This window comes from Oryx dammah, unplaced genomic scaffold (genome assembly GCF_014754425.2).
Source record: "Oryx dammah isolate SB20612 unplaced genomic scaffold, SCBI_Odam_1.1 HiC_scaffold_8, whole genome shotgun sequence".
NCBI classification, from domain to species: Eukaryota; Metazoa; Chordata; class Mammalia; order Artiodactyla; family Bovidae; genus Oryx; species Oryx dammah.
In genome coordinates, this window is record NW_024070192.1 from 10,693,674 (window position 1) to 10,978,340 (window position 284,667).

The 284,667-nt window shown below is 48.1% G+C and overlaps 6 protein-coding genes across 21 annotated transcripts in view; 4 read left to right on the forward strand and 2 right to left on the reverse strand.

The window, feature by feature from the left end:
• Positions 1–5,686, reverse strand: part of SGSH (N-sulfoglucosamine sulfohydrolase) — a 7,153-nt gene extending 1,467 nt beyond the window's left edge. Inside the window, exons 1-7 of the mRNA XM_040244769.1 lie at positions 5,503–5,686; positions 4,229–4,389; positions 2,645–2,750; positions 2,283–2,433; positions 1,795–1,951; positions 1,350–1,431; positions 664–867 (exon numbers count right to left, since the gene is read on the reverse strand). Of these exons, the coding sequence (XP_040100703.1) occupies positions 664–867; positions 1,350–1,431; positions 1,795–1,951; positions 2,283–2,433; positions 2,645–2,750; positions 4,229–4,389; positions 5,503–5,599 (958 nt within the window). The 5' untranslated portion in view covers positions 5,600–5,686. The remainder of the gene's footprint in view (positions 1–663; positions 868–1,349; positions 1,432–1,794; positions 1,952–2,282; positions 2,434–2,644; positions 2,751–4,228; positions 4,390–5,502) is intronic.
• Positions 5,538–23,389, forward strand: SLC26A11 (solute carrier family 26 member 11). The gene is made up of 17 exons (XM_040244767.1): positions 5,538–5,840; positions 6,922–7,145; positions 7,695–7,887; positions 8,296–8,381; positions 10,308–10,387; positions 11,423–11,565; positions 13,891–14,066; positions 14,510–14,582; positions 16,818–16,868; positions 17,915–17,975; positions 19,304–19,359; positions 19,556–19,696; positions 20,242–20,369; positions 20,705–20,804; positions 21,260–21,393; positions 21,725–21,797; positions 22,544–23,389. The coding sequence occupies exons 2-17, from the start codon at positions 6,924–6,926 to the stop codon at positions 22,633–22,635; spliced, it is 1,809 nt and encodes a 602-aa protein (XP_040100701.1). The 5' UTR covers positions 5,538–5,840; positions 6,922–6,923; the 3' UTR covers positions 22,636–23,389.
• An 11,082-nt stretch (positions 23,390–34,471) lies between these two features.
• On the forward strand, positions 34,472–154,921 carry RNF213 (ring finger protein 213). Of its 4 annotated transcripts, XM_040244772.1 has the most exons (70): positions 34,477–34,547; positions 36,760–36,952; positions 46,115–46,275; positions 51,661–51,810; positions 65,378–65,708; positions 65,745–65,899; positions 66,190–66,312; positions 66,914–67,083; positions 67,626–67,784; positions 68,117–68,319; positions 71,510–71,793; positions 72,679–72,935; positions 74,197–74,394; positions 77,469–77,691; positions 78,193–78,248; positions 79,318–79,471; positions 82,330–82,497; positions 88,567–88,656; positions 89,657–89,779; positions 90,598–90,778; positions 92,312–92,485; positions 92,897–93,046; positions 95,753–96,342; positions 96,664–96,826; positions 98,465–98,682; positions 99,520–99,660; positions 99,767–99,934; positions 100,492–101,647; positions 102,313–102,506; positions 102,952–103,107; positions 103,734–107,339; positions 109,448–109,584; positions 109,990–110,085; positions 110,953–111,071; positions 113,408–113,527; positions 114,033–114,127; positions 114,724–114,859; positions 115,127–115,265; positions 117,846–118,037; positions 118,777–118,922; positions 120,123–120,277; positions 121,441–121,647; positions 121,983–122,164; positions 124,374–124,494; positions 126,975–127,075; positions 127,191–127,373; positions 128,425–128,594; positions 128,680–128,779; positions 132,080–132,191; positions 132,786–132,999; positions 133,245–133,435; positions 134,389–134,511; positions 135,301–135,411; positions 136,334–136,573; positions 136,893–136,974; positions 137,798–137,832; positions 139,621–139,715; positions 141,691–141,850; positions 143,175–143,343; positions 144,778–144,869; positions 145,354–145,605; positions 146,758–146,890; positions 147,200–147,283; positions 147,690–147,870; positions 148,148–148,349; positions 149,417–149,494; positions 150,395–150,589; positions 151,020–151,109; positions 151,203–151,381; positions 152,944–154,899. In XM_040244772.1, exons 2-70 carry the CDS (start codon positions 36,817–36,819, stop codon positions 153,095–153,097), a joined length of 15,609 nt encoding a protein of 5,202 aa, XP_040100706.1. In that variant the 5' UTR covers positions 34,477–34,547; positions 36,760–36,816; the 3' UTR covers positions 153,098–154,899. The 4 variants fall into 4 exon arrangements, with proteins under 4 accessions (XP_040100707.1, XP_040100706.1, XP_040100704.1 ...); XM_040244770.1 differs by having other exon boundaries at positions 65,378–65,899; positions 152,944–154,921; XM_040244771.1 differs by having other exon boundaries at positions 65,378–65,899; positions 114,033–114,112.
• A 4,735-nt stretch (positions 154,922–159,656) lies between these two features.
• On the forward strand, positions 159,657–240,689 carry ENDOV (endonuclease V). Of its 11 annotated transcripts, none has more exons than XM_040244781.1 (10): positions 159,663–159,746; positions 160,052–160,223; positions 167,211–167,345; positions 167,554–167,593; positions 168,785–168,897; positions 169,768–169,836; positions 170,148–170,276; positions 172,834–172,907; positions 173,693–173,751; positions 175,305–176,431. In XM_040244781.1, exons 1-10 carry the CDS (start codon positions 159,691–159,693, stop codon positions 175,352–175,354), a joined length of 897 nt encoding a protein of 298 aa, XP_040100715.1. In that variant the 5' UTR covers positions 159,663–159,690; the 3' UTR covers positions 175,355–176,431. The 11 variants fall into 11 exon arrangements, with proteins under 11 accessions (XP_040100719.1, XP_040100715.1, XP_040100717.1 ...); XM_040244783.1 differs by lacking the exon at positions 175,305–176,431 and adding an exon at positions 179,846–180,665 and having other exon boundaries at positions 159,666–159,746; XM_040244779.1 differs by having other exon boundaries at positions 159,671–159,746; positions 175,269–176,431.
• On the reverse strand, positions 206,931–216,542 carry NPTX1 (neuronal pentraxin 1). The gene is made up of 5 exons (XM_040244774.1): positions 216,098–216,542; positions 215,608–215,815; positions 213,286–213,530; positions 211,874–212,053; positions 206,931–211,107 (listed from the first exon to the last, which is right to left on the reverse strand). Exons 1-5 carry the CDS (start codon positions 216,539–216,541, stop codon positions 210,886–210,888), a joined length of 1,299 nt encoding a protein of 432 aa, XP_040100708.1. The 5' UTR covers position 216,542; the 3' UTR covers positions 206,931–210,885.
• A 26,788-nt stretch (positions 240,690–267,477) lies between the features above and the next one.
• Positions 267,478–284,667, forward strand: part of RPTOR (regulatory associated protein of MTOR complex 1) — a 320,305-nt gene continuing 303,115 nt past the window's right edge. For all 3 annotated transcript variants that reach the window (XM_040244786.1, XM_040244787.1, XM_040244788.1), the window contains exon 1: positions 267,478–268,457. In XM_040244786.1, the coding sequence (XP_040100720.1) occupies positions 268,296–268,457 (162 nt within the window). In that variant the 5' untranslated portion in view covers positions 267,478–268,295. The remainder of the gene's footprint in view (positions 268,458–284,667) is intronic.

The following is a 284,667-nucleotide window of genomic DNA, read 5'->3' on the forward strand; positions in this document are numbered from 1 at the left end:
AAGCTGCTATGGGTCAACCCATTGCTGCTGCGTCACCCTCCGGGCTATGATGCCTTCAGTATAACAGGAGGCCCCAATTCGGTGATACCCAGAATTCTAAAATCCTTGAGGAAGGCCCCTAGGGACCTATTCCTGCTCTGTGTTGCAGCCCTAACACTCCCTGACCTTGGAGCCAAAGAAGATGTGAGCCCTGAGCCATGGGGGCCCAAGAATGCTACTGCCCTGACCCCTCAAAGTGGGTTCAAGGCACATCAGAAACACCTGGAAACTTATCAGAAATGCAAATTCTTGGACACCATCCCAGACCTACTGAATCAGACTCTATGCAGTGGGATATTTGGATCCTAGCAAGTGCTCCAGGTGACTGATGCTCCCCAAAGGTCCAGTGGAAAAATGACCAGGCGTGAAGGCAGTGAGACCCAAGCTAGAATCCAAGTTTGGTGCTTACAAGCTGTGTGACCTTGGGCTTCTTACTTTACGCCTCTGAGTCTCATTTTTGCAACTGTAGAATGGGGGTGACCACCCCTTTCTCACTGGAGTGGCAACCACATAAGGTAGTGGGTTAGGAGCAACATCTGGACATTGTGGTCCCACTAAACATTCACTTCCTCCCCTACCCCCCACAGCCACCCCATCCCTGCTGTATGGGATGCAGAGTCTTACCTAAGAGGCTCACATAGGCCTCACTGACCTGGCCCCAGCGTTTCGGATGCTCTGGGGACGATACCAGCATGGGCTCTGCAGTGCCTGGCCAGTACAGGTTGGTCCTGCCGCTGGGGAAGGGGATCCCATTGTCAGACGTGAAGATGACCAGGGTGTCATTCAGGACGCCTGCTCCACGCAGCTCCTGGAGCACGAGTCCAATCCCTGCAGGGTGTGGAGGGGAGAGCAGAGCTCAGACACAGACGCGCAGTCATGGGAATGTGTGTGCACTCCCGCATTTCTTCATCAGGCCCTGCACCATCGATTCCTTCAGTCACCCCTCTTTCCTTCCCACCAGCCGGGCCTCCTGCCCAGCGATCCTAAGTCAAGGATCTCGAGATGACATAATCCTAAAGTACCTAAGCTGTCCTTAAATCAAGTGATGAGTGTCTTTATATAAAGAGAAGGGACAAGGACTAAGGAGAAGACACGGGAGGAAGACATATGATAACAGAGGCAGAGATCAGAATGAAGCAGCCAAGAGCCAAAGAACACCTGGGGCCATAGGAAGCTGGAAGAGGCGAGAAGAACTGACCCTCAGAAGCCCTAAGGAAACACAACCCCGCAACATTGTGACTTCTGGCTTCTGGTCTAAGACAGGGGCCTGAGATGTGCCCTATCCCATTGCCTGGGCTCCCTGAACCCACCTTGGTCCATCCGGCCAATGGTGGTGTACTGAGCGGCCAGGTCAGCTCGGGCGGCTGGGGTGTCAGGGACGAAGTAAGGCACCTGGGATGGGGCAGGTGGGTGGGAAGTCAAGGTTAGAACAGATGGGTTGAGGGAGGAGACAGAGTGGTCAGTCCTTAAATTGGGGTGGGAGAGACAGGTGCCAGCCCTGCTCCCAGGGCCCGAAATCATCTTCCTTCCTGAATGGATTAATCCAGAAGATCCATGCTTCCGGGGACATCATCCATGTCTTTTCCCTTTTCTCTGCCATCCCATGGATGGGGACCTGGCTCCAATGGGTCAGAGAATCTCTTCTTATACATGTGGGGCCAGGGCTGCAAACCCACCAGAGGGGCACAGGTTCCCCGATTTACAAAGTGGAAGAAGAAAGGTAGTTCTTGGAAACGTGGAGAGGGGCCCTCCTACCTGCACATCCTTTGGGTTGTAGGTCTGGGGGGTCCAGTCTGGAATCCGCCCCATGCCACTCTCCCCATTGCCAAACTTCTCACAGAATGCCCCATACTGTGGCTGGGCGTGCCCGCAGCGGTGGGGGTCATGGAAGGCAACATAGAGGAAAAAAGGCCTGCAGGTGGAGGGATGGGCTTGAGCGTTGAGGTCAAGGTCAGATGGTTGACCCATCACCCTACTTCTACCCTGAGGAGCCTCATCCTTCAGGAAGGAACACCCCTCAGCTTTGCCTACTCCCCTACAACCAATAACCTGTGATCCGTGCCACCTCAGGTTCCCCATGTCTCCTCTTCTTCTGACCAGATCAACTTGAGTATCTGGAATCTTCTCCCCCACCCACAGCCCAGCTGTCTGAGGACTCCAAGAATCCTAACCAAAGATTCTGGGAGCCGCATCTAGTATTAACTGCCCAGAGGTCTGGCTAGGGGGCGGGACTCTCTGCGCACCTGTCACCCCGCGTCTGCAGGAATTTCCGGACCAGCAGTTTAATTCTAGTGATGTTCCTCCCGACCTGGAGGACAGAGCCATTCTCCTCCGTGTACGCAAAGTCAAATGGATACACCATCTCCGGCCCCACGTGCTTCTTCCCAATGATGCCTGGAGCCAGGGAGACAGGCCTGTTAGGAGCCCCTTTGGTCTCTCATTCCCTTCTGCCCTCTTCTCTACTCCCCAGACCCTGTGTCTTGTATGGCCTCCAGGAGGGCAGCAGAGTCCTTGTTCTCATGTGCCCATACATAGCCCAGTCAGGATCTCTGGGGCAGGATGGGAAGCTTCTCTCTTGCCCCTGGGGCCACATGAAGCCCCTCACCTGTGTGAATGCCAGCTCGGCCCAGCAGCAGCGGCAGGCTCTGCACCCGGTCGAAGGAATTGAAGTGGTGGACATCCTGGTGCAGGCCGTACATTCCGTTCTGATGCTGCGAGCAGAGATGCTGTGACGCAGGAGGCCACCTGGTCCTACCACCCCTCCCCTCCGTGCCCCCCTGCAACGCTCCCACTCTCCCAGGCTCACCAACCTGGCCCTTCACAGGCCCCTGATTTAGCGTCCTTGGAGAGGTTTTCTCCATCTCTCACTCCCCGCCCAACAGGCCCACAGGTCCTTCCCATGGGACTTTGTATTTCCCAGGAAATACAACAGACTGGGAGGATGTACACCAAAATTAGGAGTAGCCTTTATTTTCTTCTTTTTGCATATCTATACTTTCCAATTTTTCTATCAAGACCACACACTACTGAGTGAAAGCCATCCCAGCAAGCAGTTGTATAGCATGAAAGAAATTGTCATACATGTTACAAACTCAGACTAGAGAGATACAAGAAGGTAAATCCCTGTCCTTATTCCTGCAGCCTACTATCCAGAGGTGAACATGGCCTACAGCTGCCTGATTAACCTTTTGGGAAGCTTCTGTGTCCAGGTCACAGTCTCCTCTTTATGCAGGCCTTCTCCTCACTGGCTCAGGCTCTCAGAAAGAAACGCACAGACCACAGCTGTGCTCCCATAAAATAATGTTGTGAGGTAACACATCAAGAGTAAGTGCCCATGTATACCTGGTTCACAGTAGCATTATTCCAATAGCCAAAGGTGGAATCAACCCAAGTGTCCATTAACAGATGAATCGATAAAATATGCTCTATCACACAACGGAACATTACTCAGCCTTGAAAAGCAGTGAGTTACTGACACGTGCCACTACTCAGGTGAAGCTTGGGGACATTATGCTGAGTGAAACCAGCCAGTCACAAAAAGGCAAATACTGTGTGATTCCACTTACGTGAGGTGCCGAGAGTAACCAAATTCAAAGAGACAGAAAGTTGACTGGTGGTTGCGGCTGGTGGTGCAGTGGGAAGGAATTACTGTTTAGTGGGCATAGAATTTCAGTTTGGGTGATAAAAACGTCCTGGGTGATGGTGATGGTTACACAACAATGTTAAATGTACTTAATGCCACTGAGCTGTATCCTTAAAACAGTTAAAACAGAAAATTTTTAAATTATATATATATATGTATCGGCTCAATAAAAATAGAGTAAGTGCCTTAAATGGCAGCTTTTACTGTCACACAAGCTCCTGGGACAACATCATGACAAGAATGAACACTGGGCTGAGCAAACACCCGCCAGCCATCTTACTATGAGCTTTACACATAGGGTGTTAACTTGGCCAATCCGATAGTGATTCCAGGAGTGAGCTATTATCATGACCCCATCTTACAGGCGAGGAGACTGAGGCTCACAGAAGTAAGTGATTGCTCACAGTCACAGAGTGGTGGAGCAGGGCTGCACTTGGACTATTTGGCTGGGGGTGAGGGAGGGAAGGTGGACAATGCCCAGGGAGACAAGGGAAGTGTTTTCAGCAGCAGAGGCCTTGGGGCACTCCCTCCTCCTGCCGCCCTCACCTGGGGCAGGCCAGTGAGGAGGCTGGCGCGGCTGGGTGAGCAGCTGCTGACAGAGGTGAAGGCATTGCGGAAGACAAGACTCCGGTGGGCCAAGGCGTCCAGGTGAGGGGTAGAGATGGCGCTGTTGTTGTAGGCACCACTCTCAAAGCCTCCGTCGTCGGCTGAGGAAGATGGAAAACAAAGGACACAGTGGGCTGGGCTCAGAAGGAGCAGCATATGGGAGAGAGACCCGGGTCCTGCTGCAGTGGCCTGGGCCAGTGATGGCTAGGTGGTTATGATACCTGGGCAGGTGTGATACCCAGCAGGTGTGATTCCCAGGTGGGCATGATATTCAGCAGGCCTGTTACTTGAGTAAGAATGCCACCAGACATGTATGAAAAGTGGGTGAACATGTTAGGAGGCAGAGAGACAACTCAGGTAGGCCTGAGATCCAGGCAGGTATGCCCATGCAGTCCTGGGCTCTGAAGACATGCATGAGGATATGGATCCACACGCAGGTTCTCTGCCCATGCCCCTAAGAGTGGGGGAGCTGAAGGGAGTCCCTCAGTGCAGGGCTGTTTGTGTTACAATTAGCTGAAGGGCCTGCCCAAGACCACAATGTTAATCAGAAAGCGAGACCCTGGCAGACAGCCAGACCTCAAAAGAGGAAAAGAATTGGGTTGTCTTGTGAGAGCTGGGCCCTGGTTACCCAAACAGGAAGTCTCGTGAACAGCGGGGTGCTAGAGGAACTTCGGGTTTCAGGGTGGTGGGGGCCAGTGGAGAAGGTGGGTGGGAGGCTGCTCTCTTCAAGCCAGGAGGAGGAGAGCTGAGCTACCGCGCTCTGGGGTCCAAAAAAGGAAGGGCAAACAGGGGGTTATCACTGCTGGGGAGAAGATGAGAGCCCGAGGGCACCCTGGCTGGTCTTTGGGGCCTTGGGCACCGGCCCCTCTTCTGGCATCCGCTCCGTAATCTCTGGAAAACCGCCCAGCCTCCCATGCGGAGGCGGAGACCACAGAGCTAGCCTGGGCTGCTCCGGGGTACAGGGTCAGAACCCGGGTGAGGAGAGGAGTGTGAATGCTGGTGCCGATACCTCCAGACCCTCCAGCGGGCAGGGCCGCCTCTGCTTGCCTCTCCAAGGAGCTGACCACAGAGTCTGGGGCCAGCAAAGAAATGAGACGGGGAATGAATGGAAATGGGGGCTGCAGGGCACTGAGAGTTAGCACTGGGCGCTTCTGGGAGAGCCAACCGGCGGCGGTGGAGGGCAGTACCCGGGGTGCCAGCGGGTCAACACTTACCGAGGATCAGCAGCACGTTCCGGGGGCGCGCCCGATGCACACAACAGAGACCCACGGAGATCAGCAGCACCCAGCAGACCTGCCCAGAGCTTCGCATGGTGGCGGCTCCAGCCTGGCGCCCCCCCACCCCGGCTCCCGGCCCCCGGCCCCCGGCCCCGCGGTCACGTGAGCACCAGGGCCGCCCCGCCCCGCCCTCGGTCACGTGTACACCAGGCCCGCCCAGGCCGCGCCCCCCGCTCCCGCTCCCCCTCCCTCTCCGGTTTCTGCAGACCCGCTGCGGAGACGACGGGAAACCCGGAGCTGCAGAGACAACGGGAGATCCGGAGCAGTGGCGTCCGGTGAGTGCGCGGCGGACGGCGGCGGGGCCTGGGACCGGGACCGGGTGAGCTAGCCGCCCGGGTACCGGCCGGGATCGCTGGTGGGCGGCCGAGTCGGGGGGAGAAGTGGGGTCCGAGAGTGCGGGCGCCTCCCGCGGGGACCCCGCTCCCACTCACTTTATCCCTACCCACTTCATCCCCACCAGGTCCCCTACAGCCTCCGTCTTGCTGGGGCTAGCAGGCCACAGACGGTCAGCCGGCGTGGAATCCCCACGTCTTAGACCCCAGCTTCCGGGGCAAGAGGCTTTGGGGGTGGGAGGCAGGTTCTGTCCGTAACATCCTCGCGGGGACCGGGAGTAGGGGGTGGGCTGAGACGGGCTTTGCGCCAGGGGCGCCAGAGAATGCGCGACCCGAATTAGTGAGGGACCCGCTGACGTTCGTTCAGAACCGACTAGAATACCTAGGACGCCTCTAAAGATGAAACGCCACAGGTGGGGGTTGGGGTGAGGCGCAGCCTTGGGATGGGAGCCCCCCCACCACAGCGCCGCAGTCTGCCGTAGTGGGTGGAGCCTTCCATGGTGCGCACTTGGAAAATCTCAGGACGCTCGCACGTCCAGTCACCCACTCGCCGGACAGCTATGGCTGTCACCGTGGACCTGCTTTTCTCTGCACTGCTCCCCGTTAAATTTCCAGGGAGATGGGGAAATAAAAAAGGAAATAAATTTTCCTGGAAAGCGAAACCTTGAGTTTCATTAGTATTTAGGCTTCTCATTGAGAAATCTTTTTTTTTTTTCCCCCTGGGCCAGAGTTGATGGCGGAAGGGAAGGCACCTAGGGTCTGGGCAAGTGGGGTTCACGGAGAGCAGTCGGTGAGGAGTGGGCACTGTGCCTTCGATTGGGGGCTCCTCTACCTAAGGTGTTGGTTTCCTGTCTCAGATTAGCAAGGTGTGGGGGAGATTTAACCCGTCTGGCTCCACCCCCCTACGTGGGAGTAAACCAATGGCGCATCTCTTGGTGTCTCTGGGCAACCCCCTCCCCGCTTATTGCTGGGTTTTCTGAAGCCCAGACACTGATTGCTGGTCTGTGTCCTACCCCCGCTCCAGACATGTCGCCGCCTATGTCTCCTATGAAGCCACCCAAGGGCTTTGCCCCTATGTCCTGCTGCTGGTCCACTGAGACCATGCAGAAGTGGCTGCCTTTCCTGGGCTGGCTGCCTGACTACACCTGGTACGCCCTGAAGATGGACTTCATCGCTGGGATCTCAGTCGGGCTCACAGTCATTCCCCAGGCGCTGGCCTATGCCGAGGTGGCTGGACTCCCTCCCCAGGTGAGATGGCTGCCCCTGCTGCCCCCCACCTCCTTTCCCCTCAGCCTGACCCCACTCCAGACCTTACTGCTCGTCCAGGAGCGGAGTAGAAACGCATAGTATCCCCTCCAGACAAGGGGGGACCCTGGGCTCCAGTCCAACAAAGCCTTATTTTATAACCTAGAGCATGTGATGGCCTTTGGGCAGACACATGCCCCTGTAACCCTTCTTGTCACAGTTGTCACACACAGGCCCCAAGCTAGTTCTGGATGGCCTGATGGGGCCAGTGAGATGACTCACCCTGGCTTTAAGAACCCTTTCTCAGACTCACGGACTCAGACATAAGAACACTAGGCCCCAGGTGGATGTGGGTAGAAAAGAGGCCCCTAATCACTGTAGGTCCACAACCTTGGGTAACAGAGGGTAAGCATTTTGCCCTGCCTGTGTACACTGCTGTGTCCAGAATACACAACAGACAACACAGATTCCTCTGCTCAGTCAGCTACGCCAGGGACCCATCGGGGTGTGCCATGAGCCTCCTGGGTATTCATTGCTCTCTCTGCCCAACAGTACGGCCTCTACTCTGCCTTCATGGGGTGCTTCGTATATTTCTTCCTGGGCACCTCCCGAGATGTGACTCTGGGCCCCACGGCCATCATGTCCCTCCTGGTCTCCTTCTACACCTTTCACGAGCCTGCGTACGCTGTGCTGCTGGCTTTCCTGTCGGGCTGTATCCAGTTAGGCATGGGGTTCCTGCGCTTAGGTAAGATTCTCAGGCTTTCCTGCCATGAGTGGGGGGCTACAGTTCTCCTCCTGGGGATGCCATGCCTCAGCAGTTCCTTCTTTGTATTTCAAGGGCTATCCCAGTGCATGTGTGTGTGTGTGTGTGTCTAAGGAAGGATGACTCTCAGCCCTTCCCTATTATGCAGTGTGTGTGTGTGTGTCTGTCTGTCTAAGGAAGGATGACTCTCAGCCCTCCCCTATTATGCTCAGCCAGAACACTTGGAGAAGTGCCCAGGGGCTCAGTCCATAGTCTCCCTTGCTCTCCAAACCAGCCCAAACAGGGCATGCCCTCCACTAGTCTTTAGCTCCAGTCCAGCCCTCACCACTCCCAGCCCACGCTGAGCCAGTAGGGCTGGGACCAGCGTGGTGTTCCTTCTTGGCTGTCCAGGGCTCCTGCTGGACTTCATCTCCTGTCCCGTCATTAAAGGTTTCACCTCGGCTGCTGCCATCATCATCGGCTTTGGGCAGATCAAGGTAGGCACACTAGTTGGCCCTGGGGCACCTACCGGCTAACAGGACCAAGGCCATGTCCTGATATGTGTGGGCCTGTCAAACTCCCGCTCTTTGAGGGTCCAGAGCCTGTGGTGCTCACCGAGTCTCCATTAATAAAACCATCCTTTGGGGGAGATCTTGAATGATGGCCAGGTTCTACCACAGGTAATTTGGGGAACCAGTAATGACAGCCCCCACACTTGTCAGAGTTTTCATGCCTAAGTGCTTGGTTCACCTCACAGAGTCCTACAGCCTCAAATACACACTCAGCCAGCAGGTCTTCACAGGTCACAAGCATACTGCCAAAATTTTGGCAAGCAGATTGCTCCCTCTAGGTGATTTCATTTTTATGTCTCCCCACTCCCAACTTCTCATTCAGTGTTTTCAACTACCATGTTCCTTTATGTTTCTATTTAAACGTCTGTGGCAAGTATTGGAATCAGTAATCATTGGTCATCTGAGGATATCATTTGTTCTCCTTCCACTGGGTTCTGAGTGCCTGGAGGGCAGAGACAGTTTCCAATGTGGCTGTCCCGAGCTGTGCTGAGCAGAATGAAACTGAGCTGAATCGTAGAGATTCAGGGCAACAGACACGTGCACACACCAGGCTCTCCATGGTGTGATTACCACAGTCAGGCTCCGCTTCAGCCTGGCCGGTGACAGTCTTCAAGGATGGAGGCCAAGTAAGAAAGAGAACACAAAGCCCCAGAGGGGTACATGTGAGAGAGACTAGGGTAGCTGACCCATTTGGGTGTGGGACTGAATGCACCCTGCATTTAGTTCTCACGAGTCCTCTGGGAGGTAAGCTTATCATTATCTCCATTTACAGGGGAGGAAACAGCCTAGAACAATGTGGGTAAATTCAAAGAATAGATTATGTACACACATATGTCAGGGTAAGCTTGGCAAATGCCATTTCGTGGGATGCTGTGTCCTTTATTCTGGAAACATTATCCTTCATTTTTAGAGTCAAGAAATGTTCTTTTTTTCATAACACAGTGAGGGTAGCTGCTTTACACATTCCTATTCGACAACCCTAGGCCCTGTCTTCAAAACCTTGACTACGTCATGACAGCCCTCTGAGAGCCTTTAGGCTGGGTGGGGTGGGGTTCCTCTTGACCTGCCCAAACAGGAGTCCCCTGCACAGGACAGAGACCCCTCTCTGTGTCTGCCCTCCTCAGTGTCCTTCCCCTTCAATGGCTGTGTGCACAGCGGGTTTTGGGGTCCTTGGAGCCTGACCACCCTGGGAGTCTGGCCTCGACTGCCCCTTCTGATCCCAGCCAGATAAAGAACTAAAGCACAGAGCGGCGCCCCTTCTCCCTGACGAGGACTGCTGATTTGGTGGGGGGCCCGCGGCGCCACCCGCGCAGTTCTGCCTGCCTGCGCAGATTTTTCCTTCCGGTAGGGGGCGGTGCCCGGCAGGCGGGCCTCTGAGTGACGGACGCGGTCTCGGGCCAATGGCGGCGGGGCCTATTCTGTGGCGGGCGGGCCGCTAGCCGGCCTCAGGCAGCCGGGTCTGCACGGGCGGGTTGGGGCCCCAGGACGCCAGACCCTGGACACTTAACCAGGGCACTTGTTGAACCAGTTTCCTTGGCTTGAGGTCGCCCATGCTGATTTTCCTAGGACAGGAAAATAATTTGCAAAGCCCTGAAACAACGTGAACATTGTGACATGCCCTCTGCATCCCCTCTCGCTTGGGGAGGGGTGACTTTCACCTGCCCGTGTGGGGGCTTTGGGAATGGACTTAGACAAGCCCGGTAGAGCCAGCAAGTGTTTTCCCTCGGGAAGGGCGGGAAGGGCGCTTGGGGGTAGGGGACTCGTTTTAGAACGGCATTACCATGCTGCAAGGGAGAGGCCTCAGGATTTATGCTGCAGAAGGTTGTCTAACCACAGTCTCTGTTTGAACAGAACCTGCTGGGACTGCAGCACATCCCCAGGCAGTTTTTCCTGCAAGTGTATTACACTTTCCACAACATCGGAGAGACCAGGTACCCGGGCGGCTGAGTGTCTCCCCCCTGTATTAGGAAGCTCTTCCTTGTAGACCCCCTCCCTGTCCCCTCCCCATTTCCACTCCCAGGTGGCATTTATTCCAGTCGACTCTCTGGGGCCCTGCTGCTTAAACAGGGGCCCCATGTGCAGTACCATTGGCATTACCTGGCAGCTGGTAAGATACACACACACTGGCTGGCCCAGACCCGCTGAACTGATCAGGTTGACAAGAGCCCCAGGTGATTGGCCAGCATATTGATTGAAGCTTGAGAAGCTCTGCTCCAGTCAGTCCAGTGCCCCGGTCAGCATGACCCCATGCAGGGCTTTCTCAGATGGTCGAAGTAAGAAGAGACCACGAAAGGGAAGGGCACGCAGTCTGTCACTCAAAGAATTCATAGTTCAGCCAAGAGGAGGACGTAGGGCAGGGAGAGGCTGAGGCCAGCAGATACGCAGGTGCCCAAGGGGTGGACGGCAGGTAGAGGCGGTTCCCTCAGCAAGCGCCTCCCTCAGATGGAGCTGCATCTCCCAGAGGGCCAGTGAGTTAAAGGAACAAATAGGAGATGCTCTTGGCCACAGGTCAGGACCCCTCTCTGACTGGAGAGGCAAGAGGAAGAAATGACCTGGAGAGAGCTGTAGGGCGAGCTACTTGGAGGGAGTCGGGGAGAAACCCTGTGACTCGTCCTCTTCCCATCTGCTGCTGAGGTTCCCGGCCCATAGGATATACCTGGTGGGGGTCACGGGGCAGTGGAAATGACTAGTCAGAAGTGAGTCTTCTGGAACCAACGAGGCATTTGTAGCCCAGAGAGCTACAAACAAACTGTGAGTAGTAGTGCAACTCCCACTGTGATCTGGCCCTCAACCCCTAGGGCCTGCATACCTACTAAGTTTAGAATAAAGATCTGAAGTGGAATAGGGACACAGATTTCTTAGGAAAAAGCAAAAAGAGCATTCAAGAGAGAAAATGTTCCGGCAGCCAAAGGCCAGAAGGCCGGCGCTGTCGGTGGGGTCGGGCGGTGACCGGTGTCCATCTGCAGGGTGGGCGATGCAGTGCTGGGGCTGGTCTGCATGGTGCTGCTGCTGGTGCTGAAGCTGATGCGGGACCACGTGCCTCCTGTCCATCCCGAGATGCCCACTGGAGTGCGGCTCAGCCATGGGCTGGTTTGGACTGCCACCACAGGTGAGGAAGGCTTCCAGCCGAGGGAGCACTTGCACAGCTGTCTTGTATAACCTGGACTCATGTTGTAGTCACCCCAGGAACTGGAATCCCACCCCTTGAGATTCTCACGTCACTCACTAGGTGGTTCGGATATGCAGCCAGCCTGGAAACTGCTTTAGCAGCAGAAGTTCTCAGCCAGGAATGACTTTGTACATCATGCCCCTGCCGCCCACCTGTGGGACTTTTGCCAATGTCCAGAGACATTTTTGGTTAGCCCTGAGGGGCAAAGCTGTTTCTGGCATGTGATGGGTGGAGAGCAGGGACATCGCTAAACATCCTGCAATGCATAGTCGCCTGTGGCAAAGAATGATCTGACCCAAAACAGCAGTGTGAAGGCTGAGAAACCCTGGCAGGTCTCTGGGGGAGAAAACTAGTTCTACTGAGACAAACTGATCCCTCTGCAGGGTAAGGGTTTTCCTAATAGCTCAGATGGTAAAGAATCCACCTGCAGTACAGGAGACCCTGGCTCGATTCCTGGGTCAGGAAGATCTGCTGGAAAAGGGATAGGCTACCCACTGCAGTATTCTTGGGCTTCTCTTGTGGCTCATCTGGAAAGAATCTGCCTGCAGTGTGGGAGACCTGGGTTCGTTCCCTGGAGAAGGGAAAGGCTACCCACTCCAGTATTCTGGCCTGGAGAATTCCATGGACTGTATAGTCCATGGGGTCACAAAGAGACACGACTGAGTGATTTTCACTTTTCACCTCAGAGGGTAAAGCTTTTGCTTTGGGCCTGGAATCAACCAGAGGATCTATAAAGAAAGGCTGAAGTGAAAGGCTGCCAGATGAGGAGAGTTCATGAGACCATTGGCTGGTTGAAGTGCCATCTGTGGGTGGTGGGGGTGAGGGATGGGAGTGGGATGTCAATAGAAATCTGTCCATTGAGCTACCAGTAGGTGACACTGAAATAGAATGGCAAGTATAGCAAAGCAAGAAGTGCTGATATCTAGTGGGCCTTCCCACTTGGACCTACTCCTTGGCAGCCATGAAATCCAGCCACATGTGAGAAGAAGGGGTGGCTAGATTCTTAGCCCTTGAATCACTTCCAGATTCTCCAGCTGGTTCTCAGTCCCTAGAGTCACTCACCAGACCCTGTTCTGCACCCTGAAGGCCATGGTTAAATGTTTAGCACTCCAGATGGGGAGGGTGGAAGAGCACTGGGTTTATAGTGAAAATTCCTGGGGACTTATCTGGTGATTCAGTGGAAACTGCAGGGCGCACAGGTACGGTTCCTGATCCAGCAGCTATGACCTTGCATGCTGCTGCAAGGTGTGGCCGTATTCCTACAGCCATCTATAGGTAACTTTAAAAAAAAGCTGTTTAAGAAAAAAGAAAAACTCCTGGCTTCAAGTCCTAGGTTAGCCACTTGGCACTTGCATGAGTTGTTTTCAAAATTTTGTGCACTTTAGTATAGTCATCTGTAAGATAATGAAAACAGGTTCTGTTGTCTAGAAGTATGACAAAGTGTGGGCTCAGAGCAGCTTGGAGACTTGTTGGAAATGCAGACTCTCAGGAAGCACTTCACAAACATCACTTCTTTTGATTCTCATCACAGCCTTGAGGATAGGATATTATTTTCCCTGTTTTTCCAGTGAGGGAAGTAAGGCTCTGAAAGATAAAACAGACAAACCAAATAAGACTTCTCAAGGTCACGTAGGAAGGATGACAAGAGTGAGGACTTGCTCCCAGGTCACTTGCCCTTTTTCCTTATCAACTGACCTAGAAGTGTATTGGTTTTATTTATCTCACGGAACTTTTGATTCTCTCTTCTCTCAACATTGATCTCTCCATTGCTTTTGTCTAGTTCATTGATTCTACTCTGATATTATTTCCTTGCATTGGCTGATCTTAAGTTTACCTTTCCTTTTCAAAATCTCAAGGCAGAAGCTGAGGTCTTTGAGTCCTGCCTTCTTCTCTGATACAGTGTTCAGGATAATAAATTTCCCTGTTCAGCACTGGTTTAGCTGCAGCCCACAATTTTGATAGGTTATAGTTTCACTTTCATTTAGTTCTAAATGCTTTCTAATTTCCATTTTGGCATCTCCTTTGAATTGTGGATTATTTAAGAGTGGATTATTTCATTTCTCCTTTGAACCAGGAGCCTTTTAGGAGTTAGTTTCCAAATATTTGGTGATTTTCTAATTAGTATTTTGCTACTGATTTCTAATGTAACTCCATTATTATCAGAGAACAAATTTTGTATGTACATACATATGTAGGATTATAATTTTCTCTGGAGATGACCCTCCTTATCCTGCTAATGTCCTTCATTCTCACCGTCTATCCTAGCTCGCAACGCCCTGGTGGTCTCCTTTGCTGCCTTGGTCGCATACTCCTTCCAGGTGACCGGATACCAGCCTTTTGTTCTAACTGGGAAGACACCTGAGGGACTCCCTGATGCCCACATCCCTCCCTTCTCAGTGACCACTGCCAATGGGACAATCTCCTTCACCGAGATGGTACAGGTGGGTAGAGACAGAACCTGGCCAGTTTGGCCAAGGCTGCAGTGCCCCTGGCCCCGGTTCTATCTCCTGATGCATCAACTTAGTGACGGGCAGCTCTGACCTCAGCTCGGACTGCTATGTCCTCAGGAAGGTGCATCTCTGGTACAGAGGCAGGTGTGAATGAATTCCTGATTAGTCACAGCCTCAAGGGACACCACGGGTATTTTTTCTGTCTTGAGCCCAGGGGTGTTTCTGCCATCATGGACGCTGGCAGGGCAGGAATTTGTTGTGTTCTGCTCTGTGTCTTGCTCCTTGCATTGTGAGCTCACAGCCCTGCCGCTAGAGTTATGTTTGCTTCTGTCAGACATAGACAAGCCAGTGCTTGCCTTTTCGGGTCACTGCCTGGTCAGACCTGTTCTGTCCTTCAGCGGAGGGTCACTCACCACCCCTCTCTCCTCTCTCAGGGAATGGGGGCCGGGCTGGTCGTGGTACCCCTGATGGGTCTCCTGGAGAGCATCGCAGTGGCCAAATCCTTTGGTAAGATGCTCACCACCCACGCCCTCCCTGGCACCTCACCCGGAGCTCAGCCTGCCTTGCTTGCCTGCTCTCCTGCTTGCTTTTATCTGCTCTGATTTTTAAAACTTTGAATTTTTATCCAAGTAGCACATGTTTATGTTTTTTGAAAAAAAATTAGTGAAAATGGATTGTCAATGAAAAACCTCTTCCAGTAGCTGAAAATATTTGACAGTCCACTCTCTGGACATAAAAGGTCCTGCATTGAGCCTTTGCCAGTTTAACTTTCTGTGTGTGGTGTACACCCTTCCGCTGCCAGCTAATTTCAAGCTGAATGTGGAGTCTGAACATTCAGGTCTTGTGATGAGATATGAAATAGCCACTATCCATTGTATGCATACAGCTAAGTAATTTCATTGGTCATAATGAAAGGTAGTAAAGTACATTAAGAATGGACACATTTTAAGTATTATCTTTGTTTTTAATGTAATTGATTTAATTGAAAGTTTTCATTTAATTGGTAATAATGGCTGTATTTGACAACCTGTTAGCAAAATTCCTAAAAATTTAGCAAGGTACCGTTTCCAGGTGTCTGAACACAGCTGGTCTGTCCCCTCCTCACCCCCTTAGAGGCTGGGAAATGTTAATCTACTTACGTGTTCGCCGCTCAATACTGATTCCCTCTGCCTGAGCTGGGGCTGCCAAACCCTTCACGTGTCCCCACCTCTGTCTTAGGTCCTTGGACTTGTGCTCCGTGTTGTCCATGAGGATGACGTGCTCTTTCTGTTCTGTAACAGGGTTAAGTCTTTGTTTGGATCTAATCTGACTCTAAAGGTTAAAATTCAAATATATGACCTGTTTGTTATTATGACTACCTAAACTGTGTTTACTTGCCCACCCTTTTGTGCCAGGATTCTGTTTCTTTCCCTGAAGTTCCAGCATCTGGATGCTTAGACCATTCCAAGGAGACTCTAAAGCAGTTCATTCGAAGGGGTTTTCCTTTGCAAACACCAACAATCGCTCAAGACCACACTACATTTCAGTGTGCAACCTGTTCAGCTCACATCTTTCTTGTTTAGTTTTTATTTTTCTGATCCTTTTTTTTTTTTTAATTTGGAGGGGCATATCGTGGAATCTGCATGTGACAAGTGTTACTCATCTTATTTATTACTTAGAAAACTCTCTGTTTTCTTTTCAAGTCCGCTGACTTCTGTGCTCATTTGCGAAGCTTGTTGCACTTTTAAATCAAGGCTTAGTAAACCATGGCCGGCTGCCTATTACCTAAGAATGGCTTTTGCATTTTAAATGTTTGAAAAAATATCTAAAGAAGATTAGGATTTGGGGACACGTGAAAAGTATATGAAATTCCTATTTGAGTTCACAAATAAGGTTTTATTTTAAGGTGGTCTCTTGCTCAGTTGTTTCATGGTGTGTGGCTACTTTGTGTTATAATGGGGAGCAGAGCAATGTGACAGAAGATGTGATCCTCAAAACCTAGAGCATTAAAAAATGCTTTTGATTAAAAAAAAGGAAAAAAAACATAAAGTATTGAGGACTTCGCTGGTGGTCCAGTGGTTAAAAATCCGCCTTGCAATACAGGGGACATGAGTACAATCCCTGGGTGGGGAACTAAGATCCCACATGCCACAGGATAACTAAACCCATACTCTGCAACTAGAGATTCTGTGCACTGCAACAGAAGATCCCATGTGCCACAACTAAGACCTGATGCTGCCAAATAAGTAAATATTAAAACAGAACTGAAGTATTGATGGTCTGGCACTTTACCGAAAGTTTGCCAACTGCTGTCTTAAGATTCATGCTCCTCCATGGTTTCCCCCTAAATCTTCCTCCTAATCTCTCTAGGCCTCATCTGAGACTCTCTAGTCATTGTAATCTATAACCAGAGAGCTTTTCGTTTAAAACATCCTTCCCTTATAAAAGCAATATCTGTTGCACAAAATATTGGAAGTTCAGAAATTGATAAAGAAAAGATGAATCACTTATCATTTCCCTCACTACCCCAATTAACTGCTGGTAACATTTCATTCTATGTCTTTCTACTCTCTTTTGTTTTTTTTTTGTAAACACACAGAGACACATATACCTTTGCATATACGGATATATTTTATCTGTGTTTATACCTTATATTTATGAAATACAGTGCTATAAGGAGAAACGGGTATCCTGTTTTATCATTTGACAAACAGTTTCCCAATGATACATATCTAGTAACAATGTTTTGTCCGTTCTCTTTAGCGTCTCAAAATAATTACCGAATTAACTCCAACCAGGAGCTGCTGGCCATCGGTAAGACTCAAGCAGCGGGCGCTCTGGGGGTCTGGGTGGTGTTGGTGCTGACACGCAGGGTGCACAGCTGGCCCGAGTGGGGCCCTAGACCCATCTCAGGTGGCTCAGTTTAATTGCTAGGAGTAGGGTACCGACATCTGGTATCCAATCTGACTGAGGCTCGTTGAGCACCTGCTGTGTACAGGCTGTGGCCTGTTCTGGGTCGAGAAACACCTGGAATGTTCCTCTTGGGCTAGGGTAGGGGCTTTCCAGGGTGAGGATCAGATGGCTGAGGAATGTGGCCAGGTAAGATCTCAGGTGAGCCTGCTGATCCTACAGGATCTTGGCTGCCTTTGCCCCACCCTGTGGATGAGTTAGGACTCAAGTTGGCCCCAGGCTCCCTGACTGGACGTCTGTATCATGAGTGTTATCTGCGCTATCTTGAGAGCAGGCCTTGAACCTATGGACTGGCTGTGGGTTTTGCGGAACCAAGGAGACTGTGGTCATCTTTGTGAAGTCCGCTGACTGAAGGGCTGCTGACAGTCCAGTGGTGATGAATGTGGTCTGATTAACTCCATTCTGAGTTCCCAGCCAGGCTCCAGGCATGGGTGTGTCCAGTACAGATTAATCAAAGGCTTCATTTTGGCTGGTCATCTCACGAAAGGAGTGTGGCTTCGAAGGAACTCAGACCATGAGGGACCCCAGCAGGACTAGGCACTTTGGGCCTGTGCGCGCTTGCCCTATTCAGCTACCACCCCACTTCTGGGCAGTGGGATTCTTTGTTCTGTTATACACAGGAAAAGGCATATCTCACTCACACAGGCAAGGCCAGGGTCAGAATTGCTTCATAGCTGGAGGCAACCTCAGCACACTGACAGAGATCCTGGTTTGTTTTGTCCTTCCTAGAGGGAGGGATGACCTGATACAGGGTGCCCCCCTGGGTAGAGCCTCTCACCTCCTGTCTTCTGTTTCTGTTTGGTTTCTGTGTCCTTCCTTTACATCTCCTTTTCTGCTCTGTTTCATGGTCCTTCCCCTGCAAGAACCTTTTCCTTCTGTTTTCTCCCTAGGCTTAACCAACATCCTGGGCTCCCTCTTCTCCTCCTACCCGGTCACAGGCAGCTTTGGACGGTGAGTGACCACATGCTCCCTCTCTGTGTCTCCAGAGAGGTCCCAGCCTGGGACAAAAGGTCTTCTTCCGACTTGAAGAACTGACTTCCCTGCGGGGTCCTTCCCATGTCCTGAGGCCGTTTTCGTGGTTCTCCCTATCCATCTTCTCCCCCTCGGTCAACTCTGACAGAGTTCACACAGACGTAGCACGGGGCCGCTCCATCTGCTTCCCACCTCTTTGGCTGGTTTTCTTTTATAACAGTACACAGTGTTGCGGGCTTCCCAGGTGACAGCTAGGGGTAAAGAACCTGCCTGCCAGTGCAGGAGACGTGAGACGTGGGTTCAGTCCTGGGTCTGGAAGATCTCCTGGAGGAGGGCATGGCAGCCCACTCCAGTATTCCTTGCCTGGAGAATCCCATGGACAGAGAAGCCTCATGGGCTACAGTCCATACGGTCGCAAAGGGTCGGCACCACTGAAGTGACTGAGCATGCTCACACAGTGTTGCAGTTTAACGTTAAAAAGATGCCCATGCATGGAAATGTTCCTGGCATCTTGTTGCTCGAGTTAATTCCTGAAAGATAGTGGGGGCGGGAAAGACTGCAGCTCTGCCTGAAGAAGGGGCAGACTGTCAGGTGGGGTCACCATACGGACCCCCCAAAAGCAGGAGGGCAGGGTGGGAGGGAGGCCCATGGCTGGAAAGAGAAGAGGAGGCCTCAGTGCCCAGCCCTCAGGCCAAGTCCTGGAACCCAACCCAGCCCTGTCTGAGCACTAAACCTCCTGACACCCCAAACCACCATGTGGAGGGGGTGCAGTGCACGTGGCCCGGCCTCCCACATCTCAGCCTCTCTGTCTGTAGAGTCATGACAGCCTTGTCTGTCTCCGAAAATTATTTAGGGAGTTTAAAGAAAATTTCTGGTCACTTGGTAGGTGCTATACTAGCATTCGTGAAGTAAAATCTCTAACCAATTTTCAAGTTAACTTTTTATATGCTGTCGTTGGCATAACTGGGTTGCAGACCTGTTTAGTTAAGGTTATATTTTGTGTCCCCTGATATCTAGCACATTTACAGTGTTGGACATCTGGATTTACAACTAGGCCTGTCTCAGACATGCTGATCTGTTATTTGGGGTTGAGAAGGCCCAGGAGTCCCCCTTGGTGAGAGGACCCAGTGCGCCAGTGTCTAAGTCTCTCCACTAGGTGGCAACATTGCTGAGGGCCCCCATTTCCCCCACCCCCACCCCTCCCACCACAGGAGCCCCCATTCCTAGAGACCAGCCATACCTGTGTGGACCTCCACTGCTCTCTCGGTCCAACTGACAGCCACTAATGGGTTTCTCTCACCTTCCAGGACGGCTGTGAATGCCCAGTCAGGAGTGTGCACCCCAGCGGGGGGCCTGATGACGGGTGAGTACCCCTGGAGCACACAAACCATGTTCTTCCGTGTCCACGACAGTGAGATGGGAGGAAAGGAGAGGAAGGAGCCCGGGGTGCAGGTGCTGTTGGCTCTGGCGCCCAGCTCTGTGTCCCCAGAGGGGCTCCTTGCTGGGTGGGAGTCATGGCGGCAGGGCCACAAGGTCATGGCACCCCCACACCCCCACAGGAGCTCTGGTGCTGCTGTCGCTGGACTACCTGACCTCGCTCTTCTACTATATCCCCAAGTCTGCCCTGGCTGCCGTCATTATCATGGCTGTGGTCCCCCTGTTTGACACCAAGATCGTGAGGACGCTCTGGCGAGTGAAGAGTATGTGTCTCCGGTCTGTCGGCCCTGAGGTTTATCAATGATCCTGCCCCTGCTGTCGGCCGCTGCCCGCACCAGCCCAGCTGGGGCAAGGCGGGGTCTTTGGGGTGACCAACAGGGCCCACGTCCCAGCCTCCCTTCTCCACCGTCATTGCAGCTCCAGGTCCGCTGAACCTGCAGTTCATTTACTATAACAAGTTTTGACTCCATTTTGTTTCTCAAAGGAGTTGAGGGATTTACGTGACTTCTGCATCCCTCTATCCTTGGTCCCCTGAGAAGTGCCCACTGTGGCCTCGTTCCAGGGGCCAGGTTGGCCAGACAGGAAGGGACTTCCTGCCTCTGACACCCTTGAGCTGGCATGGCCTGTCAGCAGCATCAGTCCCCAAGTCCTTGGGCAGGGGCGGTCCCTCGGGGGCTGCATGGGGTCCAAGACACCTTTACTCATTACATGAAAGCCATACGTGAGGCGTCCTCATCGGAGGGCTCAGGTAGCTAGGAGCTGAGCTTGCCGAAGAGGGTCCCCCTCTCAGCTGGACCCCCTCTCTCAGGGCTGGACCTGTTGCCCCTCTGCGTGACGTTCCTGCTCTGCTTCTGGGAAGTCCAGTATGGCATCCTGGCAGGCACCCTGGTTTCTGTGCTGATTCTCCTGCACTCTGTGGCCAGACCCAAAATACAGGTAGCCCATCTGCCTCCCTGAGGGGGCCCCACCAGCCTCAGGGGGCCCAGTGGGGTGAAGTATGCCGTGGGGTGGACCCCTTGATCCTACTATCTTACACTTTGGCTCTCGGCGTGGTTGTGGCTCGAGGTATTGCCAAGTGACCTTTCACCTGGTGGATGGTGTGACCTTCCTGCATTAACTGCACACTGTTCTCCTGTGGTGCATGGGGCCGTGGGTGGGGCCATGGGTGGGGGCTCCCGCCAGCTCTGCACTCTGTATCCACCCTAAGCCTGGCAGAGCTGCCCTGTTGAATCGGCCTCTGGGGCTCACTGGCTTTCCCCTGCTGTCCCCAGGTGTCAGAGGGTCCAATGCTAGTCCTGCAGCCGGCGAGTGGCCTGCACTTCCCTGCAATTGAGACCCTCCGAGAGGCATTGCTGAGCCGGGCTCTGGAAAGTACGTGGCCACGTGGGCTGTGGTCATCCCTAGCTCCCCACCACCTTCTCTGCACCCAGCCTGGCTCCTGCTGAACCCCAGATCCTGCCCTCAACTGTCAGGAAGGAGCTTGCCTGCCCTTGGGTCCAGGGGCTCTCTGGCATTTCAGAGTTGTGTCCAGTGAAACCCCCACCCCCGCTGTCTGCATGCACTAAGGGTGGCAGGTCCCCACCATGTGTCCCTAAGGGGACACTACTTCTGGGAGTTGATATTTAGGGGAGAAAGGGGCTTATTTGTCTGCCCTGTGAAGGAAACAGTCGCTGCTGTCCCCAAACAGCTAATGGTTCGGGTCCTTGTCCTTTCCCTTTCCCATTCACACTGGGGAGGTGCTCCTGATGGCCTCGCATGGCCCCAGGCCCCTGGCCAGGGCCTCCTGTGGAGGCCTGCACCCGGTGTGACCTCTCCTCTCCCCCCAGCATCCCCGCCGCGTTCTGTGGCCCTGGACTGCACCCACATCTGCGGCATCGACTACACGGTGGTGCTAGGGCTTGGGGAGCTCCTGGAGGACTTCCGCAAGCGGGGCGCCACTCTTGCCCTCATCGGCCTGCAGGTGGGTGTTGGCACCTGCTCTGGAAGTAGCCTGGTGAGGGCTGTGTTGTCACCTTCTCTGTGTCAAGATGAGGCCACCGAGGCTCAAAGAAGCTGAGTGATTTGCCCAGTGACACACAGTGAGGAATTCAGCCGGGCTCCCGTCTCATGGCCTCAGGCTGCAGAGCTCTGCTCGCTTCCGTTATAACCCGTGCTTGCAGAGCACTCGTCTTGTCCCGCAGAGCGTATTCCCTTAAGACGCGGCCCTCTCGCGGAGCTGTGAGGCAGCCTGCGGCGCAGCGTGCTGGGACGGCAGCGCTCCCGCCTGGAGTCAGCGCTCGTCTGCCCCACAGGTCCCTGTCCTCCGTGTCCTGCTGTCTGCTGACCTGAAGGGAGTCCTGTACTTCTGCACCCTGGAAGAAGCAGGTGAGCGCAGCCAGTCAGCACAGAGCCGCAGCGGCCCAACTGCCCATGCCTTGGGGGCCAGGACAACAGGACTGCAACCCTGGGAGACAGGGGGGTCAGGGCTTGAGTCTGAGAGTGGGGCGCACTCTGACGAGAGTGAGACAGTGGGCAGGTTGTCGGGGGGCCTTTCTGCTCTGGGGTTTTATCTTTTACGATTGTATGTGAGGCATAGTTCACAAACAGTGAAGTGCACAGATGCTAAGTGTGAGTTTGAGTCCTGACAGATGAATGCGGTGGGTGTCCAGTTAGGGTGGAGATCATCTCCATCATTCCAGAAGTTTCCCTCATTCCCCTGACTGCCACTGGGAGTAAGTGCTGCTCTGATTTCTCCTACCATCAGTCAGCATAGCCCATCCTAGAACTTCGTGTAGTGGGATCAGAAGGATTCTGTGTCTGGCTTCCTTAGCTCAACCTGGTATCTGTGAGATCCATCCATGTTGCTGCTAGAAGCAGCCAGAAGCTGATCTGCAGGAGCTGGATAAGCAGGTTGGGCCCAGCCACGCCAAGGAACCTGCCCAGCAATAAGGAGGGTTATCATGGCACTGAGAGTGGTGAGGACGATGATGGAGACTTAGGTGAAACTGGCCCAGGGACCTTAACTCTCTGCACTCAAGGTCCCCCAAAATGCCAGCCTTTAATCCCATTCCCTGAACTGACCCATCCTCACTTCGCTTATTTAGTGTTTGAAAACCTTGTGTTTTCTGCAGAGAAATACCTGAAGCAAGAACCAGGGACCCAGCCCTACAATGGCAGTGAAGACTCTGTTCCGGAACACAAGATTGCCCTGCTAAAGGCCTGAGTGGGCTGCCAAGGGGCGCCCAACATCAGAGGGTCTCCTGGAAGGTTCTTGTCACTGTGATGCCAGATGCCGCCTTGCAGATGGATCTGAGAAACCTGAGCAGGTGACCCAGAGGAGGGGGAGGGCAATGATGTGGAGTCCACAGGTGGGACTCACCCCTTCCTCTGAGGTGACCGAAAAGGTACCTCCCTGCTCTTCGCTGTATGTGAACTCTTTTTTTTAAAGAGTGGTTAGGAGAGAGCCTTCTAGAATGGCAGACCAGGTGAGAAAGGAAAGGGCGGGGATTTCAGCGTGGTCTAGGAGAGGGGTCCTCTTCTCGCCCTAGCGCCTTCCTGGATTTCGGGGGAAACAGGGAGGGCGGGCATCTCTCAGGTGGGTTCCCTTCTTGATGGCGGCGGCTGTGCTGTTGTTGAGAGGAAAACCAAGGTTTGCCAAAAGACTTAAAAGTGTCTACGAAAAGTAACTTTGTTGTGTTTTCTAAATTAAAAAAACTGATAGCTTTGGTGTTTTTGTAAAATCCATACATGCTTATTGTAAAAACTACCGGAAATCTTCCCCTCCCCCATCCACTTTGGCGATAGCTCCCGACCTCCGACCTCCACTGTACACGTACATGTGTGTACTTAGCATGTGGATGTGTGTTTACAGTTATGTAAATGGGATCATTTCATCCGTGGTGCTCTGTGACCCACATTTTCATGCGGTCATTGCTGTGAACTATTCGTTGTGATAATAAATAGAGAAGACATGATGATCAATGGCTCCGTGGTATCTTATTCCATAGATGCATCATAATTTACTCAGCAGACCCTCTAGACACGGACTTGCCTGTTTGGAATTTGACTTCCATCATTTTTAGCGGTAAATCCCAGCTGAAGGAGGTTATGCCCCTGGACTCTGTTTGAGAAAGAACTCACTGTGAGATGGCCCTGGATGGGGTGCCCTAGAGCCACCAGTGTTCTGCCCAGGCCATTGTGGCCAGTATCTGAGCAGAGTGAGGGTCCAGGCCTGCTCATAGTACACAAGTCTTTTCAGATCCTTGTCCTCCATCTTCTGGTGTTTCTCCTTCTAGGCCCCTGACCAGCCAGCTAAATGGTTGCTCCCCAGCCACACATCACCTTTCCTTACCTTAGGCAGTTTCTCTTTTTCTACAAGGCCAGCTGTCTTTTTAAAACAACAACAACAACAAAACTTTTATTTTGTATTGGGGTATAGCTGATTCACAATGTGATAGTTTCGGGTAAACAGCGAAGGGACTCAGCCATGCATATACATGTATCCATTCTCCCCCAACCTCTCCCATCTAGGGTAAGGCTCGCGTGTCTTGAAGCTGCCCACTGGACCACATTTGCCCAAAGCTGGGATGGAGGTGTGGTCCCTTTTGGGCCTGTGCCCACATACTGAGCCCACACGTTCTGGAACCCAGAGATCATCCAATTCACAGGGCTGGACAAATCGATACACTCAGGTGGGAACAATTTCATTGGAAACCCTCACCATCTGTGACTCGGCAGCTCCAATTCTCAGAAGCCACTCTAGCAAAACGCGAGCCCATCTCTCGGGAAGCAGGCCAAGGATGTTTATCACGACCTCATAGCAATTTTGGAAATGAAAGCAACCTAAGTATCTTGACCATGGAACATGAAAACTGTGGAAGGTTGCATGGCAGTTAAAGGAACGAGGTGGTGTGGATACTAACAGATTTCCTAGTGAAAAAAAGCAAGTTGCAGAGTGATACCCATCTTGAGATAACCGTTTGTGTGAACACACTCTGTAAATGATTCTATGATACCTGTATGAGACTTTGTAAGTCCTAGAAGGATAAAGATCAAACTCATGGCAGTGTTTCCTTCTCGGGTAGATAAGTAACTATAGTTGTATGGTTCAATTTTTCAAAGAACACTGCATTGACATACTGAAAATTATAGGCCTTCCCTGGTGGCTCAGACAGTAAAGAATCTGCCTGCAGTGTAGGAGACCTGGGTTCTGTCCCTGGGTTGGGAAGATCCCCTGGAGAATGAAATGGCACCCCATTCCAGTATTCTTGCCTGGAAAAGCCCATGGCCAGAGGAGCCTGGTGGGCTACAGTCCATGGGGTCGCAAAGAGTTGGACACGACTGAGCAACTTCACTTTCACCGTTGACTGGTGTGGTGACATCACCAACGCTATTGCAGTTTCCTGCCTCACCTGTAGTGAGTGTGGCCACATGACTCAGATCAAGTCAGTAGTGTCTGTTGTGGGTTGAATTGTGTCTCTCACCTCACAAAATTCATATGTTGAGTCCTAACCCCCAGTACCCAGGATAGGACCTTATTTGGAAATGAGCTGTGCTGTGTGTTCAGTTGTGTCCACCTCTTTGCAACCCCATCAACTGTAGCCTACCAGGCTCCTCTTGTATGTGGAAATTTTCAGGCAGGAATAATGGAGTGGGTTGCCGTTTACTCCTCCAGGGAATCTTCCTGATCCAAGAATGGAACCTGCATCTCTTGCGTTTCTTGCATTGATGAGCACTTTCTTTACAATTAGTGTCACCTGAGAAGCCCTTATTTGGAAATAGGGTCATTGCAAATGTAATTAGTTGAGTTCATACTATCCATGGGGTTCTCAAGGTAAGGATACTAAAGTGGTTTGCCATTCCCTTCTCCAGTGGACCATGTTTTGTCAGAACTCTCCATCATGACCCATCTGTCTTGGGTGGCCCTACATGGCATGGCTCATAGTTTCACTGAGTTAGACAAGGCTGTGGTCAGTTTTCATTTTTATCCCAAAGAAAGGCAATGCCAAAGAATGCTCAAACTACTGAACAATTGCACTCATCTCACATGCTAGCTTCCCTGGTGGCTCAGAGGTTAAAGTGTCTGCCTGCAATGCGGGAGACGTGGGTTCGATCCCTGGGTCAGGAAGATCCCCTGCATAAGGAAATGGCAACCCACTCCAGTATTCTTGCCTGGAGAATCCCATGGGCGGAGGAGCCTGGTGGGCTACAGTCCACAGGGTCACAAAGAGTAGGACACGACTGAGTGACTTCACTTTCACTTTCACATGCTAGCTAGCAAAGTAATGTTCAAAATTCTCCAAGACAGGCTTCAACAGTACGTGAACCATGAATTTTCAGATGTTCAAGCTGGATTTAGAAAAGGCAAAGGAACCAGAGATCAAATTGCCAACATCCACTGGATCATTGAAAAAGCAAGAGAGTTCCAGAAAAACATCTACTTCTGCTTTATTGACTATGCCAAAGCCTTTGACTGTGTGGATCACAACAAACTGTGAAAAATTCTTAGAGATGGGAATACCAGACCACCTGACCTGCCTCCTGAGAAGTCTGGTCTAGAAGCAACAGCACTGGATATGGAACAACAGACTGATTCCAAATCAGGAAAGGGCCATTTTAACATTTCAAGTAGCCATACTAAAAAATGTAAAAACAGGTGAAATTAACATACCTCTTATTTATCTTAAAAAAAACACTTTCAACATGCTCAGACACTTAGTTGTGTCTTCTTGTGATCTCATGGACTGTAGCCCATCAGGCTCCTCTGTCCATGAGATTGTCCCAGCAAGGATACTGGAAAGGAGTGCCATTTCCTCCTCCAACCCAGGGATTGAACTTGCATCTCTTGCATTGGCGGGCTGGTTCTTTATCACTAGTGCCCTAGCACCACATAATATCTATGTAAAATTTACCAATGAAATATTTTACATTACTTTTCTCATACTAAATCTTTGAAACCAGGTGTGACCTGTACCCTCACAGCACATCTCAGCTCGAACCAGCCACATGTGGAGTGCTCAATGCCACCTGACTGCTGTATCTGATGATGTGGGTTTAGAATGTTCAAATTTAAAATGGTTAGGAAGCCTTACATTCTCTGGAGCCTGTGCCTGTGTCTGTCTCTACTGGAACTCTGCAGATAATGGCAAGAAACTCTGAAAGTCATGACTGAGGAGGCAGCATGCTGTGGGCAGGCACAAAGAGAACTGACTTTGAGCCCAGGCTGTCCTGATTTCTCAACACATGACATTGCGTAAACTGTCTATTCTCTCTGACCCTTCGTTTCCACATCTTCCAAAGGCTTGTTGCACAGGTTAAATTGGAGAATGGAGGCTTGGGGTATATATGTAATAAGCAATTAAGAAGTAGTCACTGTTGTCATGAAATTGAACCTCCTCAAATTCTGTTTGCTTGACCCTCCTCTGTTTTCACCCTATATCCCACATGAACTGAGTGTCTAATGCAGGTCAGGCAGCTCACCCTCAAGATCTGGCTTTATTAAGAATTGAATCTTTGGGGACGTGGCCCTGGGAAGAAGCTGCTTGATGCAAAACTCTGATGATGGAAGGAGGTTGGACAGGAAGAAGAAGGGGAAGAATTTAGGACCCAGGCTGCAATGCCAGCAGTCATGTCTTGCCCATGCCCCAGCAATCCATTTACTCAAAAATGAAACGATGCTGGGGATCTGGTGTGACTGGTCTGTCAAGCCCAGTCTACAGCCTCATGGTGTCCAGGAGCAATGCTGTCAGTGCCACCAGACCCAAAGGTGGCAGCTGAGGGCTCTGCAGCCACCTCCCTGCAGGCCCCACACCCAGTGGGCAGGGGAGGCTGAGGGTGCTCTATGATCTAATGTGTGGGGAGCAGTGGGCTTCTCCACTAGTGCTAGTGGGACAGGGACCTCTGTCTTTGCTGAGATGAAGCCTACCTGGGAATTCCCTGGTAGTCCAGTACTTAGGACTTGATGCTTTCACTGCCATGGCCTGGGTTCAATCCCTGGTCAGGAAACTGGGATCCTGTAGGCCTCCCAGAGAGAGAGGGAAAAAAAAAAAAAAAGACCAAATCAACCTGGAGCAGAGCTAACCTGGGCTAACCTGGAAGTGAATAGCAAACGCTTGGCTGCCTAAAGTATGATTATTTTTATAAAATATGTTTTGCATTGATTTATCTACCTTTGTAAATTCTGCTGCTGATGTTGGCAAACAGCCTGTTATCACCCCCCCCACCCCTTTTAAAATAATTTTAATCCTCTGAAAGGACCCAAGTTCATCTAAATCTTTGAATCTTTGTGCAGTGCTGATGGCTGAATCTTCTAGAGACTTCTAGCAAAGCCTGTGGAGCTGGTGCCTGTAGGGCACTGAATTGTGTCCCCTACAAAGAGTTACATTCTTGATCATAGGCACCTGTGACTGTGACCTTATTTGGAAATAGGATCTTTGCTGATGTAATTAAGTTCAGATGATGTCATACTGGACTTGAGTGGCGTCCTAATAAGAAAAGACAGAGACACAGGTACAGGGAGGTGCCGTCATGGGAGCCATGAAGTTATTTCGTTATGTTCCTCTTACTTCTGCCCTTCCTGCCTCCCTACATAAGAAAGGAACCACGGTTCCTTAAGGGCTGTTCTTCTGTCTGGGCAGGCCTGCCAGCCCAAGGTGGGTGAACTAATCTGCTGACCCAGGACCAAAGTTTTGGGCCTCACTGTTTTAACTTGGGAAACACCTGACCCTGGGACAGCTTTTACTCCATGGGGTCCAAAGAGTGTGCTCCTCAGGCAAGAATACCCAGGCCCGGAACACTGACTTTCATTGGTCAAACTTTGCCTTAACCAAGCGGAACTCCAAAGCCTGTTTTGTGAGAAACTTAACTGCAGATCTCATTCCTGTCTTTCCATGGGGAAAAACAGCTGAAAGGAACATCTGAAGGCAGGCTGGGAAATAGATGCAAAATGAAACCAGGAAATACAAGCCCCTATTGTTCTGCATGGCTCTGGATTTACTGTGGGCGTTATGTTCAGCCTGCTCGGTCACACAGGCCCTGCTTTGAGACGTCTGGACGTCCTCATCTGGAGCAGGGCCACGGAGCTGTGTGGCTCAGCGGGGCAGAACCACGTCCCTGGCCTACCTTCCCCCACAAGTTCCCTTGTTCCAGCCTCTTACCACACTTACCTTCACAGCAAACTGTGCCCTGGAGAGCATCCTGCCTACAAACAACCCCAGGATTATCAGATAAGTAGGCAAGGAGCAAGACCAGCCCCAAAGCGTGTTTGGGGCCCAACCGAATCCATTCTACAAATGCTGGTGGTTACAACAAGATTGAGGAAACTTCGAATGATCCAATATCTAAGGGATCAGGAAGATACTCTACACTGGGTTTTGCCAGGTGGGCTATGGAGCTAAGTCCAAAGGCTCCCCTGTCATGCAGCTGAGCTGGGGAATAATGACTAGCAGACTCTCCACAGGGAAATCTATGTGGAGGAGCCAGTACCTTTGTGAACACTGGACCAGAAGGAGAAGATGTCCAGGTTGAAGCCAGCGATGTCCAGAGCACCATCTTTTAGGGACAAAGTGGGAGATGATGCCATCTGAAACTGTTCATCAAGTACTCTGGATTCCTCATCCCCTTCTTCCTTCATCCTACCACCCCACCATCCTCCTCCACCCAGCTGATCTCTTTCTGGGCCTGCCTCAGCCCCACATAATAAATTACACCTACCACTTTTCTCATATTCTGTTATCTTCTATCTTATTTTCTGGGCTTCCCTGGTGGTTCAGTGGTAAAGAATCCACTTGCCAGTGCAGAAGATATGGGTTCGATTCCTATATCAGGAAGATCCCCTGGAGAAGGAAATGGCAACCCACTCCAATAGTCTTGCCTGGGAAATCCCATGGACAGAGAAGCCTAGCAGGCTACAGTCCATGGGGTCACAAAAGAGTTGGACATGGCTTAGCGACTAAACAACAACAATCTTATTTTCAAATTTCGTTAAATCATATATTGCACATTGTTTAATGTTATATTATTTTTTTATTTTAAAAAACTGTACAGGATTTCCCTGGTGGTCCAGTGGTTGAGAATCTGCCTTCCAAAGCAGTAGTTAAAAATCTGCCTTCCAATGCAGGGGACCTGGGTTTGATCCCTGGTCAGTTTAGTTCAGGTCAGTTGCTCAGTTGTGTCCGACCCTTTGCAACCCCATGAACCGCAGCACGCCAGGCCTCCCTGTCCATCACCAACTCCCGGAGTCCACCCAAACCCATGTCCATTGAGTCAGTGATGCCATCCAACCACCTCTGTCGTCCCCTTCTCCTCCTGCCCTCAATCTTTCCCAGCATCAGGGTCTTTTCAAATGAGTCAGCTCTTAGCATCAGGCGGCCAAAGTATTGGAGTTTCAGCTTCAGCATCAGTCCTTCCAATATCTCTATTCCTGAGCTGCAAATAGGTTCATCAGAATCACTTTTCTAGATTCCATATATATGCGTTAACCCGGGGCCTTTTAATAACACAATCGTGCTCATCCTAACTGACATTTGTAGCATCACATGGGCCTGTGCAAGGACCCTCACTAAAGTGCTCAGGTGGGTGCTCATGGTAGGCTGTGGCTGTGAGCCGTAACAACCCTGGGATTCTTGGCTTCCAGAGGACAGGATTTTGATCTGGGGCCAGAGACGAGGCTTGACCACTTGAAGCTTTTGTGCAGCAAAGTTTTAGTAAAGCATAAAAGAGACAGAGGAAGCTTCTGAAAGACATCAGAAGGGGACAGAATATCCCTTTGCCAGTTTTTAGCAAGTTATCTTATACTTGTTGGCAAGCTGTTGATCACAGATAGAAGAAACACCTCAAGGCTGAGAGAGTTCTCCCACAACAACCATATCTGCACAATGGGAATCTTTTCTGGAGGAGAATGTCTCTGGGTGAGATACTGTATACCTCTTGAAGGAAAACAGACTTGCAAACAAGATACATTAACATAACTTAAGAAAAACATTTCCATCAGTAACATGTACTGTTTTGTTGGGCAATTAGCAGGTCAAGTTTGGAAAACAGTTACTTTCAGGCAGAACTGATTGTAGTCATCAGTTCAGTTCAGTTCAGTTCAGTCGTTCAGTCGTGTCCGATTCTTTGCAACCCCATGAATCGCAGCACGCCAGGCCTCCCTGTCTATCACCAATGCCCGGAGTTCGCTCAAACTCATGTCCATCGAGTAGGTGATGCCATCCAGCCATCTCATCCTCTGTCGTCCTCTTCTCCTCCTGCCCTCAATCCCTCCCAGCATCAGAATCTTTTCCAATGAGTCAACTCTTCACATGAGGTGGCCAAAGTATTGGAGTTTCAGCTTTAGCATCAGTCCTTCCAATGAACACCCAGGACTGATCTCCTTTAGAATGGACTGGTTGGATCTCCTTGCAGTCCAAGGGACTCTCAAGAGTCTTCTCCAACACCACAGTTCAAAAGCATCAATTCTTTGGTGCTCAGCCTTCTTCACAGTCCAACTCTCACATTCATACATGACCCCTGGAAAAACCATAGCCTTGACTAGACAGACCTCTATTGGCAAAGTAATGTCTCTGCTTTTGAATATGCTGTCTAGGTTGGTCATAACTTTCCTTCCAAGGAGTAAGCATCTTTTAATTTCATGGCTGCAATCACCATCTGCAGTGATTTTGGAGCCCAGAAAAATAAAGTCTGACACGGTTTCCACTGTTTCCCCATCTATTTGCCATGAAGTGATGGGACCAGATGCCATGATCTTCGTTTTCTGAATGTTGAGCTTTAAGCCAACTTTTTCACTCTCCTCTTTCACTTTCATCAAGAGTCTTTTTAGTTCCTCTTCACTTTCTGCCATAAGGGTGGTGTCATCTGTGTATCTGAGGTTATTGATATTTCTCCTGGCAATCTTGATTCCAGCTTGTGCTTCTTCCAGCTCCGTGTTTCTCATGATGTACTCTGCATGTAAGTTAAATAAGCAGGGTGACAATATACAGCCTTGACGCACTCCTTTTCCTATTTGGAACCAGTCTGTTGTTCCATGTCCAGTTCTAACTGCTGCTTCCTGACCTGCATACAGGTTTCTCAAGAGGCAGGTCAGGTGGTCTGGTATTCCCATCTCTTTCAGAATTTTCCACACTTTATTGTGATCCACACAGTCAAAGGCTTTGGCATAGTCAATAAAGCAGAAATAGATGCTTTTCTGGAACTCTCTTGCTTTTTCCATGATCCAGCAGATGTTGGCAATTTGATCTCTGGTTCCTCTGCCTTTTCTAAAACCAGCTTGAACATCTGGAAGTTCACGGTTCACGTATTGCTGAAGCCTGGCTTGGAGAATTTTGAGCATTACTTTACTAGCGTGTGAGATGCGTGCAATTGTGCGGTAGTTTGAGCATTCTTTGGCATTGCCTTTCTTTGGGATTGGAATGAAAACTGACCTTTTCCAGTCCTGTGGCCACTGCTGAGTTTTCCAAATTTGTTGGCATATTGAGTGCAGACTTTCACAGCATCATCTTTCAGGATTTGAAATAGCTCAACTGGAATTCCATCACCTCCAACCAGCTTTGTTCGTAGTGATGCTTTCTAAGGCCCACTTGACTTCACATTCCAGGATGTCTGGCTCTAGGTGAGTGATCACACCATTGTGATTATCTTGGTTGTGAAGATCTTTTTTGTACAGTTCTTCCATGTATTCTTGCCACCTCTTTTTAATATGTTCTGCTTCTGTTAGGTCCATACCATTTCTGTCTTTTATTGAGCCCATCTTTGCATGAAATGTTCCCTTGGTATCTCTAATTTTCTTGAAGAGATCTCTAGTCTTCCCCATTCTGTTGTTTTCCTCTATTTCTTTGCATTGATCACTGAGGAAGGCTTTCTTATCTCTCCTTGCTATTCTTTGGAACTCTGCATTCAGATGCTTATATCTTTCCTTTTCTCCTTTGCTTTTTGCCTCTCTTCTTTTCACAGCTATTTGTAAGGCCTCCCCAGACAGCCATTTTGGTTTTTTGCATTTCTTTTCCATGGGGATGGTCTTGATCCCTGTCTCCTGTACAATGTCACGAACCTCTGTCCATAGTTCATCAGGCACTCTATCTATCAGATCTAGTCTCTTAAATCTATTTCTTACTTCCACTGTATCATCATAAGGGATTTGATTTAGGTCATACCTGAATGGTCTAGCGGTTTTCCCTACTTTCTTCAATTTCAGTCTGAATTTGGCAATAAGGAGCTCATGATCTGAGCCACAGTCAGCTCCTGGTCTTGTTTTTGTTGACTGTATACAGCTTCTCCATCTTTGGCTGCAAAGAATAGAATCAATCTGATTTCGGCATTGACCATCTGGTGATGTCCATGTGTAGAGTCTTCTCTTGTGTTGTTGGAAGAGGGTGTTTGCTGTGACCAGTGCGTTCTCTTGGCAAAACTCTATTAGCCTTTGCCCTGCTTCATTTTGTATTCCAAGGCCAAATTAGCCTGTTACTCCAGGTGTTTCTTGACTTCCTACTTTTGCATTCCAGTCCCCTATAATGAAAAGGACATCTTTTGGGGATTTTAGTTCTAAAAGGTCTTGTAGGTCTTCATAGAACCGTTTAACTTCAGCTTCTTCAGCGTTACTGGTTGGGGCATAGATTTGGATTACTGTGATATTGAATGGTTTGTCTTGGAAACGAACAGAGATCATTCTGTCGTCTTTGAGATCACATCCAAGTACTGCATTTCAGACTCTTTTGTTGACCATGATGGCTACTCCATTTCTTCTAAGGGATTCCTGCCTGCAGTAGTAGATATGATGGTCATCTGAGTTAAAGTCACCCATTCCAGTCCATTTTAGTTTGCTGATTCCTAGAATGTCGGCGTTCACTCTTGCCATCTCCTGTTTGACCATTTCCAATTTACCTTGATTCATGGACCTAACATTCCAGGTTCCTATACAATATTGCTCTTTACAGCATCGGACCTTGCTTCTATCACTAGTCACACCCACAACTGGGTATTGTTTTTGCTTTGGCTCCATCCCTTCATTCTTTCTGGAGTTATTTCTCCATTGATCTCCAATAGCAATACTGGGCACCTACTAACCTGGGGAGTTCCTCTTTCAGCATCCTATCATTTTGCTTTTTCATACTGTTCATGGGGTTCTCAAGGCAAGAATACTGAAGTGGTTTGCCATTTCCTTCTCCAGTGAACCACATTCTGTCAGACCTCTCTACCATGACCCACCCGTCTTGGGTGGCCCCACAAGGCATGGCTTAGTTTTATTGGGTTAGGCAAGGCTGTGGTCCTAGTGTAATTAGATTGACTAGTTTTCTGTGATTATGGTTTCAGTGTGTCTGCCCTCTGATGCCCTCTTGCAACACCTACTGTCTTACTTGGGTTTCTCTTACCTTGGACGTGGGGTATCTCTTCACCGCTGCCGCTCCTGACCTTGAACGTGGAGTAGCTCCTCTAAGCCCTCCCGCGCAGCCACCGCTCCTTGAACCTCGGGCGTTGGGTAGCTCCTGCTGGCAGCCGCCCTGACCTCGGGCGAGGGTTGGCTCCTCCAGGCCTCCGCCCCTGGGCCACGGGCGGGGGCGGGGGTAGCTCCTCCAGGCCTCTGCTCCTGGCCTCGGAAGCGGGGTAGCTTCTCTCCGCCGCCCTTGTGCGCCAAGACAGTCTGTTGCTGCTGCTGCTGCTGCCGCCAAGTCGCTTCAGTCGTGTCCGACTCTGCGATCCCATAGACGGCAGCCCACCAGGCTCCGCCGTCCCTGGGATTCTCCAGGCAAGAACACAGGAGTGGGTTGCCATTTCCTTCTCCAGTGCATGAAAATGAAAAGTGAAAGTGAAGTCGCTCAGTCGTGTCCGACTCTTAGCGACCTCATGGACTGCAGCCTACCAGGCTCCTCCGTCCATGGGATTTTCCAGGCAAGAGTGGGTCGCCATTGCCTTCTCCTCCAAGACAGTCTATGGGGTCGCTAAAAGGACACGACTGAGCGTCTGAACTGAACTGGACTGAACAGGGCCTGGCTCCGGGTCCACTGGAGGGCGCCACTCGACCGGGGATTCCGGCTACACCCACGTGAGCTCCGCAGAGCCTGCCGAAGCGGGAGGGGCGGGACCCAGGACTAGAGAAACGAAACCTTGCCTACAGGCGGCAGAGTGGGCTTGGGAGCCGCCAAGGTGAGAGCTAGCGGGCCGGGCTGGGGTGCACAATTGCAGGGCCCGGGCGCGGGTACCTTGGACGGAGGTCTCGAGGGGGCGGAATGCGGCTTTACAGGGAGGGATGCCGGGTCCCGTGAGTGCAGGGCGCAAGTTACCCCGGTTACGGGCTGTCCCACTGGTCGGAGTGCCATTCCCCTAGGTGCGAGAGGGTCCCATGAATCAGGGTTCCCGCCGAGTCTGGTCCTGGGTCGCAGTGGCCGGGCCCGAGGCGCTGCCGGGGAGCGGCGCTTGCGTCCCAATGCGTCGCGTCCGGCCGCCCTCCGGGCCGGCCCCCTCCTTTTCGGGCGGCAAGTTTCGGTTTGTCTGCGGGTTCCCGGTCCATCCCGGCCCCGCGGGGCAGTGTTGACCTGCTCTCAGGCCGCGCGCAGCAGGTGGGCGCGGCGGGGCCCGAGCGCTTTCCCCGGGCCCCAGCGACGTTCCCAGGGGCCCAGCCTCGGGTTGGACTCCCCGCGGGGAAGTGCTGGACTCCGACTTTGAACCCAAGAGCACCCTACCCTGGGAGAGGGCGCGGCGGGGGCTGATAGCTGATGGGAACCGCCAGACCCAGGGGCCTCTGCCTCTACCCTGAACTGAATCCTGGGCTTTCACTAATTGCAACAATGAGAAAGTGATGTGAAAAATGCCCGTTATCTTTTATTTCACAGTAACTTTTAGGAGACCAGGATCACTGCCCACATAACCAGGCCATCCAGGGGCAGGGTGCTCCTGACTTATCAGGGTTGTCTGACTCATCAGAGTTGTCTGTGGCCAGGGGCTGAAGGCCAAGTTGGCACCTCTCCAGTGATGGCCTTGACAGCTGGGAGTGGGCCGTGGCCCTGGGAGAAGCCAGGGAGGGCTGAGAATGGGAGAGTGGAGGTGGGGGCCTCCACATGGTTTTCTTTGGTGGTGGTTGGGGGGATGTGGCTGGAAAAAGGGGGAAGGAAAAAAGTCAGGTAACTGAGAGGAAATGTTGGTACCTGCCCTAACCCATAAGCCCCTGGTGCTGGGGATAAACAACAGGACACTTGAGTGAGGAATTCTGATCCCTTCTGTGAGTTTTCTGGTCTGTGTGGAAGCAGAGCTTTGGACAGAGGGAATGCACCTTAGGAGAGAGGACCGGGCCCTGGGGAGTCATTGAGAGTCTTTTAGTGAGAGAGTGCCCAGGCTACAGAGGTGGTTGTTTCAGGGGGCGTTCGGAGGGGGAGAAGGGAGGTAGGGATCAGGACCCTGAGGGTAACCACACACTTCGGGTGCTTTTGGTCCTGCTCTCCCCCTACCCAGCCCACCATCAGGGGAGAACAAGTGGGTGGTGTCAGATAAAGTAAGAAGGAGACGCAGGGGCCGCAGGGGGCCGGCAGACAGGGAGTCGCTGTCTGATGGGGCCCTTTGCTTGCCCTCCCAGCTGGGGAAGGAGCCGACTGGGCCACTGCTCCAGCAGAATTCTTGGGTCTGATGCCAACAGAAAAGGGTGACAGGTGGATCTTTGTGCCCCAAGAACCAAGATAAGTGTCTCCACTCTCACCATGGATGAACTCAGTGGTCTCTGGAGGCTGGAGATTCTCAGCCTGAGTCCTGACCTTGCACATGACCCTGACCGTGGTTTGCTGCCACCCCCATGGAGGGTGTTCAGAGGGCCAGATGGTCCGTAAGAAGAGTGTAGGCTTAGTAGATGGCAATTCCTGTTATTAGGAATCTTGAACACTGGACCTGTTATTAAGAGTCCTGACTGCCATCCCCTGTAGCCCTGGGCTGCCCTGTGCAGGCTGGTTCCTATGGCAGGCTCTGACTCAGCCATTTGCTGCCAGCACTTCTGCAGTGAGCCAGTTAGAGTCTGAGTCCCTTGCCTGGGGCATACAGCAGGTACCGACAGTCTCTGCCTGCTCCCCTACTACCCCCAGACCCCACTCACTTGGCTCAGCTGAACAGGCTCCCAGTCTCAGCTGGATGGGGACATTTTTAGACTCACTGAGTCTTGTCAGGAGGCTGGGAGGGGCAAGCCTGGCCCTGGTGGGGGCAGCAGAAAAGGAAGTGGGTGCTGCAGCCACATGGAAGGGGAGCTTGGGATGAGGAAGACTGGAGAACCTTGGGGGCGGTGATCAGACTAGGTTTCAATTGAGCAGGGAGAACTGGGCCGCTGCAATTTCACTTTCTCAGAAAATGAAACTGAAGCAAGGCTGTGGTCATGTGACAGGTGGTAGGGGTATAAAGCTGGCAGCCTCAAGACTCTAGCTTCCAGATCGGCAGAAGCATGCCAGCCCCAGGAAATCCTCTCCCTGGAAGTATGGAATGTCCTTCCTGCCGGCATATTTCCAAAGAGGAAGCCCCAAAGTTCTGCAGCGAGTGTGGACAAAGGCTGCTTCCTGCAGCCCCCGAAGGAGTACCAGGTAAGGCCCTGATGGGGCTGGGAGCCTGGTGCAGGTGGTGGGGAGGGCAGTTAGCTCAGTCCCTCTTCCATCCCTAGAAGTGGAGACCTTGACCAGCAGGCATCCCAGGCTAGCAGGTCTTCTGTGACTAGAGAACTGTTTCTAGAGGAAACACTTTCCTTACAAATACAGTTTTATCCAGTCCTTTGCTGAAAGTATCTGTCACTTTTTAAAGAATTTCGGTTTCATTTCTTGGAGAGAACTTGGAGTTTCCTTTCTCCTTAGGGAATGGGAAGTGTTGGGCTGAGCTGAGGGATCTTAAGTGGATTTCAGAGGATGCTGTATAAAGTGGCATCCCAGGCCCTTTGGTGGGGAAGGGGTCCCCACAGCTTGCACAGGCCCTTCCTGATGAAGGGTGGCTCATAGGTGCATGAAGGAGGAACCGTGTCACGTAGGCCTCACCTGCTGACTCTGGTGGGTCCTTGATTCTCTTGATGCCTGGGACATTGGATTGTCTCCCTGCTCCTTCTAGTACACACTAGACATGCTCTGACCACACGACCTTTGCACTGCCTGGTCCCTCTGCCTGGAACACACCTTTTCTTAGAGGGCCGCACAGCTTCCCCTATCCCTGCCTTCCAATCTTTGCTCAACTGTCTCCTCTTCTGGAGGCCCACTTTGACCACCCAGTTGCAAACTGTGTGTGCCCCGCCCCTTCACTTTCACTTTGAACTGTACTTCCCCAGGCTATCTGTCCCAGTAGCACTTGGATGACACCATGGTGGGTCTTCAGAGACCTTTGCTCTCTTATTCACTGCTTTATCCCAACTCTCCCGTATGTTGCCTGGAACACAGTAGGTGCTCAATAAATAATTGCTGAGTGAACTGAAGAAGGTGCAGTTTGAATCAGGGATGAGATAGATGCCACCCCAGTTCTTTTAATTGGTTCCGCTTCAGCTGCATTTGTACAAAGTGCTCCTGTTACAGGTGCACTCTTTGGCCTGTAAGAGGTATGGAGAGGTGGCCACTTTTTGCTGTTGCTTTTCTCATTGATTTTTTTCTTGTTGCTAATCCTATGGGAGGAGCTTGGTGGGCAGCCAGGTGTTCACTCTGATCATCAATTCCTGGTCCAGATGTTGAATCATGGCATGGCATGGCTGAAGTTTTGGTATCCAGTTGTAATTTCCCACCTTCCAGAGCTCCCAACCCCTGGTTACTAGAACATCTGCCTGACTAGGGAGTCTTGGGAGGAGCGGTCTTTGGGACCTCAGAGACTAAAAGCACAAATAAAACCAAGACCAATCAGCTAACCTGTGATTTGCCCAATGCTATGCTAAATATTGAGGGAGGAGCTATCATCAATCCTCATTTTACAAATGCCAGGAGTGAAGCAAGGAGAGGTTAAGTAACTGTTCACAGTCAAGCAGCTAGCGACTGGTAAAGATTTTGAACTCAGGAGCCAGAGCCAGTTCCCTAGAAGGAAGCTGTGGTTGAGGTCTTGTTGGCCTTAGCATCGTCAGGGAAGAAGTTTTCCTCTTCCCTTCTAGGTCCTTTTGGCTTGTCTAAGAATTAAATTGACGTGAGATGTGTTAGGTAGTTAGAAGAGGGAAAAGGAGTCCAAAATGGTGGTGACTAAAAGACAAGGAAGAGAAAAGCCTGCGAAAATAGAACAGAGGAAGGTCAAAGGAAGGTCCGAGGACCGGAGTGAGGACTTCAGGTAGAACAGCACTGGTGACTAAGCCCAATTTGCATAGTGCAGGCCCAGGGGGGAGAAAAACATAAAAAGAGGAGCCAAAGGGCTGTCTCTCTCTCCCCCCCCCCCCCCCCCCCCGCCCGTGTACACTCTCTCTCTCTCTCTCTCCCCCCCATGCGCTGGGGCACTCTTCTCCTTGTGTCTTTGGATCGATGTGCCCTCACGCCTCGAAGATGGATTTTCCTGCTATTTTCTAAATAAAATAGAGTTGTAACACTGATTTGTCTAAGAGCTATAACATGGTCCGTTCGAGACCTGAGAGCTATAACACGGTCTGTCCAAGACCCAAGAGGTGTGACACGCCAAGGGGGCTTTAATGTCCATCACTCCAGATCTTTGTTGTGACGGGACGAAAACTGAGGAGCATACACTCGCCTGACAGATGGATTAACAGGAGAAAATCAGGGCTTCATTTGAGTCTCAAGTCCTGTGCCTGGCGCCTCTTGAGACTCACCCCTTCGGGAGAGTCAACAGGAAAGCTCACTCCTCCTGGCCTCCCTTTAATTTTGTGCGAGGGCCTTTCACAGGGCTGCTAAGAGCAACTGATGTGTTTTCCAACATAACAGGGGAAAAAAAGCCTTGTCTGAGAACACCAGGTCATCTTCTAGGGTCTTGCATGTCCAGGCAAGTAGGGAGAGCAGGCAAGACAGCCGTCCACCTCGGCCCAGTAAGATGTCATTCTGGAGCCCCTACCCTTAGCAGGGCTCGGCCACTACCAAAGTGGACAGCCTATACCTCTGAGATGCTTGACATCTTTGCCAGTTCCAGGGGCAAAGGCTTTGAGAGCTTTTGGGAGCTGGTCGGCTTCTAGGCTGCCTTCTTATCCTCCGTGAGCACAGTGAGTGCTAAAGAGGGCCATTGTCCTTAGGGCTGGGTCACTGGGAGTGGTCCCTCACCCATCCATGGGGGTGGGAGGGGAGGAGCTGGGCCCTGGTCACTCAGTGTGGGGCACACAGTAGGGCTGAGGACTGGGTGTTGAATGAGACTGCCAGTTTCCTTCTTCTGTCTCCCACCCACTTCCTGCCGGTTTCTCTGCTTCTCTTACTCAGACAAGCCTCTACTTACAGGAATGGAAACTGAAACCAAACTGTTAGGAGGCTTGGCTGCTGAGGGGATTGTCTCCACCTTTTAGCCATTGTAGGTCTGCCAGCCCGGGAGCTCTGGGCTTCCTGGACACTGGCTTCCCTCTGGTGCTGCGGGTGCAAGTTCCTTGCGAACTTGAGCAGGGCTTGGAGCCTGAAGAGGCTGTGGTGCAGCTTCCTAGAGGTACCCAGGATGACTGAATCTGAGGGACAGTGAGAGGCCACCCAAATAAGGACGTGAAAGTGAAACGTGAGCCGAAGAATGAATTCTGCAAACTAGCAAAATCATACAGGCAAAGTTTATTTTTAGAAGACAGAGATAAAAGTCCTCAGCATAGACATTGAGAGGGGGTTTGCAGCAGTTTCATATCTTTACTAGTATTGATCTGTACATTTTTGTTGGCTTGTGACTTTAATATACGTCCTTTCTGACCAATTAGTTTAAACATCGCAGAGTCCAGTTTGCCATTTTTATAGCTTTCTTGGATCCCCCCGTTTCTCAGTTTTTCCAGACATTTCAGCACCATCCCTCAACCCTTTCTCAAGACCCCAGACCGTTATTTAGGGGCTAGATGTATGTTTAGGAGCTAACTGTCTACCTGGAGTTTTTCTCCTTGATAAACTGGACAGCAGTTAATGATTGTCTTGTCCTGGATTTGAAGGTTTTATGACCCTCCAGACCAGGGAGGCCTTCCTCTGAATGCCTGGAAAATTAGAACAAAGAGTGAGATGCTTACTTGAGGAGAGAAAAGTTGAAATTAAAAAATAAAAAAGAAATTGAGGTCTCAAAGTCTTATACTGTCTAACAATTTCTGCCTCGAAAGGAGAGTGTGTGGAGAGTTCCAGGCCACTCTGGGTGTAGGTGGAGGGTGGCTGGCTTTGCCAAGGGTGATGTGCCTTTGGTCTGCGGTGGAGGGCTTCCAATGTCGTTAGGTCGAGCAGGGCAGAGGGCAGCGGGTGGTCAGGAGGCCTTCCCCTACCCCACTTCCGCACTCTTCTGACAGTTCCTCCAGGGTATCCAAGTGGGACTTCCTCTTTGAATGCTAAAAGATTATTTTTTGGAAGGGAGGTGGTTTCTGGGAAATGTATTTTTCCTTCTATTTTCTACATTTCCGAGTTTTTCTTGTTGATGTTTTTATAATAGAAAACAATAAGATAAGCAGCCCGAGACCCCATAGGAGTCCAGGAAGGATTGAGAGCCACTGGGGAAGCTCCAGAGGCAGCTGCCGTGGGAGAGGTTAGCCCCTGGGGTTCGGGTGTGACTGTGGAGGGCTCACTGGTTAGAGAAAGAGCCACCTGCTTGCCACCACTGGTGGGTCCAAAGATGGGGCCACACTTGGTTTCTGTGGCTGCCTGCACTGGCTGTCGAATCTGTGCCACAAGGGAGCAAAACATTTCCCTCTTCTCTCCTAAATTCTTTGGCTGTTCAACAATTAAATTGATAAGAGACAGATTCACATTTTATATGTATAGAAGCCCCATAAAAATTTGAGACCCAAAAGGCAACCAGGTAATTAGAGCTTCTATAACATCCTGACTTAAGGTGCCTGCTAGGATCTGGGGCTACAAAGAGAGCTTTTCACTGGGAGGCAGAGACTTGTGGAAAATAGAGGTTGCTCTACTATGTAGATAAGTTTCTTGGTTAAAAGCTGTCTATAGTAATGGCTCTCTTCCTGTTATAGACCCCCTTTCTGATGTAAATTTAAAACATTGAAGGGGAGTTCAATAGCTTTTCTTAAATCTGCTGAGTTTTCATTGCCTTCAGCAGGAAATAACCCTGGGTGCTAAAGTAGCTTGTTTTGAGGTGGGAAATTCTGCTCCCCTTCTTGCCCACCGCACCTGACCTGGCGGCTGTCAGGTGGTGGGAGGAGTGGGTGGACTGGGAGAATTGCATTGTTCTATGTAGTGATTTTAATTTTTTTTTAAAATTGTGATAGAGTATTTAAAAACAAGTGATGGGAGAGATGATCACAAACTGAGATATGGAGAAGTCATTGTGGCTTATACATGATTCAGCCTGTGTGAACTGGAACAGCCTGACTCATGGCCTGTCAAACATGCCTCACACATGTGTTTTAGCCGTTAGCAACAATGCTTTGAAGATAGGGATGGATGCATCCTGTGCTGTGGTGTCCATGTCAACAACCTCCCCTCAAACCTGAGATTCCCTTTCCAGACACCAGCATCATGCTGACTTGCAGTGTACATGATAATCTGCTTCGTGGATGCACCCCTCTCATGTCTAGTGTACGTTCTTTGTTCTGACAAGGTGTAAAACTGAAGACCAGGCTTCAGCGGAGCAGTTCCTCAGAACTATTGAGAGGCTGCCACCTGGGCTGTAGGCCTCAGTTTTGCTTGAATAAAACTCTTCTAGAGGGCTTCCCTGGTGGCTCATTGGTAAAGGATCCACCTGCCATTGCAGGAGACATGGGTTCGATCCCTGGGTTGGGCAGAGAAGGTCCCCTGGGGAAGGAAATGGCAACTCACTCCAGTATCCTTGCCTGGGAGGCTACAGTCCATGGGGTCACAGAAGAGTTGCACACAACTTAGTGACTGAACAGCAATTCCTTATTATAGATTGATTATTGATTATTTGCATTGATGCACAAGCGTTACCAATTTAAACATATTTTAACTGGACAATTGAGAAATATGACAGTAATATTTCCTGTCATATCAATAAAGATGTCACAGTCACCAGCAGTTGCAGCCACTGTGAAGGTGAGCTGGTGAGCCCTGAGGGAACCCAGGAAGGAAAGAATACCTGCTACCTAGCAGCCATCAGACTGTACCCACTCCCTGCAGTGAGCCCTGAGGAACTCTGGATGTCAAAGCAAGATACCGGCCCCAGATAGCTGAATCAATCAAATGAATGATTTCAGTGAGCCCAGACATTTGCATCTTCCCATACATAGAAAAGTGCTAAATTTCTTAACTTGGGTTCCTGGTTTTCTTTAATTAACAATAATCTTTTGATGTTCAGGCTCCCTGCCCTTTGCTGCAAAGCTTCTGTGTCACCTGGCTCCTCCCCTTGCCTCCTTGGAGCAGTTCTCATGGGGTAACTTGAGATCATGTCTTGGGGCCTTGAAGTCCTAAGAATTCCCACTGAATAAAACACATAACTGTCAATATTTAGGTTATGAGTATTTTTTTTTTAAGATTATCTATTTATTTGGCTGTGTCAGGCTGAGTAGTTGTGATGTGGGCTTAGCTGCTCCGAGGCATGTGGGATCTTCCTTCCCCAACCAGGAACAGAACAATGTAATCCCCTGCATTGCAAGGTGGATTCTTAACCACTGAACCACCAGGGAACTCCTGAGGTTACAAATTGTTTTTTTTCAGTTGACACAGTTCAGTGGCATTAGGCACATTCACATTGTTGTGCAACCCAGTCATCACCATCCTTCTCCAGAACTTCTTCCTGTTTTCACACAGAAACTCTGTCCCTATTAGACACTAATCTCCCTCCCCCAACCCCAACCCCTGGCATCTGCCATCCTACTTTCTGTCCCTGTGACTTTGACTGCTCTAGGGAACCTCATATGAAAGCTTGAGGTATGTGGAATTTTCTTCAGCCTTCAGGACAAGGCAGCTGCAGGGAGGGGCGGGGATTGCTGTGGGAGGGCGGGGGAAGCAGACCCAGAGCTGCTGCTGGGGTTCATTTGGGAGCCCAGAAGTGGAGTCTGTGCAGCTGACTGCTTTAGGTTGAACTAATTCTGTAGCAGTGATTTCAGGCTGCCTGTGAGGTCCCTGCCCTCCTCCCCCATTCATGGGTTGATCAGCCATTAACCAGATTTGGGGATCTGTGTGAAGGGGAGCTTAGACTCCCTTAGCACTTTCTGGATACCCATGTATCTGTTCTCATCTGTTTGCAGGGATGATTCAGGGTAGGTCATGCTGCCTAATGTGCATGCACCTGGTGAGCCCATACTTCATGAGGCAGGGACAGGAATTTTCTCTGATTCAGCTGCAATCCTGGGGGAAAGAGTGGCCGTGGCACTGTCCCCAGGGCCTATCCTGGCCTCTGAGCCTGGATTCAAATCCTGTTCCCCACCTTGCCAACTGGGGACCTGAGAAGGTCACAGGGTGGCTGTGAGTACCTGATGGGTTAACATGCGGAGTGCTCAATAGAGATTCTTAAGTTTTGCTCTTACTGAATCCGGCTAGTTTCCTTTTTGTATTGATAAGTGTAGAAGTAATACATGCTTGTATGAATAACCCATATGTTACGACGGGAGGATATAAAAAATGGTAAACCCCCTCAGCTTACCCCCAGCCCAGACCCTTCACACCCTTATGAACACAACACTTAACATTTGGTGTGTCACCTTGCAGATGCTTCCTCCATGTTGTGTGGCACTGTGCCATGGCCTCTAGCTGAGACTGGCCTCACCTCTGCCACGCAGCAGCTGGTCTTAGCTGGACTCCTGTTCTGCCGTAAATGGGAATGGCTGGGCTGGATGCTGGCAAGGGATCTGCCCCTGGTGCCAGTGTGTCTTAAGGACAAGCTCCAAGGAGCCACCATGTACATTTATAATGGAAGCCTTCAAATTGACAAGGCTTCCCCCAGCCTCTCTCCTCTGCAGGCTCTTCGAGGTTTCATCTCCAGCCACACCAGAGTGTCTAGTTTTGGGCCTGTCAGATTGGTAGGAGGGGGTACCTTTTGGGTTCTATTGCTACTTCCTTGATTGGTAGGGAAAGTAAGTGTCTTCTCAAAGGTTAAGAGCTCACTTATAATTCCTTTTCTTTGAACTACCTGTTTTCTTTGGGGAATTCCCTTTTTTAAAAGTTACTCTTACTGATTTTCAGTCACTGGGGCTGTATGTATTGGAGATGACCAGACACCCAGCTCCCTGCTTCCTCAGTGGGATGCATGCACTGGGCCTCACACACTCATTTCCAGATTGAGGGAGTCAGATCTCTGCACAGCTCTGCATCTTTCTCAGGTCCCGGCGGCCCTGCTTTGTCCTCAGGCTGCTGTCTTCATGGAGGCAAACTAGTTGATTCCAAGCATAGGGTCTGTTTGTCTGACCAGAAGGAAGGAGTTGATGGGTCAGAAACCCCAGTAACCAGCCCTGGACCCCTGCTGTACTTCTGTCAATCACTGGAACTGGAGAAATGCCAGGTTCTGATTGGATCAGTCTAATGGGGGCCCCACCCCCTGCAGTGGAGGCTGGTGGAAGAGAGAGGAGGTCAGCATGCCCACAGTTTATCAAAGGACAGTGGCCCCGGGCTGTCGTGTGTTACAAATATCCTCCCAGTTTTCTTTAGTTCTTTGGTCTTAAGTTTCATTTGTAGATGAACCTTAGATGTTGTAGATGTTTAATATATTTGTTCCGTTCAGTTAAGTCGCTCAGTCATGTCCAACTCTTTGCGACCCCATGGACTGCAGCACGCCAGGCTTCCCTGTCCATCACCAACTCCGAAGCTTGCTCAGGCTCATGTGCATCGAGTCAGTGATGCCATTCAACCATTTCATCCTCTGTCATCCCCTTCTCCTCCTGTCTTCAATCTTTCCCAGCATTAGGGTCTTTTCAAATGAGTCAGTTAGCCTCAGGTAGCCAAAGTAATGGAGTTTCAGCTTCAGCATCAGTTCTTCCAATGAATATTCAGGACTGATTTCCTTTAGGATTGACTGGCTTGATCTCCTTGCAGTCCAAAGGACTCTCAAGAGTCTTCTCCAACACCACAGTTTAAAAGCATCAGTTCTTCAGCATTCAGCCTTCTTTATAGTCCAACTCTCACATCCATACATAACTACTAGAAAAACCATAGCTTTGACTAGGCGGACCTCTATTGGCAAAGTAATGTCTCTGCTTCTTAATATGCTATCTCGGTTGGTCATAGGTTTTCTTCCAAGGAGCAAGTGTCTTTTAATTTCATGGCTGTACTCACCATCTGCAGCGATTTTGGAGCCCCCCAAAATAAAGTCTCTCACTGTTTTCATTGTTTCCTCATCTATTTGCCATGAAGTGATGGGACCGGATGCCATGATTTTAGTTTTCTGAATGTTGAGTTTTAAGCTAACTTTTTCACTCTCCCCTTTCACTTTCTCAAGAGGCTCTTTAGTTCTTCACTTTCTGCCATAAGGGTGGTGTCATCTGCATATCTGAGGTCATTGATATTTTTCCCAGCAATCTTGTTTCCAGCTTGTGCTTCATCCAGCCTGGCATTTCTTGCCCACACGACAGCAGAAATTGTACCAGGCTTGACTCACTGTAGCCAAGACAGCAGCTTGAGTGGGGAGAGGACTAATCTTGAACAGCACTCATGGGAGGAGTCCAAGTTTTCCCCAGGGACATTCACTTGTTTTTCTGAGATGTGATCCATGTCCATCCGCCTTTGTAGGTTCTCAGAGCAATCTCAAGGAGACATCGGCCCCGGAGGGAGAAATGGAGTGTGGACAGGAGCTGAGGGAGGAAAGCAGCTCCTCCTTGTCCCTGGGCTCAGGTGATTGGCAAGAAGACCCAGATGAGCCCCATTCGAGTGCCTCGTGGCAAACCAAGCGAGTGAGTGTCTGGCCCCTGGGGAATTGGGTCTGGGAGGTGTGGTTCTGCCCATCTCCAGGCTTTGCAAGGATGCTGTTTCCTGCTGTGGTTTCATCAGTGGCTGAGCAAGTGTCCCCACAGTGTCCTCTCCAGGACAGCTTCGCTGCTGCCCAGCCTGTTGGCCCCTGCATGCTGGGCTGCGGCAGAGCTGCCCCTTCTGTGCCTGATTCATGCAGGGTCCCTGCATCCCCTCCCTTTTCTTCCACCATACCCAGCGTGTCGTGTCTCCCAGATCCTGTGGCGGGGCTGCATCTGGGTGTCTGCGCTTCGGCCATGTGGGTGTCCGTCTTTGCTCTGGGCATTTTGCATGGACCAGACAAGTTCCTAAGGTGCCTCCAGGCTCTGGGGAAATGGAGGTGCTCTGGAAATGCCACCATTCCTCGATGGGGAAGCTGAGCCGTCTTCAGCTTCCCAAGAGAGTGTCTCCTGAGTGAGTGACCAGGCAGGAGCCCAGGTGAGGCTTGCAGAGAGTTGCCTGACAGATTCAGGACAGATTCATCCTTCTGGATGAGCGAGAGCTCCCCACACCAAAGTCCAGCCTGTCCAGACCTAAGCAGCTGGGTCTGTTCCCAGGTTTCTTGGAGGACTGAGGGGGTTGTTGTCTCTGCCTGGTTGGAGCTGGTTTCCTATGTGGTCCTTTGTTTTGTTCCTTGTGGTTGGCTGGTGAGAGAGGTGCTGCAGCTGGCAGTATTGTGGCCCCTTGTGAGTGTGTGTGCATGCCTATGTGAGTATGTGCACACATTCGAGTGTATGTGTGCACATAGTATGTGTGTGGTATATGCATGTGTGAGTGTGTGTGGTAGTTGTGATGTGTGTGAGTGTTTCATTCTCCTTGGACACTAATCCTGTCCAGAGCAGGATGGCCAGCTTTGGGCCTGGGCCACATGGGACACTGAAATTTGGGGTAAACTTTTTTTTTGTAGTTCCTTTTTCAAATTTATTTTTTATTTATTAAATTTTTTTTACTGGAGTATAATTGCTTTGCAAAGTTGTATTAGTTTCTGTTGTACAATGAAAAGAATCACCTATATGTATACGAATATCCCCTCTTACCCACCCCCATCCCACCCATCTAGGTCATCATAGAGCACCAAGCTGAGCACCCTGTTCTATACTGCAGGTTCCCACTAGCTCTCTGTGTTACACATGGGTAGTGTATTTATTGTCAAATCTAGTCTCCCAATCCATCCCACCCTCCCCTTCCCTTTACCTGTGTCCATATGTCCATTCTCTACATCTGTGTCTGTATACCTGCCCTGGAACTAGGTTCATCTGTACCATTTTCCTAGATTCTACATAACATGCAGTAATATAACAATATTTATTTTTCTCTTTCTGACTTACTTTGCTCAGTATAACAGACTGTAGGTCCATTCACACCTGTATAAATGACCCAGTTTTGTTCCTTTTTATGTCTGAGTAATATTTCATTGTATATCTGTACCACATCTTCCTTATCCATTCATCTGTCAGTGGACACTTAGGTTGTTTCCATATCCTGGCTATTGTAAATACTTTTAAAGTGAGTATGAAGGAATATACACCATTAGGAAGTAAGTGTTTGACACTGTGATTGAAAACAGTATTGAGCCTAGCAGGATTAGAGCTTTTTTAAACCTTGATTGAATAAGTTTAAGGTTCTCTTGGAAGAAAAATTGGGCAAGAATAACCAAGAAAATTGTTGAAAAGAAATGCCTAAAGTGGGACTTGCTGTATTAGATGAACAAAAACATGTTTCAAAGCCAGTCATTAAAACAATGAATCTTGGGAGGAGTCAATGTACCAGAAATACAACCCAGAAACAGACCCTAATGTGTATAATGACAGTTGGAAAAAATATATGTAAATATTTATCTGACCCATGAATGGGAAAGATTTTCTAGTAATTAAAGCAAAGGGGAAAAATACAAACAAAAGATTGGTATATTTGGCTATAGAAAAAATCTTAAAAGAATTAAAAACTTTGTATGATGAGCACAGATGAAGAGTAAACAGTTTAGGAAAATATGCATTTACATATTTGTATGTACATAAAAAGGCTTCCCAGGTAGCTCAGCAGTAAAGAATCCACCTGCAATGCAGGAGCTGCAGAAGATGGAGGCTCAGTCCCTGGGTTGGGAAGATTCCCTGCAGGAGGGCATGGCAACCCACTCCGGTTTTCTTGCCTAGAGAATCCCATGGACAGAGCAGCCTGGGATTCACTTCATAGCATCACAAAGAGTTGGATATGACTGAAATGACATGACTTAGCACACACATGTACATAAAAATATTTGTATTTACATAGAAATATTTTAAAATTAAGAGTGAGTTGCCTCAATGTGTCAAAAACTCCTAGAAATCAAGTAGAAAACAATAACCTACCCAACAGAAAGATGACTAGCAATCGATATAGTCCACAATAGAGAAGATAGAAATGGCCATTAAACATATAAATGTCCTACCTCTGAAATCAAACACTCAAAAGTAAAAGAGCTGCAAGGTTTTATATTAAAACTATTAAATTAGAAAATGGGTTAAAAGTCAGCATTTGCCACAGTGGGGCAGGTTTTTCGCTACAGGTGAGAGTAATGTGGTGGGACCCCAAGTAAAGCAGGTACCCTTTGACCTGTTTTGCTTCTCTGCTGTCATCATAAGAAAATAACCTTAGGCTACCGGGGTCCAGCCCCAGCAGGATCCAGGGGTTCCCTCAGGAGAGACGGAGTCGACGAGAGAGAGAGAGATGGGGAGACCAGGCTTAGGTGGAACAGGTCTGTAACTTTATTTTTAAAAAGAGCTTTTATACCTTGGGTTGTACATAGAGGGGAATGGAAGATGCAGAATCATGCAGGGTCAGCAGTTCTGACCCTTATCGAAACCAGGCTTTCTTTCTGCATACCTTTCCATATACAAAAGTCTTATGTGATTTACATCATCTTCTGGCCTGGAGGCCTACTAACATTTTATGACCCTTTCTTCTGATAAAGGTTAGTCAACCAGAAAACTTGTTTTCTCTAAAAGTGTTTTTTCTAAAGTCTGGCGCCACTCTCAGAAAGTACTAAATAAAGTTACATTCCTATAGGGCAAAGGTGCAGTGGGTTATAACAAAGAAAGAATTTATTAACTCAAAGGTCTAACGTTGCTAACACCAAGGCTACTACTTATTTTTCCTACATACCAACTATATTAACTAATATACTCCCCAGGTATACAATGGGTAAGGGATATGGAAACTTGGCAGCAAGCATTGGCTCAACAATGAAATCCTTTACCAGTACTATTCTAATTTTTTACTCCTAGAAGGGCTCTTTGCCTATTAGGACCTTAGAATGTTTAAGTTCCCCTGCCTTTCATGGTTGGGAAGTTGTGAGCAGTCATGTGTGTTAGTTGTAAGAGTATGGATAAACCTGCCACGCAAGTTAGAATGCTAACAGAGGGGTTTGTATTTAAATATTCCTTTCATGCCCAGGAGACTTATCAACTAGAGCCCTAAGTTGATTTTCTCCAGAGAAAGGTGGTCGGGGATAGCCCCCTGTTAATGCCAGAAGAGTTGGTGAAAGGCATAATATAGTAAGCAGTAGACAGACAGATTTTGGTTTCGGGGTAGATGCTCGAGCAGGTCCAGGGAGTCCCTCGAGTCCTGATCCGCCTTGCCTGTCAGGTCTCTCCTCATGTCATGGGTGGGATCTCCCGTGCTGGCTCCCGGCATCAGGCATGTGAGGGTTCAGTAGAGGATTTTATCACAGCCTCAGTGTGTGCATGTGTGTGTGTTTAATATTTATTTACTTTTGGCTGAATTGAGTCTTTGTTGCTGTGCACGGGCTTTCTCTAGTTGCAGAGAGTCAGGGCTAGTCTCCAGTTGCGGAGCACAGGCTTCTTGTTGCAGTGGCTTCTCTTGTTGCAGAGCATGTGCTCTAGGGCTTCTGTAGTTGCAGCACATGGGCTCAGCAGTTGTGACTCATACATAGGCTTAGCTGTCCTGTGGCATGTAGGATCCTCCTGGACCAGGGATCGAACCGGCGTCCCCTGTATTGCAAGGCAGGTTTTTAACCACTGGACCAGCAGGGAAGTCCTAGCCCTAGTGTTTTATGGCCAAATGTTGGAGTCCACCTGAATATTCCACCCTGGAGAGTGTCATTTGTATCATCCATACAGCAGAAAGTACTGTGGCCTCCAGCTGTTATTTCCGCCAAATATTTAAGATGTGAGGGAGGAACTTTCCTGGTGGTCCAGTGGTTAAGTTTCCCCTTCCAATGCAAGGGGTGAGGGTTTGATCCCTGGTCAGGGAACTAAGCTGTCACATGCCTTGCGGTGTGGCATAGCATCAAAATTTAAAAATATTTATACCTACCGTGAGGAAGAGGAGCACAGGGAGCCAGGTTGAAGGTGCTGACTGATCCTGTGGTTCCTTCCAGTGTCATCTTGGTCCTGTCCTTGATTTCCTGCTGGGAGCTGGCCTGGGTACCTGGTGCTGACTGGGATGAGCTTTGCACCTGGGCTGCCAGTGTGCTCTGACCCGTCTCATTCACTGGGCCTTTCCAAGTGCCCCTCAGAAAACTCCCCTTCCCTTTCCACACTGACTGCCTGCCCCCCTCAACAGTCAGAGGCTCTCAACCTTTCCTGTCTTCCCTCCACTTGGGTGCAGTGCTGGCCATGAGGCCCCCATGTGGGAGGCCCAGGTATCTCCCCTGACCTGTGCCCAAGGGCCTAATGGCCCTCTCTGCTCACCTGCAGCAGCTGCAGTGCAGGAGCCAGGCCTTGGCTTTGAGCCCAACTCCCCTGTTCCCTGTCCTGCCCTGTTCCCCTCAGTGGCCTGGGGCCCAGTGGTGAGTCCTACTGGTTCTCACTGCTTCCTTTGATGGAGGAAGGGATGGCATAGGGCTGGCTCTGTGCTCCCTGGGGTGTGCCATCCAGAGAGATTGGTCACTACCCTGCATGCTCCCATCCCCCATATCCCCCTTGAGGCCTGGCCTCAGATGCTGGGCTACCTGCTCCTCCAGGAATCTCCTCACAGCTGCATCTGTGTGGAAGTACCAGGCTGGGCATTGGGATGGAGCTTAGAGAACCAGGCTCCAGACCTGCTTGTATGGAAGGTCGGATGTTCCAAGGCTTTCAAACATCAGCTCTATCATGGGGCAGCTTGCTTGCATGGATTTGCTCTGCCTGCCACCTGCAGAACCCTTTCTTTTTTCCCCTACACCAGCGACCCTGTGTCTGCTGAGCCTGGATGCCAAGGGGCCTGGGGAGCTGGTTCGATCCTCACTCGAGAGTCTCCCCACTTGGGTTTGAGTCAGAAGTCCCTTAGACCCTGATGGAGCAGTGCCTGTGGTCACCCTGCTCTGTCTGAAGGGAATCATGTTTCAACAGGGAGTTGTGTCCGAGGGTTTTGTAGATGCTGCAGATGGCACATCCACATCCGATGAGCTGGAAGCTGCTAGTTACTCTGCCCGTAAAAGAAGAAAAGAAGATGCAATCCTGTTTGAGGTCACTGACACGTACTCTCCAGACTCTGAGCAGGTAGTTTGCGTTAACAGTGGCCCACGATCCTCCCTGCCAAGGCTTGCATGGAGCTGAGCCCCACACCCTCTCTGATGCTGAAGGTGGCTGTTGGGAGGCTTTTTCCAGTCCTACCCAGGCTGGTTGACACAGTAGCCATGCCTGTGGGTTTTAGCTCTCGTGACTCTGAGGATGTTCTGTTAATGTTGGATTTCAGCTTTATTGCATGTGCTTCCCGTGCTGTGTTTCCCCCATGTGCTTCTCTGTCCGTGGGATTTTTCTGGCAAGAACACTGAAGTGGGTTGCCATTTCCTCCTCCAGGGAATCTTCCCAACCCAGAGACTGAACCCATATCTCCTGCAATGCAGGCAGATTCTTTACCACCGAGCCACTGGGGAAGCCCTGTGGCCCCCATCCCTACTTTTCCATCCGTCTTTTAATTTCGTGTGTAGCTATCTCCTTTGGCACATGGGAAACTTACCCTGAAAGCTCCACAGGCCATATAAGATTCTCTTCATGGAGAAGAGCAGGGGGCCTGGTCTCCCTTGGGGGCTAGGACCAGACTGGTGGGGGTCCAGGCTGAACCTCTACTAGGGCTTGGAGAATGCACCCAGCCCCTGTAGTCGCCAGCACCTGAGATTATGGGCTTGTGTTCTGAACCCTGGTTGTGCCGTGGAAGTCTGCTGAATTTAGTCCTGACTTCTTTCATTGTCTATAGCATTTGTGAGTCTTGAGGGTTTTTACTGATAACATCAAAAGTGAAACTAGCTAATATATGTAATGGAAGTAATTTTGCTTGTGAGGAAAAGCAGTGAGGCTTCAGACACTGAAGAGTGATGTGTTTAACTATCATCTTTTCACAGAATGGTGACTTTTTTCCTGAGTAAGATGGCCATTGAGTCATTTAACAAAGATTTATTGAGCAGCTGCTGCATGTAGGGGCACTGGGTGCCTGGTGGAAGGCTGTAAATGAGGTGTGGTCTTGCCTCTGGGCTTCGATCTATTGGTTAGTTTAGAGCAGAAGCACTTTGGGAATTCCCTGGTGGTCTAGTGGTTAGGACTTGGTGTTTTCAATCTGTGATTGGGGAACTAAGATCTCACCAGCCATGTGGTGCAAGAAAAAACAGAAACCCAAAAGCACCTTGTAAATACAGTGGACAGCAGTGCATGAGCACTGATAGAAAATATGGAGCGGATGTGGAGAGCCCGTTCATGATCTAAAAACAGGAAAAGCAAGCTGCAAATAGATTTTCCCAAAAGGAAGGTTTAATACTGTAAAGATGTCAGTTCTTTACTCAGATGTATACATCAAGTTGGTCAGTTAATGTGCAAAAGTAATATTGCTTCCAGTGGCTTTGTTTTGTTTTTGGAAATTGATAAAAGACACTAAAAGTCCACCTGGAGTATAAATTGGTGAGAGTTCCTATAAAGAATGTAGAAAAGTACAAAAAAAAAAAAAAAAGAATGTAGAAAAGTACAATAAATGGGAGATTTGACATCAGCATGTGTTGTAAGCTATAAGCATAGCAATATAAAGCAACAGAACATCCCAATGGAGTAACAGAGACCCATTAGGGAAAGCTGACATAGAACATTAAGATGCAGATGTGAGTATATATGACAGCTGAGCAGGTGATAAAGGTGGTATCGTGTATCACAGAGCAACATTGTGTTTTTTTTTAATTAATTAATTTTTTATTTTACTTTACAATTCTGTATTGGTTTTGCCATACATTGACATGAATCCACCACGGGTGTACATGCATTCCCAAACATGAACCCCCCTCCCACCCCCCGCCCCAGCAACATTGTTTTAAGTAAGGGGCATTTGAACCGTGGCTCACCATTTGGAAAAAATGATTCTTTTCTCCTTGTTGTTGGTTAGTCGCTAAGTCCCGTCCAATTCATTTGTGACCCCATGGACTATAGCCTGCCAGGCTTCTCTGTCCATGGGATTTCCCAGGCAAGAATACGGGAGTGGAGTTACTATTGCCTTTTCCAGGGATCTTCCCGACCCAAGGATTGGACTCACATCTCCTGTATTGGCAGGTGGATTCTTTACCACTCAGCCATCAGGGAAGCCCTTCTATACTCATATTAAACACTAAGATATATACCAGATTGGTTGACTAATGTAAAAGACATCCTGAAAGTTCTAGAAAATATAGGTGACTATTTATAAAATTATGTAGATATTCCAGAGCCTCACCAAAACAACCCCTTAAATGCAGATAGGGATGCATAAAATATTCCAGATTCTGGGTTACAGGAGACCATTAAGCAATGATATGGAGAAGCAGATGTTAGAAACGATTTGCAACATATGATGACAAAGGGTTCACAACTGGAATACCTAACTGATTCTTTCAAAGAAATAAGACATCCACATACTAACAGGACAGTGGGTGAAAGATGTAAAAGGCAGTTCCCATGAGAAAGGGATAAGTGGGCAACAAATGTGGGAGAGTTCCCCTCGAGGGGTGGCAAGAGCAGAGCACATGATCAGCGTCCAGAGACTGCCCTGTTGCTGCTCGGTTAGGTGGTTTTGGTTTTATTTACTTATTTTATTACAATTTTCAAAATTGAAGTGTAGTTGATTTACAATACTTCAAGTGTATACTAAAGTGATACTATACACCTATACATGTGTTAAATATATATATGTTACATATGTATTCTTTTTCAGAATCTTTTCCATTATAGCTTTACATGATATTGAATATAATTCCCTGGGTTACTCAGTAAATTCTTGTTGATCTGCTTTATGTATAGTAGTGTATATCTGATAATCCCAAACTTCTAATTTATCCTCTCCTCTTTCGCCTTTGATAACCATGTTTGTTTTTATGTCTGTGGGTTTATTTCTGTTTTGTAAATAAGTTCATTTCTATTATGTTTTTAGGTTCCCAGGTTTGGTTCCATTAAAAAGAGGGTTTGGCTGGTGGCTGCCGGCCTCAGGTGTGTGGTGATGTCTACCAGTCTGCTGTTGGGGGCCGGGATGTGGTTGGGGTCCACATGTTGGGCTATTATCATCCTGTCATCCCTTCCCATAATCGTTGTCTTCCAGGAACTGGGTCATGTCCCTCCAGGGGTCCATCTTTCATTTACTGCCATCTTTACACAGCCACACCTCCCAGACCCTCTTGGTTCTGCAGGGTCGCCTCCCTCGCTATGGCATGTACTTCCTTAACCCTGCTGACAGCACCCCTTCTTCTAGAAGGCAGGCATGATCCAGGTTTCATGGGGAGGGCAGCTGGCACCTGTTGATGGGATCCAAAGCCTCCACTACCTTCTGTTGTGATCAGAGGGTTGGGCATGTGTCACAGAGGGGTCCTCCTGGACTGTGCCATGGTGTAGAGGTCTGGAGCCCTGAGGATGTTGTGGCCCGAGTGTATCTACCAGAGCCTGACATCTTATGCCACCAAAGTTGTTAGAACATTGATTGCCTTGACTTATTTGGGGCTTCTGTATAAAGGAAACAACCTACTTTGAAGTTTAACCATTAGAAATCTTTTGCTTGCAAACAATTGAAACCTCAGTTTAGGTTAATCAATACAATAAAGGGAATTTGTCACTCATGTTACTGAGAAGACCTTGTGCCGGGGTCCAGCCCCGGTGGATCCAGGGTAATTCGAAGGTGGGGACGGAATTGGTGTCCTAGGAAAAAACTTATTTAATTACAGATAGAGAGAGATTAGAAAATTAGCGGAGAAAAAGAGGCTGAATAACTTGGTTTACGTGGAATACCAATCACCACCTACATAGACCACAGGCGCCTTTCCGTTCTCCCGAAGGAGAGGAGGCCTCAGTGCCTGGTGAGTACCCACGTACCAGATGGGAATTCAGCCAGAAAAAAGTAGGAGAGAAAAAGAGGCTGAATAACTTGGTATATGTGGGATACCAATAAAATTCCAAGACAAGGAATTTGCACCATCTACGTTGGGCCACCGGCGCCACTTGAATATCGGAAGGTGCCTCTCCTTGGACTCCTTCTCGTATGGACTTAAAAACCGGGGCAAGTAAGTAGACGTGGCGGGCACCCACGCTGCAGATGGGAATTCAGCCAGAAAAACGGAGAGCAAGAAAGAAGCGACATGGGGGAATCAGTCTTTCCAGAAACTGATCCAATTTCTTTATTTTTTAGGTTTGCTTACATACCTTTTGTTATACATAGGGATGAATACAGAGTCACGCAGGGGTCAGCAGTCCTGACCTTTATCAAAATCAGGTGCTTCACATAAATGTATAAAAAAAGGTATAAAAAATGTATAAAAAAAGGATGTTGTGGCCCGAGTGTATCTACCAGATATTCAGCCTATTCAGATATTCTGTTCAGCCTCTTTTTCTCCGCTAATTTTCTAATCTTTTACATCATCTTCTGGTCATGAGGCCTGCTGACATTTTATGATCCTTTCTTTCTGATAACCAAAAAACTTATTTTTTCCAAGGGTGTTTTTTCTTAAACCAGGCACCACCCTCCAAATAAAGTTGCATTCCTATAGGGTGAGGGTGTAGTGGGTTACAATCAAGAAAGGAATTTATTTAACCTAAGGTTAACATGATTAATCTTAAAGGTTAATAGTTATTCCCCTAATGCTAGTTATATTCATTATAAGGGCAGGGAATATGGAGATTTAGCAGCAAACATCAACCCAACAAATGAAAACCTTTCACCAATGTTCCCCTTAAGATCTATTTAGTCTTAAGATAGTGATAAAGTTACATTTTTACATAGCAAGGACATGGTGATTTATAACAAAGTACAGTGATCTATAACAAAAGAGAAAATTCATTAACTCAAAGTCTGGTATTGCTAACATCAAAAACTACTATATTTCCTTTTCTATATTCCAAATACATTGATTAATATATTCCCAAGTGCCTAGGATATGGAGGCCTGGCGGCAATCATTGACTCAACAATGAGAAAAGCCCTATGCTAATTAAGACTTTCAAAATACTCTAAACTCTCTGTGCTGTTTATGGTTGAGAGGTAGTAAACAATCATGTGCTTGGCAGGAGTATGGATAATCCTGCCACACAAGCTAGTTTGCCAGCAGAGAGGTTTGACCTGAGACACCCTTGTCACACCCAGGGCAGGGAATTAGCAGTAATTATTGGCACAATAAATGAAAAACCCTTCACCAATATAGTTCCTAACAAACCCACTATACTAATAATTTCTAACTTCCCAAAAGAATCTGCCTTTAGTAAGTCTAAAACATCTCGTGCCTTTCACAGTTGGGAGGCTGTAAACAATCACATGTGGCTGGACGAACCTGTACAGGCAGGCTAGATAACCTTCAGAGGAGTTCGTAAGTTGAAACACTCTTGTCACGCCCAGGAATTTTTATTGACTTGGAGCTGTAAGTTAACTCCTTCTCCGAGAGAAGTAATGGGGGTCAGCCCCCCATAAAGTCAGAGGTATAGTTGAGAGCATGAAACAGTAAAGTAGGTAGACTCTGGTTTTGGGGGTAGATGCTCGGGAACAGGGGGTTTCCTGAGGCTCAATCCACCTTTGCATATGCCGAAGCCTTCTTCCTCATGACCTTTGCCATGGGCGGAGTTCCTCACACTGGCTCCCGGCAACCTTGGGTAGACCTAACTGCAAGCAAGGTTTAATCCGGGCATCTACCTGCAGACAAGGTTTAATCCGGGCACCTTGATATTCCTGAAGTCCAGGTATCTCTCTCTGTTTTTGCACCGCCTTCCTCATGTCAGTTAGCTCCTTGGCCTCTCCACAGTCTCCAACACCTTGGACCCTTCCACAGGTTACCCACCTCCCACTGCATTGTTCAGACGGATAAGAGAATGCCTCTTTAGAGGGCTTCCAGAGAAGAAAGAGGAAGCATCTCTTTCCCAGGGGAAGCTGTCCTGAAATCTCAGTGGCTCTGATTGGGACATGTACCCATTCCTAACAAGCCAGGGTGCTGTGCTGACCCTGCAGCTGGAGTAGAGTTAATCCTGCTGGAACCACTCGACTGAGAACGGGAGGTTCAAGGGATCATTTCCTGGAGTTGGGTAGTGGGAGCAGGGCATCAGGCAGCTGGCAGGACAAGGGGTGGTCTGAGCATCTCTCCAAGACTCCAGGAGTCCCTTGAACCTCCCATTCTCAGCAAATCCAGGAATCTCGTGGTGCCCTTAGTAGAGATTCTTGCCACATCTTTTTCCTGATGGCCCCTCTCTTTCTCCTCAGCAGTCCCTACTGTGGAGTCTTTGTTCTCTTTTGCAAGTGTATAGTGTGTAATTGAGAGGCTGGCACTGGTCCTAATGATGACACTGCTAGTTGGAATTTGTCAGGCTGGGGGTCAACGTGATACTTCTAGTTCTCATCCCAGATTTTTTTCTCTTGTTGCTTCTGCAAAGCCCGCCTTATGTTTGTGGATGGACACCCCCGACCCCATGCCTCTTCCCCCATCAAAGTACTGTCCACTTGTGTCATCCAAGTTCTACAAAAGAGGAAACTGAAGCTGAGGAAGGTTACTTGGGTCCAAAGATGGCAGGAAGGATGGCTGTAGAGAAGGAGCTTGGGCAGTGCCTGTTTGCTAGAAGGAAGTGCTTGATCAGATGCCAGTGGAAAGGTGACACTGTCCTTATTGGCACAGTACTTTCTGTTGAAACCACGCTTTTTCTCCGATGGGACTTAAACCCAACCCAAACTCGAATTGGGACTTGTATCCACAGGCTGGGACTTGAACCCATGATCCCTGACTTAGGAGAGGACTTGAGCCCACTCTCTCTCTCTTTTTTAATTGACTGCCCTGGGTCTTTGTTGTTGTGAGGGCTTTCTCTAGTTGCGGCGAGCAGTAGCTGCCCTGTTGAGGTGCGTGGGCTTCTCATCGTGGTGGCTTTGCTGTTGTGGAGCACAGGCTCTAGGTGTGGCAGCCTTCGCTGTTGTGGAGCACAGGCTCTAGGTGTGCGGCTTCAGTAGTTGCGGCACGCAGGCTTAGTTTCCACTCGGCATAGGGAGTCTTCCTGGACCAGGGATCAAACCTGCGTCTTCTGCATCGGCAGGTGGATTCTTCACCACTGGACCATGAGAGAGGTCCAAACCCACTGTCTTTTAATTAAAACCCCTCACCTTGTGTCAGGACCTACTGAAGCTCAGGTTCTTTTGTCCCATCACTGAAATTATTCACCGTGAGGCAAAGTGATAGACAAAGAATGAATTTATTAGCCTAGGACACTTATGACAGATACAAGCAGGCAGGCAAGGGAGCGTCACCCCAAGAACAAAGAGAGCTTCATTTTTATAATCAAAGCAAAAGTGGAGAGGGGAGAAGACCACCTTCTTCCTCATTTTTGAGTAGATATCAAGGATTACATTAGTTCTTCCTTTGACTCTATATGGTCTAACTGGGACTATCATGGCTTTATTTAAATCATATGTATGTTAGCAAAGGGGTGGTAACATATACTAAAATATGGCAATTCATCTCAGGTTTTGTAATAGCAGCCTCCCCAGCCCAAACCGGAACCCAAAGTGTGTTGGGCTCTTCCCTCCTCTCTCCCTGGTGCCCTTAAGGCAGGAACTGCTCTATCGCACCTTTCTAGGCAGCCACGCCTAGCCCACTAGCCCACCAGAAGGGACCCTGTACCTGCCACCCATGCGTGCATGCTAAGTCACCTCAGTCATGTCTGACTCTTTGTGATGCTATGGACTATAGCCAGCTAGGCTCCTCTGTCCAAGGGATTTTCTTCAAGCAAGAATACTGGAGTGAGTTGCCATGCCCTCCTCCAAGGGATCTTCCAGACCCAGGGATGGAACCCGTATCTCTCATGTCTCTTGCATTGGCAGGCAGGTTCTTTACCACCAGTGCCACCTGGGAAGCCATCTACTGTGAAAGTGGACAGGGGGAAGCTCTGCTCTGGGGACACCAGCTCCCAGGTCATCTCATTGTCATGATCTGACCACTGAAGTGAGCAGTGGGCTGAGCCCATGGCACCTGCCACCTTAGACTGCCATCCCATCGACCGCAGTCTCTGCCGCTTGGGCATTTCACTCCACTGAGAGCTGGAGGACACTGTGAGGGCCACCAGGTACTTCTTCAGACCTGGCTGCTTTCTGGTGTTGCACCTTTCTACTCAAGGTGGAGTAGTGGTGAGGCAGGCAGGAGCTATAGCAGCCCCACTCAGTCATTGGTTGGTGCCTCAGTGCTTTCCCCCTCCCCCCAAATGAGCAACTGTCGATCAGGGACCAGTTAGTGGTCCTGCTCAGCCACTGTTCAGTGTCAAAGTAGGCCCCTCCCCGAAACAAGTGACTATTAGTGAGCAGCTGTCAACCAGTGACCATGGCGCTAGTGGTAAAGAACCTGCCTACCCGTGCAGGAGACAGAAGAGACATGGGTTCAGTCCCTGGGTTGGGAAGATCCCCTGGGGGAGGGCATGGCAAGCCACTCCAGTATTCTTGCCTGGAGAATTCCATGGACAGAGGAGCCTGGCAGGCTACAGTCCACAGGGTTGCAAAGAGTGGGACGACTGAAGCAACTTAGCACGTGTCAAACCAGCAACCCTTAGTGGTCCTGCTCAGCCATTGGTCAGTACCTAAGTGGGCTCCTCCCCCTCCCCCTTCTTGTGTATAAAAGGAGCCTGAATTTGAACTGTGGTAAGATGGTTTTTTGAGACGCTAGGCTGCCATCTTCTCAGTCTGCTAACTTTCCAATTAAAATCATTATTCTTTGTTCCAACAACTCAGCTCCTGATTTACTGACCTGTCAGTGCAGCCAGGAGAATGAGCTTGGGCTCGGTTAAGTTTCAGTATAATGTCCTCTTTCATTTAGTTTCTTTCCCCCTTCACCTATGTTCCTTTCTTGGCTACAAAATGCTACTCTTCAAGGACCGTTGACTCCCTGACTTCATGTAACAAGATTCAGATCCCATATCTACTGTCTTGTGTTTTAATTATCAGAACTTGTGGCCTGAATGTGCCTGATGCTTGGATGCTTGGTCTTCCTTCAAGAGAGTGTAGATTTTTGCTAGGTTACTGGATTCTTTTCTTGAGTAGTCATTAGCCTACAACAGTTTCCCAAACTCCGTAAAATTCCTTTTACATTCTTAATCCCCTAGAGTGACTCCTAAACTAACTATCCTACTCTATCCCAATCACTGTCAGTGCAGAATGAGGCAAAGGACCCCTGGGAGTTTGGGCAGAGCTGCAGGCCCACTTAGCCTCCAACCCTTCAGCCTTTGTCAAAACCTTCAGACTTTCTGTCCAACTGGTCAGTGTTCTTACCTGTCACCCTCACTTCCTGCTATATGTGCCTTTTCAGGGTCCACAGCATGCACCCCACCCCTCCGTGTGCTCCTGACCCAGTATTCAGGCGAGTGAACAAGGCCGCCTTGCCCTCCCCAAACTGAGATCTCTCCGCTCTCTGAGGACGCTCATTATAAAATATAAAATCAGACATGTATTCTGACTAACCCACCTTCCCTCCAAGAAGTAGCCAACTGTTACTTTTTGCTCACTCATTCTCTCTAGGCAGAAATAGGAGTAGCCTTCATGTATGCATTTAGAGCTGGTATACAGCCTTTGAACTGAGGTATAATTGATATTGAATGAAATGCATAGGCCTTCAGAGTAAAACCCCCTGGATCTGTTCTGCTGTGTGTACAGCTTTGTGACCCCTACCAGATCCAGTGACAGGACAGTCAGTCTCCAGAAAGTTCTCTAGCATCCCTTTCAAGTCAATAAACTCTGCACTTAACAAATGTTTTAATTAAATATTACACCCACCCTACAGAGTATTTATAACACAGATGCAGGATTATCTTAGTGGATACTCATCCCCTACCATCCATTGTCAACAAAGACATCATCAGAAGTATTGGGGTCTCCTCCCAACCACCCCCATCCACTGCCCACACCCAGAGGTTGTGACCCAGGTCTGGATTCCTAATCAGTAGTGTTTAGTTTTAGTGTACATATTCCTGACTAATGAGTTCAGAATGACAGACCATAGTAATGAGGAATACATAAATATGTAACATGTATATATAGACTTGATTTTTGTCAAGGAAAAGTTTAGCTTTGTGCCTTGCCTGTAGACCTGTGAGGGGCCAGACACTCATGTTACCCCATTGATGTGTATTGAGAGAACTAAGTTGCCTGTGTGAAATCTGAATCTTATTCTAAGGGTTTTGAAGCACCTTATAAAAAGCACAATTGAATAGGGATTTAAAAAAAAAAAGGAGAAAGTGAGATAAAGAGCAGAAAGGCAAATTGCAAATCAGATGTCAAAACTCTTTTTTTTTTCTTTAGAACTTTTTATTTTATATTGTGGTGAAGCCAGTTAACAATGTTGTGATAATTTCAGGTGAATAGTGAAGGGACTCAGCCATCCATATACATGTGTCCATTCTCCCCCAAACTCCTCTCCCATCCAGGCTGCCACATAACATTGAGCAGAGTTCCATGTGCTATACAGTAGGTCCTTATTGGCTGTCCATTTTAAACATAGCAGTGCGTACTGACCATGCCAAACTATTCTCCCTTCCCCCTGGCAATCATAAGTTCATTTTCTAAGTCTCTTCCTATTTTGTAAGTAAGTTCCTTTGTATCATTTCTTTTTAGATTCAACATATAAGGGATGCCACACGATATTTCTCCTTCTCTAACTTACTTCATTCAATACGACGCTCTCTAGATCCATCCATGTTGCTGCAAATGGCATTATTGCATTCTTTTTTAATGGCTGAGTAATATTCCATTGTATGTATGTAACACAGCTTTTTTGATCCATTCCTCTGTTAGCAGACATTAGGTTGCTTCCATGTCTTCTCTATTGTAAACAGTACCACAATCAACACTGGGGTGCATTTTTCCATTCGGATCATGTTTTTCTCCAGATATATGCCCAGGAGTGGGATTGCAGGATCATATGGTAGCTCTATTTTTAGTTTAAGGAACCTCCATGCTGTTCTCCATAGTGGCTGTACCAATTTATATTCCTACCGACAGTGTAGGAGGGTTCCCTTTCTCCACCCATCTTCAGAGTTCATTGTTCGTGGATTTTTTTTTTTTTTTTTATGACAGCCATTCTGGCTGGTGTGAGGTGATATCTCATTGTAGTTTGGATTTTCATTTCACTAATAGTTTTATAGAAAACCATTTGGTTTTGGGTCTGATCACAGACCTGACAGGTGAGTGTGTCCCGGGGCAGAGGGAACATGCCGGTGCTGCAGGGAGACACGGGACTTTCTGAGGAATTTATATAATGAGATAGAAGCATTTAGGCACCTACCAGGGCTCGGGGATGCTTCTAGACACTGTGGGTGCAGCAGTGAAGAAAACAGAGACTTCCTCCCCGGAGGGAAGAGAAAATAAAAGGCGTTTAGTTGACAGTTTCTGAGGAACAAAATAAAGCAAGTGCAGGGCTGCCTAGGTTTGCTTTCTACTGGGAGTGTCCAGGTGATCTGTCGAGGGATGTGGGGCCGAGGACAGAGTGAAAAGTGAAGGAGGTGTCTGGCGAAAGAGCGAACCAGAAGCCCGAGGCGCCCTGACTGTGGGGCTAGTGATGACACGGGAGGTCAGCGTTCCTCACAGCTCCCAGGAGGAGGGGCCATGCCTGAAGGGCCGCAGGGGAGCTAGAAGGAGCAAGGGGAGAAAGTGGCCCCGAGCCTGCCTTGTGGGGCAGGGCAGGCATGTTTGAGGAGGTTCAGAATTGAGTGTGAATGCTCTTGGTGGACTCTGGGCTGTAGGGTGGTCTAGATGTCCTGTACTTGACCCTGTGGTGATTTGGAGCTGGAAATGTTGGCTTGGAGGGAGTGTTCGATAAAGGAGGTGGGCCGTGGGTGGAGGGAGGAGCTCCATGTTGGTTGATTGGCAGATGAAAAATGTGCTTGTGGGGAGTCACCACCTCTCTCTGGGTATTAGTAACTCTGGGAGGGGCAGTCTCTCCAGGATAAGCAAGGTCCCCCCAAATGCCAAAACATCCCAAAGTACAGAAAGTAAGAAACAGGATTGATGCTGGAGGCCAGGGCAGGACTAGGGTAGGATGAGGTTGACAGACTGTGAGGGCCAGTCATGTGGGGTCTTCTGGCCAAGCATAAGCTTTGATTCTGGGTGGGCCGGTCAACCTAGAAGGTAGCCTGTGGCTTTGGCCACGTTAAGATGCACAGGTCCCAGTAATCTTTGCCAGTTGATGAAACTGCCTTCTTGGCTGTCAGTGACTTTCAGACTCAACCTGCACCTCTTCTCTGGAAGCCTCCAAGTCCTACTAACAAGCTAAAACCATCTGTTTTTAGTCTTTCTCTCCCAGTAAACCATCAGTTTTATGGGGGGAAAACTCATCTTACTTTCTTGTTCCTTGTGCTTAGGACAGAGTTCCAGGTTCCTTTTGGTAAATCAGCATACGCGACTTAATTTAAGCCAGCCATGCCTTCAAGAAGGAGGAGAATCCACAAAGGGCCTGGGGCTGTGGGGTCTGCATACAGCTTCCTGCTGGTCTGATCTGTGGTTCCCAGTGAGGCTGCCCTTCAGGACCACCAGGAAAGCTAATGAAGATGCTGGTGCCTGGAGTGGGGAGCTGCTTGCTGGTAGTGCTTACAGAGCAAGCCTGGATTGGCAGCAGCACCATGGAAATGCAGAACCTGAGGTCCCCCAGAGGTGCTGAGTCACCACCAGTATGTTGGCAAGATCTTCAGAGATCTATATGCCCTGGAAGTTAGGGATGTGGCCGCCTTGAATGACCTTCCTTCTTTCCTCCCCAGTGTTAGCTGGCGTCGATGTCAGACTGGGAAATTGCCATTCAGGGCAACCTGTGCTTTGTGCTGCTTGCTTCAAGCAGATGGGCTGGAAGTTTGGTCAGGTTTCTTGGAGAAAATCTGGAAGCTGACCCAGAACAAGATGTCCCACCCCATGTGCAGATAAACCCCAAGGTCTTCCATCTCCCTCTCCCGAGGACTGAGCCCAGGCAAGGGGCAAGATGCCAAGCCCTAGGCCACACTGGGCTTCAGTGGCAGGGAGGGTCATAGTTACTGGCACTTAATGGACTAATCAGTATTGTGCTGCAGACCAAGACTGCCATGCATGCGGGGCATTCAGCCCTTCGGGGTCCTCGCAGGGGCCTGTCACAACTGCTTCTACAAGCTTGTCTCTGATTCCGAAGCTGAGGATTCTTGCCTTTGAGTGAGGATCTGCAGGCAGAAGCATAATGTACCAGTGCAAGTGCAGGAAGGAACAGCTTTAGACTTCTGCTCATTTTTGCATGTCTATTTTGTCTGTAATACACACCATATAAGAGTGTAACATGTCGGGCCTGTGCATACTTTCTAACATTTGAAAGCCGTCTTTACAGGGCCCTCCTTGTTGGAAGGTATTCCACATGAGGGTCTCAGCTTGGATTGGGCAAAGCAAAGTGTGTGACCATCACTGCTCCCCACTTGTCCCTCAACTCTGTTCACCACCCCCATTCACTTTGTGCCCAGTTTCATTCTTTCCAAGAGACAGGAATGGCAGATTTAGTAGTTGTAAGGTGGTTGGGATGAGCTATGATTGACATACTTCAGAAATGGAAAGGAAATTGGAGGAAACCTTTGGTGAGAGTATAGAAAACCTGAGAAACATAATGAGTGTCTCTTTTTCTGTTTAGCGGCGTAAAAGGAGTAAAAGGAAGAAAAGGAATTGGAAGAATGCCTCCACATCTGCAGAGCTGGATTCCTTGTCCTCATCCTCATTGGAACCCTGTAGTCTGAGTTCGCTTGCAAACTCTGGGCTCCAGGACACAGCTCCATGCCAAAGCCCAGCTCAGCAGGACAGTCCCACTCACCAGCCAGGCGAGCCTCCAGGTGTGGGCAAAATACCACTGGAGGCTGTGGGGCACCCTCTGCAAGGCGAGGCTGCAGGAGAGGCAGAAGCAGCCACGGGTACTGAGTCTCTGAGCAGCCCGGCACCTCAGGACCAGACTCTGGGAGGAGCCCTCCTGGAAGGAAATGACCACCAGTCCCCGAGCCCCTCCACGGGCGAAGATCTCCCCACTTCTGCCAGTGAAGGCTCTCCTAAGGAGAAGGATACTGCCCAGGAGCTACTGTCGCCTGAGCCAAAGGTGGACACCTCCAAGCCCAGGAAAGAGCTGCAGACCACTGGGCAGCTGGCCAGGGCTCCTGCCTCTGGGGTGAGTTAGGTCTGGGGTGAGTTAGGGGAGTGATGACCAGGGCTGGCCTGCCATGTCTCAACACCTTGCTGTGCAGTGCGGTTCTGACAACACTTCACTGTCTGGGAAGGGAGTCCACTGGGACTTGCTTCCTGGGAGGGGGGCTGTGGGAGGGGCTATGCCTCTACCCTGAGCTGCTGACCCCTCTTCCTGGGCTGGTGGCAGAAGCTGACCCTTATGCCACTGAGTCCAAGTTTCCCTGTGCATTTTGTCATTTTGGCCCTAATGTTTTGGGGCTTTATTTCTTCCAGGCAAGTGATACTGCAGCTGAGCCAGCTGGTTCGGTGGAAGGAGCTGAGAAAGATGTTAAAGATAGGACTGAGGAAACTAAAGAGCCGCCCACAAGCGGCCCTGCTTCCCGAGACCACCGCCAGGTAAAGTGTCTCATGCCTGCCTGGTCGCCTTTCCAGGACGCCCTCATCCTTGCTGTCCCTCCTATGGGCTGCTCCTTTTAGTCCTGTTCGTTCCACAGCTTAATCATTTGGTGAATATGTGTTATGTGCTGGAGGTATAGCCATGAATGAGACCAGTTCCTGCCTTTGGGAGCTCACATTCTAGTGGGGAGAAAGACGTGCAAAGCCAGACTGTGCGAAGTGCCCTGGAGAGAAGTAGGGCAAGGGACTGAGGTGGGTGCCAGTCAGGGCCTCTCCAAGGAGAACTCAGAGTGACAGGCAAGCCATGTGCCTATCTGGGGACATGCAAAGGCCCCGAGGGATAGTGTGGTGGGCTTGTTTAGGGGTCAGCAGGAAAGCTGCTTCTCCCAAGAGCAGGTGAAGGGAAGAGAGGCCAGGGTTAGGGCTGGGGTTCACGATGTTGGGACAGGAGTCCTTGGAGCCTGCGGTGGGTGGACCAGAAGCCGTTTGAAGGTTCTGAGCAGGGAAGGCGTGTGACCAGTCTGGCAACTGTGACAAGCGTCCTATGTTGGGGGCAAGCATGGAGCCTGGTATAAGGTTGGGGTTTGGGTGCCTGTTCCAGGAAATTGCAACCAAGGACCAGACGGCTGTTCCTGGAGGGAAAACAGGTGAAAATGAGAAAGCCAAGCCAAAGGACCTGAAGAGGCCAGAGGGGAATAACGGAAATAATGCAACCCCTGTGAAAAATGAGAAGGAGCAAAGGAACCAGAGCACACAGCGAGCTAAGGAGAGGTGGGTGCAACTGGCTCAGGGAGGTGCAGGCCTGGCCCCCACCCAGCACTGGGGCTGGAAAGGGCCACGCCACCCCAGAGGAGATTCCCAGGCTGCCTTTTTGTTGACTCGCAGGGAAAAGAGCAATGCTCAGGAGGTAGGCAGGGGAGGGGCACCTGTCCCAATTCCTTGATTGGTTGAAATGCGCCATCACATGGTCTCTGGGGACCTGGAGCAGCATGGACCTTACAGAAGTCAGGAGAGAGGCAGTCATGCCCCAGACTCAGTCACCCCCTCCCACCACCCCCAGCTCTTTGGAGCTGGGCAGAGATCACCCCACCCTGTGCCCACTGTCCTCCTCCACCATAGAGGGAAAGCCAAGGGGACCCACATGGTGGGCAGTCTATCTCAAGTGTGGGCTCTCTTGCACTTTGCTAGGGTGTGTGTTAGTGCACGCCCAGAAACAAGATCGTGTGTGTGCACATGTATGCCTGCATGTGTGTGTGGGCAGGGAGTAGAGAGACCAGATCTAATCAGTGTTTTCTTCTGTGACTTTCCCCCAGCGTACTGAGCTCCACGGAAGGAATCATGGTGTACTTCCATGCAATCATTTCTAAACATTTTGGATTCAACCCCGATCAACACAAAGTATATGTTAGGGGCGGAAAAGAACTTGGGAAGCCTTCATGGAATCATAATGTTTGCGAAATGCACTACAGCAAGTAAGTATATCCCAGTTGGCCCATAAGGAAATTTACAGAATGTCCAGTCTTTGAAATATATTAAAATCATAATTCTGATCAAGTTGATTAATTCTTAGAACTTTCGAAAGATGAATATTTCAAAAAACTCTTCCCTATAATGCAGTTCTTTGTCATACTTCATCTTGGTGTTCTTTCTGTCTCCGTGTGGAAGTGAGCCTTGTTCTAGAAGCATCCCTTCTTTCAGGATAGATTTATAGCATTAGATCTGCACTCCATGTTGTGTTCGAGAAGAATGAACATTTCTGGGAGAGGATTTTCACATAACCAGCTGCTGTCCTGTTTATTCACAGAGACTTACATGAGAATGGGTCCCTCATTGAAGGGAGCACCACCATTTCCAAGCAGTACGTGGATAAACCCATTCCTTACAAGTATTTTATCAGCCGAGGCAAGAACTCTGAGGAGTATGAGTTCATCTACAAAGAACAGCCAAAGAAAGGCGAGCACGTGAACCGCTGTCTGCGAGTGCAATCTTCCCTTCTGCACTCTGGAGGTAAGCCGAAAACTCTTGATCGATCAGCCTCTGAGGCTGGACGTTCCTCTCTGGAACAAAGGCTTTCTTTGTCCTCTGTGGGTCTTTGCTTGGCATTGGCCCTGTCGTACCTCCCGGCTTTATGTTTTCTAAGCCTGAGCTTGGCAGCATGCTTCTGATCAGTTTAACTTAAGGTTATTGATATTTCTCCCGGCAATCTTGATTCCAGCTTGTGTTTCTTCCAGTCCAGCGTTTCTCATAATGTACTCTGCATAGAAGTTAAATAAGCAGGGTGACAATACACAGCCTTGACGTACTCCTTTTCCTATTTGGAACCAGTCTGTTGTTCCATGTCCAGTTCTAACTGTTGCTTCCTGACCTGCATACAGATTTCTCAAGAGGCAGGTCAGGTGGTCTGGTATTCCCATCCCTTTCAGAATTTTCCACAGTTTCTTGTGATCCACACAGTCAAAGGCTTTGGCATAGTCAATAAAGCAGAAGTAGATGTTTTTCTGGAACTCTCTTGCTTTTTCCATGATCCAGCAGATGTTGGCAATTTGATCTCTGGTTCCTCTGCCTTTTCTAAAACCAGCTTGAACATCAGGAAGCTCACGGTTCACGTATTGCTGAAGCCTGGCTTGGAGGATTTTGAGCATTACTTTACTAGCATGTGAGATGAGTGCATTGTATATCAATAACTTCAGATATGCAGATGACACCACCCTTATGGCAGAAAGTAAAGAGGAACTAAAAAGCCTCTCGATGAAAGTAAAAGAAGAGAGTGAAAAAGTTGGCTTAAAGCTCAACATTCAGAAAACGAAGATCATGGCATCCGGTCCCATCACTTCATGGGAAATAGATGGGGAAACCGTGGAAACAGTGTCAGACTTTATTTTTTTGGGCTCCAAAATCACTGCAGATGGTGACTGCAGCCATGAAATTAAAAGACGCTTACTCCTTAGAAGAAAAGTTATGACCAACCTAGATAGCATATTCAAAAGCAGAGACATTACTTTGCTGACTAAGGTCCGTCTAGTCAAGGCTATGGTTTTTCCAGTAGTCATGTATGGATGTGAGAGTTGGACTGTGAAGAAGGCTAAGCGCTGAAGAATTGATGCTTTTGAACTGTGGTGTTGGAGAAGCCTCCTGAGAGTCCCTTGAACTGCAAGGAGATCCAACCAGTCCATTCTGAAGGAGATCAGCCCTGGGATTTCTTTGGAAGGAATGATGCTAAAGCTGAAACTCCAGTACTTTGGCCACCTCGTGCGAAGAGTTGACTCATTGGAAAAGACTCTGATGCTGGGAGGGATTGGGGGCAGGAGGAGAAGGGGACAACAGAGGATGAGATGGCTGGATGGCATCACTGACTCGATGGACGTGAGTCTGAGTGAACTCCGGGAGTTGGTGATGGACAGGGAGGCCTGGTGTGCTGCGATTCATGGAGTCGCAAAGAGTCGGACACAACTGAGAGACTGAACTGAACTGAATCCCAATAAACCGAGAGATGTCTTCCCACCCCTCTTCCTCCTTCTAAGCCTCCTGTGAGCACTCTCATTGGTAGAAGCCACTGTTGCAAGGCAGGCGGAATGGAGACTCTGGGCTCCGCCCTGTGATGCAGGGAGACCAGAGGGGAGGTGTGTGTGTGCTGGTGGCAGAAACAGCCATCACTGGCAGTCTGTCTGTTCCAGTGTCTTTTGCCTTGTGCTGTGTTTAGCCTGAAACTGACTCTGCTGTGTCTGTTCCTCACCCACCCTCTCAGCCTCTTTGCTTTTGTCCCAACTCCTCAGTTTTCTCTCAGATTCAGCTGTTACAGCCACATCCCTGTTTTGCTGAACTTTAGTTGGTTTGGGTTTTTTTGCGGGGGAGGGGGTGGGTTGGGGGCGGGGGACTTTACTGTGCAACTTGGGGGAATCTTCGTTCCCAGACTAAGGATTGAACCTACGCTCTCTGCAGTGGAAGTGTGGAGTCCTAACCACTGGACCACCAGGGAATTCCCAGTCTGATCATCTTTAATGGATGAATTTAGCCCATTGGCATGAACTGTGACTCACTTTTGACAAATTACCTTATCTTTCTATCTACCTTGTTTTCCTTGTTCTTTTTTGTATTTTTTCTAGCTTTTGGATTTTTTCTCTTTTCTCTAGGAGGTTGGAACTTAAATATTTTATTTCTAATCTTCTAGTAGATTCTTTGAGACCAAGACCATTAATGTCTCTCCCTGCCCCACTGTCCTGGGGTTGAGGGTGTCCCATGCCCAGGACCCTGACTGGCACTCCCTCCACCTCCATGGCACTAGCCATCCCAGGCCAGCAGCTTTCATTCACCTTTTCTCTGGAAGAATGTTTAAAGCAGGGAGACCTTCCGCAGGATCTGACACTTGAGGTCAGATCCAAACAGTGATCCCGAGTTATCGTTGGGCAGGGCTGGGATGGGGCAGGGATGTGTGAGCAGGGCCTTCCAGCAAAGACAACAGGCTGGGCAACAAGAAGCAGGAGGCTTGTTCAGAGGCTTGACTTTCTGATTTTCATGGCTATTTTTATGCACTTGTGTTGCCTCTGGTGTCTTACTGACCTCTTTGCCTTCTAATTAGTTGACAATTGATTTTCCTGGGTTTTCTAGGTCTGCGCTCACATCGTTTCAGATGGTTATAAGAGCAAGCATGAGTTCAACCCTTGCCCCATGTTGAGTACTATTTTGTCTGCTGTGTGACCTGTACCATCCTTCCTGAGGTGGTTACCACTGTTCCCAGGACAGAGGAAATGAGCCCTTGCACCAAGTAATATACCAAAATGGTGCACAGTTCCTAGTGAGTGATGCAGTTTCAGTATGAAATTTTTGACCTTCATGTGGTAATTTTCTAAGGAACTCACGTACCAAGTATGCTGAGCCATCTAGTTCAACAAAGGCATGTTTCAAGTACTTTCGGGGTAGTTGCAGGGTGTCTTGGTTACTTGTCCTAAACATCTGTGCTACCTCTGAGGTCAGGCCCCACGTTGCTCATCTGCGGCTGGGTACCCAGATGGAATGAGTGCTGGCTGCGTTCTGTTTACCACATTCTGTAATTTTCCTTTTTTTCTTCTCTTCTTTGGCTCCTTCGTTCCCTTCTTTGATTCCTTCATGTTTCTTCTGGTCAAGATCAACCTTCCAGGGTGGAGTGTTCAGGTCTAGTGGGTTTCAATGCCCCTAAGTATAATATTCTCTTTACTCTTAGATTGGCATCAGTACGATGATATAATTTGTATGAGGCCCCCTGGGACACTTCAGAAATTGCTGAATCATATAACAGATGGTACGAGGAGACAGTTGGTGAAAGGGAAGCAAATCTCAGCTGCAGTCATGCTGGATCGCATCTTCAGCATTCTTGAAACCTGGAATGCCATCAATGTAAAGAACTTTTTCACCCAGTTCCAGCAGTTCTATTCTGTCATTCGTGTGCCCACGATCTATGAAGGAGAAGAACAGCCATGGCTTTCTCTACAGTATGAAGAGAAGCAGGTAGTAGGGGTGTCAGCAACGTCTCCCTTTTCTGTCTCCTGGGCATTCAGCATCACCTCACCATCTAGTGGCCAGATGACTCCAAGACTCAGTGGATGGGGATGGATGGGGGCAGGCTATTTCAGCCTCTCATCTCCTAGTGCCACCTCTAGGGAATTCTTTGTCCTCCTCAATTTTTGACTCCTCCCACGTCCTCACCAGGGCTTCCCTGGCGGCTCAGAAGGTAAAGAATCTGCCTGCATTGCAGGAAACCTGGGTTCAATCCTGGGGTTGGGAAGATCCCCTGGAGAAGGGAATGACCACCCACTCCAGTTTTCTTGCCAAGAAAATCCCATGGACTGAGGAGCTTGGCAGGCTACAGTCCATGGGGTCACAGAGAGCAGGACACGACTGAGGGACTAACACTTTCAGTTTCAACTCCTCTAGACCCACCTCCATTACTGGTCCCACCCTTCCTCTCCACTACCTGGTCCCGCCTCCTCACCTGCCCTTTGCCTCCACGACAAGAAGACTGGCATCCTCCTCCACGGCATCTCCAGCTACTGTGTGGTATGGCTTAAGCATTTTTGAGACAGACCTGGAGCCACATCTGAGATGACTAGTGAACTCTTACAAGGCTCAGGACCCCAACCTGAGATCCTCTCCAGCATGCTGAGGCCTCTGGATGTACCACTGGTGGTACCTCCCAAAGTCCCGAGGCAAGGGGATGCTCAGGGTTTAGTGGGGAGGCAGGTAGAGGATGACTCCTCCCCAGAGATTTCCCTGCCCCTCATTCCTCAGGGCCCTACCCAGCTCACAGGAAACGAAGCTCAGTGACGGCAGGTCCTGACACCTCTGGTGGGTTCAACACCATGGTTATGCGTCTTCCTTTTTTCCTGGGACCAGGTCAAGAAGCACCTATGGGAGTGTTTGACAAAGAAAATGGCACCATTTCTGGAAACCAGTGGGGACCCTCTGCCTGAAGGCTGCCCAGTGAAGAGTAAATTGAGAATGGGCATGATTGTCCTTTTGTTAGTGGAAAAATTTGACTTCCTCTTACTGGAAAAAGACCTGGCCTCACTCTGTCACCTCCTTCACTCAGATGCCGGATCACCAGATGCCTTTTGCAGGGACCTGAAACACATCTTTGAAACATCTCAGAGGTAGTGTGTGTGTGTGTGTGTGTAATGATTTCCTAGCTCTCTAATGGTTTTTATCTGATTATAAAAATAAGAGCTTGTCATAGAATGGATGAAAACATACAAGAAAAAAATGACCTGTAATTTTACCACTCACTATTGTCATTTCAGTGTTTATCAGTCTAGCCTTTTTCTAGTCTATGTATTGTTTTTCATTTTATTACATATTCTATTGAATACTTGCTTTTGAGAGGGTTTGAAGTGTATCATGGACTTCTCCTGTGGTGCAGTGGTAAAGAATCTGCCTGCTAATGCAGGAGACATGGGTTTGATCCCTGGGTCTGGAAGATCCCTTGGAGGAAGGCATGGAAGCCCACTCCAGTATTCTTGCAGTTTATACGGTAGCAAAGAGTTGGACATAAATAAAGCGCCTGAGCATGCAAGCATGCAAGGTGTATCATGTCTTAGCCCTGTGGGCCTGTGTTTGGGGGGATGGGTCATAGTAAGACAATGAAGCTGGACTCAAAGATGTTTGTGGAAGCACTGAGGCCTCAGCTACTGTCGTTCCCAGTTTAGGAGCCACTGCTGTGCCCATTGCACAGGGCTGGGAACACTGGGAGTGAGGAGGCTGCGGCCTGTCCCGAAGGCACTTATATTTCACTGGGTGGAGACGCCTCCCCAGAACCCTCTGATGATCCCCAGGTCTTTTTTCTGCAGCTGTTTGAATTGAACTCAAGAATAATATTGGGTAGCCTTCTCTGAGTAGCCAGTCTTAACGGACACTTGCTTCCTGGTTTTACAAATTTTAAACATCCAGTTAAATCCTGTCCAGAATTTAATAAAATTTTGAAAGAGAAAAGAAATGCTGGCAAACATACATGTTTGTAAGGAACATGGCATGTATTATTTATAGGCTCCCCACTTACATCTAAAAAGTTGCTTTGTATTTAGATTGACTGTTGCTAGATGACTTGTGTTCAAGCCCCAGCTCTACACCAGGGACCTTTTGTAGATCACAAGCCTCTCTGAACCTCTGTTTCTCCCACTGTCATGGAGAATGGAAGGATGCCCTTGGGAGTTTGCTCTGGGGCTGCAAGAGGGCCTGTTCAGTGCCTGACACTTTTGTTGGGTGCCCAATGAGCCCTGAGGTTTCTCCCTGGTCAGATACCCAGAGGGCTCTCCTGCTCTGTGTGAGGAGCTGTCCCTTCCCTAATGGATGTCAGACCCCCAGGTGGGCCTCACATTGGCCATCCTGGACTCACGTCCATTTCTGTTCCCTTTCTAGCTGGCGATCATCCTTGGTAAACCTGTGCCAAACATGCATGGACAAAAAGGTTGACTTTTGGGTGTGTGCCCTGCCTGTGCTGCACCACTGCATGGACCTGTCCCCGCCAGCCCAGGGCTCAGTCGTGCAGCCTGAGGACACCTGGGCAGCCCTTGAAGGCATCTCCTTCTCAGAGTTTCGGGAAACAAGACCAGATCAGTAAGTTTTGGACCTGCACTTGTGTATGTAAATTTTATAATAATAACTGTGCTTCCAAGATCTCCAGTGGACTTCCAGTGTCCACTTACCTCTCCTTCTAGTGATGGAAGTAATATATTGCTTCCTTTAAAATTACTTCTTTAAAAAGTTTTAAACATTCAAGAAATGGAAAACTACAAAAATGGCCTGCAACCACAGAGATAATCATACACTTTGGCCTGTGTATTTGCAGGGTTGTGTCCAAATGTGGATATGTGGGTGCTTATATGTTTAAAAATAAACCACAAAAGATAGATTATTTATTTTTCTTAGTTTTATTGAGATATAATTGAGGTACAGCACTGTTGAAGAAGTACAGCATAATGATTTGACTTACATCATGAAATGATGACCAGTGATAAGTTTAGTGAACATCTATCGTCCATAGGTGCAAAATTAAAGAAACAGAAAAAAAATGTTTCCTTTTTGATGAGAACTCTTTGGATTTACTCTCCTAACAACTTTTATGTATAATCCACTGTACTGTTAATTATATTTATCATGTTATACATTACGTCACTAGCACTTATCTATGTCTGGAAATTTGTGCCTTTTGTCTGGTTTTGTCCAATTGTCCCCTACTCCCTGCCTCTATAATAGATCATTTATCCTGTTCTATTCTGTTTTCCAACTTTCTTTTTTCACTTAACAGTGTATTATATCCATTGTATGAGTGATTTTATTTTTGCCAGTAAATACACGCCTATTGTAATGACTGCTTAGTGTTGCAAATTTTATTTTGCTAGTTCTCTGTTCCTGGACACTTGGATTGTTTCCGCACATTCACTTTGTAAGCATGTTTTGATGCATTTCTTTTTAAATTTCTGTGTCCAATTATTTCCTCAAGATAAATTCCTGAAAAGTGGAATTGAAAAAGATCAGTGGCTTTGCACTCTGTAGGTACACAATGAAGTACCATTTTGAGGTAAGCAAAGACTTTTTACAAAAGACACAGAAAGCACAGTCTGTAAAAAGAAAATGGTAAATCAAATTTAAGTACAAAAACTAAATAAAAAATACAAATTCACTCAAAAATTAATATTAGCAGTTATTACAAAGCACAGATAACATCCCCCATTTACTTTGTCTTTTGTCAAAGAAACTATTTCAAGTCTTACCTGCTCTCCCCAATCCAATAGGATCTAGCCTGTAGGATTTTAGAGATTGAAATAGTGAGCAAGCTAAATTAAATTATTGCTTCCTCACTATTATTGAAATTTTTTGAAATTAAAGCCAAATTAAGATTATTTATAAAATTATATATACTTTAAATGACTTTCAAGGGTCATTTATCTTGGAGACCAACTGTCTAGAAGAAATTTAGCTGGAGAATGACAAACATTAGCATTGGTCTTAAATATTGTGTCTTTCAGGCAAAAGTGGCCTTTAGTATGTAGTGAAGCTTTATCCACGTGTTTCTAGTAACCTCTGTCAGTTCTGTGGCACTCTGCTGTACAGTATTTTCTTTCACACTGTCATCTTTTTGGGTGTCCAGGACAGTGTTATAGAACAGAATAATTTAAAGACCTTCCCTGATCTGGGTTCACGTAGAATCCAGGACATCATGCATCAACATGCTTAGTTCTTAAATTGTTACACCAACAATGGAAAATGGCATCAAAAGTTAAACCAAGAGCTTTTGCCATATCCAGCAATCCTACTTGTGGGTGTATTTCCCAAGGAAATAAATATCTCAAAGAGATATCTGCCCCCATGTTCATTACGGCATCATTCACAATAGTCAAGATGTGGAAACAACCTAAGCGTCTGTCAGTAAATGAATGGACAAAGAACTGGTGTGTATGTGTGTATACATATATATGGTGTGTATATATATATACACACCATAATATGTATATATGATGAAATATTATTCAGCCAGGAAAGCAAGGGAATCCTGCCACTTGCAAAACATGGATAGACCTTGAGGGCATTATGCTAAGTGGGATAAGGCAGATAAAGGCAAATACTATAGATACGATATCACATACGTGAAATCTGAAAAAAGTGAAACTCACAAAAGCAGAGAGTTGAATGGTGATTACCAGGGCTGGGAGGTAAGGAAAAGTGATGATGTTTGTCAAACAGTACAAACTTCAGTATTCTGAGGACAAATTAATTCTGGAGAGCTAATGTACCACATAGTGATTCTAGTTGGTACTATATTGTTTACTTAAAAGTTGCTCACAGATAAGATCTTAAAGATTCTCATACAGAAAAGAAATGGTAACTATATGACACAATGGATGCAGGTATCAAGTATTGTTACTGTGGTAATCATTTTGCAGGATGTAAGTGTATCAAATCAACCCTAAACTTACAGTGTTATATGCCATATTTCAATAAAGCTGGAAAATACTTAATTCTTTTTTTTAAACTTTATTTTGTATTGGGGTATAGCAGATTAACATGGGGATGGTTTCAGGTGAACAGTGAAGGGACTCACCCATACATATACATGTATTGAAAATGCTTAATTCTTGGTGAATTTTTTTATTATTGTGGTAAAATATACATAACCTACAATTTTACATCACTGTAAAATGATGTAAATTTTACATTTAAAATTTTAATCATTTTAAGTGTATACCACCACAACAGTGGTGTTAAGTACATTCACTCTGTTGTGTGACTAATGCCTCTATTCATCTCCAGAACCTTCCATCTTGTAAAACTGAAACCATGTTCTCGATAATCAGTAGCCTATTTTCCCACCAACACCAGTTCCTGGTCCCCACTACTCTGCTGTCTGTCTCGATTAATCTGACTTCTCTAGGGACCTCACATAAGTGGAATCAAATTATTTGTTCATTTGTGAGTGACTGATTTCACTGAGCATCTTGTCCTTAGAGTTCATCCATGTTGCTGAATTCTTAATATATTATTGTTTACTTCTTATTTGACCGAGTTGTTGGCATTTCAATTATTTTTTAAATCAGAACTTTCTAGATCCCTTCTAAAATTTTTAATTAACTTTGTTTCTTTTACTGATCTCACTGCTGCTCTTTTTTTCTGTTCCAATTTTCCCTTATAAGGAAACAATTACTCCAGCTAATGGAAAAAAACATTTATTTGCTGAATGTGGATAAGTATCTATTCCGATCCTGGTTCAGTTTGCTTTCTCTGAGTAACTTGACTCCTTACATGAAACATCTCATCGATTACCTGAGTCAGTGTCCCCCGCGTGTCCTGGACTGTCTTCTAGGGACTTGGTACCGTCTGGACGGACTTCAGGAAATCTCTCAAAGAAACCTCGAGGTTTGTTGTCCAGAATCGGCTCTTGAGACCTTGCTTAACAAAAGCAGGTCAAAAACTAATCTGTCAGAGTTTGTGATTCTCCTTTTCTGAAAACCTGACCTGGTAAAGCACTTAGATATAAGAGAGCTGGGAAGGGTCAATATTTCTTAGGGTAAGGGGTTAATTTACTTGAGTTTATTCTGTTTCAGTAAACAAAATTCAATAAAACAACAGCCTTTGGATATGTGAGACTGTGCAAGTCAGGGTTAGAAGTTATCCTGCACGCTGGTCCACTTCCTAATTGCTATTGTCCTTTCCCATTTGGGGGAGGAGAAAATGGTTTACTTTTAAATCCTAAGTTTTAATTGTAACAGGTATAAGACTAGTACTTAAGCCCCTTAAAGCTTTATAAGAAAATTATTATGCCTTATTATGTTGGAATTTTGGGGGGGAGGTCTGTTTTAGCAAAGATAGTGGCAGCATGATTAAATCTTCCCTTTTTTCTTTTCTTCCCCACCCTAGAGTATTAGGAATACTTTTAAAATGCTGTTGCACCTTCTGGATATTTATCAGGAAAAGTAAGTAGAAAAGTAAAAGGTAATCTCTCTTGTACAAGATTATCCCTTATGATTAGGTTTATGCCATATTTGCTGTCATTAATGTAAGGCCATAAATTAATATATATTCCACTTCTTTTTTCAAGTTGTTGATGTAATCATCTTACTTTTTTAAAAAGGGAAAGCACAGAAATCAGGTGCTAACATTTCAGTTTATTTTCATCTAATTTTTTTCCTGTGCATTTTTGTCATTTATTTTTAAGTGATTATCATCATATTACATATTCATGCTTGTGTCCTGCATCTTATCAGCATTTAGTCTTCAGATTTTTTTTGCAAGTCAGAGAAGCTGAAAATAAATACAAAGGTAGCTTTCCATAATGATCTGAAGTCATTTGCTCCTACAAATATGTGTGAGCTCTGACACCCTGGAAGCACAGTGTACAAAATGAACAAATGTGGGAGAGAAGGTAATTTTTTAGATTCTCAGAGCACTGCCAGGATCGCCTCACCTGAATTCTTAGTGTTCAGGATGGAGATGGGAGTGTCAGATCTTCATTAACACCAAGCACCTGGGACTTCATGGACCCCATCTAATTCTGTATATTACAGAATCACCTTCTAAACCCTCCTCTGATCAGCTCCCTACCTCTCAGCTCTGGTCATGTATCAGCCAATAAGCAGTTCCACTCAGAACTGAAAGAAATTTCATGCACAGGATATATGCTTCTAGCATTTCTTTCCTTTTTTCCCTCCCTGTAGCTTACTGAAAAATTGTATGGTATTTGAATCTTTGGTAATATCCATCCTTAAGATTTTTTTCAAAGGAATACACTTGGAAATAGTTTAACTTGCTTTTGTTAAAATAGTTCAGACCATGGAGGCAAACCAAAAATAGTTTTATTCCTTTTTATCTTAGTCACAATTTCAAAATTAATGGAAATGTTCTGGATGTTATCCTATATGGGATCAAGTACACGCCTTCCTTGTAGGCGTTTTAAAGGGAAGGAACTTGTCATGAATAATGGGTACTGTTTTCTAATTCCTCCTAAATTACTTCATTCATTTCTCTCAACTCTTTGTGGGTTAGGATTCTTGAAGAGCCCTTGATACAGTCCTACTTGACTGTGTGCCTGAAACTTCACGAAACTACCTGCAGAATATCAAAAGCCCTCACGTTTTATGAGATGCCTGCCTTATCTGCTGAGATTGTTTGCAGAATTATTATACTTAAACCTGTAGTGGTAAGTGGAACATGTACACATAATGCCATACCCAGCAGAGCTATGGAACCTGAGGCATCCTCTATTCAAAAAGGAGATAGGCTGATTTTAGGAGTGCCGGAATGACAGAGCGGCTGATTCCGCCACCAGGTGTGTCAACACATACCTGATGCTGGGTTTTGTTCTGCTCATGAGGCTATTTTGGTGAACCAGAGTCTGCATGCTTGCCCTCCAGGGCTTATGTTAGAGGGAAGAATGGAGGAAGGAGGCAGTGTAGGAGTTCAAGTGTAGAGTATTAGCTGTGACTGGGTAAATTCAAGAGCCCAGCAAGTGGCCAGGACTTCAAGCAAGAATCTCCCCTCCCAAATTCATGTTCATGCCTGATCTTTCCCACCTGAGCCTTTTTCCTGTTCACTGAAACTCAGATACAGTAGCAAGGTCCACACACCTCAGTGCATACCTAAGAGCCTTTCCACACAAGCACCACCTCCCGCATCAAGCTGAAGAAACAATCCAGAGTTCTGTGCCCCCTCCCTCCACACCTCCCAGTGGTAAGCACTCTTCTGATTACTACCATCACAAGTTAGTTTTACCTGTCTTGGAACTCTGTCCTTTTTTGTGTCTGGCTTTCACCGTTCAGCACATTTCTGAGATCCATCTGTGATGTTGCATGTGTCCACAGCTCATTTATTCCCATTGTTGTGTGGTCTTCACCCGGTTGAGTTTGAGTTTCCACAGGAAGGTGATAGATGATTTTCTATTTAGACCGACCATTTGACAAGTCAGAACTGTGGTGTTAGTGATATAATTAAGTGTGTATTTTATCTTTGTTCCTTTTCGCTTTTCTTTTTTAAAAAAATACCAAGGGAACATTTAAAAATAAACATTGGTAAGATGATTGCTTTTTCCTGAAGTGGGTATTATTTAAACCATCCTAGGCAGGTGCCGACTTCTAGATAAAGTGTGTTCAAGAAATGTGAAATTTGTTAGTTACAGTATATGTCCCTGCAGAAATAACTATCTTGAACGTTGGTTGGGATCTCAGATTACTGTAACCACAGTCTGGTCCAAATTCTCTACCTGTGCCATAAAAACAAAAAGCTTTGCAAAACTGAAATTAAATAAAACCAAAGTATATGAAGAGGTTTTGAACGCTTTTGGTTATGTGCCAATATAAAGGGTTGATAGGATTGACAAGATATCAGGTGGAGAAAAACAAGGAGCAAAGGCCAAAGTTCTAGGGAAGATTTTTAGGCTTGGGTTGTTCGCTTACAGCCCATCATCTGCTGGTTGCAGGGCACACCCAGATGGAGAAGAGAGGTGCCTGGCAGCAGGGATGCATAGGAGGGGGCAGTCCAGTGAGCACATAATTGCAGCACAGTGGGTTAATACTAAACTGGAATGGCCATAAGGTGCTCTGGGAACACGGGGCCTTTGGAGGGGCTGGCGTTCCCACAGAGTGAGAGAGCAGCATGTGCTTGTCAGGGAGGAGAAGATCCTGCTGCTCTGCAGGTAGGCTAGCCTGGCTGGAGATGGAGCCTGGGTCTAGGCTAGGCCAGATTGCAGATGGCACGCACACCCTGCTAAGGTTTCTGGATCATTGGAGAGGTTGCTGGCCCATTTGGTGACTTTCAGTTTGGGCCAGCATGTCCCATTTTCAGCTGAGAACTGTTGCTGGCCCACACCACCCATATCCTGTGTGCTATTCTCCCAGCATAGCTGTACCCCTTCCCACACATAACCCGGCCTACCCCTCACACTCTGCCCAGAGCTCCTTGAATCTTTCAGGGGAGAACCTGCCCCCACAAACACACCCAGGACTGGATACAGCACCCTTTGTGTGTTAGTTGCTTGGTTGTGTCTGACTCTTTGCGACCCCATGGACTGTAGCCCACTAGGCTACTCTGTCCATGAAATTCTCCAGGCAAGAATACTGGAAAGGGTTGCCATTTCCTTCTCCAGGGGATCTTATTGACCCAGGGATCGAACCTGGGTCTTCTGCTTTGCAGGCAGATTCTTTACTATCTGAGCTATAGGGAAGTCCCCAGCACCCTTTATGTGCCTTTCCTATCTTGTTACTTGCCCTGTTTTCTGATTGTACTGGTCTCCCACTTAGCAATCAGCTCCTTGGGCGGCCTCTTCACTATGATGTCTCTAGCCCTTGGGCCAACCATCTCTGGAAGGAGGGAGTGACACCAGCAGATCCAGTTTGGGGGCCTTGGCACTTACACAATCTGTGGGACTCACTGAAGCAAAGGAGAATACGCATCAGAACTGGGAGAGTCCTCTTTCTAAGTGGGGCTGGTGGCTCTCTCCACTTTGTGGTAAAGATGCTTCTGATGAGAAAGGGAAGGAGAGCATGAAAGAGGAATCCCCATCCCTAGAGCCCTTGACCCCCGGGAAAAGGGGCTTTTCAGGGGGTGGGAATGAATGGAGAACCTCAAGGAAAGAGCACCAGGGTAGGGATTTGGGTTTCCTCCTGGCCCTAGCGTGTCACTCGGGGACAGGGTTTACACGAGCTTGGCTTTCTGAGCTGCTGGAAGCTCTGAGCCTGTGGTGCACCCTTTTCCCTTGTCTGTCAGCCTTTCTCCGCTCAGAGACCAGGAGGTCTACTGGTTGGCGAGGCAGCATCACTTCTGTTATAGTTGCCTGGGGTCACTTGAGGGGGCAGCCATGCCACTGCTTCTCCTACCTCGACCCCCATGCTGTCCCCCAGAGTGAACCTAAAACGCCGGGGAAATGAAAGTGCTGTGAATGTCCAGGCTCTGCTGTGTGCATCGGTGGCGTCAGCCACAGAGGCAGGTGGAAAAGTATCTGGATGATCCTTTGGGTCTGCCATGTGGGGTCGATTCAACTCCGTCTCTCTCTTGCGGTGACAGGATTCAGCAGGAGGGCCCGGAAATGAAACTGGAAAGAAGAATTCAGTAAAAACGGTCTTCCAGGGGACCCTCGCTGCTACAAAATCTTGGCTTCGGAAAATTTTTAAAATGAGCATGTTCTGGGCTGGTTCAACTGTCGTCACCTTTGCTTACAGAGAGGAGATTGAGGTAAGCAAGTCCAGTGCAGGGGACACAGGGGTTTCCTCTGCAGAATGGACAGCTGCTCCCCTAACAGGACTGAGAGCATGGGCTCCCTGGCGGGTGGACTGTGGTCCCCACATGAGTGGTGAGGCGGTGGGATGGGGAGACAGAGCTTGTTGGGACATGGTGGCCAGTGGGGAAGGGTGGATTCACGTCTGATGCTGTGCTGAGGTTATGGGTCAGGTTATGATGTTGACAGTAGAAAATAAGATGAGAGCAAGGCCTCCATGAAAGGGAAACTGGGCCGAGCAGCATCTGAATGTGAGGAAATGAGAAATCAGACCCAAAAGGTTGGGAGGCAGGGAGGCTTCCAGAAACTGAGATGTGGACAGAATCTGTGCTGGGGAGGAGGGGGAGGAAGGGCCTAAAGACTACTGGCTCCAGGACAAAGTTCTAGAAAGTGCCACGAACAAACCGAGCAAGTGGCCTTCTGACTTAGGCTGTTGTCTTCCAGCGGAACTTTAATGAGATCATCATAAAATCACATCACTGAAACTGTGTATGAACAAAAACAGATAACTCTCACTACATCTCAGCCTTATTCAGACATATTACCTGTCCACACCAAGGGGAGAAGATCATTGATCTGAACACCCAGAGCCCAGAGCATCAGTATTCTGGCTCAGATGGTAAAGAATCTGCCTGCAATGTAGGAGACCTGGGTTTGATCCCTGGGTTGGGAAGATCCCCTGGAGAAAGGAATGACAACCACTCCAGTATTCTTGCCTGGAGAACTCCATAGACAGAGGAGCCTGGTGGGCTACAGTCCATGGGGCTGTAAAGAGTTGGACACGACTGAGCAACTAACACTTCACTTCAGAGCCCAGAACTCTGACCACTCACCCTCACAGGGACAGAGTCTAAGGTCAAAACAGAGAAAACGTACATAAATCTTGAACTTGACTTGGAAGTTTTGTGGTTGGCAGTGGAATGAGTGTAGCAAGTCTGAAGCTATGTTGTGTGTACTATAAGGCTGGGCAGATGGACACAAGGGTTGCTGCTGTTGGAAGCTTGGGCTCTTTCTCATTGGAAGAGGGAACATGTGGAGCAGGGGAGGGGAAAGGAGGCCTATGGTTTGAAAAGAGCTAGAAGTGTAGTGTGAACTCATGATGTAAAAAGCGACATTTCCTAGCTCCATTCACTGAAAGGGCCTAGAGATGGTGACACCTACGTCTGTGAGCACACCCAGCCATGGCTTCTAAATGCCATTCCCTCTAAAAAACAAAACAGAAAAACCCCTGTGCTTCTGGAAAGAAAAGCAGATTCTAAAGGTGGGACTGAAGAAGTGTAAGGCCAGCCTGAAACACCTTGTATTACCATAAAGTAAAAGTACTTGAAATCAAATGGTGACATTTCACAAGCAGACAGGACCCAGGTGATATCCTAGGTTATACCCTGGAGGGCAAAAGAATGACTGTGGGAAAAAGTGGTGAAATCCAAATAAAGTTGGTGGCTTTGGTGATGATAATCTGCTGTTGCTGCTGCTAAGTCACTTGAGTCGTGTCCGACTCTGCAACCCCATAGACGGCAGCCCACCAGGCTCCCCCATCCCTGGGATTCTCCAGGCAAGAACACTGGAGTGGGTTGTCATTTCCTTCTCCAATGCATGAAAGTGAAAAGTGAAAATGAAGTCGCTCAGTCATGTCCGACTCTTCACGACCCCATGGACTGCAGCCTACCAGGCTCCTCCATCCATGGGATTTTCCAGGCAAGAGTACTGGAGTGGGTTACCACTGCCTTCTCCGGATGATAATCTATCAATGCTAATTTCTTGGTTTTCACAACTGTACTATGGCTTTGTAAAGTGTTAGCACTCGAGTTAATTGGAACTCTCTGTACTATCTTTGCAATATTTCTGTTCATCTAAGATTATTCAGTTCAGTTCAGTTCGGTCGCTCAGTCGTGTCCGACTCTGCGACCCCATGAATCGCAGCACGCCAGGCCTCCCTATCCATCACCAACTCCCGGAGTTCACTCAGACTCACGTCCATCGAGTCAGTGATGCCATCCAGCCATCTCATCCTCTGTCGTCCCCTTCTCCTCCTGCCCCCAATCCCTCCCAGCATCAGTCTTTTCCAATGAGTCAACTCTTCACACGAGTTGGCCAAAGTACTGGAGTTTCAGCTTTAGCATCATTCCTTCCAAAGAAATCCCAGGGCTGATCTCCTTCAGAATGGACTGGTTGGATCTCCTTGCAGTTCAAGGGACTCGCAAGAGTCTTCTCCAACACCACAGTTCAAAAGCATCAATTCTTCGGCGCTCAGCCTTCTTCACAGTCCAACTCTCACATCCATACATGACCACAGGAAAAACCATAGCCTTGACTAGACGGACCTTAGTCGGCAAAGTAATGTCTCTGCTTTTGAATATGCTATCTAGGTTGGTCATAACTTTTCTTCCAAAGAGTAAGCGTCTTTTAATTTCTTGGCTGCAATCACCATCTGCAGTGATTTTGGAGCCCCCGAAAATAAAGTCTGACACTGTTTCCACTGTTTCGCCATCTATTTCCCATGGAGTGATGGGACCGGATGCCATGCTCTTCGTTTTCTGAATGTTGAGCTTTAAGCCAACTTTTTCACTCTCTTCTTTTACTTTCATCAAGAGGCTTTTTAGTTCCTCTTCACTTTCTGCCATAAGGGTGGAGTCATCTGCATATCTGAGGTTATTGATATTTCTCCCGGCAATCTTGATTCCAGCTTGTGTTTCTTCCAGTCCAGCGTTTCTCATGATGTACTCTGCATAGAAGTTAAATAAGCAGGGTGACAATATACAGCCTTGACGTACTCCTTTTCCTATTTGGAACCAGTCTGTTGTTCCATGTCCAGTTCTAACTGCTGCTTTCTGACCTGATACAGATTTCTCAAGAGGCAGGTCAGGTGGTCTGGTATTCCCATCTCTTTCAGAATTTTCCACACTTTATTTTGATCCACACAGTCAAAGGCTTTGGCATAGTCAATAAAGCAGAAATAGATGTTTTTCTGGAACTCTCTTGCTTTTTCCATGATCCAGCGGATGTTGGCAATTTGATCTCTGGTTCCTCTGCCTTTTCTAAAACCAGCTTGAACATCAGGAAGTTCACGGTTCACGTATTGCTGAAGCCTGGCTTGGAGGATTTTGAGCATTATTTTACTAGCATGTGAAATGAGTGCAATTGTGCGGTAGTTTGAACATTCTTTGGCATTGCCTTTCTTAGGGATTGGAATGAAAACTAACCTTTTCCAGTCCTGTGGCCACTGCTGAGTTTTCCAAATTTGCTAGCATATTGAGTGCAGCACTTTCACAGCATCGTCTTCCAGGATTTGAAATAGCTCAACTGGAATTCCATCACTTCCACTAGCTTTGTTCGTAGTGATGCTTTCTAAGGCCCACTTGACTTCACATTCCAGGATGTCTGGCTCTAGCTGAGTGATCACACCATCGTGATTATCCGGATCGTGAAGATCTTTTTTGTACAGTTCTTCTGTGTATTCTTGCCATCTCTTCTTAATATGTTCTGCTTCTGTTAGGTCCATACCATTTCTGTCCTTTATCGAGCCCATCTTTGCATGAAATGTTCCCGTGGTATCTCTAATGTTCTTGAAGAGATCTCTAGTCTTCCCCATTCTGTTGTTTTCCTCTATTTCTTTGCATTGATCTCTGAAGAAGGCTTTCTTATCTCTTCTTGCTATTCTTTGGAACTCTGCATTCAGATGCTTCTATCTTTCCTTTTTTCCTTTGCTTTTCACTTATCTTCTTTTCACAGCTATTTGTAAGGCCTCCCCAGACAGCCATTTTGCTTTTTTGCATTTCTTTTCCATGGGGATGGTCTTGATCCCTGTCTCCTGTACAATGTCACGAACCTCATTCCATAGTTCATCAGGCACTTATCTATCAGATCTAGGCCCTTAAATCTATTTCTCACTTCCACTGTATAATCATAAGGGATTTGATTTAGGTCATACCTGAATGGTCTAGCGGTTTTCCCTGCTTTCTTCAATTTCAGTCTGAATTAGGTAATAAGGAGTTCATGATCTGAGCCACAGTCAGCTCCTGGTCTTGTTTTTGTTGACTGTATAGAGCTTATCCATCTTTTGCTGCAGAGAGTAGAATCAGTCTGATTTCGCTGTTGACCATCTGGTGAAACCCAAGATTATTACATTAAAAAAAGAAAAGGAAACAGAAGCTAGCCTGTGGGGGCTCTCACTAGCCAAATCTGAGGCAATATCAGTATCAAAATGAGTAATGGCCAGAAGAGTATTATCATACTAGAGATTATCATATTAAGTGAAGTAAGTCAGATGGAAAAAGGCAGATAACAAATACTATCACTTACATGAAGAATCTAAAATACAACACAAATACCATAACCTCAGATATGCAAATGACACCACCCTTATGGCAGAAAGTGAAGAGGAACTCAAGAGCCTCTTGATGAAGTAAAAGAGGAGAATGAAAAAGCTGGCTTAAAACTCAACATTCCAAAGACTAAGATCATGGGCATCCAGTCCCATCACTTCATGGCAAATAGATGGGAAACAATGGAAACGGTACAGACTTTCTTTTCTTGGGCTCCAAAGTCACTGCAGATGGTGACTGCAGCCATGAAATTAAAAGACGCTTGCTCTCTGGGATAAAAGCTGTGACAAACCTAGACAGCATATTAGAAAGCAGAAACATTACTTTACCGACAAAGGTCCATATAGTTAAAGCTATGGTTTTTCTAGTAGTCATGTATGGATGTGAGAGTTGGATCAGAAAGAAAGCTGAATGCCAAAGAATTGATGCTTTTGAAGTATGGTGTTGGAGAAGACTGTTGAGAGTCCCTTGGACAGCAAGGAGATCAAGTCAGTCAATCCTAAAGGAAATCAAACTTGAATATTCATTGAAAGCACTGATGCTGAACTGAAGCTCCAATACTTTGGCCACCTGATGCTATGACTCAGTGGAAAAAACCCTGATGCTGGAAACGATTGACAGCAGGAGGGGAAGGGGATGACGGAGGATGAGACAGTTGGATGGCATCACCGACTCAATGGACATAGGTTTGGGTGGACTTCAGGAGTTGGTGATGGACAGGCGTGCTGCGGTACATGGGGTCACAAAGAGTCGGACACAACTGAGCGATTGAACTGAACTGAAAATAAAACACAAATGAACTTATTTATTAAACAGAGATAAACTCACAGGCATAGAGAATAGACCTGTGAGAGGAGGTGGGGGAAGGATAAATTAAAGAGTTTGGTATTAACAGATACAAACTATTATGTATAAAACAGATAAACAAGATCCTACTATATAGCACAAGGAACTATCTTCAGTATCCTGTAATAAACCATAATGGGAAAGCAAAAAAATGTTTTTGCTGTCATAAGGGAAGAAAGAAAAGGCTGGAGAACTCCTCTACAGGAGACATGATAATGCCATGTGTCCCTCAGTTGGACCCTGGACCCAGTCAGTTGACTAGTGAACAATGGCAAAATGTCGGCAGGGAGAAAGATGAGGAAGATGTCACCCTGAGTGAACGGGCCTCAGAGTGACACCTGTAGTACTGTGTGTAGCAGAAGGGCCATGGGGTTGGGAATGCCTGCGCAGGACTTAGGGGCCAAGGGGCATGGCATCTGCAACTCTGGTTCAGCAGAGACAATGCCTGTTTCTAGAGAGACTAAAGGGAGCACAAAAGAGAAAGAGATAGAGCAACCACTTTAAATGTTGGGGAGTCTAGCTGAAGGTATGAGTGTCCTTATGCTGTTATTGCAACTTTCTCTTAAGGTTGAAATTTTTTGAAATTAAAACAATGGAGGGAAATCCTTTCTGGATGAAGAGCAGTAGTGGACCTTAGTGGTGACCTGGCCCAGTCAGGACCCTTTGTTTTATAAGGCTAAAGTGGGTTGCCCTGAGTTACCAGTGACACAGCGGACAACTGGACAAAAATGAGTCTGAACCCATGTGTCCTCAAAGCACTGTGCTCTTTGTCTTACCATAATTGTCTTCTTTCATAGAATTCCACAGTGGCATCTAGCTGTCTTACTGGCTGTCCCTTACTTGTGGATTTTGCAGGTCTGGAGGCGACTGGTGGAAATAAACTTCCCCATGGAGTATGACTGGAAGGAATCCTTGCTGGGGGACATGGCAGGGAGGCTCAAACAGGTACTGAAAGGCAGGGGGTGTTCTTTCAGGAACCAAACCACCTGGACTAGCCAGTACATGTGATGACTGCATTTGAATGGACAGGGCAGGGGGTTCAGGTGACTCTGTTTCTGATTCAGCCTTAATAGTTTCACCACAGATGGTATCCCAGAGAAGAATAAGGGCACAGTTTTTGGCCACCGGGGGAACCCTTGGCTTGTGTGAAGTTCTAATAGGCACTAACTAAGCCTATGTGCTTTTTGCTCTAAGTGGCCTGTTGGTGACAAGAGCCTTGTTAAACCCAGTGACAACTGGGGGAAAACACAAGAGTGCTCTCCATTTTTAACTGAGGCCTGTGACTCTAGAAGATTCAGCTTTTTAAAAATACATGAGAGTCTTATATGTAATTGTTAAATGGGTCTTTTTAGGAAAAGAGAAGCAAGGAAAAAATCTTTTTAAAAAGTTTATCTGTGTTTTGTGGGCTTCCCTGATAGCTCAGTTGGTAAAGAATCCGCCTGCAATACAGGAGACCCCAGTTTGATTCCTGGGTCCTGAAGATCCGCTGGAGAAGGGATAGGCTACCTGCTCCAGTATTCTTGGGCTTCCCTTGTGGCTCAGCTGGTAAAGAATCTGCCTCCAATGCAGGAGACCTGGGTTCGATCTCTGTATTGGGAAGATCCCTTGGGAAAGGCTACTCACTGCAATATTCCGGCCTAGAGAATTCCATGGGCTGTATAGTCCATGGGGTCGCAAAGAGTTGACACAGCTGAGCGGCTCTCACTTTCCGTTTCACTTGATTTTTGCAAGCTGCTGTGCTGGATGCTTTTTCTGCTAAGTAGGTATTTTGGCCTTTTTGGTCTAATGGTTAGAAGCAGGGAGGACATGCTTCTCATGGGATGGGAAGAAGGCCACAGTAATGGGGAGCTGATACAACACTAGGAAAGTGAAAATTACTAGGGTGTTTTCATTGCACGGGGTCTGAGAGTGTCGCACCCCTAACCTTCGTCTCCCTGCCTTGCAGGAGAAGCCTCTCTTCCAGATTTCTGCCTTCTGCAACTTTAACTGGGATGCCCCAAGTGCAGAAGACAGTGTAGCGAAATGCTTTGAGAAGTGTGCCATTGAAGCCGTGGGCTCGGTCTGCCAGGTGAACAACCTTTCCCACTCAGAACCGCATTTGGATGCATACTTGCTTTCTGACATCACCAGCCAAAGGCTATTAAGCACTGCTGGTTCCGAGACTCTGCACCCAAGCAAAGAATGGGCTCTGGGCAACCCCTCCCCACCCTGAAATCCAGTACTCTCCACCCATTCTGTGAAATGCTGCTCAGCTTCCTGCTATTGTTTTGCATCATAGCAGCTCACATGTAACCTCCAGCAATCTGCAGGCTTTTCCTAAATGCCTCATTATTATCATTGCCACTCACTTACCCTTGGTTTTATCGCTTGCTTAGCATGCAGTAAAAGACCCCAAAGGTTAACAAAACATTATGGAAGAAAAATGTTTAGAGTTGAAAAGATTTTATCAATTCACTTAGGAAGAGAATTAAAATGTGTGTGTTGTTTGTAGGCAACTTTAAAATAATTACAGTTAATAATACCAAAGTACTAATATTAATGGTTACTTGTATTATGTTTGATGTTTTTAATAATGTGAAATTTCCAAGAAAAATGGCACTGAGCGAGAGAAAAGGGGGGTAATTTGTGGGTTGTGTCAGTATCTGTCTGTGGCTACTTGTTTCCACATCCCCAGTGTTCAATCTTAAGGAGACAGTGGACAGGAAAATGGAAATGCCCTCTGAAAAGTTAAGTATTTTATTTACTCTTTTGGCTTTTTGAGGCATTGTAAAACTAGTTATGAGAGACTTCTGACATGCTGTTGGGTAGGTAATTTGCTTCTTTATTAAAAAGTAAATCAACCATATAACCTTCTAAATATCCCTGTCTTTATTCATGTTTTTATAGCCTCAAACCAGTATCCTTGGGCAAATCTCTTATAATGACTTACAAAAATGTGGCAACCTTGTGTCTGCTGTGATCACCAAGTCCTGGCCAACAAGTAGAGGAGAGTTTGTAGAGGACTTGGGTGGGGTTTTGAAGCACCTGCTCACATGGCCAGACATCAAGCACCTCTTCAAGTTATATGGTATGTTCATGGAGGGTACTGGGAACACCTGTCCAGCGGCACCTCCTGACTCAAAAGTGGCGGCAGAGTATTTGACCTGTTAGTCCGTTAGATTGGGTTGATGTTTGCCAAAAGAAGCAGCTTGGATGGACAGACCCAGGAAAGCTCAGAGTATCTTGTATTATAATTGAGAACTAACACTGAAAGCCACCATTGATGGAATAAACTGTTATACTCCAGCTACTGGGCTGACGTAGTAACCTCAGACCAAGAGCTGAGGTGGAGAGTGTAATGTGACTTACCTAAGGTCTCACCGATAATGTGTTAAGAACTGAAATCCAAACCCAGTGTGTCTGTATCTAAAGCCCTGTCTTTCTTATTCTGAGATCCATGTAAATGTCCAGTCCAGTACTGGTGACCTTAGCAAAAACTAAGTACTGCCTGATTCTTCCACCCCTACCCTCCGTGACCAAAGAGGGGAAACGTGTATTGCCCTAAAAATGTTATATTCAGGTTTATGTGTGAGTCATCGGTTCAGATCTAATGGAAAAGCACCACAGATTATTTTGAGTGTCAATTTCATCTAATTACTGAGACGGTCTTAAAAAAAAAACAACCCAAGTTCCTCTCATGCCAGAGTTGTTGTAGTTATCAAATAAGAAGATTGACTTGGCTCTTCTTATTTTGTTGTTGTCTATTAAAAGCTACTCACTTGAAAATATTCCATTTGTGTCTTTTAAATTAACAGACCTCATATTTTAGAGCAGTTTTAAGCTGACAGAAAAATTCAGCAGAAAGTACAGAATATTCCCGTATCTACCCACTCAACACACACAATTTCCTCTGTTATTAACATCTTGCTTCGGTACCGTTGTTATAACTGATGAGCAAATATTGATGTTATGAATAAGTAAAGTCCAGTGTTTACATTAGGGTTTGCTCCTGTACTTTCTGTGGATTTTGACAAATGTTTAACGTTGTGCATCCACTATTACCATATCTTACGGAAGAGCTTCACTGCCCTCAAACTTCCTTTTTTCCAGCAGTTCATCCCTTCCCTCTCCTCTCCTATACAGTTGTGCCTTTTTCCAGAAAGGGACTTGGTTGGAGTCATACTCTCTGTTGCCTTTTCAGACTGGCTCCTTTTGCTTAACAATATGCATCAAAGGTTCCTTTTAGTAGCTCACTTCTTAAACCACTGAATAATATTCAGTTGTGTGGGTGGACTACGGTTTGTCCAGTCACCTACTGAAGAACATCTTGGGTACTTCCAAGATTTTGCAATTGTGAATAAAGCTTCTATATTTGCTTTTAATGACATGACCCAAATGTATGATCCTAATATTACTGGGAAAGGAAATTTCTGGTGGTTAAACTAAGTATGTTTGAAAATCCTGCCCTCTAAAGAATGTGAGAAATATACCTGGGAATACAGAATGACTTTGCTTTATTATATGAAAGTTGGGGCAGAGCAATAGGAGGTTCCTGGAAATCCATTAATGTGGGAAGGAAGTGGGATGCCTACTGTTTTAACTCTCTTCTTAACTTGGTCAGGAACGAACGAGAAAATATTAGCAAATATTACCAAGGAAGGCAAGAAGTTGATGGCCACTGCAGACTCTGTGTTCACAGAAGTTACAAATGACCTCGTCAGTGGAACAATTTTAGTTGGGCACCTGGAGCTGATCCTAGAACACATGAATCAGTTCCTCTACCTCTGGCAGTTAAGTAAGTATCACGTTGAGATGTGGACTTCAGGCTCCTGAGGAGTTAGGAGCTCAAAAGCGTCTCTCTTTGCCTGTGTATCTTATGGAGAGGTGATCTTTGTCATCTTTCTGATGGCTTCTGTCTCCAGGAAGTTGTCAGGGGAGGATTAGGGCTTCTAATCCTCAGGAAAATTAGGGGAAGTGATAAAATACTGACCACATTAGAATACTGGTTGTTTTTATTCCTACTGACTGACACGGGACATCTTGGAGTAGCCACACATACAGCCTCCAGCACCACCACCACCCCCCCACCCCGCACAGCTCAGCACGTGGAGCATACTCACGGGAGGTTCGAGAAATGTCTTGCCACAAAATGGATATTTGTTTGTTCTACTGACTTCCTTTCCTTTCTTTCTTTTTTTTTTTCCAGAGAGTGAAAGTTCTTTAGCCCAAGATAAAAAACACCATCTGAGGAAAGTGCTGAATCAGAGGAAGGATGAACTACTCATGCTAAAGAAAGAGAAGACAAATGTTGACTCTCTCCTGAAGTTGTGTGAGAGGGTAAAAGACGTGATAAAAGGTGATATTCTTAAAGCATTAAAATAAACAGAATTGAAAGGTTCTCAGGGGAGAAGCATCAAAGGAGAATATGATTAAAAACATATCAGAGTAGCAGCCCTTTATCTTGGAGTGGGGAGGCTTTTTCTAATGTGTTGATTTTTAATAAAGTTAAAAATTTTTTGGTAATTAACTGACATAGCTCTAAATAGCTTGTTTCTTGATTTTTCAGGTTTAAACATTATCATGTATGGAAAATTAGGGTTTAGATTTCCTTGTTTTTCCAATTTCTGTCTTGTACACATAGCCTTTCCAATCTCACTTCCCTCCAATTTTATCCTAATTTCATCAGCCCTCAGGGTTTAAATGCCACGACGATGTAAATGCACTCTTTACACCCGAGTCCTGATTCTCTCCCACTTCTAATGCAAAGGCTTCCCTGGTGGCTCAGAGGTTAAAGCGTCTGCCTTCAATGCGGGAGGCCTGGGTTCGATCCCTGGGTCGGGAAGATCCCCTGGAGAAGGAAATGGCAATCCACTCCAGTATTCTTGCCTGGAGAATCCCATGGACAGAGAAGCCTAGTAGGTTACAGTCCACGGGGTCACAAAGAGTCGGACACGACTGAGCAACTTCACCTTCACCTTCTTATGCAAACTGTCTTCTCTAGATTTAAAAGTCTCATCTTGTGCTATGCTTTGCTTTCAATGTATTTATTTTTTTTAATTCAGTGCCAGACTCTTTACCAACTGTTTGAATTTCCTCCAAAGGAGATCCATTTGCTTTTTCATATAGAATCTCGCCAAACCAGAGATAAGCAATCCTAGGGGTATCTTGCCTCTCTTCCCGGCTGCATCTGTATCCTGGGTGTTATGGCTCCCTGCTCTCGCTCCTGTGTTTTAGTGAAATGCACACTCTGTTTCTCCTGAGTAAGGGGCCCAGGAGTTCTTGCCTGTCTGAAAACGTCTGCCCTCACAGGAGATCTGTGGTTTGGTGCAGATCTTTCCTTCAGGATTTGGGGTTTGTGGCTCCATTGTCTCTGCAGGGTCATTGTTTAGAGCAGGTTGGGATTCTAATCCTTGGTGGATGACATATTTTCTCCCTGGAAGCTCTTGAGATTTTTTTTTGTCCCCCTTATTCTGCAATGGCATAGTGATGTTCCTTGGAATGGATCTCTTTCCCATCTGCTGTACTGGGCATACTTAAGTGGGTCTTTGTAATCTAGAAATCCAAGTCCTTGAGTTCTGGGGAAGCTTCTTTTGTTAGTTAAGTGATTACTTTTTCTCTTGTTGGAATCTACAGTTGGATATTGGACCTCCTGGAATAGTCATCTAACTTCCATACATTTTCTCTCCTATTTTCCATGTCTTGTTTTGTTCTGTTTTCTGAGCAATCTCTTAAGTTTTCTTTCTAAGCTTGCCATTAAATTTTTTACTTTTTCTTCTTACTTTTATTTAGTCTACAAAAACTCTTTTTGCTTTGAGTGATCCTTTTTCCATACTATCCTGTTCTGGTTCATGGTTATGGTATCATATCTTTCTGAGATTTTTCATATTTTTGATTTAGAGATTTTCTTTTTCTTAAATAGTTTCCTCTTTCCTCCAAGGTGCTTTTATCTCTTGGTATGTTTTAATGTCTATTTTTCATGTTTAAGGCTTTGCTCCTCTGTCTAGAATTCTTTTTTATCTGTTTATATTAAGAGGGGGGACTAACGCCCTGGTGGGGGATTCTGAGGGTGGGATGCCTAGGCTTTGAAATAGCCTATATCTTTAGCTCCTCTCTCTTGGGCTGCTCAGATCACCAGTCTCTTGCCTGGAAGATATAGGGCTGCCTGCCAGGTCTCTAGGAGTCAAGATAGAAATGAGGGCTGGAGGGTTCTCAGCATCCAAGAGGCGTATCTAGCCTCAGTCCTTCCTTCTACTCCCTGTGTTCTTTCTTCTCCTTTCTAGCTTCTCAAATTTAGTGGCACATACCAACCATTAGCTTCCTGACGAAGGGTAGGTGTCTGGAAATGCCTTTATTCCGCCGTGTACCTGAAACCCCCAATCCAGAGAGCCCTCTGTGAGCCCTGTAGAGCCTCTCTATAATATACTACCTGTTGCATGCCAGGGTGGAAGAGGTGCCATCAGCCTGCTGATGGAATGGGTTGGGATGAAAATGAGCCTGTTTGATGACTTGTTATGCAGACTTTCAGCCCAGTCCTCCTTATTTCATCACCACCTCCGAAATTCCAGCATCTGTGCAGCCAGCGTGTGTGCATGTGGGGAATTCTGTGATGACAGACACCTGGCAGAATCTCGGGTTTCCCCACTATGGGCTAAGACCCCAAGTTCTCAGCCTTGAAACATTGTTTACCCTCAGCACATCTGCTTTTCACGTTCCAAAGTTTTGTTGCTGTGGTCTCCTTTTCTATACTTCCCAGCCCTGTTGCTTTATGGCTTTTGAAAAACAATCTCACTTCTATCACTGCAGCAGGATTTGGGGAGGGAGTGGAAACATGTGCAGATTTCAAATGGTCATCTACACCCAGAAGTTGCAAAGCCTTCTTTGTCAAGAAAACTGATAAGCAAGGCGAGGGTGAAGATTTAAGGACACTCACTGAGAACAAATGCCAGCAAGTGTGTTCACTTGTATTTCCTTAAGAGCAGCAAGGGGAGTGAAAACTGGGAAAGTAAAATAAAATGATATTGTGAATAGAGTTTGACTTGACATTCTCTTATGGTTTTAAAAGTGGATTTTGGAGAGATTGCTGAAAGACATTCAGAAGACCTCAGTGGGAAAAAGTTAAACCAAGCTGTGACAGTGACTTTGTCAGCCTCCTCCCTTGACTCGACGTGGACAACACATTATAACCTGAGCCCTGAAGTCCAAGAAATGGCCAAAAACGCATATTTGCTAAAGGACAGTCACATCTTCCAGATCTTCTGGGCAGAAGCCGCACAGGAGCTGAGTGAGCCAGAAGAGAACTTGGAAAGGGAGATATTTCAGCCTGAAAACCTGTATGAATTTTTATATTGTCCTTGTTTCAAAAGGTTTACGAAACTGTATCAGGATCTGAAGTCAGGGGAGGTCACATTTGGGGAAATTGATGACATCTTCAAGGACTTTGTGAATAAATACAGCGACCTAACTGAAGACCTCCAGACCATGTGTGCTCTGTATGCCAGAGACCAGAAGGATTGGATCGAGGAGCGAGTCCAGCAGATCAAGGAATACCATCACCTGCATCAGGCTGTCGACTCAGCCAAGGTCATCTTGGAGGTCAAAGAGAATTTGGGCCTGACTGGTGACTTCAGTGTTCTCTACACCTTACTAAGCTTTGTAAGTTATTTACTGGGGACTCCTGGGGTTGGGGCTGGGGCAGTTGTGGGGAGATCCCAGATCTCTGGCTTTGAAAAACTGGGCAAGATGATTTCGCAGCTTCCTCCAGGGTTATTTGTATTTTATTCAATGCCTGAATATGCCAAGGGCTTTGTGTTTACCTTTGTTTACCAGTAGTGTGACTGCTAGTGTCGGTTTTAGAAGTTTGGTGGGAGCGACTATTGGGACAGTTCTTCTTGGGGTTCCAGGAGCCAGTTTCAGCCCACATACTGCCTTGTCTTGCAGACTGTCTTTGACAGCTTTCTTTGATGACTTTCTTAGACTGTCTTGGACAACTTTCGCCACAAAAAACTGGACCATATCAACCAGCAAATTATCCGTGCCAAAAAGCTTCTGCAGGATATTGATGAGACTCGGTGTCAGTGTCTGAAGGAGTTGTCCCAGAGAAAGGAGTTCACTAGTTGGGTCCAGGAGGCTCTCAGAGGTACAGTCTGTCGCTGTGGTGGCCAGAAGGCTGGAGATTATTTAGATGGTTCACAGGGTGGTCTTCCTGAACTTCTGGGAAGTCACTCCCTTGATCATGTTCTGCATTTTTTACATTCAAACTTTTTAAATTGAAATGTATTTTACATATAAGGGCTTCCCTCATAACTCAATTGGTAAAGAATCTGCCTGTAATTGCAGGAGACCCTGATTCAATTCCTGGGTTGGGAATATCTGCTGGAGAAGGGATAGGCCACCCACTCCAGTATTCTTGGGCTTCCCTTGTGGCTCAGCTGGAAAGAAATCCACCTGCAATGTGGGAGACCAGGATTTGATCCCTGTGTTGGGAAGATCCCCTGGAGAAAGGACAGACTACCCACTCCACTATGCTGGCCTGGAGAATTCCATGGACTGTATAGTCCATGGGGTGGCAAAGAGTCAGACACAACTGAGCGACTTTCACTTTACTATTTTCCTTATAGCATTGCGTAAACTTAGGGTACATGACACATTGCTTTAATACATTTCTATCTTATAATATGATTGCCATTGTAACTATAATTAGCCCTCCATCACCTCCCATAATTCTCCTTTTATTTTAGTGATTGGAATAATTAAAATCTAGTCTCTTAGCAAGTTTTCATCTGTATTCATTAGGTAAATGTGCAAGGTGTGCCTAGGTTTGTAGGTAGAATTTATATCAAGATAGTATAACTCATTTGATGGTGTAAAAGCCATTTCCTTGGCTACTTTTTTTTGCTTCTCACTCTGGATGCATGCTGTGAACAGCAGGTGATAATTTTTTAAAAATTATGTCCCTTTAGCTTTTTCCTTTGCTTGTTTTTTTTTTTTTTTTTACTAGAAGCCAAGGCAGTCTTCTAAATGTAATCGCATCTACTTATTGTTGTGCACAGGCTTGGCAGTCTTTTTAGCTCTGTAGCTTGGGTGATTTTGGCAGAATTAATGTATGGAGGGAAGAAGGAGGCAGGAAAGAAGGAAGGTGGATGGCCCTGCTGTCCAGGGACAGGGGATGAGCTGCGTGCTCATCTCATCCCAGCTTCACTGCTTCGTTTGATTACTAAGCAGCCGTTGATTGTAGATGACTGTCAACATGTTATTTACCAGCTAAGCTTACTTTTAATAATGAAATGGCAATATTACATGGATTACATGAAATAAGACATACACACAAAAAACCTATGCAATGCCCAGACATTGGTGTTGTTCAGTAAGGTCAGGTCTTGTTCAGTAGTATCAACATGAATGACTTGGCTTCCTTGGTGGCTCAGTGGTAAAGAATCTGCCTGCCAAGCAGGAGAGTCGGGTTTGATCCCTGGGTCGGGAAGATCCCCTGGAGAAGAAAATGGTGACACATTCCAGTGTTCTTGCCTGGGAAATCCGATGGACAGAGGAGCCTGGCAGGCTAGTCCATGGGATTGCAAAAGAGTTGGATATGACTTAGCCACTAAAGAACATAAATGGCAAAAGAAAAAGTGCCCCAGGTTCTTACTGAAGCAAAGAGTGGGAAAACCCTAAAAATCCACTATCCAGGAATAGCACCAGTAAGGAGCACTATTCCAGATATGGGGCTCCTGTCATCACAGGGTAGCCCTGCATTCATCTACCCCTCCTGCCCCAGGCATCACCGAGCTGAAGGTGTTCGTAGACCTGGCCTCCATCTCTGCTGGGGAGAATGACATTGACGTCGACCGGGTGGCTTGCTTCCACGATGCTGTACAGGGTTACGCGCCCCTGCTCTATGAGCTGGACACAAGTGTGGGTTTTGATGAGTTCATGCAGCACCTGAAAGAGCTGTGGAAGGCTCTGGATAATGACCACAACCTGCCCACGAAACTGGTGAGTCTTATTTCTGACTCCAGAGCAGGTTAAGTTTAGTGAAGCATCACTTAGAAACACTAGCGGCATGACTGCACAGTCGCGTGGCAGGTTTTTAATGCAGCCTTTTAAAAGGATGTTTAAAAACAGTTTTTCTTCCCAAATGGAAGTGCTTCCTCTGTCCTATTGTTAGAAAACTGGATATAAAACTGCATGTAAATAAGAGTGATCTCTCTGGTGGAAATATATGGGAAAAAACATTGAAAGGAAATGTGCTAAAATGTTACCAGTGGTTTTCTCTGAATGGAGGTAATTGTTAGTTAATATGCTATACATTTTGGTATTTTTCCCTACTTGCCACAATTGGTACAGATTCATTTTTAATCCGTGTACATAAATCAGCTGCACCAGGGTTCAAGCAAGCCTATAGTTCATAACTTGCCTAAGAGGGTGGCTGAGACCCCACTGAGGGCGAAGGAGGGGAAGAGGAATGGCAGAAGCACCCAGAGCTCACGTGCTTGTTTCAGCCAGCATTATCCCCGGTTAGGGGCCCGGCTGAAGGCCGCCTTCTCACAGAGAGCTGAGCTCATGCCTGTCCCTCCCCATCCACGTATCCAGGGCACTGGGTGGGAACACAGGGGAACAGCCATTGCAGCAACGGCGTCTGACCCAGGAGGGAGCGCCAAACCCCGTGGCAGTGGTGGGCAGCAGATGAGGGACGCCTCCCCTGTGGGTGATGGCACACTGGGCCAGAGAAGGGGAGGAGGCGTCTGTCCCTGGAAGGCAGAGGTGGAGAGAGTGGCAGGAAGAAGATGACGCCTAAGCTTCGGCCCATTTTCTCTCCTTCTGTCCTGACAGCGTGACTCTGCCCGGAATCTTGAGTGGCTGAAGACAGTGAAGGAGAGTCATGGGTCTGTGGAGCTCTCGTCCCTGTCCCTGGCGACAGCAATCAACAGCAGAGGCATCTATGTGATCAAGGCTCCCACGGATGGCCAAAAGGTGAGCCTCACATTGCAGGCACAGCTGCAGGAGGCTCTTACAGGCTGCTGTTGTCAGGGGGTTTCTGCCTCTCCAAATCGACCTCTGACTGTGCCCTGTTCCACAGATTTCCCCAGACACAGTTCTTCGTTTAATCCTTCCCGAGGGCCAGGGAGGCCACGAGGAGAAGCGAGACTACTCTTTAGAAGAGCTGAAAGAGCTTTTGAACAAATTGATGCTGATGTCTGGCACGAAAGAACACAGCAATGCTGAAGTCGTAGAGGTATTTTCTGAGGTAAGGATTTATATCTACGTTGGAGCAAGTGTCCTAATCCCATCTGTTTGGGCTGAGCACTCACTGCTGAGGTGCCTGGGAAGTCAGAAGAGATTGAGTTTGTCTTTAATTCATACGAATCACTCTGCTCTTAAAACTGTGGAGAGTAGAGCCAGTGGGTCTTGCAGAGTGCATGTATTTCGAATTCATGACCCAAAGAGATGTCCATTTACTCCGTAAATCAGCAAGCATCCCAAAATACTTAAAGATGTAGTTGGACATTGTTCATCAAAATCCACAGTAACCACAATGGTAAAGGCATATTGGTTTATGTAACAGTCTCTCCTTTTGATTATGAATTTTTAATCTGTAAACTTCATTTGTACTTTATAAATGATATCCTTTATCTTCACAACATATTGCTTCCTAAGAAAGAGACTATGGAAATAAGAAAGGAAGACCTTCCGTGATCAAGCTCATGCTTGAGATCCCACAGTGAACCATGGAGGACAGGAACCCCAGCCCTTCGAATTATAAATCTGTTGTGTTATTCTAGACTACATGTCCTCTCTCTGCAGGTGTTCTGCAACGTGCAGAGGCTTGTCCAGTCTTTCATAAACCTTTACTCTGCTGGAAACATGCTGTTCAGGGCCTGGTCAGCCGAAGTGTTCTGTACCCCCGTAAACGGTGCCTCCGTCCGGCTGGACTTCTGTCTGAGGCTAGTGGGCCCACTGGTGGAGGGCGGGCCAGTCGTCCAGCTGCTGGAAGCCCTCTGCCGGCAGCTGGAGGACTTCCTGGGCTGCTGGGAGAGATTCGTGGCAGAGAAGCGAGCTGAGCACTTTTACCTCAACTACTACACTGCTGAGCAGCTGGTTTACCTGGGCTTGGAGCTCGGGAGTCAGTCGCCCAGTGACGCGGCCCTCACCATGCTCTCCTTCATCAAAGGCAACTGCACCCCTAGGGATATCTCAGAGGCCTGCAGGGGGCCCAGTGGAAGGGCCAACACCCACCGAGAGAGTACAGCGGTGGAAGACTTGCTACTGTTGCTCTTCTCTGAGTCCAGACTGGTGGACAAGCTGAGGGCCATCATGGAATTCTCGATGACATGCATGAGAGTCTTCCTGCCTCACTGCCTGGACCTGGAGGCCCTTGGCTGCTGTCTCTCTCACCTGGCGAGGATGGCTGGACCCCCTGTGCAGCGGGAGCTCTCCCACGGCCTACAGGAGGGCCAGCCCAACCTCGTCGTCTGTGGCCACTCTGAGGTGCTGCCAGCCGCCCTGGCCATCTACATGCAGACCCCACACCAGCCCCTGCCCACCTATGATGAAGTGCTGCTCTGCACCCCAGAAACCACGTTCGAGGAGGTGGCGTTGCTCCTGCGTCGCTGCCTGACCCCAGGCTCCCAGGGACTCAGGGTCTATAGCCTGCTATATGCGGACCAGCTGAGCTACGAGGTGGCCTGCCAGGCAGAGGCACTCTTCCGGAGGCTGTGCACGCAGCCCCACCGGGAGCATTACCGGCTCGTGATGGTCTGTGACTGTGAGCGGGAGCACTGCTACCTCCCCTCCGCCTTCAGCCAGCACAAGGTCCTTGTCACCCCTCAGGTGCCTCTCAAGGACATCCAGGCCTACCTGGCTCACCACTTCCGAGTCCCGGAAGAGACCCCGTCAGCCGCTGCCGTGTTCCAGGACCGCATGTGTGTTGGAATCGTAGCCTCGGAGAGAGCGGGTGTAGGTAATAATGGCTGCTGAGTCCCCGGTCCCAGGGACCATCTGATGGCCCTTCTTTGTCCGGTGGGGAGTGAGGTGAGCTCAGATAAGCCCTGCTGCAGATGGGGAAGTAAGTCCCCGGAGGATTGACTCACCTGAAGTTATAAATCAGGCCCTGCACTGGAGTGGGACACTTTTCTCACCTGGTCCCAGCTTGGCTGAACCATCTTCCTCCTTTAAACTGGCTTCTCTGCTGTTTTTTCTCTTTCTCTCTCTTTTAAGTCCATTGAATACTTTGGGATTGATGTGGGTCCTGATCAGGACAAGGTATATTTCCTCTGTCTTGACAAGAAACAGATGCCTCCGCCTTCAGTCGCCATCCTGATTTCCATTCTGTTGACTGCATCCCTTTAATGGTACTCCCTTCTGTCCAGCAACACTCGCTCCCCTCCCCCATGAAGCGAGCTCCTGTCCTGTCCTCGTGCTCAGATTCCCATCCTTAGTCCCAGGAAGCAGCGGGGCTGTTGGGTGGGGAACAGCAAGGAAATTTGAGGGCTCAAGTATGTATTCTTTAAGCTGATGTTAGGTTGCATCAGTTTTGAATTTTGTACAAGGAGAAGTGATTTTCTGGACATTCTCATTCTTGATCTGTGGCCCTGGCATCTAATTTTCATATGTTCACGTCAACAGGAAGGTCTCTCTTTGTGAAGAGGTTGCAGGACCAGCTGAAAATGCAGTTTAATGGACCAAAAGTGCCTCTAAAAGTTATTCGATTGATTGACCCTCAGGTGGATGAGAACGAAGTCCTGAGGTCCCTTCTGCCTTTCCTGGATGCCAAGTATCAGAGGAGACCCATAATATTCCACTTTGACATGACCTCTTCAGTAAGTCGAGCTTCCCTGATGGTTCAGATGGTAAAGAAACTGCCTGCAATGCAGGAGACCCAGGTTTAATCCCTGGTTGGGAAGATCTCCTGGAGAAAGGAATGGCTACCCACTCCAGTATTCTTGTCTGGAGAATTCCATGGACAGAGGAGCCTGACAGGCTATAGTCCATGAGGTCGCAAAGAGTCAGGCACAACTGAGCGACCAACATTTTCACTTTTACTTCAGTAAGTTGCCCCCATGTTCTAGCTGAATGGCTGGATAGGGAAAGACATAGCTTCCACATCCTGCCCTACCCTATCTCCAGTATAAAGAATTTCTTCATTCTCCATGTATTGATACTCAGTATCATTGTAAAATAGAGCAGAATAAGAAGGTCCTTAGGGTTGGGAGGACTGCTGTCTTTTGTGTAAGTATTTATAGACTCACATGATTCTATCCTTAGGTGCGGACTGGTATTTGGGTGTTTCTTTTCAAACTCCTCATTCTCCAGTACTTAATGGATATAAATGGGAAGATGTGGCTTCGGAACCCATGTCATTTATATATCATTGAAATCCTAGAAAGGAATTCGACTTTGCCACGAAGGCCTTCGAAGCTGGTGTGTATCAGGGCACTCTCATGCTGCTGTGGGGGCAGGCGCTTTTATTCATGTTTATGATTCCCCACTTTTGCCTTAGCAGAGTAGCTGAGTGCAGTGTTAGTAAAGAAAAATCTTTAAACTTAGTTTTAAATAATGCATGGAATACAAAGATTCTTTTATTAATTACTAGTACCTTAGATTTGTTCTCTTTGGGGTGAGTGCTGTGTATCTGGGTTAAATGCCAGTGGTGATTGGAATGCAGAAAATTCATGTGCTAGGAGAGGCACTGTCTTTCTTAATGACAGCCAACATGGGAAAGAGACTTCCATTATATTAATTTCTTAACTGAAGGGAATTTTATGCTCATACACACACACAAACATGCATGTATGTGCTTGATGGAGAGATTTAGTTCCAAGAGGCTGAGTAGAAAAGGGCTTTGTTATTTACACGTGCAGCTCACACCATGCCTGAATGTGCAGAAGGTAACACCTCATGCAAGGAGATATCTACAGAAAGCCCTTCATGAAAAGTGATTTTTCATAAAGGTCCATGTAGTCTTGATCATGTTGAGGATTAAAACACAAAAGCCCTTTTTGGGAAATTCAGCCATAACTCACTTCATTTGTGTCTCTCCTTTCCAGAATGCACTTGTCCCCCAGTTCAGTTTTCTAGACGTCTTCCCCAAAGTGACCTGCAAACCTCCCAAAGAAGTGATCAACATGGAGCTGGATCCTCAGCAGAGCTATAAAGAGCCAGGAATGGATCAGAGAGCATTCCGTAGTGAAATATTCCAGAGACCTTACCAATATTTAAGACGGTTCCATCAGAAAGAAAACCTAGACACATTCCAGTACCGAAAAGGTTCTGTTGAGGGCAGCCCTGGCGAATGCATCCAACACCTCCTGATTTACTGCGGGGTGATAAACCCATCTTGGTCAGAACTTTGGAACTTTGCTCAGTTCCTGAACTACCAGCTCCGAGATTGTGAGGCCTCTCTCTTCTGTGATCCCATCTTTGTTGGAGACACATTGATGGGCTTCAAGAACTTTGTGGTCACCTTCATGATCTTCATGGCCCGAGATTTCGCCACACCTACACTTCACACGTCTGACCAAAGTCCGGGGAAGTACACATTCACTATGGATGGGGTCAAAGAAGAAGACCTCGCCCCTTTCTCTCTCCGGAAGAGGTGGGAGTCAGAGCCCCACCCATATGTTTTTTTCAACAGTGACCACACATCCATGACGTTCATAGGTTTCCATTTCCAATCCAACCAGAACGGTGGTGTTGATGCCATAGACCGCTTGAGTGGGAAAGTAATCAAGAAGGACATTATGACAGAGCAACTGTACCAGGGACTGTTGCTTCAGAGGGTGCCCTTCAACGTTGACTTTGACCAGCTGCCCAGACATAAGAAACTTGAAAAGCTGTGCCTGGCATTGGGCATCCAGTGGGCCACTGACCCTGATGAAACATACGAGCTTACCACGGATAATATGCTGAAGATCCTTGCCATTGAGATGCGCTTCCGGTGCGGCATCCCCGTCATCATCATGGGAGAAACCGGCTGCGGGAAAACCAGACTCATTAAATTCCTTAGTGACCTGCGGCGTGGGGGTGCTGATGCTGAAACCATGAAGTTGGTCAAGGTCCACGGAGGAACAACTGCCGACATGATCTACTCCAAGGTCAGGGAGGCTGAAGAGCTGGCCCACTTCAATAAGGCCCAATATCAGTTGGACACCATCTTGTTCTTCGATGAAGCCAACACCACGGAGGCCATAAGCTGCATCAAAGAGGTCCTGTGTGACCGCACAGTGGGTGGCGAGCCCCTGGCTGAGAATTCTGGCTTGCATATCATTGCAGCCTGCAACCCTTACCGGAAACACACCCAGGAGATGATTTGCCGTCTGGAGTCAGCTGGCTTGGGGTACAGGGTTAGTGCAGAAGAGACGGCCGAGAGGCTTGGCTCCATCCCCCTGAGGCAGCTGGTGTACCGTGTCCATGCTCTGCCGCCGAGCCTGATCCCCCTGGTGTGGGACTTTGGACAATTGAATGATTCTGCAGAAAAGCTCTACATCCATCAGATTGTCCAGAGACTGGTGAATTCCATCAAGATGGTACAGAGCGAGACTCATGTCATCACGGAAGTGCTTTCTGCCTCTCAGGGTTTCATGAGGAAAAGACAAAATGAGTGCAGCTTTGTCAGCCTCAGGGATGTAGAACGCTGTGTGAAAGTTTTCAAATGGTTTTACGACCACAGTGAGATGCTCTTGTCTAAGCTGGATTCCTTTCTCTCTGAGACTGGGGTCATCCAAAATGACTTTGAAAGAGATCCTGTCCTCTGGTCCCTGGTTCTGGCCATCGGGGTATGTTACCACGCCTCTTTAGAGAAAAAGGAATCTTATCGGAAAGCTATCTGCAAGTTCTTTCCAGCACCGTATAATGACAGCAGGGTTATCCTAGATGAGATAACACAAACCCAGGATCTATTTCTGAATGATGTATCTCTGAGGAAAACGATCGCCAGGAACTTGGCTTTGAAGGAGAACGTCTTCATGATGGTTATCTGCATTGAGCTCAAGATTCCTCTCTTCCTGGTGGGCAAGCCCGGCAGCTCCAAGTCTCTCGCCAAGACCATCGTGGCAGACGCCATGCAAGGCCAGGCTGCACACTCGGACCTCTTCCGGCACTTGAAGGAGGTCCATCTGGTGTCATTCCAGTGTAGTCCACATTCCACCCCCCAGGGCATCATCGGCACCTTCAAGCAGTGTGCCCGTTTCCAGCAGGGGAAGGACCTTGAGCAGTATGTCTCCGTGGTGGTGTTAGATGAGGTTGGACTAGCAGAAGACTCACCCAAAATGCCCCTGAAGGCGCTGCACCCATTGCTGGAAGATGGATGCATTGAAGACGATCCTGCCCCCCACAAAAAAGTTGGCTTCATAGGCATTTCCAACTGGGCCCTGGATCCTGCCAAGATGAACCGGGGTATATTTGTGTCACGTGGCAGCCCCAACGAAAGAGAGCTCATTGAGAGTGCCAAGGGAATCTGCGCTTCAGAGCGCCTCGTCCAAGAAAAAATCCAAGGATACTTCACATCCTTTGCCAAAGCCTACGAAACAGTGTGTAAGAGGCAGGACAAGGAATTCTTTGGGCTTCGTGACTACTACAGCCTCATCAAAATGGTCTTTGCTGCAGCAAAAGCTTCCAATAAGGAGCCTTCCCCTCAAGACATCGCACAAGCTGTCCTTCGGAACTTCAGTGGCAAAGATGACATTCATGCCCTGGACATCTTTTCAGCCAATTTACCTGAGGCAAAGTACACAGAGGAAGTCAGCACCATGCAGCTGATCCACCAGAACATATACGGCCATCTTCAGAAGATGCATGGCAGAGAGCTGGATGACTCCGAGTCCCGCTACCTGCTTGTGCTGACCAGAAATTACGTGGCCCTGAGGATCCTGCAGCAGGCATTCTTCAAAACAGACCAACCAGAGATTATTTTTGGATCCAGTTTTCCCAAAGATCAAGAGTATACCCAGATCTGCCGAAATATCAACCGAGTAAAGATCTGCATGGAAACTGGCAAGATGGTGGTGCTGCTCAACCTGCAGAACCTCTATGAGAGCCTCTACGATGCACTCAATCAATACTACGTCTACCTCGGCGGTCAGAAGTACGTGGACCTTGGTCTGGGGACCCATCGGGTCAAATGTCGGGTTCACCCAGATTTCCGCTTGATAGTCATTGAGGAGAAAGATGTCGTCTACAAACATTTTCCCATCCCCCTCATTAACCGGCTGGAGAAGCACTATCTGGACATCAACACTGTTTTGGAGAAATGGCAGAAGAATATTGTGGAAGAGCTCAAGGTCTGGGTGGAGGAGTTTATAGATGTGAAAGCTGAGCAGTTTCTAGCCAGACCCAAATACAGCCCTTCTGACGTCTTCATTGGGTACCACTCAGACACCTGTGCCTCTGTGGTGCTCCAGGTCATAGAGCAGCTAGGGCACGAGGCCTTGACTGGCGAACGTTACCAGAAAGTCTCTGAGCAGGCCAAGTCAGTGCTGCTGGATTGTGCCACCCCTGATGCTGTGGTTCGGCTGAATGCTTCCGCACTAGGCCAGTTCACTGCACAGTCTCTGTCAGAAGAATACTATTACAGGCAGCAGCATAACTCCTTTGCAGACTTCCTCCAGGCTCGCCTTTGCACAATGGATTCAGAACGCCATGCCATCTTCACAGAGGTGATTATCTTTCTGTTTACCCTTTTCCTCTTTTACCTCTGGGTCCTTGACTTCCTAGCATCAGGAATTCAAGATTCTTTGCAAGTCAGTGTATAGGACCATAAATGAACGTGTTTAGACTTTTGGTTCCTCTCCGTGGTAAGTGCAAGGAGACCTACATATTTTTACATGTTTAGTGTTACCAAGTTTTGAGTGCCCATTTTTGTGTAGTGCTGTGCACAGTGCTCAGTTCAACAAGGGAAATACCACATTCGAGTACTGCAATCAGGACTCTGCGGATATAAAGATGAGTTGGCACAGGGCTTGTCCTTGGTCAGCATACAGTGTAAGGTTTAAAAACATGAATGGGTACTGTTGATAGCCTATGATAGTGTTATCCACAAAGGCAAAGAGGAGCAACACAGATCAGGATGAGGTCACGAACTCGTCTTTAAGAGGTGACCATCAAGCTGACTGTAAAGTATGGTTTGGAAGGTATTATAAGCAGAGGGTCCTACTTGAGCAAGGATGTCAAGGTTTAAAACACCCAGTCTTTGCAGGAAACCCGGAGTTAATTACTATTGAAGCCCAAAGCTCAAGGCCCTAAGTTCTGAGAGATAGGAGTGAGATATAGCCATAGAGACTTCATGGAGGGTCTTTTCAGTGGCACCAAGAAGCTTTGCTTTCCTGTGTAAAGGGAGTGGGGGAAAATGTGTGTGGAAATGTGTCCTACTACCTGAGAGAGGAAGGGGAAAAAAGTCTGATAAAAGACTCACAGATAAGATATACCAGTAGTGAGGCTGCAGTACCAGTTCAGTCAAAGGATGGACAGATGCAGTTGAGACATAGTAAGGATTCATATTGACAGAGATAAAGATTGATTCTTTATAGGAGCTCTGGGAGATGGAGGAGGCTAAGGATGACTCCATGGATTCTTCCTTGGTTGACCAGAAGTTTGGTTAATCACATCTTTGTTGTTCTTCAGTCAACAAGTCATGTCTGACTTTGTGACCCAATGGACTAAAGCATGACAGGCTTCCCTGTCTCTCACCATCTCCTAGAGTTTTCCCAACTTCGTGTCTGTTGTATCGGGGATGCCATCCAACCACCACATCCTCTGTTGTCCCCTTCTCCTCCTGCCTTCAGTCTTTCCCAGCATCAGGGTCTTTTCCAGTGAATCAGCTGTTCACATCAGGTGGCCAACGTATTGGTACTTCAGCTTCAGCAACAGTCCTTCCAATGAATGTTCAGGGTTGATTTCCTTTAAAATTGACTGATTTGATCTCCTTGCTGTCCAAGGGACTCTCAGAGTCTTCTCCAGCACCACAGTTTGAAAACATCAATTCTTTAGCAGTCTGCCTTCTTTATGGTCCAGCTCTCACAACCATACGTGACTCCTGGAAAGACCATAGCTTTAACTATACAGACCTTTGTTGGCAAAGTGATGTCTTTGCTTTTTAATATACTGTCTAGGTTTGTCATAGCTTTCCTGCCAATCACAAACTAGTTATGAGCAACAAGTCTGGTGGAGGCAATGATGGATTCCATTTGGGATGGGCTTTGATGTTCCTGTAACATCTAGGTAGTCTGTCATCAATTGGATATAGGAATGGGAAGCTGAGTGGTAAGGCCAGCCTGGAGATAATGATTCAGGACCTGGCAGCGTGCCCTTAAGGAGTATGCTGGTTGCACTGTGTGGTGTGATCCAGTAGCAGGGGAGATTTGGTTAACAGATGTGGGGAAGACCTCAATGGCCGGCTCCACGGAAAGTTTGAAGTAAGATTGCAAAGGACAAGTGGTATTTGTTCTGAGCGCTAAGGTATCATCACAAGCAGGGTTCAAAGCAGGAAAAGATGTTGGAATCTAGGAAGAAGATTCAAAGGCATCTTAGGGGCAGGATGAGTCTTCTCTCTAATACCTTTGATCCTGTAGGTTCTGTTTGCCTTAGCACCACCTCATGTTAGAAAACTCCTCTGGGTTTGGACTCCCAGTTGGATCTCTGTACCAACTGCACAATGAAGAGCCCATAGAAGATATTTGCTGAGCATCCTCATGTTTCTTGGATCTGAATCTAGGAGACAACGCTTTCTTGCATTCCATGGAATGATTTTAATTTCCTGCCTTTGCAGATCACTACGTTCTCCAGGCTGCTAACCAGTCATGACTGTGACCTTTTAGAATCAGAAGTAAAGGACTGGGCTGTGAAACTCACCATCCTGTCACTGCAACAGTTTGACACCGAGTACTCTTTCCTCAAGGAAGTTCGGTAAGGATCCCTGCCCTCCCCTCCCGCTCCTCTCCCTCCTCAGGATCAACCACTTTGTATTTCATATGTGTGACTATTAACCACTGGTGTTTTCTAACCAGCTTTGGCTAGTGAACCTTGTGAACATGTGACTCTGAAAAGGATGCGTTTTACTTCTCCAAGTGTCCTGATCTCTGTTATCCTCTGTGAAAACATCCTTTTTGAATCCAGCATCCTTATGTCTCATTAGGAGGCATCTATTGGGGCTTTTTTCTCTCTCCACTAGCATGTCGACTCACCTTACAGAGGAAAATCCCACTTGAATAGTTTTCCTATATACCCCTTATGTTTCCCAACACTTTGGAGAATATTATCACCAATTTTTAGGACAGAAAACTCACTTGGATAATTTCCTTTTTCTTTCAGAAACTGCTTAGCTCACACAGCCAGTTGTAAAATTCTTGTTATTCAAACAGATTTTGAAGATGGAAGTCAGAGTGCTCAGCTCATCGCCTCAGCAAAGTATGTTTTTTTCTTTTTCTCAGAAACTACATAGGATACCCCAAATTTATTCAGGAGCTCCTAAAGAATTTCTTCCTTAAAAACTGTATAGTATCAGAGTAAACATAGAAATAAAAATTATTCTTCATTTTTATTCCCCTAAATATGGACTGAGGAAACCAAGAGAGAAAAGGCTCTTACCAATGGAAAAATAGCCAATGCAAGAAGTATAAATAACAGAATATTAGCAGAATATAAGAGAGTATCCTTGAAACATATTTTAGCTGACATGATTTGGTCATTATTCATTTTAAATTATGGGATATGAATTTACTGCAAGTTCAGGGGCCTTAATGGTATTTAAATGCTTTCAGTTGTGTTTATTTGACAGCTTTAAGTTGTTTATAGTGGAAATTTGATGCTTTTAGAATTAACTGCATCCCCTTATTACTTGATGTTAAAAGTAATTTTTGGACCCTCTAAAGCATTGGAAGCTATATTTCATATCATGATTCTTTGTCCTTTGGTTGTCCACAGAACTCTGTTTCTTGAAATGGACAAGAGCACTGCCCTTACCCTTAGTAGCATCTGACGAAGCTTATTAAGCGTTATAAGAGAGGGTTCCTATTCAATAAAAAATGCCATTTCAAAGGAGAGGAACACAAGAATGGGGGAAAGAAATGAGATTATTTAGAGAAGTCTTGCCCCTGTTCTCTTGTAAGAGAGGATAACAAGCATGAAGGTGTGAAATTTATTTAAAGTTAAAAAAAAAGTGAGATGAAACTTGACCTCTTTGAGGACACCCTTTAGCCATTCTGCAATGTTCATTTTGCTTATTTGCTTTGTTTTTTTGTTTTATTTTGTCTTTGCTTTTTGTTTTTAAATTAGGTATTCTGCTATGAATGAAATCAATAAGATACAAGGAAATAAGAACTATATCTTAGTCAATTTTATCACAAAACTGTCCCGGATGGGAAGTGGAACGTCCTATGTAGGATTCCATGGAGGTAGGACTGAAGTATTTGTAAATATGTTTGTATAATAATATTTAAGTTATTTCTAATTTGGTCCTGTGGTGGTGGTGGTTTAGTCGCTAAGACATGTCCAACTCTTGTGACCCCATGGACTGTAGCCCGCCAGGCTCCTTTGTCCCTGGGATTTTCCAGGAGTGGGTTGCCAATTCCATCTCCAGGATATCCTGGATACTTCCCGACCCTGGGATCAAACCTACATCTGCTGCATTGCAGGCAGTTTCCTACGTTGCTGCTGGATTCTTTCCCCAAGCCACTGTTTGGTCCTATGATGTACAAAGTCTGATATTAGAAGATTAATGTTACTCTCAGGGGTCTTTCCAGGTGGCTCAGTGGTAAAGAATCTGCCTGCCAATGCAGGAGACACAGTAGATGCAGGCTGGATCTCTGGGTCGGGAAGATTGCTTGGAGGAAGAAATGGCAACCCACTCCATTTCCTTGCCTGGGAAATTGCCAGAAAATTTCTGTCCATGGAAAATTTCCATGGACAGAGGAGCCTGGCAGGCTACAGTCCATGGGGTCACAAAGAGTAAGACACAACTGAGTGATTGAGCACACACACATAATCTCAACTGTATTTGTTTCAAATGCGATTAAATTTCTTAAAGCTGGTGCTGCTGCTAAGTTGCTTCAGTTGTGTCTGATTCTGTGCAACCCCATAGACGGCCTCCCACCAGGCTCCCCCGTCCCTGGGATTCTCCAGGCAAGAACACTGGAGTGGGTTGCCATTTCCTTCTCCAATGCATGAAAGTGAAAAGTGAAAATGAAGTCGCTCAGTCATGTCCGACTCTTAGAGACTTCATGGACTGCAGCCTACCAGGCTCCTCTGTCCATGGGATTTTCCAGGCAAGAGTACTGGAGTGAGGTGCCATTGCCTTCTCCGTTCTTAAAGCTGATTGATGCAAAAAAAAAAAAACAAAAACGCTTCATCTTCAGACTCCTGCTACAACATACAGTACTTCATTATTTGTTGATACATGCTTGATTAATCTCTGGTTCCTCCCCTTTTACTATATGGATAATGCAGAGAGATATTTCCCACTAGCATTGTTATGAATGTGTGGATACTTAATGCCTGCTTCTGGGGCCAGAAAATGCTATCTTTAATCTCTCTCTTTTTTTCCTGATGAAGACTCACCAAATATTTACTACATAGGCACATCTTGTTTACTTGCACTTTGCTTTATTGCACTCCACAGATACTGCAGTTCTGACAAACTGAAGGCTTGTGCCAAGTCTTTCAGCGCCATTTTTCTGAATGCCTTTGCTCACGTCATGTCTCTGAATTGTCTCATGTGTTTGAGATAATTCTCAAAATATTTCAAGCATTTTCATTATTGTGTGTGCTGTGGTGACCTGTGATCAGTGACCTTTGGTGTTACTACTACGACTAGATGAAAGCTAGGATGATGGTTAGCATTTTTTAGCAATGTGGTATTTTTTGGTTGTTTTCTTTTGTGTGTGTGCAGTATTTTTATTTGTTTACTTTTGGCTGCCCTGGGTCTTCATTGCTGTGCTTGGGCTTTCTCTAGTTGTGGTGCTCAGACTTATTGTGGTGGCTTCTCTTATTGCAGAGCACTGGTCTAGGGTGCGTGGGCTCAGTAGTTCTGATGCACAGGCCTAGTGGCCCTGAGGCATGTGTAATCTTCCCAGACCAGGGACTGAACCTGTGTCTCCTGCTTTGGCAGGTGGATTCTTTACAATTGGACCACGAGGAATGTCCCAAGTATTTTTTAATTAAGGCATGTACATTGTGTTTTGAGACATAATGCTATTACATACTTAATAAAATACAGTGTAGTATAAACAAAATTTTTATAGACGCTGTGAAACCAAAAAAACTTGTGTGGTTTGATTTATTGTGATATTTGTTTTGTTGGGACCTGATCCCAAAGAATCTCCAAGGAATCTCCTGTATGAGAAAATTGGAATTCTAGCAAATGGACAAATAATATTTTAGTTTAATAATTTCATAGTTAATAAGAGGCAAACCTTGCTGGTGTCTCACACCCCTCTGCTGATTATGATACAGAAAGTTTAATACTACATTTATAAAAGTATAATGAGCCTTCTCTAAATACTTTTTTATATTAGTCATTTCAGTTCTTAAAACTGATTTTCATGCTAAAGTTGTTAACATCTGTAGCATGACATCTATATGTTTCCTGTGTATATTCAAGGGATTAGACTTTAGGATACAAATCATTCATTCAATAGTATGTTAAAACGTCAGGACAATGGTGTATCCCTGCTTACAACTGTTAGGAAGAAACCAGAGGACACAGGGAAGATTCTTGGGCTTGTTTTCCCAGGGCTGTGGCATTCTGTGCACATCGATGACCTCCGGAGATCCACAGTCATGGTTTCAGACGTAACTAAACTGCAGGATGTGGCCATCAGCCAGCTGTTTAAACCAGAAGATCCCGCTAAGGGTGAGTCTGGAGAAAAGGTCCTCGGGGAGGTAGGATGGTGGGAGCGGAAGCCAGGAGGTGTGCACTCTGCTACAAGGACAGGTGCTTAGGCTACTGTTCCCCAGTCCAACACCTGCCCCCTGGCAAGAGCTCGGGACACATTTGCTGAACTGAGTACTGATGAATCCAGGGCACTGTCTGCTGTTTCCAAGGCCAGGAGAAGACAGTATTTCCACAAGGTCTTTGCAGGTGCCTGTGGAACATGTCAGATTCTGTTTACCCTGGCTTCCGAATCAGGCATCTGAGCCCAGGATGGAAGCTCGGGTTGCCACTGGTGGACCACGTCCAGTGGGCGATTGGAGGCTGATCTGTGTGACTGACGGTCTCTCCTTTGGAGCCCCTTCCTGAGGCTGGTGCCAGGGAAACCCGGATAGATCCCCAGCATACAACGCACACGATGTTGCCAGCGTTCCCCACCACCACTTCTGCTTCTGAACAGTAGCTCCATTGTTTTACTTCTTTGCAGTGGAGGTGGGACGCCGAGCCCAAGAAGATGGTGAGGAGGCGATGGAAACTGAGGCAGTCACATCACAGCAAGTGGCGGAGGTAAAAATGGAGACAGTAAGTCCTGAGATGAACGCTAGCCCAGCCTCTGGACCAGAATATGATATAAATTCTCACTCTTTCTAGCCCTCTAAGCCCTCAGGCTGTGGGCTCCGCTTCCTTAGATTTACACCCAGGGGTCCGAGGAGTGGACTCAGCTGGCCAGGGCTCAGCCCAGCACTCCTCTCCCTGCCTCTGTGAGTGCAGGTGGGTCACCAGCAGCAGATCTGACCTTGGCTTTTCCTGGTGTCCCCTGGACAGTTTTGCTCTGTTGCTTGACCACTGATAAGGTCTCCAGGCACATAGGATTGTCTTGTAGTGGATTTTTTTTTTTTTGGCCACACGACATGGGTTGCAGGGTCTTATTAATAGTTCCCTGACCAGGGATTGAACCCAGGCCCACGGCAATGAAAGTGCAAAGTCCTAATCACTGGACCTCCAGGGAATTCCTTCACAGTGGTTCTCAGGGGAACTTGACAAGGGCATGTGGTGGGAGCTTGGGCAGGAGGAAAACTGTGCCCCTGCACCCAGTGCCTGGATCTCAGATCTGCCATCACCTGGCTTTTCTTGACGTGTAAGTAGCAGAAATGGAAGGCTTGATTGTCTGTCGACAGACACAGATCCTGGACACCACCAGGCTGCTGAGAAGCTGTATTCAGGGTGCCGTGGGCATGCTCAGAGACCAGAACGAGGACTGTCAGCGCAGTGTTCAGAGGGTGTCCATCCTCCTCAGCCTCCTAGACGAAGACAGTGAGTACAGAGGTGTGGGAGCCCCTCTTGTCCACACCCCAGCCGAGCTCCTCCATCAGTCCCTGAGTCACCCCCCGCTGTAGCTCTCCATGGCTCCCAGAAGCAGCTGGCTCTCTGGCAATCTATGTGTGCCTCTGGGATTTCTGTAGACTCGGCTTGGCCAAAGGAGACGGGCTTCCCTTCCTGCTGGGATGGGTCCGGGATGCCAGGCCCACTGCTCGATGCCCAGGGATGTGCTGAATGCACGTCTGCTCTGCTTTTCCACAGCCACTTTCTTGCTGGTCGCTAAGATGCGCCTCTACGTCCTTTTAATGAAGCAGGAAGAAAACGCTATCTGCAATGTGAAGGACTGGGTGATGAGGGAGGCCTCCAATCAGGACGCTCTACAGGAGGCCGGCACGTTCAGGTACTGCCAGGAAAGGAAGCCCCGGGGGCGGGGAGGGGCTGGGCGCACGGCTCTCCAAGCTGAGGGGCTGCTTCCTTCCAAACCTCTGAGAAATTTAGAGCCATCGACCTTTTTTCCCTGAAGAGCACAAGATAATCTGGGTGGTAAGTTGTATGGGGTTTGCTTGACTCTTTTCTGTACTTTTGTGTGTTTTAAATTTTTTCATAGCAAAAAAACAAACAAAAACCAGAACATCTGTTCTTATCAGATGTAAACTTTTACCACCATGTGCATCACCATAGGCATGGTTGCCCTTTTAGTTGGCAAATTAAAGAGGTGTTAGATATGTAGGGAAGAACGTTTTTTTCCTAGACTTCCTGCATGAAGTTATTTGATAACCACGAAAATAAGACCCAAAGTATTCACTTACTGTCCGTGGTCCTTTTTCTACAAACCTTGATGCTGTGCTCAAGACTAGTCCATGCCAACCTGTATGGTTGAGGGTGAGGGTATTGCTCTGCATCCCACGGTGGGCAGTGGAAGATGCCGCCCACCCCATCTGCAAGGTCATCTAAGACCTGGGACTTCACCAATCTGGCCCTCAGTTTCTTTTACTCCAGGAAAACACTTAACTCATCCAGAGGCTTGGATTCAGCAGGGATGTATCTCCATACTGTTGGCAAGAAGGACATGTGGGAACATCTAGGTTGAATTGACCATGTGAGCTTACTGATGCTGGTTTTGTAACTGTAGGGCTTTTCTGCTTCTATGTTTTTCTCTAGTTATTTTTCGTTTCTTTCCCTGTTGTACCTGCTGAAGGATCAGATTTGGACCTGGAATTATTTTTGTTTCTCGTGGTTCCTCTGTATGGATTTTAGATAAATGCTTCTTAAAAATCTATATTTTCTATGTACCCTTGACACCACCCCTTCACTTACTGAACTTCCTACATTTGCTGGGCTTCCCTGGTAGCCCTAGTGGTAAAGAACGTGCCTGCCAATGCAGGAGACGTAAGAGATGTAGGTTCGATCCCTGGGTCGGGAAGATCCCCTGGAGAGGGCATGGCAACCCACTCCAGTATTCTTGTCTGGAGGATCCCATGGACAGAGGAGCCTGGTGGGCTACAGTCTATAGGGTCACAAAAAGTCAGACACGGCTGAAGTGAGTTAGAAAAAGACATGCTTTCTTGTTTAATGTAATGTGAAATGAGTTTACTTTGGTTTCTTTATTATATTCTATTCACAACTGATTTTCTTCAAATGACATACTTTTCAAGTGAATTTGGTCATTCTTTGATTTATTTATAGAGCATAGATGACTTGTTCTGGAAAACAAGTATGTAACAAAACAATACTACTTGGCCTTTTCAATGAACTAATTCCTGTCTATTAGAGGTAAAATTAAGGACCTTTCAAGTTCTACCTCTAATCTTCATTTCAGTTCAGTTCATTCACTTAGTCATGTCTGACTCTTTGTGACCCCATGTACTGCAGCACGCCTGTCCATCACCAACTCCCGAAGTCCACCCAAACCTATGTCCATTGAGTCAGTGATGCCATCCAACCACCTCATCCTCTGTCATCCCCTTCTCCTCCTGCCCTCAATCTTTCCCAGCTTCAGGGTCTTTTCAAATCAGTCAGCTTGTCACATCAGGTGGCCAAAGTATTGGAGTTTCAGCTTCAACATCAGTCCTTCCAATGAATATTCAGGAATGATTTCCTTTAGGATGGACTAATCAGATCTCCTTGCAGTCCAAGGGACTCTCAAGAGTCTTCTCCAACACCACAGTTCAAAAGCATCAATTCTTGGGCACTCAGCTTTCTTATAGTCCAACTCTCACATCCATACATGACCACTGGAAAAACCATAGCCTTGACTAGATGGACCTTTGTTGACAAAGTAATGTCTCTGCTTTTGAATATGCTGTCTAGGTTGGTCATAACTTTCCTTCCAAGGAGTAAGCATCTTTTAATTTCATGGCTGCAATCACCATCTGCAGTGATTTTGGAGCCCAGAAAAATACAGTCAGCCATTGTTTCCACTGTTTCCCCATCTATCTGCCATGAAGTGATGGGACCAGATGCCATGATCTTCGTTTTCTGAATGTTGAGCTTTAAGCCAACTTTTTCACTCTCCTCTTTCACTTTCATCAAGAGGCTTTTAAAGTTCCTCTTCATTTCTGCCATAAGGGTGGTGTCATCTGCATATCTGAGGTTATTGATATTTCTCCCGGCAATCTTGATTCCAGCTTGTGCTTCCTCCAGCCCAGCATTTCTCACGATGTACTCTGCATGTAAGTTAAATAAGCAGGGTGACAATATACAGCCCTGACGTACTCCTTTACCTATTTGGAACCAGCCTGTTGTTCCATGTCCAGTTCTAACTGTTGCTTCCTGACCTGCCTCTAATCTTAGTTTGATTTAATCTCTTCTAGTACTTAAAAATGATGTACAAAACATGAAAAACACAGCTGTAGTGTGGGAATAGTAGAGCAGATATTTTGTTACTGCCATGAAGGCACAAAATGTGAAAAGGATTTGGGCATCCCAGTATGGTCTGTGGTCCTTCTAACCTGAGTGGACTTGTCTCTCCCACTCACAGGCAGACTCTCTGGAAGCGGGTCCAGGGCGCTGTGACTCCCCTCCTGGCGAGCGTGATCTCCTGCGTGGACAGGGACGGCAACCTTGACCTGCTGGTCAACCCACACTCTCCGTCCTGGGCGAGAGATCTTTGGATGTTTATTTTCAATGATGTTAAACTTCTGAACATTCCTCTTGTGACGATTGATACAAGGTGAGTAGAAGACTTTCTTTTCTTGGGAAGGGAAATAAACCCATAACGTAGCAGCAAACTTAATAGGCTCTCCCAGATGTTTGATGAAATATTAGTATGGATTTTAGAATCACATTGAAGTTGGCACTTTTTGTAGCCTCAAGGGCATGACAACAGTAACAAAGTGTTGACACAATTCTGAAAAATACTTGCTTCGTTCTTGACGTTCTTCATTTCCTTGTGCTCAGAGTACCCTTTGCAGTTAGAATGGTCCACTTTCACCTCATCTGCAGGGGAAGCTGTGTGTAAGGGAGCATTTATGTTGTTTTTCCTATTCCTCCTGCCAATGACAGGAACCACAGAGCCTGTCCCTAGGCCTGATCTTATGTAACTCAAGCTCAGCTGGCCTACCAAAACCTTGCTTGGCTTTTAGGTGGCTCTGATTCTCTGCACAGGTATAGGGCAAGAGTGGGTTCAGACATCACCAGACTGGTTCTGTCCAAGATTTCAACCAGCTTTCCAACTGTGGTTTGTTTTTGTTTTGTCTGTAAAACCCAGTGATGATATAAGATCATCCTTTAGTTCTTTTATAGTACAAAAATGAGCTGTTCAGTAGACCAGGGGGCTGTCTTTGCAGCCCACTAAGCCTCCTAGTACTTGAAAATGAAGAGGAATTGGCATCCGAAGTAGATCTCATCTTGCATCTTGAGTGCCATCTCAGTAACCACTTAATTCTTAGTCCTTGTTTGGCCTGTTGCAGGTCTAAAGGAGAGATGTCTTACATCGTGGTGCAGAACTACATGAACCTGCCAGAGAAGGCATCCAATAGTGTCCCATTTAGCTGGAGAATCAAGGACTATCTGGAGGAGTTGTGGGTCCACACTCAATACATCACAGGAAATGCAGGTGAGCCCAGCAATGGTGGGAGGGTATGTGTTCTGCAGGAGGAGACCCTGATACCCTGTCATAGGTCATCACCTCCATTTGAGTCCCCTGGACAACGAGGGCACCAGGATGTCTCTGGCTGAGCCCCTCTCAGCAAGCGCCAGTGACCAGAGTAGTACCTTTGCCCAGACTGAGCCGTCATTGTCCTCCCTTGCTCTGTGGTCATATGCCAGGTCATCTGGCCACAGGCATTCCAGGAAAACCCCAGTGGTCACACACCACTTTTGGGAATGTCATCTTCCATACATGAAGTAGTCTTTTCAAAGTTTATGTATAGCTTTTTTTTTTTTAATTATAGTGATCATTTCATAAGATAGGCAGACATCAGATCACTGAAAATAACATGATACATCAACTATAGTTCAATCTTTAAATAAAAGCCAGATGTCTTTTAAAAAATACATGTCAAAATACTTGAAGATGAACTCAGATTTCTCGATAAGCTTTCTGTCACTCTTTCTGGACAAACTCAAAGCAATCTCTCTCTTGAGGAGAGAGTATTTCTCTTTTTCATACCCTATCAAAAACTGACCCTACTTTTCTGTGATGGCACATGACTTGGGGGCCAGCACCCCATCTGCTAGAAGGCAGGTCTTTTTGGTTTGAGCAGCATTTGACCCAACTCCCGGCAGGCAGCCCACTTGTTCCTGGTTCACTTTGGTCCTGGGTTCCCGAAGCACTTTACAACTTGTGGAAACATTGGTCTATCCCAGATTGTATTCTCTTTAGGGCTAGCTAGGCTCTTATGGGGGCTTCCCAGGTGGCGCTAGTGGTAAAGATCCCACCTGTCAATGTAGGAGACATAAGAGAAATTGGTTCGATCCCTGGGTTGGAAAGACCCCCTGGAGGAGGGCATGGCAACCTACTCCAGTATTCTTGCCTGGAGAATCCCATGGACAGAGGAGCCTTGCAGGCTATAGTCCACAGGGACACAAAGGTCAGACATGACTGAAGCGACTTCTTAGCACACACGCAGGCTTTTATGACCAGAATAGAGCATTCCTTCTGACTTTGTTACTGTTACTTCACTGGGAAAATATCTGAAGTGTCCAGAAATGAAGCTAAAAAGGTGTTTGGTGGGTAAGGGGAGTCACGGTGACCGTCTTCACCCCAGGGGATCTCTCTCCCTCCCCCACCACCTCCCCCTACCCCTCCCCACAGGACTGGCAAAGAAGTTACTAGAACTCTTTCAGAGGACCCCACTGGGCAATTTTCTTGCTGAGCTCACAGTGGACCAGCGGCAGGAGCTTCTTCAGTGTTACCTGAAAGATTTCCTTCTCTTGACCATGAGAGTGTCCACTTGGGAACAGTTAAACGTAAGTACTGACTCGGGGTCAGGGCAAAGCTGGCGTAAGTGGACCAAATACCGACATGGAGCTTCTTCCACTGCCGGAGCTGCAATGTCTGTGGATCAGAATGTGGCCCAAGAGGAGAGTGGTGTGAGAAAATGCCACTCACACCTTCAGAACCCTCGAGGCTGCACGCTTAGCCTACCTCTCAGCACCCCTAAAGCATGGAGATTTTAGTAACAGGAAGAAGACCTCCAATTTCCTGTGATGCTTTCTTTTAAAATGTTTAGTTTTTCTTGAAGAAAACTAGGTAAATATTTAACTGACCACAGCAAGTTGATAATAAGAGTAACTGAAATTTTAATGGCAATATTGAAGATTTCAAACTTCAGTACATAAAAAAGGAAACTGGCAAATTTGAGAACATACAACCAGCATGATTAAGGGTTAATAAAGTGTTCATAGGAATCAATAAGAACATCCTCTAATCTTTAAAAATGAATGAAAGTTATAAGTTAACTATTAACAGAATAATTATACAGATGTCCAGAAAACAGAGGAAAATTCTCAGCCTCACTAGTAAATCAACAGGCATGAACAACTTTCAGCTACCACCATTTTTGTCTATGTGGCAAAACTGGTTTTTTAAAAATGGCCAGAAGTTCCTCCATTGCCAAAGGTGGTGTGAACAGCGTGGTGGTTCTGTAAACCATTGGGGTGAATGGAGAACTTCTGAACAAAATCTGAACCGGTGATTTGATCTTGAGAACATTATCAGAGATGTAGACAAATATTTTATTCATAGGAATGTTCTTTTCAGTTCTATTTCTAAAAATGGAAAATTAGAAACAATTTACTTGTCAAAACGTAAGGGATGGACCAGTTAAAGTACAGCCATTTGATTGTTATTGTGCAGCCATTAAAAACAATGTTCTTCATTGCTTGTGAAGTGGAAAAAGATCAGGAATACATTGTGACACTAACTTGGGGCCCACTGGGAGAAGAGGTATGGATCTAGAAATGTCTAGAAGGGATAACACCAAAAGGTAAATGTGAGATACTAGTAGTGTGCATAGTTTTTAATTTTCTTTTTTGTCATTTTTGAATGGTCCTCATTTTCCACAAGCAAAATGTAGCTTTTTAAAAAATACTTTACAAATAATATAATAAAAGCTTGTTTTTCATCCCAGATTCTGCAGACGGCTCTATGGTCCTGCATCAATCAGCTGAATGCAAGAATGCCAGAGAAAGAGGTCTCCTTACCATTAGTGCACCTCGCCTACCACCGTTTCAGAAGCCGGCTACAGAACTTCTCCAGGATCTTGACCATCCACCCTCCAATTCTACTAAGCCTTACGGAAGGCACACAGAGCCACAACTGGGCTAGACGTGAGATGGTATGGCCCCTCTTAGGGATCTTTCATGCCTATAGCCTGGCTTGGCCTCCTCAAGCGAGTGTGGAGGGAGGGGTGCTACCACCCCTACCCTGGGAAGGGGAAGCTTATGGGCCTTGTTCCAACTGGGAGATATCTTTACCAGCACACACGTTAGTGTGGCTTCTCAGTTAGAATACATCAAACTCATGCCTCCTAGATCCCAGGACAATGAAAGAGGAATCTCTGAGCCTGGAACACAAGGAAAACACCCAGGACCTCCGAATTAAGGTTTAGAGCAGCCCAATGGGGGTCTGGGGACAGACTGCTCAGTCATGGGCCTGTTCTCTGCTCCCCAGAGTCTGGATGTGTGGGCAGCAGTGGCCTGTGCTGAAATGCTGACGGAAAACCTCCTGAAGCCCAGTCCCCAAGCTTGGTTACAGACTGTGAAGAATCTTTCCATGCCACTGGAGCTCCTCTGCTCAGAAGGGTACATGCAGGACTGTGGGATGATGACCAGAACCCTCATCAGAGATATCAGGTGAGACCCAGGAGCCCCAGGCACATCAGAGAGAGAGGGCAGATGTTCCTGTTGCTAGAAGTGGGCCTTTCCTCATTCATTCTATAACATCTGTGGAAGCCTACTTAAACGCCAGGCATCGCAATGATCCTAGAAAAACAGGAGACAACTGAGCATTCAGGGAGTGCACAGAGTGCTGGGGGCGATGCAGAGGTGAGCGGATTATGATGATCCTGCAGGAGAAGGAGCAGCTGCAGAGGACCCCAGCAGGGTGACAGAGAAAGGGCATGCACTCGGGGTAGACATCCCAGAGGATAAGTCCTGGGCTGGCCTTTAAGGGCGAGGTGGGAGTCACCAGACATGGGCAGAGGCATAGAACTTGAGTTGTCTGAGCTGGGAGTCTGTGGGGAGGAGAAAGACAGAAGTGGGTAGAGGTCAGGGAGAACATCACAAAGGGCTTCTACCTAATTCACTTACCTTCTCACCTGCTCCTTTTTTTCCCCTTTCGTTTTTATTTTTTAAATTATGAAAGTATGATAACACATTTACAGGAAATTTGGAAGATACAGAACAAAGTTACATATAGTTCTACCATATATTACAATTATTTCTTAAGTAGATTAAGATTTTTAGTTGTAGTTTCAATATCAAACTCTCAAAAATTAATAGAATGAATATACAGAAAAGTAAACAAATACAGTAGATCTGAAAAGCACCATGAACCAATTCAACATAATAAAGTTTTTGTAATTTTCACACAACAGTAGGATACAAATTCTGTTCCAGTTCCCATAGACTGTAAACTAAGAGACATTAGAACATATCCAAGGTATGAAAGCTTCACGGTCTAAAGGTATTGAAACATGAAAACGGTAAACACCTTTTACTATTGTGATTATATAACTATTATTTATTCACTTAATACCATTGTTATGATTGGTCAACAGACAATAAAAGAGTTCTATATCAGTAAAACTACCATTTAATAGAAAAACCTGTAATACTTTTTAAAATCCAGAGGCATATCAGAATTATCTTGGAATTTTTTGAAAAATACAAATGCCCATGTTTTGCTTTTTTCTCCAGAGTTCCAGATGTGTTTCTAATGATTATCCATGTTTAAAAACAACTGGACTATATGATGATTTGTTACTTTTCTCTAGTTTGTTTCACTTTTTCTATTTCATATTCAGTGCTCCCGTTTCATTTAGTTTATGTTTTCCAATTTCTGTCTCTTGTTTATTGTTCTTTCTTAAGCCTTGATCTAGCATAGTAAAAAAAACTTTTGTACATATACAGATACGAATATGTAACTATAAATATAGTATGTATAATTAAAATATGTATTTTAGAGACATGAATTTTTGCTTAGCGAAAAAATTCATGACATTTTGGTTCCACTTGTTTGACTTAATATGAATAGAATGCTAGATTTCTAATATTTATTCACCATAACATTGATATACTTCCATGTATTTTGGCATCTAATATTCTTAGTGAGTTAAATTTTTTTGGATGAAGTTTGAAACTTCTAATCCAGTTCTGAGAATATAAAGAAATACCATATTGTTTAAAAAAAAAAAAAAAAGGGCAGGAAATTAACATGTGATACAGTATTATTAAGTATAGATTTTGTTCAAATTTCTCAAAATTTTAGGTTAGTGTCCATTATTTGTTTTCATATCTTCTTTAAGATTCCACATTGTATTCAGTTGCTTCAGCTGCATACAACAAATTCTGAGAAATTCTCTTTTCACTCTTATTATGTTACAGATATTTTCTAATTTTCCTTGTTATGGCTTCTTATATACATCTACCATTTAAAAGTGGACATTTAATTTCCAAATACATGGGGGTTTTAAGTATCTTGGATATTAATTTCTCACTTTGATTTTTCTCATTTAAATCTTTTCTTCTCTGCCATCACCCTCTGTGTTTTCAGTCTTCTAGCTTTACTGAGGCCTTCAGTGGCTAAGTCAAAGATTTCTGTTGATAAATGTCACATTACACTTGAAAATATGTGGGTTATTTTCAAATACTTTTTGATATTGATTTCTAACATAATTCCACAGTGATAAGAGAACAGTCTCTCTACGATTTCAGTACTTTAAGACCTGCTCCTTTTCTTAACTATTCAACTCCTGTGCTTTGAAACTACCTCCCTGCACCTCTGCCTTCTGTCTCAGGTGCTTTTTGTCAGAGCTGAGTGAGGGAACCCCTCTCTTGACAGAACCCACTGGAATCGCATTTTCTCCATCTCGCTCTTTGTGGAGCACGTGCTGCTGGAGACAGAGAGTCAAATTCCCGAGCTGCGCGAGCTGGTGACCAACTATGTCTCCTTGCTGAATAAGGTAAGCGCAAAGGTTCTGCCTTGCAGGCAGAGGTCTGCCTCTTTGTAAGACGAAGCACAATTGAAGCATGACCTAACCTCTATCAGTGAGGTGGTATATTCCCTTTCTGCTCTGACAGTTTTATCTGAATGTAGTAAGGAAAGTGATTTCATCACATAAGCTGCTCTATTTGCGGCATTTAATGGTTTAATTTTTACCCTCTCCTGAGTGGTAAGTCAAGGTATGTCATTTAGGGTTTCTTGCAGGAAAAGGAACTATCGGTGCAGCAAATCTGCTTGGGAGGACTGAAGGGTGGGCTCTACCAGGCCTCCAGTGGCCCTGGAAAGACCAGCAGCCTGGCCCACAGCGGGAGCAGCTTGCCACTGCCATGATCAGGAAGACGGGGGTGTAAGAGAATGCCACTGGACTTGTGGACGTCCAAACACAGTGCTGTTGGTGGGACCAAGGGCACAGGAAGGCCCATGTCTCTGCCCCTTGACACCCTTTATAAAGTTGGTGCCACACAGGATAATACCCTGCAGAAAAGTGACTGTCCTTTCAGCATCAGTGGCCTCTCAGGGAAAACAGCCTCTGCCTACTGGGAACCTCACACAAGCACTGCCAGCAGCTTTGCTGTGCAGCCTTTGAAATGTCCTGTTTTAACTAGCATACTTCATGTTCTCAAGATTTGTCCACATTGTAGCAGGTGTCAGAATTGCCTTCCTCTTTAAGGCTGAGGAAGATTCCACTGTATGGAGAGAGCACATTCTGTTTATCCAGCCATTTGTTGATGGACACTTGGGATGTTTCCACCTTTTGGTGAAATGCCGCTATGAACCTGGGTGTAGAAGTATCTATTTGAGTCACTACTTTAATTCTTTTGGGTGTGTGCTTAAGAGTGGAATTGCTGGATCATGTGGTAATTCCATGTTTGGCATTTTGAGGAATCACCATACTGTTTCCCACAACTGCCACACCATTTTACATTCCCACCAGCAATGACCCAGGGCTCCACCTTTCCACATCCCTACCAATACTTGTTATTTTCCATTTTTAAAATAATAACCCTCCCAATGGGTATGCAGTGGTATCTCATTGTGGTGTTGGTTTTTTTTTATTGGTGTATAATTGCTTTACAGTGTTGTTAGTTTCTCCGTACAACAACATGAATCAGCTATATGTATACATGTATCCCTGTTGAGCCTCCCTTCCCCTTATCCCGCCCCTCTAGGTCATCACAGAGCACCATCTCAATGTGGTTTGGTTTGTATTTCCCTAGTGACTAGTGATGTGGAGTATTTTTTCATGTGCTTATTGCCTGTTTGTATACCTTCTTTGAAAAATGTCTATTCAAGTCCTTTGGCCATTTTTGAATATTTTATTTAACAGATCAAATTTAGCAGGGTATTAAAAACTCATAATTTCCAAGTAAGATTAGTCCTGGAATTCAAGGATAGCTCAAAGTGATAAAACCTATAAATGTCATCAGTTACATAATAAATCAATAAATACACTGCAAATGATTATTTCAAAAGGTACAAAAAAAGCTTTTCATAAAATATATAATTTGGTAAACGGATACTCTTGCCGAATTAGGAATAGAAAGGAAATTTCCTTGAGCAGATAATGTCATGGGCTTACATATATCTATATTATGTTTACAAACACCTATAACAAGCATCATATCTAAGCATACCAATTAAACTCACTATCTTATGTCATTAAAGATATGTATTTCCTAAGAAACAGTGTTTCTACTTCTAAATATATACCCTAGGGAATTTTCCTGTTTCCACTCAGACACATGGAAGAATGTTGGGTCCAGAAATGTTTGTAATTGCAAGAAATTGGGAACATCCTAAATGTTCATTAACAGGAAAATAGATAACCAATGTATTTGTAAACAAGTACCATGCAGTAGTAAACATGAATGATCTGAACCTACTTTTATCAATGAAAAATGGAAGTTGCCAAGCTTAGGTGTAGTGTGATGTCCCTAATACAGAGTTGCATGTAGGCATGCATCGGTGGAAATTTAGTAGAAGTGGGAATTTAGGAATGTGGTTCCCTGGGCCTGGGAGTAGAAAGGGATATACTTGAAGTTGAAACTACACCTGTAACATTTGGTTATTCAGAAACTGATAAAGCAAATATTCAGAAAATCCCAAGATTACTTAAAGCTTGGTGGATACACAGATGGTCACTATATTATCATTTATAGTTTGAAATATAATGAAAAGAGGGGGTATACCTTTAAAAAAAAAAGAGGAAGAAGGGGACAATCTAAAGCTGAGAATATTGGTCTTCTCCCCAAAACAGCATAGTCACAATGGGCATTCAAAGTTAAAGAAATTGCTAAATAAAATTTTAAAAAGCCTTGCACTACAGACAGCAGAGCCTTAACTGTCTAGCTGCAGAGGGCATGCCATGTCTTGTTGCCTGGCTGACCTCTGCTCTTCCTCACTGCCCCCCGCCCTCCTGCCAATGCCCTTCTCCTTCAGTGCCTGCTAGAGAACTCTGACATGAAGACCCACAGGCCTTTCATGGCGGTGATGACTACTCTTCGTAAATGTAAAGACCAGGTCAGCGAGAGTTTCACCAGGTGAGATTTTGGGTTAGGGATCCGCAAGGTTGAGAATTCGGAAGCTTTGGTGTTTTTTTTGCTTCTCGTGTCCCACTCCCCTGCTTTAAAACTGGCCACCCTTCTTGGCTTCTAGGTTTGGGGTTCAGCCGTGCCCCATCTGCCTGGGAGATGCACAGGATCCTGTCTGCCTGCCCTGTGACCATGTATTCTGCCTGCGCTGCATTAAAGTTAACCTCACCCAAGGGCATATGGGGTGCCCCTTGTGTTTAACCGACTTACCAGACGGATACTCTCCAACTGTTTCCCAGGAGCACAGGTAAAATAGCCTTTCTCTTGAGAAAGCTTCCTCCTTTTTCTTCCTTTTTTGCAAGTACAGTATTCAAAAAATAACTATTGGGCTTCCCTGGTGGCTCATTGGTAAAGAATCCACCTGCCAATGCTAGAGACATGGGTTCAGTCCCTGATCCGAGAAGATCCCACATATGGCAGAGCAAAGAAGCCTGTGCACCACAGTTACTGAGCCTGTGCTCTAGAGCCTTTGAGCCCCAACTATTGAGCCCATGTACCGCAACTACTGTAGCCCAGGTACCCTAGAGTCTGTGCTCTGCAACTAGAGAAGCTACCGTAATGAGAAGCCTGAGCACTGCAACTGGAGAGTAGACCCTGCTTAACACAACTAGAGGAAAAACCTGCACAGCAATGAAGACCCAGCACTGCCAAAAATAAATAAAATTATTTTTAAAATATACTATTGACCTTAGAAAGCCTCATAGCAGAGAAGACAACTATTTATGTACCTTTATAAACACCTAGAGGCTGAAAATTATCCTTTCCCCAAGACATGCATGTGTACAGAAGAGGGAGATTGAAAAATTAGAGGAAAAAAAACCAGAAACTTGTAGACTAATTAAAGCCATCACGAGTACCCAGAGAATTTAGATGCAACTGGCTTATCCTCTTGATATGTAAATGCCATCCGTTTTCTATGATTTGAGGCTAAAGCTAGCTCTTGTCTGGCTAAGTGCCTTTAGGGCGCTGATTAAAGTAGCCCAAGAGGTTGGTTTTCTTCCCTTTTCATGCCTTCTAAAAGTGGGGCACAAGACAAGTCCAGTAGATGGGAGCTTTGAGAAACTCTTGGGATATAAGGCTATTACTAGATGGTCCAAATGATCAAAGTCTTTCTCAAAAGAGCCATGTGTATGTACTATCTGTTGCAGTTTTTGGAGACTGATTCTAATCAATATAAGGAGATACTTGCATATTTTAATTTTAAAAAAAAGCTATCCAAATCCCAGAGCACTCTGTAGGGAGGGATTCTGGAACACAATTTATCAGACTTTTAACCATGGTTTTTAACCATTCCCAAGGGAGGTCATTGAGAAACATGCCCGCTTCCGGCAGATGTGCAATAGTTTCTTCGTGGACCTGGTTTCTACCATGTGCTTCAAAGACAATTCTCCACCTCAGAAGGAAGTAGTCAAAGACCTGCTATCCTTACTCTTTGTAGAGAAGAAGCTCCTTCGAGAGGCTCCCCAACGTGAGTGGAGTTAAAAATTCAGTTCTTCATCTCACTTTTTATGTCTGATGTGAACAGTTATCTACCTTTCTCCTTCTGGTTTTAGGACGCCGTGAACACACAAAATCTCTTTCTCCTTTTGATGATGTCGTGGATAAGACCCCCGTGATCCGCTCAGTGGTACTGAAACTGCTTTTAAAATATAGGTGAGCACCACGAACATGGAGTTGCCTCGGAAACACCTTGACTTCTTTTTTTTTTTCTCCTCCTTTTTCTTTGCCACAAAGCATTCTTTGCAGAACTGGTAGCTAGCTCACTATCTGGGAAAGCTTCTTTAGCAAGAGACGCCCTGGTTCCTTTATCTGTATGCATTGTATCCTTGGCATATCACATGCTGGCTGTGAGTTCAGTATGGCCATAAGTACGTGTTTAGGAAGAAGACAGATTTGGGGGAAGGGGCCAGAGCACTGTGAGACATGTGGGTGCAGGAAGTCGGGAATCTTCCACAGCTGCAAAGTTTTGTGAGTTTTTGGACCGTAACTTAGAATCTCCACTCAGCCTCCTTGCTCTTGATGTTGTCTAAGTTTTGCTTCTGCTCTTAAGGTTCTCTGATTCTATAAATGAACAGGGAAGCCCATATGGCACCTCAGCTCAATGGGCTTGTTGAATTATGTTATTTTAAAAAATTCTTAGAAAGCTGATCTGTATTCAGAAGATTTCTTTTGGAATATACTGTTTTCTCAACCTGTGTCCTAACTTGAGAGAGTTCACCTTGATCAAGATGCTATAAGAAAAGTTCCAACAAACACAACTACTTCTAACTTAAATGTCCAAAATCTCTTAAGATAGAGACTAGATTTATGTTTAAAACAAGGATCCACTGCAGCCTTGTCTACAGACATTTTATTTTGGTGCCTGCCCCACCGGCCCCCCCCCCCCATTATTTATGAAATAGTATTTTCAAACAGGATTTTCAAATAAAATACTTTTAAAATACATTGCTTGCTATACCCGAAAATGGCTCTTAAGGCATATAGACAGACATGGTTGCCTTGAGATATGAAAAGAGCCTCTTGCTATTCTGTGATTTTCATTAATTTTGGGAAATTTGTGAAATCTGTATTCATGTGAATCTCCTTGCTTAGAGAAAAGGAAAAGTGTCATTGACATGTATATCTCTTGACATAAAGTATAGACACATTAATATGAGTACAAACTACACTCAAAGGTAAATGCTTTGTTCTGGAATATTTAGAGTAAAATTTACAGAACTGGTTTTGAAATAAAAATCTTGAGACATAAACACAGTTTAAAAATATGAATGGTCATTCCCTGGGTTGAAAACTACTTGCTTCTGTCATTGCTTTTTGTGGTTCATGTACTTTTGTATGTTAAGAATGAATCAGACTGGACTTACATACTTTATGGAAATGTAGGCACCTGCTGTCTGGGCAGACCCGTGCATGGGACAGTGTTGACCAAACTGCAAATAACACTAAGATGGCATGTGACTTTTTCAACTTGTTGGTGTTTGCACTGATGTTACTAAAGTGATGAGAGATAAAGCTGCTAGCATCTTAGTGTGAGAAAGACCCTGGTAGTGGCCATTATTTCTGGCCCCACCATGCACATGTAATTTTTAAAAATGCCAGTTTCATGTAATGTCCTTGAAGAAGCTATAAAAATTATTAATTCTACTAAATCCCCGCTCTTAAGGATATGACTGTTAATGTTGTATTATAATGAGAGGTACACACAAAGCCTCCAGCAGCACATCAAGGTACAAAGTTGTCTCAAGGAAAACCACTCCTGCAGTTTTTGAGTTATATCCTGATCTGGCTTTTTTTGTGAAATACCACTTGTACTTGAAAGAATGACTGACAAATGACACTCAAACCTGGGCGTTTTCTTGAAAAAAAGTGAGGTGGGCCTGTCACAAACTGAGGGTTTAGTTGCTGATTATAAAATTCAAGTTTATAAGCAGACATTTAAAGGTTTGGAGGAATTCCCTAGCAATCTAGTGGTCAGGACTGCACGCTTTCATTGCCGAAGATCCAGGTTCAATCCCTGGTCAGGTAATTAAGATCCTTCAAGTCTCAGCATGGCTAAATTAAAAAACAAAATAACATGTTGGAAAACTTGTATCCTCCACTGTGAGCCTGTCAGCTTTCTAATATGTACAAACTTTTTGATAACATGTGTGGTGATATTAATGAATGTGAGATTTTATAAAATATAGAATAAAATATGTCAACATTTGCAAAATATGCACAGCTCAGCGAACCAGTATTTATGAAGTAACTGATTCTTGATGTCACAGAATTGTGCATTGATCAACAAGAAATCTGTCTGATGTGCAAGGCAGATCATTTGATTTTAATGTAATTAACTATGAAAAGTGCATTGATAAGGTTTCAGATTGCACATTGAAACTAATCTTTAGAAATTATCATCTATCATTTTTGGTGTAGCATCAAAAGAGAGTATCCATATTTACCTGAAAAGACTACTAAAATATTTCTCCCTTTTCCAACTACATAAAGTGTGAGACCAGATTTTCCTCATATAATATAGTGAAACCAACTAGAAGCAGAAGCAGATTTGAGAATCCAGTGAACTTCTGTTAAGCTAGGCATTAAAAAGATTTATAGGATTGAAAAACAATGCCCTTCTTACTAATGAAATTTTGTTTTGGAAAAGATTTTAAAAAATATTATTTATGTTAATATGTGATTAGTATGGTTATTTTAAATGATGAATATTGATATATATTTTCAATTTTTCTTAGTTTTAATTTCTATTATTGTAAATATCGAAAGATATAACCAATAGAAGCAAAAGCTCTTTGTGGTTCTCATTAATTTTTGTCTGTTAAGGAGTCCTGGAGCCAAAAATTTGAGAACAGCTGATATAAAATTGTTATATAGTCACTATGTCATGTCTGACTCTTTTGCAATCCCATGGACTATAGCATGCCAGGCTCCTCTGTCCATGGGATTCTCCAGGCAAAAATACTGGAGTGGGTTGCCATTTCTTCCTCCAGGGGATCTTTCTGACCCAGGGAACAAACCCGTCTCCTGCATTAGCAGGCAGATTCTTTACCACTGAACCACGTGGGAAGCCCATCTGAAATATGGAATTTTATATTCCTCCAAGTTGGTGCTAAAATATTCTTCATATAATCATGTTATAAACTATATAAACACATCTATGTACATGAGAAAGTGGAAGTGTTAGTTGCTCAGTAGTGTCCGACACTTTGTGACCCCATGGACTGTAGTCTGCCAGGCTCCTCTGTCCATGGAATTCTCCAGGCAAGAATACTGAAGTGAGTTGCCATTCTGTTCTCCAGGGGATCTTCTCAGCTGTGTACGTATGTATATATATAATTATACAGGAAGCAGGAAATGAATAATAGGCAGATAGATACTTCATACCTTTGTTTTGACAAAATGGGTTTCCAGACCTTAGCTAACCAGGTATATATAATATTTCTCCTTTCCTAGCTTCTGTGATGTGAAAGAATATATTCAGACTTATTTGTCCGAGTTAGAAAAGAAACCATTCCTGGCTGAAGATAAAACCGAACTGTACCTGCTCTTTAGCAACTGCCTGGAGGTAAGCTGACTATCACCTCACTACATTTCTTTTGCAGGCTCTCAGAACCACATGGTTTATGCAATGGAATAGTATTTTTCTGAAGATTTTATGGAATATAATTTATGTGGTGACATTAACAGATGCTGTACTCCATTTAGGGGGAAAAATATTTCAGAAACATTACTTCTGTCCTCAGAAATTGCCTATATTGGCATTATGTCCATGTGCATGAGGGGAAAAAGGCATTGAAGAATATGCCACCAAAGTTCATGATGCCTCTCTGCAGGTTCTGAGGTTGTGAATACTTCTAATTTTTATTCTTTTCATATTGTTGTTTCTTCCAAAAATCTTACAGTGCATATGAAAAGTTAAATTAGGTTAAAAAATTTTTTTTTCATTATAGCTTTTATTCTTTTCCCTCCTTCTGGTCCCTAAAATAAAAAATAAAAAGAGCTGTTAGTTTTTCATGATTCAAAAAATATCCACTCAAACCCACAACACTGTTCTTTATCCTTATTACATTGTCCATGACCACACTGGTGAAATTTCAAAGACGGGGTCTTGTAAATAAAAAACAATAATATCCTTTCTTTCTGGTTCTATGTTCTCTAGGATTCAATACACGAGAAGAATAATGCTTTCTTCATAAGGGATGAATTGAAATACCTGCGAGAGGAAGGCCAATTCCTTACAACATATCAGCGAGTGGGATGCAGCCGATGGCCTGCTGGTGAGGCCTCAGTGGAACACCTGCAGGAGATGGCCCGCATCCGCCTCTGTCTTGACAAGGCATCTGAGATCCTCGCCGAGCTTCAGGATGGCTCAGGCAGGTCTTCTTCCCAACCTTTCTTGACCACAGGCTGGGAGCCCCCATGATGTAGAAATTCAGGAAGTGTGGGAAGCTGGTTCTCAGAATAATACTGGTTTGTACCATGGCCCCTTTCTTCTAGATTAGTTCTCTCAGTGTGAATTCCCAAAGGGTAGGCGCAGAGCTTTTACTAGCCTCTGTTCCAGACAGTTAACTAACAAGTACCCTCAGCCATCAATTGGCCTTTCTCATTGGCTCTGCAGAGATGGCGGAGGAGAAGCGTCGCTACCTGAAGCAGGTGGAGCGCTTCTGTGCCCGGGTCCAGAATGACTGGTATCAAGTGTACCTGGTGAGGAAGCTCACCAGCCAGCAGGGGATGGAATTTGTGCAGAGCCTCTCCAAAGAGGGCCATCCAGCCCACTGGGTGTTTCCTAAGGAAGTCATCGCACAGCAGGTGAGAAGGGCAGTCCAGCAGCCCCAGTGCTGTCTCAGCTCCCCTGTCCCATCCACCCCTGGAAGTGGGCTGCTGCTCCTCCATTCCTCCCTGACCTTCTCCCACATCCATCCCAGAAAATGCTTGCATCTGGTCTGGTCTGGTCTGGTCCTCTGTCTCTGGGTTTCAATTGACCCAGCTTGTTATCGCGGTTATCTGCCTAGGGGAAAGGTGTGTCTGTGTGTGTTTCTGGTTTGTTATCTATCTGCAAAGCATATGTAGGCATCACTTCTGATTGAGTTCAACACAGGAAAAGCAAAAGAATGATTCTGTGGCTTCAGCTTTTAGCAAATTAAAAGTCATTCATCCTGTAAAATAAGCCCTTTTTATCCTCAGCAGGCAAGACAGGAAAGGACTAAGGACGACAGAGTTGCAGTCATTTTGGCTTCAGGACTGCTCAGTTGTCCTTTCCTAGTGGAGAAGGAAATGGCAGCCCACTCCAGTGTTCTTGCCTGGAGAATCCCAGGGACGGGGGAGCCTGGTGGGCTTCCGTCTATGGGGTCGCACAGAGTTGAACACAACTGAAGCGACTTAGCAGCAGCAGTGCCCAGAAATGAATGAATTTTTATTGTCCTGGGTTTACAAAAATGGCATTAAAAATCCTGGCTTTTTTTTCCTCCCAACCGGAACTTAGGCCTGACACGTCAGTCCTTTGGTGCTCTGCTCTGAGTGCAGAGGGAAAGCAGCTACAGTATCACCTCCCTTAGGTTTCCACCCACTCTTCATCCAGTGAGGAGGAGGTGCTTCCCAAACAGCAGTGAGCTATTGTGCCTCAGTTTGTCTCAGAAACCTGGTTCAACTGCCCTTAAACCTTCAGTGATTGCCTGGTTCCTTTACCTATCAAGAAGGTTCTTTGCTCAATATTTCCCACACTGTACCCACCGTCGTTAACCCCTGTGTTCTTGGAGTTGCAGAGGGATCATCCAGGCCAGATGGACCGGTATCTGGTGCATGGGAATGACTACAAGGCTGTCCGGGATGCAGTGGGCAAAGCCATTCTGGAATCCAATCCCCTGGCTGTTGAGACTGCTCTGGAGGTAGGCCAGGCTGGCGGCTGCTCTGTGTACACAGTGTCCCCTCACAGCCTAAGTTTTGTCTTGTTAGGGTCAAATGAGGCAATGGAAGAAGCCCCACAGGGTGACATGCTGCCTTGGAAGTCCTATGTCCATGGCCTCGTGAGCTTCCCTGGCAACAGGGAAGTGGCAGTGGTTGATTGGGTTGCTGGGTTTGTGAGAGCCAACCAGCAGCTCCTTTCTGATTCATTTAGGTCCATTATTTTCTTTGAGACCCTGCTGAAAAGCCGCTTCCTCCAGGATTCCTCTGCTCTGAGATGCGATGGCACAGGAAGCAAAACCTCATAATTCCCATAGAGACATATGCATGTGTTTATTTTAATAGATGCAGGCTTTTAAAAATACAGTCTTTAAATTGTTACATTTTTATTTCCTTTCTGAGTCCTTATTTACCTTGGTGCTTTGCTGGAAAAAGAGGAAATAAATATCTTAGTTCAGCAAAAGTTCCCAAAAGGGACCAGGGAATTAGTCCGAAAGAGAACAGATAGTGATCTCTTTTACTTCTGCTGTAAGCTATTTAATAAATATACATTGCGTTTAATATGAGAATGTTTTTGAAGAGTTGTTTTCTAGAAGATGGTCCTGAGGTGCAGGGTTCCAGGTGCCTACGATATTGGGAAAGGCTCCCTCACCCTCTCCAAGGCTTTAGTACTGATCTCATTCTTTATTCACATATAAATCACATGAGATTCTGGCCCTGAGCTATAACTGTATAACTTTTAAAATTCTTACTTGATGTCCTTGCTTTTTCAGGCCTGTAGGAGCTCCACAACTCAGAAGGCTATCTACCTATTGTTAGCACTTTTTAGAGAGGTCACCACTTTGTACAGATCCCACAATGCAGACCTCCATCCTAAGCCACAGGTGAGTATCAGCCTCTAGGGCTGTGTTCATAGTCTCACAATTTGAACAGACTTTTTGAATAGAGGTAAAATTCACAAACACCGGGATTGCCCTGGTGGTCCCCTGGTTAAGATTCTGTGCTCCCAATGCAGGGGGCCCAGGTTTGATCTCTGGTCAGGGAAATAGATCCCACATATCACAACGAAGACTGGATGCAACCAAATAAATAAATATTTATTTAAAAAGAAAGTCATGTACACCAATCATGCCCATAATTTAAAAAGATCTTGAATGGGGGTTTTCAGCATTCTTATGAAGAGGAACTACTTTCTGTTTCACCCAAAGCTTTTACAGTAACAATTAAAACTAAAGTCCAAAAAATGATTTATGGACTTCCCTGGTGGTCCACTGGCTAAGACTCTGCACTCCCAATGCAGGGGGCCTGGGTTTAATCCCTGGTCGGGGAACTAGATCCCACATGCCACAACTAAAACCCACTGCAGCCAAATAAATTTAAAATAAATAAATAAAAATAAAGCTGTCTTAATAATGTTTTCCAAAACAGAATTATCAAAACTAGTGCTTGCATATGTGGTTTCTGTGTTTGTAGAGGAGAGTTCTCTGGATAATTCCCTTCTGGCAGTAGTCATTTAGCCATTCTAACGTTGATTTAAAAAAATTTTTAATGCAACTAACTTTATTTGTTTATTTATGGCTGCGCACTGTGTCTTGAGGGATCTCAGTTCCCCAACTAGGGATTGAACCTCGGATCCTCGGCGGTGAAAGTGATAGTCCTAACACTGGACCACCAGAGAATTCCTCTTAAGCAGATATTTGATAAGTTTTTGGTATCAAAAAGCATGACTAACATAAGAGAAAACCTTTGATTTTTCTCCTGCTATTCATATAATATTTTTATTTGATGTATTTTTTTTCCTGTCAGCAATGTGAGGCTATAAAGAAATTCATTGAGAAAAGCAAGACCTTGTCTCCTGATATCAGAGCTTTTGCAATGTCCCTTGTGAATAATGAACTACCCCTGCTGAGGACAGATCCTGGGGTCAGCAACCTGGAAGGGACAGTAATAGAAATGGCTGTTCACGCTGCAACCATCCTTCTCTGTGGACAAAGCCAAGTCTTAGGACCCCTGAAGAATTTGGCCTTCTTCCCACACCTCATGGTGGTAAGACTGGGATATGATTTCTTCTGCATTCACAGGGAAAACTTTAGAGACTCAGCCAGTAGCTCAGAAACCTGTTTCTCTTGTAGGTTCTCCATCTTCCTCTTTCTCACTTGATGCTTTAGTCTGCAGTGGTGGTGAAAACCTTGCCTTGCCCTTTGTTATTTCATAGAGAGCTGTTCTGTGTTCCTCATAGAGAGCTTTTGGGGTGGAGAAGAGAGAAAATCAAGGTCACGTTCTTACTCAAAGCCTCTTGCTGAGCAGTGACAGCCAATCGATGTGTCACTAAGCTAAAGCCAGCTCTGCTTTTTTGACTTTTCAGAATGCCTTTCTTCCAACGATGCCTGAAGACTTGCTGGCTCAAGCTAGGAATTGGCAGGGTCTGGAAGGAGTCAGGTGGTACAGTAAGTGCTGGCCTGTGGTGGAATCCCACTCCTGAGCTTTGAATAGCATCCTAAAACTACAAAAAACGTTGGTATAGAATGGGGCTACGTGGATTTGTGCCTGAAGGGTCCAAGGTGCCTGCCTCCTCCTGCCATGGGTGCGTTTGTAGAACATGAACAGTTTGCAGGAATTGGTACCTGCTGACTGTGGATGAACCAGATCATTCTTTTTCTTAGTCACAGGGAAAGGGTCCTTTCGGATGTACTTCTGTGTCCTGGAATATGCCCTTCGGGGGAGAAGGGGGCACTGGGAACCACATCAGAAACTCAGTCTAGAGCCAGCTCACAATACAACCAAGGTTTTGACCCAAAGATAGTTCTTTTAGAAATATAGAACTGAGGGAGGAAATAATATAACCCATGACCTGATGTAAATTTTTCCATTGTCTTGAGTAGATAATCTTTTAAAAGTAGTTTTAAAAGTTGGTATAAAACCTGCTCACAGCAAAAAGAGAAAATCAAAGAGAATAAATAGGAGGGTATAAAATACTATCCATTTTGACTCCAAAAATAACCCCTGGTATGAGCCTGTAATCTAGTTTCTCTTTGCTCTGTGAAATTAAACGCAGACACTATTTTTCACTGATACAAGTTGAGCTCCTGGTATGTGTCAAATATCTATTAGTAAACTAGCAGAGTTTAAGATTTCTGGTAACATGCTTGGAACATCAAGTCCACGTCATTATTTGGTTAGACCAGAAAGCAGGGAGTTAGGTTTGCCTTTTAATGGTGGGTCATTAGGCAAAGCCTCACCAGCCAACGTTGTGTCCTGTTCTTTCAACAGCATGTCCCAATGGTCACGTGTGCTCTGTAGGAGAGGTGAGTCTTGGTATTTGGGATAGGGTTTGGGGAGGTTCAAAATGTGTGTTCCTCCTCCAGGTCCGAGGAGGGGGCCCATGAGGGAGGAGGATAAGGAGAGACTGGATCTCTGGGGAGAACACAGACTCATTTTGACAGTGGTTCTATGGGGCTTCCCTCATCGCTCAGTGGGTAAAGAATTCACCTGCAATGCAGGAGACCCCGGTTCGATTCCTGGGTTGAGAAGCTATGCTGGAGAAGGGATAGGCTACCCTCTCCAGTATTCTTGGGCTTCCCTTGTGACTCAGCTGGTAAAGAATCTGCTTGCAATGCAGGAGACCTGGGTTTGATCCCTGGGTTGGGAAGATCCCCTGGAGAAGGGAAGGGCTACCCACTCCAGTATTCTGGCCTGGAGAATTCCATGGACTGTAGTCCATGGGGTTGCAAAGAGTCAGACATGACTGAGTGACTTTCACTTTCACTAGGTATTCTGACTAAACCTGCAAATGGTATGAAGGTTTTCCAGCCTGGGTTTCTTGACCTCAGCCCTGTGGACATAAGGCCTTATTGTGGGGCCGGCCTGGGCGTTCTTGCAGGTTTACAAGCATTCCTGGCCTCAACTCACAGGATGGCAGTAGTATCCTGTCTCGCCAGTGTGACAAATAAAACTGCCTCCAGATGTTGCTCAAGGTCCCCTGAAAGACAAAACTGCAGGGCTGGAACCATGCTGGCAGTCCTTCCTGGCCACTACAGTACAGAGCCAGTGACACAGGTCTTTATGTGATGCCGAGGTGTTGACTAGACTGTAGGCTGGATTACTAGACCAGCAAGGAGACAAGGTCTAGACACCGAAGGGTAGGAAAAGGAGATGCGTGGCTGGTAAGCCTGTGAGGGGAAGATGCGTGTATTGTTCATGTCTGAATCCCAGAGCATCTAGCCAGGGCCATTCATGGTGTCATCTATACCTGCTCAGAACAGGCTATTGAATTGAAACAGACAAATGTTATTTAATATAGTATATAAGCAACATGGAGGATAAACCGGATACATGCTTTGCACCTTATATTTCTGACTTTATTGTCCATGAAATGGGATTAAAATAGATTCTTCCTAAGACTGCTCCCAGTACTGAAATTGTGTGGTCCAGGAATCTGAGACTGGTTTGTTTTGTTACAGACTATTAGTGTTTTTACAGTAGCACACAATCTGATTTCAAAAAATGAACCTTTGGAAGTAGTAAGTCATATGGTGACATTGTTTAAAAATAAAAAAGTCTAAATGGCATTAAGGAGTGCCATTTAAGGAAAGCAGTTTGGAAGATACTGTAGTATTCCTGGTGTCAAATAATGAAGCATTAAACCCATAGGAGAATGAATGGAAAACAGTGATGAAGGTGAAAAAAAGATTGAATTTTGTATGTTTGTTTATAAAGTGACTGGGAATAAAACTTAATAGCTTCTATTTTGTAAAAAGTCTAAATTTGCCCACACACAACATAGTTGGCTGAAGAAGAAAATGGCAACCCACTCCGGTATTCTTGCCTGGAGAGTCCCCTGGACAGAGGAGCCTGGTGGGTATAGTCCACGGGGTCGCAAAGAGATGGACACCACTGAGCGACTGACACACACACATACACAACACAGTTGGCACGGAGCGCCTGCCCTGTCTCCCAGGGCTCCTGCAGCCCCGCCCGACACACACACACTGAAGGAAGCAATCCTCGTGGCGTCCACTACCTTCTGTGCCAAGAATGTGCCTGTACTTTGGGATTTGTCCAAACTGATAGGGTCACATTTGTGTTTCTCCTAGTGTGGCATGCCGATGGAACAGAGCCTTTGTGTTGACTGTCGTGCTCCAATTGGAGGGATTAATCACAAACCAAAGGAGGGATTTCGTGTTATCGTGTATGTAATTTTCTATTTCCTTTCTAAATAATCAAACCATGTGCTTTGCGGCTGTTTCTATTCCAGCTGATAAATCAATACTAAATATATTATCAATTACGATAGTACATTTGGATCTGGGTCATGTTGGATATCAACGCCAAGGTCTCTGTGGTCATTCAGTAGTGAGGCATTTGATCTGTCACTGGCTAACTGGGCTTTTAATGCAAAAATAGACCATACCTTAATACTTATTAATATTAATACTTTTTAATTCAAATATCTTCCAGTTGAACCTTGGTTACAACCCCTATAGAAATTGCTTGACATAAACAGGGTGACCAAATTCAGAAGGAAGTTTAAGTCTGTCACTTACAAACTCTTAGCTTACCTTTTCTTTTCTTTTTTTTTTTTTTTTTTTGAGAAAAACAGAGGAGACCTAGTCAATCTTATCAAATACTTCAGAATCCAGCTAAAAACCGGATCTCATAATCCCATACTTGCTCATTGGACAAGTATGGTTGTAAATGCTCCCTTAATAGGAGGTGTGACCTCTCTACATTGATCTTATAGTCTAGCTATTTTGGTGCTGTTACAGTTTAAAATATTCTAACCTGTTATCTCCATAAACTATTAGAATGTCCTAGAATCTCCAGTATCATTTCAGCTAAACATAGCCATCACACTGCACCTCCCATCTGGGTGTGATGCCAAATCCTTTGCAGAGATTGGATCCTAGTTTTTAATGTGGGAAAAGGAGGCCAGTGTGTATATACTTCCATGTTAATGTCAGCTACTCCAGACTCTGTCCTTTGCCTGCCTGCCACTCCCCCACTGATTCAGGGCAAGAAGCAGGTCCGGAGCACCATCCTGACATATGGCCCCAGGAATAGCACAAACAGCCAGTTTTGTTTTGATAATGATTTTATTTCATTGTTATTATTTATTTGCATTTATTTTTTGCAGCATTTATTCCTGTACCTTAAGTTTTTGTTCCTTCAGTTTCTTCTGGGATATCTTTTTCTTCTGTGCAACCTCCTCTTCTGGTTTAGGAACAGTCTGTTCTTTTTCAGAAAGGATCATCTCAGTGTGGCAGGGAGAGCTCATGGAGGGGTTGATGCAACCCTGAGCTCTGTAAGTCCTGTGCCGCATTTTGGGGTTTTGTTCACCGGGCTGTGCTCAATAAGCAAGATAATCTACATCTAAGTCCTTCAGTGCAGCATCACTTTCTGCATTTTTGAGCATGTGCAATAAAAATTCAGCACTGTTTTTGGGCCGCCGACCCTGCCTTCAGCCCGTGTTTCTCCTGTGCACACCGACCAGCTCCACCACTGTAACAATGGGATGGCACACACTGCTTCTGTAACGTGACATCCTCCAGATACTTGGTGGCTTTTCGGATATGCATCCCCTCAATGGCTGGAGCGGTTTCACCAATGTTCTTAAAGTGAATCTTGATTTGCATGATTTTGTGGGGTTTTCTGGGTCAAGTGAATGCTGAACCATTTTTAGAGGTCATCTCAGGGCTGCTTATCAGAAAAGCTTATTATTATTATTTTTTACTGAAGTTGATGTACAATACTATATGAGTTACAGGTGTACAGTATTGTAATTCACGATTTTAAAGGCTATATTCCATTTATAGTTATAAAATATTGGATATATTGCCTGTGTTGTACAATATATCCTTGTAGCTTATTTTATACATAATAGTTTGTACCTCAAACCCCCTACTATTATATTGCCCCTCTTTCCCCCAACTAGTCTCACAAACAGCCACTTTACACTGTTGTGGGCTTCTGGTTAGCCAGAAGGGCCTGTCTATAAAGAAAAAGACTCGGAAAAGTGGTCTTGGTTTATTACAATCAGTAACTTTCAGCATCATTTTCTTCAAAACCGTGACCCGGTCTCTCGGTCCTGAGAGTGAAGTGCGCCCCCAGAGCCAGAAGAAACGGTCTTCTTCAGCCTTCACCCTGTCATCTCTCGTCCTTTCCAGTGATACCACGGACAGAACTCAAACTGGCCATGTGCTGGGAAACCCACCACCCAGAGGTGTGCCCGTGGTATCTGACCGACAGATGTCCCCAGTGGCCTTCCTTCTCATCCGGCTACTCACTCATCTGGCTATGCTTCTGGGAGCCACCCAGAGTCCCCAGGTAGAGCATTGTACTGCCCATTGTACTAGTTTCTATGGTAGTTTTTTCATAGTGAATCCTTTGATCTAAAAAACCCTACCCGGTTCCTGGGAAGGCCCTGCAGGGTCCTGCTTGGTTTCACTGTGGCTAACCCTGTTCTACTCCAGTTCTCTGCTTTTGCCCCTTGAAACACAAGACTGCTTCCTGTGTTTGCATGCTGAGAGGTTTGTGTGTTGTGCCCTTACTGACATCAGAAGCAGAAACTATTTAGGAAGTAGGGGAAGATCTGAATGCAGAAGTACTTGGATAAGGGGAAAGACAGATCAATGAATTCATCTACTCCTTCCTTTCAGAGAGTATGAATGTATTGCTTCTCTGCTAACTAAGTGTCCTTTCCCAGTAGAAACAAGGAACTATTTTCTTACTCCTCTTGAAAGTTGCAATTTGTGGTTCCCAGGGTTCTCATGAATTAGTAATTGTATTGGCAATAGTAACAAATGAAGAATGCTTTACAATATAAAACAAATCTTACTAACCTACATTTGTGCATATAGGTCTAGATGAAACATGTTGAAGCCTGATACCAATTCTTTGACAATTAGATGGATATCAAATATTAGAATTACAATTTTATATAAAAATATTTTAAAAGATTTAATTAAAATAAAAATTGAAATAAAAAATTTAGTATTATTTAAACCATTTTAGTCTGAATTTTTGTCATTTTTCTAATTTGTACGTTGACTTTTAAATTTTAGTAAATCATGAAAAAAATTTAATAAATCATTTTTAGTAGTTGAAAAAAATAAAATTAAAAGACCTAGCCACCCCCTGTGGATTTTGAGTAAGTCATTGTTACCTAACGCAGAACATAATGTAAAATTAACATATCCTAATTTTTCCCACTGTGGCCTATGGTGGTAAGGGGAACTACTTGTCACATTATGTAGTCAGTTTTTACTGAATAGCTCTGTGTCTCCAGTCCACACTGGGAATGGAGAGGCTAAAATAACCGTGATTTTACCTGTGTCTTTGCTGTAACTCTGAGAAGGAAAGAAATAGCATGTTTCATTTTATCTAAGTTAATTAACCATGAGAGCAAAAAGTTTAGGTTTTTAAAGTTCTTTATTTCACATTGACAATATAGAAGGCAGTCGTTTTCAGACCACATTCATTTCTGCTCCTCAGTTTTCTGTCACCTCTACTGTTTGAATCACGCTGACATCCCTCCTAGAGACTGTCCTCTGGCTCGGAACTGGCTCTTCACCCCTCCTGACCTCTCCTGAATCGCCATCCCCTCCACAAACAAGACCTTGCTTGACGATTTGTCCCCTTGCCCCCACAGGATTTGATGAACATCATCCAACCTCCGGTGAGGGATCCTAAAGGGTTTCTGCAGCAGCACATCCAGAGAGACCTGGAGCAGCTGAAGAACACGCTGGGGAGGAGCGCGGACGAGACCGCCAGCGTGGTGCACCTTGTCCTGTGCCGCCTTCTCCGAGAGCAGGGCCACAGTGAGGAGCTGGGCATGGGGCCAGGGGCTGGGGCACAGCCAGGACAGGAAGCAGGGCACTCCTCGACCCCAGAAGGAGATGAGGGAGAAGCAGGAAGACAGGCACTTTCCAGAGAGTCGGAGAGGGAAGGATCTGCCTGGCCTTTCCATTGACCCCCTGCTGGTGCAAGTGTATTTGGGAGGCTTTAGTTTCAAAAGTCAGCCTTGGATGTAGTTCAGCCACTGCATGGGGAACACAGGGCATCCAAAAGAAGCAACGTGCATTAAAGAAACATCAAAGAGACTAATGTTTGATAAGCGCTTGGAACTTGGTCTCTTTCTATTGGAGATCTGTTTTGTTTTGTTTTATGGGGCGGGAGGAGCATCTTCTTTTCCTAAAATGATACTGCATTCTTGGTCTGACTCAATATGTATATGCACCCACAATTTGTTACATGTAAAAGTAGGCTAACAACTGTTAAGCTCGTTTTCTAGTTTAAAATTTAAAGTCCACGCAGAAAGAAAAGGTCTATAAGACAAGTTAGTAAGTGGGTTGTCTCTGAGTGGTGGAAGAACAGTTTTGTTTTCTTTTAGGTTATCTGCAAAAATCTTTTAAAATTACCACTCTAATGAAAATGTTATTTAAAAGAACAATAGCAATAAAAAGTTCTGCCATATGACAAGAAAAATCCATTCTCACTTCAAGAGCTTTTTTTGCCAGAAATCAGCATCTGTATAGGCTTCCCTGTGGCTCAGCTGGTAAAGAGTCCGCCTGCAATGCAGGAGACCTAGGTTCAATCCCTGGGTTGGGAAGATCTCCTGGAGAAGGGAAAGGCTGCCCATTCCAGTAGTCTGGCCTGGAGAATTCCATGGACTGTAGAGTCCATGGGATCGCAATGAGTCGGACACAACTGAGCGACTTTCACTCACTCAGCATCCGTGTATATTTTCCACTTAGCAAAATCTGATTTTAAGTTTCTCATTCTGGAGTGGTTTCACACTAGGTAAGCTCAGCAAGTATCACACTGACAAAGTGACCAAATTCTAGAAGCACACTGACAGTTTCTATGGCATTCTGCATCAAATGCACCCACAGGGTCCTGCCTCCATCTTCAAGCCGAGGTGGCAGCAGTTGAGACCTGTGGTACCACTAGTCACTGTTATTTTGCCCCTGGGCTTCTGATTTAAAGTATTGTCCTTTCAGTAATTTTGTTCAGAATGGCTTTAAGGTAACAATTACATGGGTTAGAGATTTTAGAGTTTGAAGTACCTTCACAAAGATCATGAGTTTGGTGGTAGCAGCCGGAAATATTTTTAAATGCTCAGGTTACTTTAGGAAAATATATCCACCCCTGCTCCCAAAAGGAGCATTATTTCAATTAAACATTTCTTCAGTGTTTTATGTAGAATGCTGTGGTTTTTGTTTCTTGGGTAACATACACATTTTTCTTTGTAGGGTCTTTAAATTTTGAAGCAAAACTGTCAACCAGAGAAGAGAGGAACAGGTGGGAAAAGCTTGTTGAGACTATTATTCTGCATGAACTAGAGGTAAGTGATGAGTAGCTATGGGCTACTTTCTCTGGGAAAGTGCGGGAAGGGGTTTCTGTGGCCTCTGCTGAGCCTTCAGTCTGTTGTCCCTTCTGCAAGTGTCCCTTGGAGAAAAAACCCTAGGCTAAGTCACAGATTTAGGTGTCCTCCATTTGGTCACCCCACCCTCCTGTTGCCCCCTCCCCCATCCTGTCCCCTCCTGAGGTGGGCTGGTATATCAAGCTGAGGAATTACTGGGAATCCAGAAAGTGTAGGCAGTCATTTTCTCTCCACTACTTTTTATAGCAGAATGTGCAAACGAGGCAGAGAAATAAACCCTGTCAGATAAGAATGTTACTGAGAGTAACTAAGCCCATTGGGAAATATAAATCAGCAAGTATTTAAAATAATGGTAATAAAATATAGATGTCTGAGACTTATTCTGTTTGAGGAGACAAAAACCTAGCATCTCACTTCCAGATCCCATGTCACTTTCCTCACCTAGCATCTAGATAAAACCCTCCTGGCAGTGAACGCTCAGATCAGCCAAGATGAGCGCATCAGCTCCAACCCTGTGGCCAAAATTGTGTATGGTGACCCAGTGACCTTCCTGCCCCACCTGCCCAAGAATAGCATGGTTCACTGCTCTAAGATGTGGAGCTGCAGGAGAAGGATCACCACTGAGTACCTCCAGCACATCGTGGAGCAAAAGAACGGCAAAGAATCAGTGCCCATCCTCTGGAAGTTTCTGCAGAAGGTGAGGCTGCTTCGCTGTGACCGCGACTTACATATCCCCTGGAGATGTGAAGGCCCTGCTCTCATTTAGTCTGATCAGTCCTGAGGGTGGCACAGCCATTAAACTACTTTGATTTTTGAATAAAATGTCTCTGGCAGAAGACTCAGGGATAGAGATCTCCAAACACATCCATTTGTACGAGTCATTTGAAGCATAAAGTCACAGGTGAAATATATACATGCGTTGGAATTCGTAGGAATCTGTAAAGTACTTGGCCAGGAGGGTTTCTCCCAATCCCTCAGCAAGAAAGAATAGAATAAAATCTTTCCTTTATCTGTTCAACTTCATCCCCCCAGTGCCTGAAGCAGTTAGTCACCAATGAGTGTCTATTGAATGAAAAAACTTTAGTTGAGAATGCATAACTGAAACCAAACAAAAAGTCTTCCCCTAAACCATTCAGAGGGAGGGTGGTGATAGGATTGGAGGGGAGCAGAGCTGTAACATGTGCATCATACCTTTCAGAGCCAGAATTACACTCTCTTCCTAACTTTAATCCATTTGAATTTTTATTTTCTAAAACATTTTCTAATCATTCCCTCCATGCACCAGTATTTGCAGTCTAGGAAGAAGTAAGATGATGCAGAAATTTTGGTGGGTCAGTTAATGAAAGTGGATTCCCGGTGGGAAGGCCATCGTAATAACACTGTGATCTGTCACTGGTATGCTCAGGCAGGTCTATTACACTGAAGAAGCTAAGGTCCTAGGTCTTCAGAATGACACTGGATTATCTCTAAGCATCATTGCCTACATGCTTCGTCTTCTTGCTCTCAGCAGTGCCTCTCCATACCCAGCCCACCACATGGGCCCAAGAGGCTGTTTTCTTTCATCAGCTTCTGGCCAAACACATTTGCTGTGTCGGCCCTACAGTTTTGCTTCTCGACCCTTAGAGCGTAAAACACTGGCCAACACATTGTAAGCGGTCACTAAGTACTTGCTGAAGGAAGTGAAGGGTACTTGCCTTTCACCATTCTCAAGCACTATGTGTTATGTAGAATGGCACATTGACCATATTAAACTACAAATACATGGCCTGAGCCAGCCCCAAAGTCTTATTTCCCAGGAACATTATCTAGGTACAATAAAAAGTGTTCCTGGTGGTCTTCCCTTCTCTAGGAGGCAGAGCTGAGACTGGTGAAATTCTTGCCCGAGATTTTGGCCCTGCAAAGGAATCTAGTGAAACGATTCCAGAATGTTTCAGAAGCTGAATATAGATCCATCCGAAGTTTCATTAGCAGTCACGATTCAGGTAAGGCTCTGCTCCCACAGAGCATCAGGACCACCAGTTCAGGGCTAATGTGTGTTCTGTACCCTAAGCCTGTAGCATGAAGCAGTGGGTTCTGTGAATGCCTGGGACACATTGGAGGCTCTTGCTGTAGCAGTCCAGAATCTCCCTCTCTCTCTCTGGTTCCTCAAACTCAGCTTTAGTTTAAACAACATCTAGAGTGTGTTAGTGATGATATGAAGATGGGGGTCAAAGAGCAAGTAATTCTGTTGGTTTGACCTAGATGGGAGTAGGTGTTATCTTGGAGTTCTTAAAAAATGTTTTGTTTGCTAGATGGGCTGAAGAAGTTAGCCTACAGTAGAATCACTATCTTTCTGTCAACATGGAACAAGCTGAGGCGATCGCTGGAGACCAATGGTAAGTGAAATCCCCTTTAATACTAAACATTACAGGAGCACCTCTCTGAAGGCCTGTTCTCTCCAGCCTAACTCTGCCTGTTCTGTGTGCGCAGCACCATGCTGTGTGTCTCTAATGCTGGATCTGTGGACTCTTGGTGAGGGTGTCTGAGATGAGCACATAACATTTCAGAAAGAGCAACCCCTCAGTCCTCTTCAGTCTATAAATTCGGTATCAAAAAGGAGCTGAGACTATTTGAAACTTGTCAGCACATAAAAGAGACATGGGAGACAGAAGCACTCTTGGTTCCCAGCTCTGTTCTGTTGAGGGGGCTTCTGCGTTGCCTGCCTTCCCACCATGGTGGGCTCCCAGTCCTGAGGCTATGAAAGAAACAGCAGGGAGGTCACTGCCCCTCTGTCGTTTAAAGGTGAGATCAAGCTCCCTAAAGACTACTGCAGCTCCGACCTGGATCTGGACACTGACTTGGAAGTCATCCTACCTCGCCGCCAGGGCCGGGGCCTCTGCTCCACTGCCTTAGTCAGCTACTTGATTAACTTGCACAATGAAATTGTCTATGCGGTAGAGAAGTTCTCCAAAGAAGACAACAGGTAAGCACGCAAGCCGACAGCAGGGGACGTTCTTTCAGCGCAGGAAGTCGTTTCTGGGGGGAACAAACAGGGAAATAGGGTCACCAGACCTAGAGACAGCAAGCCAGGCTTCAGGTCCTTCTTGAACAGAAACCCCTTTAGCTATGCTCACAAGTGTCACAGATTTGCGTGTCCCTTCACCTGCACAGCCTAAGGCAACATCAGACAGGAACTAGCTCTGCACGGACAGGCCACATGCACCTCACTGGGACCCTAAGCTCTGTCTGTCTGTCCCCAGCTACTCCGTCGATGCCTCTGAGATTGCCGACCTGCACGTCATCAGCTACGAAGTGGAGCGGGACCTGATTCCCCTGATTCTCTCCAACTGTCAATACCACGTGGAGCAGGGCGGGAAGACCTTGCAGGAGTTTGACCTGGAGAAGATCCAGCGCCAGATCATCAGCCGCTTCCTTCAGGGCAAGCCTAGGCTGACCCTCAAGGCAAGGCTGACCTGCTATATTGACGTGGCCCATGTGTCCATGGTCCACTTGTCTGTGGTTTGTGTGTCTGTTTTGCGAAAGTTGCCTCAAGTGTGGCTTTGATCACAGCAGTTTCAGAATGAGGGATCCTCTGGACCCTTCGTCCACTCTCCCAGTATCTGTGACCACACCTGCATTCAGGGCCAACGGCTCTGCAGAATCGTCTGTGCATCCAATCCATACCTCAGTACCCCAAGGGTGACTGCAGGTCTCAGTGGACTTAGTCCAGATTTCTCTGCTGTAGTTAATGGCACCACCAGCCACCCACACTGAACCTCATTGTTTTCCCCCTTTTCCTTTAGTCTGCAAACACAGTCTGTCATCTCTACCATCAGGCGCCTCCGTTTCACCAACCAGCCCGCTGCTCTAGTTCAAAGCATCTGTCCTTAAGCTCCACTGCTGCAGTTGCTCCCAATCAGTCCCTGCCTTCAGGCTCTTTAGCCCACATTTCTAAGATCCAGAAATGCATCTCGCCATCCACTTCCTTGCGTTGAATCCCATGACTGCACAGGCTGGATCACTCTCCCTTCCCTGAATGCAGGCTGCAGTTCTGTGCTTTACCTGCGCTGTGCTTGTTGCTTCCAGGTCCAGTCAAAAGTGTGGTACTTCATTCTGTTTATGCTTCCTCCCCGCCTGCAGTTAGGCGGTGAACTGTTCGAGCTTGAGCCTTAATTCATTCTGCTCTGTCAGCTGAGTGCCCCCTCGCTCTGTCAGCTGAGTGCCCCCTCGCTCACGGTCTGTGCTCAGTGTGCCAGCATGGTGTCCCCGCGACCTGCTTCCCCTGGTGGTTTGTGGGCCACAGGATACCATGTGATAGTGTCTGCTTGGCCATGAGGGGCAGGCTGGGCTCCTCATTGTGTCGTAGGTTACGGGTTAAACACACATCATGAGGCAAAAGGAGCTGCCTGCTTTGCCGGGCGATGCACTGAAATCCTGGGACGACCATTGAGTCAGCTCAGGCATACATTGTCATCTGACGGAAACCTCCACAGTGGATTCCATTTCAGTCTTTTTCTTTCTTACTTTAGGGGTTACCCACTCTGGTATACAGACGTGACTGGAACTATGAGCATCTCTTCATGGACATCAAGAACAAAATGCCACAGGTGATGATCAACCTTATCTGCGTGTGCCTCTGTCTTCCCAGAGTGTTTCCATCCGTGTTAGGACTCTTCCGCCCTCACTCAGGGCATTTGCCGTGAGCACCAAAGAGTTTCAGGGCCTCCCTCTGTTCTGAGCCCCATGATTTTTCTAGAGGGCACACAGGATCACCAGAAGTTTTTTTATTTTTCATAAATCTTTTTAAAGTATTTATCTATTTTGGCTGCCTCGGGTCTTAGTCGCAGCATGCGGGACCATCACCATATCATGAGGGAACTTCCACTGTGGTGCGCAGACTCACTAGTTGTGGCACACAAGATCCTGAGTGTATGCAGTTAGTAGTTGCAGCAGTCAGGCTTAGTTGCTCCGTGGCATGTGGGATCTTAGTTCCCTAACCAGGGGTAAAACCCGCATCCCCTGCATTGCAAGGGGGATTCTTAACCACCAGACCACCAGGGAAGTCCCAGCAGAAGTTTCCTCGCTCAGTATAAACAGATTGAAGTCTTGTGCTTGTAGTTTCTTAGTAATGCTGTCATGACTGTGTATGCTGAGGCAAAAGGTCCAGAGAACGTACTTATTCCTGCTTGTCTGATTTATGTGTGTTGTGCGAATTTGTGGGGGCTGTGTATCTGTGTATGTGTGTATCCATATTCATATCCTCACAAAGTTGATTTGAGCATTCAACGAGTTCATCTCTCTTTCTGTAATATACCTGAATATTGCTACACTTAAGAAGCACCAAGTGCAAAAAAAAAAAAAAAAGAAGCACCAAGTGCAGACTACTGCTATTATTAGAGAGCCTGTCCCATTCTGTGGCCTTGGCAGTGATGAAGATAAGACTCTCACAGGGTAGCGGTGCACAGCATGCCCCAACTGTGGACCCTATCCTGCTTTTGACTTCCTAGTGTTCCCTCCCCAATGTGGCCATCACTGCCATCAGAGGACAACTGCAGTCGTACAGTGACACCTGTGAAGCTCTCTCTGCCATAGAAGTCACACTGGGGTTTCTGAGCACAGCTGGCGGGGATCCAGACATGCACTTAAATGTGTATATCCAAGACATGCTGAAGATGGGCGATCCGACCTCACTGGTTTCAAAGGTAGGTCTCGTGTCTGGCCTCTTCCAAAGGAAATCAGCATTGTCCCCTCTATCGTCTCCCCACTTCCTACTGGGATACCACCCCCTAGAGAGTACCAGTCTAGGCAGCCCTTGAAAAGGAGGAGAGTCGAAAATAACCTCGTTCCCCAGCCAGTCTACAATGTAAACAGAACATGTTGACAGGAGATGCAGAGATGTACTCGGAATGTACAGATTTTGGAAGCATGGGTCTGCTGAGGTGAGCACGCAGACTGTGTGCTGCTGCTGGACCCTGATATGCTGCAGTGGGAGAGGGCTTTCAAAGACATTGCAGAGTTGAGGCAGGAAATTAGTGGACGAAGCAGAGGTGGCCTCCATAGTGAAGGAGGTGGAATCAGTGCAGGGCCAAGTGAAAACAGGACCTCATATTCAAGACTTCTGTTCTCTTTCAGGCCTTAAACAGATGCCAGTTAAAACATACCATTGCCCTCTGGCAGTTCCTCTCTGCCCACAAGTCTGAACAGCTACTTCGCCTGGGAAAAGTGAGTTTGGCCTCTTCCTGTCCACCTGGACTCAGGGAGCCACACATTCCCTTTCCAGGCTTCCATGTATCATTTGTTCTTATTTCATTCCAGGAGCCATTTGGAGAAATCATTCCAAGGTACAAAGCTGATCTCAGCCCTGAAAATGCTAAGCTGCTCAACACCTTCCTAAATCAGATTGGCCTGGATGCTTTCCTCCTGGAGCTTCACGAAATGATGATCTTGAAGCTAAAGAACCCCAAGACTGCAGAGAGTTTCAACCCTGAGTGGAGGTATGGGCTTGCAAGCCTGCCAAGCGAGGCACACATACAACATCCTGCCATGTCTCCTAAGATTTTCCATAGTCATGGAAATTGTTCTTGTCTTACTGCAGAATTTGGTTTCCTGCTGATTTACCATTGTTGTTCAATCACTAAGTCATGTCCAACTTTTTGGCAACCCCATGAATGATAGCCTGCCAGGCTCCTCTGTCCATGGGATGCTCCAGGCAAGATTATTGGAGTTGGTTGTCATTTCCCACTTCCTGACCCAGGGACTGAACCCGCATCTCCTGCATGCAGGCAGATTGTTTACCCTTGAGCCATCAGGAAAGTCTGATTAACCATTATCAACTGCAAAAGTCATATATTCGCATTATGAGTAGTGGTCTTCCTATGTCAGAGAGATGTGCATTTTAACTTTGATAGAAAAAGCTACACCAATGTATAAAGAATACTCAACACTGGATATTATCCATCTTTCATATTTTTAATAATCTAATGGCCCAAAAATGGTATCTCATTTTTGCTTACATTTCCCATTTACTGGTAAGGCTGAAAATATTTACCAGCTATTTGTGTATCTTCCTCCAAACTGCCTCTTGATTATTTTTCTTTTGGACTATTTGTATTTTTCTTAATATTTTATCTGGTATGTTACAAATGTTCTATCTCAGTCTTTAATTTTATGAAGCCAAATCTGAGAGAATTTTCCTATGAGGATTCTAGGAAAATATACCTCTAAGGGTCCTGTCCCAAGGTTATAAAATATTCTCCCGTGTTTTTTCCTTGTGCTTTAATGTGTGGTCTGAGGAAGGGATTTTCACTTTACTGTTTTTCTAAATAGATAAACTCCAGTTTTCCTCATTGACATAGGGCTTCATAATTGCCATTTTCCTCCATTATGCTATGTAGCATATGCCTATTTACATTTGTATTCTTTGAACTTATTTAAGAAATCTTTACTATCCCGGACTTTTTAGTGTAGGGAAAGAATATCTCTTCCTAGAGAATTTATGATCTTTGTTAAACAAATCATGAACTGGACTAGAAGCTTTATTTGAATGGTGAGGCTTTGTTTTTTGTATAGCAGACGTATTATTGGAGTGCTTAGAACCATCTGGCTGGGCCCTTATCAAGGGGAGCTCCTTCCTGTACAGTATGGGCACTCCAGGGTGGGGGCAGCAGGGATGCATGGAGCCCTGACGCCAGGATTCCAGCGCCAGGCCAGTGACTCAGTGGCTCAGCTGCACGCGCTTAGTCACGTCCGACTCTGTGCGACCCCACGGACTGTAGCCCTCCAGGCTCCCCTGTCCATGGAATTCTCCAGGCAAGAATACTGCAGTGGGTTGCCTTGCCCTTCTCCGGGGATCTTCCCAATCCAGGGATTGAACCCAGGTCTCTTGCATTGTAGGCAGATTCTTAACCACTGAGCCAGCAGTTAGTTGTCTTTAAACTAACTCTCAGTATTACCGGCGTTAATGAGCACTTTAGTCCTGTGATGACCTCAAAAACTGACCAGTGATCACATGACTCCTTATGTCACATGACTGTTTAATTGTTCCTTGGTTTTTCAGCCTGAGAGATACACTGGTGAGTTACATGGAGACTAAAGACAGTGAAATTCCTCCTGAAATGGAATCTCAGTTCCCAGAAGAGATACTGCTTTCCAGTTGTGTCGCTGTGTGGAAAATGGCTGCTGAACTGAAACGGAATCGACAAATGAGATAGAATTATTTCCTGTCTCTACAGGGCACTTGGGGAGAGAAGGCTCTTTCTTCCTCACGGGTGGGTGCTTAGAAGGAAAGCTGTGGGCACAGCACTAAATTTGAGACCAAGATGTGCTGTGCTGGCTAACGGCTTCTGGAGAACCAAGCTGTTTCAGGAACATGTGTATATTCAGAAACTTATCTCCTCATATTCTGAATACCATTCATTGGGAGGTGAGAACTGAAGATTACATGCAACTAGAATAAAGCACCATCCTCTAGGAAAGACCAGGAGAGACCAAAAATAGCTTCTCAGCTTCACACATAGAAACCTGTGCCCCAGGTGTCCTAGTCTCTTACTATGCACGTACCCAGCACACCAGGCCCTTCTTCCTCAGACTACTGCATGTTGAGAGGGACAGAAAATAAGGTTATTAATTTTTGCCTTCTTTTCTAGTTTATTCTGCAGTCACAAAAAGGAAGCTGGCTTTTTTCCTTCTTCCATTCCTTTAAATTCAGAGAATTGTACAAATACTTCTAGGTCTCCAGGAAGATACAAATACAAGTCAGGCCATTCTGCGAGTGCCCTGATGCCAAACTAGCCAGCCCTCACCCGTGCCCACAAATGATTCACTGCCAAATTTCAAAGGTCAGAGCCCCAGAGCTTTCATTGTGAAGAGCGCTGGGCCAAGAGTCAAGGATACTGTTAGTGACTTAGTTTCCACATCTACAGAATGAAGGGACTGAAGTCCAGATTTCCTGCCAGTTCTAGTGTTCTAGTAAATTCCAAGTGAAAGGTGATCAGTGTAAAGTTGGATCAAAGGCATGGTTCTGGCGTTTCTGGGGGAAGTTTTGGCTTCTGTAGGATTCTGCTAAATAAACATAAGTTTTTAGCGTGGTCTTGATTTTCCCAAGTGTATGACTACCTGGTCCTTTCTTTGGGTCTCAATCAAGGCACAGAAATGGACTCAGAATATACAACCAGGCAAGTTTCTGATAAAGGAAAAAGAGAATAGTCAACGCACCCCAATCTTGTGCTGCTATTCTCACTGTAAGTCTTGTGTCATTTTTTCAAAATCTACTTGGTGCTTCTGACCTCTCTGGACTAATTCCTGTTCCTGGGTAGCTCGGCACCTGTTAGCCCTGAGACAGCAGTTGTTTACAAGTCAGAAGTAAATGTCTTTCACACACATTGTGAATAAGATGATGACTCAATCAACTTGAAATTGGGCCTACAGAATGGTGAGAGCTAGAAAAATAGAAAATGCTTGCCAAGGACAGCGTAGGCCCTTCAGCACCACTGGAGGGAGCTGTAGAACAATCTGTGCTCCAATTTCATTATTTTAGTTTCTCTTCACTGTGGTTGAGGAAGGGGAGCACCGGGACCTAGGATCTGGTACCATATCCACTTGTATATAGTAACCTATGTTTATCTAATAATTCTATGCAAAGGCACTCTGCGAGGACATCCGTTTCCTAGATTGTGTGTTTAATGGATGTGGGAGTGGGGGAGTTGCTTGTTCATCATTTCAGTTTGCACTTGAAATTCCTTTGACACCTCAGAATTGGGATGGAGCTGGCCAGCCTGTGAAGACCTCCTTTGGGGGGCAGGGGAGAATTTTTTCCCCGCTATTATGAAGGGGTTTTTTTTTAGGGGGGGTGTGTGATGAAGATATGTTGTTTTGTATGTTATGCTTTCAAAGTGTTAACTGTCATTAGCTAACACTATCTTGTTGTTTGTACAGAAATATACTGGTCTAACACAGGCAGATGTAAATTTGGTTATACTTGTCATACCTGTTTCAATAAATTTGCTAAAGAATCCTCTCTGGGGAAGAGACTTTGGGGAATGGTTCCATGTGTTTGTGGAAATGTCCTTTCAGGGGTGTCCAAACCGTGGAAGGTTCTGGACAGAAAACGTGCACTCTGGTTTAGAATGGAACAGGGTAAACTTCCTCTGGACAAAATGACAGCAGAGCTGAGGTGGAGTTTCACACTGCTCCCTGGTTTCCAGGCTCAGGGGCCAAAGCTTCACCCTAGAAGGCTGCCCTCTCATTCCCTGCCTAACAGGATTTTCCGGGAGGATAGCAGAGCTCCAGCCAATGAGGAGTAAGAGCTGACTCTGGCAGGGAGCTGGATTGTGGTTTGGGGAAGCAGCTCCTTGGGAAAAGGAAGTAAAGACACTTGAGAGAGAAACAATAAGGTTCCAGCAGCCCACTTTCATTCAAGTGGCAAAACACTGCTTTAGGGGAAAACTGCATTTTCTCTTCTAAAAAGAAGGGGTTCCTCCAGGAGAGAAGCCATGGTCTGGAACCACAGAAAGAGGAAGTGCTGGTTCACAGATGTGCCGTGTCCCCCGGCTGTGAAGTCCACCCGCCTTCCCTTCCTCCGTAGCTTCCCTCTGACCCTGCCTGACCTTCCCCTCCAGCCTACTCATTCTTGTTTCCATTCATATTCATTTTTCTGGGCTTCACATACTACACAATTCCTTCTGCTTTCGCCCAAACAGAAACAGTCACTAGGATGATGGTGACTTAACCTGAAAATCTTCACAACTGATCACTGTCTTCCTTCTATGACCTTACTATGTGTGTAAATTATTTACCTTTCACTGGTGTCAAGTGGGCCTTAGGAAGCATAACTATGAACAAAGCTAGTGGAGGTGATGGAATTCCAGCTGAGCTATTTCAAATCCTTAAAGATGCTAATAAAGTGCTGCACTCAATATGCCAGCAAATTTGGAAAGCTCCACAGTGGCCACAGGACTGGAAAAAGTCAGTTTTCATTCCAATCCCAACAAAAGGCAATGCCAAAGAATGTTCAAACTACCATACAATTGCGCTCATTTCACATGCTAGCAAGGTAATGCTCAAAATCCTTCAAGCTAGCTTCAGCAGTACATGAACTGAGAACTTCCAGATGTATGAGGTGGATTTAGAAAAGGCAGAGGAATCAGAGATCAAATTGCCAACATTCATTGGATCATAGAAAACGCAAGGGAATTCCAGTAAAACATCTACTTCTGTTTCACTGATTATGTTAAAGCCTTTGACTTTGTGGATTAAAACAAACTGTAAAAAATTCTTAAAAGAGACGGGAATAACAGTCCACCTTACCTGTCTCCTGAGAAACCTGTATGCAGGTCCAAAAGCAAAAGTTAGAACTGGATATGGAACAATGGACTGGTTCAAAATTGGGAGAGAATTGTCAAGGCTGTATATTGTCACCCTGCTTAGTTAACTTACATACAGAGTACATCATGCAAAATGTCAGGCTGGATGAATCACAGGCTGGAATCAAGATTGCCAGGAGAAATATCAGCCACCTCAGATATGCAGATGATACAGCCTTTATGGCAGAAAGTGACAAACTAAAGAGCCTCTTGATGAGAGTGAAAGAGAAGAGTGAAAGAGCTAGCTTAAAACTCAATATTCAAAAGACGAAGATCATGGCATCCTGGGGAAAAAGCTGAAACAGTGACCAATGTTATTTTCTTGGGCTCCAAAGTCACTGTACAAGGTGACTGCACCCATGAAATTAAAAAGACGCTTGCTCCTTGGAAGGAAAGCTATGACAAACCTAGACTAAATATTAAAAAGCAGAGACATTACTATGCCAACAAAGGTCCACATAGTCAAAGCTATGGTTTTTCCAGTAGTCATGTATGGATGTGAGAATTGGACCAAAAAGAAGGCTGAGTGCTGAAGAATTGATGGTTTTGAATTGTGGTGCTGGAGAAGGCTCTTGAGAGTCCCTGGGACGGTAAGGAGATCAAACCAGTCAGTCCTAAACGGAATCAACACTGAATATACATTGGAAGGACTGATGCTGAAGCTCCAATACTTTTACCACCTGATGGGGAAGAGCTGACTCATTGTAAAACACCCTGATGCTGGGAAAGGTTGAGGGCAGGAGGAGAAGGGGACAACAGAGGATGAAGTGGTTGGATGGCATCACCGACTCAATGGACATGAGTTTGAGCAACCTCCTGGAGATAGTGAAGGACAGGGAAGCCCGGAACACTGCAGTCCGTGGGGTCACAGAGAATCAGACATGACTTAGTGACTAAATAACAATGACTAGAGGATTTCATCATGTTTTAACTGAGACAGTCACGAGCTATTTCATTTCCTCCCAGGTTCAGGCAATTCCACTTTGGAAACAAACTTCTACTGACAATCACTGTGAAAAAGGGCCTTGCTCAGTAGGTAAAGCTACCCATGTCCAGCCCCACACAGGGGTACTGCTACGTCTCTTAGTATGTTCTTGCTAGTATGTTCTTGCCAAGTATAAGGTCACTGTATCAGCTGGACCTGGAAAGACAGTAGATGAGGACATATTAATAGAAGAAGAAAGCCTGAGGCCTTGAGCTGAATAACCATCCATCCGTGCCATGATTTGCATTTATATTGCCTTTTGCTTTTTCTAATCCCTCTAGTTATTAATTAGTCCCATGCTCAAACATTATGAATCCCATTTCCAACTGGAAAAACACCAGGAATGTGCCTTCTCCCAAGAAAGCAAATGCTGACAAGATTCACACTTCATCAGACTGAAGTGTATTCTGAGGACAGCAGGGCTGTGCTTCCTTCTGAGGAGCTGGGATTATTTCAGGAAGCCATCTGGGGCAACAGCAGAGAGAAACTGGAGAGGAAAGGGCCCAGCGGGAGCACATGGAAACCACCCCTGTGGCTGCACATCCTATAAAGGCCTGCCTTTAACCCTGCTCCCCTTCCTTTACACCGAGACCCACCTGGGGTGTCCCGCTTTCCCCAGCATTCCCTCCCCATCACCATGCCTGTACCCTGAAGCACGTTAGAACCTCCATCCAGACCACTGCTCTCTCCTCAGCACCCAAAAACTGTCTCCGTCTCCACAGGCCAGTGAATGGCTCCGGATTACTGGATCGAAAGCCCTCTGCATCCTGTCTGCTCTATAACACAAGGCTGATGCAGAGTACAGCCCAGGTGGACCCCAGAGTAATTCCTGGCCCTCCCATTTGCCTGCTCTCTGACCCCAGGCAAGTCACTTGACCTCTTTACCCCTCAGTTTCCCCATCTGTAAAATACCTCTCAGTGCTGTGGTGAGAAATAACAGGGTGTGGCTAAATCACACCACAGGGCCTGGTCTGCTGTGAGCGCTCAGGAAACAGCCCTCATCCCCTCTCCCAGCTGAAAACTCACCCACATCTCCAGGCCCACCAGTGGTCAATGCCATATGAAGCCTTTCCTGAAACTCAGACTCCAGTCCTAGTCTCCTGCATTTTCCTCTTGAGGTTTGTATTCAGATTACTTATCCATATACTTCTCTAGATTCCCCTAGTAGAACATAAACCGCTGGTTAAATCGCTGCACCTCCGCCTATCTGGTCACCTTTCAGTACTTCAAATATACCAATCTCTCTACTGTCTCAGCCCTTTACATGTGCTGTTCTCTTTGCCTGAAATGCTCTCTTGTACTCAACCTTCAGGGCTCCTTTTACCACCAGGTTAAACAGGCTCCCACATTATTTTCATGTCAGCGCTTAACACAACTGCAGTTCTACTATCAGGAAGCTGTAACCTCAGCATCTTGTACACCTAGCACAAAGAGAATGGAATCATTATTCTTTCAACTGACAAGCAGAGGTCAGTCAATGCCCCACAGGTTGTCCCTATTTAGTTTTTCTGCTCACCAAGATCCACCAGGTCAAACTTATGAGTCTGGACCCACTAAGGACTGTGTCCTGTCCTCAAAAAGAGTCACTGAAACTGAGGTCAAGGTACCACGTAAACGGAAGATGCTTGGTGATGGCGTTCAGGACACTACCCCAAAATATGGCACTTTGGTGTATTGATCTTAAGCCAGATAAATTTTAGACAATGGCAGAAGCAGCAAAATCACTCCTGCTTCAATCATTTTCCGCTCCAAATCTCCCAGGTGAAAGGTCCCCTCTCAGGAAGGAGAGGGACATTCTTATCACCAGGGTCGAGAAGGCTGTGTGAGGAAAGCTCGATCTGGTTTCACTATTTACTACGCACAGTCCAAACCTCTCTTATCAGTTCTTCACAAATTCATTGTTTCTTTCTCTAATAGGTATAAAGCTTTAGTTCTGGCCACTTCTTTGGGTCTCCACTCTCTAGTGAAAGGTCCCCTCCCTGTACGTGTAGAAGTGAAAGTCGATCAGTCGTGTCCGACTCTTGGCGACCCCATGGACTATACAGTCCATGGAATTCTCCATGCCAGAATACTGGAGTGTAGCCTTTCCCTTCTCCAGGAGATCTTCCCAACCCAGGTCTCCCGCATTGCAGGCGGATTCTTCACCAGCTAAGCCACAAGGTAAGCAGGTACGCGGAGAAACTCAGTAAAATATGTACACGTGCTTTTCTCCTGCAGATCTGTATTTGTCAGTGTAACTTTCCGATCCCGTTAGAAGCTCGCGGCTACGTCAGAAGGTCAACTCTGATGGCTGGCTGCTGCTCTTCCAGCGCAGCTAATGCCCAGCTAGGCCTCCGGCCACCAGATGGCGGTGTCCAAGAGCCTCAGCAAACGCTACCACGGCGAAGACGCTGGCATAGCGCCTGCGCGCGGCGCTGCGGAAGTGACGCTACAGGAAGGGGGCGCTCCGGACAGCGCCATGGCCGGAAAGGCGGCTGGAAAACCGCCTGAGGAGATCTTGTTGGACTGGAAACGGTAATGAGGCATGGGACGCGAAAGTCCGGGGATTGGAGCGACGTGGTTCCCCGCGGACCTCCGACTTCATAACCCCTGATTTGGGGCCGCAGGGGCCTGGGCCTGCTTTTGGCTTGCGGGCGAAAGGGCTGTAGCTTCCGGGACCGCGTCTGGGTCTCAGGGGAGGGAGGGACTTCGAGACCAGGTGGGTCCCTGGTAGAGCTTGGACTCCCGGGCCTGGAATCCACGTGAGGGCGGCCGCAGCTGGACCGCGGGGTGCGGGGCTTCTGGGCTGGGCGGACCGCTGGACCTTTTTCTACTCTCAGGGAGCAAGCCTCGTTGAAGGCCCGTGTTGTGGACCTGGACACGGAGGCTTGGCAACGGGACCCCGCCTTCTCAGGCCTGCAGAGGGTCGGGGGCGTGGACGTGTCTTTTGTGAAAGACGACAGTGGCAGCGCCTGCGCCTCCCTGGTGGTGCTCAGCTACCCAGAGCTTGAGGTAACCCCTAGGGGACTCTGGCCAGGGGCCGCACCGCTGCGTCCCCGGGTGCATTAGTGAGAGAGGCGGGACTCTGGCGCTTCTCCTCTTGTGGGAGTTCACTAATAAATTGGAAAGCTTTTGAAGAAAAGAGGAGGGGAACAAAAACTGACTTGATTCTGTGACCTAAATCCAAATTAACTCATATCTCCAAGTTTGGCAGTCATCTTTTGCTCCCCATCTCGAACCGACAGCAACATACACTCAAGTTGCCCAAGACGCTAGAAATCTCTGTCTTTCCATACCCCTTAGCTGGTCACACACTAACTACATTTTTTCCACCACCTAAAATCACTGGAGTCTGTCCCCCTTGTCTTTATCGCTGCTGCCCCTTCTTGGCTGTACCACTGTCACCTCTTAAGTAGGTGACAGGCGGAATCTTCCCCGGGTCCTTTCTCCATGCTGCCAACAGAGCAGTTTTCCTAAAAAGCAAATGTGAGCAGTCACCACCTAGTCCAGTTAAAACACTTAAGTGCCCATCCTGTGATCGCATAGTAAATAAAAATAACACTGACAAGGCATAAAGAGATCTCTAGTCTTTCCCATTCTGTTGTTTTCCTCTATTTCTTTGCATTGATCGCTGAAGAAGGCTTTCTTATCTCTTCTTGCTCTTCTTTGGAACTCTGCATTCAGATGCTTATATCTTTCCTTTTCTCCTTTGCTTTTCACCTCTCTTCTTTTCACAGCTATTTGTAAGGCCTCCTCAGGCAGCCATTTTGCTTTTTTGCATTTCTTTTCCATGGGGATGGTCTTGATCCCTGTCTCCTGTACAGTGTCATGAACCTCATTCCATAGTTCATCAGGCACTCTATCAGATCTAGGCTCTTAAATCTATTTCTCACTTCCACTGTATAATCATAAGGGATTTGATTTAGGTCATACCTGAATGGTCTAGCAGTTTTCCCTATTTTCTTCAATTTCAGTCTGAATTTGGTAATAAGGAGTTCATGATCTGAGCCACAGTCAGCTCCTGGTCTTCTTTTTGTTGACTGTATAGAGCTTCTCCATCTTTGGCTGCAAAGAATAGAATCAATCTGATTTTGGTGTTGACCATCTGGTGATGTCCATGTGTAGAGTCTCCTCTTGTGTTGTTGGAAGAGGGTGTTTGCTATGACCAGTGCATTTTCTTGGCAAAACTCTATTAGCCTTTGCCCTGCTTCATTTTGTATTCCAAGGCCAAATTTGCCTGTTACTCCAGGTGTTTCTTGACTTCCTACTTTTGCATTCCAGTCCCCTATAATGAAAAGGACATCTTTTTTGGGTGTTAGTTCTAAAAGGTCTTGTAGGTCTTCATAAAACTGTTCCAACTTCAGCTTCTTCAGCACTACTGGTTGGGGCATAGATTTGGATTACGGTGATATTGAATGGTTTGCCTTGGAGACAAACAGAGATCATTCTGTCGTTTTTGAGATTGCATCCAAGTACTGCATTTCGGACTCTTTTGTTGACCATGATGGCTACTCCATTTCTTCTGAGGGATTCCTGCCCGCACAAGTAGATATAATGGTCATCTGAGTTAAATTCACCCATTCCAGTCCATTTTAGTTCGCTGATTCCTAGAATGTCGACATTCACCCTTGCCGTCTCTTGTTTGACCATTTCCAATTTGTCTTGATTCATGGACCTGACATTCCAGGTTCCTATGCAATATTGTTCTTTACAGCATCGGATCTTGCTTCTATCACCAGTCACATACACAACTGGGTATTGTTTTTGCTTTGGCTCCATCCCTTCATTCTTTCTGGAGTTATTTCTCCACTGATCGCCAGTAGCATATTGGGCACCTACCGACCTGGGGAGTTCCTCTTTTGGTATCCTATCATTTTGCCTTTTCTTACTGTTCATGGGGTTCTCAAGGCAAGAATACTGAAGTGGCTTTCCATTTTGAACTGCGGTGTTGGAGAAGACTCTTGAGAGTCCCTTGGACTGCAAGGAGATCCAACCAGTCCATTCTACAGGAGATCAGCCCTGGGATTTCTTTGGAAGGAGTGATGCTAAAGCTGAAGCTCCAGTACTTTGGCTACCTCATGCAAAGAGTTGACTCATTGGAAAAGACTCTGATGCTGGGAGGGATTGGGGGCAGGAGAAGAAGGGGACGACCGAGGATGAGATGGCTGGATGGCATCACGGACTCGAGGGACGTGAATTTGAGTGAACTCCGGGAGATGGTATGGACAGGAAGGCCTGGCGTGCTGCGATTCATGGGGTCGCAAAGAGTCGGACATGACTGAGCTACTGAACTGAACTGAACAAGGCATAAAGGCTCTTCAGGATCTGACCCCTGCTTAATGTAACTCACAGTAGGTTCACCTCTGGCCACCACCCACGTTCATCACCCACTTCCCATTTTGAAGGACTTCAGCTTCCTCAAGCACTCCATGCTGTATCTGCCTGCCTGACCTTTGCAGTGATGTTTCCTCTCCTGGAATATTTTTCATCTGGCTAACTCCTCCTGATCTCTTAGGTCCTCCAGTAAGCCCCCCACCTCGTCCTACAAAACCAGGAGTTGCTCCCAGGATCCTCTCATTCCTCTTTATCACCTGGGATAGAATTGGCCTGTGTGTCACCTGCACGAGAATATAAACTCCACAGTAGTAGAAACTGTACTCTCTTGCACACCAGTTGTAGCCTTGGCACTTAGCTTGATGCCTGGCACATAGAAGATGCTCAGATAGATATGTGAATAAATGAACAGTGCACCCACCATTCCTTTGGAGTCAACAGCTCAGAAAGCCTTGGCTGAAAAAGAGCTTGACAAAGAAACTTCTGCCCTGCAGCTTCAGCATTTCCCCCTCAGTGCTCCTCTGCCTGCTCCCAAAGCTGCCATCTTCCTGCCTCAGTGTCTTTGCACTTTACTTGAAGAGCTTTTAGTCAAAATTTAGCAGAAATATATTAATACCTGAATCAGAGTTTGGTGAGGAATAATTGAGATCATGCATGGAAAGCAATTAACATAACAGGCATGTGATAAGCCCTCAAAAAGTAAATGCTAAGCTACTGTTAATTCTTAGGACAGCTTCTCATTTTACAATTCAGTTGTTCCCATCGCTCTGTACCTTTCTCTACCTGCAGAATTAATCATCTTATCCTAGGTCTCTTTGTTTTGCATGTGTTCTTACAGTACTTCTCACACTGTATTAAAGTTACTGATTTAAGAGATCCTCTCAGATCTTACAGCCTATTAGCAGAGCACTCTCCCTATTACAGAAGTCAACTCCCCTTCATTGCAGTAATCATTTTGAAGAGTCTCTCCTTCTTGTTTAGTTGCCAAGTCGTATCTGCCTCTTTGCAACCCCATGGACTCTAGCCTGCCAGGTTCCGCTGTCCATGAGATTTCCCAGACAAGAATACTGGAGTGGGTTGCCATTTCCTTCTCTAGGGGATGTTCCCGACCCATCTCAAAGAAAAGAAGTTATTTTTCCCACCGTCTGTAGGTTCTCGAGAGTAGGGTTACACTGTATTTTTTTCAGAACCCCAGCACTTGGATGTAGTCAGCACTTGCCATCCTATGCTATGGGTGCTTAGTCTAAGGAATGCTCTTATAAGAGTCTGGTCCAGTGACTCCCAAATGCCCGTCTATGATTCTGTGCAACGAGAGTCACCTGGAAGTGTGTTTAGAAATAAGATTTCATAGGCAAATCTGTAGAGACAGAAAGTAGTGTTGTGGTTGCCAAGGGCTAGCGATTGAGATGGAGGGTAACTGTTACTGAGTGTAAGAATTATCTAGAAGAAATTTAAAATGTTCTAACGTTAGATTATGGCAATGGTTGAATGACTCTCTAAATACCAGAAATGGTTGAATTATACTCAAGTAATTTTATGGTAGCAAGTTATATCTCAATAAAGTTGTTTAAAAAAAGATTCCCTGGTGCCTCTCCCTTTACTGTTATTTGCTTTTTTTGGACAATCCTTCCTGTGATTCCATAGCAAACCCAGGCTGAGAGTCTCTGTTCTGCCATTCACACAGCCAGAAACTCTTCTCATTGTGCCTGACAAATTGTGGCCTCACACAGAGCCCATTCCATAATTGGAAGAGCATGTTCTTTTCCACATAGAGCTGAAATTTACTTGTTTATTACTTCTGCTTTCTGGTGCGGAGTACAGGACAAACTTTTCCTGCCCTTCTCTGAAAACCCTCCTATTTGAAGACCGTTGTGTATTCTCCTGAGTCTCACTGGGGTGATTCCCAGCTCCTCTTGCTGCTGGCCCTCTGGCCCGCCTGCAGTGAGCAGGGCTCGTTTTTATATCCAGCACCCAGAACTGAATTGAGTACCTCAGGTGCAGTTCAGCCGTTTGATTCATCCATTGGTGAGCCTGATGCCAGCTTAGGTTGAAACTTGCAGATCTGCACAGAGGTTACAGACCGTTCAGATCATGCCCACATGCTAACTACACAATTGATTTTTCCCTGTCCCAGATTTGTAACTTGAGAATGTGCACACATACTGAAAAGTTGAAATAACACATTGAACACCCGTATTCCCTCTAAAGATTCAGCTGGTTTTGCGGTCTTCTCTGTGTGCACACTGAGATTTCAGGAGTGTCTCCCAGAGCTTGTGAGAGCCCCAGCAGACTTGTCCTAGAGTGACACTTTTCTGCATACCGCTGGTGTCGTCATCACACCTTAGAGTGCACAGACATAATACCATCACCCCTTCTGTAGCACGTTTCCCCAGTGGTCCTTAATCTCTAAAATGTGTCCTCTGACCGGTAAGACTTTGACATATTTTATGTTAAGTAATTACTGTTGCCAGCAGATGATGATTGCTGTGGGGATTTTTTTTGTTGGGGGGGCGGGGCGGGGGGGTTCCAGTATGTTGCCTGTTTACTTTTTTTCCACTAAGATACATCTTGAGTTGGCTCTTCCACGTGTTTCCCCAAGTTCTCAGTTGGGTCTTTCAATGTGTGGGGTCAGATCACTTATTTTGGGAACGTTTCTTAGATTGTGCTTTTAAGTGTTAGTTCTATTTATTATTTCAGCTCCACAGTTTTGTTTCTCTTTTTCAATCATACATATGCTGGGTTTTCTAACTTGCCAGGTTTTTTTATGGTTCTGTTTTTATTTCTGCCAGGTTGTGCTCTCTGTTAATTTCCCTCTGATGCACAACTGATTGGGGGCAGCATTTCATCAGCTCAAAAGCGTTGATTGTTGCCTTCTGAGTTCTTGTAGTTTTTGTGTACAGCCTCTCTCTGTTGACTTTTAAGTTATATTTAAAGAGGAAACTCAAGGGCTGGGGGTGTGGGTGGTTCATTGGGTTTCTTAAGTCTTGAACTGTGAAGTGTAGTCATGTTAATAAATGGTGTTCTTTTCTGAAGCAAAGATGGCCAGTGTGTCTTCTGATTCTTTGATACTCTCATTTCCAAAGGAGCTTACATTTCTGTCCTCACTGTCTTCTCCCTGAGTCCCCAGGGCATGTTCCTGGTAAGGTCAGGGCTGACCCCCAGATCTCATTCCATCAGGCTCCCAACCAGTAGGCCCTGCCACACCCCTTACCCTTGCCCTATCCTCACCTGCCTTCCCAGTGCGGGGCCTGGAGCTGGCTCTGTGAGTCTGGGCTGTTTATTTCCACATGTAGGTGCACACTGATGGTTGTACTATGTCGTCTCCTGGTTACGTGGGCATGGGGCCAGGGGAGGTTTATTTCCTCTTCTGTGGATCTCTGGTTTCTGGAACTTATTCAGAGATTCAGACATAAGCAGCCACCATCAGCCTATGGGAACTCAGGCCACACTTGAACTTCCCCTGTGTCCCTGTGAAGAGTCATTCTGTTGCATGGGGTTCAGCACTCCAGCCTGCTGGGGTCACTGGGAATTGAATTCTCCAGTCTGTCATCCACCTGGACCCTGCCCAGTCTAAATCACTGCCAGTTTTATGAGTCTCCTGTGAATCACTGATAAAAATATTGGAAGAACAAGCCCTTCCTCAATACTGTAATTCCTTCACTTGGACATGCCGTTATGACCCAGCTTAGGGGGAGAGGTGAAAGTATGATTTTGAAAGCTGTCACCAAGAGATCGGGGTGGGGGTGGCTAGTAACAATCCAGGACATCCGAGGTTTCTGGAGAAGTGTGCTTAGTGGGAAACATTCTCCACCTCAAGCGGGTCTGGCTCTGATGAAAACTCAAGGTTAAAGGACTTAGGGCTGCCGTCCTGTGCTCTGAGCAGGCCCTTTACCATTCTAATGAAGTGGGAACAGGAGCCCCTCTTCCATGCTGTGGTAGGACTGAGTCTGAAGAACAGTCTGCCAGAACATGTGAAAACGATGGTCCCCAGCAGGTCTGCCTCAGACCTCTGGCCCCTACTCCTCCCAGCATCAGCCAGGCCTTTTAGCACATCTCCGGGGGTAACCCCCTTTCTCTCTCTGGGGTTATTTGCAATTGCAACCTCAGAATTTTTCCTTTTGGACTCTCCAGTCTCTTAAGGATCTAGTTCTCTTCCAGACTGCCTCTCAGATCATGCCTGTCCTTTGTCTGAAATATTTGCACTCTCTTCATAAAGCAAGAGTTGCCCTTCTTGCTGTGTAGCCTCTATGAAGACCTGGCCTTTTCTTCCCTGAGGCTCCATCTCAGATAGGAGATGCTGGCATCCTTATTCACAGGTGCTTCTTGTGCTTGGTCTTCTGTGTGCCTCCAGACGGGCTGGCAGCAGGGTGAGCAGGAAGACAGCAGCTCTGACTTACAAAGGAGGCAGCCTGAGGAGGGCCTGGTACAGACCAGGTGTGGCCAGTGCCTTTGAAATGGCAGCATTTGAATCCCCACAACCCACCTGTAGGGTGGATCATGTGTCCCCAGATACTGAGGAAGGGAAGGGGGGACTTGAGGGTGCACCTGGGAGACAGAAGGAGTGATGAGGATTGACAGATGAGGGCTGAGGGTGGGCAGGGGGAGGTGGCCGGGGCCGAGCATGCCTGGTGACCGGGTGCCTGGTGACCGGATGCCTGGTGGCAGGTGCTGTATGAGGACTGCCGAATGGTTACCCTGACAGCCCCCTATGTTTCGGGCTTCCTGGCCTTCCGAGAGTTGCCTTTCCTGGTGGACGCAGTGCAGCAGCTTCGGCAGAGGGAACCCCGCCTCATGCCCCAGGCAAGTACCTCACTGGGCTGGAGGGAAGGCCCTCCTCAGACCTTGCCCCATTGCAGGGAGAGGTTCCATGAACTTCCTGGAGAAGTGCTTTTGCCTCAAGAGGGATAAGACCTAAAGAACTGGGTCCCTCCTCTTGCTCTGGGATGCCCCAGCCTGATAGACGTGAGGTGCTTCAGCTGACTGTGACTTTCCCCTGTGGCTCTTCCAGGTCCTTTTTGTGGATGGAAATGGGGTGCTGCACCACCGAGGTAATCCTACTCCCAAGACGGCCCAGGATGGTTGTAGGAGAGGGACCTGAAGGGAGCAGTCGCCTGCACCAGGCCATGGGCCCTCCGCCCCCTAGCCTGGCCCTGCAACTCCTGGTTTTGCTTTCCTTGTCAAGACCCCCTAGTAAAGAGCCCCTGCTTCTCTCCACCCCTACCTCTTTCCTGCTTGTCCCCACTACGTGTGCTGGCCCAGCTCAGGCACCACCACCCAGTTTGGACACAGTGCTACCAAAAGTCGTAGACCTTGAGCTCAGCTGGGGCTTCCTTGGTGGCTCAGGTGGTGAAGAATCTGCCTGCAGTGCAAGAGACCTGGGTTTGATCTCTGGGTTGGGAAGATCTCCTGGAGAAGGGAATGTCAACCCACTCCAGTATTCTTGCCTGGAGAATTCCATGGACTGAGGAGCCTGGCGGGCTGCAGTCCATGAAGTTGCAAAGAGTCAGACACAACTGAGCTACTAACACTTTCACTTTTACCACTTTGAGCTCAGCTAGCCTGTCCCACTGGCGACCTGCCCTGTGTCCTAGGCAGACCCTTGCCTGAAACCAAGCAGGAACGGACACATGTGCCCCACCAACACAGGGGAACTTTGACCCAGGAGAAAACCACCAAGGGGAAGGGGCTGTCATACCCTCAGATATAAAGCTGGAGGTCAGGCAGCAGAGGGAGTCAAGGAGGGTTGACACTGTGTTTTCAGTGCCTGCCCTGGGATCCTGTGGGCCCAGAGCCACCCTGGATGCTAGTGCAGGACCAGCAGGCCAGCCCTGGGCCTTGACCCCAGTCACTGTTACCCTGGCCTCCTGGCAGGAACCCCAAAGAGCTGGGGCAGTTAGGGCAGAGACCCAGAGGCCTGAAGGTAGCCACAAACGGAGGGGAGGATGGAAGGTGCCAGAAAATGAAAGGAGAAGCAAGTGAAATGTGTGAGCATGTTAATTGTAATTAGGCTCCTAATCTAGTCAGACGGAGGGAGGCATCCATCCAGCCTGCCAACCGGAAAGTTGGGGAAGAGGGCCAGATTCAAGGTCAAGGTGGGGTTCTGAGGCCTGTACCCCCAGTCTTTGCCCACCAACAGGCCTCCATTGATGGGAAGCTCGGTGAGGCTTTAGTGTGTCCCCCACCCTGACTCCTGACTGCTGGGCTCACTGCCCCAGCCTCATCTTCCTTTGCCCCTGCAGGTTTTGGGGTGGCCTGCCACCTTGGTGTCCTCACAGACCTGCCTTGCATCGGGGTGGCCAAGAAACTCCTGCAGGTGGACGGGCTCGAGAACAATGCCCTGCACAAGGAGAAGGTGAGGGGGCCTGTGTGGCGCGGGACACAGACTGCCCTGCTGTGGGCCGGCTCCGCTGGGACACTCTCTTCCCATCCTGGGTCAATGGCCAGATTGAGGAGACCAGAGTTGCTCGTGGGTGGTGGGCCATCTCTGGAGACCCGGAACTCCTCTCCCAGCTTCTGGGCACACGTTTGCCTCTCCTGCTCTGTCCACCTTGACCTGCGTGCTGCTGTGGCGCCCACTGGGAGCAGAGCCTGTAGGTACTGGGCATTCGGGGCCTGTGCAACGTTCCGTGCTTTTCCTCCCACGTGGAACTGGGGCACCTACCTGCCTGGGGCATCCTGTCCTCTGGGACCCTTTCCAGACGGGGACAATGATATGCATGGCTCACCCACCTGGACAGCCGACTGGGAGCAGGGATCAATTGTGTCTGTCCTATCCTTCCAGCTCCCCATGCCTGAGTGGAGCACGTGTGTGTTGAGTTGACGGGCTCCTGACCCACTCAGCGAGCCAGTCCCTACCACCCGAGAAAGTTTGTCAGATTGAATCAGAAGTGCTCAAATTTGTAGCAGGAGAGAAAGCAGCAGGAAATCAGCAGCCTCGAGCGGGTTGTGGCCCTGTGTGTACACCATCCTGGCACTTCCTCACCCCCAGCAGTGGGTGGGCTACTGCCCCGTCTCTGCTGCAGGGTTGAGAGGAGAGCATCTTGTCAGGGTGGGACAGTGCCGTAGGTGGTGCCTGGAAGCAGGACCCACTCACGGGATGGGCCCTTCCATCTCCTTGCTCAGCAACTGCTCATGGTTTGAAAATGAGCAGGCTTGCCTTCAGCCCTTCACCAAGAAAGGTATTCTCCAAGTTTTTTTTTTTTTTTTTTCCTCTGTTTTCCAGATACAGCTCCTAAAGGCTGGAGGAGACTCATTTCCTCTGATGGGAGGCTCCGGGACCATCCTGGGCAGGGTAAGTGGCCAGGGGTCTGTGCCCTGCTGAGGCAGACCCCTTAGCTGGGCCCTGGGTTAGCACCCGTGTAATGTGTGTACCCCAGACCTTGCCACTCTGGCTGACCCTGCATCTTTACTTCCTCCCCTCCAAAACTGTGCTGAGGGGGCCTCTGTGTCCTCACTGGCCCTATCCTGTCTCCAAGACAAGCAGCAGGAAGGTGCCCTGAAGGTGCCGCCAGTCCCCCAAGCCCCTGCCCGCCAGCTGAGATGTGTCAGTCCTCTCACCCACAAAGCTTGCCCAGCGCCCTGACCTTACCCTCTCTGTCACAGGCCCTGAGGAGCCATGACCACAGCACCAAGCCCCTCTATGTCTCTGTGGGCCACAAGATAAGCCTGGAGGCAGCTGTGCGCCTCACCCACAGCTGCTGCAAGTTTCGGATCCCGGAGCCCGTGCGCCAGGTGAGTGAGCTGCCAAGTGGGTCGGCTAGCGCATAGCACCTACTTTTCCTGTGCCCTTGGGTCTAAGAGCTTGCCACAGGCACCTGTGGGAGAGTCTGTTTGGGTCACATTGGGCCCTGGAGGGGAGGAGAGGGGCCTGGAAGGTACAGAGTTCCCAGGACTCATCCTGGAGCCCTGCCCTGCCTGGCCCTGTGTTCAGCCTCTCAGCTTCCTGCACCCTGGGTCACTGGGTGAATCAGCTGATGTCAGCTCAAATGCCAGCCCCCTGAGGGCCCAAGCTGCCCAGCTGGCCTGGGAGGGAGCAGCTGTTCTCAGCTGGGGGGCCCCTGCAGGGCCACTGGGCACAGCTGAGGAAGACTTGTGCCAGAAATGCCAATCAGGCCACACCAGGCACGTAGCGCCAACTCGAGGCCAAAGGGGATCAGAATTCTCATGGACAAGTTGGCCCAGCCAAGAAAAAGCTTGGTCTGCTGTGCTGGAGATAGAACCTCACGCAAGACGCCCTTGGGCCACCTTGCTGTCTTGGCCACAAGGAGGTACCCAAGGGGTACAAGTTCCTAGAAAGCCCGTGAGTCGAGGATCTGTGGGAAGCTGCCCTCAGGGAGAAGCCTGCTGGAAGAGGGAGGGCAAGGGCAGTCCAGGCTCGAGGATCAGCATTTACAAAGACTGTAGGGCAGGAAGGAGTTTGATGCCCAGAAACTAAGGGGAATGTATGGCAGGAGCCCTGGCCTGGGGGAGCAGGTGGAAGCCGGTGCGCGTTGCGGCAGGTCTTCAGGTTTACCACAGGGCTTTGGGTGTGATTTGGGAGGGAACTCTGTCAGGTTTGCCTTCCCAGCAAGGTCTGAGGCCTGTGCTGCGTCAGCTGGAGGCAGCCTGGCCGAGGGCCCACCCAGTCTCTCAGCTCGGCACCAGCTGCTTTGCACACCCCGAGAGCCTGGGGTTTGGGGCCTCCCGCTGCTGGTGTACAGGGTGGCCTCCAGGTGGCAGCAGCAGCATGCACATGACTGCTGAAGCCCACGCCGGCAGCTCCAAGGGCTCCACAGAGCCTAGGCTCCTAGGGTGACTTCCAGGCAGACGTGCTGAGCCCACAGCCTCAGCCTCCCTCTCTCCCTCCCCACACAGGGTTTGTAGATGCATAGGTTCTCAAGCTTGTGACATGTGTCCGGGCCCCAGAAAACCTTTCCTTTCCCATTCCCACCCACCTGTGCAACCTTGTGGGCAGGGGTTGGGGCAGGAGTGGGGATGGGAACGAGGACCGAAGATTTCTTCCCAGGCTCTCAGAACCAGAGACTCCACTGAGCTGGCACTATGGGCAGGTCTTTGTCCGTCTGCCTCTCTCCTTGCCCCAGAGTGGATGATCACTGTGTCCTTGCAGGTGGGGGCATACCTCATAAAGTGCCATCAGCCCCTCAGAGGTGGGCAACACTGTGTGTGTACTCTTGAGAAAAATCAAACATCTGCATCCAGGAGCCCACCCACCCTGTCGCTTCCAGGAAAGGGGGTGGGGTTCCTTCAGTGGCACTGGCCATCTCTTGATCTGTCTTCCTGGGCCCACTCACCTGTGTACATTTGGCCCTCCTGACTGACTTCTGGAAGCTCAGAGGAGAAGCTGAGAGAGGGGTTTAAGGCCGGCTCCGTTGGTCACAGGCCCTTTTTCCCCCGGCCAGGCCAGGCTGCTTTAGGGGAAGGGAGGTGGTACTGCCTCACATCTCCAGGGCCTTTCCCACCTGGATACCCTGCTGCCCACCCTGCCCACTTGCCCGTTCACTCTGAAATAGAAGCAGTCAGGAGGATTAGCTGTTGTGTCCTGTAGTCCTGTGGCCCGAAGTGGGGCTAAGCCCATTGGAGGTGGGATCAGGGGCCTCCCTGACGCCAGGCCCCCTGGAAGGGGGTCAGCTAGTGGGAGAACCCAAGTGGAAGGTTTCTGGGGGGCCCCTTCAGGCCTGATCGCTTCTCCCCAGGATGTGTCTGATACCAGCCTGTGGCCCACAAGTCCCCTTTGATTCTGGTGACTCTGCAGAACTTTCCAGACACTTCCCCACAGACAGAGTTAACAGCTAACTCTACCCAGCGTTAGGCATTAGTCGCTTAGTCGTGTCCGACTCTTTGCGACCCCATGGACTGTAGTGTCAGTCCATGGAATTCTCTAGGCAATAATACTGGAGTGGCCATTTCCTTCTCCAACACTACCTAGAGAGCCAGATGAACCAAAAGTGGGGACAGACAAGCTGGGCTGAGGATAACCTTCAGAGAAGAGAATTTTAGCAGGAAAAACATCAGCTCAAGCAAAACATACAGGGAAGCACAAGCTATAAGCCCACTGAAAGCCAGCTGAAACAGGAGTGGGGCACCCAGCCGATTCCCTTAGGCCATCAAGCACCTTGACCAGAGGGCCTGGGCATCCTGGCACACACACATGATGGGGCTGCTGCTTCTTGTCCTGAAGGTCGGGCCCCTGTGGGCTTTCCCAGGAAAGGCCACCCTTCTGGGTGAGGACTGGTCCAGAGGCCAGCATGGGACCGCAGCTACCGCCTCTCACTCCAGCCCTCCTCCCCAGGCTGACATCCGCTCCCGAGACTACATCCGCAGGACCCAGGAAGTCCAAGCGGTCCCTGCCCTGCAGTCGGGGAGGTGAGTGCTGGGCTGGCTGGGTCATGCCCACGTGGGGCCATTTCTGGTGGCTAGGCCTCTCTCAGTTGTGGTGCTGCAGCTCAGGCCAGACATGCAGGGCCAGGCAGCAGACGCAAAGTTCCTGAGGGGACAGGAGAGAATGCTGGGCACCAGTGTGGACTCCATGTTCAGTGCGAACTCTCCAGAAACCCTCATAGTCCACTGCTTACCTCCCACCCTGGCAGCCCCCGGCTTACCTTGGTCCATTTGTCTGTGAGGCCCTTGGGTTCCACAGAAAGGGCAAGGCAGTCAGATGGTCTCAGCTCACAACCTGGTTCTGCACCAGCTGTGTCATTTGCTCTCTCCAGGCCTGTTCCCTCACCTGTGTGGTACACATTAATTCTCATCCTGCCGTGTGTGTGCAGGAGCTGCTTGCTTAATCCTGACAGCACTTCCATAAGACAGGCACTGTGCTCACTTCGCAGATGAGGAAACTGAGGCAGTGAGGTGGCAGCCGGCAGCTCCCATGTCAGGCCTGTCCTCTCCTGCTCGGAGCCTTTGGCAAGCACAGCATTTCCTCTGTGTTCCCTTCCCCTCCTGGCCTGCGCTTGGCTAAGCTGCTTTGAGGACTAGGGGGGACCCCTGAACTCTCCCAGGGGTAGGGGTTGGCCATCAGGATCTGCCTTGCCCTCTGACCTGGGTCCTCAAGCCCCTAAGGATCCAGGTTGGCTCAGCTTCCAGAGACCATCTGGGAAGTGAGGAGGGCTCTGGTGTTTGATGCTGTCATTTCTTGATGTCATTACCAGGAGCAAGGAGGCACAAAGGCCAAAGGTGTGCCCCCAAGGAGTCTCAGAAGAGCCTGCAGGTAAGGATGGGCTCCTTGAAGCCCAGAGCTGAAGCCTCTAGGCCCAGGAGCCCAGGGGCAGTAGGGCAAGGGCTGGGGGTGGCACTGAGCTAGATGCCAGGTAGACTCCTGGGCTTTCTGCTCCAACTCATCTTTGGGGACTGAGGGAATGGCCTACAGAACAAGTAGGGCACCCATGCCCGAGGACATGGGGATGCAGCAGGTAGAGCCATTCTCAGATGAACTGGGGCGGCCACCTTCCCCTGCTGCGGTCATGGGGCCTGGGGCCCAGAGCAAGCTCAGTGGAATACAGCTCACATGGCAGGGCACCAGATCCAGAGAACCCGTGACATTAATTTCCCAAGAGCACAGGAAGGGATTCAAAGTTCACAGGGAGTTTTCTGGTGTTTTTGTGTTCTGTTCTGGAAGTGCCCAGGTGGGCTTATGGCTGCCAGACTATGCATACATCCACACCTTCTCCTGGCTCATCTGCTCCTCTGAGTGCACGTGCTGCTTTTGCTTCGTGATCACTTATAAACCAGGACCCAGCTCCCTGCCGACCTGAGCCACTCCTGCTTTGCCCAGGGAGGGTCTAGACTGGGGTGGCTGCTGTTGGGCTTGGCCCCTGGCTGCCCTGCCGGTCTCCAGCCTGTCTGCTTCTGGCACATGCAGGGCCAGGAGAAGGGCAGAAGAGCTGCATCTTAGCCTGGAAGAGGCTGAGCTTGGAGGAGACATACAGTGGCAGTTTAAGCTGAAGGGATGGGTGCCAGGCGGAGGGCTGGAACTGGTGCCAGAAGGGGTGGGTGTTGGCATCTGTTGTCCTGGCCAGGGTCTGTGAGGGTGGACAGCCCACCGCGTTCAAGTGCCAATAGCTCTCCCCCATCCCTGCCAACTTGACGCACTCTGCCCTGCCAGCCTCTTCACCCAGAGGCCCAGCCTCAAAAAGCATCTCCACCTTGGGAAGCAGCTCTGCCTCATCCCTGACTCTGGCCCTTGACCGGCCATGCCCCTCAGTGTGAGCTAAATCCCAGAAGGCCACACGGCTCCACCCACAGCCTCCAGTCCTCCACCTGTCAGCTCACCCCCAGGCCCCCAGGTTCCCTAAGAACTCTGGGATCTTTGCCGAGAGATGTGAAGAGTCTTTGAAGGCCTTTCTTGCCATTTATACTGCCTCTCAAGAAGGAGCTGCTTGTCATGATTTGATAGCCTGGCACAGAAACCCAGGGAAGCCTCAGGTCTTAGCACTCCCTCTGTTCTCTGCTCTGGTGTCTCTCCTTTCACTCATGATGAGAAAGGAGCTCTCTTCCAGGCTTGGGCTCCTAGGAGAAGCAAAGAGGACAAGTGAGCAAGGCATCCAGCTGTTTGGGGCTTGCAGGGTACTGTCCTTCTGCTTAACCTCTGCTCTTGAAGCCCATTGTTAGGACATTGCAGTAGGAAACAGGACCATTCCAGGGTGGGGGGCTTCTGGGTACAGAGGACCTCCTGGGGTCAAGTGGGCTGCTGGGTGCCACTCACATGCTTATGGTCTCCATTCAAAGGCTTGCTGGGCAAGCAACTTCTGGCATGTTCCACAGGCACCTCCAAGGGGACTCCTGCAGGCGGGAAGGCCTGTTCCAGATTCTGATCTCCAGTCCTCCCCAGATGTCCACATGGGCACATCTTTCTTCTCACCTCCACTTCCACTGTCCACCCAGTCCTGGGACTGAAAAAATACCTGCTCATCACAGCCAGGGGTGCACAGGGAGCCCCACCTCACCCCACCCTTCCTAGCAGGCCCTGGGCCATCTGCCCACTCACCCCAGGCTCCGGGATATTGTGGCTTTGGAACCTGCACCTCTGTACCTGTAGCTTCTGACTCCCTTGTGCTGGCAGTGCCCCTCCTGCTTCGGGTCTGTGTCCTGCGATGATCCAGGCACTTGTTTGATCCAGTTGGGGGACTGAGTGTGAGGATCCATGTGGAGTCCATGCCGGCGGGGCACAGTCATTTCCCAGTGAATGAAGAATGGAGGGTGTACGGCACCAGCCGGGCTCCACACTGAGGCATTAGTGGTCAGAGGCAGGGACAGCCTGGGATCAACCAGGGATCAAACCCACAGCCCCTGCACTGGAATGCAGAGTCTTAACCACTGAACTGCCAGGGACGTCGCCTTTCATTTTCTTGATTGCGTCCTTTGAGTGAAGGTTTTAAAATTTGATGAAGTTCAGTTTATCTATTTTTCATTTTTTGCTTGTGCTTTGGTGTCATAACAATGAAACCATTGCCTAATCTGATGTCACAAAAATTTCCTCCAAGAGTTTTGTAGTTTCAGCACTTTCATTTGGATCTTTGACCCATTTTGAGGTAACTTTTGCATACGGATATTTTGGTCTTTTGTAATTCCATATGAATTTTAGAACCAGCTTGTCCATTTCTGCCCCCTCAGAAAGGCAGTTAGAATTATGATAGTGATCGCACTGATCAATTTGGAGAGCACTGCTGTCTTAACAGTATTACCTCTTCCAGTCACTGAACTCAGGATCTTTTCACTTATTTATATCTTCTTTAATTAGTTTTAACAATGTTTTGTGATTTTCCTTGAACATATCTTGTCCTTCCTTTGGTAAAATGTATTACTAAGTATTTTATTGTTTTTGATGCTACTGTTTTATTTTTGAATTGCCCATTGAAAGTGTATAAAAATACAACTATTTTTGTATCTTATATCTGACAACTTTGCTGTACTCATTTATTAACACTAATGTGTGTGTGCGTATGTATGTATGTATAAGATCATGTTTTATGTGAACAGAGAAAGTTTTATTTCTTCCTGTCCCATCTGAATCTATCTGTTACAGAGGTAGAGAGTCAGGTGCCTGATCTTGGGGGAGAAAGCTTTCAATCTTTCACCACAGAGTATGATCTTAGCTGTGGGTTTTTCAACCTTTATCAGCTTGAGAAAGTTCCTTCTATTCCTAGTTTCTCTGTGTTTTTATCATGAAAGGGTGTTGGATTTATCAAATGTTTTTTCTGCACCTTTGAAATGATCATTTTCCTTCATTCTGTTAATGTGATGTATTAGATTGATTGACTTTAATATTTTGAGCCACTCTTGCATTTTATCTTGGAATAAATCCCTCTTGGTCATAGTGTATAATCCTTTTACTATGCTGCTGAATTTGATTTGCTAGTATTTTGTTGAGGGCTTTTATATCTATATTCATAAGGGATACTGGTCTGTAGTTTTCTTATCTTGTGATGTCTTTGTCTGGCTTTGATATGAGGGTAATACTGGCTTCATAGAAGAGTTAGGAAGTGCTCCCTCCTCTTTTCTTCTTTGGAAGCATCTGAGAAGGATTGGTGTTGATTCTTGTTAAACCTTTGGTAAAATCACAGTGAAGCCATCTGGCCCTGCGCTTGTGTTTGCTGGTAGGATTTTGATTACTGATTTAATCTCTTTGTTATCGGTCTATGAAAATTTTCTGTTCTTGAATCACTTGATAGTTTGTGTATTTCTAGGAATTTGTCCATTTCATCCAGATTATCTAGTGTGTTGGTGGCATACAATCGTTTGTGAAATTTTCTATTTCTATAAAGTTGGTAGTAGTAGTTCCACTTTGTTTACTGATTTTAGCAGTTTGAGTCAGTCTGGCAGTGAGTGGTTTTTCTAAGGAGTGCTCTCCTCACCCTCACAATGCCTCTGTAGTGCCCCTGGCTTGAGTGAGGAGTGGGAGGGCAGGGTCCCCTGCAAGATTCACAGTCAGGACTCAACCTAGCTCTGCTTTCAAGGGCTTCCATCTCTTCCCACAAGCCCCAAAGACTATAAATCCCACCCCATCAGAATCTATTTATGGCCCCACCTAAATCCTGGCCTGACCTCAGAGGTTCCAGGCGAAGCAGTTGAAGGATAGCAGAGATTGGGTGGGCTGAGTGGGGGCTTAAGCCTGTCATGGAAGGCTTATGGGTGGAGGTGGGGGTGGGGTGGACATCTGAACTTTAAAGAGACTAGCTTCAGGTACAGCCTGGAGGAAGAGAATCTGTAGCAGTGCTGGGACCCATTGGTTCCTTGGTCCTGTCTCCTGGCCACACCAAGGCCATATCAGAGATGAGAGGAAGAGAGAGAACATGTCAGCAGCTTGCTGGGATCCCTGGCTCACGCCAGGGTGGTGGGTGTGGATATAGCCCTGTGCATCTCGGAGGGGGAGGCCAAGCTGGGGGTTCATGTGGAGGGGTTGGAAAGATGGAGGTAGCGCTGAAGCAACTGAAGGGAGCCAACGTGGAGCCTGAGGGCCTGCTGGCTGGGGTCATTCATGGGAGAGCAGGAAAGCAGTGGGAAGGGGGGGGGCTTGGGGGTGGCATGTCCTGCCTGCCTCTCCCCCTGCCCCCAGGGGCTCTGCCCTGCAGAAGGCTGCACAGGAGCCTTAAGTGCAGTGGCGTCTGGGCTCCTTCCCACAGAGCCTTAAAAATAGGGCCGAGGTGATATCCATCTTCACAGACCACAGCCTGCCCCAGAACCAAGAATAAGTCTCGAAACACTCAATAATTCAAATCAGATCCCAATAGATCTTCCTGTTAGCCCAGCAGCCTCTGTGCCTCTTTCCCAGGTCCCCAGGGGCTGAGCCTGGAGGCTACCACAAGCTTGTGGGCAGGCCTGGCCATTCCAGGTCACATCCAGGGCCCTCATGGCACCTGCCTCCAGGACCCTAGTGTGCCCACCCTCCCTACTTTTGGAGCAGTCAGGAACAGAGGACACCCAGGCCTGGGAGTTCTTTATGATCGGGTCAAGGCCAGGCCACAGGGAGGAGGCCTGGCCATGTTCCTAGCTGCCCCAAGGATCCCTCCCCTGTGCCTTTACTTTCTGATCACAGGTATTGACCTGTTTGAGCTTGTGTCTGAGCCAGGCTCCTTGGCCCCTTTGATCACACCTCCTCCCCACTCCTAGGGTCTCTACCCTCCAGGGCTCAAGGGTCAGTCTGGGCTGCAGGGGAGCCAATCCCCCAACTTAGACCCCAGTCACTGGTACACAGCCCTTGGGGTCTGCTTTCCTCCTTTGGAAGGGTTCCCTAAGGGGCTTCACCTGGGGCTCTGTGGTCTGATGGGAACACCTGGGGACAAGGAAGCAAGGCCCTGGGTTCCAGCCTAAGGCCTCTGCACTTGCTGGGTTGGGGGAGGTGGGGGTTCCTCATCAGCCTGGCCCACCCGCTGCAGGTTTGGCCCGGCCCCAGTAGTCCCTGTTGCACTGCCCTGGCGAGGCTCTGCATGGAGTTTTACCAAATTATTAATCAAAGGCACAGGCATGCGGCAGCGCTGACATCCAAATGAATAGTACACTGGGTAATTAGGAGAGGTGTCATGGAAATGATGGAGCACAGCCCACTATCCCCATTTCACCTCCCTGGGAAACAGGAGCAACTTCTGGGTTTCCTACCATGATGGGCAGCACTGGGGGCAGGGTAGGGAATGCAGGCTGGAAGGGCCAGGGGCACAGCTGTTGCTTGTGGACAGGGCTGGGTGCCCCCCAATCTGATTCCTCTCCACCCAACCAGCAGAAGACCTGGGAAGGGGGCAGGGAAGGTGGGAGGCAGACTAGTGGAGGAAGAATGCAGTCCCAAGACAGACAGGTAAGCCAACCTGGATTAACTCAGAGAGAGACTGGGGAGACCGCTAGAGGCTCATGGTGGAGCAGGGGAGGACTGCAGCACATGGGGTGTGGGTCAGGGGTTCTTTCCAGGAAGAAGAGACAGCTCCCTAGGCCCTTTCTCAGGGCCGCAGGTGCCCAGTGGAGAGCTGGGAGTGGAGAGCAGGCTGGAGTATTTTTGTCTTTTAGTTACTTAAAGCGCACTGGTGTTTTGGTGTTTTGTTGTGTGTGTTTTTTTTAAACCAGGGTTTTAAATATGCATAGTTTAAATAGTCAAACAGTAATGAAAATCCAGTAGATCCTAACCCACCCACTCCTCTCCTTTCTTGACTTCCCCTGCTGAAATGCAAAGTTTTGTTATTTCAGTTTTTAGGTTTTTTTTTTCTTTTTTCTTTTTTTTTTTTTTTGGTGTGGGGGTTGTTTTTTTCATATTTACTTCTAAATTCCATGCTAATGTTGCCTTTCTTTTTTTTTTTTCTCTTCCTTCTTTTTTCCCCTAGAGTTAGAAATTATCCATTGATTTCCTGCTATGGGAGTTGAGAGTTTGTTTCCTCTCACATAGCCCCCCACACACTTTCCTTCATCTTCTCATTTTCACTGAATCAGAATTCAATGTCTGCATTATTCTTTCTTGGCACATACTATTCATAGCTGAGTAATGTAATATAGTTACATCTCCATTTTTGTACAACCTCTTGTTTTTCCTGCACTTGATAATTTCCTTATGTTTTTGGCTTGGTTATTTTCTGTGTATCCATTAGTTATTCTCAAACTCTGCAATAGAAATATAAATCCCTTTTTGGTACGTTAAAAGCATCAGGCCATCTTGAATTTATTTTTTTTCTTGGAGCCTGTGGTAGCCAGCTTCCAAGATGGCCTCTTGGGGCTGATATAACCCCCTGGCCACACTGAACTAGGTCCATCTGTGTGACCTGTATGAAGGTGCAGAAGTGAAGGTGTGTCACTTCTGATGCTAGGCCTAAAACACACTGGGACTTTTTTCTTGATGGTGTCCCCACCCTCCCTCTTCCCGCTCATCATTCACTTTGAGAGCTGTGTTATCAACTGCTCTGTGAAGTCCACATGGCAGAGAACTGATCCCACCTGCCAGTCGCCATTTAAGGGTGCCATCTTGGAAGTACACCCCCCACCCCTTATCAAGCCTTCAGGTGCCCCTGGCCCTGGCCATCGTCTTGACTACAACTTCATAAGAGACGCTGAGCCAGAACCAGCTAGCCCATCTGCTTCCAGGTTCCTACCCCTCAGAAACCATGAGAGAATATACCTGTGTTCTGAATAATATTTCAGTCCGCCAAAGCGTAACTAGTATTGTGTCCCTCCTTCTGTACCCGCCTGACTCAATTGCCTTTCATATCTGGTGCACACCCAGCACCAGGGGCCTCTCTCACCCTCATCTCACTCCTATGCTGGCTCCGTTGTTATAACGGATGCATTATCTGATTTCTTCTTCAGAACCACAACTCCACCCTAACACCACCCTAGAAACTGGCAAGACCAGGAAAGAGGGATTTTTAAGTACCCAGAAGTGTCTTTGTTTCAAGACACAGGACACTGTGACATCTTTCAGGAGTCTGTCCACAGCCTCAAGATGAACCTTGTCGTCCTGTGTCTCCTAGATGGGTGGGAGATCTCTGTTTCCTCCTCTGGGCCTTCTGTGTTGTGAGGGAAAGCCACTGCTGTCCACGGTGCTGAACTCAATGCCATCATGTCAGCCTGGGCTGCCAGCCCAAGATGCTGGATGGCCTCTACTCTAGCTTTCCTCCTCTTCCACCGGGATCCCCTCTGTCCAGGCCTTGCCTTTCTGCATTGTGCTGTCTTCCTGCCCAGGACTTCTCACTCTTGTGAGCAGACCTCACCTGGGCTCTGCAGACAAGCCTGAATCCTGAAGTAAGGACCTGTAGGTGTTTGAGCTGAGAGCTCTCTGGATTACATGTGACAAAACCCAACTTAAACCACCTTAAGCTAATAATAGGGGCTTGTTAGTTCACTCCAGGGCAGAGCTGGCTATGTGTGGCCTGGCTGCAACACACGTCTGCCCTGTCCCTTTGACCCAGGGGGCCTCCCCTCTGGATGCTGGATAGCTGGCAGCAGCCCAGGCTTTCTTTCTCCCCTGTAGTGTTCCTGGGCGAAGTGTGTCCCTCTGTCCCAAAGACTCCACTTAAAAGCCCCAGGCCTAGGTTCTGGATGGACTGTGATCATTGCTTAATTTGATCACTGTGGCTGGAAGGGAGCGGGGACCAGGTATCCAACCTGGAGCCAGGGAGTGGAGTCAGCCATAGTCCACCTCATGGAGGGGCATCCGTCTGTGGACAGTGAGAGCACTGTCATCAGAAGAAGGTGCACCTGGTTGGAGAAACCAAGGGAAGGGGATGCCAGGACATTCCGTTCCTAAACCCCTCAGAAAGCACCACCTCTTCCCAGCAGCACCCCATCTTGTCTCCGGGTAATTCTCTTCCCATGCCAGCAGGGAATAGCATGATTAAGGCTTCATTATTAACTTGCCAATCTTGTTTCTGGGGCACAGACGTTAACGGCTTAGGGGACCCAGTTGGCATATAACGAGGTCTCCATGACAAATTACTTGGGTATCAATTAACTATCTAGGGAAATGTCAAGCAGGATCCATCATGCTGGCGACGAGGGACAGCCAGTTAACTCAGAGAAGTCAATCTGATCCAGGCCGCGCAATCGCCTGCCTCAGCCTCCAGCAGGGCTGGGAATGAGAAAAAGGGTCTGGGGTGTGGGGCGGGCCGGACCTGGCCTCCATCTCCCTGGGACACACTTCTGTAGTCATACCGGTGCACTCAGACCATGGCTGTCACCTTGCAGCCTGACTCTGTCCATTCCTTCATTCATTCCACAGCCACCTGCTAGGTCGGGCCTGAATTAGTCACTGCTGGTCAGGGGGTGGGACAGTGCTGGGAAAGGACAAAAGTGCAGGTGGCCGATGGCTTGTGTAGCCTCTGCAGGATCCGAGATGCCTGATAAGAGCAACCTCAGGGAAGGGTAAACTCCACAGGGGTGAGGGCAGGGCAGGGAGGTAAAGGAGGAGTGACCAGGCCCTGGGTGGCAGTCAGGTGGCGGGCACCTAGGGCAGTGCAGACACAGAACCAGCACCCTGGGCCAAGTGCTCGGAGCCTCTGGCAATGTACTGGCAAACCTGAGCAGAATTCAGCTACCTGACTCTTGAGCCGTAAAACTTGGAGACAGTTGCTTAAAACTTTTCTAAGCCTGTTTTCTTACCTGTAAAATGAGGCTAATAATCCCAGTTCCCAGGAGTTTTGTGAAAGTGAAAGGGGCCCTGTGTAGATGTGCCTGGCCCAGTGCAGGTGCTGAGTTTGTCTCCATCCTCCTCCCTGCAGGTGAAGCCTGGGTCCTCTGCTGTCTAATGGGAGGCTCAGATGGAGCACATGCTGGGGAGAGGCACAAGTTGAGGCATTTGGCCCAGGAGGAGGGTATTCTGGAGGAGGTGGTGTGAGCTGGCCAGCGGGCCCACAGGCAGAGACAAGGCTGAGAGGTAGGGCTCATGGACTCTGGACACCCCCACACGGTCACACCCTGCCTTTTGGGTTTTGCTTGTTTTCAGGAAAGCATAGTGGTTACCTAGAGATGTGTCCCCCTGGTGAGGACCAGGGACCATGCTCTGATCCCACCCTCTTCCCATGCCTCTGCCCATGCCATCCCCCCACCTGCCTCACCCCTCTGGTAGTGGAGACCCAGTCCATGATAGCCCCTACCGCATGTCTGCTCAGCTGGTGACGGGCAGCTGCCATTTTCCAGCCCCCCAGCCATGGAGCCTCATGCTTATTCATGACGCTGACATATGGCACCTCCATGGGGGGCACAGGGGGATCGGAGCAAGCTGCCAATTGTGAGAGTGCAACGTGTCCCCATTCGAGCCCTGCTGAAGCAAAACAAACGCAAGATGTGAGGGGAGCAGAGGCGGCCCGGGGGCGTGCGTGTGTGCCAGTGCTTGTGCTTGCCTGCACTGTGTGGGTGCTGGGAGGAGGGGAGAAAAGCAAAGGATGAGGGTGAGGGAGAGGGGGTTGCTGCAGGGCTTGTTGTGGCTTCTGGGGTCTCAGTTAATGGGGCTCTCGGAGGCCAAGCTCTCCATCCCTCTGCCCCAGGCAGGCTGGCTGACACCAGCCTAAGACAGTTTCACCTCTCTCCCCGTCACTTCTCACACAGGACACTGGGCACGAGCCCATGAACAAGATAAGGGCTTGGCAGCTGGCAGCCCCATGTGCGGATCCTTGAAATGTTCTAATTCTTTCCAGAATCAGGAAAATCTAGCTAATGTCAAGTCAGAGTCCATAGGGCTCCAGACTTTGCCAATTTCTTTTCCTGTTTTTGTTGAGGGTGGAAGAGTGGGTGTACCACCTCACCTCAGTGGATGGGGCACTGCAGCCCTCCAACAGTTCCCTCCCCCAGGCTGGGCTGACCCTCTAGTGCTCCGCTGGCCATCCATGGGCTATCAGACTCTGCCCCTGGGCTGGGGAGGGCAAAGCAGAGGTAAAGACCAAGCTCTTGGGGTCCTCAGCCAGCCCTTCCCCACTGGATCCAGGGCTAGAGGCTGCTGCCATGGAAACAAGGCTCTTTGCCAACTGGCCACATGCATCCTGGAAACAGTAGGTGAGTCCAGGGACCAGTGGATCCAGGAACTGTGACCACCCCTCAGGAAGCCCAGCTCTAGGGTCCCTTGACCCTGCTCTGCCACTTGCCCCTGTTGGTTGTAAGAACTCAGGAGACAGACAGGAGCTTGCTGAGGGAGCTGGGGTGAGGCTGGGGCCCAGAAGGCCAGGGGGCCAAGACAGACCGAGTGAGGAGCCCTATGAGGCCCAGGTGAGGGTCCTACACTCGTGCAGGAGCTGAGTGCTTTGAAGCCTCTCCCCTAAGCCTTCATACATGCTTTGTGCAGTGACTGGCCCTGTGGGGTCTATCTGTGGGGTACACCAACCCCCTCACTTTGGGCCCTCCCCAGGGAGTCAGGGAGCTGTAGAAACCTGTCTCCCAAGGGAGCAGCCTGCTGGAAAGCTGCCTATCCAGCAACTCTCTCCAGGGCCACTCTGATTCCAGGCTCAGACATCTTGGTTCTTGGCCCTGGTGAGCTGTCTGGATGGCCTGGTCTCGCCTTGGGTGAGGGGCCCCTGCCCCAGCCTAGTGTCACGTGAGCCCCGCACTGGGCTGGCATGCTCTCGTCCGGCAGGCGCTGGGCCACACTTCAGGCACCACTGTGCATAAAGGCATCTGCTGCTCACTGTCTGGGGCAGATGGGCTGCCAGTGAGCTAAGTGTGTGCGGGGGAAGGGGTGCCATAGGAACCCCTTCCCGCGGTAGCGTGGGGGCGGGAGAGACAGGCGCCCGCCGAGGGAGAGCGGGGAGCGCAGGGAGGGAGGGGCTGGGATCACATGGGCTCCTGGTTTGGGCTGAGGCCCGTGGTGCTGGTTCCTGGGCCAGGGGCTCAGGAAATCCCAGCACAACCACCGATGGGAGGGGGGACTGGAAGCACTGGCCGAGGCAGGGATTCCCCTGGTATCACTGGGGGCATTGGGCAGAGGGCCTGAGAGAGCGAGTTTGGATCGTCTTCAGGGTGCCTTCCAGTTCCTAAACCCTGAGCTTCAGCAGGCTGGGGGCATCCTGCCATCTGAGGGGCCTCCTGTGAGGATAGGAGGATGCCAGCGCCGTCTGCTGTGGCTCCCAGAGAGGTTTTAGAAGTGCTGCGTGCCGGGTGCTGCCACTCTGCAGAGTGGGACTCGGTGCCTGCTTCTGCAGCCCCTCCTGGCCGCAGCGGGAACCATGCAGTGTGGGTCCTGGCAGGTGATAGGGGCAGCCTACTGGACCCTGGACCCCCAGGGCCACTGGGAGGTGTGGAAAATCAACAAGGAAACAGCCCAAGACCACCAGTAGCCTCAGCAACGCACTCATGGGGTACTGGAAGGGGCAGGGGCAGGAGTCGGGGAGGCCCACTAGGCAAACGCTAGAATCCTGCTTTGGAAAACCTTAGGGCTTCTCATTCATAGTGATGGTGAGCAGAGTCACTGGGCACACTCAGCACCTCCTTGGGTATCAGAAACCACCCTGAGCACTTGGCCCCATGGCCTTCAGTAATCGGCCCAGGAGTAGGGGAGGCAGCCGTTACCCCACTAGACAGAGGGGGAGACTGAGGCTTAGAAAGATGACGTGGCTGGTGGAGGCCTGGGGGCCAGGTGGTGGCTGAGCTGGGAATGGAGCTGGAGGCCAGCTGGCTGGACAGTCCTAATGGTCAGCTCAAATGCCTGGGCATCCCATGGGATGGGGAGGGTAGATGCCTCGACCCTCCACACTCCAGAAGCCCAGGGGAGGGTGCCAGGTGGGCCTGGAGTCCCCTCCTCCTCCCTCTATCCCTAGGAGGCCCCCACCCCACCCCTGCAGCCGCCTCCACCCGCCCGGCTGCAGTGACTCAGCTCAGCTGTTCCTCAGCCGCTCTGCTTGCTGGTGGTTGCCTTTCTTTTTCTTTCCCAACGTGTGACATTGCCATTGTGCTGTGACACAGTGACTGCCTCTGCCCAGGAGCACCCATGGTGCCCCCCTTGAGATGGCCAAGGTGGCCAGATGGCCAGGCCTCACCCTCAGACCCTGGTCACGGGTAAAGAGACTGTCACCTTCAGAGCAGGCACAGTCCTCACCTTAGTTCCACCTGACTTGGGCACTGTGCCGGGGGACACCTGTCCAAAGTCACCCTCTGCAGCTACCTCACGACTCAAGGACCTGTGTCCTTGAGGTAGGTGGGGCATCAAGAGGCCAGAAACCCTTCTAGAGAGGGTAACCCAGAAGGGACATTTCAAGAAATGGGTAAGAAATGGAAAGATGTGTCCTGGAGAAGACTAGGGCAGGGCATTGCCCATTACCAAGGCCAGGGTTGGAGGGGCAAGTTACAATGTAGGAAGCTTCTCTGATACTTGGGACTGTCAGTGGAATTTTTGTTAGGCGGTGAGCTCACTGTTCCTAGAAGGATTCAAGCCCTGACATGGACAGGATTCTTCATGGGATTGAGCCCAGTGTGGTAGAGTTGGTAGGAATAGCATTAGAAGCTAGAGCTGGACATTTGGGGTGGGAATCTCAGGTTTATATAAACTCAGGCAAGTCATTAGGCCTCTGACAGCCTCAGTCTTCCCTTCTGTAAAATGGGGTTACTATCTCCTTTGCAGGCAATAGTGAGGATCTAAGGAGACAGTGTAGGACAAAGGGCCATATAAATGGTGGAATGTACACAGATGTTTTTATATTCTAGTTCTGACCCATGCATCTTGAAGGTTCTCCATCTCTGACAGCATTTTCTGCCAAGGATGGGAATGAGCCCCATCAGAAGAAAGGGCCCAAACTCCAACAGGGAGAATTTGGGGAGGGGGAAAGGATGGCTCTGGGAAGTGGGAAGTCAAGAAATGAGATTGGGGGACCCACCCTTTCCCTTGTGCCTGGGGAGGAAAGGCAGGGCATCTTCTCTTGCCTCCTGGACTTGGAGATCTTGGGGGTCTGGGGCACAGGGGCACCTGGGAGCCCTCAAGAAGATGGGCTGTTCGTGGTGCCTGGCCTTGGAGAAAAGACAATGTTGGGGACACCAGAGGTGGTGGAAAGCTCTGTCTGGGCAGCCACAGCTGACTCGAGGTTTCAGGAGCCAAAAGGAGATTTGATGGTCCGGTGAATGCTGGACTAGGACAGCTGGTTTCTCCTGCCTGAATGTTCCTTCTGCCTCACCTCTCCCCCTCCTCCCTTGCCCCCTTCTCAGTGCTCATTTCTCATGCCTGTTGGAGTGGATTAAGTGGGGCCCCCAAAAGATGGAATCTTGAAGCCTCACACCGTGACCATATCTAGAATAAAAGTTTTTGCAGATATAACCAAGTTCAAGATCTCAAGATGAGATCATCCTGGATTAGAGTAGGTCCTAAATCCAATGTCAGGTGTCAGAAGAGAAAAGCAGAGGAAGATTTGAGACTCAGAGATGATTCTGAACTTGGAGGCAGAGACAGGAGTGGTGCACCCACCAGCCAAGGAACACCAAAGGTCTCCAGCAGCCACTGGAGACTGGAAGAGAAGCCTGGAATGGTTTCTTCCTCAGAGTGCAGCAGCTGCTGGGCGTTTGGGCTGCTAAAGTCCTCTGTGAACTAAAGGGGTCCTGAGGTGGCTGCTGGTTTGCGGGGTCTTCCTGCCTTGCTGGTATTCCCTGACTCCCTTGCAGCTAGAGTGGGGGCATGTGACCTGGGCTCCACCAACCAAGATTCACCTGGGCAGACTGACTCAGAAGCAGGCAACACCAAAAAACTTATCCTCCTGAATCTTTTCTAGCAAGGGTGGCGGCAGAAGGCCTTTGCTTTGGGGCATCAGTGCCCCATCGTGTGGGCTGCTGGGTCTGCGCCCAATGGGGAGACTATGTGATTGGGGTGTTGCTCCTGGGTGTGTGGCCACTGGGGAGAAACTTTCTTTTCCGTCAAGCTAGCCAGAGTGGGTCCTATACTGCTGGTTCTGAGCAGTAGAGGGGGTAAGGAGACCTCTGTCCGTGGGGCAGGGAGGTCATGTCCAGAGAGAAGCTCCTAGAAGCCCTTCTCCTGCTAATCCTGGCTGGATGGGAGCTGACCTCTGTCCCAGGACTTTGTGGGACTGGAGTTGGCCAAGAAGTCCATGGAGATCAGGGGGAGGAGACACAGTCTGGGCTGGGAGCACCTGGTCAGGACAAGGTGGCCCTCGATTCCCCCACAGACTTTTCCCTGGGCTTGGCACCCACTCCCCATTTCATCCCTCCTCAGGCCCCCTGTCCTCCTTCTCTCCCCTACACCCTTCTTGGAAATGAAGTCATCTGGAAAAATAATCAAAAAATAGAAAGAAAAAAAAAAAGCTAAGAAAATGGGATTTTTTTCTCCCCCTTCAAACATTTGGTAAGGCACCTCCCACACAGATGAGTGTCCACCGGGGCCTGTTTTTGTCCGAGGGACACTCAGGCCTGAACCTCTTGGGTGTATAAGCCAGGTGGGCCTCCCCACTCCCCATAATGCAGGCTCCACACTGGACCTCTTCTGGCCAGCCAGGGTCAGCCCCTGAAGCCTGAGACCCCAGGTGATACTTTCAGCAGAAGGCCCAGAAGCCCCTGAGGCAGAGGCAGGTTAGGAAGAGAGGGCAGGAGGGTTTGAGTTCAGGGGGAATATTAGCTCCCAAGTGAGGTCTCTGTCTCCAGTCTCTCCTGTGTTCCCACTGGCCCACGCTTTGCCGCAGAGTTCTCATTTGTTTATTTATAATTTAAACTCAGCCTGCTTCCAAGAAAGCTCAAGGCACTTGCTGAAAAGCTGCTTCCACGAGCTGGGATGTGCTCTGTCAGCTTTGGGCTAAAGCCCATAGACACGACCCCATTGCTCAGCCTGACTCCCAGGCCCCCTGGCCCCTGCCACCCTGATGTGCACCCTGCTTCCAGACACATCCTCCCTTCCAGGGCAGCTTGCTGGGATGACCCCGCCTGGGGTGCCTCCTCCCATCTCGGGACCAGCCCCTTCCTCCATGGTCCCTTCTCTGGCTCCAACTGGAGGGTCCCTGGGGGTGTCTGCACCTCTTTTCTGTGTCTCGGCCATCTGTTCTGTCACAGTCTCCTGGTACAGGCTGCTCCTTTTGCTCCCAACTGAACTGGCCCAACCTTTGAAGGGCTGTGACCAAGTCTCGTCACTGTTGCCAGTGATGGATGATATGATGGTGATGGTGGGGGCTCCCCTCCACGTCTGGAATAGTATTAGGCCTGGGGCACCACATCTCTTGGGCATAGGTTCCCACAGCTGAGGTATAGGAAGGGAAGGGCCTGTAGGAGAGCCTGGTAGGGGAGAGACTGCAGAGGAGGGCAGGGGTCACGCTGATGGCCTCATCTACACGCCAGGTAGACGCCAAAGATGATGTTTTCTTGTTTCTTCAGGACTCAGTGACCAAGTGTGACTCCATACACCTGGGGGCATGGCGGGGAGGGAGGACCAAGTGCAGTGAGGACCCCGGTGGCTACAGTTGCATTTGGCAGCCTCATTTCAAACTTCCCAGCCCAGCTGGGCCTCAGGACTTCTTGCTTCCTGCAGGAGGATCACCTTGATCCTGGGTCTCCCTTCCCTCAGCTTTGCGTTCTTGGGCTCACTTTTCCATCTTGTGGCAAAACAAGCAAGTGTGGGCACTGCCCTGGCTCCTTTTCAGATCCGTGCAAGCCAGGGCCAGATAAGGGGTTTACCCAGGACAGCTTGCAAACAGCGCTTCACTTCTCCAATCCCCAGTTCCTCCTTCATAAAATGGAGCTAATGTCACTGATCTCACTGGGGGTGCTGACAGGCAAACAAGATAAAGCCCCCTAAGTATACATATGCTTCCATCCCCTCTCAGAGCCTCAGTTTTCCCATCTGTAAAATGAAGCCCTCTCAGGCTGTAGATCCAACTCCTGCAGAGCAGGTTGGATGCCTCTGCCAGCTGGGAAGGCACATCATTAGCAAGGGGCAGGGGTTGCCCTCCTTTCCTACTATTTTTGAGTTCAAGATCCCACTGGACTGGCATCATCAGTTGTGGCCTATGTCCCTCCCTCCCTCGGCCTGAGCAGACACAACCTGGCAAAAGGAACCCTGGCAGGGCCCTTGGGGGTTGCCCTCAGTAAGCCTCAGTGGCAAGGGCGATGCCAGGTAAGCCATGCCAGGAATGCTCGGCCACTTGGCAAGCACAGCAAAGCATGGCCTTTCCCTGGTTCCGGCTCTCCTCCCTGCTACTGCATTCCATGGGGCCACAGATGCCCTGGCTGTGGGGGTTGAGGCAGACCAGATGTCCGTTTCAGGCCACCATGCTCCACGCCAGAAGGACAGTACAGCAGGGCCCGATGCTGACGCAGCCCTGGAACCCTCGACTTTGGCACTAAGAGGGAAGCAAGGGCAGGAGAGCAGGTGCAGAGGAGCCACCTGGCCCTTCTCCTGAAGGAAATGCCTTTGAGCCATAGACTAGCCCAGGAGCATCTGGCTGCTGGGGTGGCCTGTGCCCTGCTCCCCATGAGGCTGGCAGCATATGGCTGCCTTCGCTCACTCAAGCCACACACCAAGCAAAAGCCCCTTTCCCATTGCCCACACCCACAGGGAAGCCAGTTGTCTGGACACTTGGATGCAATTCTGGGCAGCCTGGATGCTTGTCTGGCTTCTCGCCTGAGAAGCAGCATCCGGCCCTGGGAAAAGCACAGGCTTCTCAGCTACCAAGAGCTGAATCCCAGAAATCATGTCTGCGCAGAGGAGAGACCAGTAATTGTTGTTTATGGTGCACACTTCATGCCAGAAGAGCCCCCCGGACCACTGGGAGGAATTCTAGAGACCCCATTCTAGAGGGGTCCCACCCTCTTCCACTATGCCTCAGATGCCCATTCTCAGCACTGCACTCTGTGTGGTGGTAGTCACTTCTCTGTCCCTCCCACCAGACTGAGAACCTTGAAGGCAGCACCAGACCTTCTCACACAGTTCAGCAGAGTGCCAGGCATGTGGGAGGGACAGCCAGCAACAGCCAGTGACATCTGGAGACCAAAGGATTCTGAGCTGAGGATGACAGTGTTTGGAGGAATAGGGCTCCCAGAGGCTCCTTGGGCCTCCCACAGAAATGGGAGCCCACTCTTTGGGAGTAAGATGTCAAAAGCAAGACACTTGGCACGTGGGCAGTCAGCTAGTCCTGGCCAGTTCTCCTTCCAGAGAGGGTCACCCAAGGGATTCAACACCCTTAGGGAAGATGAGGAGAGAAGACTCCTCATCCACCTGCTAGTCTGCAACAACTACTGAGCACCTGCTCTAGTCTGAACAAGACAAACTCTTGGCCATGGAACTTTCAGACAATATAAGTACATTATCAACTGTGTTGGATGGTGATAAGACCTGTGGAGAAAAATCAGGGCAGGGAGGATGGGGAATGTGGGGTGTAACTTTAAGCAGGTAGTCACCTCACTTAAAGAGGCGTGGCCTAGACAGAGGAACCAGCAAGTGGTTGGGGGGAGATGAAGCAAGGTCAGTCACGAGTGAACAAGGCTGAAGTAGGGGAGCAGTGGGGTAGAGGCAGACGGGGCACAGCCTTGACAGGGAAACCGGGAACCACCAGATGGAATATGGACTGAAGGGCGGAGTTGGAAGACCCGGCGAGAGGTTGGGCATTACTCAAAGCGACTAAAGGTGGTCCAGGGTGGTCGCAGCGGAGGAGGGACAAGGAGCCTATTCTGGTCACATTTTACTGGCACGGCCAGCAAGACCGGCTACCCCACCGTACGCGGGAGTAACAGTCCAGGAGGCCACCCAGGCCGGAAGCCTCGCCCGCGCCCTCTTGGCCTGCGCCGAACGGAAGCCACGAGGCCAAGTTCTCGCGAGAGCGCCTCCTGGGTCCCGCCCCTGAAGCGCCGCCAATCGCCGCGCGCCCGAGGGCGTTGCCGTGGCAACCGCGCCCGGCGTCTGAGTCCCGCGGTCCTGCCCCAGAACTTGGCCTCCAGGCCTCGGTATCCGGGTGCTCGCGCGGCCTGGGTATCCCCGTTACCGCGATCGGGGTCGCGGGCGTCCTCCTCCCCAGGGCTCCTTCTCAGGAAGGTTCAAGGGCAGAAGGCCGCAGAAAATCCAGTCGATCCCTTTAACGTTGTCCTAGCATTTTACATCCTCCCGGTGTTGAGGAGCCAAGGCCGACACCACCCACCCCTCGGTCAGAGGGCTACTCCACCTCCCCCGTTCATCACCCACCCTCAAACATCGCCGCCCCCTCCGCCCCCATTTCCTCGCGGAGGAGCAGGTCGTGGGGAGAGAATGGCTCTAGGCTGCAAAATTCCTGAGGACAGGGACACTGTCGCAACACATCAACTGTCGGAGGAAGGAGGAATGAAAGCACGAGTACTAAGTCAGTGTGAACTTGAGAAGGAGTGTTTGTTCCTTGGGTTCACCCAGAACCAAATCTAACTCAAAGGAAAGTTACTGCAACTGGGAAAAAAGCACAGTTGGCTGGAGAATTTGGTTTAAAAATAAATAAATAAAATTTAAATTACATAACCAACACATGTTTGGTGTAAAACACCAAAGTATAAAAATCCTTGATCCCACCGCAAGATATAACCACTGCTGACATTACAGAATATTTTCTTCTAGGCTTTTTTTTTTTTCAATATATTGCATATACATTTTTTTTCCAAATAAAATTATATTCATGTGCTACAGTGCCCCCATGGACCCTCATGTGTGGGAATGGAGACTCCTGATGTGATTGAAGAGTTTTCCCTCCCTAGCATCCCTGTTTCTTCCCCAACACACACACACAGACACACACACACTAAGACTCAAGGGCACACATGTACACTGATACAACTGATACCAATGTAGGCACCGGTTCCCTGAGCCTTCCTGATAACAGAGGGGGTTCTGGAAGTGACAGTGGGCCCTCCATGCTCTGTGATAATTTCTACAGTCAGTCCCAAGTTCTCTCTGCCTTCTAGGCTAGGGGTGCTATCATAGGAGACAGGGTCAGGATGGGGCTTGAGGAATCTGCCAGTCCAGGGAAGGAAGTTCAGGCAAGCAGGCCTAGCCAAGGGCTCCATCCTCCAGGTGTGAGAGTCCTCAGAGAAACAGGAGAAACAGCCAGGTCAGATGAGGAGGCAGCGAAAGCAACCAAGCAAAACGCCAACAGTTTGCCTCTGCCATCCCTGGGGACCACTGATCATGCTTTTGGACCATGGGTTCTCTGAAGGAGGACCGCACAACTCACCCACCCACACATACACATCCCATATGGTTTCATCAGACAAGGAGACATGTTATATCCTGGTACTTTGAAAGAACCCCCTTAGCTAGCCCACCCTCCAAGGCAAAAGTTGGAAGCAATACATATGTGTGCTGGGACAGGGGAGGCAGATATGCCTCCTACCTCTGAGCTGTCTTTCTAACCTGGGAGCCAGTTATTCACAGGTCTGGCCCCTTAGCCCTCCTGGCTGAGCACACACAGGGTCATGGGAATGACATCACCATATATCCTGATCAAAACATGGGACATTTGTGTAGAGCCTTATGTCCTGCCTCCTTGGTGCCTGCCAGTGTGGATTGATCTTGTCTTTTCCACAGACTCTTGTCTTTTTTTTTTTTTTTGCCTCTCTTTAGTTCCCTGACCAGGGATCAAACTCGGGCATTTGGCAGTGAAAGCGTGGAGTCTTAACCGCTGGGCCACTGGCCAATTCCTTCCACAAACTCTGTCTTTCAGGGTGTCTTGAGTGTGGTGGCTCAGAAAGGGGGAGGCTAGGCACCTATGCGCTGTCCACTAAGATGCTGAAGCTGATGCAAACAGCCCAGTCTAGCTCGCTTCAGTGAAGTTCTTTTCTCAGAAGCTCCTTAGAAGGTGGTTGTAGGACACAGAGGCTGTCCATGTGTTCACACTCACTTTTTCCCGCCCTGCAGGTGGAAAAAGCCCCCTCCCGCACCAAGTAGCCACAGGGAACCCTGTTCCCTATGCCATCACTGACAGTCCACAGAGAACCTCCTGATGGGTCTTTAGGACATTTCTTTCGAAAATCATGTCACACTTCTCCTCTTAAAACCATGCAGTGACTTCCCATATTATTCAGAGTAAAACCCACAGTTCTTTCCTTGGTGTATGAGGCGTCGGTTACCTCCTATCCGAGGACCCCTAGAACACAAGTGCAGAGCAGCAAGACACTGTGGGGAGCTGGGGAGTACTCATAGGGATCAAGGGTGATGCCATGGTAGGGTATCTTAGTAATTTGTGTCTAGGAGGCAGGAGAACTTTAGCAAAGTTTAGGCTAAAATTGGCAAACCCACTCCAGTCAGCAAGGAAATGGGGCCTGAGGGCCATTTTTAGGTCTGGACAGAGTTCATGTTCTGTCTGTGTTCAGAGATGACTGCTGAGGCCTCTTGTTTCTGTCTCCAACCATCTTGGCCGTGTCTGATAACAGAGACATCATTGAGCTATGAAGTTTTCTGCACATCATCGAGGAGAGCTGCTTTTCTCCTTCTCAAGCCCCTGTGTGACCTGACCCTCCCCCACCCCAGCTCTTGCTCTCTCCTGCCATGCTGCCACCCCTCCAGGCCCTCTGCCTGGTCTCTCTGCCCAGGGATCCTCCCCTGCCCCACCTTACTCTCTGTCCCTTTATCCTACCTTGGGTTCTCACCATCTCCTTTCCTTCCACTAAGCGAATGCTTCATCCTCTCATCCCCCCTTATCTCTGGCTCCTCTCCCCAGGTTGCCACCAAATCCACAACAGGAAGAGTCTGGTCACATGCCAGAGTGTCACAATGCTGGGCAGCTCCCCAGGGGCAGTCTTGTCCTCCCAAAGCACTTGGGTGTTTTCCAGTGTTGGTGCCCCCATTCTGCACTGCTGTCTGTGCTACAGCACTGAAAGAAAGTGAAAACTGAAAGTGAAGTCGTTCAGTCATGTCCAACTCTTTGGGACCCCATGGATTGTAGCCTACTAGGCTCCTCTATCCATGGAATTTTCCAGGCAAGAGTACTGGAGTGGGTTGCCATTTCCTTCTCCAGGGGTTCTTCCTGACCTCAGGATTGAACTTGCGTCTCCTACATTGCAGGCAGACACTTTACCACCTGAGCCACCAGGGAAGCTGTAGCACTAAGAGACCCAAACTGGCTGTGGTGAGTGTGTAATGTACAGAAGCTGCTTTGACCAGATGGCTTCTCAGCCTCCCCTTTGAGCTGCCACATGCCAACAGTCTGATGACCCCTTGAGCCTTAAAGAGCAAAGAAACTGGAGCTCCGAGGCTCTGGTTCCTTCAGCTGGAGGCTAGGACCCCACACCAACCAAGGTGAACTCCTGATGTTCCCAGTCCTCCAACCTTAGAGCCTCCCTTTCCTTGGCTCTTAAAATAGAAGGATGTTAGCCCCACCATTCATTTCTTAGTAGGAGTGCTAGTTGCTCAGTTGTGTCCAACTCTTTGTGACCCCACAGATTGTAGCCTGCCAGGCCCCTCTGTCCATGGGATTCTCCAGGCAAGAATACTGGAGTGGGTTGCTGTTCCCTTCTCCAGAGGATCTTCCCAACCCAGGGATTGAACCTGGGTTTCCTGCAGGCAGATTCTTTACTGTCTGAGTTATCTTGGGCTGCTATAATAGGATGCTGCAGGCTGGGAAGCTTCGAACAATAGAAATTAATTCCCTCGATCTGGAGACTGGAAGTCTGAAATTACGGTGTCAGCAGGTTCCTTTCGGAGGTTCTGAGACAGGATTCGTTCTAGGCCCCTCTCCAGCTTCTGGTGGCTGCTGGCGATCCTTGGCTTGTGGAGCATCATCCAGTCTCTACCCTGTCTTCACTTGGCCTTCTCACTATGTCCCTGTGCTTTTGGCCAAATTTCCCAGGCTTTGTACCAGTGTGACTGTAATCCAGTATGACTGTGCCTTAACTTGATGCGACACCTGCAAAGACCATATTTCCAAGTAAGTTCACAAGTTCTGAGTAGATATGAATTTCAGCAGGACACAACTCACCCTAGCACAGCTCCCATCCGTTTAAGGTGGAAAACTCAGGGTCCCGTGAGGGTCCCCATGTTTTTCTGCCTTCACGTTTCTTGCTTCTGCTTCACACTCGATAGGGGGTCTACACTGGACACCACCCAACTTCTTTGTGCAGAGCTTCATTTACCTGGGCCTTTCTGGAAGCAGACATTCACTTGTGTTTGGGTGATGGAGCAACTTACTACAGATGACAACACGGGCATTTCTGGCCAACTGGGCTTTCCTGCCCGGCCTTTGATCACTTTGTCTCTTTTCTTTCTCCAGTTCTCTGTTCCACAGACTCTTACCTCGTCCCTACCAGGATGTCTATGAAAACCACAGTCCCTTTTGCTGCTGTGCAAGCAGCTCCCTTTGCCTTTTTCTTCCTGCCTTGAACCCTTGAAGGCAGGGGAGAGGGTGAGTCCACCTTCCAAACCAACAAAAGCCACCGGGATATTTTCCTAAACCAAGTCAAGCCAGCGTGTGACAAGTACCAGTTCCACTGGTGCATGAAAGCAGTCAGTCCTTATTTCAAAGAGAATTTCTGTTGTTTTTTTCTTCTTTCTACATCTGCGCTAACATTCTGTGATTCTTAGAGAACCAGAATTCCGAAGAGCAAAGACCAGAGCCAAGAATGCTCTAGCCAGAAGGGTCTTGTAGGAGGAAGGAAACAGACCCGACCTCTGCTTGCCCGGGTTCTGCGTTAGGGAGATGTGGAGCTGTGCAGACCAATCAGGTGTGGCTGGCACTGCTAAGGGGATATGGATGCAATAAGACAGGATCACAGGAAGAACTAATGTACATGGGCTGGGGAATCAAAAACGAGTAGCATTAGCCTAGCAAATTATTTATTGGATATGACACTAAAAGCACAGGCAATGAAAAAAATATAAATTGGACTTCAAAATAAAAAAGTTTTGTGTATCAAAGGATACTATCAAGAGAGTGAAAAGAGAACCCACAGAATGTGAGAAAATATTCACAAGTCATATATCCAATAATGGATGAATATCAGGAAAATATACAAAATTTCTATAACTCAACAATAAAAAAACAAACACCTAATATTAAAATGGCCAAAGGGTTTGAATAGACATTTTGAAAAGAAGATGCACAAATAGCCATAAGCACATGAAAATCAATATATCACGAGTATTTTGTGATATGATATGATATCACTAATTCAGTTCAGTTCAGTTCAGTTCAGTTCAGTCACCCAGTCGTGTCCGACTCTTTGCGACCCCATGAATTGCAGCACGCCAGGCCTCCCTATCCATCACCATCTCCTGGAGTTCACTCAGACTCATATTCATCAAGTCCGTGATGCCATCCAGCCATCTCATCCTCAGTCGTCCCCTTCTCCTCCTGCCCCCAATCCCTCCCAGCATCAGAGGCTTTTCCAATGAGTCAACTCTTCTCATGAGGTGGCCAAAGTACTGGAGTTTCAGCTTTAGCATCATTCCTTCCAATGGAATCCCAGGGTTGATCTCCTTCAGAATGGAATGGTTGGATCTCCTTGCAGTCCAAGGGACTCTCAAGAGTCTTCTCCAACACCACAGTTCAAAAGCATCAATTCTTCGGCGCTCAGCCTTCTTCACAGTCCAATTCTCACATCCATACATGACCACAGGAAAAACCATAGCCTTGACTAGACATTAGGGAAGTGCAAATCATATCCATGTAAGATAGCACCTCATACCCATTAGGATGTGTGTGTGTGTGTGTGTGTGTGTGAGTCGCCCAGTTGTGTCTGACTCTGAGACCCCATGAACTGTAGCCCACCAGGCTTCTCTGTGGCAAGAATACTGGAGTGGATTGCCATTCCCTTCTCCAGAGGATCTTCCCAACTCAGGGATCAAACCCTGGTCTCCTGCATCGCAGGCAGATTCTTTACCGTTTGAGCTACAGGGAAGTCCTTACCCATTAGGATGACAACCATCAAGTAACAACAGCAGGAATAACAAATGTGGGTGGAGATGCTGGAACCTAGTACACTGTTGGTAGGAATGTAAAATGGTGCAGTCACTGAAGAAAACAGTGTGGTTATTCCTCAAAACCTATATATAGAATCACCATATGACTCTACTCCTAGGTATATACCCAAAGGGATTGACAGGGAGAACTAAAACAGACACCCGCACACCTGTATTCTTAGCAGCACTATTTACAATAGCCAAAAGATGGGCCCAAGGGCCCATCAACAGATGAACAGATAAATAAAGGTGGTCTATCACTACGATGGAATATTATTCAGCTGTAAAGGAATGGCATTGTGAGCCACCCTACAAGATGGACGAACCTTGAAAACATGCTGAGAAGCCTGACACGAAGGGACAAATACTGTATGATTCATTTATATAAGGCACCTAAGATAGTCAATTCATGGAGACAGAAAGTAGAATGGAGGTTACCAGGGATTGGAGATTACCAGGGTTGACATTGGCAGTCAGTGTCTAATGTGTGCAGTTTCTGTTTGGGTAGATGAAAAGTTTTAGAAATAGTGATAGTTGCAAATGCTGTGAATATAACACCAATGAGTTGTATGGTTAAGACGGTACATTTTATGTTGTTTATATTTACCACAATTTTTAAAAATTAGTAATGTAATATACCAAAAGCCATTGAGTCGTATACTTTAAATGAGTAAATTTTATGCTATGTCAATTATGTCTTAATAAAGCTATTAAAAAGGAGTGCAGCCCTCCCCCTATGCAAGTCCCATGCAAAGACCCCTAAGTTTCAGGAAGGGGTTTGATGCCTTAGAGACACTGAGCATCTGGGCCTGGGCCCTCGCAAGGATGGGGCAGGAGCACGGGCATCTCCCCAGCCCTGAGCGAGATCACGCGAGCCGAGCCTCCCTCCCTGCACCCCAGCCCTGCCCGCTGCCTCCAGCGTCTCCTCTGCAGGCTGGTTCTGTGCTGAGCACACAGCCTCTCCTCAGAAGCCAATTTTCTGCACAGCGAAAATGTTTTCTCTGTGCCCACTTTAGCAGATGGCCCCCCACCTTGGCCTGAATTGAGAAGCACAGAAATCAAACAGCGGACAGACGGCTTCCTTGGCAATGCCTTATAGGCACACAAGCATGCAAACTCACACCCGCTCTCCTCACCCTCCCCCATTCTCCCCCACCATTTGCCTTCGTTGTTTCTGAGCCTGGAGCTGGTCCAGGTGCCTGAGCTGAGCCTTCTTCTGCCCACAGACCACCCACTGGGCACCTGCCCCAGGTGATTGTTCATGGTAGGTGCTCAGGAAATAGGTATTCAGTAAATGAATGAATGAATAAGTGTATGTTTTCTTTTTTTCCCATTTTTTAAAACTTAAGCATAGTTGAGGTACAATATTATATAAGTTACAGGTGTACAGTATAGCAATTCACAATTTAAGTTAGCTCAAATGGTAAAGAATCTGCTTGCAATGCAGCATTGCAGGTTCGATCCCTGGGTCAGGAAGATCCCCTGAGGAGGGCATGGCAACCCACTCCAGTATTCTTGCTTGGAGAATCCCATGGACTGTAGCCCACCAGGCTCCTCTGTTCATGGGGTGCCAAAGAATCAGACACGACTGTGCAACTAACACAACAGACATATTATCAAATGTTGGCTGTATTCCTTGTGTTGTACAATATATCCTTGTAGCTTATTTTGTACATGGTAGTTTCTCCTCTTAATTCCCTACCCCTGTTGTGCCCCTCCCCTTACCCTTTCCCAACAGTAACCTCTAGTTTGTTCTCTGTACCTGTGGGTCTGCTTCTTTTTTGTTTTATTCATTAGCTTATTGTACCTTTTAGATTCTGCGTATAAGTGGTATCACACAGTATTTGTCTTTCTCTGACTTATTTCACTTGTATAATGCCCTCCAGGTCCACCGATATTGTTGCAAATGACAAGATTTCAGTCGTTTTTACAGCTGAGTAGTATCCCATTATATATACATATACATATTCCAGTGTGTGTGTGTCTGTGTGGGTATAGTATATGCCATATCTTCTTTATCCATTCATCTGTTGATGAACACTTAGATTGCTTCTGTGCCTTATCTTGGCAATTATAAATAATGCTATTGTGAGTGCACATCTTTTCTAATTAGTTTTAGGTTTTTTTTTTTTTAATGTATACCCAGGAGTGGAATTGCTGGGGCTTTCCTGGTGGTTCAGACAGTAAGGAATCTGCCTGCAACGTGGGAGACCGGAGTTGGATCCCCGGGTCAGGAAGATCCCCTGGAGAAGGGAATGGCTACCCACTCTAGTATTCTTGCCTGGAGAATCCCATGGACAGAGGAGCCTGGGGGTCTGTAGTCCATGGAGTCACAAACAGTGGACCTAACTAAGCAACTGACACTCTACTTTTCATAGTAGTACTATTTTTAGTTTTTTAGTTTTTAGTTTTTTGGGAGACTTCCATACTGTTTCCCACAGTGGCTACACCAATTTACATTCCTACCAACAGTGTAAGAGGGTTCCATTTTCTCCATACCTTGGCAACATTTATTATTTGTGTGTGTGTCTGTTTGTTTTTTCAGCCACGTACCACACAGCATGTGGGAACCTTAGTTCCCTAACAAGGGATGGAACCCATGCCCCCTGCAATGGAAATGAGGAGTCTTAACCAGCGGACCATCAGGGAAGTCCCTGTGTTCTTTTTGATGATAGCCATTCTGACAGATGTGAAGTAATAGCTCATTGTGGTTTTGATTTGCACTTCCCTGATGATTAGTGATGCTGAGCATCTTTTCATGTGTCTGCTGGCCATCTGCACGTGCACGTTGGAAAAATGTCAATTCAGATTTTCTGCCCATTTTTTATGCAGGTTCTTTTTTTGATGTTGAGTTGTATGAGCTGTTTGTATATTTTGGATATTAACTTCTCACTGGTCATACCATTTGCAAATATTTTCTCCCAGTCAGTAGATTGTCTTTTCATTTTGTTGATGATTTCCTTTGCCATGCAAAACTTTTAAGTTTAATTAGTTTATTTTTGCCCTTATTTACTTTGCCATAGGAGACAGATCCAAAAAAAATGTTGCTATAATTTACGTCAAAGAGTGTTCTGCCTATGTTTTCCTCTAGGAGTTTTATGGCTTCTGGTCTTAAATTTAGGTCTGTAATCCATTCTGTGTTTATTTCTGCATATAGTGTTAGAGAATGTTCTTATGTTATTCTTTTACATATAGCTGTCCAGTTTTCTCAGCATCACTTATTGAAGAGATTGTCTTTTCTCAGCACCACTTATTGAAGAGACTGTCTTTTCTCCATTGTATGTGCCTGACTCCTTTGTTGTAGATTAATCAATCATGTGTGTGGGTTTATTTCTGGAACTTCTGTCTTGTTTCATTGATCCATATGTCTTTTTTTGCACCAGTACCATTCTCTTTTGATTACTGTAACTTTGTAGTATAATCTGGTCAGGGAATGTAATTCCTCCTGCTCTGTTCTTCTTTATATATATATATATATATATATATATATGCATATATATATAGTAATTTAGAGTCTTTTGTGTTTCCATACAAATTTCACAATTATTTCTCTTGTTCTATGAAAAAATATTATTGGTAACTTGATAGGGATTGCATTAAATCTGTAGATTGTCTTGAGTAGTGTGATAATTTTAGCAATATTGATTCTTCCAATCCAAGAACATAGTATTGATACATCTTTCCATCTGATTGTGTTGTCTTCAATTTCTTTCAACAGTGTCTTATAACGGCTTTCCAAGCACAGGTTTTTTTTACCTCCTTAGGTAACTTTATTCCCAGGTATCTTATTCTTTTTGATGTAATGGTAAATGAAATTGTTTCCTTAATTTCTCTCCCTAATAGTTCATTGTTAGTGTATACAAATGCAACAGATTTCTGCGTATAAATTTTGTATCCTATAATCTTACTGTATTCATTCATGAGGTCTAGTACTTTTCTAGTGGCATCTTTAGGGCTTTCTACGTATACTTATCTGTGAACAGTGAAAACTTTACTTCTTCCTTTCCAATTTGGATTCCTTTTATTTATTTTTCTTCTCTGATTGCTATGCTTAGGACTTCCAATGCATGTTGAATAAAAGTGATAAGAGTGGGCATCCTTGTCTTGTTCCTGATCTTAGAGAAAATGTTTTCAACTTTTCACTGTTGAGTATGATGTTGGCTGATGTTGGTTTGTCATATATGGCCTTTATTATGTTGAGGCATTTTCCCTCTATCCTCACTTTCTAGAGTTGTCTTTTTTATTTAAAATGGATGTTGGATTTTGTCAAAAGATTTTTATGCATCTATCCAGATGATCATATGGTTTTTATACTTCTGTTTCTTAATGTGGTGTATCACATTGACTGATTTGCTGATATTGAAAAATCTTTCATAATTGGCTTAGATTCCACTTGATCATGATATAATATCCTTTTAAAAGTATTGTTTGATTCAGTTTGCTAATGTTTTGTTGAGGATTTTTACATGTATGTTTATCAGTACTATTGGTCTATAGTTTTCTCTTTTGTGATGTGTTTATCCAGTTTTGGTATCAGAATGATACTGGCCTCATAGAATGAGTTCAGAAGTGTCTCCTTTGCAATTTTTTGGAATAATTTGATAAAGATAGGTATTAACCCTGGGCTTAGTACCAGCCTCTAACAAACAGAGCCAAGTCCTGGAGTCTGGGATTCCAGAGCTGGTGTCACACCATTAGTGACTGGGGGTGGGGTTGGGGGATAGCCTGACACAGTTGGATCCAGAGTCCAGGGCGTCCTGAACCTTATGTTAGTCTGCTTGTGGGCAGGGCTGGGGCCCAGATGATTCCAGGGCAGTGTCTGGCCTGCTGACAGGCAGGCTGTATCTGCAGGCTGTGGGATGGTGATTTTCTTGTGTCTGGTGCCTGCCCACTGGTGGGTGGAGCCAAGTTCTGGGCCCTCTGGTGGGCAGGGCTGTGTCCAAGGGAAGCTGAGGGCTCAGGAGGTCTCTAGGCATCTGGTCTGCCCTGATGGGGCTGTGTTCCCACCCAGTTAGTTGCTTGGCCTGAGGTGTCTCAGCTCTGGTACCTATACAGGCTCTTGGGTAGGGCCAGGTCTTGGCCCTGATGAGCTAGAGGGAAGATCCCACACAATGGGGCTCACCAGCATTGGCATCAATGTGGTAGAAGGAGCTCCGAAGAATGGCTGTCACCAGTGTATATGTCCCCAAGGTGAGCCACTCCTCAAGCCCCCACCCTCCCTGCATCTCCAAGAGGCTCCCAAAGATGAGCAAGTAGGTCTGGCTCCTATAAAATTACTGCTTTTGCCCTGGTTCTGGAGCATGAGAGATTTTGTGCACACCATTTGAGTGAAGTCTCTTTTCCCCACAGTCCTATGGGGCCCCCCAAATTAAGCCCTGCCAGGTCTCAAGGCCAATGGCTCTGGGGGCTCATTTTCCTGGTTCAGGACCCCTGGGCTGAGGAGCCTGATGCAGGGCTCAGAACTCTCACTCCTGTGGGAGGATCTCTACACAGTAGTTATTCACCAGTTTGTGGGTTGTCCACCCAGGGTTATGGGACTTGACTTTATCAAGGATCTGCCCTTTCTACCAGTCTCAGTGTGGTTCCTTCTTTATGTCTTTAATTGTAGAAGATCTCTTCTGGTAGGTTCTGGTCTTTTTCATCGATGGCTATTCTGCAAATAGGTATTATTTTGATGTGCTTGTAAGAGGAGGTGAGCTCAGGGTCCTTCTGCTCTGCCATCTTGGCCAATCTCCTGTGTGTCTGTTTTTCTAAAGGCTCAGTTGTGGTTATCCATTTTCTCAATACCCTTCTCTTCCCCTGTCCCCAAAGGGAGACTGCCAAATCCAGGTCATGGCAAGGGGCTCTGGACTTGTGGCCCCTGCCCCGAGTACCTATGTGTACTCTGATTTATATGGTAGCTGAGAAACTTCTGGGGAGAGAGTGTGACCCAGGTCCACTAACAGTGATCAGAAATAGTCTGAAGGTTTGAGGGAGGACAATAAGGACCCTGAAAGGATAGTTAGCATTGAAGAAAAATCTGCTGAGGGCAGATCCTATGGCTGCTGGCCCAATGGTGGGGCAGGGAGCAGAGGTGCCCTATGTGAGCAGGGGTCTTGGAACAAGTACATCAGGCAGCCTGCAGAGAGGGCCCTGATGGTCCCCACAGATTGGTCCTGGGCTCCAGGGAGAGTCCAAAGACTGACAGGACAGCCTGGTCCCACCCTGTCTTCCTATGCTAGGGGAAACTAAGGCCTTAAGGAAATTAAGGCCACTGTTTATCTCCTTGAGTGAATCTCAGGAAATGCCAAGTGTGCTTCATGGGAAAACCACAATATGAAATGATTTTCAGTTTTTAAGGATCTGACAGTTCAGTTCCGTTCAGTCGTGTCCGACTCTTTGCCACCCCATGGACTGCATGCAGCATGCCAGGCTTTAGAAACAATCAGACTGTTAGAAACAATTTCTTTGAACATCAGGAGACGAGGGAGGCTCTGCTTCCATGGGGAAGGGCATCTTGGGAATCCAAGGCCACAGGAACTCACCACGCGCATCACGTGTGAGTAAGAGCCTGGGGGCTTAGGGATGATGACAGAGCAGTGAAGTTCGAGGGAAGAGCAGATCTGGTCAGAGGGTCACGGGCTCACATTGGCACTAGGTCCTCTTCAAGGGGGTGGCCTCCCTGGTGCTGACTTTTGCAGATGAATTCTGAACCTATAGCTAGTGTGGAAAGACAGGAGATTTGCAGTCTGAGCGCCCACCCTGCTACTCACGAGCTCAGCAAGTCACTCAGCCTCCCCACTGGCTCCTCATCTGGAAACTCAGCGTTGTCATCAGGGTAGCCATTGGGATGACGGGAGATAAAGCATAGGAATGAGTCAGGCACAGAATGTGATGCACAGTATAGGATGCCCATGGCCCCTGGAGGCTGGCAGCACTGCCAGGGCACCTCCAGAGGTGGAGCACAGAGACTCCTGAGGGCCTGGGCCCTTGGCAAAGCCAGCTGATGAGCCTGAGCCCAGGCGAGCACCACTGGCTGTGAATGGAAAAGAATCTCCTAGTGAGGGTTCAGGGTGGGAGGGAGGCAGTTCTGCTAAGATCAAGGCAGCAGTTCCGGCTGACTCCAGCCCCCAGAGGGACCCTTGTTGGCTGGGCTGAGCGTTCCAGTCTCTTCTACAGGGCATCTGGTTTCTACAAAGAAGCCAAGTCCTGAGCTCAGAACCACAGGCCTTCCGAAGAGTTCCAGAACCTTTCTAACTTCCCCACAGCCACCGCTTTTCTTCTCTATTTCCTGTTTCCAGCCAGCAGTTAACTCCACAGAGCCAGGTGGCTTTGTACTCCTTGGAGGTCTGCAGAGAGGGGGCTCCTGGGCACAGGCCCATTCACTGGGAGCCTTGCAGGGAGCAGCCAAGGAGATGGAGGAGGCTGGAACTCCTTGAATTGTGCTGCTCCTACCCTGGGGGGCCCACAGCCGATGCACAAGCTCCAGCTTCCTAGAGCAAGGACCCTCTAGGGATTGGTCTATACTCTGCTGCCCTTGGGGGGCTTCTGGGGTGGGAGGAGTGTGCCCCTAGAGCAGGTCAGCCAAGTGGTGCGGGAGAGACACAAAGGTTGAACCCTAAGAAACATGGGGCCTGTCTCTATGTGTGCAAACAGATGGATAGAAGCTGCAGCTCAATATAAGGAATTGAGCACAACAGAAAAGAAATATGAAAGATAGAAAAGAAAAACTCCCAGCTGGAGCTGTTTGAAAGTGGGCCAGACTGTCTCTATGGATAGCGAGTTCCCTATCATTGGACGTGTGTAAGCTGAGAACATTTTCATGCATCCGAGGGGCAATTGGCATCAATGGCTTTGGAGACACTCTCCAGCTTTGAAATCCTGAGCCTGTGTCCCTCTGCTCCAGCTCCCATTTGCTGTCTCCTTGTAAAGCTGCTATTCTCTGCTCCACAGTCCCTAAATTCAGCCCTTGATGTGCCAAGATCAGGTGTGAAAAGTGGGGAAAGTAACTTGTTTCTAATGATAGTAAAAATACCGAAGTTTTGAATGAGCACTTTCATAGAAATTAGAAACGTAAGAGTGATGTTATTACAGACATAACTGTGCACTTGCACGAGTGGGAGGCAAAGAGGTGCTGTGTCGGCCTGAGCTGCTGGCACTGAGCACAACCCTGGGCCCGGCCACACGTGTGCAGCCTCCAGGTGGACACTGCACACCAAGGGCAACTGACAGGCCCAGGGTCTTCAGCCTGGCAGGGGTTTCTCTCCCCCAACTGGGGTTCCTACTGCAGGGTCAACAGGGTGAGTGGTCAACTGCTCTGAGGCCAAACCCCCTCCGTACATACTACTCCAAGCAATGGGAAGCTCACTTACACCCCACCAAACTCCAGCTCCTGAGTTCTGGCCAGGTCTCATCTGTTAATTCAGCATGTGGTGTGTGTGTGTGTGTGTGCGCACGCACATGCATGTGTGTTGGGGCATGGGGGAGACCAATCAACCAGGCAGGTTATTTGGACTCGTGCTCATTGATTTTATCCCACAGAAGGGAACAGCTCCATGGCTCCATGTCCATCCAGTGGCTAGCCTGGCCCATGAGGGGCCAGGGAACTGAGTTCTTGTCAGTGCCCAGGGTTCCCACATCAGCCATCTTCTTGGTATGTGAACCTGGGGGTGCTGTCTTACTTGAGAGCAGGGAAACAGCCTGGGGACCCTAAGGATGGGTCAGCAGGGATGTGGCAAAGGAGAGCAGGGCTGCTTGGGAAGGACAAGCCCAGACTACCTGGGACCTGTAGCCAGGTGTGCTGTGGGCAGTGCATCGGTTCAGGAGGGAGCAGGGCTGCAGATGAGGTGAGGAATGGGCAGATACTCTGCAATCCAAGCCCCAGTGTGGTCTCTACACACTGCAGAATCACTTCACTGCTCTCTGCCTCGATGTCGGCTGCACCTGAGAATGGGGCAGGCCCCCTCCCCACACCTGATGTCCACTATCACCAGGTGGCTGCTGGATTTTTAAGGGGCACAGGGCAATGGGTAGGCAGGCATATCCTGGGAGGGCCCCTGAGGTCGCCCAGTAGGTTGAGGTGACATTTGCAAGCTTGAGGAAAGAAGAGATATTCCAAGGAGACCACAGTCTTTCTTCACTCTTTACTGTGTAAAAATAAACTCAACAATTCATGTCATTTCAGCAAGAAAATGAAAAAAAAAGCAAGAATACCAGTAGAAATAGTGCATTTCCAGAACTGCTGATGGGAGGTGGCAGGTCCCATGGTTTTGACCCATTAGATACCCAAAAGGCTGTGGATCATATGAAAAATGTACAGCTTTGGTTAGCAAATAATGAAAAAGTAAGATACATCAATTCTCTTTCCTATTATACAGTATATACAATATAACAATATCAACCAGAGGGGGTTTGCTTTGTTGTTGTTGATTTTTTTTTTTTTTTTTTTGGCAAATAAGACAAAATTGGGACTCTAAGTATTGGGCTTTTTTGTTCTCAATGACTTGTTCCCTTTCAACAAATGGCACTTAAGTCCACTGTACATGGAAGTGATACATTTCCCATCATTAGCTGAATAAATTTACACACTGTGTTTTAAGAGATGAAACCATGACTGCTTTAAGCCACGTTTTGGTTGCCATAAGATTACAAAGGATACCATCTTCTTAATCTTCACAATTCAGAACCCTAGTTTCTTCTATCAGGGTTGGAACTGACCATCAAGTCCTCTACTCATTCCACTTGACAAGTCAACTCCAAGACAGAGGGGCCACCATCAGGGACCAGAGCATATCCAGTCCCCAACATGTCTTTGAGAACAGGTGGCCCCGCCCTGGAGCTCATTGGAACTATGACCCTCATGCCAGCCTCTCCCTTCCCCTTCACTCCCCACAAGACACCCCCTTGGTCTCAGGTCCCAGGGCTGGTGACAAAGTGATCTTTGCAGTCTTAGAAAATAAACTGTGAATCTACAAAAGGAACAGAAAGCATACAAAATGTATCTCTTTCTTCCAAAATACATGCTTTCAGTTCTACATTTTGGCGGAGCCTGAAAAGTATTTTCAAGGGAAATATAGGTTGAGTTAATTTATAGGTTTGTCCTTTTCTTTCATAAAAATATTCTTGTTTTGGTAATAAACTTTTTCTTCTAGAGTAAGAGAAATAATACTGTGTTATCAAAAGCAAGAAGGCTTACGATTCAAGTGGGCTCTAAGCCCTCGAGGGCCCGGAGAGCCTCTGTCAGTAGCTCTGCCGCCTCGGACACCCAGGGAGCTGTGGGACACCAGCTCGGCAAAAGCAAACACTGTCTCGACAGTGCTTTTTTATCTCCTTATTTTATAAAATGGCTTACCTGAGATAGGCATGTATTATTCAGTGCAAGAGGGAACATCAATCAGATTAAGGAGTAGATGGAAACTATGTGGATTAGATTTGTGGCTGTGTCATCTACCTTTCTCGGGGCTGGCGAAGTGCCAAGTGTTAACACAGTGAGGGAGCCAGGGGCTTGGCACAGGCTCCAGTTGGGGCGGGGTAGGGAGTTAAACATCAGCTTCTGTCCCTGGCACCATGGGTGCATCGGGGTGGGGGGCGAGGAGGGTGAACAGGTCGGGGAGGGGAGGCCAAAGGGACACAGGTGTGCTCTGCCCACCTTTAGTTAGGGCAGAGGATGGCTTGTGGTCCTAAATGGACAGCTCCCACCGAGCCCACTGGGGCAGAAGGTGGTCTGGGGTCCGGTAGATCACTAGATCGGCGGCAGGGGCTGGTGGGAGATGCCGAAGGAGAGCACCTAGCACACTCTGGGCCTTGCCTACAGCTCCGAGATGGCTGAAGTGAGGGGTGGGGCTGATCTGGTCTAGAGGGGGATTCCAAGCTCTCGCTCTCTCCCAACCACGGGCGATGTTAGGCCTGTTCTCAACCTACATGTTAAAAATACTTCTTGGTGTGTTTGGGGAGTGGGGAGGGAGAGAGGGACTCCGTCTCTCCCGTGACCTCCTCCAACACCCTTGGCTTGCTTACCCAGCCATTTTCAGTAGCTACATGGATGGTCACAGAACAAGGGGTGGCACTGGGCACACAACACAGAACCAGAGAAGTTCATGCAGGCAGGGGAACACACACCAGAATGAGGAAGCAAGGGACACACCGCCCCGAGGAACATGCAAACGAGAAGATCCCTGCAGACCCACAGATGCCACAGCCGGACGGGCTCTGACAAAGCACAATGGTCTCAGAAAAAAGCCACTGTTGAACCACAACACGCAGCCCGGTGCCTGGACCGCACCCTCGGCACGAGAGTGACGCACTGCAGAACGGCGACTGGGTACCGTGCAGACACCCACGCAGACACCGACACAGAAACACCAACACAGACACACACAGATGCACTAGGTTTCCGACACAACACGGACCTGCGTTTAAGGAGACAGGTGCCTCTGGAAAAAACAGAAGACAGAACACCTGCTCCTGCTGAAGAAATGTCTGCAGCTGTAGATGAGCCAGGCAGTGCAGTAGAATTTCTAGAAAGACTTGCCAGCCTTTTGCTAATTAGACTCTTGGTGATAGAGCCCAGGTGGCCCTTGGGTGTGCGACCCCCAGATGGTGCAACGAAGCAGGGAGCTCACCCTCCCCTGGGCGTGATCCGTCTGAGTGCTCTTCTTCTCTCTCTCATTCAACACACATGTGTGCGTACACACGCGCGCGCACACACACACACACGCGCACACACACACACACACACACATACACACACTTTTCTCCCCACCTTGGAAGGACTAGAAGGAGACGCACATGTTAGTTTTTCATGGGGAGAAAAAATGTCAAAGCTTCTGGACACTGATTGGGTGTCAATGTCACCAGCTGGTGACGGGTTGGGGGCTGCATCAGAACTTGAGCTCTGTAAGATGGGGAGTGGGTTTCAGGCCCCGGCCTGGCCATGCCTAGCTCTCCATGGAGAGGTCTCTGGACTTGCCCCAGCCTGGGTAAAGAATATGGCTGTCAGAGTTACCATGGACCTGGCCCATTGACTGGCTGTGGCCTTACATGGCTGGGTCTCAGTCAGAGTGTGGGTTTCCTGGTCTAAAAGGTCTGTTCTCCAGCTGACCCACTGAAGCCTCAGGTCGTCCACTGCCAGAGGCCAAGGGGAAGGGTCCAGAGGTCCTGGCTTCCTGGGCAATGGGTGGGATGCTCCTCTCTTGGGGTCACCAGCTGGCCGCTGGAGGGGAGTTTGGGGAGGTGGGAAGGCTGAGGGCCACAGATGGGATATTGGGCCAGAGCTGGCTACGCTGGGTGGGCAGGCCAGCCTCCCAGGCCCAGTGCTGTCCTCAGAGGTCAACAGCAGGATGCCTGGCTCCTGAGGCTGGTGCCACCTCCTCTGCCCTCTCCCAGCATGTGGTGCCATCACAGGACATGGTCTGCCTTCAACCCTTCAGAGAGAATTTACTTCTACGACAAAATACAAATTCTCCTTGGAGAGGTCCCTAGCCTTTAACAAAGCGCTAAAAGATATTTATTCTATCAATATAGAGATATGTCGCTCTGAAAAAGGTTTGCAAACAAAGATGAACGTATGGCAGGAGAAGTTGCACCAGCCCCAAGGCACACGGGCGGCCACCAGAGTTGGCAAGTACAGAGATTAGACCAGTCATGAGACTTCCCAAAGCCACAGAGAAAGAAGAAAAGGAATACCTCATTTTAAAAGAGAAGGCCTCCCCCGAGAGACAGATCCTTGTAGACACACACACACACACAGTCACACTCACACACGAGTCCTCTCACCTACGTGTGCATTTTTCAAAATGTCTCAGCCGCCAGTGTTGGTGGTGAACGGGGCATGCCTGAGAAACAGCGCGGGCTCCTAGAGAGAAGTGGGGACACCTGCGGCAGATGGGAGCCAGGCCTGCTTCTCACGTGCACGAGGACGAGACCAGGCTGTGTGCGTGTGCGCATGTGCGAGGGCGGTGGCCTTGAGTCATTCCTGGGGGAAAGGGAGAGAAGAAGAGATGACGGATCATCACCGCACAAGCAAGGGGAGGCGGGCGGGGGCTGGGGACCCAGGGACCCGGAGGCTCAGCCCAGCCCCAGGCCTCAGTTGATCTGGCGACAGGCTTCGAATGTCCACTTGGTGGCTCCGCCGTAGATCTCGATGTGGGACTCGGCCCAGGCGATGACGTTGCCGGAAAGGGCCTTGGTGCTGCAGGTGGCCAGGTTGTACACCTCCCCTGGGGTCAGCTTGCGGTCCCAGATGTTGAAATGGGCCAGCTCGCCCACAAACGCTTGGGTGGCATCAAACCCGCCACCCAGAGTGTCCTTCAGAGAAAAGCAGAGGGTGAGGGTGGAGGGGGTCAAAGTGGTGAGTGCCTATCAGGAGGGCTTCCCTAGCATGTATGGCTCTCACGTCCACCTCTGGGCACATCTGTCTCAGCTGTGCATCCGTCCCCGCCCTCCAGGGAGCTCAGGAACAGCAGTGATGCTGGCCTCCTCTGCCCTGGATGCAGAGTTTCTCCTGGGGGCACCTGAGAGGTGCCCAGTGAGGGAGGGTGTCAGCTGGGACAACCGTGGAAGCAGGGCCTGGGGGCCTCCCCTACACTCCCTGCCTCTCCCCAGGAAACTCTAATGTCACTCTTTGCTAGCCATAGCTGCCCAACAAGAACTGAAGGCCTGGGGCTCTCCTGCCTGCCTTTCCCTCCTGGGTGCCCAATGGGAGACAAACCACTTCCAGGAAATAAATTATGCATCACTAAGTGCACGACTGGCCTTCCTGTGCCAAAGAGCATCGCTGCAGTTGTTGAGAGTCTGGAGACAGAGCCCCCTCCTCCTGCCTTTCCTGAAAGAACCCACTCAGAGCGGGGACTTTGCCCAGACTGCTTCATCACTTGCTTCCACGGCTTCTTCTCAGGGGAACCACTTCCCTCTCCAGCTCCCTCCCACTTTGCTTCCTGCGGCCTCTCTCCCCTCCCTCCCAACACACTCACTCTCCTTTCTCCAGCCTAGTTTCCGGTTCTGGAGCTCCTCCCCCTGCAGCCAGTGGCCCCCACTTCCCCCTCACCCCGTCCCTGCCCCCCACAGCCTGTACCTGCTCCTGGCCCAGCACCAGCACGCCTTGTGGCTTGATGGGGTGATAAGGTGCTAGGTTCTCGCCGTTGCCGCCCTGGGTGCCATCCTGGTAGGCTTCCCAGACCCCGTCCCGGGTGGTCCAGGTGATACAGATGTGGTGCCACTTGCCGTCATTGATTACAAAGGGCAGCTTAGCCACCTGGGCAGGAGAACGACATACAGGACAAGATGGGAATGGGCACATCAGGATCAATGATCGTCACTAGTGTCACTAGTTACTAGTCATAGGTATTTACAGTAAATATCAAGAGCCATTACTGAGTTCTTGCAGCACCTGCCCCTCGGGACTGTCAGGCCCATCCATTGATGGAGTACAGAATCACAAAGGAAATGGGAAGCTTTGTCCAGATCGATCTGAATATGCAATCTCCTCACTCCTACTCACCCTCCTACCTCTGGACCAGTCCAAAAAACCTGCCCTCGGATGAGCCACCCCTGGGGGCTGACTTCACTGCTGCTTTCTGGGCCCTCCTCTCTTCCAACACTCCATCTCTAATTGCCAGATCCTCTGGGTCTAAAACCCGCCCAGCCTTTTTACAGAGACTCTGAAAGATGCCAGGGGAGATGGCACCATGCCTTTTAATGCTCCAGAGCAGCCCCTGACCTGGAATTTCACTCCCACTCTAACATTTCAGGCGGGGAGGCTGCTTCAGCTGACAAAAGAACCCTCACACCCTTTTAACTTGGGGACATGGGGCCCCAGAAAGGCACAGCCCTCTCTGGGCAAGGCATCAAGAGCAAAGGCTTGGACTCCAATTCTCAGTCCAGGTTTTAGACATTAACTACCAAAGCTGGCGTGGTGATGAGGGAGTTGGAGAGCTGACAGCTAATTCCAGAGCTAGCAGGGATTAAGGGCCAAGATGGAGATGGGTTCCCTGGAGGGAAAAGGTGCCCTCTCCCAAGGGCTCATGCAGACCTGGTCTCCTCCCAGGGGCAGGGGGCTAAGCAGGATTGATGTGGACTTTCTGGGAGCATCCTTACCACGACCCCAAGCATCTATGGTCTCCCAAATATGGGGGAGAAAAGTCAGTTCCAAGACCAGCTGAGGGAGGGAGTCAGGGTTTGATCAGCCGGATGGATTGGCCCCTGGATCCTCCTCCTCCACCCCCACCCGTGAGGCCTCTGTCTGGGAGGGTTCCAGCTTCCCCGTGTTCACAGAGAATAGCAAGGGTACCCCTCCCCATTTCTCCCAGTCCTCACCCTGCCCCTCCCTCAGCCCTGCCTGGCGAACTCTCCTCTTGGGGGCCACAGTAGCACCCGAGGCTGTGTATCTCATACCACCCAGACCTGCCCCAGCCACTGGTTGGACTGGGGCCCCAGAGGCCTCACCCTGCTGCCCTGCAAATCCAGAAGGAAGGGTAGAGGCTCTACCTTGTCGTTGATGAGGATCTCCATGGGGTTGTTGCCCCACTCAATGAGAACCAGCTCATTGGCCTGGCCGGGCACGGCATAGGAGAAGGGCGTGCCCACCCCCGGCGCCGCACTGGACTTGAGCCACATGCACACTGTGAAGGCGTACATCTCTGGCAGGCTCTTCTTCACCTTGGCATACATGTAGTTGGTCCGCAGTGGGAATGTGAGCTGGAACTTATCTCCAGGGCGGTTGTCCTTCTGACCTGCAGAGGACGGGACACAGTACCGACACCTGCACCTTGACAAAGCGCCTGTCCCAGACTAAAGCAGGCTTGCCAACCCCCCTGCCCCCAACCAGGCTATGTGATGCAGACAAAGCAGACTCCTCTCTGTTCTGTAGATGCTGAAAACAAAGCTCAGAGAGGTCAAGTACTTTGCCCCAGGGCACAGGGCCAGACCGAAAGAGCTGGCCCACAGTCTCTGCACTCTGGGTCTGGCTCCCACATGGTGGCCCCCATGGACAGGCTGGGATGGGGAAGCCTGTACACAATGGGCTCTGGGTATCTGCACCTGAGCTGGGCAGTGGCATGGGGAGGGAGTGGGTCAGGGCACACCCTGTAAAGCAATGCTTGCTCAAAGGTGTGGCTGCAGAGGAAGGGGGTCTCCTCACCAGGAAAGAGGCTAACTCCCCTCAGAGTAGCCCCTCCGGGAGCCCAACCTGATTTCACGATGCTGGCTGCTGCTCAGAACAGGCCCCTGGGGCCCGTCACACTTCCTTCAAGGCCAGGACACACTGCAGCCCCTGGTCACTCATCTGACCCAGCCAATTCATCCTGAGGACTCAGGCTGTTTCCAGTATCCCATCCACCCCACAGGAAGGAGAGCTGTCCCCTCTGAGTCTCTTCAAGCAGCTCTGTCTGCCCCTGCAGAGAGGGCAGGACAGCAGGGAGCCCGAAGATGGCCCTAGAGCCAGGTTCTCCTAAGGTGACTGCTTTGAGGACAATGCCAATCATTCTCAGGGCGAGCTTCCGGTGTGTTTCCTGAAAAATCACACTCATTGCCCCATCGCCTCCCTTTATACTCAGCCACCAGCTCCCCGTCTGTTGGCAACATCTCCAGGGAATGCTTGTCTGCCCTCTCCCAACTCACACACACACTGTGGCTATGACCCTGGGCATGGTGTGACTGATTCCAGTCAAAACATTCCAACCCAGCAGTGGGCATGGGCACCCGGCCCAGAGCCAGGAACACACACCCACCAGCTCCAGGGTGTACACGGGGTGCTGCCAGAGAGCCCAGCACTAAACCAGCCCTCTAGGCCAAGAATTATTTCTAGAACACATCCTACTGGGTCAGCTACCCCAACCCCTTCCTCTAAGCCAGATGTCAGGGAACAGAGCAGGGCTGGCCATGTTCCCCTTCTGTCTCAGGCTGGCAGCCCCCTGCCCTTGGAGCAGATCTGGTCTCTCTCCAGGGGGTGCTCTTCATTTCCCCAACCTCCCCCTTCTTTCTCCCTCCTCCCTTCCCCGATCTGTTTTTCAGTTACATAACGTGCCTTAAGATGGCACTGTTTAAATCCATCCAGCACACACTTTGCAGTCCGAGAAGGGTCACGTGGCCCTGCTCCCAGCCTCGCATCCCCCCGCCTCCCCTTTTACAACCTTGTTTGATTTCTGAGACTTCAAGGCTGAGCCTCTCAAGCTCATCCATGAGCCCGGGCGAGACTGGGACTTTGGGTTGGCGACTTGAACAGCGGGGCAGCATGCAAGATGCCTGAGCTTGGGTCATTTATAAGAGAAAACCACAGGAATGTACTCAGGGCTGGGGAAGGGGGACCTGGAAATCCCTAAAGGACGCCAGGGGCCGCAAGGAACTGGGAGGAAGCCTGCTCAGGGCCCAGATCTGCCGTGGACCAGGAGGACCCAGCCGCAGCCCCTGCCCTGCTCTCTGCTGGGGATAGGGACTGGCTAGAACCAGGGTTTCTTAGCCAGGGAGGACTTGGTCTAGCCATGGCTCTAGTGCAAAGTTGCTGAAGACTAAACAGATCAGACTTGAAAAATTCCTGTGAGTGTGTGACTGTGGCAGGGGAGCAGGGAGGGAGCCCTAGGCTATCCCTTCCTCACTCCGTTTCCCCAGATGTCCCAAGCCCAGGGCACTCCAGCCCTGCTAGGAACATCAGCTGGAGAACCTAAGGTAGAAATGGTGGAGGAGCTCAGGGCTTTTACACTCCCGACCTGAGCTGTGCAGAAAGCCAGGGCCAGAGGCCGGGTCCCACTGGTCCAGGGAGCTGAGATAGGATGCAAGGACCTTCCTCTCCCTACCCCACCCCATGACCACTACCTTTTTCGAGCTCGCTGATCCGCTGGTGCAGGGAAGTCAGGGCGCTTTCGATCTTGACTCTTTCCTCGGTGTCATTTTTGGGGCCCCCTTTGCCCTCCTCCAGAGTGTTCACCCGAGACAGCACCTGCCTCTCCAGGTCATCGATCTTGCTCTGCAGCAGATCCTTGAGACTGTTGGTCTGGCTGGAGGAATTGAGCCGGCTGTACTGCTGCGGGGGTGCAAGGGCGGGGGGGAAACCATATCGTTACGCGTGGAGTAGGGACCGTGCCGGGAGGCCGGTGGCGCGGTCCCCTCAGGGCGACTGCGGGGGCGGCCTGGCAGGGAGCTCGGGCTAGTGCCCGTTCCGGGGCCCGCAGGCTTGGGGAGGCCTCAGCCAGGCATCCGCACCCGGCCGAGCCCGGAGTTGGGGGTGTCAGGTAGGGTCGGGAATGGAGGTGGGGGAGGGCAGAGGGGCGCGTGAGCCGGAGGGGAAACAGCGGCGCGCGCGGACCTCGAGGTTCTCCAGGCGGGTTTTGAGCGACTGCAAAGTTTGCCCGAGTTGGCTGAGCGTCTCAGCGGCCGGCGTCCGAGACAGGTCGCCCATGGTGTTCTTGCCCGAGCCGGGCTGCTTGCGGCCGCCGCCGGTCCGCGCCTCGCCCGCGCTCGCGTCCAGGGTGCTCTGGCTCTCGCAGCGACCCAGCTTGGTGGTCAGCTCGCGGATGGTCTCCTTCTGGCTCAGGATGGTCTCCTTCTGCTGCAACACGGTCTCTCGGAGCTGCAGCACGTTGCTCCGGAGCTCCTCGGCGCCGCCGGCGGCCACGGACGCGGCGCACATGTCGGCGTCCACGGGCACCGAGGTGCAGATGAAGCGCGTCGGCCCGAAATCCTGGGCCCCGCTGCCCAAGAAGCAGAGGGCGAGCAGCGCACAGGTGCGCGCGGCGCGGCCGGCCGGCATGGCTGCGGGCGCTGGGACCCGGCGCTCCGGCCCGGCTCCGCTCGGCTCGGCTGGGGCTCAGCGGGCGGCCCGCGCTCTGGGCGCCGCGCTGCTGGCTGCTCCGCCGCGCAGTCCGCACCGCCGCGCTGTCCGGCCCCCACTGCCGCCTGCGCTGCGGAGCCCGCGCCTTTTATGCCACCGCGGGAGGGGCCTCGGCGCTGGCGACGTCAGCGGGGGAGGAATCCCGGTTTAATTGTCTGCGGCCGGGTCCCGCTGTGCGGCTGGGGTCGCAGGAGCGCGCAGTAGGGGAGACTACTCCCCAAACCCCGGCGCCGCCGCATCTTTTGCACCATCCTCTACCCGCTCGCCCCTGTCCCAGCCTGCGCCGCTTCCCCGAAGGCGCCGAGAGCCGAGGGAGCGGGGTGTGGAGAGTAGGGTGGGCCGGGCCGCGGCCCCGGACTTCTGGATGGGCCACCTGCGTGCTGCTCCAAATCTCCGACGGGACTTGGGGCACACGGGAGGCCACGGCGGACCCGAGGGACAGAATTCGGCTCACCCCGCTGGGCCGAACACTCGCCGGGCCTCGACCGGGTCCCCAAGGACTCAAGTCGTCCACACCTGTGTGCCGGGTTGGGGGTGCCGGGAGCAGAGCCTTGCTACCTTCCCAGGTTCCAAAGCGGGGTTCCAAAGCGGGGTCGCGGAGTCTCTCCGTTTCTTCAATGTCTGTATGGGGTTGTAAAGATGCTACACACCCCGGGTCGCGGGGCTTCCCTATGACCTCGTTCTCGGCTATCCTGCGCCCCCACCACCCCGGCTCCGGGCTTTGGAGACTGGCAACATCTCCCGGGAATGACAGCCGCCACATCGTGCTGGTGGGGCAGGCGGGCACTTCTCGGAGGCGTCCCTAGCGGATTAAGCCTTTCCTGCCAGCCAAGCGGGTCCGATTCCGGGCAGACGGCGCCACCGGGGCTGGACGCTCCCTGCAGCCTCGGGGGGAGGCGCCGCGCTTCCGAGGGGGCCCTGCAAGCGGACCCTTTGCGCTCCCCGAGCGCCTTCCCACAGCAGAGATATGAGGGCACGTGTGCGTGTCCGTGTGCTAGTTGGAATGCCTCCGTGTGCCCATGTCTGCGCGTGTCCGCGTGTGTGTTGGGCTTTCTGGAGCCCCTGCACCCCAGCTCTGCCCACTTCTCCGCGGGTGGCGAGGGGTCTCGGGCTTCGGGAGAGGGGCGTCACCCCTGAGGAGCTCCACACTATGCTGTTACTCATAGTCACCTCACTCACCCACCCACACACTTGAGCCATTTTTTTCTGGGCAGCGGCGCCCCAGGCTTCGACTCCCAATTTCCCGTCCTGTTTCCGGTGCCCGACTAGGACCTGAGCCCCTGCGGGTCAGAGCCAAAGGCGCTTCGGAAGCCGCCGCTCCAAGCTCCCACTGTACAGAGGAGGCGCCGAGATTCCCGGATCCAACTGCAGGCGACAGGTCGAGCCAAAGAGACAGTCCCAGTTGGGGCAGCCCGGAGGACACCCGAGCCCCATACCCCGAGCCCCTCATTCTCCTCCTCTGGGCGCCGCGATGGCCCAACAGCTGGGAAGCTCCCGGGTCCCTGCCTGGGGCTGACTTCTGCCCGCGGATGGGAAATGAAGCCACTCTATTGAGACCTGTTTGATAAAACACGATCTCCTCCCTCTCCGCATCCTCCTTCCATCCCCGAGGCTACACGAGGTCACAGTTCTTTCATTGCTTCAGCCGTGAACTCCCCATTAGCGCGGGGCTGCGAGCCGGCGCAGCCCTTGCTCGTCCATTGGCCTCCACTTCCCGGCGCCAGAGGGACCCCGCGGCCCGCACGTAGCAGGTCTGGGCTCCGCGCGACTCTGTCCAGGACTGTGCGGGGGTTTCAGCCCCCGGGGGCCGCGCTCGACCACCACGAGCGCCGGGACCCGCTGAAGCTCACGGCCCGCCCCTGGGCCGCGGGAGGGGCTGGCCATGACTGTCCCACGCGTGTCTGCGCCTCAGGCCAGCAGGCGACTCCAGAGGAAATACCCGCGCGAGGGGCGCGACGACTTCTGCCTCCACTCCCATCCCGCGACCGGCTAGGGTCACTTTCCCTGCTCAGGGCTTCATTTGATCAGAGGCGGTTTCCCGCGGGGCCTGGGGAGGAAGCTAACCTAGTGCAGAGGGAGCGCGTGTCCAGAGATCGCGTGGGCGCGGGAGAGGAGCCCAGCTGGGCCTGGCAGGCGGTATGGACTGAGCGGGAACCCTGGGCCTGGCCTTGCCTCCTGAGCCTCAGGAGGGTCAGGGACTTGCCCGAGCAAGGCAGGGACTTGGGCTTTTACTTCCAGAGATCTCAGTGATTGGCACCCAGGCACCTGGGCCCTGAGAGCCAGACCTGCCCTCCCCACTCCTCACCCCATCTCTAGGAGGGAAGTATGGAACCCCAAGGGGAGCAGACTGTGGTCAAGGGCCCATGACCCTATGGTCCCTAGGGCGACCTCTGTGGAGCACCCTGTCTGCCAGAAGACAGTATTGGGGACAACTGCAGCAGACATGCGGGCTCTATTGGGAGATGGGGGCAGGGCGCACTATGGCAGCTCTCTGCCTTCTTGAAATCTTTTAAACTGGACCTCAAGACTCTGGGAGGGGGGGATTCAGTTCTGGTAGTTTTTTGGCCTCCTCTTCTCCCTAAGGGCTTCCCACGTGGTGCTAGGGGTAAATAATTTGCCTGCCAATGCAAGAGACACGAGAGACATGGGTTTGATCCCTGGGTAGGGAAGATCCCCTGGAGTAGGAAATGACACCCCACTCCAGTATTCTTGCCTGGAAAATTCCATGGACAGAGGAGCCTGAAAGGCTATAGTCCATGGGGTCTCAAAGAGTCCTGCACCACTGAAGCAACAGCACACAGCACTCCCTCCCTAGAGTTGGGGAGGTATCTGGCGGTTGGGGACTAGAAAATGAATGGCTGCCTTGCCTAAAACTCTTGGGGAAGGAACCTCTAGTTGCCTAGCTACCTGGTCTGGAGGTGCGGGATGAAGGGGCACCCTCAAATGTGTACATCCGATTTTCCCCACCCTGCATCGCATACCTCAGGACTGCAGCAGTGGTGGGGATGGGGGTGGGGTGTGGGGGAGGAAGTGCTGTACCTGCTTGCAGTGGAGTTGGGAAGAGATGAGCAGGATCACACAATGATGGGGTTTTCCCACCTCACAGACACAATAGATATGAATAACCTAAAAACCATAGACAATAGTAAAGTGTAGTAGAAATAATTAGAAAGTGATGAGTTCTGACTACCTATTACCTTTGTTCTTAATGTAATTTCTATAATTGTGAGTTTGTAGAATTTACATTTTAATGATGACTATGTTTAACCATCAGCTTGCAAATTCCTGAAAATGTAGCAGTCAGCTGGAGCCAAGTCTGCTGGGCACATTACTGGTGGAAGAAGAGGGAGAGGCCTTCAGAGGTTAAACTGGGGGGTTGAGAGGAGCAGGTACCCGGTGTAGGGAAAGTAAAGGGGCAGGTGGGGAAGTGTGACCCGAGGCTCCCTGGCTGTGGCCAGCGCAGTAAAGGCAGACAGGCATAGGAGGGCTAAACAGGTGGGCCGGGAGCTTATTCTGAGGATGTCAGTGCTGTCGAGGATCTCTACTCAGTGGATGGCTGGAGCCCACCCAGGGAGGGTGCTCAAGCCTGGTGCTGTGCCCAAGACCCTCACTCATCCTGTGGTGACTCCTGGCCCTGTTCTTTTCAAGGGCCAAGGCCGTGAGCTGGTCTAGGGCTGGAAAGAGCTCCCCTCATGGTGGGTAATGGGGGTTGCTGAGTGGGCGCTGGCAGGGCACTGGGAAGAGCTGGGAGGACAATGGACCTGGACCAGGGCTCATCCACCACTCAACTCTGAGCCCATCCAGCACAAGGTACATAAGGGTCCACCTGCTTTTTGAAATAGCTGCCTCTGCAGGGAGAAGGCAATGGCACCCCACTCTTGTACTCTTGCCTGGAGAGTCCCATGGCCGGGGGAGCCTGGTAGGCTGCAGTCCATGGGGTCGTGAAGAGTCGGACATGACTGAGCGACTTCCCTTTCACTTTTCACTTTCATGCATTGGAGAAGGAAATGACAGCCCACTCCAGTGTTCTTGCCTGGAGAATCCCAGGGATGGGGGAGCCTGGTGGGCTGCCGTCTATGGGGTAACACAGAGTTGGACACTACTGAAGTGACTTAGCAGCAGCAGCAGCAGGGAGAAGGCTGGGGAGTAGAGGGGGAGAACCAGGCAAGGCCCAGGGACCCCATCTGAGAAGAGAAGAAGGCCAGTGTCCTCACTGACCCAGGTGGGCCCCTCAGACCAGAGTCAGGCCCAGTTTGCTGCAGAGGACTTGCTGTGGGCCCTCCTGGGTCAGCTGCCGTCTCACCTAGGATGGGAGGACACTGTGATAATGTAAGTGGCTGCTGGATTTTGTTTGTTTTAATATTTATTTATGTATGTATTTGTCTGCACTGGGTCTTAGCTGTGGTATGTGGTATCTTCAGTTGCAGCATGCAAGATCCAGTTCCCCGAGACCAGGGATTGAACCCAAGTCCCCTGCATTGGGAGCACAGAGTCAGTTGCTGGACCATCAGGGAAGTCCCATGGCTGCTGTTTTAAAGTGTGGGGACACGTGTCACACTCCTGAGCTGATTTTTGGTTTTGCTTCTGCGTTTGCGTCAGTGCTGGTGATGATCTGTGTCTCGGCCTGGGGGCTGCTTGGGCAGGGTGTCCACTTTGGGTCCTATAGGATGAATTTATACACCTCTCTATGTGTGGTTATTTGTGGGGCAGCACCCACAGGCTGTCCCTGGTGTGGAGGAGACAGGCTTTTGACTGCTACCAGGTAAGAATCAGCAAGGACCTCTGGCAGCCCAGGCCTCATGACAGAGTCAGGCCATGTGACTCCCATGTGAGAAGTCCCTGAACCAAAGAGGTGGGGGTGTGGCCACTCTGGTAGCAGTAAGCCCCATGGAACCTCTGCCTCCAGCCTGGAGTGGCACTTCTGACTCCCATCCACCCCTTCTGGTGTGACAGGGACAGGTCTTTGCTGCCCAGTTCTGTTGGGGGAGGGGCCATCAGGGCAGTTCCCTCTGCCCTCTTCTCAGACACCCTCACTGCAATAGCCTTATTTTACAAACAAGGAATTGTCCTTCCCAAAGCCCTCTGTCCATGTCCATTCATTTGCCTTCCTAGGGCATGGCTGGGCTATGTCCTCACTTGGCAGATAAGGAAACGAAGGAAAGTCCAGGGTCTCCCAAACTGAAGGCAGAGCTGAGGGGCAAGTCCTGGCCTTCACACTCCCACCCAGCTTCGTCCTCACCCATCACGGCCCACCCCCTAGCCCCCTCCCCTCCCTCACAGGGAAGAGCTCTCAGACTGGCAGAACTGAGTGGCAGGAAGGAGCCCAAAGAAGACACAAGGCCTACCCTGCCCATACCTAGTGGTGGTGGTGGATCAGGCTGGGTCCCAGGCTGAGGAAGTTCTCTCCTGCTACCCTTGGAGGCGCAGTCACCCCTGCTTCCCCACTGTTCAAGTTCACGTCCACTGTGTGACCGCAGCTCACCCTGGAGCAGCCACATGAGGACTAACAGTCGTGGGCTTCGGTCATTAGCACTGGACAGCGGGGGCCCCCCACCCCATGCCTCCAGACTCCCTGTGCCCAGGGGTATTTCCCACCTGACGGCCCCCTTCCTCTGAGCCAGCCTGGGCAGCTGCCAGCCCCATCTGATTGGAACAGAGCCCTGGATGGTCTGCCCTCCTCTGGACCAAGTCCAGTACTGGGATCAGGGTGAGGAACAGGTACTCTTGAACTGATGACTTGCTGACCCCTGTAAACAGAAATTTAGAGGCACAAACTTATCTTTACATCTCAGGGAAAGCTCATCTCACTTTTCTCCAAGCAGGGGCTTCTGGCACCAGGCAGAACTATGGGCACCTAGTACAGTGTAAATATTCATTAAGTTTGCTCTCAGTTCAGCAAATATTTCCAGAGCATCTACTGAGGGGCAGGCTAGGTGCTGGAGCCAGGGATGAACACAACAGTCTCTCCACCCTGAGGGTGCTCAGCCTGGTGGGCAGATGGGGTAACATGCCTCTCCAGGGTAGGGTGGCAGGTGAGTGCCCTGGGCCAGGGCAGGTGGGGGGGTGGGGGCATCGAGCAGTCAGGGGGATCCCCTTAGGAGGTGATAACAGAACAGAGTCTTGAGGGGTGAGTGTCGAGGGAGGAAGCTGGCATGAATAATGGTAGGTCGGGTGTATAGGGTGTGCTTGGAGGGAGGGCATGTCTTCCATCTTTGAAGAGTAAGCTGCCTAGCTGGGCGGGAAGAGGCATTGCATGCATGAGGGCTGGCAAGCTTGTGGGAGCCACAATTTCGTCCTTCCATTTCATCCTGTCGGCAAGGAGGCCTGGCTGCAGTGCCAAGCGTATGTAGGAGGTTCTACCTGGAAATCTTGCCTGGGAGGGCAGACTTGAGGGGACACTGTCCAAGAGGCTGCTGCTGGGTGACGGGTTGGGGGAAGGAGGTTGGGGCAGGAACCGGCAGGGAGAGATGGACTTGAGAACATTTGAAGAGATGAAATCGTCAGGACTTGGGGATGACTTGGGTCTGAGGACCGAGCAGAGGGAGGAACCTGGGAAGCTTCCTGACTCTGGTGCTGTCTGCTGAGAAGGGACGATCTGGAGGGAAGGAGAGACTGTGAGTTCACGTTGGGACCTGTCGCATTGCAGTGGTTATTTGACAGCCAGGAGGAAATTAAAACAATGGGTACCAGGTGTTGTTGTCTAGTTGCTAAGTGGTGTCTGACTCTTTGCAACCCCATGGGCTGTAGCCCGCCAGGCTCCTCTGTCCGTGGGTCTTCCCAGGCAAGAATACTGGAGTGGGTTGCCATTACCTTCTCCAGGCGAATCTTCCCAACCCAGAAATTGAACAGGCATCTCCTGCGTTGTTAGGTGAATTCTCTACCACTGAGTCACCAGGGAAGCCCAAACCCAGTACTTAGTAGACTCTCCATATCATCCCTTGAGGAGACTGGTCCTGAACCGACAGGGACTGCAGGTCAGGCAGGAGGTCAGGGCCCCAAGAGCATCTTCAGGACAGTGGAGTAGCAGCCAGCCAGTAGAGAGATCACCCAGGGAGAGGATGGAGGAGAGCACCACACCTGGGATCCCACTGCTTGAGAGATCAGTTATGACTTCTGAGTGATGCCACCGGCAACAGGTCCTGGCACTCCCAGCCATGTTGCCCTCAGACATCAAAGTGCCTCCCTGCACTGTCCTCTCTGCCTTCCTGACAATGGAACTAGTAAATTCGAAAGCCAGGTCTGGAGCAGCCCTGGAGGCCCCACCCGAGAATCCCATTTGTATCCCCCTGGTTGGCTCCCTCCAGCTATTGGCATCTGGCTGGCGTGATGGGTGCTGGGGCCGCAGCCCGCTGTGTCCTTCCACATCGATTTCACCATCTGCCAAACACCAGGAGAGGGCATATGAAATATAAAATGAGTTGAGGCGTGTAAGTGTTTTGGAATAAAAATGGTGTGTACCGGCAAGGGATTACAGTTATTACAAGGTCTGTGCCTGATGCCACCACTCACACCTGGGAGGGGAGGGCATGGATTCCTGCCTCTTGAGCCTCCTCCTCTGGGGACTGAGCCAGCACGGATAAGGCTCACTGAACAGAGGCTGCCGGCTGCCAGGCACCGGAGAGGTCCCAAGGACCCCCGGGGGCTCCCAGTGCACCAGAGGACACACCACGAACCAGTCCCTTCATTCCCTCGTTGATTGTGGAGGGAACTTTGGAGTAGCCTGACAGGGGCTGTCATATTTTGTTTCCCGCATTTTACAGACCAGGCTTACACTTTAGTGTCTTGACTTAAGCAGCACAGCTAATTCTAGTAATGTAAGACCTGGCCTTCTGTTTCCATCCATTCATTCATTTATTCATTCAGTGAACAGTCAGTCTTCTGGTATTTATTGTGTGCTGCCAGGAACTCTCCCAGAAAGAGAGATGCAAGAGCTTTCCAGCTAATTTTTTTTAAAAGTTGATTTCTTGGTTTTAAGTTTCACTTTCATGGACTTTTCTTAAAACATTGGCATCTGCTACCAGCAGCTGTATTAAGATCCCTGTAGGGTGGTGTCTAGCTAGGCCAAAGCATAAACCTGTGTCTTTCTGGTCAACCCCTCACCATGAATTAGTGGCTTAGTGTTAGTTGCTCAGCTGTGTCCGACTCTGCAAAACCATGGACTGTAGCCCGCCATGAAATTCTCCAGACACGCGTACTGGAGTGGGTTGCCATCTCCTTCTCCAGGGGATCTTCCCAACCCAGCGATAGAACCCAGGTCTCCCGCATTGCGGGCAGATTCTTTACTATCTGAGCCACCAGGGAAGGCAATATCAAAAAGAGGCGGTGGGCACCCTCTGAGGCAGGATGTGGCACACTGGGAGGGAAAGAGGCTCAGCATGCAAGTTCCAGGGCCACAGCCTTGGCCACCAGCTGCGAGACTCTGGGTGGATGTGAGGGTGACCTTAAATGGCATGGCGGAGGCACCCAGTGAAGTGAGCATGTGATCAGTGGTGGTATCATTATTACAGTGATGTCCTTGTGCTGTTGGCAGCACTGGGCCAGTCCGGGGAGGGTCTCCAAGCCAGGAGGGCAGCTGACATTATGTGCAAGAAGCAGAGAGCTATTTTTCGGTTGAGGCCATGCAGCCCACCATTTTTTTCCCCCTTGATGCTGAGTCAGAGTCAGTTTCCAAACCTCTCAGATCCTGTGGCATATGGGCATGTCCTGGGAATGAGACAGTAGCTCCTGTGAGAAAAGCCCTCCTCAGATACATGGTTTTGTGTGTGTGGGTGTGTGTGTGCGTGTGTATGAGAGACAGAGAGGTGGGGGTGGGTCAGAGAGGAGAAATCTTAAACTGTCATGGAGTGGGAAGAAAACAAAAGGATGAAGGGATGGCATCTTCCTGTTGGATTGTCTTGGGGTTGCAAAGCCTCTTTCCTGGGAAGATTTCCACTTCCTGTTCCATTTTCTGCTGTGCATAGGACAGCCCAGTGCTCTGGGAGGCAGAGCTGCAGCAGAACTGGTCAGAGGCAGCCTTACCCTTCCACCTCACCCCCACTGAGGACCAGCTGCATTGGCTGACAGTGACCCCAGCAGGTCCCCTGGTCCCCTGAGCCAGTCAAAGCTGGTGTCCCTGAGGCTCCAAGGCGGGGGCAACCTCCCAGGGAGGATTGTGTGGCATGCTTCCTGTCCCCTCCTGGTCACCCCATCCATCTCTAGTGGGGTGCAAAGGCAGTGTCTTTCTTCCCCCTCTTTGGCTGCATCATGCAAGATGTCGGATCTTAGTTCCTTGACCAAGGATTGAACCTGTGCCTAGATTGACCTAACAGATTCTTGCAGAGTGAGGAAGTACAGCCGGGAGCATACCTTTCACCTCTCGGGTCTTAACTCTCATGGTGGCCGCTGCTTGGTGTCAGGGCTGCACAGGCTGCGGCCAGCTCCCTGTTCCCCACCACCAGCCCCTCCAGGCAGCCAGGAGGCCTTCACCTCCTTGTGGCCCTGAGGCTCCTTTCTGCTCTACACACTCTCACGTACACGTGGTAAGTAGGGAATGAGCCACACTGCGCCTCACTAAAGAGTCAATGATAAGACCCTTCTTCTGCCCCTGGGGGATGGTCTTGGGTGGTTCATAATCCTCCCAGGATCCCCCGGGATTGGGCACCTGGTGCTCACCACAGTGGCCAACTCTATCACTCCTCCCCACACTCCTGCCCCCCCTTCCCAGAGAAACCACCTACCAGCCTCAGACTCTGCCTCTGGGAGAGCCCTGCTGACCCAGGTGCATCTGGGGAGCACCCAGCAGGGCCCCCACCCAGGCAGGGGATCAAGGAGGGCCTTCCCAAAAGAGTATCGATTAAGCTGAGCTCTGTAGCAGGAGTGAAAGTTGTCCTGGCAAAGAGGTATTCTTGGTGAGGAGAGGCAGCACATGCAAGATGGTTGGGAATGGCAAGATCAGAGCATGGGATGCTGGCGGGGGGCGGGCACGGAGTGCAGCAGGGCCTTCTTTGTTGGATGCACTAAAGGGCTGAGATTGCACTGGGGCATGGGGAGTCAGAATGGTTTAGAGCAGGTGACAATTCTTTAAAAATTGAAATCGAGTTGATTTATAGTGTTGTGTTAGTTTCAAATGTATAGCAAAGTGATTCCATTGTATATATAACATATATACAACATATATGTTGTTACAAATATTGCATAGAGTTCTGTGTGCTGTACAGTAGGTCCTTGTTGCTTATCTGTTTTATATAGAGTAGTGCATGTCTGTTAATCCCAACCTCCTAATTTGTCCCTCCCCCACCCTTCCCCCTTTGGGATCCATGAGTTTGTTTTCTGTGTTTGTGAGTCAATTTCTGTTTTATAAATAAGTTCATTTGTATCATTTATTTAGATTTCACATGTAAGTGGTGTATCATGTATCTTGTCTTTCTCTGACTTATTTCACTTAGTGTGATAATCTCTAGGTCCATCCATGTTGCTGCGAATGGCATTATTTCCTTCTTTATTATGGCTGAGTAGTAGTTCATTGTATATGTATATACCACATTTTCTTTATCCATGTATCTATTGATAAGCATTTAGGTTGCTTCCATGGCTTGGCTGATGTAAACAGTGCTGGTGTGAACATTGAGGTGCATGTTTTTAATTCAAATTAGATTTTTCTCCAGGTACATGCCCAGGAGTGGAATTGCTGGATCATATGGCAAGTCTATGTTTAGCTTTTTTTCTTTGGCCACACTGAGTGGCATGCTGAATCTTAGTTCCACAACCAGGGATCAAACCTCTACCCCTGCAATGAAAGTGGGGAGTCTTAACCACTGGACTGTCAAGGAAGTCTCTATTTTTAGTTTTTAAGGGATCCTTCATACTGTTCTCCATAGTAGCTGCACCAATTTACATTCCCACGGAGAGTGTAGGAGGGTGCAGGTGACTATTTTTGAAAGCTTCTTCTGGCCACTCAGTGGAGAACAGGTCTAACCCTGGCAATGGAGCAAACCGGAAGACCATTTCGGAGGCTGCCCTGGTGAGCAGGCGGGATGATGGCTGTGAACAGTGTGGAGGCAGGGAGAACACCTAAAATTATGCCATGCGTGGAAGCAGCATCCGTTCTATGTGAAGTCCAACATTGGCCGTGTGTGGTTCTTGGCCTCCTTGGCTGCCCTGGGTGGTTTCTCAGGGGCCCCCTCAGCCTGGCTTCCCCTCTGCAAGCCTCTGACACAGCCCTGCTGCCCCTTCCTGTCTCCTTATCCCTCAGATCAGTCTGGGGACATTCCCAACAGTCATGTTTAGGGGCTTTTCCCGGCTCCTACCAGCTGTCTCAGAACCCCTGGCCTTTAAACAGAAGTGGAGGGAGATCAGTGCTGCCTGCCTGTGCCGTCATGGACACGCCCCTTAGTGGCCAGCCAGGATGCAGGCTGATCCTCTAGTCTTAAACCTAAGACAAGTCACTCCGTCTCTGGAGTCTCAGTTTCTTCATCTATGAAAGAGGGATGTTCTGTGCCTCCCTGGAAACCATGTTAAGAGCACAGAGTGGACCAGTGGTGGACCAGCACTGGGACTGGTGTGGAGGGTCTGGGGGTTCAAGAAGGGAGCTCCTGTCCAGGGTGTGGGCTCATCCCCCAAGCCCACGCCACAGTCTTCTCTGACCATAGGTGACCAGACACCCAGGGAGGCTCTTGCAGGCCCAGCTCCACCAGCCTCGAGGGGTCGACCAGGCTGCTTGGTCCAGCCACATGCTCTCCATGTCCTGGGCAGGCTGTCCATGCCCTGCAGAAGGGGCCCCTCATCAGAGCTGGACCAGGCACAGCTGGGAGAGTATCAGAGCAGGACCGAGACCTAGTCACTGGGAAGCCCACCTTCTGATGGCCAGACTCAGGCCCAGCTGCCTGGGCAGCTGTCATCCCAGGTGGGGGGAGTCATATCCGACCTCCCTCTGGACGTGCCCAGCCCTGCTACCCCTTTAAATGAGGGGTTGCCCGGGAGCACTGGGTGGAGGAGCTCAGAGCCTGCTTTGAAGATGTGAGCTGCATTTTGCTGCAGTGTGTGGCTGGCAGGCCTTGGTGCTCCCTGGCAGGGCCTCTCCAACCCCCTCCACTCTCTGTCTCGCACGAGCACACACTCCCTCTCCTTCTCCTCCATCCTTTTATCTCGGCCTCACACTCATAGTATCTGGGTCTGTAAAGTCACCACTTCCTTCCCGTGACTGCCATTTATAGCTGGCAGTAATGAAAGGCGCCTGTTTTACACTCGCTGGGCCCCAGCAGCACTACAGAGACACGGATCCCTTTGTTGCAAATAATTAATTTGGTTCCATATTGCATAACATCCTAAAAAGCTTTCCAGGGCAAGCTCCCGCCGGCCGGACACTGTGATCTCATCAATATTGCATGGCATCAGGCACTACTGTATGCGGTTTCATTAAAAATTTAATTTGTGGTTTAAATCTGCAGTGTTCCCTTTAAAAGGACGTAAAGGGAGGGAGAGGCTTCAGGTTGGGGCTGAGCAGATCTGGGGGGGAAGGGGGAATCCCAAGCCCCGGGAGAGGGAGGGGGGCCTTCCCAGGGCGGGAGCAGTGGGCCCCTCTCCGACTGGCTGCTGGCCAGGGCTGCTGCTGCTGCTGCTGGAGGGAGGGTGACTGGACCATTCATAGAAATTATTTCTCCAAAGCTTGTACTGTTTCCCCTTCTATAATCAGCCCTGGGGAAAGGGCAGCTACCGGGAACCCAGACACTGGAGGAGGGCTGAGGCGGCGATGGGGCAGGCTTTCCCTGGAGACCCCGGGCCCCTCCAGACCAGAGTTGCCACCCCACCCTGAACTCGGGGCTGTGTGGCCTCCTGCAAGTTACCTCTGCTGTCTGAGCTCTGGTCACCCCCGCTGCCCCATAAAATCATTGCTGTGATTTCCTGAGAATGAGTGAAGGACCTCCTAGACCTGAGTCAGCACTGCTCACCATCACCCCCCATGTTGCCATGGGGCAGGTGGCTCCTACTGACAGGATCGCAGTCCACAGAACCCCTGCTGGGAATCACAAGTGTCTGAAAGGCCACCACAAGTCTTATTTCTTTGTCTGGACCTCACTCCCTCCCAGAGAGGACCTGGGTGATGCCCCCTGCCTTACAGCTTATAGACTGGGATTTTGTTTCTGATGGGGGGCTTCACTGGGAAATGAGGGGCACAGTTTTGCTCTTTCCAGGGAGGGAGGAGGGGCTCATGAGAGCTCTGGTTCTGGTGGGGGAGGGGAGAGAAGTGACCGGGGGAGGGGGAGCAAGCACAGATAGGCCAGAAGAGACTCCTGGGCAACCTCCTAACGCTGCCCGAGGGCGCCTCTGTCTGAGAGCACTTCAGACCCACTGGTCCAGAGAGGCTGCTGATTCTCGGAAGGCAGGGATTTGTGCATCCGGGGCTATCTTCTGACATTGTTCCAGAGTGATTAAGTTAAGCCTCCTGGGGCCAGCTGGAGAAAGAGGACACAATTGCTTTGTAAAACTGATTTGCTGCTGTAGCATTTACAGTGTGCCCGGGGTGCACCCACAGTGCCCTCCTCTCTCGCACATGTGGGTCTCACCACCCACATATACACATCACGTGTTCAGGACACGACTTGTCACCGCTCACTTCAGTGTGCAGGTCTGTGTCCAATTGTGGTGGGCTTACAGTGAATCCTCAGTGTCCCAAATGCCCACACAAGGCACAACTACAGCCTGCTGGAAGACTTGTCCTGAAGACTCCCGGAGGGGTCCGTTTCTCTGGGCAATAGCCAAGGGTGCCACGGGGGCTAGAGCAGGGGTCTAAATGTCTGAGATATGAAGGCTTCCTAAGAAGAGGGCCAGAGCCAGAGCTGACCAGGATCTCTAGACCCTGTGGGGCCTTTGCATCGCCTGGGGTACCTTTCTACATTCCTGGGGAAATAGGACAAGGGAAATGTGGTTTTCAAAGAACCTGTGAGCTTGGATGATGGTGTGATGAGATCCACGGGCCATATAGCTGGGCAACTGAGGGTCCTCCAGGGCAGGAAGATGTGCTGGGGCCAGGGGCTGCATCCAGACAGAAGAGCGTGGCTGCTGTCGCCACACAGATAGAAAAAGAACAGACTGTTCCTTCCTGACAGGCCTGCCATGTGTTAGAAAGCACACATGTGGTAATGGAGCAGCTTGGCTTGGCTACAGCCTGGGAATAGGACCCAAGCTCTCGGGCATGCTGTTTTCTTTGCCTGTTTCCCAGGCAGTCCATGAGCACTGACTTGGAGCACACTCTAGACACTACTGGATGGTGGGAATATAGAGACGGCTTGAGCAACATGCCTGGGCCAGAGGTGGCTCCTCTGCTCAGCTGCTGTGGGACCTTGAACAGGTGACTTCACCTCTCTGAGGTGTGTCAATAGTTAAATTGGACAAGCCCCATAAAGCTCTTAGAATGGTGCTAGTCTGCAGAAATAACTTGGTAAAACTTAGTAAATGCTGATTATGATTGTTTTTTGTCTGTCTCTCCCTCAAGATGCTCAGGTACTAGTAACACCATAAGGGAATGGAGGAAGGGCTGAGCCATGGATCCCAGAGTAGGGGGCTCCTGCCAAGACACAGAAAAGGAAGGAAAGTGGGCCTCTGAGTCACACGTCAAGTTGGGCCCCTGCACAACAGCTCTCTCTCTCTACCTTTTAAATTCTTAAGTTTAAATTTTAAAATGTTTTAAATTGTGGTAATACATATATAACTTAAAATTTTACTATTGTAACTGTTTTAAAGCATGCAGTTCAGTTGTCTTAAGTACCTTCACATTGTTGTGCAACCCTCTCCAGGCATCTTTCATCTTTCCAAACTGAAACTCTGCCCCCTGAAACTCTACTCTCTATCCCTCCTCCCTGCAGGGTGCCCATCATTCCATTCTCTAAGCAAGAGAGTTCCAGAAAAACATCTATTTCTGCTTTATTGACTATGCCAAAGCCTTTGACTGTGTAGATCACAATAAACTGAAAAATTCTGAAAGAGATGGAAATTCCAGACCACCTGACCTGCCTCTTGAGAAATCTGTATGCAGGTCAGGAAGCAACAGTTAGAACTGGACATGGAACAACAGACTGGTTCCAAATAGGAAAAGGAGTATATCAAGGCTGTATATTGTCACCCTGCTTATTTAACTTCTATGCAGAGTACATCATGAGAAACGCTGGACTGGAAGAAACACAAGCTGGAATCAAGATTGCCGGGAGAAATATCAATAACCTCAGATATGCAAATGGCACCACCCTTATGGCAGAAAGTGAAGAGGAACTAAAAATCCTCTTGATGAAAGTGAAAGAGGAGAGCAAAAAAGTTGGCCTAAAGCTCAACATTCAGAAAACTAAGATCATGGCATCCGGTCCCATCACTTCATGGGAAATAGATGGGGAAACAGTGGAAACAGTGTCAGACTTTAGTTTTGGGGGCTCCAGAATCACTGCAGATGGTGACTGCAGCCATGAAATTAAAAGACGCTTAATTCCTTGGAAGAAAAGTTATGACCACCTAGATAGCATATTGAAAAGCAGAGACATTACTTTGCCGACTAAGGTCCGTCTAGTCAAGGCTATGGTTTTCCCTGTGGTCATGTATGGATGTGAGAGTTGGACTGTGAAGAAGGCTGAGCGCTGAAGAATTGATGCTTTTGAACTGTGGTGTTGGAGAAGACTCTTGAGAGTCCCTTGGACTGCCAAGGAGATCCAACCAGTCCATTCTGAAGGAGATCAGCCCCGGGATTTCTTTGGAAAGAATGATGCTAAAGCTGAAACTCCAGTACTTTGGCCACCTCATGAGAAGAGTTGACTCATTGGAAAAGACTCTGATGCTGGGAGGGATTAGGGGCAGGAGGAGAAGGGGACGACCGAGGATGAGATGGCTGGATGGCATCACAGACTCGATGGATGTGAGTCTGAGTGAACTCCGGGAGATGGTGATGAACAGGGAGGCCTGGCGTGCTGCGATTCATGGGGTCTCAAAGATTCGGACACGACTGAGCGACTGAACTGAACTGAACTGAAGGACCTCATAAGTGAAATCATGCATATTTGTCCTGTTGCCACTGACTTATTTCACTGAGCATAATGTCCTCAAAGTCCTTCCATGCTGTAGCAGGTATCAGAAGGTCATTCCTTTTCAAGGCTAAGTACTATTCCGTTGCATGAATGGACTACATTTGGTTTATCCACTCACCTGATGATGGACAGTGGGTTGCTTTCACCATTTGGTGATTGGGGTGGTGCTGCTAAAAAGGTGGGTGTACAGATATCTCCCCTGGACCCTGCCTTCACTGATTTTATATATATACCCAGAAGTGGGAATGGGTGGATCATATGGTCCCCACCCCTCACTATAAATGCAGGAACTGAAGCCACACAGAGGAGCTCAGATGCTCGCCCAGGGACCCAGCATCCCCACCCCCCATCCCCAAGCCTCCAGCTCCCCTGTGGCCTATCCCCAGGTCTTCTGGAAGGCTCTCTGGAAGAGGCAGGCTGGGATGGACACACTGGAGAAGAGTGGGCACTGTCACCACAGGAAGGGCAGCATCGTGGGGGTCCCTCGGGGAGGGGGCCGGGACGGCATGTGGATCGTCACCAACCAGCCTTGACTGAGCGTGACGCTTTCCAGCGCTGGGAAGGCAGCCGTGAAGCGTGACGAGGTCTCCCAAGGGGAGAGAGAGACAAGGAGCCAGGCAGCAGTAGGGGCACGGGAGGGCAGGCTCCGGTCCCTTCTGCATGAGGGCCTGTCACCAAGGCATGGGCCTGTTGTCCAAGTAGTTCCATTTCTTTCTGCAGGGGACACCACACTGACCCCTGTGGCTGGAGGCCTCCTGCTGTCAATGAACTGAGCCTGAGCATGGCTTCAGCCCAGGGCATTGCAGAACCCCCACATCCCCTTTTCTTGTCCCCCAGCACAGCGACTGGAGGTCATAGGAGGCCTTGAGGACCTGTGGGGGACATCCCTTGGGATGTAAAAAGAAAGGACACTTGTCATCTGTAGCGACTGGCACACCAGAATGTTTTGACTGTGGCGTGACCTAGCGGCCTCCTAGTCCCGTGTCCTGACGGATGAGTTGACCAAGGGGTCAGCCCAGTTTCCCTGGGTCTGCCCATGCTTCATTCTCCTCGTTTCTGTTTTCCTTTAAGGAAACTTATACCTGTCTGAAAAATACCTTTTCTGTTTGACTTGACCCTGGTTAAGTTAAACTTTGCTCTTTGCAACCTGCATCCTGCCCGGTGGAGGATGCTGTTTCAGCTGTTACAAACCAACGTATCATGGGTTGTGGGCAAGGCAGTTGGGAGGAGTGGAGGGGGCCTGGGTTTCAGACACAGATGAGGGTCACTGGAGAAAGAGGTAGTGTGGTTGTGTATATGTTGGAAAGATCACCGAAGGAACTTTCCTACCTCTGAAGGGTGCAGCTGAGCAGTTAGTAACATAGCTTTGCCTACACATCCCACCCCACCCCAGAAGCCTGGCTTTGGATCCTGCTGCTTCCCAGGTGACAGTAGTGGTCAATAACCTACCTGCCAGTGCAGGAGACATAAGAGATATGGGTTCAGTCCCTGGGTTGGGAAGATCCCCTGGAGGAGGGCATGGCAACCGACTCCAATATTCTTGCCTGGAGAGTCCCGTGGACAGAGGAGCCTGGCAGGCTACAGTCCAGGGGGTGCAAAGAATCAGACATGACGGAAGTGACTTAGCACACACTTACACAGTGAGGACCAACTGTGGTCCTTGCTCAAGTTTACCTCTCTGAACACCAATAAGCACATCTGAAATATGGTGATAACAAGACATGGGATTGTTGGGAAGATGGCAGGAAAGGAAATGAATGAAGCCCCTGGCACAGTGTCTAGACGTAACAAATTCTCAATACGCTGTCATAGTACCATCCATCAAGGCCAAGGGTGGTGCGCAGCAGCTGCAACCCAGAAAGTCAGGCTGCACCCCCTCTTCGCCAACTGCGAGCCCTCGGCCCCAGCTGCCCACTTGCACCCCTCCCTCCACAAAGGAGCCGACTGTTCTCCCCAACCCACCCTCGAGGACGGAGCTGAGTGCCAGCTGCAGGCTCCAGGGTTCCTATGGCTGGGATCCAGGCTTCTCTTACTGTTGTTAAAGTGTTTTGCTGCTGGGAAGCCTCGAGCATCTCCACAGAGGGACATAAATAAAGGCAATAACTTGGCCATTAGGAAGTTTCGCCTGGTGTGTCCACCCCAGAGCGCCCTGGCACGCTCTCCAGGGAGTGCAGGGGCAGGAGAGAAGCCTCTCGTGTGCTCCGTTTCTGGGTCAGGTACCTCTTATTCTCCAGGCTGCCAACAGAATGGGGGATGGGTGTAGACAATGTACCCCGACTCAAGATGGCATGGGAGGGTTGTGGGGCCAGCCATCCCCAGGAGGGAGCATAGTAAGCATGGTGAGGCAGGCCAGAGGGTGCTGCTCTCCGGGGCCCTCCTTCTTCCCTGAGCTGCACGTGGAGCCTAGAGATGGGCATGTGGCTCAGAACCCAGAGCTGGGGATTGGGGCAGGCAGCGCACTCTAGTGGCTCTGGGTATGGGCTTTGGCACCAGGCCAGCGTGGGTGCAAGTCCTGTTCCTGTGCACTGTCTGTACAGGTCCCACCAACTTGATAAACCGTAGTCTCCGGGGTGTGGAATAGAGACAGTGATGCTCTCCACTCCCGGGAGCTGAGCCTAGAGTCACCAGCTCTTGTGGGGGTTGACATGCGTGCAGCCCTGCATTGTCCCATGCAGGCGTTTTGGGGTGAGGCCCAGCTAGCTGCCCATGGGGTCTCTCCATCTCCCATTCTAATGTGTGGAGGTGCCAGGACCCTGCTGGCAAGGGTGTGTGGGGGCGGGAATCTGACCTCAGGTCAAAGGTGAGACTGAGTAGTGGCTGGTGGCAGAGCTCCGCAGGAGGGAGTCCTGCTGTTCCAGAGTGGTGGAGTTCGGGGGTGGGGTGCTGGCCACAGTTAGAGGTGGGGGTGGGATGACTGGGGGCCCAGAACCAAACTGAATTAATCGAACCCAACAGGCTTGGGTCAGAGAGGGCTCAGAGGGTTCCTAGACTACTTCTCAGTTTTTATTTGACCGTTGAGGGCTTCCACCCCCACCCAACCCAGGCTTCTGTCTTCTTTTCTTTAAAAATGGTGATGGCACATCTTCACTTATTAATTTTATGCTTAATAACACTTAAAAAACCCCTAGATGCCCATGAGAAATAATTCACACTCTGTGGACAGTTGTCAAGGCTTGCTGGATGTGCCCGAGTGGCCCTGAATCTATGCCAGCTCCCTGGTATTTCCTGGAGCCAGGGAGCCTGGGAGCGGGGTGGGAGGATTCGGGGCTGCAAAGCTGAAAGGGAGCAGAAGGTGGGACACGGGAGGGGGAAGGTGAGGTGGTCACTAGGGTGCCGGGGGACCATCCCAGGATGCAGGCTGGAGAGCGGGGCCAGCCTGAGCTGGGTGACGTCCTGGCATCTGTGGGTTCACTCCAGCTGAGAGCTCCACAGGAGCAAGAGCAGAATAGGGCAAGGGGCAGAACCGGGCAGAGCAGGATGCAGGGCAGCTGAGGAGGTCCCCAGGATGGGGCAGGTGTCTTCCCACCAACCCTCCAGGGAAGCAGTAGGTTGGGGTTCCATGTCTTCCTCCCTCCGCCCCCACTCTCTGCTGAGGAGTTGGGGCCCTGGGTGGCCGCGGTGACCTGTCCTGGGATCTGTGTCAAGATGCAGGCCAAGGTGAGCCAAGGCCAGAACCGCTCTGACCTAGTGACCTTCCCAGCGGTCCCTTCATAGCAGGAACGGTAATTGGGTTTTACATGGGGCCCTCTGGCACTGACCTAGTTGTTCCGGTTCCTGCCTTCCTCTGTCTCTCTGCGTTCGCCCCTGATGTTCTTTAAACCCCAGGCATTGTGCCTTTCCCTGTCTGGCTCTCATCCTCCCCTCTGATTCCACTGGGAAAAGTCAGGCTGCAGCAGGGATTCGGGGTGTCTGTCATGGCCTGTGCTTCTCAAGGGCACCCCACTCTGGGCCCACCTCTGGGAATGAGACAAATGAGGCTCTGGGTCTGCACGCTGGACAGCTGAGCAGGAGGTGATGGCCTGAGCGTCACCCCGTTTGGGGCCTTTTCTCTGACACTGGGTCCCCATGTGTTTGAGGAAGGACAGAAGGGTTGGGGACCAGTTCCCCACCTGGAAGTGGCATCAATAATGCAAAGTGCACAGGCTCAACTGAAATAACCTGTGTCGGGCACAAGGCCTGGCATCTGTCTCCATTTCTCTTCCTCTCTCATCACTTCCTCACCCACAGAACGAAGATCTTGACATCCCAGTGAGAGCCCTGCGCCCCCAGGGACCGTGTGTCCACTGGCAGACACTGACCGTCTGCAGTGGTGCTGGGGTAGCACAGATGCGAGTGCCTTCTGTGACTAGAACACCTCTGGGGGGGAACGTTCTTGGGTTCCCCATTCACAGATGAGAGCACTGAGGCTCTGAATGACAAAGGGACTGGCCCAGGGTCAAGAGTTGGTCCTGATGGACTCAGGATTCTGGCTCGGTGACCCACCCCCAGCCCCTGCGCGTCACCCCTGCTCCAGATGTTCAGCAACTCTGGGGAGATCTGGGGGAATGGAGGGCCAGAAGCTCATCCTGCAGTGGGTCACCACCCTGGCACACTCACCAGCCCCATGAGTTGCCAAGCACATCCTGGTCTGGGTTCTGGCAGGCTGCTGCTTGTTTTTCGAGATTCATCGGCATGGGGCTGCTGGGAAAGCAGGCACCTGTCTCTAATGGGGATGTTTACCCGGCTCTGCACACTGAGGGGACATGTTCCTCGATTCCTACGGGGCCAAACCCCTGTAAGAGGGAGCCTTGAGAGAGTTGGCTGCGAGTGCAGATGGCTTTGGGTTCAAAAGGAGGCCAAAGCTTTCACCAGCTCCTGCTAACAGTTCCCTAACCGTGGAGGTTTGACTGAAATCAGGCAGGCGACATCAGCTGCCCCCACCTCCACCCCCTGGAATTCTCCCATTGCCCTCCCCCAGACTTCCCTCCTCTGATTCCAGATTCGCCTCTGCCTGGTCCCCCAGCTCCTGCAAGCTGCCAAGCATGAAGCCTGCCCTCTGAGGCTGGATGAATAATAGAACTGAAATCACCCCTAGTTAAAAATAGATACTCTTCTTAATAAATATTTTACATATTGTCTTTAGGATATACAGATCCCCTGTCTGAGGAGTTAAAGCAAACCCTGTTATCGAACCCTGCCTTGGCAGGGCCCAGCATCCCTACAGCCATGGCTGCTGACTGCGATCCACCCCCTCTTCGGTGACATCGCTGAAAATAACCCACACCAGTAAGGACAGAATGTCCGGCCAGGAGCAGCCTGGGAATTCTTGGATGGGCTAGTCACTTATGAATTTTATGGGGGCAAATCAGTTATCTGACGCCCCTGGTTAGTGAGGCTCGAAGTTCAGAAAAGTCAAAACCAAGTTCTCATGTTCCAGCTGTACAGAAGGACTCCCCTCGGTGAGCAGAAGCTGGGGGGCTTTTGGGGGCGGCCTCAGGGAGGAAGAGAAAATTCCAGGTGGGGAGGAGGAAGTAGTTTAAAGCGCTGGCCCATTTCAGAAAACTTTGCAAATGCAGTACAACCTTGAAGGTCTGCGTTAATTAGGACACAGCATGATCTAGATACAGCGAATGGATCTGAATAATCTGCTGAAACAGGTTCCAATCTTGACCGCCCCCTCCCCCCTTGAGCTTCTCATGGGAGACAGGGGCCGGCAGGGAATGCTGGGGTCTGCCCTGCTCGGACATGTCTGAGCGACTTCACTTTCACTTTTCACTTTCGCTTTTCACTTTCATGCATTGGAGGAGGAAATGGCAACCCACTCCAGTGTTCTTGCCTGGAGAATCCCAGGGACAGGGGAGCCTGGTGGGCTGCTGTCTATGGGGTCGCACAGAGTCGGACATGACTGAAGTGTCTTAGCAGCAGCAGCAGCTGCAGAGCAGCCCTGCTCACAGACCACTTCAAAGTAACCCCTACTCTGCAGGCCCCTAGAGGATGGTTGATGTCCTTATTCAACAGGGCAGGAGACTGAATATTGAAGGGGCAGAATATGCTGGAGGTGGCCCAGATGAACCAAATGGGTTTGGGGCCCATGTCTCAGTGTTGGTCTCTCTCCCTGGACTGGCAGCTCCTTACCCCATCTGGTTTACTTGGACTGAGCACAGAGGCCCTTCCCTGTGAGGCCTCCCTGCCCTGAGGATGGACCTCTCTCCCTTGTGGCCAGCTTGCTTTGAGGATATTTTAGTTTAGCACTTAGTACCCTGATGAATGGGTAGACGGATGGATGGATTGATGAATAGTAGAAGGCTGGCTGAGTAGGTGGATGGCTGGATGAATGGCGGGTGACTGAGCGGTGGATGGTTGGATGGGTGGCTGAACGGATAAATGAGTGGTTAGATGGTTTGTTATTCTTGTTCAGTCACTCAGTCATGTCTGACTCTTTGCAACCCCATGGACTGCAGCACACCAGGCTTCCCTGTCCTTCACCATCTCCTGGAGTTTGCTCAAACTCATGTCCATCGAGTCGGTGATGCCATCCAACCATCTTGTCCTCTGTTGTTCCCTTCTCCTCCTGTCTTCAATCTTTCCCAGCATCCAGGTCTTTTCTAATGAGTTGGCTCTTTGCATCAAGTGGCCACAGTATTGGAACTTCAGCTTCAGCATCAGTCCTTCCAATGAATATTCAGGATTGATTTCCTTTAGGATTGACTGGTTTGATGGATGGATGGATGGAAAGATGTATGGGTACACAGATAGGTGGATGGTTGGAGAGATGGATACATAGATAGATGGATAGGTATGTGGATGGATGGGTGGAGGATGAGTGGATGGATGCATGGATAGGCGGATGGATAGATGGATGGGTGGATGGATAATGTGTGGATGGGTAGATGGATGAGGGTATGTGTGCATGGATGGTGGATGGGTTTATAAATAGATGCATGACTGGGAAAAGCTATCTTATATCAAAGGGGATTCATATTCAAAAAGCCACCTTATATCAAAGATTTCCAAGGGGAATTGGCCACAGAATAAAAATTACTCCAGGGTTGATCATATAGCTGGTAATGTACTTTAATTCTTCTCTACTCCTGTTGCTTTCTATCCTTTTCTTCCCAGTTCCTGGATTATTGGCTGGAAAGGCAGGGCTTGGGGAGCAAGGAGGGATGGGATAACTCAGATCTGCAGAGGACAGACAGAGCTCAAGGACCTGATGCTAGGCTCTCCCATGTGGTCCACCTGGAGACCTTGAGAAAAGGGGCTGCCCCTCCACTGTCAGTGAGCCAGGGCACTTTAGGACAGATTTCCCTTGAACATAACATGCTGGAATGTCGGGCAATCAGAACTTAGCACCACCTGGGCTCATGTTGGGTGGAGCTTTGTGGGGGATAAAAAGAAGTTTAAAAAATCCAATTATTTCAATATAAATCATTTTTTTAAAAATCCATGCCACTATGTCTACACTTGTTTTGCTTTTTTTTTTTTTTTTTAAATTTTGGAAGGTACAGGAGAAAAAAGTCATGAAATCTTTTCATTTCTCTGTGATTGAGCAAACTCTTAAAATATTAAACTGTTGCTTAATAATTGATTAAAACTAATCTCAGCGGGAGCCAATCACACATTTGGCAGAACCTCTTTAAGCTTTTAGGGGCTTTCAGCTCCCCCTGGCCACCTAAACTTTCTCTTGTCTGGTTCATTCAGGTCTCAGCAAATGGCTTGCCTCTTGTTGGTGATGACATCACGATGCCTCTATCAAGCTGTGGGATGGCTGACTGAGGCTGGATTCAAAAAAACAAGTAAAGTCCTAGAAATGCTGTGTCTAAAGAGGCAAGGGGGCGGGGGGATGTCAGAAATAATGGTACTGTGGATTTCCAAGACGCAGAAGCAGAATCAGAGGTAAGGCTGTGTGGCCTTCAGAGCTACTTAAGTTGTCTGTGACTTAAGTTTTTCTGCAGAACAACAATTATGCTGACCTCTCTGTTTTTCATGGGGACACAAAAAGTGTTGAGTAGAATGCTTTAGGACGTGGACTCATCAGACTGTCCTGATCCAAGCCTTCCCCAGTGGTTACTTCATATGTGACCTTGGATGAGTTTCTTAGCTTCTCTGTGCCTCAGTTTCCTCAGATGTAGAATGGGGGTACATATGGTTCAGTGGCTGGTGAACCCTGGTGGTTCAGTGGCTGCGACTCCACACTCCGAGTGCAGCGGGACCAGGTTGGATTCCTGGTCAGGGAACTAGATCCTACATGCAGGAACTAAGAGTTTGAATGCCACAACAAAAGATCCCACTTCCCGAAATGAAAATCCAAGACCCTGTGCGCTGCAACTAAAATCTCGTGCAGCCAAATAAATAAATAAATATTAAGAAAAAAATGGGGGTAAGCTTAGAAATGCCCTCCTGAGCAGATTAGGTAAGACAGTCTTAGCATATGCCAGGGCTGAGAAAGAGCTCCACTATGTTCATTATGCTGATTTTAAAACAAGTACTTTGAATTCTGAAAGAGAAAGGGCCCTTATGAGAACAGACAAAGTCCGCCAAGCTAAGCACAGTCTGATATGTGCACACCCATGTTCATGGCAGCATTATTCAGAACAGCCAAAAGGTAGAAGCAACCCAAGTGTCCCTCAGTGGATGAATGGATAAACAAAATATGGTGCGTCCACACAACAGAATATTATTCAGTCTTAAAAGTGAAGGAAATTCTAACATATGCTACAATGTAGATGAACCTTAAAGGCATTATGCTAAATAAAATAAGCCGACCTAAGAGGACAAATACCCTATGATTCTCCTTGTATGAGGTTCCTAGGGTAGCCAAATTCATAGAGACACAGTAGAATAGTGGATGCCTGGGGCTGGGGAAGGGGCAGTGGGGAGTCAGTGTTTAATGGGGACAGAGTTTCAGCATGGGAAGATGAAGGTCTGGAGATGGATGGTGGTGATATGAATGTACTTAATGCCACTGAACTGTACACTTTAAATGGTTAATATGGTCAATTTTATGTTATATGAATTTTACCGCAATGAAAAGTAACAACCAAAAAACATCACTAAGCACTCCGGCCTCCCACCCTGAGTGTGTTACCCCTAGTTGGGACCAGGTTCATTTACTGTCTGTGGATGGTGCTCATATATGCATGGGTGGGGCAGGGTCCTTTCACGAGAGCTCGGCAGGGGCCACCCCTCCCCCACCTTCTGGATCATCCACAGATGAGGTGAGAGAAGCTTCAGGGCCCCACAGCTGGATGAGCCAACCTCACCTTTCTGTGTTGTTGTTGGGAGTAGAAATGAATCTGTCTCTTTGGAAGGGGCTCCTTGGGAGGGTGGAGCCCTCAAAGACGTGGCCAAGCTGGAGCCTCCGAGGAGTGGAGTTTGAACCCTGCCTGGTCCTAACTTAGCCTCATGCTCATTCTCTTGGTCCAGCCAGGCTTGGTAGCATCGTCACTTGATGGTGGAATTCAGTACAGGAGGAGAGAGACAGGGCCTGGACCCCACCCCTGGAGAACACAGGCAACAATAATGACAGTGCGTTTTGAGATGCTGTTAACAATAATATGAATTCCTGCTGCCTTCCTAGAATTTAGGGCTTAGAAACTACTTCACATGGTTGATTTGTTTTTTATTTCCTGCAGTCTGCCTGCCCATCCCTCTCTACAGACTTCTTCTATTTTATCTATCTATTTTTTTTTTTTTGCATTTCTTTTCCATGGGGATGGTCTTGATCCCTGTCTCCTGTACAATGTCATGAACCTCTGTCCATAGTTCATCAGGCACTCTATCTATCAGATCTAGTCCCTTAAATCTATTTCTCACTTCTACTGTATAAGCATAAGGGATTTGATTTAGGTCATACCTGAATGGTCTAGTGGTTTTCCCTACTTTCTTCAGTTTAAGTCTGAATTTGGCAATAAGGAGCTCATGATCTGAGCCACAGTCAGCTCCCAATCTTGTTTTTGCTGACTGTATAGAGGTTCTCCATCTTTGGCTGCAAAGTATGTAATCAATCTGATTTCGGTGTTGACCATCTGGTGATGTCCATGTGTAGAGTCTTCTCTTGTGTTGTTGGAAGAAGGTGTCTGGGGAGGCCTTACAAATAGCTGTGAAAAGAAGAGAAGTGAAAAGCAAAGGGGAAAAGGAAAGATATAAGCATCTGAATGCAGAGTTCCAAAGAATAGCAAGAAGAGATAAGAAAGCCTTCCTCAGCAATCAGTGCAAAGAAATAGAGGAAAACAACAGAATGGGAAAGACTAGAGATCTCTTCAAGAAAATTAGAGACACCAAGGGAACATTTCATGCAAAGATGGGCTCAATAAAAGACAGAAATGGTATGCACCTAATAGAAGCAGAAGATATTAAGAAGAGGTGGCAAGAATACACAGAAGAACTGTACAAAAAACATCTTCACGACCCGGATAATCACAATAGTGTGATCACTCATCTAGAGCCAGACATCCTGGAATGTGAAGTCAAGTGGGCCTTAGGAAGCATCACTACGAACAAAGCTAGTGGAGGTAATGGAATTCCAGTTGAGCTATTTCAAATCCTGAAAGATGATGCTGTGAAAGTGCTGCACTCAATATGCCAGCAAATTTGGAAAACTCAGCAGTGGCCACAGGACTGGAAAAGGTCAGTTTTCATTCCAATCCCAAAGAAAGCCAATGCCAAAGAATGCTCAAACTACTGCACAATTGCACTCATCTCACACGCTAGTAAAGTAATGCTCAAAATTCTCCAAGCCAGGCTTCAGCAATATGTGAACTGTGAATTTCCAGATGTTCAAGCTGGTTTTAGAAAAGGCAGAGGAACCAGAGATCAAATTGCCAACATCTGCTGGATCATCAAAAAAGCAAGAGAGTTCCAGAAAAACATCTATTTCTGCTTTATTGACTATGCCAAAGCCTTTGACTATGTAGATCACAATAAACTGTGGAAAATTCTTCAAGAGATGGGAATACCAGACCACCTGACCTGCCTCTTGAGAAACCTATATACAGGTCAGGAAGCAGCAGTTAGAACTGGACATGGAACAACAGACTGGTTCCAAATAGGAAAAGGAGTACGTCAAGGCTGTATAGTGTCACCCTGCTTATTTAACTTCTATGCCGAGTATATCATGAGAAATGCTGGGCTGGAAGAAGCACAAGCTGGAATCAAGATTGTCAGGAGCAATATCAATAACCTCAGATATGCAGATGACACCACCCTTATGGCAGAAAGTGAAGAGGAACTAAAAAGCCTCTTGATGAAAGTGAAAGAGGAAAGCAAAAAAGTTGGCCTAAAGCTCAACATTCAGCAAATGAAGATCATGGCATCCGGTCCCATCACTTCATGGGAAATAGATGGGGAAACAGTGGAAACAGTGTCAGACTTTAGTTTTGGGGGCTCCAGAATCACTGCAGATGGTGACTGCAGTCATGAAATTAAAAGATGCTTACTCCTTGGAAGGAAAGTTATGACCAACCTAGATAGCATATTGAAAAGCAGAGACATTCCTTTGCCAACAAAGGTCCATCTAGTCAAGGCTATGGTTTTTCCAGTGGTCATGTATGGATGTGAGAGTTGGACTGTGAAGAAGGCTGAGCGCCGAAGAATTGATGCTTTTGAACTGTGGTGTTGGAGAAGACTCTTGAGAGTCCCTTGGACTGCAAGGAGATCCAACCAGTCCATTCTGAAGGAGATCAACCCTGGGATATCTTTGGAAGGAATGATGCTAAAGCTGAAACTCCAGTACTTTGGCCACCTCATGAGAAGAGTTGACTCATTGGAAAAGCCTCTGATGCTGGGAGGGATTGGGGGCAGGAGGAGAAGGGGACGACCGAGGATGAGATGGCTGGATGGCATCACCGACTCGATGGACTTGAGTTTGAGTGAACGCTATGAGATGGTGATGGACAGGGAGGCCTGGCGTGCTGCGATTCATGGGGTCTCAAAGAGTTGGACATGACTGAGCGACAGAACTGAACTGATCTATTTATTTATTTTGGCCATACTGCATGACTTGCCACATCTTTTTCAGCAGTCCCCTAGTTCCCCGACCAGGGATTGAATCCAGACCAGTGAAATTGCCAAAGTCTAACTACTGGACCGCTACAGAACTCCCGACACTTCTCCATTTAAAATGGCCAAGGTGGGACTTCCTTGGTGGCCCAGTGGTTAAGACTGTGCTCTCATTGCAGGGGGCCCAGGTTTGATCCCTGATCAGGGAACTGGATCCTGCGTGCTGCAACTATTAATAAAAGATCTGCCTGCAGGAAATCAGGGTTAGGGGAATATGTTGGGAGGGACGTCCAGCACTGAGTCACACACAGACTCAGCAGCAGCTGAAAGGACCTCAACCATGCAAAACTGGGCTCGAAGGTCAGGCTTCTTCATATTCTTTTCTTCTTTTATCACTCATGCATCTTTTGAAAAATCAAATTAAAAAAGAAAAAAAAAAAAACCTCAGTTCAGAGAGGTTTATAAAGAACCCTCCTCCTGTTCCTCCTTTCTCAGCCCTGAAGGCAAGCAGTTTTAACTGTTTCATTTTTAATTATATGGCAGTCATCTCCATGAGCCTAAATAAAACACTTATAATGCCGTTTCTTGATTTATCTGCTTTAGAGCTTATCTGCTGTGCTGGGCAAGGCTTTCTCACTGACGGCACTTGGCCCCCTCCCCACTTCCATGAGGCTCCCCCACTCACTTTCTGACTTTGGATTCTGTGCTCAGAGCTGTCTCAGTTGCAGGCTTCCACAGCCTCTCTGTCCTCCTGGTGAGAAGGGGAGTGCTGGCCTGTCTTCCTGGTACACCCTTGATTCCAAGCCCTGCTCCAGTTTTCACTGCCCTGGTTGGTGGTCTTTCATTCCCATTGCAAGGCAGTAACTGTCTGACGTCTCAGGCTTTGGCCCCAGAGCAATGCTCTGCATTTGGAAACGCGTGCACGTGAATGTGCAGTGGGGCAGAGCCTGGCTCCTTGTCTTTGAGTTTCTGAGGCTCTGGATCCCTCGCAGGACTGCTCACCTGGGCTCTGTCACCCCGCTGGAGGTTCAGAATCACTCCTTGTTTTCATTTGTATTTATTGGACCAGACCTTTCTTACAGGCACTGCATTTTCTCCTGCATCCTGATTGCTTATTCCTTCCTTTCCAGGGAGAAGTTCCTGCCCTGAGCCCCTCTCATCCCTGTTGCCCTCTGTGTATGGCTTGGGCTTTGTCTATTCTCTTCAAAGCTCAACTCAGGGGCTCCACACTTGGACCAGAACTTCCTGGCACAGACTTTTGTCATTCCTGGATTTCTCATCTCCTTTGTTTTAGCCGAGCATCTCAGGTTTGCTCTGGAGTCGTTGTCTCACTTTGGTACCTTGGGCTTTCTTGTCCATGCTGAGGTTTTTGTTTCAGTGAAGTGGACTGTCTGTTTATGGGTGAGACCAGCGAGGCTGGTGTGCAGTGGACATGGGTGGAATTTGAGGATGCAGGTTGTGCAGCAGGGCAGCTGCCCAGAGCCCTGGAGGCCAGCATCATGATGGCGACTAGGGGCCACCAACACCCAGAGACCATAAGGCCTACATTCCAGATGGGGAAGCTGAGACTGAGGGGACAAGTGGCTTGTCCGTGGTCACACAGCAAGTTGGTGGCCAGAACCCAGGTTCTGTGAGCCAAGAATCCAGGTGCCTCCACTGGACCACGGCTGCTTTGGTTGGAGGCCCACAGGAGATCCGGGCTCTCTAAGTACTCTGGCCAGTCTGTAAAGCCATCCCAAGGGGGCTCAGGACCCAGGTCACAGACACCTCTGCTCCTGGTGCTAACCCTCCTTCCTTGGCTCTGCCCTGCTCCAACCACAACTGTCCTTCCTAGCAAGGTCATGCCCTGAGGTTTCAGAACAAACACAACCTCCGGGACTATTTGACTAGAAAATACAGGCCAGAAATCCACCATGGGACCTTCACACTGAAGATATTTTGTTGTCTCCAACAATCCAGTTTGACAATTGACTAGAGATCCGAGACTCCACATGTGTGGGAGGAAGGCTATGGGCTGCAGCCATTTGCAAAGGGGCTGCTGGCCTTTGGGGGCTGGTGGGCAGACTTGAGGGCCAGCTTTGAGGGGACTCAGCCTCATTTTGTGACCTGGGCCTGCTGTCTCCTTTACACATCAGGCACTTTCCTACAGGCTGCCCCCCTGAGGTCCGCTTTTAATATTGAATCCCAGAACTTTAGTACAGAGTGGCCTTCCATCTTGTCCCTCTATTATAGAGGCAGGGAACAGGCGGTCCACATGGGACTGGGCCAGGCCACTCAGTGACTTTCTGGGGGAGCCTGTTTAGGGCAGGATGGTTGTACTAGTTGGGCTCCTTCAGAGGAAGAGAACCAGTAAGGTATAGATACAGAGAGAGGATGTAGGGGTGTGTGAGGAGGAGAGAGGGGAAGGATTATTTTAAGAAATTGTTTCCTGAGATTGTGGGGCTGGCCCATCTCAAGTCTGCAAGGCACTGGACATTCCAGCAGGAGTTTTGAGCCCAAGGAAGCATGGAGGCAAACTTCCTTCCTCTTCTGAGAACCTCAGTTTGTTCTCTTAAGGTCTTCAACTGATTTGAGGAGGCTCACCCACACTAGGAAGGGTCATCTATAACTACTTTACTCAAAATATACTGAGTTAAATGTTAATATCATCTGAAAAATACCTTTATAGCAACAGCTAGATGGTATTTCAGAAAAGGCAATGGCAACCTACTCCAGTACTCTTGCCTGGGAAGTCCCATGGATGGAGGAGCCTGGTGGGCTGCAGTCCATGGGGTCACGAAGAGTCGGAGACAACTGAGCAACTTCACTTTCATTTTTCACTTTCATGCATTGGAGAAGGAAATGGCGACCCACCCCAGTGTTCTTGCCTGGAGAATCCCAGGGATGGGGAGCCTGGTGGGCTGCCGTCTATGGGGTCGCACAGAGTCGAACACGACTGAAGCGACTTAGAAGCAGCAGCAGCAGAAGGTGTTTAACCAGACAACTGGGCACCATGGCTCAGCAAAGCTGACACAGAAAATTTAACAATTGCAATGGTGCTGTGATCAAACCTGTCAGTCCTAAAGGAAATCAACCCTGAATATTCTTTGGAAGGACTGATGCTGAAACCGAAGCTCCAGTACTTTGGCACCTGATGCAAAGAGCTGACTCATTGGAAAAGACCCTGATGCTGGGACAGATTGAGGGCAGGAGGAGAAGGAGGGTGACAGAGGATGAGATGGTTGGATGGCATCACCGACTCAATGGGCATGAGTTTGAGCAAACTCTGGGAGATAGCGAAGGACAGGGAAGCCTGGCGTGCTGCAGTCCATAGGGTCACAAAGAGTTGGATACAACTTAGCAACAGAACAACAACAACCTCACTGGTGCAGTGAGGGACATTTGGCATCTCTGGTCCCTGCCTACTCAGTGCCATAGTGTTCCCAGACTTACAACAACCAAAGACAAGTCCCCTCTCTACTTCTGTGTGAGTCCTGGGTCAGGGGTGGGAGGAGGATCCTGTAAAAATCTCTCAGGGAATAGTAGTAAGAGAGCCAGAAGTCCCCTGGGACCCTCAGGCCAGTGACTCAGCCAGTCACCAAGCTCCGTGAGCATCTAGCTTTTCTAGCTCAGCTGGGGGTTAAATGTCTTGAGCCCAGCTCAAGGAAGGAATGCCTCCTTCCCCATGTCTTCAAGAACACAGGGTGGTTCCTGAACCCACAGCAGGCCTGCTGCAGCATCCCACTTCCCTTGTGTCTGATTCTTTGACCATCGCTCCAGGCCCCCAGCCATGACTAAACAGCCACAATAGTAGCCTTGGAAACCAGCCCAGAAATCAGAGATATCTGTAATAATTAGAGATCATTTGGGGTCCAGCTCCCGGGGACATTATGTGGTTAAAATAGAGCTGTTTCATTTCATCCCCAACTGTGGGATGGTGATATTCGGAATTCTAATGCGTCTGAGTCCCTGCTGACCCCTAGCTCCTGTCCTTTAGGAAGTCTGATGTCTGTAACTCAGAGACAGCGTGGCTAATGGGGGGCCTGCTGCTTAACCCTTGATATTTACCAACTTTGGTCAGTTCACCAATCCCCAGTCCCAAATTTGCTAAAGTAAATGCTATGCCCTTTTCATAGAGCTGTCATGCATAAAAACTGCCACTGTGTTCCCCCAGTCCTGTCCCCCAGTGAGCCCTGCAGCAGGCAGCTGCCAGCACATTGGGGGTGCTCTGAGGACAAGCCTGTGACAGTCACACCCCCTTTCTTTCCCAGTCTAGCTTGACTGCCTTGGCCCAGAGCCCCAAACAAGTCCAGTGATGGTTCTGCATCCTAACGTACACCCAAGAAAGGTGAACGCTTGACCTTCCAGCCTTGGCAGTCGAGGTCCAGCTGGACAACAGCAGGAGTGGGGAGGAAGAGGAGACAGGGTCATTGGCACAGGGATTTCAGCCCCTCCTGTGTGACCAGATGCTCCTGTCCCCCCTCTGACCTGGACTGCCCTCACCACCTCCTGCCCCACCCAAAGGCAAGGGAAGGGGATCTCTTCTGAGATAGGGAAAGAAGACAGGAGGTCCAGGACCACAGAGACCAAGTGACCCCCAAGTTACAGAGACCTTAATAAGCCACTATGAATGGAGAGTTTTTATACGTCAGCATCAGGCTCTTTGTGTAGACTGTCTCACATTATCTCCCCTCCTTGTGATCACGCAAGCCCATGTCCATCTTTAATACAAGGTTTAAATAGGTTTTTAATATAAGGTTTAAATGGGGTTCCCTGATAGCTCAGTTGGTAAAGAATCTGCCTGCAATGGAGGAGATCCCAGTTCAATTCCTGGGTTAGGAAGATGCACTGGAAAAGGGATAGGCTACCCACTCCAGTATTCCTGGGCTTCCGTTGCGGCTCAACTGGTAAAGAATCCGCCTGCAATGCGGGAGATGTGGGTTCAATCCCTGGGCTGGGAAGATCCCTGGAGAAGGGAAAGGGTACCCACTCCAGTATTCTGGCCTGGAGAATTCCATAGACTGTATAGTCCATGGAGTCACACAGTCGGACACGACTGATCGACTTTCACTTTAAATAGATTAAAACCCACTTCAAATGTCTGTTTCTAAATTCAGTCGTACCAGGACACAGTTCGCATAGGTGTTTCATGCTAGTATTTGTGCATTATTTTCTTTTTGTGAAGAAATATCTTTTTTCATCATGTGATTTGGTTATCACTGCAGTAGGTATTTGAGTGCGTATTAGTTACCCATTTTTACTGACATGGGGGATTATAGGTCTAAGACACAAGTACCTGCCCTCCATAAGCTCACAGTCTTGTAGGAGGTACAGGTGTGATAATATATGTAGTGTGCAGCCCTGTCTAAAGTGAGATGGCTTGTTGACCAAGTCTCTGCTGTTCTGAATCCTGCCTCCCAAACACTCAGTGTTTTTCCCTCAAGAGGATTCATTAAGTCATGGATTGTACCAACGAGTTCTCCTATAAGCATTTGCTAGGCTGTAGAAAAGATTTTCTTTTGAACAATTCTTCTCATTTGTATAATTCTATAGGGGTAGCCCAAGGATTTTATAATATATCATCCAATTTTTTTTTTCACAACAACCTTATGGAATGGATAGACAAAAAACTATCCTCACCCCACTTTACAAATGAGGGAAATTATAGGGCTACTGAGATAGATTCTGAGCAAGAACACCTGCTCCTTGGCTAGAGATTCATTTATTCATCTATTCATCCATCCACCCAGCCATCTATCCTCCCAGTCATCTATCCACCCATCTATCCACCCACCCACTCATCCACCCATCCATCATCTACCCACCAATCACCCAGCCATCCACCCATCCTTTGCCAGGCCCTAGGGCTCACTGCTGGAGGATAGAGGTGGCTCCAGCTCTGAAAGAACTCCCAGTCTGGAAGGTTGTCTGAATCCTATAAGTTATGGGGGTAGCTTATGTTCTCCTCGACGTTTCAGGATTAGCTTCTTCCCTCACGAACAATCTGGGGACAAGCAAAGGCACCTGGTAACAAACACTTTCCGCTGGGTTGGGGATGTTGGTACAACTGCAAGTGACAGGCACAGTGAAGAGCACGGACATCCCACGAATTCCTGCAGAAGTGCAGAGTAGCAGTATTGTGGCGCTTGAGCCTCTGGGCAATCGTGGGAGAGGATTTCTGGTCTCTCTCTGGAGCTAAGAGGTAGCAAATCTTCTTTTGATGGATTAATGGATCGAAATGTCATGAGGGCTGCTGATTTACAGCCTGCATTGTCATCTGCCCTCCGTAGCCTGGCGGAATCTTAGAGGAAAGTTCTTGGGCAGCAGGGTCAAGCAAAGGTTGTTCCTTTAAAGCAAGAGGAGAATGCTGTGACAACACGGGAATGATGTCGTGAAGGACGAGCCCTGACATGCTCAGCAACCTGGAGGAGGATCCGCAGCTGGGACCCCACCTGCTCAAGTTTCAGCTTTCAGCCAGCCACCAGCCACAAAGAGCCTGCCCTCCCACTGAGAGTGTGGAATAAATGTGTGGAGTGTGTGATAAGTGTGCCCCGTGCTGATTTGTCGCCATGGGGGTGCTGCCATGGGAGCCTCTGTGGGCTCCAGGGAGCATCTGGAGGACTCTCTCCACCCCTGTATCTTCCTAGTGGCCCGCCCCTGCGCCTGATGGTCCCCGTGAGTAGTCACTTCATTTGAGTTAAAGCAGCGAAGGTGCTGGAGATTCCTGTGGAAACCGAAGGGAACCAAAGAGGACAGCTTGGCAGCAGGCGGTGCCTTCCCCATGCCCACCAAGTGACGGTTCTACTTCCCAGATGGCCTTGCTGTCTGACAGCCAGGTCAGAGCAGGGCATCAAGGAGCTGGTACACAGGACAGGTCATTTTTTTAAAGTTGTAGTAAGATATTTACAACCCCCAAACTTCCATTTTTAAGTGTAGAGTCAGTGGCATTGAGCACACTCACACTGTTGTGCAGCCGGCGCCACCAACCGTCGCCAGAACTTTGTCATCATCCCAAATTAGAACCCTGTGTCCATTACACAATAGACCCCCATTCCCACCCCTCTAGCCTCTGGAAAGCATCATTCTCCTTCCTGTCTGTGTGAATTTGACTCTTCTGGGGGCCTCATGTAAGTAGAATCATGCAGTCCTTATCTTTCTGTGAGTTGATGATTTTACTGAGCTTAAGGTCCTTAAGGGTCCAAAACGACCTGCCTCTGGCGTGACCATCGCTCACTCTGTGAAGGTCCTCAGTTGTGTGGACACTCTGAGTGCCAGGACCGATCTTCTCCATAAGTGGTGTCTCCCCCAGCATTCCAAGGAGGGAGGGAGATGCAGAGGAGACTCGAGAGCTGTCATAACTAGCCGACAGGCTGCTGCATCCAGGACTGACTTGTTTTGGATTGTTTCAGTGGCCAAGCTCACCCACGGCCTGGTAGACAGGCACAAAGCCAGCACGGCAGAAATATCACTGTCCAGTGACAATGATATTGACAAGGCAACTTTCCCGATTGGCAGCAGTCAGCGAGTTCCTTGTAAGAATGATGGTGAGACCTCAGAGGCCCACCCCTGGAAGTGTGATTTGAAGTGTCTGTATTGGTCAGCTGTTGGCTCAATAGCAATGCATAACAAGCCAACCTAGGAGCTACCCTGATGGTCCAGTGGTTAAGAATCTGCTTTGCAATGCAGGCGACATCGGTTCAATCCCTGGTCCAGGAACTAAGATCCCAAATGCCACGGGGCAACTAAGCCTGTGAGATACAACTATTGAAGTCCGTGCACCTAGAGCCCCTGCTCCCCAACAAGAGAAGTCACGGCAATGATAAGCCTGTGCACCACAGCTAGAGAATAGCCCTCTCTCACCACAACTAGAGAAAGCCCACGCACAGCACGAAGCGTGCAGCCATAAGTTATTAAGTAAAAAACAACCCAACCCAGCCCAACTCATGGCTTCACATGGCAGCACCGACTCTCCTGGATCTGGGGGCGGCTGGAGGCTGTCTCACTCTGCAGCTTGAGTCTCTCACCCTCCCCAGGTTGGGGGCCTCACTGAGCTGGCTTCTTGCTCTGGAGAAAGAAGCAAACAAGGGGGAGTATTTACCCCCTAGCACGTTCCCAGCCCCTGCTTTGGCTACTCTGCTAGCGTTTCACTGGCCACATCACGTCTCAATGCCAAGCCTGAGATCCAGAATCAGGGAAGCATGTCTGCCTCTGTGGGAAGAGCTGCAGGTCACATGGCAGAGGATGGGGAAATCGTGGGGGAGGGGGACGAAGAACGGGAGAAAATCTACCACTTTTCTGAAATGTTCCACTACAAGCTGGACAGCCGCTGCTCCTGGCTTCCCCTCTGGCCCTGGAAGGTAGTTTTCTTTGTTTCCACTCTGAGGTGCTCTGATTGATCCCAGTCTACAAATCCTGTGACTCTTAATCAATGCTTAATGAACCATACACGTGCCAGCAAAATTTATTCTCTGCCAAGATAATCCTGAGGGCCTCCGGTGTCTCTCCTCTATTCCCAAAGCTGGTGCAAATGCATCTTTTTCTGTTGTTGTTGCAGGCTTACGGGGAAATAAAAGATTTTGTCTGCTGGCTGATGGGTATTAGCAGAGCTATATGGGGCTTGAGTGGAAATGTGGAATTTGTGTGGATCAGCCCGAGCTGTGTTGGCAGGGTCTGGGAGGAGGAAGCAATGTGCTGAAATTCTGCCTGTATTGTGGCTGTCAGCTGCCTCGACTGCTAGACTCACTCTTTTTGGTGTGTGTGTGTGTTGTTATGGATCATCGTGTTGAAAAGTTTCCTTGCTCTTGGCTATCTCTGAGAAGGGCCTGGATTACTGGAGAAAATCCAGCTTATGTGTCCAAGGGCAAAGCAGGCTGTTTATCTTTGACTTGTACATGCTTTGCACATCTCCTGAGGTTTCACTCTAAGTAGGATTTATGTCTCCCCAGATGGAAGGTGAAAAACAAGAGGCCAGCATTGAGTTTGCAGGAGGTGATGCAGCCAGCACATGGCTTGCCATATGCTTAATGTGGATTTAAGAAAAGAGAGGGTTTTTAAAATTTATTAAAAATGGCCATTTGGAGAATCTGTCCTAATGTTATTAAGTGATCTTGACATGGGATGTGTGTGGGGCTGGAACTTTCTGATGGAATCTGGGAGCTGGGCTGTAGCTGGGCCCAGGGGACACTTCCTGAGGTGTCCCTGGCCCTTTGTGGAGCTCAGGTACATGAAGGAGAGACTCAAGTCTTCAGAAATGACCATGTACAGAGCTGTGGTTCTCAACCAGGGGCATGTCTGGCAAATTTTGGAGCCATTTGGGGTTGTCACAATTGAGAAGAGTGAAGTGCTTCCGGCGTCCAGTGGGTAGAGACTGGGTGTGCTTCTAAACATCCTGCAGTGCACAGAACGCCGCACAACAGAGGATCATCTGCCCAGAATAGTATTCAGCCTTATAAGGAAGGAAACCCTGACACTTGCTACAGATTGGATGAACCTTGAGGACATCATGAGTAGTGAAATAAACCAGACAAAGAAGAACAAATACTGTCTAATTCCACCTACATTATGTCCCTAGAGGAGTCAAATCCATAGAGACAGAGTAGGATGGTGGGTGCCAGGAGCTAGGAAGAGGGGGGGAATGGGGAGTCAGGGTTTTACAGGGACAGAGTTTCAGTTTGGGGAGATAAAAAAGTCCTGGAGATGATGCTGGAGTTCTTGAACAATAATATGAATGTACTTAATGCCATTGAACTATACACGTAAGCATAGTTCACAGTGTTATATATCTTTACCACAGTGTTTAAAAAATGCTAAAATATAGACAAAAACAGAGCAGAATCATTTACCCAGAATGTCAGTGATGCCAAGGCCGAGGAACACTGGCTTGAACGGTACGGGAACAGGTTGCTGCTGGCTTGCATGAGCTGTTGCGATGGCACAGGGGTAAATGCAGCCATTTCACAGGGGTCACCCAATGCCACAAGCTACAAAAGAGCAGTTGCCTAAAGTCCCTCCCTCTGCTTGCCCCTGACCCACAGTCCTTGCCCCACATTACAGCAAGACAGCCCCGTGTCCCCCAGGAGCCTCAAATGAGCTCACCAAGATGGTCACCTGGAGGACTGTCATCCCTCCTGGTTGTCCTGCTGTGGTTTGATATCACCTGTCTCAGCTCTCAGAGACCCTCAAGGGAGAAGCTATGACTGTGCCCGAGTGCTTCCCAGACACACCCAAGCTTCTTTTTGGAGAATGACCCCCTCGACACTATCCCATATCATGTCACCAGGGCCCCTAGGTGGCCCTGCTTATGCCTAGAGTCCCAAAAGTCTCCCCAGTCCTAGCTACTGCAGCTGGTACCCTGCCCCGTCTAACTGGCTGGGCCTCACTCCACTCCAGACTGCTAGGAACATGTGCCAGCCCTCCATCACCTTTACCTCCTCTGATTCCTCAGTCAAACTCTCTACCCTCCTTAGTTTCCATCAGCATCTGAGGAGCAGAGACCCGAGATGGGAGCACCTCACAGCCCAGACGATACATGCCCAACTCTACCACTCTCTTCCACAGGCCCACGTGCTGGGTGGTGTCAGGGTTGAAGTGAAGGGTTCCAAGGTCCAACTTGCCTTTCTTTTGGAAAGTAAATTGGCTTACAGGAAATTCAGCCTTCTCACTGGATTACATTACATCTGTGATCTAACCAAGTGCTCAGGGGGAAATTGCATGATGGCTGTGGCTATGTTGAAAGGCTAAAGGGAAGTGGGAATTACCAACCCTGAGACCCGAATTGGGGGAGGTTCTGACTTTGATTATGTTGTCAACCTTGGACCATTTTAAGTCAGTGATGCAGCCTCTGGTTCTGGAAATGAGTTTCTGAGTCAGCCTAGGGCCCTCCTCGCATCTCTCATCATAAAGATCGTTTTAATTCAGTGGAAATCATCTTGACAGTTACATGCTTGCTTGTTTTGTCTTTTTTTGCCCCCCATTTCAACCTTCGTCTCTCACCCTTAGCTCTGATGAGAGCTGGGTTCTCAGAAGGCCCTGGAAAACCCTCCTCAGGCTTACTTGGGAGTGGGTGGTGCCCAGTGGAGCAGAGAAGGGAGGACCATCCCTCTAGGGATGCTGTGAAAGGGGTGGCATGCTGCAGGGAGAGCAGTGGCCCTCCTACCCCCATCCCAGCTGCCCCGCCTACCTCTTTGGGGAACAGGAATTGAAAGATGCATAAAAATTCAAACCGTACTCAAAATAAATGAAAGAAAAGTATATATATTTCAGAAGGAGATAACCATAGCAATCACTTTCACTCAAAGGTAATAAAAATACGTATCGTAAACATAAACTCGGAGATTGGAGGCTGCACTCTCTGCCACGGGAGAGCACATTGAGAGGAAAGGCAGAGACTTTCTGAGTCACTCTTGACAGATCCCTCTGATTAAAAACCCGAGAAGGGAAAATATGGGAGGAAGATGGAGAGTTATGAGGGGAAAATAACGACCCAAACTATGACAAAAATTGAGGATACAAATTACATTTACAAATTTTCCCCTGGTTGACATCCTGCCTGGAATGTGATCACATATCACAAGGTGGCTGGCATGAATAATTCACGGGGGCGGGGGTTATTCTGGACCGAGCACAGAGTGTTCTGATGTGTGGCGGCACCGATGGCCTCGTAGATGGCTTTCTCCGAGCGGCTGCTGCCACGTTCATCTCCTGAAACCATCAGCCCAAACTGCCACCATGACAAGCCAGCCAGACAAGCCTCTCCCAGTCTGGGCGGCTGCGCTGTCTGCAGAAAGCCATCCAGGGTCCTCGCTGGAAACCTGAATTTCAGATGGATAAACGGAAATTTCTGCGTTCTCTGCTTTCTGGTATTTGCTTCCCACAAGAAGAGAACTGTGATCTCAGCTAGCTAAATGTCCCTCCATCCTTGTCTGGTTGATGTTCTGTGAGGGCTGCTCCCGGCCCTGCAAACACCGTGGGGTTCCTGGGCCTGCCCCAAGGGCTTCGCACACACTGGCTCAGTTCCTCTCTGTCCCCAACCTTAGGTGCTGACTGCCATGACAGAGAGCTTTCTTGACACAAGAGAAGCCATTTTAGGTCTAAACCATTTTGTGATCTTAGCCTGGCTACAGTGCTCACCCATGCACAAAAATAGGCTTTAGTAGTTAATTATTTTAAGGGAACAAAAGAAGATAAGAACCAGAGCTGTTACCAGATCAGGGAAATAACTATACCAGAAGTAATAAATCAGTTGTAAGAGTAAAGATTACCCTGAAGTACATTCTTGAGGTGTTTTGCAAGATCCAAGCCCCGCTGAGCCTTCCACCACCAGACTAACTAGAGCTTAAGGAATCATAATGTTGACTTGTTGACTTTGCTGCTGCTCTTGACTTCCATCATAATAGACTGGACTCTGTTGACTTTTGGCCCAATTCTGTGCTGAATTCTCTTGTGCTCCATCCCCTTCAGGACTGTGCATGTACCCTTGGCTTAAAACTTCCCTAGTTTGGCTATTGGGCTTCCCTCGTGACTCAAATGGTAAAGAATCTGCCTGCAATGCAGGAGAAAGAGCTGGGTTTGATCCCTCAGTTGGGAAGATCCCCTGGAGAAGGGCATGGCAACCCACTCCAGTATTCTTGCCTGGAGAATCCCATGGACAGAGCAACCAGGAGGGCTACAATTGCAAAGGGTCAGACACAACTGAACAACTAACACACACACACACACACACACACACACACACACAGAGTTTTGCTGTTCAGGGAGACTTCGGGAAAGATCACTAGTGTTCTCCTTACTTCTTGCAAGTAATAAATCCTGCCTTCTGCTCTTCAGATTTGTTGTGAGTTTTGGCTTGACACCCACCAAGAGGCAAACCCAGTTTTGGGGTGACAGTAGCTGCCGTGGCCCTAAAGGGTGGTCAGTGTGTCTGTGCCTAGTGTTCATCCGACCAGCACAGCCCCAGTCAGGACTCCTTGGGGTCTTGCTCATCTGAGTCATTCAACAGATACTTCCGGTGTGTCTGCCACCCAGCCAGGCTCTGTGCGGCCTGCCGGGCAGAATCAGAAGACATGGTCCCTGTCTTCATGGAGCTTCTATCTAATTAGGAAAAACGACTTCAAAATAAACATAGATTTGATTAGAGCTATCCTATATGCCATGAGTAGAAAGTATAGGGTCCCATGAGAGCTGATAAAGGTAGGGTGACTGTAGTTTGTCATCCAAAACAGGACATTTTGGGAATGTAAGAGAGCACTGTTAATAACATGTTCAGGCAGAAGGCGCAGCCCAGGCTGCCCCAGGAAACCAGGATACCCAGTCACCCACGGAGACCTAATCCAGCCCACCATGAGCCCTCTCTGGCCAGCTTGCTCCCAGTTTTGGAGCAGCCCTCACCTGCAGCTATAGATGGCACAGCCTAGATACCACAACAGCACATTTCTCCAAAGCTGGACCAAATCACGTTTTTTCAGGAAACCATGTAACTGCCTCCATGTTGGCACCAGCAAGCTGGAAATAAGCCCCAAGGTGTGGTTAACACAGTGGCTAATAACTCAGGCCTTGGGACTTCCCAAGTGGTCCAGTGGTTAAGACTCCATGCTTCCACTGCAGGGGGCACGGGTTCGATCCCTGGTTGGGGAACTAAGATCCTGCATGCCACAAGGCGTAGCCAAAAACTAAAAAATACTAATAAATGCAAAAAAAAAAAAAGGAACAGCTTAGACCTTGAGGACATGGGTCCCTCATTTCTCAGCACTGGGAACACTTGGGGGCTCCAAACTGCTGAGCCTGAGCATTAGACCTTTAAAGATCCCCCACCTCCCAGGTAATTCTGATGTAGCAAAATTGGGGAATCTGCTGGTTTGAATCCACGTACTGTCACTTGTTAGCTGTACACACGTACTGTACACTTGTTAGCTGAACCTTGCCTTGGCCTCAGCTTCCTTATCTGTAAAATGGGGCAATAGGTGTGTTGTAGGTATTGAGTTAAAATGTGTGAAGTGCTTAGAACAGGGTTTGGCCTTTAGGAAGTATGCTATGATAGCCATTGTTATTACAATAATTATTCTAATTAATATTAAATCAAACACTTAAGAGCCTTCCAAAGGTTCCAAAAGCCACAAGGTCCCTAAGGATGTTTTTGGAAATGATTTGTAAATGATTCCAAATGATTCCAAAAACATTTTTGGAATGGGAGGGTGTTTGCCTTCTATCTTTGTAATCAAAGTTCTAGTCTGTTGAGAAAGTCCTGAGTTAAAGGCAGCAGCTCCAAGGGTGGAGCCCACGATAAAAAATTTTTTTAAATTAAAATCCTTCTCAGTGGGTCACCCCTACACATTTTTCAGTTACTTTCTGTGCTGAGGGTACATGCAACCATGAATGATGTCGACTTGCAGAAAGCTAGGAAGTATAGACTGGGGAAAATGTTTCTGCTATGTGAAAAGTCACAAAATGAAATGTTTTGTTACATAGTGTTTATATAAAATTGAATGATTTTTTTTTGTAAAACCATACAAATAATATGTCCATTTATAATAAATATTTATAATATATACTGAAAGGTTATACAAAGAAATATTAAGAGCAGTTACATGTGCAATAGAATTAAAAGTGTTTACCTTCAAAATAATGTTTCAGAATAATGTTATGTTTAAATGTAATAATCAAATATAATTTTAAGTATATGTATGTCAGAAAGAAAAGGCAAAAAAAAAAAAAAAAAAAAAAAAACACAAAAAAAGAAATAAAAAAAAAAAAAGAAAGAAAAGGCAGAAAGGAAATACATAAAATGGAAACAGTTTATGGAAAACCTGGACTGTGAACTGATGGGTAATTTTGATTTTTTTTTACTTCATTCTTTTTGACATTTTCCAATTTCCTCCAACAAATATTTATTACTTTAATTTTTAAAATTTAAGGAATGTTGTCAAATAATATGATACTGTTTAAAATGTCAAATAATACTTCTGGGATTATAATGCAGGGAGGGTGGTGGTCCATGCCCTTGGAGCAGATGGTCCAAATGTTGGGCTGTTTCTTCTGACATTCAAATCAGCATTTCTACATAGCATGTTTACAGTGTCTTTCTTTACTCTTTAAAAATCAGCTTACGTTCTGATCCACTGACTTCTCCTGTGAAGAACCAGACATCCCATTCTGACCTTGCCTTCCCATCCCAAGTGTAAACTTTCCATTTGGAAAAAAACAGTTTAAATTATTTGAAAAAAAGAAATCCACTTTTGAGGCTCAGACACACATGCTGTGTTTTCCATGAAGCCTTTTTAATTACCCTAGATGAAATTTATTCTTATAGCAGCTTGTTAATAAAAACAGCCTTTATTGAGTGCTTATTGTGTGCCTGGCACTAGTTGATTTGACATTTAAAAAACATCTCTTGTTTGTTTGTTTGTTTTAGTCGTTAGGTCATATCCAGGGCTTCGCTGGTGGCAGTGAAGAACCTGCCTGCCAATGCAGGAGATGCTGGTTGGATCCCTGTGTCAGGAAGATCCCCTGGAGAAGGAAATAACAACACACTCCAGTATTCTTGTCTGAATAATCCCTTGGACAGAGGAGCCTGGCAGACTATGTCTGACATGACTTGTAGTTGTTGTTTACTCACTCAGTCGTGTCTGACTCTTTTCAGACCCCATGGACTGTAGCCTCACCAGGCTCCTCTGTCCGTGGTATTTCCCAGGCTAAAATACTAGAATGTGTTGCTATTTCCTTCTCCAGGAGACCTTCCTGACCCAGGGATTGAACCTGTGTCTCCTGCATTGGCAGGCGGATTCTTTACCACTGAGCCACCGGGGAACCCATAATAGTGCTACAAAACAGAAACTATCACTTTCCCTATTTTACACATGAAACTAGGGCTGGGGTACAGTCAGCACCTCTCCCAGGACCTCAGGACACAGAAACACCAGAGTGAGGATTTGAACTTTGGTCTGTGTGACTCCCAGGGGCCCGAGGAGATTCTCATGCCTCCCAAGTCCTGGCCTGAGACACGCTGGTTGGACTCTGACCCAGCCCAGGCCAGCAGGGAGATCTTGAGGACAGCTATTTAACTGTTCTCTGCCTCAAGTTTCTTACTGATAAAATGGATCTAAAACAGGAGCCTTAACAGAGGTTATTAGGAGGATTAAAGGAGTTAATTCTCATGAAAGGGACTTGGCTCTCCACACACTCTCAAGATTGCAGTATTTTAGTTACTGAAACAGTCTCTAATCCCCTCTATTACAGGCAGAGGCAATGGTTGGGTTAGCCTTGGCTCCCCCAGGACCTCATGCTCGCTGAAAACCTGAGAATCATTGGTGAGATGTGCGTATTATATAAAATAATAAGTGGGGAATTAAAAAAGAGACAGTGGTTATATTATTTGTGTTTTCATAAAATGTAGAATCTTATTGTAGGCAATGCTATTAAAAGGTTACAAAATTCCGTTTGCGTATTTTTGATTGGCTAACAAATTTTTTTCAATATTGACTCTATCATAATAGCTTTCCTTTTTCCCCTCTTTTTTCTTTTGGAACATTCTTTCTGCCCTGAGCATAGACCACATCTCAGTGATTCTACTTACGGGTCTTGAGAGAGGAAGAAGAGGCTCACATAAATGAACTTGTGACCCTGGAAAGACACTGGCTTTTGTCCCTTCTCACAAGGGCAGTGGATCGTAGTGTCTGGCCCAGGGAAGACTTGGAGCTCATGCCCTGTGTTGCAACACAGGCTCAACTGAGTCTAAGGCACATTTCTTTCCATCACTCCTCCTCTTGCTCCCAATTCTAGGGTCCCCAGACAGCTCTTCACCCCCCTCCACTGACAGCCTCCAGAGTGGGAAGGAAAGGTCTGGGAGTGATGGGTCCACTTCTTTTCCCTTTCTTTCCTTATGAGCTAGCTCTTCAAGGCTGAGGATAGGCAAAAATTCTCAATTCTGAAAGAAGTGTGGATAGCAGGTGAACTTTATTTACTAAGAGACATCTTTTACCATATCCCCGTGCTACTCAGGGGTCACCCCCATTTAAAAAAATATATTTATTTACTCACTTTTGGCTATGCTGGGTCTTTGTTGCCGTGCAGGCTTTTCTGTAGTTGCGGCAAGCGGGGACTACTCTCTAGCTGGGGTGTGCAGGCTTCTCACTGCGATCGTTTCTCTTATTTCGGAGCACAGGTTCTAGGCAGACTGGCTCAGTTATTGCAGATCCCAGGCTCCAGAGCACAGGCTCAGTATTTGTGGTGCAAGAACTTAGTTGCTCCTCGGCATGTGGGATCTTCCTGGATCAGGAATCGAACCTGTGTCTCCTACATTGGAAGGCGGATTCTTTACCACTGAGCCACAAGGGAGGCCTTAAAAAAATGGAATAACATTCGTTTCTGCATCTCTAAACCTTACTTGCTCAGTCTTACTTACTTGTAAAAAAAATTAGTACATAAAATAGAAAGATGTGCAATACGAGGTGAAAATTGCATACACAAACACTGCCATATCTTTAGACGGTAGGATGGGCAGAGAGGGAGGCAGGTTCACCTGGGTTCTTGCAGCCTGTGTCTTTGACTGTGGGTGATGTTACTTCCTTTTCTCTCTTCTCACTTTGCTGTCAACAAAACATCTGACCTGCAGAGGGGGGTGGCTTGAAGTCTGCTAAAAACAGAGTAATGATGCTCAGACAAAAAGCAAAGTACTTTATATCTATTTTGGTTTCTTTTAAGCTAAGCACAGATTTCTCTGGAAAGGACAGGAGCTGGCCTGTCTCCCTGCATGGAAAACAATAACTCAGCGAAGCACCCGGTTTTCTCAAGTTGCTTGACCTCCAGGCTTGCTTCTGATTCTTGATGACAAAACACATTCAGTGCCCTTGATTGATTTAGCAGAGGAACTGCAATATTGGAGGATGGAACATAGGCTATCCTGTTGCAAATGGAATACCTCGGCTGTGATGGTCTTGTGTTTTGAGAGAAGATGAGCCAACCGCTGAGCTTGGAGGCTGTGAAAACCTAGCCTACTTGGTTCTTCCTGGGCAATGTGCTGTGTTCCTGAGGCATCTATTCAGATCCTCTCCCTGTCCTGGCTGTTCTCCCAAATTTGCCCCTAGATTTACCTCTGACCTGTGTTGTATTTGACCCACACACTCAGGTTTTATTTATATTTGTTCTTTGCTCATTTTGCAGTTTCTTTGGCTTCTGGTTGCCAAATAATCTGAGATTTAGGGTTTTAAGGGGTCTTCTGCTCCACCTTCATATTATAAGACAAGATCCCTCGTTTCTGGGCTTCCCAGGTGGTGCTAGTGGTAAAGAACCCACCTGCCAATGCTGGAGACATAAGAGACATGAATTCGATCCCTGGATCGGAAAGATCCCCTGGAGGGGGAAATTCCAACCTACTCTAGTATTCTTGCCTGGAGAATCCATGGACAGAGGAGGAGTCTGGTGGGCTACAGTCTATAGGGTCGCCAAGAGTCGGACATGACTGAAGCAACTTGGCACATGGCACTCCCCTTTCTGTACCTGAAGGTCAAAGGTTATTGTTTGTTTCACACCAGTGGTGGTGGTGGTGGTTTAGTCGCTACGTTTCACATCAGAACTGGCCCTAAAAGCCCTTTCTCTCTCCCAGTTCCACATTGCAGCTTGATGTTCACTCCCAGCGGGATATCATCAACACCCGCTCCCCTTCCATCGCTCGAATCAAATCAGGTTTCACACATGTTTTGAGATTTGTAGAACTTGTTTTCATGATTAAAGTATCTTATTTAGAGGCTTTGTGGCAAGCAGGAGATGTCCTTGCTTGTGAGGAATTGGAGACATTGGGAACCCGAACTGCAGGCCCAAGTGGCCGCGGATCACACGCCGCGGTAATGAGATCACCCAGGTGAGAAATGTTAGCCCTTGAATTTCCAGCCTGTCATTAGTCATCGACGTTCCCTGCCTTCCAGAAACCTGGAGTCAAGTTTCCAAATGCTTATCTGGGACTCGAATAGAGTCTCTCATGACAACACTGGGAAGAGGTTTCTTTTAAATGTCATGATGCTGTGAAATGATTCAAGCCCCTTCCTGAACCTTCAGGTTGGAGTTGGGCTTTCACCAGCCCCTTTCTGGTTTTTACACGAATAACAGAATTTTGATGCTGAAGTGTCCTTGGAGGTTCATCTTTAAGTTTCTCTTGCCTGGGACTTCACTGGTGGTCCAGTGATTGAGACTCTGTGTTTCCAAAGCAAGGGGTGTGTGTTCGATCTCTCGTGGAGGAACTAAAATCCTGCAAGCTGTGAGGCCCCAAAATAAAAGTTTTCTTGTCTCAGATGTGAAGACTGTGGACAGAGGAGGGCAGAGACTGGAAATTCTGTAGGAATTGGTGGTGGGCTGGGGACAGAATGTGTGTATCAAATCCTCAGTCCAGTACATGGACCCCAAATGTCTCTAGATTCTGGGGTCACATTTGTGAAACACTATAAGGTCCGTCTAGTCAAGGCTATGGTTTTTCCTATGGTCAGGTATGGATGTGAGAGTTGGACTGTGAAGAAGGCTGAGCGCCGAAGAATTGATATGTTTGAACTGTGGTGTTGGAGAAGACTCTTGAGAGTCCCTTGGACTGCAAGGAGATCTAACCAGTCCGTTCTGAAGGAGATCAACCCTGGGATTTCTTTGGAAGGAATGATGCTAAAGCTGAAACTCCAGTACTTTGGCCACCTCATGCGTAGAGTTGACTCATTGGAAAAGCCTCTGATGCTGGGAGGGATTGGGGGCAGGAGGAGAAGGGGACGACCCAGGATGTGATGGCTGGATGGCATCACTGACTCAATGGACGTGAGTCTGAGTGAACTCCGGGAGATGGTGATGGACAGGGAGGCCTGGTGTGCTGTGATTCATGGGGTCGCAAAGAGTCGGACACGACTGAGCGACTGAACTGAACTGAACTGAGAGTGTGTTTTGTTATGCACTTCGGGGGAGAGGATGAGTCTTGTTCTGATGTATTAGATGAAAGATTGGATAATTGTTTCATTTATTTGGGGCTTCCCACTTGGAGAAGGTGATGGCACCCCACTCCAGTACTCTTGCCTGGCAAATCCCATGGATGGAGGAGGCTGGTAGGCTGTAGTCCATGGGGTCCCTAAGAGTCGGACACGACTGAGGGACTTCACTTTCACTTTTCACTTTCCTGCATTGGAGAAGGAAATGGCAACCCACTCCAGTGTTCTTGCCTGGAGAATCCCAGGGATGGGGGAGCCTGGTGGGCTGCTGTCTATGGGGTCACATATGGGGTCACACGGAGTCAGACACGACTGAAGTGACTTAGCAGCAGCAGGTGACACTAGTGGTAAAGAACCCGCCTGCCAATGCAGGAGACGTAAGAAACAGGGGATCCTGGGGAAGATCCCTGGGGGAGGGCATGGCAACCCACCCCAATTCAGTACAAACAGTTATTGAGGGCCCACCACTGGGCTGGAATGGAATCACTGGAGGAGACTATTGCTTGATATCCTTAGCGAGAATATTGTCCAGTGTCCCCACATCTGACTGATTTTAAATTATTGTCAGGGTTATCTGATTAAAAAACAGAGATTCTGAATCTCTGTCCTCCCTCTCCCCAAGATTCAGTACGTCTGAGCTGGGACTCAGGCAAATTAATTTTAAAATCATTACCCAGGTAATTCTGACAACCTGCCATGTTTGGGTTCCACAGGCTCCATTACTACCTTCACTTAGAATGTCAGACAAGCTGAGTGGATTTCCCCGGGTGACATACTTCATAGGTCAGGAAGCTGATTCCCACCCACACAGATTAAGCAGCTTTCCCCTGTCACAGGCTTCCCTGATAGCTCAGTTGGTAAAGAATCCGCCTGCAATGCAGGAGACCCCAGTCGATTCCTAAGTCTGGAAGATCCTCTGGAGAAGGGATAGGCTACCCACTCAGTATTCTTGGGCTTCCCTTGTGGCTCAGCTTGTAGAGTCAGCCCGAAATGCAGGAGACCTAGGTTCAAAGCCTGGGTTGGGAAGATCCTCTGGAGAAACGGAAAGGCTACCCACTCCAATATTCTGGCCTGGAGAATTCCGTGGACTGTAGTCCATGGGGTTGCAGAGTCAGACATGACTGAGTGACTTTCACTGATGCCCATGTCCCAGGGCTAGTGGGGAATGAATGGGGTTAATGCTGCCACTCTCCTGTAGCTGAGGCTTTCTGAAAGAGTGCCTGGGGACCTTGGCCTTCACTGTTGTATGCTGCAGGGTGACAGGCAGAGCTGGAGTTACACTGCCTTCAGGTGAGAGTGGGATCTTCTCAGGACCCTGCAGTCCTGAAGCCTCTGCTCATGACAGTGGGGGACATTTTGCCAACACTGATAGCAAGGAAAAAGGAAGATATTAACCTCCATCTGTGTTCTGGTGAATTTGCCTTGAGTTTTCACGGGAGAATGGGGCTCATGAGGATGTAATAACTGAACAAATGTTTAGAATGGTAATGTTTTAATCCAAGAATTTTAATTAAATGCCTGCTATGTGCTAGGTTAAAATGATTTGGATTGCACTATTTACTCAGATGTTGAAAGGAACACAAATGCTGTTTGGATTTTGGTTAAATCAGTTATCTTTAAAATATTATTATTATTATTATTTTATGTGGACCATTTTAAAAGTCTTTATTGAATTTGTTACAGTATTGTTTCTGTTGTTTATGTTTTGGTATTTGGGCCATTTGGCATGTGGCTCTTAGCTTCCTAAGCATGGATTGAACTTGCACCGCCTCCAATGGAAGACAAAATCTTAACCACTGGACCCCCAGGGAGGCCTCAGGATTTTGATATGGACTTCGACATTGTGTCAAAGCCCTAGGAAACCATACTGAGAAAGAGGGTCTCTTTGAGAGTCCAGCCTGACTCTTTTAGATTAACGAAGCACACAGGGCTGCTGGATTTCCCTCTAGTATACACCCATCATTGCTGGCATTGTATTGGACACTCACAGTATACTAGACTCCTACACAGGTTAATTTTACCCTTCAAGGCGGGTATTATATTAACCCAGATTATAGTTGAAGAAAGTGATGTTGAACTAGTTAAGGAATGGACCAAGGTTGTCACAGACATGGAAAGTGATACAGTTGAGGTGCAGATACGCGTGGGCCTTACCTCAAAGCCTAAATGCAGAGGGGAAGACCAGCCTCCCTGCCGATCTTCCTGCACCCCGCTCCCCCACTACTTTATCTAATGGTTACATGTGTGTCTCACTAGGCACTATGTTTATTGAAGACAGGCACTGCATGCCCCTTGGGGTTTATATTCCCTCTGAATGGGACACATTCTCACACACCGTAAACACGCAATGTTTACGGAATAGAGCAATAAAGTAGTGCAGGAGGCAATCCACGCATAGAGATCTATAGCTTTTAGCTGTTTGTAAGTAAAGCTACATTCAAATAAGAATAAACCGCTCAGAAAATAAATGGATTAAACAAAAATTACAATTGTCAAAATTAATTTTTTCGCTCAGTGTTCCTTAAAAATAAGAATCTGATTGATACTGTGGAGGATAGTACGTCTCCTCCCAACCTCGCGTCCGATACTGTATTCCTTTGTAATATTATCAATGATTCTTTCAGAAGCTTTTGCTTTTTCAAAATCTGGAAAAAACAAGGGGTCGATTCCTTTAATTTCAGAAGGATGCAGGTCTACTTGTAATAATAAAGATTTTTTCAAAATTAATTAAATTGACACAGTTTCATTTATAGGACAGACTTTGATGTGATGCATCTATTGAACGAAAAGCTATAAACTAGCAAGCTGAATTGTGGTAACGATGGTAACAGGGGGGCGGAGACTTCTCTCGCTGCCTCTTGGGAAGCGCGGCAGAACGCTCTGAGGAAGTTTGGCCTGTTACCCACGCCTTAGATCGCGCTGCATGCTGGGTCTTGGCAATATGGCGTCCTCCTTGATGTGCTGATGAGCGGAGTTTCACTGTAGCTTGAAACCAGAGGGCAAAACTCCCCAAACCCAATAAGCCCACATTACCCGTCTTTTCCGCGGCTCTATGTAGCCTGTCTCTCAAGACTCGTTCTCAGACGGGCGAGAGCCATAGGGCTGGAGGCCAGGACCGGCCAGGCCGCGCGGACCCAGTGCTGAGGAGCCGGCTGCGGGCGAGCACGATGGGCCGGTCCTGGCTCTGGTTGCAGCAGCTCCGGCAAGTGCGCGACCCGCAGGGCTGAGAGTGGCTGCAGGAGACCCAAGGCGCTCTGAACCTCATCCCCTCGGCCGAAGACCTCAGCCCAGTCGGCGAACCGGCACCAAGAGCGGGCGGCCTGCCTGTCCTCTGATCGGCTGAGACGTTGGAGGCCGAGAGCAGGGTCATCGTGAGGCCTGGAGTCTCGCACGCCTTTGACAGCTCCGCTCGCAGCCCCTCTGGGAACTGACGGCCTCAGAAGCAGCTGGTGACTTGGGAACTGGGGGCGTGTGTGTGTCTGTGCGGAGCCTCTTGGTTCCCTCATTTCCCACCCTTCTTCCCACCCCCTCCGACTTCCCGCGCAGAGTTAGAAGAATCTCAGACTTTTTGCCTGAGTGAGGGTCTCTACACCCTCTCCACCCATTTCTTTTTCTACTTCCCCCTTTTCTGTTTCTTATTTCACCCATTCTGGTACACACTAGTTTTCAAGGCTGGAGGTTCTCGAGCGTTTGCTGCCCAGGACCCCCCCACCCCCTCCCCCGCTCATGGAGTCCGAGATGCTGCAGTCGCCTCTCTTGGGACTCGGGGAGGAAGATGAAGCTGACCTTACAGACTGGAACCTGCCTTTGGCTTTTATGAAAAAGAGGCACTGTGAGAAAATCGAAGGCTCCAAATCCTTAGCTCAGAGCTGGAGAATGAAGGATCGGGTAAGTGGATAGCGCCTGCGCCCCTTGGACCTGAGTAGTTTTTTCAAGAAAGTTCAGAGCCAGAAGTATGTCCTTGGTAGAGTGGCGATATTCTTTCCCAGAAACATGTTGCAGGTCAACTAAAAAGTACAAATCATTTCAGACTCCAGTTTTGGTTGTAAATGGAAAAGGCTGTTTTGGTTAGTAGTTATTCACTGGATAGTGTTAATTAGATTCAAAGGGAGTTCTAATTCAGACATTGAAAGTTACACAAGTTAGAAAATACAGCGTTGCAAGTATTTGCATGCTTTTTTTGCATATACTTAGTACTGTTAACACTTAGAGGAAAGACAACTTGGGATGTAATATTTGTCCCCACGTGGTAGGTCTACTTTTAATGACTAGATTACTTTTTTTTTGGTCCAAGCTAGGTGGAATGCAGAAGTCTAATATAGTATGCTAGGAAACAAGATTACTGGCAAATGTTCAGCTAGTAACAGATTAATGCAAAGTTATTTTAAAGTTACAATGAACTTTACCAAAGCCTTCTAAGCAATTTGTCTTGAATCTAGGCTTTGCTCCTTTTATGTCATGTCCTGTTACTATTACTTGGAGGCAGAATTTCTCTAATAGTAGAGTATGAGGGGTTGGAACTTGGGTCTAATAGTGGTTCCTTATGGTGTTGGAATATGGATAGTGACCCAGGCTGCTAGTAGGAAAGAAAGTCAATTTTGTTTAACCACCATCTATTTCCTGGCCTCCAGAGCAAAAGGGTGGGACTGTGTCACCCATACATATTTATAATTTGTCTTTTTGTGTTTTGTTTTCTGCTTCAAGACTGCCTTTATTTATTTGAACTTTTTAGCCTAAGAAGGGTAGTTGGTATTATCATGTACTGTGCTTGCTCTGGGCTGATGGATATGTTTATATAAGATGGTTGTTTTCAGTTTATGATGTTGAACATATATACGATTTCCCTTATGGTAATTTTAGTTATTCAGTCACTAGTAACTAGTGCTTCAGTTGTTATTTGGCGTACCTTCAAAAGGTTTGGAGAAGGAAATGGCACTCCATTATTCTTGCCTGGAAAATCCCGTGGACAGAGGAGCCTGGTGGGCTACAGCCCATGAGATTACAAAGAGTCATACAGGACTGAGCTACTAAGCATGCCCAAAAGGTCAGGAAAATCTGTTTCATCCAAAAGTAGTTTAGGGAGTAACAGAGATGGTCAGTGGAAAAGATTGTATAAAGTCTGTCTTATTCAGCTTTAGTACTGATTACGTAGTTTAAAGCTTTTGTGGTTGCTGTCCATATATGAAAAGATTTATTCTAAAAAGTAACTGTAATCTTTTTTAATTCTAATTAGGGTTTTTTTTTTCTTTTGAAAAGGGCTTTCTTTTTCTTAAACTGTTAAACATGTTTAAACCATGCTTAAACTGTTCAAAACTGATTAATGGATTTATTTTTGACCTTTTATTTAAAACAATTTGTGAATGATCAACATTCCCTGATAAGCTCCTCATAGGTTATTAAGAGGAAGAAAAGTTTTGGGAGTCTGAGTAGTTACTGAGATTGTGATTTAGAGCTAGCTGAGAAAGTATCCAGCCTTTGCAAGTTGTTTAATAAAGAAAAAATAGCAGCAGCTAACATTTTTAGTTGTTTCTGAGAACTTGGCATCTGGCCATCCTTATAGTCTCTTTTCCCAGGTTAGACCCTGAGGGCGCTTTTTCAGTACACTCTACTAGGACGAAGGGTGCAAATCCAAATGATGCTGAGAATTGAAAGGTAGTCTAAAAAAGCCGGGTAGAAGGAGAATAATGGCGCAGATTCAGAGATCAATGGCAGCTGAGGTTTGACTCGTTTCTGACTTTCTGGAGGGTGGGATCAGTGGGGCTCCGAAGAGCACAGGATGCAGCTCAAGGGGCAGCTGAGCCTGGCCAGGTCTCCCTTTCTCTTTCTTGTCTTTGACGAGCCAGAAAACTTTTTTTTTTTTTTTAATGTGAAGTTTTCCAATTTTAAATTATTGGAACAACTTAAAATATTATAAACCATGAAGCAGTGTATCTGTGGGGCTGGCTCTGGCCAAGGGGTACCTATATGTGATTTCAAGATTCTAGGACTGTTGAGCACATGGGCATCCAGGCCAGACTGTTTCCCTGTGCTGGGGTGGTCTCCAGCAGTCTGGTGGTGCAGCATTGTCATAAAGCAGCAGGGGTGGGTCCATTTGTCCTGCACGCGGACCAATGTAGACCACTTCTGGTGCACCACCGATTGCCCTAAATGCAGACTCAGTCATTGCTTTTTCCTGTGATCCACAGGCAAGTCCACATAATTTTACTGTATATGTATTAGCAGTTTCTTGCTGGTGTTCTATTTAGTGCAGCTGTTAAGTGTTCCTAAAATTGACAACTTTACCAAAGTTGAGTAACAACTCCAAGTTTTCTGCTGCTCGGCATTTGACATCCTCGCAAAATTACAGCGCACTCTTGTTTGGAATTCCTGCGATCTTGGTGTTAAATCATTTCTGGTTTTCAGATGCCACTATTGTTGCATTTTAATTACTAAGTTACTGTTAGTTCAGTACCGTTATTATCAAATTATCAAGTTGGTTTTTTGGTTACTTCTATGTGTAGTAAATGTGTATATGCATTGATGGCATTTTTGATTTGTGATTTTCAAATAACTAGACATATGAATTACAGTTCAAAAATGAATCATTCATAGACCTATGGCTAAAACAGATTTGTGTAGAACTTCCCCATTTGGGTTTTACTGTGATACTTCATCGTTATCACAAGAGTTCATTTTCTAGAAAGTGGGCATGTGGATATATTTGGTCTCAAATGAATCTTTACTTTGTATGTGTGGGATGGAGTCCGGGAACATGAGAGCTACTGCTCTGAAAGAAAACCATCAGCAGACACACTGTACCTGCAAGTGGGCAAGATATAGCTATAAAATGATGAAACCATTTCCCAAACCAGTCTTTAGACTTAGTCACCTTGCTTTGTAGCCAAACTTGAATAAACCATGGAGGAGGCTGAGTAGATTACATTAAACTGTTATGTGGACAGTCAGATATTTAGGTTGTCTTTGGAGCAAGGCTATGTAGTAATACTTTACAACTCTTTCTTACTCCCTGTTTCTTCACTTTGAATCCTCTCAATCTCTTCCATTTAGATTCCCTTCATGCCACTCAGACTGTCCTACACGGTGATTATTTGTTGCTAAACCTAAATGTCACTTCTCTGTATCTTTTCAACTTCTTGGCATCATTCCAGGGTGGACCACTCCCTCCTTCATAAAGCTTTTCCTTCACTTGCATCTATGTCTTCCTGAAACTCCAGGTTTTCCTCTGAGGTCACTAATTGGTCCTCCTCAGACTCCTTTGCTGGTTGACAGCAGAGTGTGTAGCACCTGGGAACTTGATCTTGGAGATCTCTTTATTCTGTATGCCCCTTGCTAGGTGACCTCATCTAGTCTCATGGTTTTATGTGTCGTCTACATGCCTTGACTCCCAGGGCATTCAGGCTGCCTGCTTTGCCTTGGTTTTCTCCATCACAACATCCTGCCATCACCACCCACTCAGTTGTTTCAAGGTATACATCTGGAATTTATTTGTAATTATTTCCTCTTCCTCTCTTTGTACAATCCGTTTCATCAGTAGGACCTGTCAGCTTTGCCTGCAGAGTGTATTCTGTATTGGACTACCTCATTTTGTCTCCACTGCTGTGAGCCCAGTCCAGGCAATTACCATGTTTCATCTGGACAGCTAGAATCATGTCCTGACTGGTCTCCTTTTGTCTTCTCTTGCCCTACAATTTACTCTTAAAAAATTTGCTTTTTCATTTATTTTTGGTTGCACTGGATCTTCTTTGCTGTGTGCAGGACTGGTTGTGATGAGCAGGGGCTGCTCTTTGTTGTGGTGCATAGGCTTCTCATTGTGATGTTGTCTCTTGTTGGGGCACACGGGCTCTAGGGCATTCAGGCTTCAGTATTGCGATGCAGCATGTGGAATCTTCTGGACCAGGAATGGAACCGATGTCCCCTGTATTGGCAGGTGGATCCTTAACCACTGGACCACCAGGGAGGTTCGACAACTTGTTCTTCACATAGTGGTCAGAGGGATCTTGTTAACATGTAAGTCAGATCCCATCACTTCCTTACTAGGCCTCTCCCTGGCTTCCTAGGACTTGGAGTAGAACAGAGAAGTCACCCTGGTTCACAAAACTTCATAATCTGGCCCTGCCTGCTTTTTCTGCTTCTTGAATGGAAAGGCCTGGAATGCTCTTCCATCTCACCTTTGCGCACTTGGCTCCTTCTTGTGGTTTGTAGCCAGCATCTAGGTCACTTTCTCAGAGACCTTCCCTGATCACTGCATCTTAAGCAGCTCCCCAGTGGCTCATGTTCTCTCTTTATGTCTCTGATACTTTTCTTCATCCTCCACGCCCAGAAGTTAGCTTTTTATCATAAAGCAAAGACCTTGTCTCTGCTGTCATGAAGGATGGTGCTTGGCACACAGTAGTGTTTCAGTACAAAGGTACTGATGAGGGGCTTCCCTGGTGGCTCAGTGGTGAGGAATCTGCCTGCCAGTGTAGGAGATTTGGGTTTGATTCCTGATCTGGAAAGATCCCACATGTCATGGAGCCACAAGCCCGAGCGCCACAACTATGGAGCCTGGGCTCTGGAGCACACAAGTGGCGGCTACTGGGCCCCACGGGCCTTAGACCCCATGCTCCGAAACAAGAGATGCCACTGCAGTGAGAAACCCACCCACTGCAACTAGAGAGTAGCCCCTGCTCGCCATAACTAGAGAAAAGCCCAAGCAGCAACGAAGGCCCAAAACAGCCAAAATAAATGAATAAATTAAAAAAAAATTATTTTTAAAAAGTACTGGTGAAAAAATGAATCACTCACAAATGACTTCCACATAGATTATGTCTTTTAAGACTCAATAGCAGGGATTGTTACCTCCATGTGATTGATGAGGAAACTGAGGCTTGATTAATAGGCTGGCCTGCAGAGACATCGTTTCAGGGCTCCAACAGAGGAAGCAAAATCTGAGTAACAGAGCCCAGGTAAAAAGAAACAACCAAAACTGTATCACAATGCCTCCACTCCACTGGAAGACTCCTGCTCAGAGACCAGGGAGTCTGAAACAAAAGCACGTGGGGAAGATGAGGGGGCTGGTGGCGCGGGGATACGGACAGTGCGCTAGCCTGCAGAGCGGCAATGGACGACGACGCTGATGACGCAGCCTAGCTGTCCTCACGGCGTGCCCACCTGGGCTCCTGAAGCGATGCTGTTATCATTGTTGGCTTATTGGTCTTTTCCTCATGTTGACAGGGGCATTGATGGTGCAGAGGTGATGGTGGGTGAAACTGCCGGTGCCTGAGCTCGGATCCAGATGGTGGTGTCAGACTGTGCTGGTGGTTATTGTTTTCTTCATCACCGTGCACTCGCAGTAAAAAAAGCTTCCAGTTTCACTTCAGAATGCCCTTCATAAAGCATTAAAATGACTAGTTTTCTTAATTCTTGGCTCTTTGGCACACACCTCTTTGATCCTAGGCGTGGTTGTCGGAGGAAGAGCATCTGCGGTTGCCGGCGCCACCAGCTGCGGCCCTTCCTGGAACACAAGCTGTACCTGGAGGAGGCTGGCAGGCTGGCCCTGCCCAGTCAGGCTTGGGTTCTGGCAGAGAGTTTCTCAAAGATAAACTGAGTTAACTTCAGTTTAAGGAAGGCAACTGACAGAATTTGTTGCCAGTGGTAAGATTTAAGCTCTCAAGCGAAAATTAAGAGTCTCAGAACACCTGTATCGGCCACTGTGCGATTCCCAGCTTCCCAGTATGTGAAGATGTTCCTGATGAGATGATGGGGTTGTTAATGAATACAGTTTGCTTTTATATTGTAGAATGAAATGTGTTTCACACTTGGAACATCTGCATAATTCAGTGAACCAATATTTTCAAGTGCAATTAATGATATTATAAAATCATCCATGGGTAAAAGATCCAAAGTTGGGCCAATGGATTTTAACATAATAGAGTGTGAAAAATCATGGCTGTGGTTTTGGATAGATTACATTTTCTATTCTGTTCAGATAGATTGCAGTAGACCTTTAAGAAACTACCAAATACTGAGTTTTGACATAATATCAAAGAAGAATATGTCCAATTATTTGGCTATTCTGATACTCCTGTCGTTTCCAACTATATTTCTTTTTTAGTCCATATTTTTCTCACATACTTAAAACAACATATAACAACAGATTGAGTGCAGCATGTGAAAGGTCAGCTGTTTTCTATTAAGGCAGACATTAAAGAGATGTGCAGAAAACAATGTCACTTGTCTAACAATTTTTTAAAAATATAGTTATTTTTCATATAAACATTTATTGAAAATGTAATAAGTATAATTTTAAAATAAACAAGGAAATATATTATTCTTTTTTTTTTGGTTTTAGCCACTTATGAGTAACACTGATAAGTGTTACTCATATAAAAAGCTCTTTGAAAGTCTTAGTAATCTTTAAGAGTAGTTAGATGTCCTGTTATCAAATGTTTGAGACTTCTTAGTGTAGTTAAAATAAAGTGGTCATCGAATGTAAACTAGGAAGAAGGCATGAGGTATTAGATGGTTGGCCAAAAATAGCAAGCTTGACCAGAAATCAGGTGACCGACTTGAAAGGGATCTGGTACACTCTTTCCATCCTGAGCTTGTGGAGAGCCTTTGCGATAGGAAGGCATTTGTCTCATGTCTAGTCTTTTGGGCAGGGTTAGGGCCTCCTGTTGCCCCAGGCTTCTAGATCTCGTCCTGCAGGGAGACACACTGCCACCCACCCAGGATGGCTTTGTTCTGTGAGGGGAGGAGAATGGATCCAGTGGGGTGAGGGGAGGTAGGTGGTAGAAGGTAGAAACCTTCACTTCAGCTCAGTGGAGGCTTATTACTCACTCAATGTGCTATACCATACCTTGATGTCTGGCAGGACAGACAGATGTCAATACCAGATTATAATACACCTGTATTTACAGGGGAGGAGGCCATGGTTATCTCGAAAGCCTTGAGTGTATTTAAATAAGTAAATCATTTGCATTGAACTGCCCTTTTGAAACGTATAAATCAGGTTGACCCAGCATTAAACTCATTGTTGACATATTTGGTGATAGGAGCTGCTTAAGGATTTAAGCAGGGGAATGTCAGACATAGATTTGTGTTTTGAAAGGTCTTTTTGGCTGTGGGTGGAGTGGAGGGTTTGGAGGTGGGATCACCAGCTGGGGAGGGGAACAGGGTAATCCAGGTGAGAGCCACCGGGGCTGGAGGAGGCGGGGCGGCGGGAGGGGTGGAGGACAGGGCGGGCCCTGCTGCTGTCCAGATAGAATCAGGAGTCGGGTTCTGAAGTGGGGGTAAAAGGGGTGGGGTTTGTCAGTCACTCTCTCAGTCTGCATTTTAAGTGTATGAACTTTTATTTGCGTTTGTCATGTGAGACTCAGGAGCTCCAAAGGGACATCTACATAGATATTTTTTCACCTGCTTTAAAAAATGTGCTGTTTTCCATTTTGAACAACGTGCTGTGCTGTGGAAGTTTCCTGAAATGGATGAGGATGTTTCTGCCTCATTATCACCTTGTGGAATTCTAAAGCTAGAGTTCTAACAAAATCCATGTGGCTTATATATAGAGGGTGTCCTCCAGGTGTCTGACTCTGTCTTCTCTTTGTTCAGAAGCCATTGAAGTGCTTTGAGCATCCACCATGCTTGTTTTTGTGGAGCTCAAGGTGGATACTATTTTCTTTTTGTAAGTCTAGTTAAATGCATAGAAAAGGCCATTCCAGTAAATATATGGCATGATATGTTAATGCTTTAATCATGTTCTTGAACCTTAAACTTGCCCAGTACATTCAACTCTGCAGAGAAGGTTGTGCCTTTAAAACAGAAGGGGAGACAGGTGAGGAGAGACAGCCAGTGACAGGTGTGCTTTCCAGGTGGATTATTGTGACTAGCTTGTTTTTTTTTTATAATTTCACACAGAAAAATCACAAGAATAGTGTAATGAATTCCTCTGTACCCTTACCCAGATTCACCAGTTTTTACATCTTGCCTCATTTACTCTTCTCTACTTATAAATGAGAATATGTAATTCTTTCCCCTAAATTATTAAAGAGTAAGTTGGGAAAGATAGAAGGTAGGAGGAGAAGGGGGCAACAGAGGATGAGATGGTTGGATGGCATTACCGATTCAATGGACATGAGTTTGCGCAAACTCTGAGAGATGGTGAAAGAGAGGGAAGCCTGGCGTGCTGCAGTCCATGGGCTTGCAGGGAGTTGGACACGACTTAGCAACTGAACAAGTTGGAGACAGTGTTCTTTTATGCCTTACTGTGTGTGTCTTCTAAGAAGAAAGGACATCATCTTACGTAAACATAGGACAGTTGTAAAACTCAGAACATTTGTCCTTGATATAATACTGTTACTAATCCAGTTCATGGTGAAATGCTGTGGTTGGTTTGCTCCTGTATCAGCCATTCTGCCCTCGCGCATCCGGGTTCACACACTGTTTTAGAGGTCTTGTCTGTTTCAGCTCAGCTCAGCTCAGTCGTGTCCAACTCTTTGCGACTCCATGAACCACAGTACGCCAGGCTTCCCTGTCCATCACCAACTCCTGGAATCCACCCAAACCCATGTCCATTGAGTCAATGATGCCATTCAGCCATCTCATCCTCTCTCGTCCCCTTCTCCTGCCCCGAATCCCTCCCAGCATCAGGGTCTTTTCCAGTGAGTCAACTGTTCGCATGAGGTGGCCAAAGTATTGGAGTTTCAGCTTCAACGTCAGTCCTACCAATGAACACCCAGGGCTGATCTCCTTCAGAATGGACTGATTGGATCTTCTTGCAGTCCAAGGGACTCTCGAGTCTTCTCCCAAACCACAGTTCAAAAGCATCAATTCTTCGGTGCTCAGCTTTCTTCACAGTCCAACTCTCGCATCCATACATGACCACTGGAAAAACCATAGCCTTGACTAGACAGACCTTTGTTGGCAAAGTAATGTCTGTGCTTTTGAATATGCTGTCTAGGTTGGTCATAACTTTCCTTCCAAGGAGTAAGCATCTTTTAATTTCATGGCTGCAGTCACCATTTGCAGTGATTTTGGAGCCCAGAAAAATAAAGTCTGACACGGTTTCCACTGTTTCCCCATCTATTTGCCATAAAGTGATGGGACCGGTTGCCATGATCTTCATTTTCTGAATGTTGAGCTTTAAGCCAACTTTTTCATCCTCCTTTCACTTTCATCAAAAGGCTCTTTAGTTCTTCTTCACTTTCTGCCATAAGGGTGGTGTCATCTGTATATCTGCGGTTATTGATATTTCTCCTGGCAGTTGATTCCAGCTTGTGCTTCTTCCAGCCCAGCATTTCTCATGATGTACTCTGCATAGAAGTTAAATAAGCAGGGTGACAGTATACAGCCTTGACGTACTCCTTTTCCTATTTGGAACCAATCTGTTGTTCCATGTCCAGTTCTAACTGTTGCTTCCTGACCTGCATATAGGTTTCTCAAGAGGCAGGTCAAGTGGTCTGGTATTCCCATCTCTTTCAGAATTTTCCACAGTTTCTTGTGATCCACACAGTCAAAGGCTTTGGCATAGTCAATAAAGCAGAAAGCCTCCTTTAATCTAAAGGAGTTTCTTAGGTTTTCTTAGAGTTCCTTGACCTTGACATTTTTTTGTCCTAAAATATATATAATATGAAGTTCATGATTTAAACCATTTTTAAGACTACAGTTATTAAGTACATTGTTCAGCCATCAGCAGCGTCCATCTCCAGAACTTTCTCATCTGCCCAAACTGAAGCTCTGTCCCCATTAAACACTAACTCTCCCTCCCCCTCCTCCAGCACCTGGCAACCACCATCCTACTTTCTGTCTCTGAATTTGGTGACCTTGACATTTTAAAAGAATACAGGCAGATATTTTGTGGAACATCCTCAAGGTTTCCTATTCCACTGTGGAATGTCCTGATGTTTCCCAGTACTCAGATTCATGTTACACATTTTGTGTGAGGATGCTGCTGAAGTCACGTGCTTTCCCCCGAGCATTGTATCAGAAAGCACACCCTGTTGCTTGGTCCCAACCTTATTAATGTTATTCACTTGGCCCATCCCTGTCATCGCTTATTTTCTTACCTAGCAAGGCCTCTTCACATCGTCGTCAGTGGCCTTGGACATACCAGGCTTGAACTTTCCTTAGCTTTTTGGCACAATGAGATGTTCTAGGCTCATCGTGTATTTTCCCTGCCTCAGCCCTGGAATCAGCCTTTTCTCCAATGATCCTCAGTTCCTTTTGATGGAAAACAGAATTCGGATGCGACACCTGACTCCAGGTCTGGCACTGCTACTGACGTGCCATTCTTTGCAGGCCACCTCAGCAGAGATGCTGGGTGGAGGTGTCCATGTCTGTCTGGATTTATTGCTTTCTTACTGCTGGCATCTTACTGTGATGTACAGAGGTGATTATCACTGGACTCCGTCTCCTCTGTCCCTCTTTACAGGCTTGTTATTTCCTTCCCAGCAGTGAGAACCTGCCTCCTTCGTCTTTACTGAGACATTTGTTGGCTGGAATGCACAGAGGGGAGTTTGCTAACCCATAGCATTTGGGGAAGCACACTTATTAACTAAGAGGTTAATATTCACTTACAGTGTTATTTGAGGCAAACTGTATATACAGTGATATGCACAAATCCTAACTACCAGTGTATGCTATCCAAAAGCAACCTACAGGGCTCCTCAGTGTTTTGTGGGGAAAAAATTGTTCTTAGGAGCACTTTGTACCATTTACAAACATGGCATTGAGCCTGGGGTAGTGTGGGATCTGAGGAGACAGAAGATGTGGGTGTGGCCCCTTGAGGAATTTTATCTTATTAGAGAAAAAGGCATCCTTTTACAACCTTAAGTAAAAACACAACACAGTAATTATGTATCCGCATTTGAGTAACAAAGTAGTGATTTAAGGACTTCTGCTTGCTAGACATTTAGGTGGTGTCTGTAGGTCCAAGGTACTGGGTGGGTTGAGCCCTGCTTTGTGTGCAGTAGGGGGTCCCTGATGGGGGCTGGGGAAGTGTGTGCAGGTCAGGTCATGAGGATGTAGGGAGGGGCAAGCGTGGTGAAGTCTCCAAAACTGGTTTAAATCATTCAGTGATTCAATGAATATTTATTAAGGGCGTCTCTGTGCTGGATACAGTGCTATAGATGTTGGTGATTCATTGGTGAATAACTCCTGCTTTTAGGGAGTTTGCCAGTTTAGTGGGGAGGAGGGGTTGGGGTGGTGGTGGCTGCGTGCAGAGTGGGGAGGAAGCCTCCTGGAAGGCTGGCAGTACCTGAAAGAGAGGAGAAAGGAAAGAAGGGAGAGGGCAGGAGGGAGGGCAGAGGTGTGTCGAGGCGGGGAGGGGAGAGAGCCCATCTTTGGATGTTACTTCGCTCCATCCTCCCCAAGACCATGCCCCAGCTCCCACTGCAGCCCTAGCTGCTTTGTCATCTTCTGACATGGGTTATGTCATTAGGACAGAGACTGTCTTGTTTGTGCAGCATCTCCAGCTTCTCACGTAGAGACTGATTGGTGGGAGGTGCTCACTGAATAATTGTTGAGACAGGTAAATGGAGCAAAGACTGCAGAGAGAAGTGCCGGGAGACCTGTGATAATGGAGAGATGAGCAGGGCAGGTCTTGACAAGCTTCGTAAGGCCCTGGGAATTTGGGTTTTGTCTTAAGGACTATTAAAGAAGGTTTTAAAGCAGGGTGGTGACATGATCAGGATTGCATATTAGAAATATTAGAGTGGAGGAGGGGAGTGAGTTTGTGTGTGTTTATTTGTATGGTTGTATAGGTGTGTGAGTGTGTATGTATGTGTGTGTATATACATCAGTTCCGTTCAGTCGCTTAGTCGTGTCTGATTCTTTGCGACCCCATGAATTGCAGCACGCCAGGCCTCCCTGTCCATCACCAACTCCAGGAGTTCACTCAAACTCACGTCCATCGAGTCGGTGATGCCATCCAGCCATCTCATCCTCTGTCGCCCCCTTCTCCTCCTGCCCCCAATCCCTCCCAGCATCAGAGGCTTTTCCAATGAGTCAACTCTTCGCATGAGGTTGTCAAATTACTGGAGTTTCAGCTTTAGCATCATTCCTTCCAAAGAACACCCAGGGCCGATCTCCTTCAGAATGAACTGGTTAGATCTCCTTGCAGTCCAAGGGACTCTCAAGAGTCTTCTCCAAAACCACAGTTCAAAAGCATCAATTCTTCGGCACTCAGCTTTCTTCACAGTCCAACTCTCACATCCATACATGACCACTGGAAAAACCATAGCCTTGACTAGATGGACCTTTGTTGGCAAAGGAATCTCTCTGCTTTTGAATATGCTATCTAGGTTGGTCATAACTTTCCTTCCAAGGAGTAAGCGTCTTTCAATTTCATGGCTGCGGTCACCATCTGCAGTGATTTTGGAGCCCCCAAAAATAAAGTCTGACACTGTTTCCACTGTTTCCTCATCTATTTCTCATGAAGTGATGGGACCAGATGCCATGATCTTCGTTTTCTGAATGTTGAGTTTTAAGCCAACTTTTTCATTCTCCTTTCACTTTCATCAAGAGGCTTTTTAGTTCCTCTTCACTTTCTGCCATAAGGGTGGTGTCATCTGCATATCTGAGGTTATTGATATTGCTCCTGGCAATCTTGATTCCAGCTTGTGATTCTTCCAGCCCAGCGTTTCTCATGATGTACTCTGCATAGAAGTTAAATAAGCAGGGTGACAGTATACAGCCTTGATGTACTCCTTTTCCTATTTGGAACCAATCTGTTGTTCCATGTCCAGTTCTAACTGTTGCTTCCTGACCTGCATATAGGTTTCTCAAGAGGCAGGTCAGGTGGTCTGGTATTCCCATCTCTTGAGAATTTTCCACAGTTTCTTGTGATCCACATAGTCAAAGGCTTTGGCATAGTCAATAAAGCAGAAATAGATGTTTTTCTGGAACTCTCTTGCTTTTTCGATGATCCAGAAGATGTTGGCAATTTGATCTCTGGTTCCTCTGCCTTTTCTAAAACCAGCTTGAACATCTGGAAGTTCATGGTTCACGTATTCCTAAGGCCTGGCTTGGAGAATTTTCAGCATTACTTTACTAGCATGTGAGGTGAGTGCAATTGTGCAGTAGTTTGAGCATTCTTTGGCATTGGCTTTTTTTGGGATTGGAATGAAAACTGACTTTTTCCAGTCCTGTGGCCACTGCTGAGTTTTCCAAATTTGCTGGCATATTGAGTGCAGCACTTTCACAGCATCATCTTTCAGGATTTGAAATAGCTCAACTGGAATTCCATTACCTCCACTAGCTTTGTTTGTAGTGATGCTTTCTAAGGTCCACTTGACTTCACATTCCAGGATGTCTGGCTCTAGGTAAGTGATCACACTATCGTGATTATCTTGGTCGTGAAGATGTTTTTTGCACAGTTCTTCTGAGTATTCTTGCCACCTCTTCTTAATATCTTCTGCTTCTGTTAGGGCCATACCATTTCTGTCCTTTATCGAGCCCATTTTTGCATGAAATGTTCCCTTGGTATCTCTAATTTTCTTGAAGAGATCTCTAGTCTTTCCCATTCTGTTGTTTTCCTCTATTTCTTTGCATTGATCACTGAGGAAGGCTTTCTTATCTCTCTCTCTCCTTGCTGTTCTTTGGAACTCTGCATTCAGATGCTTATATCTTTCCTTTTCTCCTTTGCTTTTCGCTTCTCTTCTTTTCACAGCTATTTGTAAGGCCTCCCCAGACAGCCCTTTTGCTTTTTTGCCTTTCTTTTCCATGAGGATGGTCTTGATCCCTGTCTCCTGTACAGTGTCACGAACCTCTGTCCATAGTTCATCAGGCACTCTATCTATCAGATCTAGTCCCTTAAATCTATTTCTCACTTCCACTGTATCATCATAAGGGATTTGATTTAGGTCATACCTGTATGCTGTAGTGGTTTTTCCTACTTTTTTCAATTTCAGTCTGAATTTGGCAATAAGGAGTTCATGATTTGAGCCACAGTCAACTCCCAGTCTTGTTTTTGCTGACTGTATAGAGCTTCTCCATCTTTGGCTGCAAAGTATGTAATCAGTCTGATTTCGGTGTTGACCATCTGGTGATGTCCATGTGTAGAGCCTTCTCTTGTGTTGTTGGAAGAGGGTGTTTGCTATGACCAGTGCGTTCTCTTGGCAAAACTCTATTAGCCTTTGCCCTGCTTCATTTTGTATTCCAAGGCCAAATTTGCCTGTTACTCCAGGTGTTTCTTGACTTCCTACTTTTGCATTCCAATCCCCTATAATGAAAAGGACATCTTTTTTGGGTGTTAGTTCTAAAAGGTGTAGGTCTTCATAGAACCATTCAACTTCAGCTTCTTCAGTGTTACTGGTTGGGGCATAGACTTGGATTACTGTGATATTGAATGATTTGCCTTGGAAATGAACAGAGATCATTCTATCATTTTTGAGATTGCATCCAAGTACTGTATTTCGGACTTTCTTGTTGACCATGATGGCTACTCCATTTCTTCTGAGGCATTCCTGCCCACAGTAGTAGATATAATGGTCATCTGAGTTAAATTCACCCATTCCAGTCCATTTTAGTTCACTGATTGCTAGAATGTCGATGTTCACTCTTGCCATCTCCTGTTTGACCACTTCCAATTTGCCTTGATTCATGGACCTAACATTCCAGGTTCCTATGCAATATTGCTCTTTACAGTATCTGACCTTGCTTCTATCACCAGTCACATCCACAGCTGGGTATTGTTTTTGCTTTGGCTCCATCCCTTCATTCTTTCTGGAGTTATTTCTCCACTGATCTCCAGTAGCATATTGGGCACCTACCGACCTGGGGAGTTCCTCTTTTGGTATCCTATCATTTCGCTTTTTCATACTGTTCACGGTGTTCTCAAGGCAAGAATACTGAAGTGGTTTGTCATTCCCTTCTCCAGTGGACCACATTCTGTCAGGCCTCTCTACCGTGACCCACCCGTCTTGGTGGCCCTATGGCATGGCTTAGTTTCATTGAGTTAGACAAGGCTGTGGTCCTAGTGTGATTAGATTGACTAGTTTTCTGTGATTATGGTTGCAGTGTGTCTGCCCTCTGATGCCCTCTTGCAACACCTACTGTCTTACTTGGGTTTCTCTTACCTTGGACGTGGGGTATCTCTTCACGGCTGCTCCAGCAAAGTGCAGCCGCTACTCCTTACATTGGACGAGGGGTGTCTCCTCACCACCGCCCCTCCTGACCTTGAATGTGGACTAGCTCCTCTCAGCCCTCCTGCGCCTGCGCAGCCACCACTCCCTGGACGTGGGGTTGCTCCTCTCAGCAGCCTCTCCTGACCTCAGGCGTGGGGTAGCTCCTCTTGGCAGCTATTCTTCAGGCAAGAATACTTGAGTCGGCTGTCATTTCCTTCTCCAGGAGATCTTCCTGACCCAGGGATTGAACCCCGGTCTCCCACGTTGCAGGCAGACTCTTCACCAACGGAGCCACCAGGGAACGTGTATATACATATGTGTATGTACAAGTGTGTGTAAGGGGGGGGAAATAGGTCAGAAGCCTCCTGAGGAGGGGAAGGTGGAAGCAGGAAGGAGCTGGCCATGACTGGAGCTAGGGAGATGCCAGTGAGACATCTAGGCAGCCCCAGTGCTCCCTGGAACAAGGCGATTGCACTTGGCCATTGATTGGCTACAAGAGGCAAGAGAATGACTTGCTGGTTTCAGCTGGGTGTATTAATAGGAGGGAGAGGAACGAGCCACTACCAGCATTCAGAAGGGAAAGAGTGTGTATCTGGCTGTGGAACTTGGAGAAAGTTTTCCTTAAATAATGTTTCAGTGGGAAATATTGAAAGCGGTGCCTCAGTGGTTCCCAGCCTCTTGTCCCCTTGGTGTCTGGCCTTCATCCATCCCCACTGCACCCCTTGTCCCCATGCCCAAGGATGTTGGTGATGAGTTGTGCACAGTGAGTTCTGTTCAGTTTGGTGTTTTCTTGTATGGCTCTTCTTTTAGCCGTAGAACTTTGTACCCTGTTTCTGCCGTTGTTAACATCTTACATTAGGATTGTACACTTGTCATAACTAATGAATCAACATTGATACATTATTATCAACTGAAGTCTCTCTGTAATTTATTTGGATTTCCTAAGTTTTTACCTGTTATCTTCTTTCTGCTCCAGGATCCCACCCACGATGCCACATTAC

Coding starts and splice junctions, on each gene's coding strand:
- NPTX1 (XM_040244774.1), bottom strand. CDS start 216,541: ATGCCGGCCGGCCGCGCCGCGCGCACCTGTGCGCTGCTCGCCCTCTGC. Junction 215,816..216,097: donor CCCGCCTGGAGAACCTCGAG/GTCCGCGCGCGC, acceptor GCACCCCCGCAG/CAGTACAGCCGGCTCAATTC. Junction 211,108..211,873: donor TGGTGCTGGGCCAGGAGCAG/GTACAGGCTGTG, acceptor TTTTCTCTGAAG/GACACTCTGGGTGGCGGGTT.
- ENDOV (XM_040244775.1), top strand. CDS start 159,691: ATGGCCGGAAAGGCGGCTGGAAAACCGCCTGAGGAGATCTTGTTGGAC. Junction 159,747..160,051: donor ATCTTGTTGGACTGGAAACG/GTAATGAGGCAT, acceptor TTCTACTCTCAG/GGAGCAAGCCTCGTTGAAGG. Junction 169,837..170,147: donor CCGGGACCATCCTGGGCAGG/GTAAGTGGCCAG, acceptor TCTCTGTCACAG/GCCCTGAGGAGCCATGACCA.
- SLC26A11 (XM_040244767.1), top strand. CDS start 6,924: ATGTCGCCGCCTATGTCTCCTATGAAGCCACCCAAGGGCTTTGCCCCT. Junction 8,382..10,307: donor TCGGCTTTGGGCAGATCAAG/GTAGGCACACTA, acceptor CTGTTTGAACAG/AACCTGCTGGGACTGCAGCA. Junction 17,976..19,303: donor GTCACAGGCAGCTTTGGACG/GTGAGTGACCAC, acceptor CTCACCTTCCAG/GACGGCTGTGAATGCCCAGT.
- RNF213 (XM_040244770.1), top strand. CDS start 36,817: ATGCCAGCCCCAGGAAATCCTCTCCCTGGAAGTATGGAATGTCCTTCC. Junction 107,340..109,447: donor GCCATGCCATCTTCACAGAG/GTGATTATCTTT, acceptor CTGCCTTTGCAG/ATCACTACGTTCTCCAGGCT. Junction 133,436..134,388: donor AGGAAGTCATCGCACAGCAG/GTGAGAAGGGCA, acceptor TTGGAGTTGCAG/AGGGATCATCCAGGCCAGAT.